Source organism: Ursus americanus, chromosome 4 (genome assembly GCF_024610735.1).
Source record: "Ursus americanus isolate L20-20 chromosome 4, mUrsAme1.1.p, whole genome shotgun sequence".
NCBI classification, from domain to species: domain Eukaryota; kingdom Metazoa; phylum Chordata; class Mammalia; order Carnivora; family Ursidae; genus Ursus; species Ursus americanus.
Genome location: NC_142130.1, coordinates 26,054,809 through 26,324,591, shown reverse-complemented (window position 1 = coordinate 26,324,591; position 269,783 = coordinate 26,054,809). Strand labels below are relative to the sequence as shown.

At 39.7% G+C, this 269,783-nt stretch overlaps 1 protein-coding gene across 1 annotated transcript; it reads left to right on the top strand.

The window, feature by feature from the left end:
- The first annotated feature begins 112,708 nt into the window (after nucleotides 1–112,708).
- Nucleotides 112,709–268,394, top strand: P3H2 (prolyl 3-hydroxylase 2). Its single transcript, XM_045811213.2, has 15 exons — nucleotides 112,709–113,342; nucleotides 235,225–235,377; nucleotides 236,325–236,514; nucleotides 242,490–242,621; nucleotides 244,886–245,028; nucleotides 245,364–245,453; nucleotides 247,195–247,235; nucleotides 248,323–248,417; nucleotides 255,228–255,355; nucleotides 255,908–256,003; nucleotides 256,570–256,720; nucleotides 257,566–257,683; nucleotides 258,621–258,696; nucleotides 262,827–262,967; nucleotides 267,439–268,394. The coding sequence occupies exons 1-15, from the start codon at nucleotides 112,875–112,877 to the stop codon at nucleotides 267,529–267,531; spliced, it is 2,115 nt and encodes a 704-aa protein (XP_045667169.2). The 5' UTR covers nucleotides 112,709–112,874; the 3' UTR covers nucleotides 267,532–268,394.
- Nucleotides 268,395–269,783: the final 1,389 nt, after the last annotated feature.

Genomic DNA, 269,783 nt, shown 5'->3' with positions numbered 1-269,783 from the left:
TGATAAAACAGAAAATGCACATATAATAAAAATGTCTAGATGTAGCCACTTTACTATTTTACTTCTTCATGAGACGTTGGAAGGGAAGCAATTTTGCTGAAATGTTATCAGTGAAACTATCCTCTCCTCAATTTACTGCTTATTCTGTGCCAACTCTTGATCCAAACAGAAAGTAGAGAGATGAGTAAAACATAGTCTTTGCCTCAGGACCACCTTTTTTTGGGCAAAAACCCAGAATGACACCATTCTCAACGTGGTCTATATGAATGATGTCCCCCAGAGGTTTCTGCAATGGCTAGCCCAAAAGCCCACACCAAGGACCCTAAAAATAGAAATTATGAGAAAAATAGAAAAAAAATAAATCAACAAGGATATGAATCAGGTTGTGAGAAAAATCTTGAATGACCACTAATAATCAGAGAAAGACAATTTCCTATTCTTCGGAGTGGTAAAAGTCTTAAAACCTAAAAATACCAAGTGTTGGCTGGGATATAAAGAAATGGGTTCTCATCCTCATTTACAAGCATAAATTGTTCACCACTCTATAGAGAACCAATTTTGAAATATCTAAGGAAATCCATCCTCTCACTGTGATCCGGCAATGAGAGTAGCAAACGCACACGCATATCATGGTGGCATGTATGGTGGAGGTGAGACTATCAATGTTGAGTGTTAAGGGAAGCCCAGAGGCAGGGAGCAGGGAAGAGCCTTACGGAGACCGAGAAAGCTGATAGAGAGGGAAGCACTTGACCGAGGCATGGTCAGGCATCTACCAGGTGGACAAAGGAAAGAAAGGTATTCCCAGTGGAGACCAGGGTGTGCAGACGTAAAGGGTTTATGCAGTGCAGTGAACGAAAAGAGGGAGTTATGCTAAGTGACCCAGAATACTAGAAGCAAAAGCAGAAAAGAAAGTGTAATACAGATGAGGCATATGCAAAGATTCAAACTTCAGAGGAAGGAATTTGGGTAAACACTTGACTATCTGCAAAGATTTAAATAACTTTTTTTCTGAAAATTAACGGGAAGATATGACACAAGATTTAGAGTTTAAGAAAATTTTACAGTAGACATTTTTTGATACTAGATACCTTTAGCGATTTTTTGTTAAATGTCTAGTATTCACTCCCCCTTCTAATAAAAGCGCTATGGTTTGTTTCAGAGAAATATCCTACATTACCCTCTGTAGGTATGGTTCAGGTGGCCCATCCTACGACCCAGCAGGATAGGAACATTGGTGTATAAATATTTATGATTCTTTGGAACATCAGTATATTTCATATTCTTGGCAGAGCTGTGATGAATATTATTATAGAATATAGAAGAAAAATAGCCAAGACTCCCTTAGACATGCATATCCAATTTTCCATCTCCATTTCATCCCTAGGAAGATTGGTGCATCTGGTGGATTCTTCTTATTTTGTGATTCTTGGTCTTTCTCTTGAAGAAAGATACTTAATCCATTAGTGAACCCTATCAACCCTACCTTCAAAATTCATCCCGAATCAGACCATTTCTCTCCATCTGCTATTGTAGTCCAAACCACAATTCTCTCCTCCCAACCACTGGGATAACCTCCCAAATGATTCCCTGATTCCAGCCCTGTGCCCTAGAGTTTATTCTCCAAACAGTAGAAAGATTGATCTTTTGAAAATGTAAGTTGGCTAATTCTCCTGTCTTTTCTCTTCACAATCCTCCAGAATTCCCAAATAAGGTAATATAAAATCTGACACTAGCTATCTTCCCATCCTTGTAACTTACCGCTGTCCTCCTAAATCATTCTGTTCCAACCGCTGGTCTCCTAGCCAACCCTGTGACACAACAAGCAAGCATCTACAATTTATTGTTTCTCTCCCAGGTTCTCTTTTCTCCTGGAAGAATCACGAATGTCACCATATCAGAAAAGCCATGTCTAATCACCCTATATAAAAAAGTGCCCTATCACTCTCTAGTCCCTTGTCCTGCTTCATTTTTCCTAACATGACAAGAATGGCAGAATATTATACTGTATATTTATTCATGTGTTAGTATATTGCATCCCTCTCCCTCTGATTAAATACTCGGTGAAAGCAGGAGATTTATATATTTATATGCTTGTTCACCACTATATCACAGATGTCTAGGACCACAGTGCCTAGCCCACGGTAGACCTCAAGTAGTTATTAGTAAATAAATTAATTAAACAAGTGAATAGTGACTATTTTAAGGCAGAGACTATGAACCAAGTTGAACCAATGAGACTTCATTCTTGTTTTACTCTTATAATTTATAGGAGGAAAAAAAACCTCTCTTTTTCCTAGAATTTGCTAGGTGAAGAAAGAAAAACCTAGGGCCAAAATAATAATAATAATAATAATAATAATAATAATAATAATAATAATAATAACAAATAAGGCCCTATCTCTGAGAAAAGCAGCAGTGCAGGATGGAGGGGAACAGTGCCTAATAACACAATTCCAGCTCCTCCATGCATCCGTCCTGAAGTTAGCTGTTAACGCTGGACTTTTCAGTTATGGGCACTGGTAAATTTCTTATTTTCTTAATGCTATTGACTTAAATTTCTGTTATTCACTTCTGAAAGTGTCCTGACGAATATAATCACCAACCTCTTCATATACAAATAGATCAAGGTAGGGGGGGCATTCACCAAATTCCCAAAATTAATGATGAAGCCCAGACTTAGGCTTAGAATGTCTGAGTCCAAACCCTGGTCTTTTTCCACTCTATTGCTTAGCTGACTGCACAGATTCAAACCTCCCCCCCGCATGATCTCAGGTTGTTGGACATTTATAAAACAGCCTAGTATTTGGGCCAAGAATCCTAGGAAATTAAGTAGATTGAGATGAAGTTCCTTGTGTTATTTAATCTTTTACAATTTAAACTGCTACCTCACTGTGGGGGAGTCTAGCTCAGAAAAAAGAAAAAAAATTCCTTTAAAAAAAATATCAGGTTTAATCCTCTCAGTCAAACGTAAGCTATAGGTTCCTGAAAGAAAGGAAAATCACTTTTATAAAGACGTGTTTTTCCTCAGAAACTTGTCACATTCATGCTTTTTTTTTTCTTCCCCTGGGTTTATTGCACGTCATAAATCTTTTAATTCCCTGCATTCAGATGAATGTAACTGAATCATTGTTTCTGGGCACTACTGTGGACCTGCCAACCCCCACAAGTTCAACCTTGGGGCCGTCTGAGAATCTAAGAAAATGTCCAGCTCAGTACCCAGCACGTAGTAGGCATTTGATGCCTTCTGTTCTTTAAAAATGGACACGAATGTGTAATTTCCACAGTGATGAGGAAGTTTGCAGGGCAGTTTTCCTAATTTTTTTGTAATTTTCAAATTCTGAAACAATCACTTCTTTTGGAGCTCCACGGTTTTCATATATATTAGAAGAGGATTAAAATAAAGCTAGAAAAGAGCAATCCCCACATTATGTTTAGATTTTACTGGATAAGAGAAAACATGGAATTTTGTAGATTTTATATAGAATTCCTTTGTAGAATTTTGATAGACTTTATGTTTTAATCCTCATTACTTTCTTATTGAATTTTTAAGACATTTTTAAAAACTCTACTTAACCCCATTTTTATAAATAATGCAGTTTCTGGTTTATATTCAACTACTTAATATAGTAGGAGCAATGTAAGTAACACATGAATCTGTCAGAACCAATGACTTGGTTGTTGGGATAAAATTAGGTTAAAGAATGTTGTTCTTCAGATGGAGTTTAGAGTTGATCGTTTTAAAATAAGGCATAAAAGTAATGTTTATTGAATATATCATTTGTATGAATATACCAATTTGTATGAAAGTACCAATTTTTTAACTCCCCAAGGAGATTTTTTAAATAATATTTATTTTGTTATATTAGTCACCATACAGTACATCCCCAGTTCTTGATGCAATGTTCCATGATTCATTACTTGCATATAACACCCAGTGCACCATGCAATATGTGCCCTCCTTAATACCCATCACCAGCCTATCCCAATCCCCCACCCCCCTCCCCTCTGAAGCCCTCAGCTTGTTTCCCAGAGTCCACAGTCTCTCATGGTTCATTCCCCCTTCTGTTTACCCCCCTTCATTCCTCCCCTCCCTCTCCCACCAATCCTTCAAAGGAGATTATTTAATCAATTGTCTAAACAGGTTGCACTGAAATGTTTTTACTACTAATGGCTTTTTAAACTCTTTTTATCCAGAAAGCAAAAAATATTACTGAATTAATTCTCATTCTGCATTGAGATTTTGTAGCTCATGTATTCACTTTATTAATATATTGTACTTTTATACTAATCAGCCTTTTTTATTCAACCAAAATTATCAATTAAGTGCCCACAACAAACCATATATGGTGTGCTCTGAGCACTTACCTAACACTAATAAATTATTATTTTTTAAAAATTGAGCTGTCTGCTCTGACATAGTCATAAAACCAGAACTTCCCTATGTAAAGATTATGAGACATGGTTTTAGACTTCAAGTAGCTTAGAGGGTAGTGTTTTCAGTTAAAAAACAAAAAACAAAAAAAAACTGCCCTAGCTGAAAAATCCTCTAGAGTGGGGTAAATCTGAACAGGAAACAACTCTCAAAACTACTCATCCTTTTTTGTTTCTCCTTCATGATTTGCTGTCAATTCCCTCTCTAAAACGATCTGAAATTTAAGACTCCAGACTCAATTTGTTTCAAAAACTCCAAACTTGATATACAAGTTACTTACTCAAAACATCTCCGCCAGGAGTCTAATGGGAATCTCAAACAAAATATGGGCAAAAACATATTCCTGATACCAAAGCAAACCAAATGACAACTTGAGACGGTCTCTCCCTTTTCGGTTTAAGTGTGACTGCTTCTTCAGTGCTCTGGGCCAAAGTCTTTTTTTTAAATTTTTTTTATAATAATTTTTTTATTATATTATGTTAGTCACTATACAGTACATCCCTGGTTTTTGATGTAAAGTTCAGTGATTCATTAGTTGCGTATAATACCCAGTGCACCATGCAATACGTGCCCTCCTTACTACCCATCACCAGCCTATCCCATTCCCCCACCCCCCTCCCCTCTGAAGCCCTCAGTTTGTTTCTCAGAGTCCATGTCTCTCATGTTTGATTCCCCCTTCTGATTACCCCCCTTTCTTTATCCCTTTCTTCTCCTACTGATCTTCCTAGTTCTTATGTTCCATAGATGAGAGAAACCATATAATTGTCTTTCTCTGCTTGACTTATTTCACTTAGGCTTCACTTTCACTCCTCCAGTGCCGTCCTTGTTGCAGCAAATGTTGAGAAATTGTTCTTTTTGATAGCTGAGTAATATTCCATCGTATATATGGACCACATCTTCTTAATCCAGTCATCTGTTGAAGGGCATCTCGGCTCCTTCCATGATTTAGCTATTGTGGACAATGCTGCTATGAACATTGGGGTGCATATGGCCCTCCTCTTCACTACGTCAGTATCTTTGGGGTAAATACCCAGTAGTGCAATTGCTGGATCATAGGGTAGCTCAATTTTTAACTTTTTAAGGGACCTCCACACTGTTTTCCAGAGTGGCTGTACCAACTTGCATTCCCACCAACAATGTAGGAGGGATCCCCTTTCCCCACATCCTCTCCAACAATTGTTGTTTCTTGCCTTGTCAATTTTTGCCATTCTAACTGGCGTAAGGTGGTATCTTAGTGTGGTTTTGATTTGAATTTCCCTGATGGCTAATGATTTTGAACATTTTTTCATGTCTCTGTTAGCCATTTGTATGTCTTCATTAGAAAAGTGTCTGTTCATATCTTCTGCCCATTTTATGATTTGTTTATTTGTTTCTTGTGTATTGAGTTTGAAAAGTTCTTTGTAGATCTTGGATACCAGCCTTTTATCTGTAGTGTCATTTGCAAGTATATTCTCCCATTCCGTGGGCTGCCTCTTAGTTTTTTTGACTGTTTCCTTGGCTGTGCAGAAGCTTTTTATCTTGATGAAGTCTTAACTATACCTTTGACTGCATTCTTTTACTCACACAGTACATTCAATCCATTATTGAATCCTGTCAAATTCTATCTCAAATCTCACTATCTCTCACCACCTGACTCCAAGACCCATAATCTCTCGTTTGGATTACGGATGTTTCATTAGACCTTTTCATTGCTCACTGGGCTTCAATCCTCATCTACTTGTGGTCTAATTTCTAGGCAGCAGCATGATTATCTTGAAACCCAATTCATATCATGTCATTCTCCTCAAAACCCTCCACAGCTTTTACATCTTGCTCAGAATAAAATTCCAATCCCATACCTTGACCCATCGCCTATAAGGCCCCATATAGTATATGACCTTTGTTTCCCTCTCTGATATCATCTTCTCCCCCTGGCTCACTCTCTCTGAATCAGAAATACCCTCCCATAGAAAAACCATATTCCCAACTCATACATTTGCATTTGCCATATCATCTGACAGCATAGCTCCTCCCTCACAGAGCCGTATGGTTAATTCATCCCTCGTTACACTCAGGTTTTTGCTCAAATGTCACCTTGTTCAAAAAGCCAACCTAAACACAACAACATGTAACCCAGACCCCCATCACTGTCTAACATCTTACCTGCTTTTTATCCGTAATTCTTACCACAAACAGATATGTTACATACATACTTGTGTGCGTATCTTTCATCTCTCCAGCCAAATGTGAGCTACATAAAAGTGGAGGATTTTCTGTTTTGTTCACTGCAATATGTCTGGCTTCTACGACTGTGCCTGGCCCAGAGCAGGTATTCAATAATTTCTTAATTAATTAGTAATTAACTTTTCTTCTTTTCCTTTAACATTGTCTTATATTTTGTTCTGTGGATTCTTAACAAAGAAGAACTGTAATAATTCTTTATGTCTGATTTTTTCCATACCGCTTGTATAACATGTAGTGTTACATTTCTGTTTTAAGATACTCATTGTGAGATAGTCGAGGTATGGAATAAAAGATGAAATGAAATATCCTGCCTAGTTATATGTTTATAAAATTCCAGGGATAAACTGACTATCAGGAAGGGAGCGTATGGAGATGACAATGATAAGGAGGAAGGCAATATGTTTCCTTTGGTCAAAATACTCCTCCACCTAAGCCTGAATGAGATCTTAGAGTGGTACAACCTAGGTGAGGCTGAATCCTCCTTCCAGCTTCCTACACACGTGGTCATCCCTTTTGCCTCCAAAGGCAAGAAACTCACTGAAGTGCAGGGCCATGGGTGTTACAAGTCAGAAACTTCTCCCGAGTAAGCTCTGTCCTCTGGAGTACCTTTTCACACATTATGAGGTCATACTCTATTTGTCACTAGAGATTTTCTCCCGCCAAGTTCCCCCAAAACTACCTTCCAGATCCTCTGTCAGTCATGATCCCTAACCAAGTGTCAAAACTGTCCGCATTTCTGAAGTTCATCAACAGGCCCTTCTCTCTCCACCCAGCCTCGAGGCCTTGCGGCGATGTTGCCAGGCTTTCTGTAACTTTGACTCAGCTCCTAGATCACAGGGAAGAGACACTGGTGTCTGAGAACCTCCTGGGAGAGACTCTTTTGCCATGAATGTACACGAGGGCTCGATTATGGGAGTCTTGTCAGTGCCAGTGAATAGTAATGCCGGTCACAGTTCAAAGAATGAGGAGCCACCTACTTTGACAGGAGCCTTCTTAACTCTCTCTAACCAGCTCTGGAATCCACAATAACACTTAAATAGCTTTATGATTAAGTCTTTTTCATTTACTATTCTGTGACCTTGGTGAGGTCATTAACCTTCTCAAAGCGTCAACTTCCTCAGCTTTCATTGGGAATTATGAGTACCTAATTTATTGAGTTGATCTTAGTATTAAATAGTTATACTTCGTGCTCATAATAGTCACTCTAGGAACCTTACCTACTATTAGTTATTCTTTTCTTTATAATGGCATGGGGAAAACACTATGTAGGTTTATCTTCTAGTATTCTTTGCTATTGGTTCAGTGAAAGTTCCTACTTAGGAGTAACTAAAAGGTAAGATCTGTCAGAAGTTGTAAAAAAAAATTGAATTATTGATCATTCAGATAGAGTTTTTATATTTTGCAAATATATTGTTCTATTAAAAGGTAATCAAGTACTTGAAGACATTCCACTTAATAAATAGTATCATAATCACAAAAGACATTTTATTCAATTATTTAGACAGTTTGATAACTTTCATTTACATTTATCTTTTCTTGGCATTATTATTAACATTTACTCTCCATGGTAACACTGGGTCTCTCAGATATAATGAGATTGGATTTTTGCACAAGTGGGATTGTCCTGTCAATGTGTTACAGAAAATCATAAAATTAAGGTCTTTTCCAGTTCTGAAGCACAATCACCCCAATTCTTAGGTTTTCAAAGTTTGATGTTCAGTCTTCTGGAGGACCCTGAGACTTGTTCAGGGATTTTCTGAAGTCAAAACTAGTATGCTTTTTTTGACGATGGTGTGAAACTTCCAGTGTATGAGCATGGATCAAAGCTTTGACATCAAACTGTATTCGTAGTCACTGTATTCTTCTCTGCCACGTCAGTTTCATCCATGCATTGAAGAATATCCTTCAGGAAGTGCTAGGGATTATTGATTTTGTTAAACCTCAACCCTTGGCAACATGCCTAGTTAACATTCTGTGTGATGAAATGAGAAGTATGCATAAGGCACCTCTACTGCATACCAAAGTATGATAGCTGTCTCAAGGAAAAGCATTTGTATGGTTATTTGAGTTGAAAACTGAACCAGCTGCTTTTTTCATGGAACACCACTTTTACTGGAAAGAATGACTCAAAGTCAAGCTACGGTTATTGAAACTTGGGTATTAGGCAAACATTTTCTTGAAAATAAGTGAAGTGAGAATGTCACTTCACAGAAAACAACTAAGAGTATTTGTTGGCAATGAAAACATTTGCACTCTCAAATGAAACTGTATATCCATTTGCAATTTGTAAAATGTGTATCTGCCTCCAAGAGATTGACTACTTACCAATACCTAGACTTTCCTGATGAGATTGGTGGTATTAACCAAGATGAGTTGTCAATATTGTGGAATGACATGTACCATCCCTTTAGATGATAACTTAGTGATCTTGGTTATCTACATAACCACTGTATTTTCCATCATGGCTGTGCCAATTTACATTTCCACCAACAGTGTGTCAGGGTTCTCTTTTCTCTACTTCCTGGACTAATTGCTGGGGTTAGGACTTCCAGAATTATGTTAAATAGAAGTGATGAGAGTGGGCATCCATGTCTTGTTCCTGATTTTAGAGGAAACGTTTTCAACCATTCACTATTGAGTTTGATGTTCAGTCTGGGCTTGTCATTTACAGCCTTTACTATGTTGAGGTACATTCTTTCTATACATAATTTGTCGAGAGGGGTTTTTTGTTTTTTTTTTTTGTATCATGAAAGGGTGTTGAATTCTGTCAAATGCTTTTTTTGCATCTATTCAGATGATCATAAGATTTTTACCCTTCATTTTGTTAATGTGGTGGCCATATTTATGGTTTTGTATATGTTGAACTATCCTTGCATCCCACAGATAAATCTTAGTTGCTCGTAGTGTATGACCATTTTAATGTGCTGTTGAATTTGGTTTGCTAGCACTTTACTGAGGATTTTTGCATTTATGTCTTTTCTGGTTTTTCTTGAAGGTGGTAATCATATCCCTGTTCTACCTAGACCAGAAAAAAATTAAGTCATGTCCCAGTCCTCTGGTATAAATCAAAATATCAGCTTTTTGCTGTAAAGTTTGATTATAAAATACCTAATCAAGAACATCTTGAGCCCAGAAAAACATCCTATTTCTACCCCATAGAATTGATTTATGTACCTAGTCATAGGCAGTGAAGTTGAAAAATGTTAGGAATTCTCTGCAGAGGTAGGGCCTGTCCCAGGATGCTAACCCATAGGAGGGTGCTAGACAAAAGAATGCCTGAAGCCTGAGCCTTGGCCAGGACCCAGAAAAGAGAAAAATCTAGATTTTACAGGTGCAATGACCTCTTTACCCCAAATTACCAATCGGATAAATCACCCATCTCTCATGGGTAAGGATGAATGAGGGACATGGAGACAAGGCAGGCTTCCCCCCCCTCCCAAATTCCAACATGATAGTTCTTTTATGAGCTGCTGCAGAAAAGCAAGCCAACAGAAAGATGCTTACCATAATATCGTCCAGTATCTGTCCATGGACAGATAATTTTTTTTATTACTATCACCACAATATACCTTTAATTTAGTGTTCTGTTTATTTCATTCAACATTGTTTGTATTAATAGTTTTTCATCATTCTGCTTAGTTTCCATAATCATTTCTTTATCACCTAATGTTATCCATTAAAAATGAGACATATTTTACTTAAATATTCTCTTACAACTGTACATTTTAATTGTTTCCCATTTTCAATTTGGTGATGATCTTCCTGCATATAGCCCTTTTCCTACTTTTAAATTTTCTTTGCTACATTTACATAAATGGGATTACTGATTATTTTCATAGTACTTCATATGTATTACCAAACTGCCGTCTAATGGATGATACACAAATGCCAGACTTTGGCTTAAACATCACAAGGTAGAGGGCTTCAAATTTGAAAATGATGGTTTTCTAAAACTTTAAAATCCCCTTTCGACCTCATAAATATTCTATACCTTTCCTTCTGTTATATTCCTTCCTCCCATTGACCAGTTTGCCAAAGCTCCAAAACAGATGACATCCCTTAGCCTTTTATGGAGTTGAATAAAGCTGAAAACCCAAGGCCAAAGTCAAGGAATTTTCCAGAGAAAGGGAATTGAACATTACTCTGAATCTACTCAGAAACCTTACCCTTTCCTCTTTTCCTCTCTTGCCTCATTGTCCAATAAATCCTTTTGATTTGAGGACCTGCTTCTTACTTGCTTAGAATGTCAAAATTCTGATTGGACTCCGGGATAGTAGGTATCAAGTATCTTGGACAAGTCCTGGTTCTATCTGTAAATCTTTTTGTTATCTTCCAGCATAACTCTATTGTTTTTGTACCTGTAGAATGAGAGTTAGATGTTAATACCATCCACAAAATCAAGGATCTCAATCTCAGTAGTTTGGTCAATTTGCCCTTCATATATTTTCTATTAAGACATTTGTACCCTGCTCTTCAGGTTCTCAGCACTGACAAGTCACCTGATTTCCTAACTGGTTTTCGATTATTTTCCTTTGAAGATCATCCAATTATTTTTTATTATTACTCCTAGTACAAAAATATATCTCCTATAATTATCTTATTGGTCTTTAAAGATCCTGTGCAGGTCAAGATAGCATTTTGGGGCTTTTCTGACGTGACTAACTAGTTTAATATCTCTTTTGTCTTTCTCAAACTTCTCATTCATTCTAGTTTGATAATATCCACATTATAATTATCTATTTGAATCCTGCAGGCTATATACATACATTAACTTATTCAAAAGTTCATAGATTCATAAATTTTTTTCCCCATGTGCGTGGATAGAAGTGTCAGTAAATATGAGATCTCAATGTGTACCAGGAAGGTGAATTTGCTGGGAATTCAGTGTTGTTAGAGCTAATAAATTATGTTACTAAAATTAAAAGTGAAAGGATTTTGTTGTAACTGTGCTGAAATTTGCCCTATATTTCTTTGTAGTCCTTTCAGGAGCTAGCATAAAAAGCTCTGCATAGGGTAAACACTAAATAATGTTTCCTTAGTGGGCCTTTCTCATTATATACTCAGATTATTCTTAATAAAATTGTTTCAATTCTATTTTGCTCACACTGTTACTAAAGTTAAAAATTTATAAAATAATAGTAATGGAAGCATCTCATGTCAGGTTTCTGGCTCTCTGCTGAGGACTTAGCAGGCAATAGCTGCCGACAGTGGGTCTAGGAACCAGTAAGCTCTCCTGTCCATTCCACTTCATCTCCCTTAAATGCAGGGACAGAGGCATGGAACAAGTCTGCAGCCGTTTGTGTTTTGATCCATGAATCTCTTAGCCACACCTTAGTCTCCACCTTTGTTCTGACACCTTGAACTTAAAACTTTATTTTTGGACTGCTTAATTGACCCTTTATAGCAATTCCCAAGGTATTTTCAAGTACTTAATACACACACACACTCTCTCTCTCTGTCCTCCTCTCTCTGTCTCTCCTGGGAATTACCATAACTGCTTGTTATGGTATCCTTCTCATTTTTTGAGTTGGTCATTGTAACTAGTAAAATAATACTGCTTTTCAGTCTAAAGAAATATCCAGGAGATGCATTATTCTGCAAATCCTCTGTTCCTTGGTTATATAACTTGCTGTTCTCTTCTATGGCTTCTGATAGCAATAACCAATGACAATAACTGTGGTAAGCCCAGCAGTAGCCAATCTTCTTTCTCTGTGGTCCAACCAATTGCTGACCCCCTTTTCTTGCTTGTTAATAATCAGAGGAACAATGTGGCTAATCACTCAGGGATTTTTCTGAGTGGCAGCCTTATAGTTCTGCAGAAACTACAAAACAAACCCAGTCAATGAACATGGTTGAAGTCATTCACAACCCTTTTTTCCCTTAATTCTCAATCTAGTCTGTCACTAAGTCATGTTTTTTTTTCTCATATATATACTTCAAACCATCTATTTTTTTCCCCACTTCTCTGCCACTACCTTAGTCTAAGCCACTGAACTATTTAAATACCTCCAAATATGTGACCCCCTCACCCGTCTGTTCCCACCTCCTTTGCCAATCCCCTTAGATCAGTCCCTCCCTCTTCCCATGTACTGCTTGACATTGCAGGAAGCTGACTCTTGCAGATCATGATAACCAGGCTATGTGTCAGCTGGCTTCCTACTGGTTCTGCCAATAGGAGATAGTGGCAGGAGATTGGAGGATGAAAGAAAGAAGAAACTAGCTATTTCCCTCTTCCTTCCCTACCATGGGCAGCCTCTCTGGCACTCTTCTGTGATCTAGTTCCCATTTCCCATGGCTCCAGCTTCTGCCAGGAGACCCTGGACCCTAGACACCAGTTTAACCAACACTTGCTTCTTTGGTCCTTTCAGCCTTCATGTGTTAGAGACTTCTAGCTGTTGCTAACTCTGCGTTACCTTGTTGTCACCTGTTGACTTTAAGAAATTAAAAAATATATATTATTATTATCATTATTATAATTATTTTAGAGAGAGAGCCTGTGAGCGGGGAGGGGCAGAGGGAGAGAGTAAATCTTAAGCAGGATCCATGCCCAGAGTGGAGTCCAATGCAGGGTTCCATGTCACAACCCTGACATGATGTCCTGAGCCAAAATCAACAGCCAGATGTTAACCATCTGAGTCACACAGGTGCCCTATTACCCGTTGACTTTTAGTCCACTTCATCAACTGTCAACTGTCAACAGACTCTTCCCAGACTGAAACTGTCTGACGACTATAGTCTAGCACTGTTGTCCTACTTGTTAACTCCAGTGGCACAAAGTAACAAAGCTATTACCATGAGATACATCAAGAGCCAAGACTACAAACCTACTCCTAAAACTGAACAAAGTCACCAGTTAGAAGGAAAAATCACCAGCAACATACCCCCCAAAAAAACCACCAAAAACTGACTTTGAACTGTTTACTCCCCACATAGACCACTAATAATTGTTTGTCATGTGGCTTCTCTCTGGCATTTAACTCTTTCTCTTTGAATAGGATGATTGGTGGGAGCATCTGCATCTGGCTAGATGGACTACATGAAGGTCGATGCAGAAAGAGCAGTACACCAATGGTGCTAAGATGAAAGTCTCTGGTGAGCAGGGTCTTTTTGTTCTGTTGTTTGTACAATTACTGAGCAAAGAGTACCAGTATGGGCTTCATCTTTAATTGCCAGACTCCTCTGCAGTGCACACAATTCCCTTTCTGCAACCTTAGCAGTTTCTCGGCAATGTTGGTGGTCAAAAAACTCTGTACTGTTCAAACACTTTGGACCACTGCATAATTTTAAAATGTACAGGCTTTTATATTTATATCCCATGGAAATCATACTTTGAACCTGGCTAGGTCTTCTTTCCCCATAGACTTAATTTCCTATAAACTCATTGCAGTGAAATTGGAAAGAAGCAAAAAGGCCGGAAACGACACCCAGTCAGATGCAATGTAATGTTTATAGTTTGATAATTATGAGTGGGAGACATCGTGGTCTCCTTCCACTGGGGCTCTCACTCCATGACTCCCTGTCTTTAAGCTGAGTTTTTCAGAAAAAGGAATATATAAATATTTGGAAGACACAGTCCAGTCCTTCAGAAGTTCGAAATTAGACAGTTGCACAAATGATGATGCCCAATTATTTTTTTTAAATACAAACTTACACAAGAAATAAATGTGTTATGTTGTTGCAAATAATTGAAAGAGATCGCATCTTGTTAGAAAATTTGGAAAAGATTTCATGAGGAGCCTTGAAAGATAATTACGGTTTCATCATGAAAAGATAAGAACAGCAAAAACAAAGACATCCTAGGAATGTCAGAGGTATTTGTGGGGAGCACAGGATAGTCCATTGTCTTAGGCTTCTCCTGAGTAGAGGCAATTAGTAGCTAAAAGGGAGAAAGGGGTTGGGGCCATTTTGTGGAAAGTTTAGAATATCAGAATGAACAATGTACATCCTATCTGATAGCCAATAAAGAAATTTGTAAGGCAAGATAGGAGTTTTTACCATTGTATTTTTGTATCTTGCCGCTTACTTTGCTGTCTAGGTTCAAATTCTAGAATACTTAGACATGAAATACAGCAACACTCAAAATCCAAGAATAAGATCCAGCCAGTTCTTTAACTTAAAATACAAACATCTGTATTATTGCTTGAAGATTTAAGCAACTGGTGCTTTTTGTGTTTTAAATTCTTTGGGCACAAAAATAAATATATTCATACCTGTATGTTTGCATATTTGCTTAGTTTCATTACAAGCCATAAGACATGTCAGAATAGCTGAAGTCACATTCTCTGCCTATTGTAAACATAAAGAGAAATTCAAGTGTTTTAGTTCAATTCTCTTGATAGAGAATTGGGAAATTCCTGTCTTTTTATGGAACTTCAAGGAGGAAAAGAAGATTGTGTTCTGTATTATATGTTAGAACATTCAGGGAAGATAAAAACTTATTTTTTTAAATCAGCAATTGAAAATTTTATGAGGAGTATCATAAATCCAGCTGCTATAGTGAATTCCTAAGGAAACAGTCGATCATTTATAAACTGCTTTACAAAAACAAATACAGCATTTGCTAGCCCACTTTTGCAAAGACTGCCCATGGTAACAATCTTTTCTTCACTCTACCTTTCCTCCCTCTTTCCAGTCATTAAAGTAAAACAAATCTATTTTCCTTCTTGTCTCTCTCTTCCCTTGCTAATCTCACCAAGGATTAGCAATTTTATTAATTTTTTTCCAACAACCAACATTTGTTGTTGTTTTTGGATCCTCTCTACAGTATAATTGTTTCTTATTTCATCGATCTCTTTACTCTCTATCTTTTCTAACTCATTTGGATTTAACTTGTTATTTTTTAAGAAAAACAACTTCTTGAGATAGGTGAGTTAGGGTTCATTGATTTCCTGCTTTTTTCTTTTCTAATACGTAAATTTAAAGATACAAATTTACCTCTAAGCACAGCTTTCCCTGAAACATCTAGGTTTTGAAACAGTACTTTTGTTATCATTCAGTTAAACTTATGTTGTAACGGTTCTTTTTTATTTCATTGCTCCATGGGTTAATTTGAAGCTCCTTTTTTTTTTTTTTTTGAGACCCATTACAACAAAAGTAATGTAATTGAGGAAAAAAAATGTATAGGACACTATTGTAACCTGTAGTCACCAAGCTGTGTGTTAGATCTCCAGAAGGTAGTCATCCTATATAACAAAAACTTTGTGCCCTTGACCGATGTCTCTCGTTCCGACTACACCTCGTCCCATCTTATAAGTATCATTCCACTCTTTCTTTTATAAGTTTGGCTTTTTTAGATTCCACACATAAGTGAGATCATACAGTATTTGTCTTTCTGTGTCTGGCTTACTTAGCATAAAGTACTCCAGGTCTATCCATGTTGTCACAAATAGCAAGATTTCCTTCTTTTTTTAGACTAAGCAGTATTTCCTCATATGTATATACCACAATTTCTTTATTCATTCATCTCTCAATGGGCACTTGGGCTCCACATCTTGGCTATGGTGAATAGTGCCGCTGTAGGAACGCAGTTATCTCTTTAAGATCCTGATTAATTCTTTTGAACAAAAACTCAAAAGTAGATTTGCTAGATCATATGGTAGGTAGTTCTATTTTTAATGTTTTGACATACTGTTTTCCATAATAGCTGTACCATGAAGTTCATTTTTAAATTTTTAAAAAATGCGACAATTTTTTTTACCTATCTCCCTTTTAAATCATTAATTTTTATTTTAGTTGCATTTTGGTCAAAGGATATACACTGCAATGTCAATCCATTGAAATTTGCTGTGATTTACTTTATGATACAGAATATAATCAATTACTATAAATGTTCTTTCAATGATTAAAAAGAATGCACTGTTCGAAGTTTGAAATATAATATTTTATGCGTGTTAATTAGATCAAGTTTTTATCTATATTTTTCTTTTCTTTTATTTATTATCTATATTCATAGAGGAATTTTTACTGTTTTGTTGAATAGCTTTCATTTTATCTTATATAACTTGAGTCTGTGTTTTTAGTACAATGTGTGTTTTTGTGTATGAACTTATATTTATTATATCTTCTTTGTGAATTAAATCTTTCATCATTTTGAAGTGACTGTTTTCATCTTTAGAAATGTTTTCTTTTTTTGCCTTAAAAGTCTATTTATCTGATATCACAATAGCTACACCAACTTTCTTTTGGTTAATATTTGCATGGTATATATTTTCCATCCTTTGACTTTCATTCTTTCTATAACTTTATGTTTTAATTGTGTCTGTTGTGAACAGTATAAAAGTTTTATTTATCCAGTTTAATAGTCATTCTTTTTTAATTACAATATTTAGACTCCAATTAGATTGAATTTAAATTTAATTTTGCTTGTTACATCTGCCAAAGATTATGAGTCTTTCAATATGATTGTCATTTTATGTAATTCTAAATTTTTACCTTATATGTCATTCTAATGTTATTCTATCATAAAGGTTCTGTCTATTTAGTGTGGGTTAAATATTTTTCAACATAAAATGATGATTTTGATCCAATATTCTTTTTGCCATGAATTGTCATTATTTTTATTATTATTGTCACCTCCCCTCTTGTTTGCCTTGTGTGATTTATTTATTATCATTTTCATCCTTTTATTTTTAACCTTTGTATAGCAGTTTGCTATAAGTTGGTCTCTTGTATAGTTAGACTTTATTTTATTTTTGAGTCTTTGTTTTATCATAAGGGACCTAACCTACTTATATTTTTTATTCTTGCAAAGGCACAATATTTCTGCATAATGCTAAATCATCAATGGGCTATGAAAAGTAATGTGTTCTCAAATATCACCTGCTCCTTTCAAAATGGGAAAAGCTAAATTACTTGATATATAAGTATCAGTGCTATCTTATACACAGAAATATTTCTATATATTTGTATAGTAATTCATAATTTATAATGTATTTGTGTAAACATTATATTAATTATTATATAGAAAGCATCCAGAAAAATGTTTGTTAAATAATACATGTTAATACATTCTGTATTAGCCAATTTCTTATAACATTGCTTTGAGTCGTATTTTAAGTTCTTCCTAAAATCTTGTGAGTAAGCAGGACACATCTTCTTATCTGATTATATAGAAGAAACTGGTCACAGAAATGGCATGATTTGTACAGAAATGCACATCTTTGGGGTGCCTGGGTGGGGTGGTTCAGTCGTTAAGCGTCTGCCTTTGGCCAAGGGCGTGATCCCAGATCCCTGGGATTGAGCCCCACATCGGGCTCCCTGTTCCGTTGGGAGCCTGCTTCTTCCTCTCCCACTCCCCCTGCTTGTGTTCCCTCTCTCGCTGGCTGTCTCTCTCTCTCTGTCAAATAAATAAATAAAATCTTTAAAAAAAAAAGAAAGAAAGAAAAAGAAATGCACATCTTTTAATAAGGAGGACTAGAACTCAAACCCAATTCCAAAAATTTCAGCTACATTGCTTTGACCTCTAAGTTTCAGTTCTATTTTTGTAGTTTTTATTAATGCATTCTTTATCTTTTAGTTGTCATTGCATAACAATATGCTCATCAAAGTGTCCTCATTCAAATAAAAAAATGATTGTTTCAATAACACTGTCTACTGTTCAGAGGCGCAGATAAAACTCATATTGTTTGTTAAACTTCTATGAAGATAGATAAAATTAAGCTGTATTATTTTCTAGTTTTTATCCCTCTCAATTGAATGATTCTACTGTATTCTAACATGTATGGAAGAGTGGCAATGAGTTCACAGAAGTCAGATTTTTTTTTTTTAAAAAGGACCTTTCTGAGCTGCAGACTTAGTCAGGCTTCTTAGGGGGGTGACTGGCATCAGCCAGCCTGTTCCATGGGGTTGGACAGGAGCTGGCCTTGGCTTTTCTGAAGGGTTAGTAACAAGGTGGCAAGCTTTACTAAGACACAGAAAGGAGTTCCTAATTACATTTACTATAATTTTTATGGATGAGACATGCACAAAATCATTTTCTAAAAGTGATGAGGTAGAGAAAACTCTCAGTACTATGGGTTTCAGATAGCTTCAGTACCACTCTGTGTTGAACACATGAAGAAGCAGATGTTTTGGTTGGAATATTTAAATACTTAAGTGCATTGAAAGCCTCTTCCTTTTTAGTTTAGTGCTATTTTTAAAACCAACCTTCTCTGTGACAACTGGTCAGATATATGGAGAAAGAAATCTTAGCTATAAAAAGGAAGGCAGAGCTGGAAAATTTCAATGCATCATAATTGTTGCTAATTCTGAATGCATGGTGCCTATCGCTCTGTTCTAATAGTATTTTCTCAAAGGTCCTTGAGGGAATGCTAATAGGTGTTCTTATAAAACAATGATGAGAGAAATATTTCTCAGCATGGAGCCTGTCACTGGATTCAATCTCATGACCTGAGATCATGACCTGAGCAGAAATCAAGAGTTGGATGCTCGACCAACTGAGCCACCCAGGTGCCCCTGTATCCTCTTATTATTAGAAAATGCGATGTCTTTTATGTTAATCTTGAATACCTACATTATACGGAAATAGATTCTGTGGCTAAGAGGAGAAAACTTAAAAAAAATCTTGAGGTTCTCAAACGGTGACCAAATGGAATAAACAAAAATCAGATTTCCCCAAATTCAAATTAAGCAACAAGAGACTTTGTTGGTGGCTGGTGGGGGCGGGGGCAGGGGAGGATGATGGGGTTAGTGATAGTCTTTCCAAGAGGTAAGTATCGATGATGTTTGAAAAAGCTTAATTCAAGTCTATCAGCTTGTTGCTAAGTACTTCGTTTTTCTTCTCTTTACTGTGGTGGATATGTATAAAATAGGATTTTCATATTGAGTGGTACTCAAATAAACATAAAATAATTTGAATTCTCTCTTTTCCTTTGTTATAAGGTTGAAGGGAACACATTTGAAAATAAATTTTTATCATTTATTCCAACAAGTCAGTTGTGAAATCATTTTAGTATCTACTGTATTCAAAGTATTTGTTATAGCTCATGCTTCTCTGTTGGGTTTCTATCAATACGTTATAACATTAAAAGTATTTCTGTGGTCTTATTAGTTAGGAAAATGTACCTAATATGTTAGGAAGAATTTATATAGGAAAGAAAGAAAAAAAAAGTATACATATGTTTATGTATGTCCCCACACATACACATACACACACACACACACACACACACACACACACACTTTGGGATGAGACAGTCCTGGGCTTTAATTTTAGTTCTGCTAACTAGCCGTATGACCTTGGACAAATACATTAACTTACCCAAGGACCTTTATCGTTGCAAGGAACACAGAGATGCTACAAGTGGGAGCACTCCCATGGACTCTCAGGATTGGAAGGAACATCAAGATAACTCTTTCAATACTTTGATCCTGGAATTTTTTTTATAACATCTACACTTCAAGCAATGTTGCTTGACGTTCACTGATAGGCCAAGCAAACACCAATTGAAAGAGACGTAAAGAAGAGAATATCACTGTGTCCCAGAGTAAGATAGTTATTCAATGTTATTATCATATTATTCAACTTTCACAAAAATGATAATATCTTATTATTATTCTGCCTTTAGGCTCAAGAAAACTAGATGACCTGACCTAAATCATAAAAGTGAGAGAGTGAATATACAAATGGACAATAGCCAGACCATACATAAAAACAGACCTCCTGATCCACAACCTGCAGCAACTTGCCCAGGAAATCAACTTATAATCCACAATAAACAGCCAAAATAGCCAACCTGCTACAATGAAGGCTTGTAGGAAGCCAGATTTTTATTTCTAGTAATAATCCAGGAAGTGAAACAATAACTCTTGTAATAATTGACCCCAAGTGACGAAGACTCCATTATTAATTGACAGCTTCCTTCATTTTTCTCCACTTCCACCTTACCACCAACCAGAGAAAGTCAAATATGCACCCCTAACCCATCACATAGGATGCCTTGCTCCTAGTTAGCCCATGTATAGCTTCTGCAGGACAATAACCTACAATCATGGTACACATGAAACCTTCCATTTTTTCCACTATAAAGCTCCCCCACTCTGCGTGCCTTTGAGTCTCTATCAGAATGCAAGCGATGGTGGCTGACTCCCTTACTATAACAAACTATCAGTAAATAGGTTTTGCTTTTCTTATTCAGTTGGTCTTCATGTATTTGCTTCATTATTAAGTTAATAAAAAGTAGGATTTAAGAAATTATTGCATATGTACTATAGGCTACATAAATAAGAACATTCATTGTGACATAGTTTATAATAGACAAATGTCCATCAATAAAAGACAAATAAATTGTGGTACAGCTATACATTGGAAAACCTTACAATCATAAAAAGTGAACAAACTACAAATATAGACAGCAATGTGGATGACTCTTTCAGAGAAGGTGCATTTGTGATTATTAGGAAGACACATATAGGGGGATTGCAACATACCAGCATCTGCAATTTATTGACCTGGCTGGAGGTTTCATGAGACTTTCTTCATTCTCAACCCAGACTCCTTGGCTAGAATATATGCCGTTCCTAGGATAAAATTCACAATTACTTATTAAACTTGCAGTTTGGGTACAAAAGGAAAGGAACACTCCAACTACTGGGAGATAGGTTCTTGTTTCATGCTGAGGAAAAAAAATTTTTCTGGGAGCACCAACTCTCTTTAAACTCTATTCCTAAATTCCAGTCTCAGGGCAGATTTGTGCATTTCCCACAGCCAGAGTTTTCTACTCTGCCGCTGCTGGCAAAGAATGACCACTTAGCAAACTTGCTCTGGGACTCAACTGGATTCCTGAAGGAATTTTAACCCATGTATGCAGCAGGCAAGGAGGGACGAGCCATTTCTTAGAGTGTGACTAGGTTTCTATTGCTTACCTAGGCTCCTTCTTAACTCATCCCATTAGGAATGGGAAAAAAATAGCTCTGAAATTGTATAGAATTTTAAAACTCTGTTGTATAATTGCCCCTCCCAAAGAGTTATGGGTGAAAGAACAGCTGGTTCCTGGTGGGGTGTTGCTGAAGTTTTCATGGAGATGTCACGCTGACTTAGGCCTTCAAGTCATAAAAAGTTCCTTTGTTTAATCTTTTTAACATGTCATATGGCCTTTTCTAGCCTTTGCCTTTTCCTTTTTCCTATTTTGAAATAATTTTAGACTTACAGGAAAGTTGCAAAAATAGGGTGGAGATTTCCCACATATCTCCCCCCAGCATCCCCCCGATGTTAACATTTTAGAAATATATGTATATGTATTGACCAAGCATGTACATACCTATGTGTTTACATTTCTGTATCTCTGTGTGTGTATGAACCCCAGGTTCCATGTTGATATCTCTGATCCGATTTCAACACCACAAGCTTCGTTCTGATCAAGGGTAAGATTTTGACGGCAGATCTTTTTATATGAATGCAAACAAAAACATAAAGGTTCAAAAACCTTAACTCTGCTGAAGGCCAGATTTTGCATGGATCAGGAGGCAAGAGGAGAGTCGTACTGTGAAAAGTGCTGCCAACAGATGGGCAAGGGAAGGGAAGAACTGAGGCTCATACAGGCACAAGTATAAGGCAGGGCCACACAATGAAACCAATATAAAACATTTGTTTCATTTATCATTGAACAAAGGACTCCAGCATAAATCTACATTCTAATGAGTACTTCTTGCCTTATTAGGAATTCTGTCTCTATAATGAAGGAATTCTCTCCTCTTCATGTATTTTTCTCATCTCCCAAGTCCACGTTCTCTGAACACTCAGAAATGCATGATCTTGCTTCCTGAAAGTTAGAATCAGCTAGGTTAAAATCGATTTCCTCTCTCATGGTCTTGGCGGCATCTGGGATGTTCTCTGCCAAAATTTCAGGCAGCTGTGTAAAACATGGTGCTTGGGAATGAACAGACATGTGAATTAAGTGTGTGGGTGCTATTGTTTGGTGAAAATTTATAGGTTTCCCTTTTGAGTTTCAGATTTATAAACAGCATGAATAATAATGTGCTTGGTATAAAATTGTAATTTTATTCAAAAATGCACATCTAACACTGCAAAATATTATTATGCTTTTGTATTATGTAAGTGTCTTCTATGACTTATGCAACTATTACACATAGGAATATTCACTGATTCTGGTGATTAACTTAATTATACCAGTTTCTTGATGTGTAGGATGGTTTGTCCCTTTCTGTTGACTCAACACTAATGCTTTACAATCTTGTGAGCTTTCACTCTGTTCTGGGCATAAGCTAAATGCAAAGTTCAATAAGGTATAGCACATATATGCCTCTTTCGTAAAGACATTCATTGTACACCCAGCAACTTCTGGCTTCAGCTCTGGCAATGTAAAGAACTTAGAAGTCATTTCTCCTGTCCTTACGACAACAACAAAAAGATGGACAAATTGAAAATCGATTATTTTTCTTGGACTCGCCAGAAAGAGAGATCACCAGGAAAACTACTGCCCTGGAAAGACAGATAAATTCAGAGAGAAGCAACTGAGCCTCTTACCTGAAGTGGAAGGTACTAAACTAGTAGGAACACTTAAATGATGATTTTAATGAATTGCTAGAGGCTGAATCTAAACTAGCATGAGAATGAGAAAATCCTGGGGGCTGCAGTCTTAGGGAGATTCCTACATCTTTGTAGGTTTTACTTCCAGGTACCCCACCAGGTTCTTAAGTTGAAGATCCAAGAGAGATGCTCTCATGTCTCTGGCAGCGGGATGGGGAAGTATAATCATTGTGAAATATACAAACATTCCCCAGTAACAAAGGCCTACTGGCAAGGAAAAAAGACTACCAGAACCTTATTCTAGTTGAGGGAGGTCATTCTTCCCACTTCAGTCCCCTCTAGCCTTCCTGTATCACCTGAGTGGGTGAAAACTATATCACTGAAGAAACTCTTATGAAGGTCATGGCCAGACACAAAGACCCATTAAAAGATTGAGATTTAATCATAGGATTACAGAGTGCTTCCCTTCCCCCACACTTTGCCACCAACAAACTCCAGCACAATAACAGTGGATTAGAGCTGAAATAGTTAGAAGACACAGACTTCCTCTGAGGAAAGAGTACTTGGAGCCCAAAGTCAAGACAGGAGACAAAACAGAGACAGATGGGAATTGGAAACCTCTGGCATTTACAATTGCAACAAGCATTAAAAACAGTCTAATTCCAAGGCAGGTTAGCATAAATCCCTAAACTAAAGTGCTATTTACCTCACTTCCTATTATGTGATACATGATATTCTGCTTTAAACAAAAAATTATAAGATATGCCAAAAGGCAAAAAATATACAGGCTAAAGAGGTAAAACAAGTATCAGAACCAGACTCAGACATAACCCAGATGTTGAAAGCATCAAAGAACTTAAAATAACTATGATTAATATGTTAGACTTTCATGGAAAAAGTGGACAACATGAGAAAAACAGATGGGTAATGTAATCAGAAATATGGAAATTCTAAAAAAAGAATCAAAAGTAGAAGTCAAAAATGCTGTTACAGAAATGAAGAATGCCCTTGATGGTCCTACCAGAGACTGGACATGGATGAGGGAAGAATCAGTGAGCTTAGAGATAGATCAATAGAAACTTCCCACTTTGAAAAGCAAAGAGAAAAAAAGAAGAAGAAGAAGAAGAAGAAAAATAAAACAACAACCCCGCAACACTCAAGAACTGAGAACAATTTCAAACAGTGTAACATATGCACAATTGCAATACCTCAAGGAGAAGTAAGAGAGATGATGAGTAGTTTATGTCTGAGGAAAGATATCAAGATCCGCTCTGAGGGCATGGAAGAGACCACATTGCCTTAGTGAAACAGAAACAGAATATAACAGATCACAAATGGGATAAACAGATGAGACGAGATTTCTTTATTTTTCAATCCATTCCAGAATTTGCATTTTTTTTCAGCTGGTTGACTGCAGGGGCCTGCTATAGTAAGAGTCAGAGGCTGTCATCATGATATCTAAGGGTCAGCCCAGACAGGTTGAGCCACAGCTTTACAGTTTTGTTTGCGCAAACACCTGCCATCTGTAGCATTCCGCTCTGTTGCCCCTTGTTTTTCCCTATCACACCAACCTTCTCCAGAGACAGAATCATAGCAGGAATGAGGAATAAAAGAAGGTACAGCAACAAATACCTTGTCTGGTCCTTTCTCAAGCACCTTTGATATCCTTTGTATATATAATGCAATCCTTAGGTATACAGTTGAGAAGAAAGCATGAGTTTTTCCAATATTATTATATCCCATATTAAAAATTTCCTTATCCAGATCCCTGGCCTGGCTTTTGAGGCTCACTAGGCTAGGTTATTATCTAGCATAAATTAAAGGCTTTTTAGCAACCTTGTTCAGAGTGGCTTTTCAGGAGATAAGCCTGGCAGCAGAGCAAATAGGAAATATAGAAGGAATTCCTATGAAGATGAGGAGGTCCTGAACTAAGACAGTGGATGTTGAGGAAGAGTAGACTGATGAGGGAGAGAGGCCATGGAGCCAGAATGAACACTGAGCAGAGATAGAAAAAGAAGCTTACATTTGAGGACTTTGTAAACAAACTATATTCCCTAGCAAAGACACATTAGTATTATTGTTTATAGGAAACAGGACTTACAAACACTAGTGGAACAAGGATGAAGTAAGCCTAATGGGAATCAAGTCTGTATTTTAAAGAGTCAGAGAAAAGTTTGCCAAAGGTTAAGGGCAGCAGGTTATGAAAAGCCACACAGGTTTGATGTATTTGAACCTGATGCCACAGACAGGAAGGAGCCAATGGAGATGCTTGAATGACATCAGGCAGCCATTTGAAGGATGAGTGGGAGGGGGGAAGGTTGGAAGTAGAGATCAAAAAGCCTTTGCAGGATCTCGGGCTTGGAGGGAGCAGAAGTAAAACCAGGTAGAGGGAAAAGGGAAGTTGGAGAAGACTCCAGAGTGATCAAAGGCACGTGACATACACCTTTAGACCTCAGTTTCTCAACTTTAAAGAAGAGTGGTAATCTGACTACATCGTTACTGCAAAGCTCAGAGCACCCGTGCAGCAGAACGGATGTGAGTACACAGTAGAAACCAGACTTTGTGGGTTAAAATCCCAACTCTGCTACTTAACTAGCTGAACATCCTTGTGCAAGTTGCTGACCCTCATGCACCTCCATTTCCTCATTTGTGGAATGGAACTTAAAACAATACCTACTCCATGGGCTTGTGTGAAGAGACTCCTACACAAAGAACTCCATTCAGTGCATAGTAAATGCTATGTAAGTGTTGGCTTAATTATATATAGAGAGTACCTTGCGAGTACCTAATTCACTGCTCAATAAATGATATAACTTATATTTTTAAAAATATAATAGTTGGAAAAAAGTATAATAGGTGAGGACTTAAAGGCCACTAAATCAATTTCTCCTGAGACTCTGCCTCTAAGACTGCCCTTACAGCATCCTTGTCTCACATATGTCTAGCCTCTGCTTGAACAATTCCAATAGGAAGGAGCTCAGAAAGAAATTTCACGGAATGTGCCCAAACTCCAGGGTAAGATTTGTTCCCTGCCTCAACCTTTTCTGGCTTCTGGCTAATAACCCTGAGTCATTGCCCAGTTACTCTCATTAGGGATCATAAAACCAAGGCCGACCACTAAAGGACCCTGCCCTTCCACCAATGGTTGCAGCCCTATTTTCTTTAGTTTGTGGTTCTCCTAGGGTCTGAAAGGATCCGCCTCCCTTTTCGCTGTGCAGGTCTCTTGGACATTGAGTGTGATCCTCTGTCTTCTATCACAGCCCTATGAAAAGTATAGACTTCCATATCCTTGTCTAGTTAAGCAACTTCCTGCTGTACTAAGTGGGGATGATATATGTAAAAAACCTAGAACTTGATAATTAAAACAATTCAACATATACTTATTGAGCATATACCAAATATTAGGTGCTGAGTTACAAGATGAGACTAGAATTAAATCAAATGTCAATCTTTCCTTCTAGGACCTCAACTCTTCTTGGAAAGAGAGACTCCTATGAATAAATAAACTGTAGGGCAGAGTTTGAAATCAATTTGATAGTAAGAGGCCTTAGAATTTCCCTTCTGAGACTCTTGATGTTTACTTCTCTTGCCTTATTCTGACAGTGGTCACTCAAATCCTGAAAGAGGTAAAAATAATAAGATTTGTCTGAGAATGTGAATATTGGCAAGAATATCCACTGTGGTTCTCAGCTTGGAGCATTAGAAATACAATTATAAAAATGATAGAAAATAAATGGTTGCAATGACATTAGAAAAAATTATGGGTTTCTTTTGGGGAAAAGTTTACCATGAATTTGAAAGCTGCACTGAATACCTAAAACCATTTCTTCTACCATCTTATTTAACTTGTGAGAAAGTTGAAACCAAGACCAACGGAGAGACTCGCCTACATGTGTATAGGTGTATGCCAAAGTAAGAAGAGTAATGAATTGATGATGGGGCATCTACCAAAAGATGTGTTACAAACATTTGGAAATCTGCAACTAGTGTATAGTTCAGGGCAAACAGAGATTATGATGGTGTCTCGTGGGCGCTGAGGTACCTAAAATTCTGCCAGTGAATTAAATCTCTACAGGCTGTTTAGAGAGAGAAGATGAGAGCCAAAGTCTGCGTTACGTGGTAAATAATCATGGCTTGGTGAAAGAAGGAAGAGAGACTTACAAAGTAGAAAAACAAAACTGCCTGTAAAGTAGAAGGAAACGGAAAGAGAATACTTTCATAGAACCTCCGAGATACCATATCTCTGGGTTTCAGAAAGAAATGAATTGTCAACAAATCCAGTCATCTGAATAGGTCAGGGAAATTGTTGACTGAGAATTGACCAAATGAGGTCTCTAAGAACATTTGGAAGTCATTTCAGAAGAGTAGTGACTGCAGATGCCAGAATTCAAGGTACTAAATTGGGGATTGAGGCTTGCCTTTCATATTAGCAAGTGTTATCACTCATCTCTTTGGGCAGTGACTGGGAAGACTGGAGCAGGACCCTTGACCTGCTGCCAGCATGGAATGACTCTTCTTCACCTCAAAGGGAGAGCTTCAGAATTTATAGAGCTTGATGCTGCTCTCTGCTACCAGATTGCATGGCCCCTTTATTTTAAAAGATCCTTGATTGCTATACCTAAAATTAATGTGTATTCTTTTTTCTGGAAGTTTCCAGCTGGACCCATATGTTCTACCACCAACATGGTGGTATTTTCTAGATCCGGGTTACTTCTTAATCCATGCTATTATATTCAGTTAATAGCCTTATGCTGAGTTCTGTGTGTTAGGCCCAATGCCATTGTATGCCACTAAAAGTATAGAATTTAATAAGGCATAACCCCTGACCTGTGGGGAAAAGATGAACAACAAATATCCAATGAGTTTGTACAGATGAATGTAAAGTATTGAGAGAACAAAGAAGATAGAGATGAATTGCCTGAAGGTTTGTCAACAGAAATTGTATTTTCTTCAGAGAAGCTCCCAGTCTGGGGCCTCTTGCTCCCTTTCCCCTCTCCCTTCCTATCCACACCAAGCTGTAGCACTTCATGGGTAGCAAGTGTTCCTATACAGGTGGAAAGACATCATTTCAGGAACGTGTTCCTGATTTTCTTGACTTGCCAGTTAATGCACCATGTGACTCATGGTGCCACAGGTATTTATTGCTCAACAAGCCAGGTGTGATAGCTCCGGCAGATCCAAGTCCCACAGCCATAATAAAGGGTAGAATTTTCATTTAGTAAACAACTTGGTCTGTAATTTTGGTTTTGTTTTCTTACTTGATTGAGCTGTTGCCTAAAAATATAGCCTTTTCAAAGCACATATTTTATTATAAATTTATTTCTAAAAAGTCTGCCAGCTTAACTGCAAAATTTGGAATACATTTTCCTTCTCTATTTTCTTGAATGTTTAATTAGATGCAGTGTTTCTTAGAATCCTCTAATATCTGCATAGGAGTGAACCTTCAAATGAGATAATCTGGGCCTCCTATCTGATTCTTGAATCAGCTCTTCATCATTTCTACCATGTGGACATCTGGCCTTCCAGTCACTCAGCAGTGGGTGGCATGTAACTAGCCTTATGATCAGTCCTTAATACTGGGCTCTCTTTATGAAATGGCCTATTACTTATTTTGTGTGTTATGTTTGCTGGATTTTAGAGCAGATGCCTCATCATAACAATCCTATTATCTTAATGTTGCACAATTTTCAAATTGCTTTCACTTGCATTTCCTCATATCATTCTTACATTACTGTGAAGGGGACAGAACTAGTTTTATCACCATATCACCAGGAAAACAGTCTCACAGGTCCCCAGTCCTACTTTATGTGTACTACCTCACACTATGATGACTGTCAAAATCCTTTTCAACATACCCACATGACAGTCTCAAGGACCTTTATCAGCCCTCAGTTTATGCTATTACAGATTCCTCAGGGACAAATGTATCATGCCCTTGTGTTCAAATTAACTTGATGTTCCTCAGTGTGGTATGGAGTTCACTAGGGGAAAGAAAGAATTATATACTCACGCTATTGTGCTTCACCATCACTGTGAGAAAAAGAACACTATTAATTTTTCACTTGGGGATACATTTGGATCCTTCAAGAGGTCAGACCTTTTAAAGAGTTGCCAGAGTTTAGGCCAGGAGTCATGTCAAATAATAGCCACTGTGGATTTAGTGCCTACTGTGGGGCAGTCACTGCACCAAGTTCTCTGTACCCATGACCTCCCTTCAAGGTGAGCTAATGACCACTCTGCATTAAGTGTCATTAATTCTATTTTAGAGTTGAGAAAACCAAAGCTTAAGCAGTTTGAACAACTCACCCAATGATGGATAGCAAGGGATTTCAGGTTCTGGGATTTAAATCTAGACTTATCTAGCTTAAAATCCTGAACTCTTAGATGCTAGGTTGGCATTTCTTAAAATGTGCTGCCAAGACCATGTGCCTTGGATTTCCTGAGGTATCTGTCAACGAATCCGTTCCCTGGACCTTTTCTCAAGGCTACCGAATGGGAATTTCTGGAGAGATGGCCCAGGCATCTTCACTTGGAACACTAAGGTTTGAGAACCATTACATTCTGCGATCCTCCCTCTCAGACGCTTTTACAAAGGGGAGGAAAGGGTGTGGAGAAGCTTTGGCTTCATTGTACACATGAGTGCTGCCACATTGTAGTGATTGTGACCACTGTTTACTGGGTTTGTGCCCATCAAAGGGTTTGTACCTGGCTATTTTGACACTGCACAGGATGGCATGAATAAAGTATTTGGAATTGGAAAGTGGAGAGTTTTTGCTGCTTTCTGCACCCCTATGTTTAGAGACAACAAGGATAGATGAAAACTTAAAAATCCCAGAACTTTCTGTTTTGTAGAAAGACTGCACAAATTTTTAAATAGCATCTCTTCTTCTTGTTCCAAAGTCTCTTCAAAAATGCCGTTCCCATCTTCCTGGGCTATTCCTGCCACAGTGCTTTCTCCAAAAATGGGGAAAAGAGTGATTATACCTCACGGAACCATTGAAGAGTGTTTACGGAAGAGAGAGTCGCCAGGAGGAAAATTGTCATTTGCATTTGTTAGGAAGGTAGTGCAATGTAGAGAACACAACTCCTCTAAAACTTAATGAAATGTACAGAAGGAGATGTCTATGGGGTGAGAAATAGGATGCCACAGTGTCTTCAGGGTTTAGAAACGCATCCGATATTATACATGAGGAGCCTTCATAATTAAATTATCAGTGTGAGTTTGCACATTAATATTGCTCCTTCCTGCCTGACTCTTGTGTGTAGGTTCTGCTTCTTTCTTTTTTTTTAAGACCTTTCTTTTTAAAAAGATTTTATTTATATGAGAGAGAACGAGCATGACCAGGGTGAGGGGCAGAGGGAGAAGCAGATTCCCTGCTGAGCAGGGAGCCCTATGTGGGGCTCAATCCCAGAACTAGACTCCAGGATTCTATCCTGGGATTCCAGGATCATGACCTGAGCTGAAAGCAGACACTTAACCGACTGAGCCACCCAGGTACCCCTGTAGGTTCTGCTTCTCCAGGGATCCCATATGCCATACTTCTTTGTGACTCCGCTAAGCCTTAGTGCAGTGAAATACACCCATTTGGTAGTTTTGTTAATGTTGATCATGAAAACCCAATTGTAATTTTGGGACAGTGCACTTAATTTTTTTGTATTATGTTCAGTTAACCAACATATAGTACATCATTAGTTTTTGATATAAAGTGGAGAATCTTGATTTTCAAAAGTTGATGCAAAAGTAAGATATTACTTTTCTGGATGTATACATGGATCTCTCTATCTATTATCTATCTGATTAGCCAGTCAGGAGGGCTGCCTTGTATAGGGGGTATACACCTCATTTTTACTGATGAGAAAGCATGGCTCTGAGTCATGAAGGTAATTGCCCAAAGTGATAGACCTAAAGCCAGAGTTAAAACAGTAATTTAAGTCACTCCAAACCAAGGGCATTTTTGTCTTCAAGAAACTTCCAGGGGAAAAAAATAATTCTTCAAAGGAGGATGGAAAGTATAAATTACCATTGTTATTGCTGTACACTCCTGATATTAATAAGCCTCATGTTGACTTAGCTTCACTCCTTCTCAAATGCTAATGCCTGTGCCAGGGACTTCATGATAATAAACTGTAAAAGATTTCCTGCTTCTGAATGTTTTGAGATTAAAAGTGCAAAACCTGCTTGCGGGGCTAGGTATTGTTTTCATTTCTTTTCCGCGTGGGTGGTCTGCTGTGATTCCCAAGACCACCACTACTGCGGGGCTGGAACACTAGCTGATGGTGCACTAGGGAATTAGGAACTGTTGTTTTGTCTTCCAAAACAACCCCTGAACTAGCCAGGCCCAGGTCAACATGCACACACACACACACACACACACACACACACACACACTGGCACACAAACACACACACCTGCATAAAGAGATTAGCCTCCAGCTTCAACTCCACCCACTCAATCCCTTCATCAAAAGGAGCTTCCTCTGCCTTTCCAAGGCTCCCACTCCCATCTGTGGACATCTAGAAATATATTCGTGCTGATATCATGACACTAGGGACAGGTTTACAAAAGGAACCCCCAATTCAGTGACCGAGATTTCACAAACAGCAGCCTGAGCATAGGGTCAGGGAATTTACATTTCTTGAGGTAGAAAATGCAACTACCCCAGAACTGCATTTACCCCAATTTCTGCTTTTCTGCCCTGCAATTCCTTGTATGCATTAAGCACAAAAAACAATTCCCCACTCATCATAATATGCTGCCATTGGGCTATGTGACATGCATCAGGCGTACGCAGCAAATCAGGCGCAGGCCTGGAGTCTGCCCAGCTTCTGGACTCTAATTTTTCATATTTCAATTTACTGTCTGTGCAGCTCTTTGGAGAAAAGCTCTACCACTAACTACCCATAGAACTTTTACAGTGGGTAGCTTTACAGCAATGTTCTTGTTAAATAATGCTGTGCAGTCCCCAGAGGAGATGCCAGGTTGCTGTGGGAGTCAGCCATATTTCAACATTCCGAGTGAGGGAGAACTAACCGAAGGCCGGTGGAAGTACCTCTGACATGTTGGTTTTAGAGAAACTTGAATTGAAAAAATGCAGTTGTATTTTCCCTTCTTTTGTTTGCCCCAGTGAACTTTTGTTCCATTAGAACTGTTCTTTCTTCAGAATCTGGCATCTACTGTTCAAACCACCCACTCATGCTCAGACATGTTTATGAACTTTTCTCAGAAAGTTCTGACGTTACTTCTCTGGGAAATTTTGTCAGAAGCTTTTCCATGAGGCCAGGCTTTAATGAATTCACAATGACTCTTCTAGCTACTCAGAGCCTCCCTCAGAAGCTGCAGTGAATGGGGTCAAGGTGCTCAATCTCCACCATTTACAAAGAGAAATGGAGGAACAATAATAATCTCAAAAGATCAGTCTCGGGCTCATTCCTAGGATACTCTCCCGTGAAAGGTGCAGCTTGGGACCTACATAACCTCACCCTAGGTTCAGAAATTCCTCTGGGAATGGGAAGAAGAGATGAGTAGCCTCAAAAGGTCATAATAGAGGCTAAGGGAAGAGGGAGGTAAAGATAGAAAGGATCATAGTTGAGCGCCTGGGTGGCTTAGGCAGTTAAGTGTCTGACTCTTAATTTCAGATCAGGTCATGATCTCAGGGTTGTGAGATGGAGCCCCGCATTGGGGCTTAAGATTCTCTGTCTCCCTTTCAGGGAAAAAAAAAAAAGGGATCATAGCAAAGAGGAACAGAAGGGAATATTTTGGAAGAAAGTCGGCGATGGGGGTAGCATTGTACAAAAGGAAGAAAACTCATGCCTGTTAAATAGCTATTATGACTTAGGTCCCTAGAAAAGCACTTTAAGCATTGAATCTAATCTAATTCTCATAAGGAAGATTGAGTTGTTTCATATCACCCACCCCCCAAGTTCACATGCTGACGTCCTAACTCCCAGTATCTCAGAATGGGACCTTACTTGGAAATAGGGTTATTGCAGATGTAATTAGTTAAGGTGAGGTTATTTGGGTGGATCCTAATCCAGTATGACTGGTGATCTTACATAAAGGAGAAATTTGGTCCCAGACGCTCCAAGAAGGAAGACAGTGTGAAGTGACACAGGGAGAGGACAATCATCTACAAGCTAAGGAGACAGACTTGGAACAGATCCTTCCCTCACAGCCCTTGGAAGAAACCAACCCTCCTGAAAACTTGATTTTGGACTTCTTGCCTCTAGAACTATGAGGCAGTATATCTGTGTTGTTAAAGCTGCTATTTGTGGTACTTTGTTATTGCAAACCTAGCAAACTAATACAGAAGGTGTAGGGGTCAAGGGCAGGTCACCCCAAGATGAGCCACTTCGGCATGAAGATTATTTTGAGTTAAAAGCAGTCAAAACCCAGCAGCTTCAGAAAAAGCTCTTCACCATCCTCACAACCGCCTGAAAAGAATTGAGATCGAGGACCTGCTCATTCTGCCTGTCTTTGGAATTTCCATATCTGTGTGGATTCCTTGTGTGTACAAAACTAAATTTTATTTTCTCCTGTAAATCTATTTCATGTCGATTTGATTCTTGGTCCAACAAGAAGGACCTTGAAGTGCAGAGAAATTTCGTCCTCCCTTCCACCCTGTTATCATTTCACATAAGAGGAAAGTAAGGCTTGAAGAAGTTACTCAGGCTCACTCATAACAAATGAGTTGGAGCTTGAACACAGATATGCTTAAAGCCAAAGTCCAGTACTTTTTCCTGTCACCCAATTAGAACTTGTTGCTAGAATGAAATATGGCCTCCTTTGAAAAGAACATGATAATTCTGTGGTTTTCAAACATTTTGTCTGGAGATGCCTTTGTTCCCAGTGTAATGAAGAAGTTCTGTGCACTAAAACTGCAGTGGGTGACTGATGTCAGACTCCTGTGACTGTCTCCAGTAACCTCAAGGAGAAATAAAAAACAGGAAGAACTGGAAAACCAGTTCAACAGATGCAGAAGCAATATTTTTAAACAGTCAGAAGTGATGAAACATAATGTTATGTTCAGATGACCTAAGGGTCCTTCTCCTGTCTATGTGGTGAAGCAAATTATTAGAACCGTAACGAATTAGATCTTCTTGTAATGTGCAAGTATTTGGAGAACTGCTTGTAAACACATATACCCCTTTCCCTTTTCATATGTATAATCCCCTGTAGCTAACAAGCTTCGAAGCAGTTCCTCAGAGCAATCCGAAAGGCTGTCTCCTGGGACATCGACCCCAGTAAGACAACAAAGAAAGCGTTTACTAACCTGCTTTGGGGTTGGTTTTCCTTCAGCTGGCACTTCACTATGTAAAGCAGATAATGGCAATGATGTTCCAGTTGGAGTGGGGTTGGTGCCTATGGTCTGACCTATTCATCCTTCTCCCCATCACCACACGATGATGGTCCTTCAGAGGCCCATGAAACCCAGCATTCGAGAACACTGCTTGAAAACCACCTTATATAAAGGGACACTAGGTGAACACTAACGTAGTACCAAAATTAGGCATACCAGGAGAAGAAATGGTCATTATTAAATGTTATGAAATGTACCATATAAAATAAGACATCATACCCTCTCTTCCAGCATACATAAAGGATGTAAAGCCTTAAAAACATCTCGACATCAGATGGATGGATGATGTCAGAGAAGAAAGAGCACGAGACAGGAGGAAACATGTCACTTACTAGCAATGAGATGCAGGGCAAGCTCTTTCCTCTCTGACTCTGTTTCCCTGCCTGTAAGGCCTAGGTTATTGTGTATGACCTGTGTACCTCCCACACTCAGAGAAATGACTAATGATGTGAGAAGAGCCTTGCAAATCATGGAACAAAGTACCCCACCATGATGAGGATTACTCTTTTGGTGAATTCTCTAAGCATAAAGAAATTCTGTTAAGGAAGATCGATACTCGGTTAGTTAAATATGCTGAGGAATCAAGGAGGGACCTTGGGGTGACGGCTCCTGATTCCCAAACCAAACCAGTACGAGTTGGGCTGAACACCATGTCTGGAAAGTCAGCACACCGTGAAATTATGAAGTGTGATCGTTAACCGGACCATTCTGCACAGACCTTCATCTTCGCATTCAGTGTTCTCTTTGAAGTCCCTGACCTTCTATGTGTCACTGAACTGCTGAATGACTACTCAGAACTGAATTGAGCATCCCAGCCCACCCTGCTGATGCAATCAGACAAGGTTCACCCCGCACAGCCAGAGTCCCTGGTCTGCATTCAGCCTAGCAATTCAAGTGGAGCGCGTCGGGGCTATTAAAACGTGTAAGACCTGCATTCAGGCATAAGCCACCGACTTCAGGAATAAGAACGACCAATGTAGGGTTCGTTTTGTTCTTCTAGTCCTATTGGAAACTCTTGGAGATTCATTTATTTTTAATGGGGAGTTCAACTAATACTCCGCTCTGATAACAAGGGAAGGGCACCATTTCACTTTATAGCTAGATTTCAAAAATTCCAGAATTTAAGAGGAAGGGAACTTAGAGGTCACTTGGCCCAAATCTCTCATTTTATGGCTGGACGAACTAAGTTCCCTCAGTGGGTAAGCAGGAGAGCAAGCTTTAGAACTCACATCAATGATCTCCCAACCTCATGTTGTATTTACGGACTAACAGAGGATGGGCATAGTAGCATCACGGGGCTGCTCAGGAGGTTGAGAAGGTGAGATCTCATTTGTACAACATATTTGGAGCCTCAACAACACAAATTGTATAAAGTGCCTAAGTGCGTGGCTCTGTGCTGGGCAGAGAAATTGTTGTGTTAGCTAATGGTACTTGTGAAATAATGTTTTGGATATATATTTCGAGTAGATGCATGTATCAATAAGGTCAATGTAAAGTATTACACAGTTCAATATCGGTACATATATTTTCATAAATAGCCATCTGATGACTTAGTTGGTGATTTCCAAACTTTGATAAATCACATAAGAACAGCTTCCAAGACATCACAGGCATTCTAAATGAGTTCTATAAAAACGCAGCTCCTCACTGGAATGAATAATAGCTTCTCTATGTAGGTATGTATTCTCTAGGTATGTATCCAGGTATCTATAGAATACACCTCAGTAGCACTTTAGGAAAATCTTTATTAAATACAGTTTCACTTCTTCACATTTTATTCCAAGAAACTGAGAAGGGAAATGATTCATCTTGTTCTCACACTTGCTCGCTACAGAAATATGGGCAGATGCCTGAACTCATCTGTGCCTTAATTTCCTCCTGTATAAAATGGGGACAGTAGCTCTACCTGCCTCACAGGATTGTGCTAAGTGAAATAATGTGTGTAGAGCACTCATTAGGGATGAACTCCGTTTATCACTATGTGGTCAGTTCACACAGAGCAGAAGCTGTGCAGCTAAGACAAGAATCTGTGGTTTCTGACTCCAGTTTCTCTGCCTTTCCATCTTCTTCTTTCCCTTTTCATCTTTGCCCCACTGAAATGTTCTGAATTCTCAGTAGTGTGTGGCTACGTCTTCCCTCGGAGAACTTCTTCCCCTCAATTTGGGACACCAATTCCTCCGCATTTCCATTTTATTTTAAATTAGACTTCATTTTAGAACTAATTGAAACTTTTCTAAACATCTAAATAATTAAATGTAGGTATTGCTAACTCTCATTGAGCAGTTATAAATTGATAATGTGAACTCTTGTCTTTTTGAAGGAAATAACACTTCACTGTTTTAGAGTACATTACCAAGATAAGATGCTTTCATACTCATTATTTAATGTGATTTTCAAAAGAACCCTGTGAACTATGTACAGCACACATTTGATGGTTGAGGACCTGAGGCCCAGAAAAGTTAAACAACTGCAAAGTCTCAAACAATCGTAAGTGGCAGAGTGAAGACTAGAATCTAGTTCAAGTGCCAAGAACTCAAATTCCTATAAAGTCTGGACGGGAACAATACAACAGGGAATCGTGAAGTCTGTGGAAAAGCAGAGCGCTCCAAACATAGAAATGTTGTCTCAATATTCCCTGGCCTTCTGATTTTTAAAGAGAAGCCAGAAGTATTTTTATTTGAGATCCAATTTTTAAAACATTTTGAATTCCAAATAAAACATATCCTTGGGCCACCAGAATGCAACTCTTGATCTAGACTGATAAATTCCTCTCCACATATGCCTCTTTCTCCTTCCTGGACTGAATTTATTTCAGAAGAGATTATGCTTATCAAAATGTTTCTTTTTCTCTCAGGCTAGAACAAGCCAAGTCAACTTTTTCTAAACTCAAAACCTAGATTCGGACGTCTAACACCTGAGTCAAACTTAACATAGTCCTCTGAATGATTCTACCACCACCCAGGTGCTCACACGGAGACCCTAGGAGTCATCCTTGATGACTTGATGACCCTGTCCTACCCTCACATCCCACATGCAACAGATAAGAAAGTTCTGTTATTTGTCTCTGAAACTAAGCCCTAGTCCAACTCTTGTCTTGTCATGACACCGCTGCAAACTACATTCCAGCTACACTTAGTTCTACTCATCCTGTGACAGCAACATTCCAACTGCTGACTCTGCCTCACTTTTGTCCCCGAGATTTCATCCTCTATACAGCAGAGGGACCATTTAAAAACAAAAGGCAGATAGCATCACACACATCTTTGCTTAAAACCTCTTCAAGGCTTCCTATCGTAAGCAGAATAAAGCCCTAAGCTGCCCTACACTATAGGGTTTCACCCTAGCTCTTTTTTTTTTTAAGATTTTATTTATTTATTTTACAGACAGAGAGAGAGCACAAGCAGGGGAAATGGCAGAGAGAGAGGGGGAGAAGCAGGCTCCCACTGAGCAAGGAGACCAATGCGGGGCTCCATCCCAGGACCCTGGGATCATGACCCGAGCCAAAGGCAGATGCTCAACCAACTGAGCCGCCCAGGTGCCCCCACCCTAGCTCTTTTGCTTCTTCTTCTCTCCCAGTTGGTTGCTCGGCATCAGCCACATTGACCTTCTTTTGCTCTCTCAAACACACCATACTCATTTTCTTCTAAGACCTTCACTACTTCTATTTCTTCTTCCTAGAATATACTACCAGGCCAGCTTACTGAGTGATGCTATCCATGGCAGAAGAGGGCAGGCTCTGGTGCTGGGCTTCTTCAGATTCCAGCTCTGTCACGTCGGGCAAGTGGTTTCGTGTCTCCATGCTTCAGTATGCTCATATGTGTAATATGGAGATAACAAATAATATTACCTCCCTCATAAGGGTTGCCATGAAGCTTGAGTTAGCTAATAACTGTGGAGAGCTCACAGTCCTTGCACACAGTAGGAAGCCGGGTTATACTCAGATGTTGTCTCTACATCACTGACTGACTTCCTCTTACTCAGGTCTCAATTAAAATAGCACCTCCTCAGAGAAGCCTTCACTGATTGCCTCCTAAAAGAGCCCCCTCTCAGTCTCTTTCACATTATTCTTTTTTTTAATAACACTTATCAGCAGCTGACATTTTCTTATTTACTTATATATCTACATGTTTATAGAACATCTCTCCCCATTAGAATGTAGGTATGTTCCAAGAGGATAGGGATTCTCCTTTTTTTTTTTTTAAGATTTTATGTTTAAGTAATTTCTATACCCAACATGAGGCTCGAACTCACAACCCTGAGATCAAGAGTCACACCAAGAGACTTAGCAAGCCAGGCACCCAGGGATTTTATTTTGATAAGCACCTGGAACACTAAATTCAAAATGCCCCCATACTAACAAGAGTGCCTGATACATGTTGGGTGCCTGATAAAGATGCTCCCCAACATCGTTGACACACGGGGTGCTTAGTGAGGATTTGCTCAACTAAACGGCACTGAATCCTTCTCAGCATGCTTTCCCACGTCAGAGGAAACTGACACCTTCAGAACTTTAGAGCAGTCTGGTCCTGATTCCCTAATAAAGCATGATCATCCCATTAGAATTTTATCCTTCTTTCCATAGTCAAGTCTGGAACAAAACAAAATGCTAAGCTTTTTCACACATTAGACACAATTGCACCCTGAGTGTTTTATGCTATGAAGAATTCTATGTAAGAACTTTGTTCTTAGGCTTTCCCACTTTAGGTTACAGGACTCTAGTTTTCCATAGACTTCAAAGAGAAATGCTGAAGGGGGGTGCCTGGGTAGCGCAGTCCTTAAGCGTCTGCCTTCCGCTCAGGGCGTGATCCCAGCGTTCTGGGATCAAGCCCCACATCAGGCTCCTCCCCTGGGAGCCTGCTTCTTCCTCTTCCACTCCCCCTGCTTGTGTTCCCTCTCTCACTGGCTGTCTCTCTGTCAAATAAATAAATAAAATCTTAAAAAAAAAAAGAAATGCTGAAGCACTCATTATTAAAATATTAGCAATGGAAAATCTTTGTCAAATAAAACCTCTCCATCCACAATTGCTACTACCCAGAGGTATTCTAAATTGTATTTGAGGGCAGTAGCTTGCTTTTAAAAGTGACAGTTACTGTATCTGGTTCTAATAACATTGTGTATGAGGACATTCAACACAGGATTACAGAAGAAAGGATGTTGGTCTAACCCCTCATTTAGCATAGGAGCAAATTAAGCCTGGAGAGGGCACTACTTGGAGTCAAGAGCAGACTCAGGTGGTTTTGTTCCCATTCCAGAAGTTTCTCCACTATCTAAACTGAATTTACATATTCTTTTTTTTTTCCTTTTTGCCGCCCCATTTTTTTACTATAAAAATGTTCAAGCAAATGAATAAAAGGAAAAACAACAGTGTAATGAATACTTTTATGTCCATAATCTAGGCTGAACAATTGTTAATATTTTGTTAAATATACATTATTAATTTTTTTGACTGAAGTGGTTTAAAGTAAATTATCCATAGCACAGCATTTTGTCTCTGTGATACGTGTCTAAACATAAGGATATTTCCTCATATAACCACAATATAATATCCTACCTAACAAAATTTAGGATAATTCCCTAACATCATCTAATACCCCAATCACATTCAAATTCTTCCAAGTGCTGCCATAACTTCACGTACAGCTGGTTTGTCTAACCGGGATCCAATCAAAGCATTGCCTCTGATAGTTGTTTCTTAACTCTTTTTTAGTTTAAAATATTCTCCCTTTTAATGTCATAACATGATTCAGTTTATTATTTTGATTTTCTAAATATTGACTTGTTGAAAAGACAGACAAATTAGTCTATAAAATGTCCACCCTCTAGTGCCTGAATGGCTCAGTCAGTCAAGCCTCAGCCTTGGGCTCAGGTCATGATCCCAGGATCCTGGGATTGAGACTCACAGGGGGCTCCTTGCTCAGTCTGAAGCCTGCTTCTCCCTCTCCCTCTGCCCCTCTTCCCCACTCGTGTTCTCTCTTTCACTTGCTCTCTCTCAAGTAAATAAATAAAATCTTTTTAAAAAAAATTTTTAATTAAAAAAAACAAAACGTCCACCCTCTCAGTTAGTATAAATTCTCCCTTATTGGTGTTTGATTTCTTCTTCTATCCTCCATATTTCTTATGAATTGGAACTAAGATCTAAAGACTTGATTAGATTAACATCAGAGTGCCTCTATTTTTGAAGCTATAAATTAGCAGCCATTTCTCTATTATAATTAATTGAACCAAACCCTGAAATTGACTTACAAAGAATAACAGGAAAGGCCAGCAGGTGGTGTGGAGGAGAATATCCCAATTATATCACTGCATTTCAGGATCTGGTATTTAGCTGTGGTCCTCAGAACCTGAATGGATTTAAAGGGACACACAAAGGGAATGAAATGCAAACCAGAATGTTACCTTTATGAATTGTCCTAAGATATGTAAGCATTAAACCTACTGGAATATTACCATTTAGGTAAGACTAGTGCATTTCCCCTTCTTGGCAGTGGTTTTGGAGCCTACTTGCATATCAGAATCATCTAGGACTCTTAAAAAAAATACCACCATCATAGATTCTGATTTAATTGGACTTGGAAGACTGTGCATTGATATTTTTTTAAAATGTCCCGAGGTGGTTCCACAATGTTACCAGTGCTGGGAAACACCGCTGTAGGTAGGTCTAAACCAGAAGCCAAATTGTTATCAGAAAGTTGTTTTGGAAATATAAAAGCAGAATTTGGGATGTTAGTGATACGAATAAAGTCTGAAGAGACAATATCAATAGGTGGTATTCCAACATGGAGCACAGAAGAGTCATTGGAATATGCTTACATTAAAAACAAACAAACAAACAAAAAACCCAGAAAGCTGGATCCCTGCTTTCCACTTCATTCTCGTCTTCCCCATCCACTAGGGTGGGTCCCCAGATGCTGCTTTGGCAAACAACAAAGGTGATTCTGATGTAGGTAATCCATGGTCCCCGCACGAAGGAATGCCAGTCTGTATCCTCTGGGATACACTTGCTCTGAGGAGTAGATAAGACCAGTGTTGTTCTCCAACTTAAGCTGCCTCAGAAGGAATTGCAAGGCATGTTGAAACACACCCCTCTCCCCTAGCTTCTGATTCAGTAGGTTTGGGGTGGAGCCCACAGTTTGCATTTCTAACAAATTTAAGGAAATCATTCCCAGCCAGGGAAATTTTGCCTTCCAGGGGGCTTTTGGCAGTTACTGGAGGCATTTTTTTTAAGACTTAATTTTTTAGAGCAGCTTGAGGTGCATAACAAAACTGTGTAGCAGGTACAGAGATTTTTCCCTGTACCCGTGCCCCACACATGCATGATCTCCCCCATTATAGTTACTCCACCAGCAATATTTTGTCATTTCCCAGCAATATTTTGTCATTTCAAGCTCCTCCTAATTTTTTTCATCTACCCTTTAAATCTCAGGCTGTTGGAGACTTCTTCAAAGAACATTCCTCCATTTCTTCCTTTTTGGAATCCTTTACAGAGCTTTTACATGTGAAGAGATTTGTGTTTCGGTACCTACTCTTGAAACCCATCTCCCTTGTAAGTCATGAAATAATTGCCGGTTTTGCTCAGAAGTGTTTGGAATGCTTTCATCTATATAGCAGTATAAAAAAGAACTTAAAATATAATTATTTGGAGACCATAATAGTATTTATAATAATATTTATTCTTTTAATTTTCATGATTTTTCTTCATATACCCCTTGTGCCAAAATACTGATTTCTTAAAGATAAAAAAAAAATCTTCTTAAAGTCTGGTGCACATATCTATGTTATGTTAGAGTATGATATTAGGTTTCATAAAATGAGAAAGGGTGGAACGTCTTTTTGAAGTGAAGAGCTCTTTTCACGGAGGCTGGAGAACTCGTCCTGCAGGTTTGAAGACAGCCTCTGGGGCACAGAGGCAACCTCAAAGGACCACAGGGCTTGAGGGTTATAATCATGACATGCTTATTCCCAAGTGCAGGAGCGAGGCCTGACGTTTCTTTTTCAACCTTGAGTCAGATATTCTCATTATGATCTATTATTGTTCTGATTTACTACTAATGCTGATTTATTGTTGCACCCACACTTTCCATAATGGATAAGAAATAGATATTATAAGAGCTTGTAAAATCACACCAAGAAACACACCATCTAGAGAAGCAGACTGATAGGTGCTCAGTAGGAGAGCCCGAGCATTATCCAAAGAACTTTAAAACAGAAAACCCAAGGGTTCAAGTAGACACAAGTTATCACCTGTGGTTATATTTGATTTGAGTGATCAGAGGAGCCTTCGAGGAAGGAATTGTCTTGAAAGGTGCTGGGATTTGAAAACGTAGAGCTGGTGAAGAATACTTGAGGCTGAAAGAACACTCCAAGCAAAGATCTTTGGATATCTGAAGCTAGATAGTGCCACAGTACAAGAATTAAATGCATCTCGCATAGCTGCGGGGCTCCAGTGATGAATACGGAGGCTTAGTGGAGAAGACAATGGAATTTCTCATTGACATGAACTTAACAGAAGCAGTCATCTGACTATTAGAGCTCATTGTAAGGATGGCTCTGAGTCTGGCTACTTTAGTGAGGATCTTGGTGGGTCTGTTGGTTTAAGGGTCTCTAGAAACTGTTGCTATTTTTTGTGCTGCATCCCTAGGGTAGAAAGGAAGGGGGTGAGATATTGCAGGCCCTGGTGTCTCCGTCCTGGAAATGGAGTTGAGCTCACTCTTAAGGAACACAGTTAAAGCCTCACCTCTGGGTAAGACTACAGTTCGCACACTTGTTACGCCAGGAAGTGTCAAAACACAGGCTTCCTGTCTTCATTATTCACTGGATTTTTCATTTTGGGGTTGTCTTCTCTAAATCTTTTGCTCACCTATGCATATTACATTAAGTGGAATGTAGCTAAGCCTCCCGTTCTCAGCTGTAAATAAATCACTGTTGCCGAAACTTTTCAAACCTCTGCCTGCTTCCTTCTATCCCAAACATGCTTTCTGTGACAGGATTGGGAATCTGTTCAGAAAGATAAAGCAGAAGGACATCCAGTCATATTTTTCAAGAACCCTTTAGTAAGCAATTGAATTAGGCCTTCAACGTAAGCAGACTCTATGCTCCCGGTAGCCACTCTGAGGCAACCGAAAGAGGCCTAGTCAGCCACTGGGGCTGAGCAATCCCAGGGGTGGAGCCCTGTTAACAGTGGTATTCTGATGATGGAATCAGCTGAGAATGAGCTCCCTGAAAGATCCCAGAAAGTCTGATGTCATTTAAGATCTCAATTATCCAAGTAAAAGATGAAGAATGTGAAGTGGGAATTTCCCCTGTCAGCTCCTTGGCACAGACCCCAAAGGCTGAATGTGCTGCCAGAGGAAGCCGTTCTTCCTCTAATTCTGTGATGACTCCTTCATCAGGCACGGTGATGTGAGGGCCGTACCTTAGATTTATTCGTGGATCTTTAAGTCAGAAAGGATGGCTGGAGGTCAGATCTGGTTTCAGCATAGGTCCTCATATAAAATATTCGGGAGCCCTCAGATGGAACAGAGGAGGTCTGTGATGGGAGAAGCACAGACTTTGGAATCAGAAAGTTGATGTCGAAATCCCTCAGCCACCACACCTAGCCATGTGACTCTGGCTTACCTTCTCTGAGTTTCACTGGAAAATGGAGTTTGGGGAGGGCAAGGTATGGCGGCCGTTTGTAACAGCATGGTCTCAAGAATCCAATGACATAATGTATCTGAAAGAGCTCCACGGGGTAGTGCGTCTCAAACTTTAGTATGCATACAGATCACCCAGAATCTTGTTAAAATGCAGACTTTGATTCAGTAGGTCTAAGGCAGGGCTGGGGAATCTAGCATTTCTACCAAGTTCCCAGGTGGGGCTTGTCCATAGCACATTTTGAATAGAGAGTAAAGTGGCAGATAAACTTTGATTATTTTAGCCTATTTTAACAAGTTTTCTAAGAAGGGTAAAAAGTTAAAAAACTTTTTCCCCTTCTTCCCCACTCTTACCCCAACCGTGTACATTAACCCACACACTAGTAATTATACAAACGCTTGCTTAATAGAGGGAATCTTGCTCAAAATGATAACCAACAGTTTCGCTGAAGAGTAGGCTTAGGGGAAATCTGTTTTTTCACGAGGTATTTATGTACAATAATTCACAGTTATCTCTGTGTACACAAATATTTGGGAATTATGATGAGGACAAAAACATTTTTTAACAAGTGTTTGGTAAGTGGCTGAAGAGACTTGGAGGGGATTGTACGAAAAGGATCCCTTGGAAATCATTCTATAATATTTGTATATCATGTATATTTGTATAATCTGTACATTTGTGTAATATTTAACCATTTTCAGGACACTTTCTCATATGTGGCCTCTAATCTTCACAAAATGGTAAGATGGGCAGGTATCATTAGGCCCATTTTACAGATGACAAAACTAGAAGTCGGAGAGATGAAACGAGTTGCTCAAGGTTATGCTCAGACAGTTGCTACAACACTAAGACAAAGTCCCATTCTTCTGATTCTGAATCCGGACCTCTCTCCTTTGTGGCCCTGTCCACAGCACTTAGCATCCCGACCTAAGAAAGTTATGGTTTGGCTTGTTGAACGCTGCTTATGAGTCAGGCTCTGGGGAGTAGAATGTGAAAGGTGTCAGACATCACAGATTTGGTTACCGCATGTACACCCTCAGCAGGGAGCCCGGGAACATGGGTAACTTGCATGGGAATCACATGAGAACCTACTCCAACCCTGCATTTGCAGATGATTCATTTGCTTGTTTCATTTGCAGCCGAGAATGCAATGTCCTTTTCGTTTTGGAATGTTTACAGATGAGAGTTAGAGCTTGGGGGTGGAGGACAACTTGATTATTACAATCATCTCAAATGGTGCCTGGTTTTCTACTCTTCCAAAATATTCTTCTTACCTCCTCTCTGATATGCCCCTGACTACTCAAACTCTTTTCCCCTGTTCCTATGAATTCTGTTGTGAGTAACACCTAGAAGGCAGTCGGCATCGCATGCTGATACGTTGCTTGTGGTGATGTTTTACTCTGGGGTGTGTGTGTGTGTGTGTGTGTTTCTATTTCCTTGCCAAATGAAACTGAGAGTTCTTTGAGAGCAGGGACAAATACTTTCATGTTTCATCATGTTCACCTTATATTGAATGATGAAAATAAGAAATGGAGATACATGGTGAAAACTGTATTGAATGTGGAATCAGATCATCTGGGTCAACTACTCATTAGCTATGGAATACCGAAAAGGACACCGAAACTCTGAACTTTTGCTGCCTCTTGTAGAATATGAGAATATTAGTACCTATCTCATACTATTGTCATGAAAAGTAAGTGAAATAATCTATGCGAAGTACTTCGCAAACTCATTAGGAGCTGTGCAAATGTCAATAATGTGTTTGTACTTACTTTTAGAAAAATGTGCCTTAAATAGGAGGAGTCTGCTGGGGCCACCAGTCATATACAATGCATTTGCTTCCTCCCAGAACACTTCACAATTTTATGTCCTGCTATGCAAAGATATATAGCCACATGAAAATAATATTATTAATTTGCTTTTGCAAAAGTGGGAAAGATAAAAGATCTATAATTCAAAGAAAGATGATATAATCCAGATACCAAAAATGTTCATTAAGAGCTGTCAACATTGTCGTTTCATGGAACCCAGATCCTAGAAGTCTGGCTTTCACTTAGGAAATTCCATTCTATTTTATTTTATTTTATTTTATTTTATTTTATTTTATTTTATTTTATTTATTTTTATTTTTTTAAAGATGTAATTATTTATTTGAGAGAGAGAGAGAGTTCGTGAGTCAAGGGAGGGGCAGTGGGGGAGGGAGAGAGAGAATCTCAAGCAGACTCCCTGATGAGCACAGAGCCGAATGTGGGGCTTGATCTCAGGACCCTGAAATCATGACCTGAGCCAAACTCAAGAGTCAGACACCTAACTGAGTGGTTCCAGGTGTCCCTGGAAATTCCCATTTAACTTCCCAGTATTTTGTGGGAATATTAAGAGAAATGGCATAACTACCAAAACCTCTGGGGGGGTGGAAAATTAGTCACTTTCTAGAATGGGGATACTAATATAAGCAGAACACACATACCTACCAGCTCCCTGAAAGTGATTCTAAAAACCCAAACCCAACCTTCCCTTCCTACTTATCCACTTTCTGTTGGTATCAAAATGCTTCCTGTTTCTGTCCCTGAGACCATTCCATAGCATTCCGTCTCCTCTCTCACCCCACCATTCATTTAATGACAGTTGCCACATATTGAATACCTACTAAATGTCATGAGCCACACTGATGATCTTCATATCTGAAATCTTCAAATATATCTTACAATAAGGTTCTCATTGTTCCGGTGTTGTAGAAATCAAGAGCCCAAGAATCACGTACCTCATTTACAGTCCTTTGTGGATCAGGTAGGGCCAGAATTCCAACTGGGTCCCTTTGTCCTTGTTCTAACTCACCATACCCATGAATTTGCAAATTTAGGACCATTTTTTCTTAATTTGAAATTTACAGCGTAACTTAAAAATGTTTTTCCCTATACCCCAAATCCTATATATCAACTGTATACAAATCACACTTTGGGAAACATTTTCCAAAGGCTACTGGTGCCCCACAAGCACACCTGTCCTCACAACCGAGAAGACAAAGGCAGCCTGTGAGGGAAAGTCCAGGGAGGATGAAGCCCGCACCCTGTCTGCCTTCACTCTCCACCTCCTGATTTCCTTTCAACACCTGCCCAACTCACCAGCTCTACCCATCTACTCCATTCTGGAAATTTCCACCACCACCCAGCCTCACCTTTCAGAATCCTTTTCTGTGTTCTGTGTGTGGACAATTCCCTTTCATGTCCAAACACATCAAAGACAAAAAAACACATGAAGTAGTAACTTTATTTATTTATTTTGGGGGGTTTGGGGGTGGGGGGAAGTAGCAACTTTAAAAAGCATAGGGCTTTAGTTGTGCCCAGTCCATAGTCTACTTGAAGAAGAAGATATTTTCTTTTTTTTAATTTTTTAAAAGATTTATTTATTTGACAGAGAGAACATAAGTAGGAAGAGCAGCAGGAAGAGGGAGAGGGAGAATCAGACTCCCTACTGAGCAGAGAGCCCGATGCGGGGCTCAACCCCAGGACCCTGGGATCATGACTAGAGCCAAAGGCAGGCGCTTAACTGACTGAGCCACCCAGATGCTCCAAGAAGATACTTTCTTATGTGGATGGCATATTCTTCTCCCGGACGTCAGAACACCCTAAACTGTTCATTCTAGAAGTCACTGAAGCCATTCTGGCCTTGGGTCTCTGAGCAGCACGGTGTGGACCAAGACCTCATTTCCTCTTTCTGGTTGCTTGGTTGTATGACGGAACAAACACTGAGCTGGTTGCAGTGCTCGGTCTACCACAAAGTGGCCCCGTGTCAACGAACAAGTGATCTCACAGCTTTATGCCCCAGTTATTTACAGGTAAAATGGGGAAACAATTTCTACAAGTGGTTTTTGTGATATTTAAATGGGATAACATGGGTAAAACACTTAGCCTATCATTTGGTAGAGTTCTTATCAAATGTCATTTCCACTTTGAGTATCTGAAACATAGTCACTATCTGACTATGATTGCTGGTTCCACACTGCAGGAATACTTGTCTTCTTTAGTTACATTTCAACTTTCTTTCTAAGCTCCAGTGAAGATCTCTCTACATTATGTCAGCTTCCTTGGTAAGGCCTTCATGCCAAATATCTGACTTCTGAAGGACTTGAAATTTTGTTCCTGTTTTTGGCCTGTAGGCAGCTAATTTAAAAGCAGAATTTATTTGACTTACCATGAATGTTTAAGCCCTTTCTGGCTTGAAAATCCATAATTCCGGGGCGCCTGGGTGGCTCAGTCGTTAAGCATCTGCCTTCTGCTCAGGGTGCGATCCCGGCGTTCTGGGATCGAGCCCTGCATCAGGCTCCTCTGCTGAGAGTCTGCTTCTTTCTCTCCCACTCCCCCTGCTTGTGTTCCCTCTCTTGCTGGCTGTCTCTCTCTGTCAAATAAATAAATAAAATCTTTAAAAATAAATAAACAAATAAATATCCATAATTCCTTCCTGATAACCTATTCAAGTACATACCAACACTCACGAGAGACAAAATAATTCACATGTTAGGTATCGATAACACATATTGACACATAAATATTTGACAATATTTGTCAAAATGTTAATATTTATCAACAGGAATATAATGGGCACATGGAAGTTCATGATACCACTCTACTCTGATGTAGGTTTGAAAATTTCCCTAGTAACATGTAAAAGAATGATTTGCTTTAAAAGTTTCTAAATTACTACTTGAACCCCTCTAAAACTACAAGTGTTTCTCCTACCTCTTACCTCCGACTGTCTCCAAAATACCTCGCTTTACTCCAACTCCCATCCTTTATTCCGACCAGAAAACTCATTTACCTTCCTACATCAATGGAACAGTTGATAAGTCTCTAGAGCTTACACATATTCTTTCTCTTTTGCATGACATGCTGCCCACATTCCTGGCCAATGAGTGGAACCACTTCTCTTCTGAACACTGCTAATGGCGGTTTCTTCCATGAAGGTTTTCCACTGCATCCTATGGTTTGAGTCTATCTCTGTGTGGTCACGATGTATAAGGATGTGTGCAATGTTTCTATGACAACTTCTACCTTCTTTGTTTTTCCAAAGGGGTTAGTTCCACCTTCACTTTAGTTTTAAATTCCTCAAGAACAAAAATGATGTTTTCTGCAGTATATTAGCAGCATGAGCCCTCAAGAAGTGTAAATTCAGAAATTTTTGTTTTCCTGTTTGGAGATTTGAAGAAATCTATGACTTCTCCAGGAAACCAAAGTGACAAATTTCCATATAATTAAGACCGGGGTAGACGTGATGTTGGGGGTCTGATGTTTGGACAGCTTATACGAGAAAGGCCATTTTCTGACTTTATCTCTCCTTTTACTTTAAATGTGAGAATTTGCTTTTGATCCTATCTCATTACTACAGTCACCCTTCGTTCCTTTTTTGTTCCCTTCCTACTGATTTAATAGCTGAAGAGAAGAAGAGAAATATTTAATATAAAATGATAGTACTTTGAAGGTGCTTAGGAAGTATTTGCTGAGCAAAGAATTGAATTACCGTTACCAGTACCCCACACAATACTCTTCTTTTTTTTTCCCCCCCTTTGAGGAAAGGGGAGTCTTGTGTAAGGGCATTGAGAGGTAAGCTAGGTTTAGTATATCGAACTTAAAGAGAAGAACACTCTCTCTCGAGAGGGCAAGAGGCAGTAGAGCTGTACAGGAAAGAAAGAAACTTCTTTTCAGGCTCCTGCTACAAGCCTAGTCAACAGGGAAAGTCAGATTTCTGATGAACCCTGAAATCCCTCAGACTTTGGTCCCCAAAATCCAGGCAGGAGAGACTAGAGTAGAATATCACAAGGATCCCTTCAAATATAAAACTCTGAGTCTCATATTTTTGCATAAAAATATATTTCAGTAATTTTTCTTTATCATTATTATGAAGGAAGAAGGGAGAGAAAGAGAAGGAACATTTGGAGAAAGAAACAAGGAAAGAAAAAACTGAAAGAGAAAGAAGTAACCGAAGACTGGTAAAGAGAAATTGGCTTCTCTGTTAAAGAGAAAAAAGACTGAGAGAGAGAGAAAGAGAGGGAAAGAGAAATGTAGCTGCTTGAGGATGATTTAAGGTTAAATAAATAATTAAATGAAGTAATTCCAGAAGTTATGTTCATGTGTCTCCTCCTACAGGCACGAAGATTGTCTTTCAGATCCTTAGTCACCCAGGCCTTTCAAGTAACAGTTGGTTTCTGACAGTGTAAGCCTTGGAGCAGAGCTGAGAGCGTTATATCCTCCCAGGAAAACGTGTTACGTACTACCCCGAATAATGAGATGAACTACTTAGCTTATAAATATTGGAGATCTGTGAAATCACTACTGATTTTATTTTTAAAAGCTACATTAAAAGACCTTGTATTATTGAGACACTGTAATAAAAATTTAACAAGACCACACACTCTAGAGGCCATATTAAAATACAATTTTTGTTATGATTTCTTTGGAGTCCATTTTCAGCCGTGCTGGAAATAACCAATAACCATAAATATTTATAACAAAATAACATCTTTTATAGAATGAAGATTTTATGAAGCCATTTTTTATTAGTTAATCCTTTGAGTAGGGCAGAATTACAACATGGCTGTCCTTTCAAATGAATAAATGTCAAAACCAAGACACAAAGAGGGACCATAACACTAATTTGAATGCAAATTAGTGGCCTAGGTTCAGGTATCACACTGACGTGGAGCTGAAGGACTCCCTGTTGAAGAATCAATCCCCTTACTTGCATGAAAGTTGCTGAAATGTTTTTCTCCCATTTCTGGTCTTGAAAATTGCAATGATACATCAAAGCGCAGAGCAGTTACAGCCTTTCCATCATATTCCCTGATTTTTAGACTCAGGAAGTAACATTTTTTTCGATTCCGTATTCCTATCACGGTTTACCTGTACCTCTTTTATGATCCATTTAATATTTACATGTGATGATTTTTGGATTTATATCTATTCTGTGATCTCCTTGTGGGCAAGAACCACATGTTCTTATTTCTTGGCTGTCCCAAATTTTCACTAGGATGAAAAGGAGTTATCATTAACTAACTACAGGCTAGTTACTTCATTTACGAAGCATTACATAACTGTCTCTCTTCTGTTTCATCTTTCAAGTGTTTGTTACATGGTTAACCAACTTGATAATAAACTCATGTTTTACATTTTTTCTCTGTCTACTGTATCAGTCAGTGTTCTCTAAAGAAACATAGCCAATAAAATGTGTGTGTGTGTGTGTGTGTGTGTGTGTGTGTGTGTGTGTGTGTACATACATACTGGAGGAGGAGGGAAGAAGAGGGGGAAAGGAGAAGAGATTTAAAGGATTCACTTGTGTAATTGTGCAGGTTGGCAAGTTTGAAATTTGTAGAATAGTCCAGAAGGCTGGAAACTATGCTGGATTTCTCCGTTACAGTCTGGAGGCCGAATTTCTTCAGGAAATCTCAGCTTTTGCTCCTAAGGCTTTTGACTGATTGGATGAGCCCCACCCGCAGGTAATCTCCCTTCAAGTCAACTGACTGTAAAAAGTTAACCACATCTACAAAATACCTTAAAAGCAACATCTAGACCAGTATTTGACCAAATAATAGGCACTATAGCCTACCCTAATTGACACATAAAATTAACCATCATATCTACCTTTTCTCAGACTCTGGTTTTAGAAGAAGCCAGGCTCAGAATGTGGTAATTAATAGGAAAAGAAACCCATTATCCTGGGTTATGTGATTTTTCTCCGGCAATAGGAGGCCAAGGACCTGGCAGATGAGAACTTCGAATGTCGCCTTGGATACCGAAGGCCTCAAGAATAAATCTTTCTATGCAGAGAAAGGATGGATGGTTTAGAGCATAGGCTCTGGAGCTAGACTATAGGGGTTCAAATGCCCGTTTGCCACTTACAAGCTATGACACTCAAAGCAAGTGGTTACCGCCAATCAGAATGATTTTGTTTTGTTTTGTTTTTTCAAAATGGGGATATTAGTGATGTCTGCCTCATTGGTTTTTGTGAGAACTGCATTAAAACACGTAAAATGCTTACGACAGTCTGTTATGGACTAAGTGCTAAGGTTGTGATCTGTGACAGTAATGATGAAAATGAGCATGATGTCGATGGTGATGTCGTCGATGGTGATGATGACGATTGGCACAGTAAGGGGAGAGAGTAATTCAGAAGGTAGAGCTTTCCGTGAATAAGGCCAGGACATGATAGTTTTGTGGAAGCCTTGTGAATGACAGAGACAGATGGTATGAGCCTGAGAGGAGCTGAAGTTCTGAAGAAGGAAGAGGAAATCTTTAAGTTACGGTTGTTGGGAGGAGGCAGGGAAAACACTTGTCTTCACCTGAGCTTCCTAGAAAACATACCAAGGAAATACTTTAGTGTCGAGATAAATAGGAATGTGAGGTGTGTTGAAATTAACCCAGATTATATTTCAGAAAAAGAGATATTAGATCAAGTGTGTAGCATTTGGAGAACTTCAGAATGATTGCTCTTACTTAAAGCTTTATCTGTGGTTGGGGTTGCCTGGGTGGCTCAGTCAGTTACACGACTGACTCGATTTTGGTTCAGGTCATGGTCTCAGGGTCGTGAAATCGAGACCCCCCCCCCCCGCCCCGCCACAACTTCAGACTCCGGGTGCAGGATGGAGTCTGCTTGAGATTCTCTCCTTCTCCCTCTGCCCCTCACTCCCACCCCCCCAACTCTCCCTCTCTTAAAAAAAAATCAATAAAGCTTTCTTTCTGTTGCCATTATAAGGAAGTGAAAATAGGGGATAGGATGGTATGGGATAGAAACTGTGTGTGTGTGTGTGTGTGTGTGTGTGTGTGTGTGTGTGTGTGTGTGTGTTAGGGAGTGAGAGGGCAAGCCACATGTACAGGAGCATAAAGTAATGACTCGGTCTCAAGTAATTATTATATTTTTAAAATGAAATTGAAATAATATTTTCATTTTTAAATCTTGCCTTTTTCATTTACTATTACATCTTGATAATTTCATTATGCCATTAAATATTCTTCAAATTTATTATTTTATTGAGGATGTTATATTATACCAATGTTTCATAAGGTCTTTAAACGATTTAGATATTTTTCCCATTTTAAATCATATAATTGATGATAAATAAATAAATTCTGATCATATTTACAGGGTAATTTTCTTCAGTAGTTTAAATTGTTTCCAATGTTTTAGGTTAAAAAATATCTTATTTTTTATTCAGTTTTGATTATTAGAGAGATCGAAATTTTATTTCATATGTTTAATTGGTAAGTCATACTTCTTTTCTGTGTGTTTGTATCCTTTGCTTATTATTCAGTTGGAGAGCTAGAGTATTTCTTCTTGATATAAATGAGTTTTTGTGTATTGATTATATGGACATTTCACCTGTCATATGTATTGCAAATATTCATTCCTAGCCTGTATTTTTCTTTTCAATATCATTTATGAAGTTTTGATACCAGTCTTTCAATTGTCTGTCCAAATTGTCTGTGATACTTTCACATGCTGATTTAATTTATTACTTTCTATTTAGTAGAGCCTCCTCTATCCTGTAAGGGTAGAGTCAGAAGTAATTGTGAAAGATGAGTAAAGATAATTTTTAAGATGCATTTTAATGTTATAGTAATTAGAATAGTGTGATATTTTTATAAGACCTTAATATATCACTCAGACCTTAGTCTGAAGATTTGACTGCTGTGAAAAGAAGTGTAATTTCTGGTGTGTAATTGTCATTTATCAAGTTTTTTCCCCTAAATTTTCTGGCTTCTCATGTTGGGTTATTTCTATTTGTGCAGGGGGTATACATTCTTGGAAAATGCGGAACAAAATAATTATTATGTTTCAATTGAGTAATGCAGTCTTTTTTTTAAAGAAAAACTATAGTATTGCATTTGAACTGGACCACACCTGTTGGTTCAGGGGTTCGATACTTTACTGAAGGTATAATGGTCCACCTTCTATTCATTTCTGTCTCTGAAAGTACTACATTTCTGTTTGTGTCAACTTGAAATTAATGTGGAAAATACAGTATCAGTTAGGGACCTAGAACATTGTCTTAACACTGCACCTCATAAAGCTGTGTAGTGACTTCTTTATAACCCAGAAATGGCTTTATTGTTTCTATGCGGCAGAAGCTCTGTAGCTCCGGGGAGGCAGGGGGAAGGGTCCTGAAATTTCTGACCGTTTTCTTACTTGACTTTGTTATTTTGTTTTATCGACATCGTTTTAACTGCTGCTGCTACTAATACTCAACACCAAAAGCATTACAGAATTCAAACACAAATAAAAATTTACTCTGCTTTTGTAAATTTCCATCTTGCTCTTTTATTTTGATAAACGTGGACACATAAACACATGCCATATCGTAAAAACAGCCATTCTCCTTTTCCCTTTGACAAATAATATCTGTTGAGATGCCTCTCCCTGGAATTTTAAAAAAAATATTTATTTATTTATTTGAGAGAGAGAGAGAGGGAGAGCAGGGGGAGGAGCAGAGGGAGAGAGAGAGGGAGAAAGAGAATCCCAAGCAGACTCCCTGCTGAGCACGGAGCCCAATGTGGTGCTTGATCTCACAACCCTAAGATCATGACCTGAGATGAAATTAAGACTGACGCTTAACTGACTGAGCCACCCAGGCCCCCATCTCTCCGGTATTTAAAAAAAAAAAAAAAAAAAAAAGATTTCAAGAACTAGCTAAGGGCTACTTTATGTAATCTTTAAGAAACTTTCTAAAATATGATTTAATAAATGATATCTAAGTTACTAAAGAAGGAATGCCCAGTGTCAGACTTCTTTTAAAATACCTAGTAAATCTCAAATATCATGATATTCTATTAGAAGAGCTGCTGGTCAAGTACTAAGTCATCCGTGGCTCTTCATGCTGCCGGACAAACACTTATAACCTAATGGTCACAGTGGTGGCTGTGGCGGTGCATTTGGAAAGATACTTTCTGTCTGTGGGATTCTACTTCTCTTATGTGTGAGCTGAGTCTATGTCTACCCATGGTTCTTCACCAAAAAATGGGAAAGAAAAATGAGATAATATCTGTGTGTTAAATATCTAGAACTCACTGTTCAATAAGTATAGAAGAGATCATTAGGCATGCAAGATAAAATAAAAACAATTTTTGCTTTTTAATCAATGAGGCAAAGGGGAGAACAAAGGGACAGAGCATTTACTTCCATTCATTTATTCATTTATTAATTCATCCAAATGTCTTTGAGACCTACTCTATCCCAGGAGTGCATAGGGACTGAAAAGTTGAAAGTGGTATAGTCCTTTAAGGAACCATCTAGTGGGAGGAACTGATATAGGTGCAAAGAGCTGTAACAGAACTCATGACATGATGAGATTGAAAGTGACTATCACCAGTAAGGGGGAGGAAAATAGCAGTTGTATAAAGGGAAAAGGGAAGTAGGAGTTTGTTGAAACTGACTTGTAGTATGTAAAGCTATTGGCAATATTCTACTATATTTATGAACCGCTCTAAGAAAAAAGATTAAAAGATGATACCAGCACTATAATATCAGAGTTTGCTAGTATTTCTCTTAATTTTTATTAATTTTAATTAATTTTCCTTAACTGACATATGAAATTTAACCAATATTTTAAGTATACAAAAACAATATTTTAAGTATTTTAAGTATACAAATATTTAAGAACGTGAATCTGTTATTCCATGGCCCCCAGCCACTAATTCTCCATCCTTCCTCAGGGTACCCACCGTGGAGGCTTTGTGCAAATTCTTGTGGTCTCCCTCTATGAATTTATGTGCATATACAAATATATTAAATACATATTTCAAAGATAAATGAGAAGTATTGCTAAGAAACTTTTTTCCCCAGTTATGATCATTTCTTGGAAATTTCTGCATCCTTTCATCATCTTTTTAAATCACCATTGCATAGAATACTACAATACGATTTATCTTTAGAATAGGGCATGGATGTCTGAATACCCAGGGTGGCTTATAGGTTTTCCAAGAATGTATGGGAATGAAGGAAGGAAATGATTTCCAGATCTTTGACTTTCAAATGAACTTTTCCCTGAAATTGATTTGCCTGAGAATGATCCTATTGTCTGAAAGTCTTCCTTTCCTGTCTCCACTTTTGCAATCAATCAATGAACAATCAATCATCATTCACCTATTTAACAGTAGAAAAGCACACTTCTCCCTAATCTTTATTGGATCACTGTGATGCAATTGCCTCAAGATAGAAATGATTTGGGGGTGCAAATCAAAAGACAGTTGGAGAATGCATAGCTTCTAGGGGGAAGGGAACAGGAAGAACAAGGCACAGAAAGTTTAACAGATTGAGAGAAAACATCGATTTTATCATGCAATTGGAATAGCTTAGAATTGGAAATGAGATGGTTGTCCCAGGTACTTACATGCTATTTGAACTGAAAATGAAGTAAAATATTTTTGACACAAATAAAAGAACTATCATTGCTATTTTGGATTATATGGCAGACAGTTTTCATAAATTGAATGAGTGAATTTATAGCACCTAGATTTAGATGAAAATATATTTAAAGCATGTGCACCATATTAAAAACATCAGAAATCATATATTTTGCAATAAAACATTATTTTCTGAAAGATTTTATTTATTTATTTATTTATTTATTTATTTATTTATTTATTTATTTTGGGGGGTGGAGGGAAAGGGAAAGAGAATCACCAGCAGACTCCGCCCTGAGCACCAATCCAGGGCTCAGTCTCAGGACCCTGAGATCATGACGTGAGCTGAACCCAAGAGTCAGATGCTTAGCAGACTGAGCCACCCAGGCACCCCACAATAAAACATCATGATTAAAATAAAGTAGATGTCATAGTTTCTCAAAGGCCGTTTGAGGAACAGGTGAACAAAATTTTAAAGATCACTGTCTTATGCTACTCTCCTATTGGTAGACTTCCATCAGTCCTTCAATCAGCAGATCCTTACAGACCACCTATTGCATGCCCAACAACTATTTTAAGAGCTGGAGATACATGAGTGAATAATAATAAACAGAATTACCCAACTAGCTCAACAAAAAACCCAGTTAAAAACAACGTTGGAGAAGGCAGAAAATAAATACACATATTTGTAAAGCATAAAATACACACTATGTCAGATGGTAATGACGAGTGTGCGATTTTAAATAGGGTGGTCAGGAGAGGTTCAGTGAGAAGGTGACATTTGAGTAAGGGCTTGAAATAGGTCAGGGACCAAGTGAAGAAATACAGGCAGAGGGAACAGGAAGTGAATAGGCCCTATGCCAAGGTTTTATCTGGAGCTCGAAGATTTGAAAGGAGGGCAAAGTGTCTTGAGTAGGGTGAGCCAGGAGGGAGTGTTGGTGGGGGGTGGATGGGGAGGGGAGAAAGTCAATGAGAGGGAGTGCTGGGAGGAGAGGAAATGATGCTGAGGTAAGGTTTACATGACTTTGTAAAAATGCTGGCTTTTACTATGAGCGAGGTGGGGAATTCTAAGCAGGAGAGAAACAGGATCTGATTTTCATTTTATAAGAATCATTCTATCTGCTCTGTTAAAAGTAGCCCACAGTAGGGAGTGGAACTCTAGAGACCAGTTAGGAGGCTGGTTCAGTCATTCAGTTAGGAGATGGTAGTGGCTCAGACCAGAGTCCTTAGAATGGAGGAGGTGCGTGGTGTTTGGAATCTTCGTATGTCTTTAGACTACAAAGTAGGGCGTTATGAATCTCTGGCAAATTGAATAGAGGATATGAGGGAAAGTGTTTCAAATATGGCTTCTAGAATTTTGGCTTGAGCTCCTGGAATGATGACATTTCTATTTACTGAGATCTAGGAGATGGAGGCAAGGACAGGTTTGGAAGAGAAGATCAAGAATTTGTTTATCAAGTTATGTGTGGGATGCATATAAGATACAGAAAAGGAGATGTCAGCAGGCATCTGGAGGTCAGAGGAGGAGTAAACTACCTAGAAGCATAAGTTGTCAAGTGGAGAGTAGCAGATGCCGAATCAGAACCAAGAGGCCAGAGGAGGTCACCAAAGAAATGAGGAAAGATGGAAAGGAATCCTGGGGAACTGTGATGCGAGGAGTCAGAGGAGATGAACAGGAACAAGTCTCAGTGAGCACGGAGGAAGGGAGAGAGCCAGGAGAGCACCAAGTTTTGGAAAGCCAGAGAAGTTAGTTTGCTTTACCGTGTTTCCCATTTTTCATTACTATTTTTAAAAAAATGAAGCAACGAACATAAATCTTCGCGAACATATGTGACTATTTCCTGAGGATTCATTCCAGAAGTAGAACTGCCATGTCAAAAATATGTACATTTAGAAATCTTATAGATTCTGCCAAACCGCCTTCCAAATCTGCTTTACCAGTTGCTCACTCTTCTAGAGTGTTTGAGAGTGCTCATTTCCGTGTGTTATTACACATTCCGAGTATTTCCAAACTTAAAAAATAAGTAAAAATACCTGATTTTGATTTGCGTGTTTCTGATCCGTGTTAAGTGTGAGCATCTTTTTTATCGGTTTGTTGTCCATTTGTGTTTCTTCAGTGAATCCCGGTCCAAATCATTTGCCCATTTTTTTATGGACTCGTTTTCTTATTGATGTATACATGCTGAAGCACTTTTATATCCTGAATGTAACTTCCAGCCTGTCACTTGTTGTTTAACTTTGTTTATGGTGTCTGTCATCACAGAGAAATTGAAAATTCTTATGTAGTTAAGTGTGTCAAACCTTTTCTTTATGGCTCTGGGGTTGCGCTTTGCTTGGATTTTCCCCACCATCTGGTTATAAAAATTACCCTGCATTTTCTCCTTAACACTTTTATAGTTTTGTTTTTTTTTACACTTACCTCTCTAAGCCATAAGGCATTTATACAGATATACGGCTTGAAGTTGAAAATAATTATTTTGTTCTGAATGCACAACACATTTTGGAAAAGCCGTTCGTTGAATATTTGCTCTCTTTCTCCCACCAATTCGAAATGTCTCTTTAATCATCAGCTTCATTTCAGTATTTTCCATGATTCCGTTTCTGGCCTCTGTGTGCTGTTCAGTTGGCCTACAGATCTATTTCTGCATAATTTTACATCTTTTAATAACTACTATTTTATGATACCATTTTTACATTTTGTTGTTATTTAAAATTTTATTTTTTAATTTAAATTCAAGTAATTAACATAGAATGTATTTACATTTTAAACAAGTTCTTTATCTTATCTTTTGGGGGGTTATTGTTTCACATTTTCCCTTTCATTTAAACATTGGAACCAATTTGTAATGTTCCAATATTCAAACAAATAAAAATCTTCTGGGACTTCCCTGGGGTTTTGTTTGATTTATAGCTAAATTTGGGGAAAGTGTGCCTATTTATAATAGTGAATCTTCCTTCAATAAGCACAGCATACCTTTTCATTCTTCCTTGTTCCTTGATAGGGTTTTAGAATTTTCTTCACGAATGTCTTATCCATTGAATGTTAGGCATATTCCTAGTTAACTTACAGTTTCTCCTAGAATTTTATGAGGAGGAATATTTTGAAAAGGTCCCAATATCAACTGTAAGAGGAGGGTCACCTCAGGTTTTCAGATCTCCTATTGACTCGCTTTTAATATTCACATGGCATTTACAATAATTAAAATGTGTCTTTGGGTAAATTTTCTGGTTTTTCCAGTCCAGTACTTGTCAACTTAAGCTGACAGTGTAATAAAACAGACCACTAGATGGCAGAATAAGCCATCTTTCCCAGACTGGTGTAAACCATTCTTGACAAGAAAGGGATTCAAAACCCCGCTGAGAATAAATTATTTTAGAGTCCACAATGCACCAGCATACAGTGGTGATTTATAAAAAAATCAATATAAAATAGATCCCCAGTGATTCCTGACTCCAATACAATTGCCATAAGTTGTACTTTATTAAAGTCCTCAAATAAACGTTGTTGTTGTTGTTTTTAACCTTGAATTCATCTTTCTCACTCCACTGCAGAACAGTGGGTATTTTGTAGAGTTTATTGTTTTACTTCCTGCTTTATTCTGTTTTTTTTTTTCCTCCATGCAAATAACTTAACTACTACAGAGTCTCAAGCATCATCTCTCTGCCCAGAACCCCCAAACTGCATTCATGACTCCGCACTCGCTTTCATCCTCAGGTGTCATAGTTTTAATAATGGACCATTATTAGGTTGCTAGTATTTATCTTCCTCCAGGGACCTCTTGGCCAATACTTTTCAAGAAACAGGTTGTATCTCATTAGTAGGTTGGCAAATTAATTTAGTTAACTGCATCTAGCATCATAAAAAATGAAATAGAGTAGAAAAATATTAGAGTGTGAGGACCATAGGAAGGGAAAATATTCCTTCTGTCAGATATTTGTGTTAGCTGAGTATATGCATCTATGTGAGTATGTGTACCAGATGGTGATAAAAATGTATTTTTTACTGTGGGTCACAGTCAAAAAAGTCTGAAGAAGATAAAAAGAAATCCTACTAGATCTCTCAGATTTTACCTTAAGTAATATAATGGAGGAACCCAAAGCTCCACTTTCTGGACTGTAACAGGTCACTTCATGTCTAGCCCTTCAGTCTTTGCACAAATATTAAACTCCTGTACTATGCCTTCAGGTGCAGGGGACCAGGAAATCTACCTAGAGGTCCTGCTATAGTTTTAGAGGTCCTCGCCTCTCCACAGATGCTCAGGTGTGTCAAGTTCTCCCACCTCTCCTGCTGTAATTAGCTTCAGAGTTCCGCCAGGCTGTCCTCTAAGCTCTGCCCTAGGCTATCTCCTTGCCTGACTATTTTGCCAGAGTGAGTCTAAACCCTATTCATGCTGCAATCCCATTGGACATTCACGTATATGTCTTACTGTCACTTAAAAGTGAACACATTTGAATCTTTTTTTTTTAAGATTTTATTTATTTCTTCAACAGAGATAGAGACAGCCAGCGAGAGAGGGAACACAAGCAGGGGGAGTGGGAGAGGAAGAAGCAGGCTCCCAGCGGAGGAGCCTGATGTGGGGCTCGATCCCATAACGCCGGGATCACGCCCTGAGCCGAAGGCAGACGCTTAACCGCTGTGCCACCCAGGCGCCCCAACACATTTGAATCTTAATTCATTTTATTTGTCCTAGATCAGCTCATATCTTGATTTTTACAGTATTAACAGCTTCATCTATCTGGTGATCACTTAGGCTTGAGATCTTAAAATGACTATTAGGTTAGATGTTAAGAACATTATCTTTGGACTTGGAAGAATCTGTCTTTGGGGTGCCTGGCTGGTTCAGTTGGTTCAGCGACTGACTCTTTTTATTTTTATTTTTTTAAGATTTTATTTATTTATTTGAGAGAGAGAGACAGCGAGAGAGGGAACACAAGCAAGGGGAGTGTGAGAGGGAGAAGCAGGCTTCCCACCAAGCAGGGAGCCCGATGCGATGCGGGGCTTGATCCCAGGACCCTGGGATCATGACCTGAGCCAAAGGCAGACACTTAACGGCTAAGCCACTCAGGTGCCTGCAGGAACTGAACTCTTGATTTCAGCTCAGGTCCTGGTCTCTTTCAGGTGGTGGGATCAAGCCCCACCTCAGGCTCAGGCTCAGTGCTTCGCACTCAGCATAGAGTCTGCTTGAGATTCTGTCCCCCTCTGCCCCCCCATAAATAAATAAATAAATAAATAGAATCTTCCTTTGAATAGCAGCTTACCGCTTTTTCTCTGTGTGTCTGTATGCAGGTTACTTAGCCTCCCCAATTCTCTGACGTTCACATTTATGCACTGGCAATGATGATGGTGCCTATGTTATAGAGGCATTGAGAAGACCAATGCTACAACGCTTCCATAGCTCTTAACACTGTGTGTGGCAAATAGAGAGAATGCAGTAAACGTGAATTATTATTTTTAATAGTAGTAGTGATGATAGTAAAGCAGCAATCCTGAAAAAACTCAATAGAATCTTTCATTCACTTTGGTATGATCTGAATTCCCTTCTTTAAAATCTGAATTCTTTTGAGTTTTTGATCTGGTGTAGTAAGTAGCTTAATGTCTACTGCATGGAATGCATTCAGTAGTAAGGTATGCTTGTGATATATATTTTTTTTAATTTTAATATTCTCTAATTATTCATTTTATGTAACTAATCTTTTAATAGTATTTTTCTCAAGTACTTATTTTTGTCTTACATATTAGAGAATTATTGTTTTCTCAAAGTGTTGTTTACATTCCACAATTTTGTAGTGAAAATTGTGAGGTATTAGTGTTGTTTCTTTAACAAAAAAAAAAGGAGAAATATGTATATATGGCTTGTGTTTATAGAGATGAGATTAATAAAATCCACTTCTTCTCATTATGAAGTTCATGTTTTAAATGTAAAATGAGAAGAGTCAGAGCCTAAATGTTGGAAAACCACTCTCAAATGACTTAGAAGTCTTTTTTTCCCCCCAAATACTTGATGTAGTTTGAACATTTTAAATTATCTGGTTCCTTGACATTCTCAAGATATTCTGGCAAGAATGCGCCGTCATTGTCGCCAAAAAAGAAGTAAGATCCTTGGAGACACTTTGTTCCCTACGACACCCCTACATGTAATCCAGTTCCTGGCACGGTGCTCAACAATATTTACTGAAGGAATGAGTAAATAAGTAAAAGCAATCTCATCCCGAACTTGCTAATTAATATCCCGACAGTAGTCAAGTTATTAACCTCTGGAACATAATTTCAGTCTTCCTAAAACGGGAGAAAGACTACGTTACAGGTCTAGCATCATGTGCAAGGACTGTAGGAAAATGTATGGCAGATAGTAAATGTATCATTAGTTTCCTCCTCCCTTTTATTGATGGAACGACAAAACTGATGGCCAGGTTAGTCCTGTTAATAGAGGTTTCATTGTTTTGGTAAGCCTATAAATGTTTAGGATCAACTGTAATTCAAGACTGCAGTTTAAGCACTGAATACTACTGCTGGCTCTAGAAAGGATTTCAGGCCATCTAATCCTATTTCTTCATTTCATAGATGAGGGAACTGAGGCACAGAGAGGTGGGGGTATCTCTTTCCCAGATGCCTGCAGTAAGTTAATGGTCTCAGTGGACCTACCTTCCAGATATCTTCATTCCCCTTCAACACAAGATAATCTTCTCTCTCAGTCTTTCTCTCCTTCCCTCTCTCCCTCCCTCTCTCTCTCTCCCCCACCTCTCTCTCTCTCTCTCTCTCTCTCTCTCTCTCTCTCTCGCTTTCATTTCTCCATCCCTCCCTTTAGCAGGCGGCTTTCCAGTGTTGGTGTCAGATGATCATCGGCCAAGAGGGACCCACGAGAAAAGCCCTTAAGACCGCAGGCAAAGTTAAGACACGGCATCTGTTAATGTTTTATTCTCATGTTAAACATCAGCTAGAAACTTAGGAAGCGCTCTCTGGGGTGGCCAGGGTTCTGCAGCTCACGTGCAGCCCATGCCATCCACCCTGGCCTTTGAGACTCTGCAGCGCTGATGGGAAGCTACAGGGAAAAGCTGCTCCATATGTTGCCGGCACCTGTGTTCAATAAATGTTTGGGCCTTGCATTCACGAAGTGCTTAGATATTTCATTAGCTGCTTTTTCTTCAAAATACTTCTTATTTACTTGTATTTATGTCCATTATTTTAACTACATGTCCCTATATTATACATTAAAAATGTTTTTGTCATAAAAATAGTCTCTAAGAAATAAGTAATTATTTCTATTCATTGAAAACGTTATCTTTGTATAATTGCATTGATCTTTTCATTGAAATATGTTTTGCTTATGTAACCATTTCCCTTCTTCAGATTTTTTTTTTTAAAGATTTTATTTATTTATTTGACAGAGAGAGACAGTGAGAGAGGGAACACAAGCAAGGGGAGTGGGAGAGGAAGAAGCAGGCTTCCCGCGGAGCAGGGAGGCCGATGCGGGGCTTGATCCCAGGACTCTGGGATCATGACCTGAGCCGAAGGCAGACGCTTAATGGTTGGGCCACCCAGGCGTGCCTTCTTCAGATTTTTTTTTAAAAAATCATTGGCTTCTGTAAAGAAGGTGTTTGTAAAAAAAATATAGTTGATATCATCTTTAAATTTTAACTTTTCTATTTAAAAATCAATAAATTATCATTCATTTTAATAACTAACAAGTAGGTAAAATCAGCACCATCATTTTGAGAATTTTTAACTTCTTTAGGAACTGAAATTTGACCTACAAAAGTGGCATTAATTATATTTTTAAACGCCAATCATTTAGTCACTCTAAGGGTTATTGAGCATTTCCTGTTTTCCAGGCCCATGCTAGCGCATCTGTTACTGTATCGCTTGTTACACAAAGGCTTCATAGTAGGTATTATTGGCTCTGCGTTCCAGATGAGTAAACTGACATTTGAAGAGGTCCAAATCATATGATTAATGAGAGGCAGGGTAAGATTCAAATCCAGGGTATTTGGGGCTTCTTTGATTGTCCCATGAAGTCTCAATCAACTAAAAACAGTCCACATTTATTTAGCAGTGACCATGTGCTAGATATCATTGTAGGTATCCTCTGTCTTCCTCACACCACTTCACACACAGCTAGGCATTATAACAATCTGAAACAGGATCTCAAAAAGCTCAAATCTCCTTTCTGTAGGGATATGTTGACCATTTGAATCTCAGTCTGATTCTAAATACTCCATACTTCCTGGTAGTTCTTAGGGATGTGAGATAGAATTCAAAAGGTCCATTAACCTGGATCAGAAAAAAAGTCCTCATTTTCATACAAATTTTTAATAAAATTTAACAGTCATCAACTATGAATGATAACAAAAAAAAAATGACGGTATTATTGGATGTCCATGGTAGCCGACTGTGTCTAGCATGTAAAAATGATTAAGATTCAAAAACTTCCAGCCTGGCTTTCAAAAAAGTCATTATGCCCAGCATTGGGCTTCATGAATCAACAGAAAAACTTAAAACAGTGAGCTCAGAGCCTTGCGAAGGACGTAGACATGCGAACATTAAACATATACAGAGCGCTTAGGGGCTGTAATGGAGGTGGTCAGACAAGGTAAAATCACCAACTTTATCCCAGACAGCTCTTTAGGAATAGAGGCAACCAGGAGGCATTTCTTTTTTCTTTTCTTTTCTTTTTTTAAGATTTTATTTATTTATTTGAGGGAGAGGGAGAGAGAGAGAGAGCACGAGCTGGGTCGGAGGAGGGAGGAGGAGCAGAGAGAGGGAGAGGGAGAAACAGACTCCCCCCTGAACATGGAGCCCTGCTCGGTGCTTGATCCCAGGACCCTGGAATCATTACCTGAGCCAAAGGCAGATGCTTAACAGACTGAGCCACCCAGGTGCCCTCCAGGAGGCATTTCTTAAAAGAAGGGTTTCTTGAGCTCCGTCTTTGAGAAGAATAACAACTCACCTTGCAGCAACAGTTCAGACAATGAGCGCGAAATCTTGGTAAAAAGAACAACCTGCGGGATGCCTGGGTGGCTCAGTCAGTTAAGCATCTGCCTTCACCTCAGGTCATGACCCCAGGGTCCTGGGATCCAGACCCACATCAGGCTCCTTGCTCACTGGGGAGCCTGCTTCTCCCTCTGCCTGCTGCTCCCCTTGTTCGTGCTCTCTCTCCCTCTCTCTGACAAATTAACTAATTAAAAAAAAAAAAAAGAACAACTTGTGCAAAATAACTAAATGTGAGCGGCAAGGCGTGTTTGGAGAACTGAACACAGTGTAGGACGAGTGGGCTGTAAGATGCATGTGAGGCTGTAAAGCCAGGCAGGGACCGGTCATGCTAATCACTCTGCCTTAATATAGTGCCGAGTTCCTGGAAGAGGAAAAGCTTTGAGAAATATCTATTTCTCATGAGAATTACCAGTATGTTTAACAAATAAGTGATCAGGGCTGATCTCTACAGGTCTTTATCATTCCCTGACTACAAGCACTGCTTGGCCTCAAACCCACCTCGAGTTTCAGGTGCTTGATTTCTCGGAGGCACAGCAGAGACAGCTGAGGTTGACAAGATGCCCCTGAGAGAGAAAGAGGGAGCAGGGTCCTCTTAGTGTGGGGTCTTGGGCTCCGGAATGTTAACCAGATGTTCCAACAGAGCTGCAGTTTGTTTTCCTTCTGACCATAGTTCTCCCTTTATCTGGAAACAGAGGCTGGAAATGAGGGGGCTTGCAGGAGCGCTAGGAGCCGTAAAAAGGGGGAAGAGGAAAGCCTTGGCTCTTTAAATCTTGACTTCCGTTCCAGATAGTGGTGCAGATCTTCCTGCACGGCTCCGAAAGCAGTCCACAGCTTCAGTTGGAAAAATAACATTTTCCAAAGCTTTTCAGCAGCACGGATGGGACCCAAGTTGGGACAGAATGGGCTTGTGCACCAGTAGGGGCCAGAGATAAAATTTATTGCAGTAACAGCCCTTTCTATGTGTCAACCACTATGCTAAACATTTTACAAACATTAGGTCATTTTTTTTCCTCACAGTAATTCCATGAGGTAGGTATTACTTTTCCTAGTTTGCTGATTAGAAAGCTATGCTTTGAGAGGTTAAGTGGTTTCTCAGACTTCACCCTCCAGGTTGCCTGTGTAAGAGCCAAGATTTAGACTCAGGTCTGGCTGACTCCAAAGCCCATGCTCTGTACATAGAGAGGCAGGTTTACAATGTGAAAAGAGCACTTTTTAAGGAGTCCGTCTGGATCTAACTTTTCACTCTGCCACTTAATTTGCTGTGAAATCTGGGTTAAGCCATTTACTCTTTCTCTTGGCTTCCTCATATGCAAAATGGGATTAATAATAATTTTATTTACCGCAGATACTTCTTGTGAAAATCAACTGAATTCATGTATATAAAAGAACTTTTGATGTTGTCAACTCCTATGTAAAAAAAGTTTACACATTTTTAATTTCTTTCAGAGCGTCAGTTTTCTTACCTATAAATTTGGAATAATACCGGTGCTGCGTATCTCGCATGAATGTTGGACGAAACAACCAAGATGATCTATGAGGAAGTACTTTATAAGCTGTAAAGTATTATACAAATGAGGTAATGTGCAAGCAATCACCTTATAATTCTAATAGGCTGTAAGGGATTATAGTGATTACTGTCAGTTCCTCTGAGACTAATAACATGTATCACTAGTTAATATTCTCTCACTTTTATTAAGTTCCTTCGATTGCTGTGGCATATATATGTTCCAAGTAACTTGGCATAGAACTTCCTCCTATCCAGTTCTCCCCCTCCCAGCCGCTCTGCCGCTGTGAAACAAGATGACGCCATTATGAAAGCAGCAGCCTGTTCTTTGAATGACCTGCCCAAGTCAGAGCCTCATGTATTACATATCCTAAGATCTGCACATGCATTAATACTATAAAAGAGGTTTTGTGCAAGAGACAAATACAAACACCATGAGGTCACTTCTTCCAGAATATAACAGGATGCAGACTCTTGGAAGAAAATAGTATAAATGTCCTTTTGGAAAATTTTGTCTCTGAGCTCAGAACACATTATAAATTTTTCCAGAACCCTCCAACATAAAGTACATCAAACAGAGTGCCTTTTCTTTTCTTTCCTTGATTTCTTTCTCTTTTTAAGTACTATTTTGAGAGAAATGAGGAAAAGCCGGGAGGAGCTTTAATGGCTAATGATTTCCAATGTCAGTTTCTGCTCTTAGGGCCCCACAGGGTTTGCAGAGGGAACTCTGTAGTGGGTCCAGAATCAAGGTCCCAGTCCCACTTTCCCAGCTGGGTGAATAGTTCAATTTTTCAGCCCTCTTCATGTGCCAAGGAGGTCAGTGTGACATGCCGTTAAGTAAATATTGAGGTAGAAATCAAGAGAGCTGGCTCTATTAAATAATTCTACAAATAATTGTAGTATGACAAAATAACTACTTTTAATGAGGTCTGCTAAGTTTCTGACACCACTTGGCAGAAGCTTAATAAACAGTGTTGAATGATGAAAAAATATATATAATAACATAAAATAGTAACCGGTGAGCAAAATTTCAATGCAGGCATTCTGATCACTGTACTTCTAGATTTCTGGCAGCTCTGGCTATAGCATATGACTTGTTTTTGGAAGAAGAGGTGACTCCAGAGAGGACGTGAGACCCATGAGTTGAACTCTGGCTGGTTACCTCCACTATGCTGTGCTGCCTCCCTGGTGAGTGAATTACCTTCTCTGAACTTCAATTTCCCCATCTATAAATGAATCTAGATAATCTAGCTTACATCCAGCTCTGGAAGATCACTTCCAGCTCTGTGAACCTACTTCTCCCGTACAACATATAACGATTCAACCCTAGACCTCGAATATTCAGTAAGCACTCAAAGCTAAGTCCCCACTCCAGGAAGAGACATCAAACACACAAGAAGTTGTATACTCTCTCCTGACAGAGCGTCATCATTTCTTCTGGTGTCTTGTTTAAGAATTTGGCCACTTGGTTAACTGTTGACTCCTTATCCAGAAACACTAAGTAGCAAGTTGAAGCCTTTTGCTTTCATTTCACACCTTGAGTAATTTATTTTTATTAATTAGCATTAATAATTAATTGATTATTTTCAATGAATAATTAATTATTAAATTTTATTAAAAGATTCAAAAACTGTAATTGTTGAACTTCAGACTTTTCTCTCTAGACCAGTGGTTTTTATTCATGATTGCACATTAATGTTATGCAGCTTTTAAAATAGAAGGATTGGGAGGGGCATCTGGGTGGCGCAGTCGGTTGAGACTCAATTTCGACTCAGGTCATGGTCTCAGGGTCCTGCGATTGAGCCCTGTGTCAGGCTCCTTACTCATGGCAAAGTCTGGTTGGGATTCTCTCTCCCTCTCCCTCTGCCCTCCTCCTTCTGCCCCTGCTTGTGCGTGTGCTCTCTCTCTTTCTCTCAAATCAATTATTTAAAAAGAAGAAGAATTTGGGGCGTATTCAGTGAGACTCGGATTTCATTGGTCTGTTTTAATCAGGGTGGATTCCAGGCACTTTTTTTTTTAAGACTATTCAAGTGATTCTACTATGTAGCCAGGGTTGAGTACTACACTAGAGCAGTGGCCCTTAAATTTTAATGGACAAATGAATCACTTGGGAATCTTGATCAAGTGAAGATTCCGATTCTATAGGCATGAAGCAGTGTCTGAGATTCTATATTTCTAATAAATTCCTAGGTGATGTTGATGCTTTGTCCCCTGCCACTAGCAGTGTGGTCCATGGACCAGCAGCATTAGCATCATCTAGAAAGATGTTAGAATGCAGAATCTCAGGCCCCATCCCAGATCTACTGTATTAGGGTTAGCCAAAGGAACAGAACCAACAGGAGAAATATACAGATAAAGAGATTTCTCTATAAGGAATTAGCTCATATGACTTTGGAGGCTGAGAGATCCCAAAACCAGGAGAGCCAATGATGAAGTTCTAGTCTGAGTCTGAAGGTCTAAGAACCAGGAAAGTTAATGGTACAGTGCTTCTAGTCTAAAGGCCAGCAGGCTGAGGCTTGGAGGAAAATGTTTCAGTTTGACTTAGAAGGCAGGAAAAACCAATGTCCCAGCTCAAGACAGTCAAGGCTGGAAGAATTCCCTCTTACTCTAGGGAGGATAAGTCTTATTATTCTCTTCAAACTTAAATGATTGGATGAGGGCCACCCACATTAAGGGAGGGCAATCTACTTTACCTTGTCTAAGAATTCAAGTGCTAATCATATCCAGAAACACCTCATAGAAACACCCAGTATTATATTTGATCAAATACCTGTCCAAACCTTGGCCCCGTCCAGTTGCCAAATAAAATTAACCATCACATCTACTGAATCAGAGTATGTGTTTTAACATATTATGCATATGCATACATATAATGCACAAATGAAATATGAGAAACACTGCACTATAATAACAATTCTCGGCTTTTTGTTCCATTGACTCCTTTACACTCTTAAAACTTATTGCCGATTCCAAAGTACTTTTGTCTACATGGTTATATCTATTGATATTTCCTATATGAGAAATTAAAACTGAGCATTTTTTAAATTACCTATTTATTCATGAGTTTTAAATAACCACAACCTATACTTATATGCTGACATAAATAACACATTTTAATGAAAAATAACCATATTTTTGAAAATCAAAAACTTGCGAGTAGAGGAGCGTTGTTATACATTTTTGCAAATCTCTTTAATGTCTGGTTTAATAGAAAGCAGCTGGATACTTGTACCGGCTACTTGCTTCTGAATTTAATATGTGGCAATATTATACATTATGTAGTCTCTGGAAAACTGCAGTCTACTCCCACAAAATAATGAGCGAAAAAAGACAAATAATACCGTAATATTTATTGTAAAAATCGTTTTAATCTTGAATATTTCCTGAAAATGTCTCTGGGGCTTCCAGGGTTCACAGGATGACACTGTGAAATTGCCGCCAGAGACAATCTAGAGAACTTACGTAACTCCTTCCAAAACAGTCAGCCTTGGATCTCATCAGCAAACTTGCCACCATTCTACTGAAATCTGGGGCAATTACAGCATTTTCTAGAGGAAGCCAGCCCCTTTTTCCACCAGCAAATTACACAGTACTGCGAGCAGTCTGAAAGACCAAAGATTAGAATGTCAGTTTTGCAAGCTTACTAACCCCTCATTGTACACAAAGTTTTCTCAACCTCAGTGCTGTTGATATTTTGAGTCAAAAAATGCTCTGTTGTTGGGGGCTGTCCTATGTATTGTGGAACGTTTAGCAGCGTCCTTGGCCTCACCACCATTTCCCTATTGTGATAACCAAAAATGTCTGCAGACATCACTATATGTCTGTCCCCTGGATAGCACTATTATGCCTACCTGAGAAGCACCGCATAGACTAAGGAAAACAGAGGGGTTTTCCTCCAGAGGGAGGGGTAGGGTAGGAGACAAGGTTTGGGGCTCTAATGTTGTCTTCTGCGGGGGGTGGAGGAGCCTTTAACTGAAATAGGGAATAGAGGGGAAAGAAAAGTCTTGAGAGGAAAGACAACAAATTCAAGTTTGTGGTGTTGATTCTGAAATACCGAAGGGCTCTCTCTGCATGGTTAGAACATGAATAGAGTTATCAGAGGAACTGCTACCAAAAGACTAGGAGGAGAGGTTCTCCAGAGTCACAATGTAACTTTCAGAGAACGTCCTGTGATCGAGTTTAAAAAAGAAATTCCTTTCATTTTTTTATTATGTTCCAGGTGATTCATAAGATCTCTTATAAATAGCTGTTATTCTAGCTAGTCTGGCCCTTTTACTGATGAGAAACTGTGATTGAGAGAAATTGAGTAACTATTCAAAGTAAAAAATGCATAAGTCTGATTCTGGGATCTTAGGGCTTTCTGTAACCCCTTTCTTTCCTCTCTCTCTCTTCTTTCTTTCATTCACCAAATATAAATGGCTGCCATGTTCCAGGAGATATGTATGCTTCTGGTACACACTAGAGTAATGGAAAGATACAGTCTTTGTCCATTATGGAACTTTCAATCTAACAGCAAAGACAGAAAATTAAACAAGGGTTAGTAAAATGTGTTAATTACTATTGTCGAGAAATCACAGTGCCATAGGATCCTGTGGCAAGACCACTTAGTCCAGTCTCCAAAAGGGACAAGGTCAGAAAAGGCTCCCTATAGGAAGTGACATTTAAGATAAAATCTTAATGTTGAGTAAGAATTAGAAAAAGAGGAGGGGAATGAGTATTTGAATCTGAGTGAATACTATGGTGAAGGATGGCTCTCAATTTTTTGCCATTAATTTTTAAGTCTAAATTCTTCTATTTTCTTTAATCTTTTAGTCCAATAACATTAATAGCATTTTGTTAATATGTAAGATAAATATGTGACTGTACTTATTGAAAGTACCCTCCTCTGAATTTCCATTAAATTATAACAGGAAAAGCAGTATGGAGTGGTGAAGCTTTGAAGCCTAGATTCAAATCTCAGATCTATAACAATGAGGCATTCAGTAAGACATTTCCCTCTGAAATTTTCACTTGTAAAATGGCAATGGGCTATTGTAAAGACCATATAAAATAATATATGTGGAGATGCTTTTGCAAATGGAGGCTTTTATTAATAACTGGACTATGATTCTGCCGGGCCGAAGGATCAACATGAGGAAAGTCATGAAATGTGAACACAAAAGCCATATTTGAGAAAAAGCAAATAATTCACATTAGCTGGAGCCTTGAGGTTTCATGCAAGAAAAGACTGAAAAGCAAGTTTAATCAGTCTGGTTGTGGGTCTTAAATATCAGAAGGCTTACTAAATTTAATAGGCAATTTATCCCATATAGATTATCACTCTTTATTGCTTTGACACCAGAGCAAGAGCCAATATTCTCTGGGGAACTTTATTGCATCTGGCAGTATCTATAAAGTTTTTATAAATAACAATATATTATATGCTGTCATTTTCACAACTGATTCAGAAGCAGTGTAAATATTTCTTCAATTTCCAAGCATGCTTGATTTGAAGTTGGGCTCTAGAAAACTGTCCAGCCGATGCAATAACATTTCTAGGGTACAGAAAGAGAAATATAAATAGTAGGCTAAATTTAGAAATATTTTAAGATTTTTCCAGACTGCGATATGTAATTGTCCAGCCAAGCTGCTTGTGTGTGCGTGTGGGGCCCTGGGGGTGAGAGGGTCACAACAACCAGAGTCTCAAGGACCAAGAATGTGGCCTCGGTGAAGTTGCGCTGATATGATGGAGGACACTGAGGTGAGCACAGGTGAAGATCTGGAGAAAGCAGCAGTGAATTGAGAGTCCTCAGAGAGAGGAAACCTAGAGGCCATAGAATGTTCTGGTCTCAGACACAAAGAGAGGATCTCACTGAAAAAACCTTTAAAAAGTTATATAGTCCAGGAGACCAGGAATGCATCTAGTACTGTATAAAGAACCCAGATCCTGTAGGCAGAACACATGCTTCTGAGGCCCAGCCAGTAACTATGAGCTGGAATCTTCTACAAGTCATTTCACCATCCTGAGACTTATTTTCACCATCTGTAAAATGGAACAAAATTAGAGCCTGATACATAAGGTTGTTGTGAGAAAGAAATAATATTACATCTTCAAAGACTTCCCTGCATTTGAGGTATTATATAAAATATAAGTTGCAGACCAGGGAACTCAATAAATAACATTATTAAAAAGAGGAAATGATTAATTTTATCTTAACTTTTTTAATGGTATATATATATATATATATATTTGGTATTTGGAGCACGTTGGTTTCTTAGGCTCTAAGCTACCCAAATTTTATTGTAAGCACATATAGTTTCTTTCCAACAAAATTAAAAGAAAATTGCCACTTGAAAAGTATAATAACTCAAATAAAAATTAATTTAGTAGTTAAAAAAAGAGGAGCATGAATTGGTGTCTCACACTATATATTGAGCCAAACGTAGAGTTAAAAATGCTCAGCGTACGGTCCTTGCACAAAGTGTTGTTTAGACTTCAGAATTCTTTTTCTAATGAGAGAGAAGAAGAGCCTAAAGTTCAGAAAGTATTTAAAATTAACTTTAGAAGACCTTTCTATTCCAGCGATGTACATTCATTGCTGTACCTCCTTCACTGTGAAATGAGTTTCTGGGACAGTCAGAACATGGGGCCATAATATTTTCCATCAAGAAGCTAAATGTCTGGAAGTGAATCTTCTGAGACATATGGTATGAGACATTTATTAAAGTTTTACATGCATAGTCATACTGCTCACTAGAAAGCTTTGACTATTTTAAAGTCTCATTATTCCTAGAGAATGTCCATTTCCTCACTGCCTTGCCAACATGGAACGTTAAAAATCTTTCATTAAATTTTAAAATTCTACTAGAGTATAAACAGATTCTTACTATTATATTTTGCATTTCATTGAAAGTAAGTGAACTTTTAGTCTTAAGAATTTTGTTCAATGTTGTGAATAAAACTATTTGGTCAGTAGGTATTAATATTCTTCACTTATAAGATATTTACAAATCTTTCCTCACCCTTTTGCAAATAATGTGAAAGTGTCCATTTTCATGCATCCTGAGTATTATGTTTTCCAATCTTCACCTCAAATCTTAAAAACAAAATCTTATAAGAAAAAATGGTTTAATTTCTTTCATTAGTAGGTATTTGAATGAAATTTGGACAAACATTTCTATAAGTTAACTTATGAGAAATAAAAGGGGAAGGAATTAGACTGTCTGCAGAATGAATTCGTGCCTGGGATGGATAGAATGAAGGTAGATATAGACAGGAATTCAAGGGGAATTTAAAAGTCAGAACTTTTTATTTTTTTTCTTTTTCCACATCTTTAATATTCTTAGGGTAAATTTTTTATTGCTTTTTTAGTTATTATGTTGTATTAAACCAAGATACGGATCATACAGATCAAATACTAATACGAGAAGTAGAAATAGGGAAATACAAAAGTAGAATTAGGAAAAACAATAAAATGAACCATCTACAATTTGTCCCACGTCCTGGATGACCAATAAAAGAAAGGTACTATATTCCAGTACTAGATTCCAGGACCTTTTCTTCTTTCATGATCTGGCGCTATGCCACTTTCCATTTTGCACTTAACCCTTGATTTCATTTCCATCTTACGACCTCTCTTTTGCCCTTAGGACTTGGCATGGGAACTTGGATTCCTTGGCTTTGAACTTTGACTGAAGACTTTGACTCATACCCACCTTTCCAATTCCATGCTCTTGGATTCCTCGGGTAATGTTCTTTGGGTCATAACTTTGCCCTTATTTTAGGTCACAAAGTTCATGTACAGCACTCACACTGGGCTGCTGTAAGAGTTTATCTGGAGAGTTTGGGTAAAAGAGGTAGTGATAGGTAAAGGTATGGGCCTTGTTGATGGAGAAGATTACCTGAGCCTTGCCTCTTTTCTTCATTTGTACTCATGTATATAGACCACAATGACTCTTAATAATAGTAATTATCTCTCATAATCCGTAAGCATGACTCTGTATCTTTATCACATGGGATTCCAAATGCAAACAAAGGCCTTCAACTACACGTTTACTCCACTAGATCCTTCAAGATATAGCTCGAATATTACCTCCTTTACGAAGACTTCCTTGATTCACCCAGACTGTTAATTGTTCTCTTCTTTGCCCTTCTATAGTTGTTTAAAGAAGTGAATAGGAAGTGCTGTGTTATTTTGCAATGTTTCCAATTAAATATGCCTCTCCACAGCAATGCTACAAATTCCTTCTGCTTCACCAAACCTAGCCAACTGCCCTGCATACTGTAAGCCCTAGGTAAATCCTTCCTAAATAAATATTGAGTGATGCCAGTGATGAAAGCAAAACAAGAACTATCATCTGCATTCCATAGACTGGATGAAGTAATTGATGTGTAAGAGACAGAGAGGCCTGCCCCAGGGTCACCTTGCTAGGCAACATCAAATCTTAGACTCAAGTCCAAAGTCTCTGAAACTAATCTTGGGAATTTTTTTTTCCCCTTCACAATACAATCTTCAAATCGAAATGGAATAATAGACCACTTAAACAGAGTAGTCCTAAAGAACTAGTGGCCAAAAGCTCAGACATGCTGCATCAGGGCATGAAAAATGCACTGTGTTTCTGTTCCCAAAGCAAATGTTTCTAAGGTTAACATTTTACTTGCATTTAATTACATATGAGAAAATATTATATTCTCCCCTGAGCTTATGCTGAGGGATGAAGTACTAAACACTCAGTTTGTAAAACCCAGGACTTGTGGCTTCAAAGAAGTTCCCGACTGGAGAAAAGATTCAAAGATTAGCAATCTTTTTCTTTTTTTTAAGTTTTGCAAGTCTGTTGTTATGCATTTATGGCTATGGTCAGTGTGCATAATGTTTTATTTGTATTTTAAATGGAAATTCCTTAGGGAAGCTGTACAAAGAAGGTTAACCTCATATTTTTCCCCCTTCACAAATTAAGAAAAAAATGCAGAGGTTATAGAACAATTCAGGGGCAGAGTCTTCATGTTCTGACCTTTCCTTGGCTCACTGAACTGGATAATGGGACAAAGAGCTGTTTTACGACTATGCCTCCCCTTCACTCCACGGTGCTTTGCAGGCTCTTACTCTATGCAGTGGAGCAAATGCACTTAGAAATGGCTGTGCAACATTCAGATTGGAGCTGGTGTTCTCACAGCATGCCTTTGAAGAGCGGCAGACCTCCAGCCTTCAAACAACATCCCCACATTGAGATTAAAGCTCTGTCATTGATCTCTCACCTACTGCTGTCCACTCCCTGACCCCCACCACTATCCCTCTGCATCTCTTAAATTTCCTCTCAGTGAACCCATACCCATAAGTGTCCCAAGACTCAACTTAGGTACCATCTTGGTCTTATTTTCCACCCTACATCCAATATTACATCAATCCTGTTGCTTCTCAGCACTTAGCCTCTTGAAGCATCCTTTCTTCCTTCTCCACTGTGACTTGGGTCAGGTCACAGTGCTTCTGTTGAGCCTCCCCACCTCCATTCTTATTGCAGTCCCATCCGTTCTACACAGTCCAGCCAGACTAACAGAAATAAGACCATGGCTATCTTGATGCTCTAAACCTCTTCAGCTCTTTCTGGCTGACACTCACCCCTCTCCTCCTACCTCACTGGAATTTCTTTCACCCATCCTCTAGAATAAATTTCAGACACCTTAATATGGTTCAGGAGGCCTTCATGATTTGTCCCTGTGTCTCATCACCTTCATTTTTCCGCAGTGCTTGGTGTATTCTGTGATCCATCCAGACCGAACAACTCACAGCCCCATGCAAGCACCTTGCAGCTATTCCACCCAGTTCTCTGGCCCGTGTAAATGCATCTTCCTCTACTTGGAACATCCTTTTATCTTATTCCCCACCCCGTCCCTTCTCCTTGCACCTTTAGCCTGAATAACTCCTTGTGTTTCTGACCTCGGCTAATGTACCAATTCCTTCAGGAAGCCTGCTAAGTTCTAAAAGCTGAGTTGGGGTTCATGTGCTGGGCTGATTGCCAACTGATGTTTATTCCTAGTGAATACAAATGGCATTGTTAAAACTGCACGTTGTTTGCTTTATTATACTATCAGCAATTTGAGTCCAAAGACTATGCCTTTTCTTTGCGTAAGTCCACAATAGTTAGCATCATTGCACATAGTAGGCCTTCAATAAATATTAGTTGAACAAATAAAGGATCTCACCAGTGAATAAAGGATTGATATCAAGGAGGTCTCAGTAAATTGAAGTTGTGTTGAAGTTATGTATATAATCTAGGAGGACTGACATATCTAGAAGGATTGATACCTCCCTAGCCCTCGCCTAGCACGTATCAGTATCACAGGATAGGGGAAATTGATCACATTGTAGAACCTTTGCAAATGTTTATTTTTGCTGTTTTTCACTGGGAGTAGAGCTGAAGACCACAGTGGAACTGTGATGAACAAAGCAGCTTAAAAACAATTCTTGGCATTTTCTCAGTTTCACCAATGCTCAGGTTTTACTCTGACTTTGTCTTTAGATATTATCAACCAGTGGAACCCCTGGCCAAAGTGTTTTGGCACTGGTTAAATAACCACATGTTTATTAAATGAAAAATGAGTCAGAGTCTATAAATTAGTTTCTGGTAATGGTTTAGGGATATGCTTCTCCAGCTTTAGCATGCATGAGAATTCTGGAGAAGCCTGGAGATTCCCGAGTCCCCACACTCAGATATTTGAGATATGTCTCATGAATTTTTATTTCTAACAAGCTCTCAAGGAAAGCAGATGCTAGCAGTTCACAGACCATTGCCTAGAACTGGTTAGGCGACAATCAACAGTTATTTATGGAGGGCTTACAGTGTGAGAGACACAAGTAGGGCAAGATCCTGCCAAAAGGGTATCCAATCAATTCCACAAATATTTATTGTCTACTGTGCCACCAAGTGCTGGCTTACACACCGGATTCAGACATAAATAAGAAGCCATCTCTGCTCTCTAAGGGCTCCCAGTGCAGTGACAGAAACTGACACTGGCTAATGAGATTCTGATACAGACTATGGTTGGTGAGATAAGTAGTTTGGCTTCAGTAGAGCTTGGGCTAAATGTATATAATGGGCAAAAATAGAAAAGGGGGTTTCAGACCAGAGCAGGAAGGGCTTCGAATCTCATTTTAAGGAACATGTTCATGCTTTTGCTTGCCATGGGGAAAACAAGATCTCTTCTTAAAAAGGGGGAGTCATATTAACAGTTTCTTGGAACACTGACAGTAATTTCTAATAGCAATCTGCATGGTTATATGGACGGACTGAGGATAGAGACAGACACTAGTGAGGAGAGGATTGCTATTGCTGCAGCAAGAAGTAATGAAAACATAGAGTGGGGAATGGTGGTAAAATTGCCATTTGAATACAAATATATAGCCCCCTTCGGGAACAATGATAGAGCTCCTGGAGCTTTCTTACTCCTCAAGAATATTTCAGGCCCTACGAAGGCCTTATAAATCAATTTATTGGCTCTTTCTTCACGCTGAAATAAAGGGAGAAATCAAATCCGTTTTGTTTATTAATGTATTCCCAGCACATAATAAAGTTCCTGGAGTGTACCGGTGCTAAATAAATATATACCGACTGATGGCCAAGCTGGAAAAGGCCCTAGGTTCGCCTAAACTTATTCATTTATTATTTGTTCATAAATGGCAAAACTGAGACCAAAAAAGAGGAATTGACTAAAATCATACATCTGGTTACCAGTAAAAGCAGGACTAGAACCCACGTGTCTTGACTTCTAGTTCAGTGATTTTGAACATCACACCAAGCACCAATCAGGCTTCTATTAAGATCGATACTGTGTTAGGGATAATGAGTTACTCCTGCATGACCTCATTGTTTTCTGTTTGTCTGCCACATGCTGTGGTCTGGCAGACAGCAGCTCATCTAAGTCATCTGCTTCCAGCCAATGGCATTCGTGGCTAAAACAATAAAATGTGTTTTTCTCCAATCTGTATCCCACTTCAAGTGGTTTGTTTTTCCCTACTCAGTATTTCACTACAAGTCATTGCAACTTAATTCCACAAGCCTTTCAAACGGAGAAAATAAAGTGATTTAACAACCAAGAACTGCTGAGAGATATTAAATTCTCAAACCACATCTTCAGTGCAAAAATGTATCACATGGACAGTGCACTGGAGTCTCTTGGCCAAACCTTGTAAAATGCCTCTGTTGTGAATGTCCCCAGCCCTGTCCCCAATAAAACCCTTCAATAAACGTACCGCCCTCCCTCACCGTGTATGTTCTGGAGAGAATAAAGAGGAAGGGGGCAGTAGTACTGGAACTCCCAAGGAAAAATTGGCCAGTTTCCTACCATTTGCAGTTCTCCATCTGTTCAATGCTATGGTTATGTATATGCTTCACAGTAGTACAGAGCTTCTCATATCTAAGATAAGGAAAAGCACTGAGTTATCATTCCGAAGTCAGAGATGTTGGTCACTACTCACAGAGTGTGCGGCCTCAAATGTACTTTAACTCTGAGTTCATTTTTTCGTATGTTAAAGCAAACAGTAATATCTCACTGATTCACTAAGAACATTTTGGAAGAAAATGTATATGAAATACTTGGGAAGTTTTGAAACAGTCATGTGTTTAAACATTTACTAAGACAATCAATGTCTGGGATGCCTGGGTGACTCAGTCTGTTAAGCATCTGCCTTTGGCTCAGGTCATGAACCCAAAGGTCCTGGGATTGAGCCCCGCACTGGGCTCCATGCTCAGCGGGGAGGCTGCTTCTCCATCTGCCTGCCGCTCCTCCTGCCTGTACGCTCTCTTTCTGACAAATATATGAATAAAACCTTAAAAAAAAAGAAAAGAAAAATCAATGTCCACCTGGATCATTTCTATGTGGTCTTATCATTGATGGTAGGGTATGAAGAGGGATGATCTTTTGAGTAGTTTGTCCAAGGCTTTCTAGTATCACTAACCTACATGCTTATATTTCCTTTTAACTAGGTGTTTAGTGCCATAAGATTCCCTTTAAATATTGCTTTAGTGGCATCCTGCAAATTTTGAGGATGTTTTTGTTTTTATTCAATTCAAAATACTTTCTAATTTCCTTTTTGAAATCTTTGACTCCTATAGGCTATTTGGAAGTGTAGCATTTAGTTTCCAAATACAAAGGACTTCTGCAGATATCTTTTGCTGATTAATATCTAATTTAATTCCATATTAAATTTAATTTCATTCCATATTAACATACACTATAAGATGTGAATCCTTTTAAATTTGTTCATATTTGTTTTATGACCCAGAATATAGTCTATCTTGGCAAATTTTTTGTGTACAGGATTGTTACATCCTCTTGATTAATTGAATCTTTGTCATCATGAAATGGCCTTCATTTTTCCTGGTAATATTCTTTGCTCTGAAATCTTTGTCTGGTATTGATATAGACATTACAATTTTCTTCAGATTTGGTATTAGCTTGTTGTATATATTTCTGTCATTTTATATTTATATTTAAAGTTAGTTTCTTTTAGGCAGCATATAGTTGGCACTTACTTTTTATCTAGTTTGACAATCTTTGCCTTTTAGTTGGTATGTTTAGACTATTTACACTTAATGAGATTGTTAATATTTTCAAGCTTAAGTTTTTCATCTTGCTTTTTGTTCTCTATTCATCTCATCTCTTCTTTGTCCCTTTCCCTTCATTTTTCTGCCTTCTTTCTGGCATTTATTATGATTCTATGTTCTCTCATTTGTTGTCTTGTTAATTACAACTCTTTAGTTTGTTATTCCAGCCATTTCTTTACCTTATCACAATCTACACCTCCCAGTGATATTATACCATTTTATAGATGAGAATGTTATAAAAGTATACTTCCATTTCTCCTGGCCTTTACGTTATTGTTGCCATATACGTTATTTATATACATATTATAAACACCAAGCTACATTGATGATATTTTTGTTTAAAAAGCTAATTACCTTTTAACTAGAATTAAGAGATAATTTCACAAAATCACATGTATTTAACTCATAGAGTTACCATTTCCAGGCTTCTTAATTCCTTTCTTTTCATCTAGTATCATTTTTTTTTTTCTTCTTGAAGAACTTACTCTAACATTTCTTATGCAAGTCCACTGGCAATGAATTCTTTAGGGTTTTGTATGTTTCAAAAAGCCTTAACTTTGCCTTGATTTTGAAAGATATTTTCACTAGTGATAAAATTTTAGGTTGACATTTTTTTCTCTAAATACAATCAAGATGCTACAACATTGTTATCCTCTTTGCATTGTTCCCCACAAGAAATTTTCCATTATCCTTTGTTCCTTTGTACATAACCCATCCTTTTTGTCTGGATTTTTCTTTTTCGAGGTTTTACTTATTTATTTGTCAGAGAGAGAGACAGAGCACAAGGAGGGGAAGTGGCAGGCAGAGGGAAAAGCAGGTTCCCTGCTGAGCAAGGAGCCCAATGTAGGGCTCCATCCCAGGACCCTGGTATCATGACCTGAGCCAAAGGCAGAGACTTAACTAACTGAGCCACCCAAGTATCCCTTTTCCTCTGGATTTTAAGAAAATTTTCTTTTGTTACTGGTTTGGAGGAATTTGATTATTATGTTTCTTGGTGTGGCTGTCTTCATGATTCTTATGTTTGAGGTTTACTGAGCTTATTGAATCTGTAAACTTATAGCTTTCATCACATTAGAAAAAGTTTGGTTATTATGTCCTCAAACATTCTTTTTTGTCCTGCCTTTTCCCTCTTTCAGTTCCTTGAGTTATACGTAAATTCAGTAGTCTGACATTCTCCTACAGCCCACTGATGCTGTGTATTTTTAAAATTTTTTTCTTTTTTTCATTTCATTTTGATAGGGTCTATTCTTTGGCCTGGAATTCACTAATATTTACTCTGCCATATCTAATCTGTCATTAATCTGTACAATGTATTTTTCATTGCAGACATTGTAATTTTATCTCTAGAAATTCAATTTGGGTCTTTTAAAAATAACTTGTATGACTCTACCTAATAAAACCAGGATTTCCTCTAGGTTTTGAACACACAAAACACAATTATAATTGTTTTAATGTCCTTTTTAATAATTTCAAAACCTGTGTCAGTTCTGGTTTGGTTTTGACCCATAAGTTTTTCTCTTCATTACAGATCATATTTTCCTATTTTATTTTGTTTTGTTTTGCATGCCAGGTAATTTTTGACTGGATGCCAGACATTATAAATTTTATACTGTTAAGTATGTGTTATGAGTTTGTGTTCCCCCAAAGAGATATGTTTAAGTTCTAATCCCCAGTACCTTAGGATGTGACCTTATTTAGAAAAATATTTACAGAGACATCAAGTTAAAATGAGGTCTTTAGAGTGAACCCTAATGCAATATGACTGATGTCCTTAGAAAAAGAAATTTGAACACAAAGACAGAAATGCATAGAGAGAGACAATGTGCAGAAATGAAGGGAGAACACCATATGAAGACAATGGGCTGAAGTGACACATCTTCAAGCCAAAGCACACCCAAGGCTACCAGAAGAGGAGAGAGAGGCGGAGAATAATTTCTTCTCTATCACCTTCAGAGAGAGCACAATCCTGCTGATGCCTTGATTTCAGACTTCTAGCCCCTAGAAGTGTGAGACAATAAATTTCTCTTGTTTTAAGCCCCACATTTTGGCCCTTTGTTACGGAAGCTCTAGGAAATGAATACAGTGCTCAATAGTTTGTGTCCCTTGAGCTTTGTTCTGGTATGTTGAGTTACTTAGAAATAGTTTGATTTTTTGAGTCTTTCAAGTGTTTCTAAGAGAGAGCAGAGCAGTATTTATTCTAGAGCTAATTTTACCCTACTACCGAGATAAGACCTGTCTTCTGAGCACTCCACCCAGTGCCCCATAAATTAGGAGTTTTCCTAGTCTGGCTATGTGGAAAATGGCACTCTTCTTGCCTTCTGTGAGCTCCAAGCACTATTATTGTTAATCCTTTCAGGTGGTTGTTTCGCTGGCCTCAGGCCATTTTCTCATAACCATTCATTTATTATACTCTGCTGAATACTTGAGGGAGACTCTGCAGATCTCTGGTGTTATCTTCGTGTACAGCTGTCCGCTTCCTGGCTCTCTGCCATGCAAACTCTACTGACAGTGTCTTCCCAGACTTTCAGCTTGGTCTCCTCAGTCATTGAGTCTGTAGGCTCCTGCATCCTGAAACTCTCTCAAGGCAGTAAGCTGGGGCAATTGTAACGCTCATTTGCTTCCCGGTGATCGCTGCTCCTTGTTGCTTGAAGTCCAGTGTGTTGAAAACAATCGTTTCACTTTTTTTTTTTGGTCATTTTGTCCAGATGTTTAGTTATTTCAGATGTATGTGGTAGAGGGAGGAAAAGTAAATTTAGTCTTTGTAACTACACTCGCTAGAGGCAGAATGCAATCTTTGCTCTAGCATGATTGATCAAACTTTGTTTTCATTATCGAGTTTTAAGAAATTTCTTTCAACTTTTTAACTCAGTATTGGGTGTCAATACATAAGGACAATTCAAGGACATATCAGGCTTTTGAAATTGCCTGATATGTTGCACTAGGTTACATAATTGTATGATCAAATAAGTACTATATTACATATACTGACTTATTGATGGAAAAATGTAGGAGATTTGTCAGAGGAACACTTTTTGCTTCAAGCCATTTTTCTGGGTCAAAGGCAATTTTGCATGCTTTTTCATCTGGAAGCTCCAGACTTGTCAGGGCAAAGTGAAGCAGAAATGCTAAGACATGATCCCATATGTTGGGATATATCACATGAATATTCACTCACAGATGTACTTGCTATTGTAGTACTGCTACAGATTGACCCCACTGTATACAGATATTGTATGACATTCTATTTTTGCACAGTTCCTAATCAAATTTTTAACAAAAGATGATGTTTATAATCACATATCCTCTAATATTAGGTATATGTATATATATTTTTATATTAGATATATTTCTGTAAGGAGAAATTTCCTCTTCAGGTGTTGAGGAGAACTTGAATATCTGTTGTATTTTACACATCTGATGTCTGGAAGAATTTCCTACTCACTATCTTCTGGATCAGTGCATTTCAAACCTTGTATTGCCTTCCACTAACCCATATGCCATGTGCTGGGTGTTACAGGATGCATTTTTATGATAATATGAGCTTTGGTCCTGCATCTTTATTCTTCATTGCTGCATGGGTAGACATAGGGGTTGTAGGAGTATGCCTGAAAATTATTCCAAAGGAAATATTAGCACTAGCTTACTTTTTCTTTTAAATCTTTTAATTTGAAAACAACTTTAAATTTACAAAGAAGTTTCAAAATGAAAATTGTAAAAGAACAATTGTATTTACCCTATACCCAAATTCCCTTACTGCTAACATTTTACTTCTGTTGCTTTATTATTTTTCAGGCTTTCTCTCTTTTTCTCCAATTATTTACTTATTTATTATCATGTGAACTCATGAATTTCTTGAATCCATATTCCTACGTGTCCTTGTACATGACCCTATACCTTTTTTTTTTTTAGTACTCTACTTTCAGGACTAACAAACTGTTCATCCAGCTCACTTTGACCTGCCCCGACACTGGTCCATCCATAATTTTGACAGTGCTGATTCCTACCAGTGGAGATAGTGTTAGAGGCCAAGATCTGTGTGCTGGGTGTGCTCATTGCTAATGGTATGTAGCACTGGAACGCTTTTAACTGAAGTAATTCCATGACGCATACATATATTCCACTGAACCCAAACTAACTGTGTCCCCAACTCAAATTCCTTGTAGCCACTCTAATGCCACACTTCATGAATGGATGTGTAACAGAAGGAAGTAGAGTGAAAATAAAATTTTGTAACCTTTTTAGCAACATAAGACCATAGGGTTACAATGCATGGGCTTCTCCCAAGCTTCAGGAAGAGTCTGTAGAAAGTTTACCTTCATAAGCTACATGGTAAATCTTCCTTGATCTGCTGAAAAGTTGATTTCATCTCTTACTATATAGGGAAGGAAGGCATCAAAATAAGAAGACTTGAAAAATCAATAAAATTAGATTCACCAATCTAATTTTTATTCCACACTTGTGGATTGCTCTAAACTCTTCGGTGGCTTCTTACTGTTCACCATCTTATCTTTTCCTAATGGATTACTTTTCATCCAGTGTTTTATTGACTCTTGCATGTTCAAAATTCCTAAGAGAAGATAAATAACTTGAAGTTATTTCATATCAACCCCATTACGCAAATATATGCTTTTATGAAGTTTATGGTGACAAGAGCATAGGCTTTGGGACCAAACAGAGCTTTGAACTATTGTTAAATAACTACAGCTAATTGGAAGTAAGTAGTTCAAGGCCTAGGGTGCATGGCTAAGATGTCCATCACTTTGCTCTCTACAGCCTTCCAGATGATAGGTATTGCCATTGTTACTCTGTCAAAATGCTGTGCAATGAATACAGGAATTGAGGGCAAATGTTTAAAGACATTGCACAGCATTTTGACAGAGTGATTTCATGCCTTCTGGAGGTATGATAAAGCAGGGGGACTATATTTTGTATATCTTCTTTCTAGACATTCATTTTGATTTTGTTTTTCTCAAAGTATCAGTATTTGACAAATGGGTGGTGGGTTGAAACAACCAAAAATGTGGTCCTTTCCAGAGAAACACAGGGCCAAATGGTCCCCAAAGAGCCTTTTTTGTTCTAATATATTCTACCACTTTACTACTCTAAGAAGCTTCGTTATAAAAACAGCAATTGTCCAACTCTCACTTCCCTCTCAACTAAGCAATTTTTAGGTGCAGGGGAAAACACAGCTTTCGCCAAAGTTCTTGCCATTTGCCAACCAATTTTGATTATGAAAGGCTGTCTGGGCTCTAGTCATGTAGTAGCTAATTTGGACCTGTCCAGACAAAATCAGAAAAGGAATTATGAGGCTGGTTTTGGTACAAAGCAATGAATAGAACACGTGCTATGTTTCCAGTTATTTTAGGAGAAAACTTTCTTTAATTCTAATTCAGGAAGCAATGCCAAATTTCCAAAGGGATCTGCTCATTAGTGTTTAATGCAGAAATAGTGGAAATATATTCTTGACTAAATATAAGAGACTAAGTTGCTCACATGCTCTAGCATTCAAGAAATTAAAAGTGTATGGATGTTTATACCTTTATGGTGCCTACTCTGAATTCCATACAAAATAATCTTATTCTAGTGTGTAAATAATCTGCAGACTTCTGGTTGGCGGAGGTATTACTTAACAGAAAAATCACCAGACTGAAATTTAGAAAACCAATTCTAGCTCCATTTCTGTCAATGATACTCAATCATTTACCTCTCCAGGATACAGAGGAAACATACGTTAAATGAGGGAATTGAACAGGTCAATCTAAAATGTCTCCATTTCTAATGATCTGTGTTCCAAAAGTATCTTATTTTCTGTTTCTAAAAGGGAACATTTTATCCTAACTTTTTGTTAGACATTAACAGGTAATTGACCCATATGCCATTAGAAAATAAGCAATTAATACAACAACAAAAATAGCTTAATCATTCTATTTTTAATTTTTTCTAAACTGAACCCCTCCCCCAAAAATGCCCCAAAGTGGCCCATTTTTGTGATTAATGATGATGTTACTAACCATTGCTCATAGATTGCAGCTCATTCTTCTTTTTTTTAAGATTTATTTCTTTATTTTAGAGAGAGAGTGGAGAGACGGTGTGTCAGCAAAGGGAGGGGGAGGGAGTGAGAGAGGAGGAGAGAGAGCGTGAGAGAGAGAGACACACACACACACAGACAGACAGACAGAAGCAGGCTCCCCACTGAGCAGGGAGCCTGACAAGGGGCTCAATCCCACAACCCGAAGATCATGACCTGAACCGAAATCAAGAGTCAGACACTCAACCAGCCGAGCCACCTAGACACCCCTGAATGCTCATTCTTATAGTAGAAATGCATTCATACAGATGTCAGAACAGATGCCAGCCAAGCATGTAACTTGTCCCTGCAATTCTCCAGGAAGCCCAAAAGGACCAGAGAGTCCACCACACAATGATGGCAGAGTCACCAGGTGCCATGCTCTCAGATCCTTTGGGATCAGTTGAGCTACACCCATCTTCATCTAATTGGGCCTTGAATGACTGCTCTTTGCCAATCCCTGTAAAGATGGGAGACCCTGTACAAGTGGATCATCATGCCCCTCAAAGGCTAGAAGGCGTACAGGAATGTTTTTGAGACCACTTCAAAAACACGGCACACCCTTTACCTGAATTAATGGAAGGGATTTGAAGAAGGACACTGAATCAACAAGTTGAGCCGAGCTGCTAAGTAATACGCTTACTGTATTCCATGCTCCCAGACCAAGCTACAATTAGAGAAATAAAACTTATTTTTAGATGAGGGCCCCAGAACCCAGAGAGGTGAATCACGTTTATTAATAATTCATGGGATTAAAAAAAAGTCACTAAGGCAAGCTCAAAGACCCCTGACACCCAGAGTAGTGTTCTTTCTACAGTGTGGGGAGAGGAGGGTGGGGGCCAAAGAGAAAAATCTGCCTCAGCCAAAATGTCACTCCAATACGTACTAATATCACTCAAACAAGTGCTTTCAGGGTCCTTGATTGTTTATTGCAAATCCTCAATTTTCCTGTGAAGGAGCCAATCTGTGTTACTACTCCAGCCAAGGCGACCCACCCTTTGGCAGGTTCACCAGAATCTTAAGGGTGCAGCTACAAAGGGCTCCTGTTTACAGTAGAACCATTCAAGAAATCTGGTTTTACTTTCACAAACAAATAAAACTCTTTTTGCCTAGAGAGTGTGGATTAAATATGTATTTATTCGTTATAAATGAGAAATAGTCAACAGAAAGCTTTCTCTACTGTGTGAAGAGCAACTTTGTGCTCTACTTTTCTGGTTATTTTGAGCCTCTATATTGACCTCTTGATGGGGTTGCCACGAACAGGCTGAGCTTCCCACCTCTGACCTTCAGTTCACCTCTGAGGTCCTGAGGCTGTATTTATAGTGTCTGACGTGGCAGTGAATCTATCTAAATACTGTCCATCATCCGGTAATGTATAGTGATTATCTATTATTTGGATTCTTACAATCCTTCCTCCAGATTAACATCAATTCAATCTATCTTCCATATTACCAATATTATTTTACTGAAATGTAACTTTGTACCCCACACTTCTTAGTAAGATATTCTGGACTCTTTACTAAGTAGCCCCAATTTCTAGGTCCATTTCCTGCCTTTTCCCTCTACAATCCATACGATTCGATAACACAATACTAAGCATTGGTATTAAAAATGTCTTCATGTTTTATATCTCTACGCCTTTTTTTCACACATTACTTCCTTTGCCTGCTATAAAAACTACTTTTCCTAGTGGCCAATGCAAAATGTTCTATCTACACTGTAGTTTTTTTACTCCCCTTCCTTAATGAAAGTAAGTATCTCCTTCATGTGTATTTCCGTAAGAGTTTATATTTACCTTTTTAAGTGTGTATGTGTGTGTTCTTTAGATACCGTGAACTCCCCGGGAGCAGGAGCTAAATCTTGTTGTCTCTAATGTCCTCAATGTCCTATACGGTATTTGAGAAATTGAATTAATAAAATTCACCAACTATTGTGAAGAGCGTCTTGTGGTTGATCTTTTTGTTCGCATACGTATTTTTGGTTGGTTTAAGATCAGTAGAGCAAAAGAAAATATAAACAACACCCATGAGCCTACCAAACTGATAATAATGCTCCGGATTTTTAAAAACAAAATCTTGCACATCAAGCTGTAATACCATCCCAAACCTCAGGTCTCTCTCCAGAAGCAGTTGTTCTTGTGGATTGGGCGTATGTGCAATTTACATGTTCATATCTTTTCTAAATATATACATGTATCAATATATGAAATATATCATTCTTCTACATGTTTCTAAAAGCATATATAAATACTACCATACTGCACGTATCCTCTTTCAACTTGGTTTTTCAATTATTACCTGTAAATGCCATTTCTTACAGTCTAAGATGTTTATTTTGACATGTGGTATTCTCTCACATAAATGTATCATAATTAATTTGGTGATTCCTCAGCTATTGGGACTCTTTCTCACTTTTCTCTTTTACAATCAACATTTTAATGAGTATCCTTGTAAATGTCTTCTTGTGGACATAGGTAAGAATTTCTCTAGGAGTTATACCTAGAAGTGAAATTCTTAGGTCACTTCTGACGCCCATTTGCTCCTCCAGGGAATTTTATAAACTAGCAGTATATGACATAGTTGTGTCTCTATAATCTTGCCACACCAGTATTTGCCTTATTGTTGTTTTATGTATTTTTGGTCAGTATTATGGGTTATCCTCCTTTCTACCTTTCCTGGCTCCTAAGTAGTAACTCCATGGATCTGATACCATGAGATCCCTCCCTGACAACGACTCTCTGACATATTCTTTATTCACTTGGTCTCAACAAGTTTCGTTTTTGTTTTTGTCTTGGTAACTCTGAAGAATTATTCTTTCCCATTTGCTGCTACTTCTCCTCTATTCCAGACTAGCTATGGTTGGTCATCACGTAACATCTTTATAGTTCTACTTTTGTCAGGTAGCCTGAGACCAAACATCACCAACAGCTATCCCTGGACTGAATTCTTTTTCTTCCCTGCTAAAAGGTGACCAGATTCTTTCTGACACTTTTCCTAGTGCCTCATCTCCACTTCCCGCTCTGCTTGCTCTCCCCACCCGGATTACCACGAGATACCTATCTACATTCCTGTCACAGTTCTTCTGTGCCCTAATAGGTCGCTAGCCATTCTCCCACTTCTCCATTCCCCTGATGATTCTCATAGCCTCTTCCTGACCATAATCTGGCACTCCTACAATGGTTAGCTGATTCATAAACTTTTCAATGTCTGTTTTTTGGAGCCTCTGGGCCATGGCCCAGGAACAACAAGCTTCCCTCTGCTGCCTCCACCCACTTTTAGTCATCAACAGCAACCATGGCTCTTGGTTTATCCAGCCTACACAGGCTCCTGACACTCATGTCCTGGCAGTTTAACCCCCTATGGCTTCCAGGGGTGTTGGCTTTTTAACACCTGGATAAAAAATGTGGGTGGAGTGCACATACTGTGGTTCATCTCAGACCAGGCACTCCCTAGGGATGACAAATACCTCTAGGAGACTCCAGTTACCTGCCCCACCCACAGTCTCTAGAAGGAGCAATCTTTTATTTCACATATCCCAGCTTCTTCCCCCTCTCCTCCCCCCCCACCCCCACCCCTACCACAGATGGATATCTGCTCAAACATGGCAAAACCACTTGGTGGCCAGATACATATAATTTCTGTGGCCTGGTTTCTAAAGATTATCTAAGTCATTGGTTTACTACCCTGGCTGAACATTAGAATCACCTGGGAAATTTTATAAATTTTCCAATGCCCAAATACCATTCCTAAAGATAAATGCTTAATGTCCCAATGTGGGATAAAGTATACATATTTAATAACCTCCCTCCTCCAAGTGATTCTAAAAACAGCCAGCACTGAGAACAGAAAACCATCTAAAACATACAGTTTACTGTCTAAATTAACATAACTTTAGGGAAGTCCAACCCAGGAAGATGAAGTTCCAGATGATGTTATTGTTTGTTTCAAGAACTATCCCCCAAATCCATTTATTTGAACAACAGACTACTCAACCAGCTCTCCTTACTTCTTCTTAGGACAATAGGTAACTTCATTAAGTTTATCAGAAAATTGTTTATTCAACACTCTTAGAAACCCTTGCCCCTCTATGTCTACCAACCCTAAACTGTTACATCACAAACTTTTTAATCTCAAGTTAGCTTCAGCATTGAAAGATTGACCTTAAACTAGACCTCCAAATCCTCATATATATCCTACCCTTGCCATCTCTCTCTATGAGATGCTATTGACACTGCCAAAATATGAGTCCCCCTTATTGTGTTAAGCAATAAACACTGGTCTCTTTTTTCAAGAGGTTATTTTGGTGGTCAACAGGTTATCTTGGAGTGTTTCCAGGGAGTTGACAGTAGATAGATCACTCTCTAGGGCAATTTATTGTCTTTCTAATCTAAGAGACCCAGATACTATGGTCAGCTGAAGGTAGGTGCTAGACCCAAGGGGTATAGCCAAGGATCATGGTCACAGCAGATTATGTGCAGGATGAATATGCCGAGGAAGCTGGTAATAAAGAGGAGAATTGAGCAAAAACATGCAGAGAGAAAAAGCAATGGGAAGAAGAGTGTGGCCCCTGAGAGATGGTCTTCTCAGTATCTGGCATTCTGCTGTGTGTGAGGCCTGACCATAACACTTTATTTCCTCACTTGGAAATCTGGTTACGTGATTGTGGTATTACGACAGGACAGGTAACTGCCCATGTATGTATTTACTGATTTTTGCTACTTTACCAAGAAGTCCCAATTATCAATTATTGATGTATCAAGAAGGGAGAAAAAAAAAATGTCCCTCTCCCTTGCTTACAGATGACAAAGAATTACAAGTTTTCGTATATCAAATGAGTGTGCCTATATCTGCTGAGTCAAGGGGTAAGTACCTCTGAGCTGGACTGGAATACATTAGTATATCCCAAGCTGAGAAAGGGGTGAGGGGAACCACCCCCTCCCACCATGAAGACTATTGCCCACCTACCCCTTGATTTGAACTAGTTTTTGTTCCTTGCAATCAAAATCTATTATTAGTATAATAATCTTATTGTTATAGGGTATGCAGAAATTTCTAAGGCACTTAATAAAGATTGACTTTAAACTTGAAAATAACCCTAGGAAGTAAATGTAGTCATCTCCAATTTACCAATAATTAAATGGATGTCCCATTTTATAACTTAAGTTGAGCTTGAATAACTTGGCGCGAAGTCAGATAGCAAGGTGAAGGCAGAGTAAGTCTAACCAATTCCCCAGTCCCCATATTATCATCCACACCTTCCCTGGCTGCTCAGGATACCAGGACTGAAGCGGGCAGGACAGCAGTTCCACAAGGGGACCCACCCAAAGTTCCAGCCTGCCTTCCACAGCAGTTCGTACGGCCATGCTCTGAACAGGAATGCATGGAGAATTATGACGGTTAATAGAACTTTTTTGCTCATGGCTTCAAACATCCCCAAATTTTCAGATCCGATGAAACTAAATAAATGGAATATTTTGGCTTAAAAAGAAAAAAAAAGAGTGAAAAACTTCTTCACTATTACTTTCTCTTAATAATGACTAATGTTTTTAGCAGCTGCCTCTACAACTGCACGAAGTATCCATTTGAAAAAATAATTCAGTTGTTTTTGAGTGTCAAGGAGAGCAATTTTTTTCTGTTAGGGGCCTTTCAGTCCCAGTTAACTATATTAACATAATTAATTATATTCTTTTTAAAGAATTAATGTAATACTAAGACTTCTTTATGAATCAAAAGAAAAAAAAACTATAATTGCACTACAGTCAACTCTTCTGTAGTCTTTTATCCATAGTCATTATAAGTACTATAAGGTAATTATAATTAGAGATTATTTCTAATTTTATACCTTTTGATGTTAATACTCAACGATGTGATCAATTGTGAATTTCCATTTTCTCTCTTCGAGGTTTAAAGCATAATGGTCAGCTAGAATTATCTAATAGCGATGGGGAGCCATGGTTACCTCCATTTTTTACACTGATATTGTTTCAATAAATTACCCACATGGAATGATTATAAAGATGTTTGCTTTTCTTTCTGAACACAGCCCGGTATCATTAAACAACTAGTAGAATCCAATGTTTCCTTAGTCTGTTTTTGTTACAAATTCTTATGGCTTTAATAGGAAAATATTGGCGCAGTCATGTGTAAACTGTGCATATTTCTGTGCTCTTTTAGAGCTTTCAGAGACTTGTTTGCTATTCGGGCTTTATCCGTTCATTCATCTACCTCAGCGAAGTTGTTCATCTACTGACACTATTTATTTTTGAGTGTCTAGCCATCCTATCTGTCCTGTCCATTTGTTCATCCATCAAACGTGCTTGGGAAACAAAATAAATAGAACTCCCTGGCTTGAAGAGTTAAAGGGGAAGACATGCACATAAACACCTATTTGTAAGAACATGATACATGAATTTGAGAACACAAAGAGACAGAATTCACCTACAGTATTTTGGAAATACTGGGGAAGACATGCTTAATACTGACAGGATACATTAAGGAAAATTTGTTAGGGAAATGTTGGTCAAGTTGAATTTTTCTTTTTTTAGGTCTTATTTTTTTTACTGAGGTATAATTAGCATGTAACAATATATTAGTTTCATGTCTATAACATAATGACTTGACATTTGTATATATTGCAAAATGATCACCAAAGTCAGTCTAGTAAACATCTGTCATCCTATATAGTTACACAATTTTATTTTCTTGTGGTGAGAACTTCTGAGATCTCTCTTAACAACTTTCAAGCATGCCATACCATATTATGAACTACAGTCACCATGCTGTACATTACTTCCCCATGACTTATTTATTTTCTAGCTGGAAGTTGGAAAGAGAAATAATAACAGTTAACATTTACTGAGTTCTTAGGACAAGCCAGATAGGTTTTAAGACTTAACACGTACTAACTCATTTAATCATCTGCACGACCCTATGATTTAAGTAGTAGTATTGTCCCATTACCTCATTTAATCTATATTTTAAATGTGGGGAGATCATACAGTAGTTAAACAGTTGACCTTTGTCACCTGGCCAGGTAGCACAGGAAATTAGAATGGGATTTTCCCTGCTTCATTTTGACGAAGGGGCCAATAAGATAAATATGAGTTACCAAAGTATAAAACAAATCCCTTCCTATCAATTCATTTTATTTTTACATGAAATGATACCTGGGCTATGGAATCTCTTGGACAGAGCAAAAATAAAAATACTGGAAGAGAAGGTGCAATCATGGGATTTGTAGACTTTTCTTTGGAAATATGTTGTTGGGCTCTAAATCTTCATCCCATCCATTTGGTGTAGGGAGTCTGTGAACTCCTTACTGCAAACATAGGGGGAGGGATTTCAAGACAATAACTAAAAGAGCTTTAGAATGTGTTCTCAAAAATTGGGCATTACAAAGCACTGTGCCTGTCTCTCTCCTGAGAAAGCATTACCGGGCTGTAAACTAGGAATTCTAAAGAACAAAAGCAGGCCTGGCTTTGGGGGTAGGGCCTGGAGAGGGCCTCTGCCCTGTGATCCATCACTGCCCAATGGTTAAAGGATGCTTGAATTTTTCCAAGGGTCAGATAAGGGTCACATGAAAGAAAGCCAGCAAAGAATCTGTCCAAAGCGTCCTGTCCAAAAGGGTTGCCTGGAGGAGGGAGAGGCACGAAACTATATGTGTCGCCCTGGATAACCAGGTGCAGAAGAAAGAATTCCAGATAACAATCTGCAATAAAGGTGTCCAGGGAATTTAAGAGAACGATCCAGCAAAGAATTGCCACAGAACTCACAAAAACTTCATCAAGAGAAAGATTTGAATCTTATCATTCATATCCATGGAGCAGAAAACCACCGTATCAAGTAAAAAAAATACCCTACTTGTAATCTTTCCTTTTTTTCTTGCTTAGATTCCAGTAGGAAAAGAAAACCGGAAGCAGCTAGTTAGTGAAAAAGTCAGAACAGGAGGACCTTGTCACCCTCATCCCCTTCCCCACCGCAGGCCTCCAGCCTGAACTAGAGCGGAACTTGGCCAGGAGAGCAATCAGCTGTTCCATCAGGTGCAGAAATTTGGCCAGTATCTTGGACAGACAGTATAGCATCTGAATTCAGACTGTGTTTATACCGAAAATAACCATAAAACTGTAACCTAAGAATTGAAGCCAGGGGCCTATGGATGTTCATCCCAGACCTGGGAAGAGTTACTCTACTGACTAAAATTTTAAAAATAGTGGGAGACACACATACAGTTATATTTCATTGATGTCATGAGTTCAATAAGCAAGAGCTACTAGTAAATGTTAAAGTCGTTGTTTCCAACTGTCTTGGTCCCTGGAAAAGAGACCGATCTCCAGATGTTCATAAAGGCAACATCAAATGGTAACTCTTGATGAATTTCCATGTTTCTGCAAGTCTGGCTTTTCTATCTAAAAATTATTTCTATCAGAGAAGGAATATTGAACACTGAACTAGGATTAGAGCAACTTCGGTTAAGCCTCTGGTTATACATCTTGTATATCTTATCTGTAAAGTAGGACAAAAATCACTGTCTTGCCTACCTTATAGTATTATTTTGAAGAGCAAATGACAATAAAGTTTGGTAGTTTACACAATGCAATGATGTGTGTGTGTGTGTGTGTGTACCTATACGGATAAAACTTAAAATAGAATTTGAAATAAAAATGAAGTGCAGAACAATATGAAGAAGATAAAATTATATATAAATTTAAGTATCCCCCTGACACAAAAGAACACTATCTATGTATTGTTCATGGAGAGATATGTGCATATACGTACATAAATGTGCATAGATTCAAGATACGTGTGTGAATGTGGATGAGGAAAATAGTCAAAGAGGACTTAATTTTAGCCAGAGGGTGTTCATTCCTTTCTTATAAAAATGACAAAATGTTAACAGTTATTAATACCAGGCTGTGAGAACTCAGAAATGTATGTTTTTCTTTGTACTTTTTTGCATTTTTTGGAAACTTTTTTTTTTAATAAAATCCAGAATCACAAACATACACATGAAGAATGAATTAGGAAACAGATGTGACAGTGGTGGGCAAACTGTAAAAAGGTTTAAAAACCTAAAGTAATGTTCCAGATACATTGTAACTTAAGAAAACATTTTTCTTATTTATGTAAGTATAGTTGACATACAATGTTATATTAGTTTCAGGTGTACAATATAGTGATCCGATAATTCTATATGGTACACAGTACTCACCATGATAACTATAGTCATCATCTGTCATCATGCAATGTTATTACAATATTATTGACTATATTCCCTATGTTGTGCTTTTCATCTCCATAGCATAAGTTTTAATTTTGAGATTTAAATGGTGTCTAAGGCTCTTTTTACATCCCATTGTAAGAAATAACAAATAATAGGAAAAACCCTACAATACATGCTTAAGTGACTAGTCGACAATTTGAGTGAAAAGTATTTTCTTTTAATTGCAAAGGTTAATATATCATCTGTGACTTAAAGGAGTCTGGGAGTCTGTGCCATGCAAATATTAGACAAATGTCTAAGCATGGGCCTCTATTTTTGAAAGCTCTTTTCTGAGCTCAAATCATGAGAAAAATTTGAAATTTTATAATTACATAGCATGCCCTTTCTTCTGTTTGTAAAAGTAATGCAAGATGTGTGGAAGATTCTTAAAACACAGGAGCGAAGTTCTAAAAAATTAAAATAACCCATAAGTCACTTTCCAGAGACAATAAGTTCCTTCAAGTATTTTTTCTATAAATATACAGTTGGTATTGTTTCAGACATGCTTATGTGTTTTGTTCTTATGTCAGCTCTGACACCTCTCATTCAATTTCCTCGAAAGCATGCTCTTACTATGGTATTCCACTGAATGTTGACGCCATCATTTATCTGACATTCTCCTCTTGATGAACAGACAGGTTAGTTTCAATTTCTTAATATTAGGTATAACATTCCAATGAATATCCTTACTTATAAATAGTTCTGCATGTTATTGGCCACTTCTCCTTAGAATAAGCTCCGAAGTGTATTAATATTAAGGAAATGTAAAACCTTTCTAAGATATTGGAAGTATCTGACAAATTGTTCTTCTCCCCAAAATTAAAGTCCAGGTCCACAATCCCTTATCTATAGAGTTATGTATGTTTTGGAATTTAGAAATTTGGGGATTTTAGAATGATAATAGTTTGCATTAACTGTATGGTAGGTACCATCCTTCCTCGGGTATAGAGAACTACATGAAATCAAACACATTAATATTTCCTTAGCAAAATGCATTTGTTCTCATTAAGTAGAATACATCAAAACTATAAGTAGCTTCTTATCAGTTCCAGTCTGTTTTGCTACCAAAAGGCTATGAAAAACTTTTAAACGTTGGAAATGTAGATAAGGGATTGCAGATCCATACCAATTTATACTTTTTTCCTATGTGAATGAGAATAGTAATTCATAGAATTTTTAGTCACTATGATTTTTAAATTTACAATTTGAAAAGCAAAAATAGGCTATTTTAAACATTTCAACACTTTTTAAAATGTTATTCATCTGCATTGTCTTTCTTTTGGTATTCCTATTATGTCTTTCGGTCTTTTACAGTTGAAGCATTCATCTTACCGATTTACAGGGACTCTCTATATTAAAGATAATGATACTTTGTATGTGATGCACATTGAAATTTTTCACAGTTGATTATATAGATTTAATTTTAATATTTAAAAGTATACAGTTAGGGGCGCCTGGGTAGCGCAGCGGTTAAGCGTCTGCCTTCGGCTCAGGGCGTGATCCCGGCGTTCTGGGATCGAGCCCCACATCGGGCTCCTCCGCTGGGAGCCTGCTTCTTCCTCTCCCACTCCCCCTGCTTGTGTTCCCTCTCTCGCTGGCTGTCTCTATCTCTGTCGAATAAATAAATAAAATCTTTAAAAATAAATAAATAAATAAAAAATAAATAAAAGTATACAGTTAAATCTGATCTCTTACTTTATTTTTTTTTTTAAAGATTTTATTTATTTATTTATTTGACAGAGATAGAGACAGCCAGCGAGAGAGGGAACACAAGCAGGGGGAGTGGGAGAGGAAGAAGCAGGCTCCCAGCGGAGGAGCCTGATGTGGGGCTCGATCCCATAACGCCGGGATCACGCCCTGAGCCGAAGGCAGACGCTTAACCGCTGTGCCACCCAGGCACCCCTGATCTCTTACTTTAACTTAGTTTCTTTTATGTTTCTGAAATTCCTCCCCACTTACAGATCAAATACTGACTTATTTTTTTTCTTGTTCTCCTTTCGGCTATAGATTTTATTTTTAACTTTGATTCTGTTGGAATTTTATTTGGTATATGTTTGATAAAAGGGAGGGATTTTATGTTCTCATTAAAAATGGAGCTATTTCAGAAGATCTTCGGAATTCAATCTTAGGCTGTATTAGTATGTGTGTAAACCAGAGCCCTCAGGTGTCTGATTTTTAATTGGCTTAATGGAAGAAGAATGTTCAACAACAAAACTTGAATGCACAGATGTAAAATATTTGCAGATGTAAAATTCTCACAATTTGGCATCATTTACAAATACTTGTATGTCTTAATTCAAATTACACTTTATGTTTTGCATGGATTTGATTCAACTAAGTATGGATAATAATAAAAATTCCAACTCCACACAAAATGTCAAAAATCAATTTGATCCTTTCCTTCCAACTCTTACTCTCAGCTTGCCCTAATTTTTGCGTTTTCTATTATCTTTAATATAATCTAACTTAGGTTGAGTTTTCCCAGAAATAGTCTCTGAATCAAAGATGTGAGTACAAGGAGCATATTTGAGAGGTGATTCTAGGAAGAACTGGAAGGGAAGTGGGGAAGGGAAACAGCAAAGGGAAGGAAGCCAGTGAAGGATGTGTTCTGGAGCATGTTCCTGCGGTGGCCAGTTGAGGCTCAGTTCTACTGGAGGCATCTCACAAAATGGAGAACATACCTGAGTTTTATCACAACCAAGAGCTAATTTTGCTCCTCTTTCCTTCCCTTCATCACATCCTACTTTTCGTCTGTAGTACCATTTTCTAAGCAATTGCAGTAACTATCTCAGTAATATCTCCTCTTCCAGGGGTCCAGGGTCTCCCTACTTAAAACAATAGCTTTTCGTGCTCCAGTCTAGTCTTTTAAATGCACAACTGCCACGTGCGAGGGCTTCAAATGATGGCCATTCCCTATAAACAGAATATAAACCTTCAGAATCAATGGTCTCCAAAAATTACTGTCATCTCTCCTTTTTTAGCTATATCTTACTGCTTCTCATAACATATGGTCCAAGAAAACTGGGCTCCTTTCTATTTCCAAAGTATGCTCCATGTTTTCTAAAAATGTACATCTCGTCATACTCTTTTATCTCCTTAGAATGTTGTTATCTCTCCCTCATATTGCTGTATTGAAATCTTACCTATCCCAGGCAGTTCTGCTCAAGTATTCTCTCTTTCATGAAGTTCTCTGGTAATCCTTAGCTGAAATAATATGGTCTTTTGGAATTTCTTAAAACACAAGTCATCTTTTACTTTGAACTGTTTGCTTTTATGACTCCTAGGTTGTCTTTTTTTGGGGGACAGGGTCTATTATGTATTCTTTCTCCATTAAATCAAGAAACAGACACATAAGAGATATATATTAAAACCATGCAGTTATTATGAATCTTGCTAAAGATGAAAGAACTCAGAAACAACAATAATTGTTTTCAAATATCATCAGAGATGTCAAGCCAATGGACATAACTTTTTTGTCATAAGGATGATGAAAACAAATTGATGGAAGTGGCAGGGGCCATACATATTGGAAAAGGGGTTTTTCGTCAGTTTTTTAGGGTATATATCAGCTGAATATCTGTTACCTTTTTATTTATTGATTGGTTGATTGGCTCCTTCAATTAATTAGTCAATTGACAGCATTAATATATGTTAAGCACTGTTCTAGTTTCTGGGTATATAGTGGTGAACAAAATATCTGGTTCCTGCCTTTGGGGAGCTTGTGATTTACTAAAGGAGAAACATGAAAACCAAACAAGGGCATGTACGTTGTGGTCAGTGCCATGAAGAAAAGTGGTAGTGTCCTTTGCAATAGATTATGACAGGGATTTAGTATTAAAAGGGGATGAGGTGACTGGGTGATGGGCATTGGGGAGGGTACATAATATGATGAGCACTGGGTATTGTGTCCAACTGATAAATCAATCATCAAACACTACATCAAAAACTAATGATGTACTATGTATTGGCTAATAGAATTTAAATTAAAAAAAGATAATTAAGATTAATTTTATTGTGAGGAAAAAAAGAATACATTCTGGCAAATGGGAGGGAAAAAAGGAAACAAAAATCCATCTGAGAAAGTAACATTTAAGATGATAACCAGGAACGGGGGAGAATTCCAAAGAGAGAGAGAGAGAGTTTCATGGGGAAAGCACCTGAGATCTGGACAAGGTTAAGAAAACAAAAGGTGTCCTGTAAAAATAGAATAGTAAATAGGAAAAATTCTGCAAGAGGTAAGGCTGAGTTTGGCATTGGCTAGGTCATGCATAACCTTGTAGAAAAATCAAGGATTTTGTATTTTACTCAACTATGGTGGGAAATCATTGAAGAATATTAAGCTGGGGAATGACATGATCATAGTTACATTATTTTAACAGATCATTTTAGCTGTTGTGTGGAGAACAAATTGGAGGTGGACAATCATGGAAGCTGGAGACCAGAAAGAAGGCCATTGTAATTTACCAAGTGAGAGATCATGGTGGTTTGCTCTAGCGTTGTGGCCTGGACTAAAGAGAAAAGGGGAGAATTAAAGATATATTTTTAATTTTGAATGGACAAAGCTGAGTGATTAGCTATTGAGTATGAAGAAAAGTAGATCTCAAGAATAATTATAAGTTTTTTTGATTTGAGCAATTAGGTGGGTATTGGTGGATTTAATGATATAAAGAAGATGAAAGAATTCAAATGAGATTGAGAGTAGAGACTTGAGATAAAGAGATACTTCCTCTTTTCTCTGGGGTTCCAAAAACAGCTCAGATCTACCCAGTGGCTCTGTCTCTGCTGTCTCAAGTTTCTCCAGTCTGCCTTCTGAGCCCACCCCTGACCCTTTGTTGAATTTCCACTGTGTTTAGACCCATCTTCAGACTCTACAGGACTGCTGGATTCAGATTCAGATCCTTTGTTCATCTTGACCTGTAGCCTAAAAGTAAACAATATCTTCTCCCATGGAAATATGAGTATACCATAAGTGAAATGGAGAGTAAAAGCAAAGCAACTTCTAACGTCTTGAGCAGTTGAACGATACTGATATTTTCATCTCTGAACCTTGAGAAATTTTGTATATGTTTTCTTTGTCCTCAAGAACGTCTTCTGCCTGCATCTCTGCTGGACTTTCATGAGGATATATTGGTTGAAAGTGTGGCATATTTGAAGTTAAGGTTTTTCAAAATTTCAAAGCTGTAGTGTTGTTGTTGTTTGTTTTTTTTTTTTTTTTCTAATGCCTTATGTGCAAATACACTCCAAGAGCTCTGGCTGAAGTGGTAGCAGGGTTTCTAAAAATCTCAGGGATTATACAGCACCTGTAAAGATTTCACAAATTGCAGTTCAATCATACTTTTAAGGAAATCAACAAGGAAGAGTTCAAAACTCAGCATTGATAAGGTCATTAGCCCCAGAAAAAAGCCTTGGCTACAAAAGCATTGTTTTCATGCTAGTTCACTCACCAAATCTCTATATGCTTGGATACTAACATGTCAATTTTCAGTCTAGGCCTGTAGGTTTCAGCTGAATCAGGGATCTGCACTGAAGGATTTTAAAATGTTCTCTCAACCTAGAACATCCTGTGAGTTTAACGATGCACGTTTGTCTCTGATTCATGCTCATGATACCTTCTTCAATTTTCCTTTTAAGTATAAGTCAGTGTGCGGTTGCAAGGGGAGGGGGAGGTGGTGGGAAGTTTGTATATGCATGGTAGTAGGAGGCTGTGTGATTTGGCTCACCACATCAGAAAGCTAGGCACCGAAATCTCATTCGCTGATTTAGTTTTGGGTTTACTGTGGGGTTGAGGAGAAGGCAAATCCTCAGCTCTTGATCCGTTTCATTATCAGTAAAATTTGAGAAGTTTTGATCTACATTCATGGGGAAAAGAACAGAGATTTTGGGTAAATGCATAATTTCTCCTCATTGTTCTGTCCTTAGAATGTCAGATGAGAAGGCCTCCTAAGAAGATATCACCGTAGGAAAAAAAATGAATGAATGAAAAAACTTATCCCTGGGACTTAATATCTTCAAGGCTTGTCAGAAAGCCTTAGTATTATGGCATAATTTCCCAAGAAAAGGATATGGGTTTTGCCAATTAAATGAGACAGCTAATGTAATGCAAGGATTAACTCGTGTTTTCATCTGTTATCCTACAATAATACAGAAGCAGATCCCTGGAGAATTTCAAATTCTGTGTGATAAAATCTGAGGTCTGGCGGTCTTTTCAATGGAGAGTGTAGAAGTTAGTTGGTCTTGTTTTCCTGTGGGTAGATGAGGAATGAAGTGAGGGGAAAAATAGAGGAAAGGGACATTCAACGGAAAGTCTTTCATATATCCCCAAATTTGAGAATTGTTTTGGTTAAGTTTATCTCTTAAAGTGCAGCAATACCTCTAGAAAGTTAAATATATTGCTTTAATCAAATTGTTTCCCTCTTAGCTTAAGTTTTGAATATTGAGGGGTATCTGATGGGTTTGTGGGAAAAGGGGAGGGACCTTTAAGTTTAAATATCTAGTCCCTGGGTATGGGTGAGCCGGTTGTCTTTGGTTTGCTTAAAGCTATTCTGGGGGTGAGTGAGATCTTGAATCTTCCACTTACATAAGCCAAAGCCCTTATATAGGGAATGCCCTGGAGTCCAGACCAGGTGGGGAGACAATATCTATCATCCTACATGTGTGGAAGGGCTTTTAAAATGATGAAGTGTTACAAAAATTAAAGTGATATTATTTTCTGAAAAACAGTGATTATTATTGTCGATGAAATGACCACTCTTGGATCAAAAGGAACACCTCTGACTCCTTAGAAGATTGGCTTCCGTCACTGCAATATTTTTAATAAGGGGGATTCTACATCTTTTGAGAGTACATTTGACTTCAGGAAACATCTATGCCACCTGAAGTTGAATCCGGGAAATAGGTTAAGGAAGGGTTTTTTTTTGTTAAAAATTCAGTTTTGATTATAAAATAATATGCAAAATTATCTCTGCAAGTCTTTCCCAAAGCATTGGTGTCAAAATGGGATCAGCATTTGGCATCCCATGGTGTCTCCTTTGAAGGAAGTTGACTATACAATTTCTTTTATGTTTATTTTAACAACTCAACCTATGATTATAGTTTGTGTGGTAGAGCCCGAGGTCTGGCAGTCTTTCAGATGCCAAATGCAAGTTAGCAGCCCATGTTTTCTTGTGGATATATTAAGATTGAAGTTAGGGGAAAAAAGGAAGATTTTTATTTATACAACTTGCATCATCAAGTAAGAGGAAGGAGTTATCTAAAAAGTTTTTAAGCATATATGTGTATATTTGTACTGTAACTGGAAAGTATTAAAAGTGTGAAAGTGGTTTGAAGATAATGTTAATTTTTAAACATAAATCATCCCATCCTCCGAAAGTAAATCGGTCCAGGTCAGTTTACTACTTACATTCTGAACTCTACATGGTGGTAAAGGAGTCACATTCAGTGCAAAAAAGGACTTAAGATATCCGTTTGACTAATTATTTATTAAGTTTTTTTTTTTCACTTGAGCTACTGCATCACCGCGTATGTGTCTTACCTTCTCCATTTACCAAGTGGTGTGGGAAATTAGGGTAGCTCTCCTTCTACTCCTTATTTTCCCTCAATCCTGGATTCTCTTCATGGTTCCTTCCTACAGGTAAAGACAGAGGGCAGAAGGAGAATACACGTGCTGGGCAGACTGAGCGGGAGGCTCCCCAGGGAGCTGGGGCATCTGGGTCAACTCTGCAGTGCCTGGAATCGTTACTACGCTACGGGTTGTCTCAAAACAATAACGCCAATCTCCTGCCCTACTGGCTGAGGCTGGCTGATATTTCTAGGCAAAATCAACAAGCTCTCAGTAAGCTGACACTTTTAATGACCCCCAGGGAGCTTGGAAATTTGCTTGGGAACCAAAGTTTAACTTTCTCCCAGAAATAGATGTGGGGAGAGGGGAAGAAATACTTTGGGGGACTATGAGAAATGTGATGACATTGTATTTTTACAGTGAAAGAAGCAGAGCATACTTAGAGCTGAAAGGGATTCCAGAGGTCTTGTTCTATGCCTTCCTTCACTGATGGGGGTAAAAGAGGCCCACGATATCACAATTAGTTCATGGCAGAGCCATAAGGAGATGGGGGGTATTCTGAATTCCTGTGCAGGGTTATTTTATGTGCATGTCTCTTTTGAAATACAAATTCGTTCATTTTGTTCACTCATCCAAACAGCATTTTCTAAAACACAGACATGGTGTTGAGATTTAGTAAATCTCTTTCTTCCCAGGAGACTAAGAGGATGATGATCGTGAGATACCTCTTTTTTTTTTTTTTTTTTTTGGCTTAGGATTTTCTTTCTTCCTTTTTTTTTAAATTTTTTTTATTATATTATGTTAGTCACCATACAGTACATCCCTGGTTTCTGATGTAAAGTTCGATGATTCATTAGTTGTGTATAACACCCTGTGCACCATGCAATACATGCCCTCCTTAACACCCATCACCAGTCTATCCCATTCCCGCCCCCCCCCTGAGGCCTTCAGTTTGTTTCTCATAGTCCATAGTCTCTCATGCTTCATTCCCCCTTCTGATTACCCCCCCTTTCTTTATCCCTTTCTTCCCCATGAGATACCTCTTTGAATAAGTTTCCATTTGGGCAATCTGAACATGGTCAGCTACTGCAAATGCAAGGTAATTTGGAAGTGAACACAGCAGGAGTGGGCTGGAGATGGGACAGCATGGTTGAAGAAACCCAGGAAGGCACCCAGCCAGGCTGGTGAGGAGAAACAGGTGGTCAGGTAATCAGGAAGCTGGAATCTATTTCAGGGGAGTTAAAATGAGTAGTGAAGTCAGAATCTAAAGTATTCAGGCATGGTGAGTGACAAGTTCTCCAGCAGAGGCACATTGTTGATTTTATAAGGGTATTGTCAATGTTTTTGAAGGAATTCCTTAAAATCACTATGACAAGCAAAATAATCAATTTTAAGATATAGTTTTGGTATTTTAGCTTTGATAATTTTATATTGATTACCAATTTTTTTGAACATGAAAGTTTCTGTGGGAACAATTTCTTGATTCAAAAATAAAGTAAAACTATTTTTCTCTTTCCAAACTTTTTCTCAAATACATATATATGAGAAAATATACACATATGCATACATATACATACATGTATACACATATATACATACATATATGCATACATACATATGCAGCTTTCTCTCTAATTTCCTTTTACTCTATAGTTGATAGTAAATCAGATGGGTTATTAATCTCTGTGTCTACAAATGAGATTTTGGTAAAAGATGGCGCCCTGATTTTTATATATATTTAAACTAAAAAAAGTATATATGATATCCTTCTATTATCTCACAAGCAATTTATCCTAGATATGCCAAGGCAAGGCCATCAATGAGACGCTGAGATTTCTGGGGCTAACTTGGGGAAGGACTATATATCTTCTTGAGACTTAGAGAGACCTTATCCTACAGCAGGCTGGATGGGCTGCTAGAACCTATCAGATACTAGAGAACAGAACAGAAGAGGCTCAACAGTCCTGGGGGAGGCACAGCTAGATGCTATCCAGAGAAGCGGGGACGCTAGCGTGTAGGGGACCACAGGTCTGACCAGTCATGATGTAGACATTGTTGGAAATGTCCTAAAAGAAGGAAATGGTGGTGTGGACACAACAGACTAGAATAATAAGAGAGACAGGCACCTAGCTCTAGAATGAGGAGCTCTTAATAGCTCAAGCTTTATTGCCCTAATATTCGGCTCTTTTTATTTCCCTGTGATCCCAAAAGAAGATGATCTGGAGTCTAACAGAAGGTTGAAGTTGGCTAGAACAAAGCTGCTGTTGACAGGTGCTAAGAAGAATTCATGGATCATGAGGAAAGTGGGCTCTGGATTCGGATTCAAATCCCGCCTCTGTAACTTATTTCCTCTGTGGACTTCTTTTTTTTTTTTTTAAACAAACAATTGAAAACAACAAAAAGCCAACTTTGCCTACCCAAATTTCTTTGTATAGTTCACATAATATTATATCCTTAGTTTCTCCCCATCGCCTAACTCCAAGGAACAAATAAAACCACAAAATGTACCCAGCTCAGAACCCTCAATTGGTATTAGTTGAACCTGAACAAGGATGAAAGTCTAATGCTATCAGGGAATTTAGTGTAGATTCCTTACCACCTAAGTAAAATCTTTATGTTTCTTCCGGTATGTTCTGTATTCAACTTTCTCTCTAGTTCCGCAGCAGCCTGTGTTTTTGTTGGAAACGGGTACCAGGTACGATTGAATGTGAAGTGGTCTTGTCTATTGTTTCCCCATGAAGCTGAGGCCAGAGAGATGAGAACACCAACAGCTCTGCTGTAGCCAGGATGGGCCCCAGCACAGAGCTTCTACTTGGCGGCCACTAAGAGCGAGGTAGACCAGATCCGGAAGGAAGGTCCTGACAAGTGGTCAGAAGCACTTTGGTGGACCAGAAACAGGGACACAGAATCAGCAAGCAAGAGAGGAAATTCAGCCAGGTGACCAGGAGCAAAGCAGCCATCATCAGGGGTGGCTGTAAGACGAGACAGAGGGCACCGCAGAGGGGAAATGTAGCTCATTCCCCAGGATTCTGTCAATAAGAATGAGGTGCTGGTTGAGGCAGGTTACTAGCATTAGTGATGTGTGACAGCTGGAGACAGGGGCTTGGTTTAGGAAGAATCCAGTTACAGAGAGCAGAAGCAAGGTGGGGCCCATTTCAGAGGAAATAGGCTGATCATTATTCTACTTAGACAAGTAGAATGTTGGAGGTGAGCCCCTATTTTCCTCATTTGACTTGCTGCAGGCACTTCTAGAATAGTGCTTCAGAAGTTTCCTAGCTGAGAGTAGGCAGGGAGGCTTGATTGGAGGGTGTGGGTGGCAAAAGTAATAGAAAGACCACTTACCGCCTATCAAAACCCATAGTCTCCAAACCTGCTTTTCAGCGATAGAGGTAATATTTGGGTTTTTATTGCTTCCATTTCTGCATCTACTCAAGTGGTTCTAAAATTGAAGTTGGAGAATTGATTAATCATCAACCCTAATATCTCAACATCAGAAGACACGAGTTCAGTTTCCAACCTAGATTTCAAGGGCACAGCAGGCCAGGAGGAGAAAGTGGGACTGACTTTTTCATGGGAGAAAACCTTCTTGGATTACTGCATGACTGGGCCCAGACTTTGTCTCAAGAGCTTGCAGCAGGGCTGAGCCTGAAAGGTGGGATCAGGGAGCCCCTGCTATGGAGAACTCAGAGAAGGAGATAGGAAGGGGGTCTCAACGATAGGCAGGACATGAGGATAATCTCAGAATAATGGATCCCCCATACATACACAGTAATCTCTCACAGAATTTCTCACGAGTAAGTTTTTCTTCGTGTCCCTAAACAATAATTTGGGAACCTGGCATGTCTTCGGTAGGAATGAATTAAGACCTATTGACTCTCATGGTCATGACAGTTGCTACATGCATTGTGTCATCTGTCAAGTTGAGTTCAGGGTCATATTCAGCCTCTAATACATTAGGTTTTACACACACACACACACATACACACACACACTGTCCATATTTATTTTGCAAAAAAAAATTGTATGAGTCTGTGACTCTAGCTGAATGAGGAACATACAACAAAGTTGGTGACTAAAGAAAAAAATGTGCTTTGTACAGTTTAACTAAAGCAGAATTTTGATGGAGCCATGAAGATTTTTGAGGAGTAGGGACAGGCAACACCAGCAGGGGAGATAATAAATAGGCTTCAACCCTGGCCCTGTAACTTGTAAACTGGCAGCCTTTGGCAAACCATTCTTCTTTTATAAGTTCCATTTTTCTCACTGGTAAAATTATAATACTAATGTCTTACTCAAAAAGAGCCTTGAAAGTGACATGTCTAAATGTTTGTGAAAAGAACTGGCATAACACCCAGCACACAGGATATACCCAAGTCTCTTGATTTCAGTCTGAATTGTATTTTTAGCTAAAATTATTTTTGGGAATAATTAGCATTCTTACTTCACTTTTTTCTTGTTCAACTAAAATGCGAGTCTCCCGAGGAATGAATTTAGAATGCCTCCATGACAGGAGTGCAGGGACCAAGTGTTTGCAGCGTTTTGTTTGATTTGGAATTGTAGAGCTCAATTAGGAATTAAGGTAAGCACAGGGACAGAGCTATTAAGGAAATTGGAAGGGAACAGACAGTCCTGGAATGTGGCAACTCCTGTTTGATTTTAAATGTAAGTTAAATATTAATTTTTCTAAAAAAAAAACCCATGGAGGCCTTTCTTTTTCCCTTAAACTGATAGATTGTTGGTGGCTTGCCTCTCACACTAACTTATTTGGAGGGGAAAAAAAAAGTCTTCAGATGATCCTATTTGAGTAAGAAAAAAGTCTTCCAAACAGCTCCCTTGTCGCCAGCGTCAACAGCAGCTGAACAGGGTTGGGTTGTTGCATAGTGAGAATTATTCCTTTCATTTTAAAGGAATCAAAGATGTTTGGGGCAAGCAAGAGCCCTGGTTACACATGATGAAAATAAGCAAATATTAGATTTGCTTATGGAAACTGTTGATTAAGCCTCCTGCTGAAGTCTGAGGACACTTTTTATTGTTCCGTCAGGATTTTGAAGGAAAGAGAGAAGTCAGCTTTGAAAAACCTTGCTGATTTGGAGAAAATAAGAAGCATCTAAGGATCTCCTCTTTTCCGAATTCCTTCCTGCTGCTGGAGGTTCCCTAAAGCAAGTGGGTACGATGATGCTGTGGACTTGCAAACAGAAGTCAAAAGGAAACTCAAGCTTCTGTTGAGATTCATTCCAAATATAATAAAAAAGGAAGTGACTGAATCCCTTTTAAAGCTTTTGGATGGATTCTCTTGTGCTTTGGCTGTTCTCTGACTTTGTAAAGAATGGGGAACAAAAGCACAATCGCACTCTTCATACCCATCTTAGCAGACACTCCAACATCTGCCACTTCCAATGGCTCCATTTTCCACATCATCTTTTTTTCTTACTTTCCTGCATTTTTCTTCCGTTTCCTTTTTTTTAAAAAAAAAAATTCACAATGCTACCATCATCTGGTACTCCATGACACAAAGCATGCATGTTTTACATTTCAGCCTATAAAATGAATCATGCTACTCCCACCACTGCCTATCTGTGGGACCTGTGAGCCTAGGCTTTCTCATTTGTAATATAAGAAAGTTGAATAAGATTTGCAGTGTTTAAGCTATGTTCTAGCACAACGTTTCTCAACTTGGGCACTGTTGATACTTTAGGCTGGGTAATTGTTATAGGAGACTCTCCGGTTCATTGTGGGATGGTTAGCGTCATGCCCGGCCTCTATCTGTTAGATGCCAGTAGTACAACTGTATCCTCTGTCCCAGTTGTGGCAACCAATAAGGTCTCCTGGGGGGGGGGGGGGATTACTAACTAAAGCAATGGTTCTCAAACCGGTGAATATAGACCCCCTGGGGAACGTGGTAGAAACATGAAGGTCCATACATGATTCTACTTCAAGAAGCCAGGGCCTCTGTGCCTTTTACTAATATTTGGATACACAACAAAATTGGAGAACAACTGTTTATGAGGAACTGTATTGATGAAGTGCCTCTCAGACTATGATTTTGCACAAAGAGCCTAAGGAACTTGTTAAGAGTTCAAGGAAGGAAGGAAAGAACCAATCATCAAAGGATTTGTTAGAAATGCACATATTTCGGCTCCATCCCACACTTGGTGAGTCAGAAATGCTGAGATGCAACTAAGTTGTCTAAGAAATGGCCCGGGTAAACAAAAGTACATTCTTGGTACACCCAGCAAGATGTAAAGACGTACAGATGTATGAGAGACCCAGAGAGGACTGCCTTTCTCAACACAGGTTGATGCCATTGGGCAGAGCATTGCCTGGAATCAACTTCTCCATCCTGCATAGCTCTTATCACCTTATGGTCATGAACATTTGTTCTGATCCAGCCTTACAAGGTAGATCAGATTGTCCTCCTTGGGGAGCAGGTATCTGAGGGGTGGCATATCTTAGACTCATCAATCCTCCATAGCACTTGGGAGTCCTGACCCATAGACTTACTCTTTGGACTATGGTATTCACTCTACTGGTGGTTCTCAATCTTGGTTTCATCTTAGAATCATTTAAGGAACTTAAAACAAACAAACACACAAACAAAACCCCCAAAACTCAATGCTGAGGCCATACCCCAAACCAATTAAATCAGAATCTCTCTGAGAGCCAGATGGCAGTATTTTTGCCCTTCTCAGGTGATTCCAACATTCAAGCAATTTCGAGGTGTCAGTGAAACGCTTCCTATAAAGTCACATAGGATTTGTGTAGAGGGAAATAAGGCAGAAATGTATGTAAAAGGTTTGAAAACACATGGCCAGTTTGGCGGATCAGTAGGATGTCTGGTATGGCTACAGACTCTATTTGGTTCTATGCCAATACTGGTGCTTCCCCTTAGTTTTCCTGGATTCTTCCACTAGAAGCTATCTTTGCAGGTTCTGCATTTCTACAGTACTTTGAATCGAATATAACACGTACCACATTCTGTCGCAGGGTTCTCATCTCACAGATTTGAAGAATGAGTCTCTTGAACACAAAAGGGTGAAGTAAAGTGAAAGTTTATTAAGTGAAGGTGAGAACAGAAAGGAAAGAAAAAAAAAAAAAGCCCTGGAGTGAGAGGTATCCTGAAAGGGATGCCACTGAGGGCTTTTATGGTCTGTCTTTTACAGAAAACTGAGGAGGGAACTTGGCAAATTTCTTGTCAATATCATGGTGGATTTGTGAATATCATGAGCATTTCCTGTCTATATTTAGAACCAACTGGCTGACTTACTATATCATGAGAACAAACAAGGTGTTCCCTTCCCTCTGGTTAATATCTTGTCTGTAACATTTCTCCACATCTGGGATTTCTGTGAGCCTCCTTAAGTAGACCCCTGCAGGAGCCTAGTCATGTAGCCCCCTACCTGTCTCTCTTTACCTAGTCTTTCCTGTCCCTTACTCACTACCTTGGATTATAGTCCCATATAGGAAGTTTGTCTCCTATACAACATTGTGAGTTTCAGGGATATGAACCCTGGCTTATTCAACTCCCCTTCCCCTAGAATACCTAATTGAGAGTAGGCATCCAAAGATAGGAATTTAATTGACATTTATGTGGAAATGACACAGAATGCAGGGATAATATATACCAAAGCCTCCTGGCACTTTATCCCCAGTCACACAGGAGGACTTCCTAGCCTGGTGTGCTTCAAAACCTTCCACAAGTACACTGATAACTCTGGACTCTGAGTCTTAATCTGAAAAGAGAGACAATCCCTAGAGAAAAAATCTGGGCAGATGACCCAAGTGCAAATTCTGGCATACTGAACATTCAAAGCATTCAGGACACACTCAGGTCCAAACTGGAACTTTTCCACCAGTGGGATGAGCCAAAATGAGTGAGGTTTGGTGGAAAAAAATAATAACAGCACCATTCTTTGGTGTCCCTTGAAATTACAAAGCCAAGCCTGTTCATGGTCAGAGTGGACAACCCAACAAAATGAATGAAGGAATGAGCATAAAACTGGCAACTTCCTTAGCATAGTGGGGATTCCACACGAAAGACTTTTTTTGAACATTCATTATCAACTACATGGTATGTGTGGCTCTTTCCCATCCCCCTTCTCTCTTGCTCACCATCCCAGTGGCCAAGAAAACTTTGGGGAAATTGCCACAGGCGCTAGAACACAGGAATGCCTTCAGGAGGTAGGCTGGAGGAGTCAAGGGTCCAGTGAGTAAGCTCTCTGGAATCTCTGTGCGAGTTTGGAGCCAAGGAACAGGAAAGAGGGGAACACCGTGGCTCAGAAGGTATTTATGGGAGAGTAGAAGCAGAGGAACAGGAAAGCCTCTAGCGAAAGTTGCGTTGGAGTTTGGCAGCCGTTTCTTTCAGCTTTCTCATCCCTAGATTGATGTTCATTGCTTAAGTCCTAGGGGTAGTGGGTTTTTAAACTGGCTCTTTGTTCAACCCTTAGAATAAGAATTTATATCTGAAAACCATTTGATGTGTTGGGACATTTGTCTGTTGTAGGAGATGAGGAAACGGAGGTCAGTTACACAAGGTCACACAGTTGGTACACTAACGGACAGACTATAAGGACAGTCTCACTTTCCTCCAGGTTCTCTAGGTGCTGTGATACCGCCTATGCACAGAAAGGTGGGCAATTTTGCTTCTCTCTTGCCCCTACCCCTGCTTCAGTGCAGACACACACCCCTGCAAAGTGGGATGAGAAGGCACGGGAGGGACCTAGGGAACTAGCAGTAAGCTTTTGATTCCATAGGCCCAGGATTGAATAGTTTCTTTTGCCTTTTCACAGTTCTATACATTTGATCTCATCGCCTTTCTCCTCAAGCCTCCGCACCTGGGCCGTCCCCTGGTGCTTTCCTCCCAGTCTGAGATGGAGCTTTAGGGCTTCCTCTGAAGGTGAAGGACTCTGCAAACTGCGAGGTCATGCACAAATTCCAGAAATTGATAGAGTCCTAACCTTCATAAGCCGGATTTCCCTCCTCTTTTTAAAGGGAGTATTCCCATCCATTCTGCCACGCGCAAGGGAGCCCACGTGGAAAGCTCTCGTCCTGGGCTGGCCTCAAGCGGTGCCCGCTCTCTGGCTGGCACCGGGCAGTGCGGCGCCTGGCGTGCGGGCGGCGCGGTCCGGGCCTGCAGGACGCGCGCTGAGCGCCGGCGGGCGGCTCGCGGAGGCTCGGGCAGCAGGAGGAGCGTGTGAGCTGTGGGCGTCCCTTTAAGAGCGGCCGGCCGACCCGGCCTCCGCCTCTCAGTCCGCTGAGCGCCGGCGGTCACCTGGGGCTCGCGGGGCAGCCGGATCGCGGCGGGGCCGGCGCTCTCACCGCGAAGGTGGGAGACGGCGCCCTAACGCCAGGTGCCGGGAGCCGTCTGGGAGCGTGGCCGTCCCGCGCCTCTCCGCGCCAGAGGATGCGGGAGCCCATCTGGGCGCCGCTGCCGCTGCTGCTGCTGCTGCTCCCGCCGCAGCTGTGGGGCGGCCCCCCGGACAGCCCGCCCCCGGAGCCGCAGCGCGAGCTCGGGCCTCTGCAGCCCTTCGACTTGCTCTACGCCAGCGGCGTGGCCGCCTACTACAGTGAGGACTACGAGCAAGCGGTGCGCGACTTGGAAGCGGCGCTGCGCAGCCACCGGCGCCTGCGGGAGGTCCGAGCGCGCTGCGCCCGCCACTGCGCCGCGCGCCGCCCGCTTGCGCCCCCCGTTGCTGGCCCCGCGGCCGAGCTGCCCTTCTTCCGCGCGCTGCTGGAGCGGGCGCGCTGCTACCGGAGCTGCCAGAGCCAGCGCCTCGGGGGCCCCGCGTCCCGCCACCGCGTCAGCGAGGATGTGCGCAGCGACTTCCAGCGCAGAGTGCCCTACAACTACCTGCAGCGGGCCTACATCAAGGTACGCAGAGCGCACAGCTAACGCCCCCTGCGACTCCGGGACGCGCTCTCGAGCCCTCCCCACCACCCCAGCCCCCGAGCCGGCGCTCTGCTCCTTAACCTTTCAGTGTGGGTCTCCTTGAACCTGCCTGCTCCCTGTTTGTGTATCTAGGTATCTGATGGCCCAGGCTCTGTAACTAACATTAGGTGGAACCTGCACAAGCCATTAGCTCCTTGGGCATCAGCTTGTCTGTGGAAAAGAGGACTGCATCAATGAGATGTTTAAAGTACCCTTTCAGCACTAATTTCAGAGGCTTTGGCAGAGCTGGGTCTAGTATAAAGTCTCTCGCTTCATTTCTCGGTCTAACCTCACCCCCGTTTCTCTTCCTTCTCCACTCCGTCATCCCTCTTACACTTCAGTCTGCACCTTTTCTCTGAAATTTACAAGAAAACATCCCCATAAAGCAGAGTTAAATGTTGACTTGCTCTGGAACAAATTAGCTATCCTCTATTCTCTGCACCTACAAAACAAAGATCCAAAGTTAAAGAAAATCGTGCGGTGGGAGAGGTGGACCTGTGTGGAGCAATCTCACTGAAAGTAATACCCGCAGTGCTGACTCTGCGTCCTTTAGTAGAGGGCTTCCGATTTCTGGAGGTAAGCATTGGAGTGACTTATTTGACTGCAGATGCCCAGTACTCTCCTTCGGATTTTGTGTGTGGGTGGGTGGATTCATCCCGCTTGAAGTTAGTGTCAGGAGGAATACGGTCTATATGGGCATTTAATGCACATCCGCAATTTTGAAGATCCATCTGGATGCGTCAGCAGAGAGAATTTAGTCTGTGTTTCTGGAAACCCACCCCCTTGCAATCCATGCTGTTCTGAATTTACACTTTCTCCCTCCAGCCTTCCGCTTTCTGGCTTTTTATGTCCGTGCATCAGTGTCTCCTCTACACCTGCCGAAGTGGCAGCTTTGTGGGTTGGCCTCCCGTAGCTTTAGCCAATAGGACAGGCTGCATTTCTAGCCTGGCAAAAATACACACCATGTACAGATCCACGTGCGGGAAGTGTGGGAAGGACACTCTAGACATGTGCAGTTGTTTGTGGAGTTCAGGAAATCACAACTGAGAAGAACCCTTAAGTCCCAGTGCTATGGCTGAGAGGCTGGGGTTCACTAGACTAATATCTTGGGTAAGAAATAAGGCTCAAGTCTGAATCCTTTCCAGGATTTGTCTTTTGCTTGCTTTTGCCCCTTGATGAATTTGCTAAACCAAGCAGTAAGTATAAATCTGATTTTTTTTTTTTTTGATGAGTGGCCTAATTTTTGGTGGTCTTAGAGAAATCAGTTGATAGCAGAGAGGAAGGAGACCTTAAGTACCTGGCAGCCCAAGATATCCTGAGCCAGTTCCCAGAATAGAATGTGGGTGGTTGCTTTTGGTCCCCATCGTACAGTCTTCCCAGGAGTCTCAGATGTGAGGTTGGCAGCCCTGCTGATAGTTCTGTCACACATCTTGGGGAGATTTTCCTTTCTCATTCCTCTCCAGTCTTATAAAAGTAAATAACCGTGAGGTTAACTCTTAAAATGTAGGTTTCTTTAGTTCTGTAATTAAGCTTGCATCACTGCTAAGGTTATGTTGATCAGTCAGTCGGCTTCAGTCCCCCAGTCGGAGGTCCAAGAAGGTGAAGCTGTAGGTTTGAGATGCCTCACATTTTTGCAGTGGATTGGTTATAGGAATTAGTCACTCATGGGCACCACTGTTGGGTGTGATGTGATGAACCAATGTAGTTTAAGAAGTTTGGCTCCCAGTGTGTGAACCCATGTGCTAATTTCTGTTTGGCCAGCAGTGTTTCTGAGAACAGAGTGCGTATCTTCTCCCTACTCACCTCTACTCTAATAAGCAAAGCTTCTTGTATCTACATAATTGGTAGTCTCTTCAGGAGGAGATATTTGTATTTGGAAATTCGTTTTTGATGGGTGAGTTTGTAGGAGTGCCTCTGTGAACGTGTAATAAGGTGTACCATGGTTCCCCCCCGCCAAGAACGCCACAATTTCCGTCTTTGCTTGGCTTCCTGGGAATTTTAATCATAAACACATGCGGGCACGCTCGCACCCATGCATGCAGTCACCATCCTTTGAGAGTAAAATGAAACTCTCAAATAACAACAGAGTACTGTCAGGCTCGGACAAGTATGGATTCGGAAGTGTTTACTCCCTGGTGATAAAAGGTCTTGGTCCCCGGATGTGCTCGGGGATGAGCATAGCTCCTCATATTGTTGAATTACTTTTGACCTCAGGGATCCAGTTTGCCCTTGAAAAGGATGACCCTGGGCCACACTGAATTCAACGAGGACTTTACAGCCAGAATTGGAGAACTGTGATTCCTATAATACAGTCAGAACCAGTGCGCTTCCTCGGGATAAGGAAGCACAGTTATGAGCATGTCAGGATCTACCAACCGTAGAAGCTCTCGGGAGCCTGCTCCTCCACCGTATCCCAGTTAGGGAGCCGCGGATGGAAGCAGGTCCTTTCTACTGGTGTGTTAGAGAGGAAGATATATTGAGAATTACGAAATCCGAGTCCCAGCAAGCCCAGTTTCTCGTTTCACTGAGGAGGAAAGGAAGAGCCGGAGAGGGAAAGGGGCTCATTCAGTGTAACATATTTAATGGCAGAGCCAACATGATTTGATGAAATGAGCACAGGACTGACAGTCGGGAATCTGGCCTTTGCCAGTAACTGATGCCCATGCCTGCGCTGTGCCCTCTGCCCCCACTGGGTCTCCTCAGGTCCCAGGGACTGCTGCAGTCCCCAGGGCTATCCTTCTGCCAGATTTGGACAGCTCCGGGGATGAGTAGGTCCTTGTCCTGTGGTGTAACAGATACTCACTGCATTTATCTTAAGCTCTGCTCCGTAGAATATTCCTCGAGAACTGGCATGTTGGGAATTTGTCTGCACAGCTATGAGGCAGAAGTTCCATTTGGTTCCTAAGCCACGCCTTTCTGATTAAATGCAGGGTGAGACTCTTCAAGCCTCGATTTTTACCATTTCAGATTGTGAGATCTAACTCATGATTCATAGCCTGAAGCCTAAGATAGAACTTTCTTCGTAGTATTTTCTGCTCAGAAACCTTTAGCGGTTTCTCCTTGCTGCCTTATAAAGCCACATAGTTGAATGCAGCATCCACAGCCTGGCTCCCCCTTAACCTTCCTGGCGCTGTCTCCCCCACTCTCACCCTCCAGCCAGAGGGGACAATGGTGGCTTGGTCTTCTCCATCTGATACTTTTGCACCCCTGGGCTTTGTTTATTCTCTAGGAGGCAGGTGGGCTCTGCCGTGGGAGAGATCTAGAATTGAAATTTACCTCCTGAATCTCTGGCTGTGTGACCGTGAACAAATCACATGAACTTTCTGAGGTTTGCTTTCTCCATGTGCAGCATGGGGAGATAATAGGCCTTACCTGATTGGTTTAGGTTAGATTTAAGAGAACATTGATGTAGGTACTCGGGACAGGGCCTATTTCTCAAAACACAATGGAGACTTGTTTCTTCTTCTTATTAGTTATAATAGCTTTTTCCTTCTCCTTTTTTTTTTTTTTAAAGATTTTATTTATTTATTCGACAGAGAGAGAGACAGCCAGCGAGAGAGGGAACACGAGCAGGGGGAGTGGGAGAGGAAGAAGCAGGCTCCTAGCGGAGGAGCCTGATGTGGGGCTCGATCCCACAACGCCGGGATCACGCCCTGAGCCGAAGGCAGACGCTTCACCGCTGTGCCACCCAGGCGCCCCAGCTTTTTACTTCTCCTTCTGTACACGTTCAAATGGTAACTGTCCCAACACAGATATACCTGTTTCTGTGAGGCCCTCCTTCACGCCCTCTGCCACTCCCAAGAGAACACCTTTTCTGCCTCCTTTGAATGTGCACAGCAAGGAATTCCTTCCTCTCATAACATGTTTCATTTTTAACTTTGTTTTTTGAGAATTCATGTACTTGCCTATCACTTACGAGAGCTCCTTGACATCAAAGAACTGTCTTTGTCATTTTCGTAAATCTCCTAAAGTGGGAGTTTCCAGATCTGGATAATTATTAGATGAATGATTATTATTAATCATCTGCACGTTAAAAATATGATTTAAAATTAGAGATTTAGGTACCATAGGTCTGAGTTGGTCCTCAGCATCTATACCCCCCCCAAATATCTAAAACAGAGGTCAGTAGCAATAAGTGCTCAGTGTATGTTTGTTGAATGAAGGATAGCTTGGTTTCTTGTGTGTGAAATATTGTGGGGAAAGGTCTCTGAGTGGCAGCAGGAGGTGTTCTCACACTAGTTATTTGGTTTCCTTGCTGGTCAGATGCTGGAGAAAGTTACAGAAAGGCTAGATTCCTTGACTTCTTACTCTCTTCTACTTGTAAGCTCCGGCTAATGTTGCAGAACTCTGTTCCTTTCCCCTCCATCGTTCTTTCCTAATTTAATTATTACTTAAAGCTATGGTTCAGAAAGCCCTTGACACGTTGTGCCGGCTTTACGTACATTTGTTGCATTTCAACAGATTTAAGAAAATCGTTCTTTCCCTTATCTCTGTGCTTGGTCATCAGGAATACTTTGACAGTGACTCTTTTTCTCCCACTGTTCCCAGCCATTCGATAAAAAAACAAAAAACAAACAGAAAAAACTAGTGGCGCTTATTTATTTTTTTTTACTTAAAACAAGCTTGCCCCCGCCTGTTTTGTTTCTGAGTTGGTGCTTTGGGCCATTTGACCTTTGTTTTTCTTCTCAGGATTAAAGGGGGGGTGGGGGGGAAGGAAATAGCAATTAAGTTAGGCAATCCTATCTCCCTCCTGAAGTCATCTCCCTAAACTCCCTTTTTCTTGACCATAATCTATTTTATTAGTGGTTTCTAGAAAAGAAAAAAAAGAAAAGAAAAGAAAAGAAAACTCAAGGAACTTTTTCCACTTTTAATCTGCTTTATCAACTTTTTTTTCTTTCTAGATGAATGCCTTAACAAAACAAACAAAAAATGGAAACCCTAGGTCACAACTGTTAGTTCAGAATAAAAATCTTTTTTGTATCCCATTTTAAAATCTTTTTTTTTTTTTTTTACCGATATGTAGACTATGTACATTTTGTCCCCAAATTATTTCAAATCGGCAGTTGACTTTATGTCTTCTTGAAAGAGCTTTTCTGAAATTGTCTTAGGGATTTTTTCCTCTGGGGGTGAGGCCTTTTTTTTTTTTTTTGGTCTCACAATTGAGCTTTTTTAATGCTTGAGTCATCAAAATCCACTAGTACCATCTTTCTGTCCCATTTCTTGGGAAGGAAACATGGGAGGTTGTTTGTCTAGCAGCTTTTAGGCCCTGTGAGCCAAGGAATCAGAATCTTAGTCATCTCCCGGAGGGCGCTGGCCATTTGGAGGCCCTGCTATCTCTTCAGCGGTCCTCCACTGAGATTACAAATGGTAAGTGCCACAGAGGCTTTAAAATTCAATTCGATGAGAGTAGCAGCTGCTTACAAATTTTCTCCTTAGTCCTGTGAATCAGGGATTCCTTCACAGGTTTTAATAAAGGAAAGCAATAAACTGCTTGTCTCTCTTCACAGACCCCATCTCTGAGAATCGAATGTGTTCTGTCACTAATAGCATTTGCTCACTGATAAACTCCGAAGGGATAGCTGTGTGGAATTCTTTTGGGAAAGTTTAATAAAATGTCAGCTTGCTTCGTGGGGTAAGCTTGACTCATTCTGAAAGGCGGGCGGGTTCACCTAAAATGAAAATTTGCTATAATGGTCCCTTTGTATTGCCAAGGAATTAAATAAACTGGATTTCTTTGAATCACTTACAGATCTTAGAGCTGGGGGAGAGGGCTAAGTATTTTACTCAAGCAGTGTGGTTTAGCAAGGGCAACAGGTACTATTGAGCGGAACTATATAATGCTACAGCTTGAAGGACCTTTAGCAATCATGAAGTCTGTCCCTACTTAATAACTGATGACACTGACCTCAGAGTTCCCATGACAAATCAGGAAGGGTCAGTAGGTGGAGCTGGGTGGAGAGTGTTGGTGTTCTAATCTATGGCCAGTGCTCTTTCCAGACTCTATGTAATGGGCATGGCGACCTCCCGAAGGGCGGTCTGGTGAATCGGTGGTGCAGCTGAGACCTGCAATGGACCTGTTGTCTTCAGAGGCAAAGCAGACACAGGGCAGAACTTCCTGGGCAGCCCTGCCCACCCTGCATTTTCATTCACATGATACGTAGGCCACTCAGCCAAGAGTCATAGTTGTCTGGTGGAAAATTTTGCATTTCTCATTAGGAAAAATAATTTCTCCTGTCTTTTTTTCCATTCAGCTTTTCTCCTATAATTCTTTTGCTGTCCTTTTATCCATCCCTCCTTTGCTGCTGTCTGACTTCCTAGCTATGTAATTTCCATGAGAGCTAACCCTCATTTGCCAAATGGCCCAAACACATTTTTTGAAAAGTGATTTGATGCGCTTTAGTGCTGAGTGTATGATTTTTGGTTTTCAGGACTGAAGAGGGTTGCAGACTATTGTCGGAAGAAGCTGACCTGACCACACCCCTTTCTGCTTTACTTTTTTTTCTATACTTAGTTCTCTCTTTCTGCCTCTCCTCCCTGATTCCTTTTCCTGTCAGTGATCCACACAGTGCAATCACATCTGAAAAGGAGAAGGTTGAGGGGGTTGATAGAGAGAAAAGCAGGTAGTGGTAGAGTCAATGTCTGGTTTCTGGCTCCAATGAAATGAAGGCCATAGAGCCTCTTGTTTAATTTCATACACAGACATTGGCATCTACTTCCATGAAACTTTTTTTATGTCTCTTTCCCCCATATTCCTCGTGCAGGTCTTGGGCGTATGTTGGGAAGATGTTCCCTTCCCCTTCCAGCTCCCCATCTTTCTGCAGGGGCTTACTGCCACATTCATGGAACATCAGTGTTCCAACCATCCCATTTTACAGATGGGAAAATAGAGCCTGAAGGAGAATCAGGTTGTCCAAATTTATCCAGCAATTTAATGGAAGAGCCAGGATTAGAATCCAAGAACCTCGAGTCCTACTTCTGTGACATTGCCGATGACCACTGTTTGTAAGACTCACACTGAAAACACAAACTCAACCAAATTAAAGTGAAACATACCGTTTGCTAAATGGAATAAACCCGGAAAATAAAAGCTCCCTTAAGTAATGTTATTCCCTGAACTATTATTCTGCCCACTTCTAAGAAAAACTCGGGAATGGGGACCTGGGTTAGTGATCTTCCCCAATACGCCTAATGAAAATGAATGAGGCAAAGCCTCTTCTTTGGAAGGGAAATGAAGGACTAGAGCCAGAGAGAGAGAGAGAGAGACTCAAGATGTCAGATTTTCCAGGCGTTCAGGGGTATCAGAATGATCCTACTGGAATTCATTATCTGCAAAGAGTGGATTCAGTTTTTGTGCAAGTAATGGGATACTGCGGAGGATTGCAGTGTAATTAGACTGGAACTCAGGAAGGGACTGGAGAAAAGCAAGCGATATAATGAAATAAACAAATCCAAAGCAAAACAGAAAAACTGTTAACAAGCCTTCAATCACAGAAACGTTAAGTGAGCCAATTCTGATTTATTTTTCCTGCTTGAATACTAAATTTTTAGCTCTTACTCTGCCAAGATCAATAGGCTTGCATGAAGAAATCAACACATAATCAGGACTCCAGACACAGTGAATTACCTTAATACCAGATTTGGCTGTTTTTAAAAGAATGACCTCAAATTATAGGATCAAAGACTAACCCAGAAGACCATACTAATTATTTCCCCACTGAAGCAAGAGCAGTTTCTTAATAATATTTTTTAGATTGAATCCAGGATCAACAATCAGCATTTGATTCTAGTACATGGCATTTAGAAATGGCATCAGGGACAGAGACCTTCACAGTCAATCATTGTTTCTATAGGATTGCCAAGGACTCGCTTGTGCAGTGGAGTCTGCAAGGTTTCAGTAGGCATTTAAGCTGGAGTTTCCAAATCTTGGCTTACTGATATTTTGGGGTGAGTAACTCTTTGTTGCGATGGGCTGTCCTGTGCATTTTGGGACAGTTGGCAGCGTCCCTGGTCCTTGCCTACTAGGTAGCAGTAGCGACACATTCAAGCCCTCCCAGCTGTGACCAAAAAAAAAGAGAAAAAAAAGTCTTCATACATTGCAAAGTGTTTCTTGGGGGTCAAAATCACTACACACTGAGAACCACTGATTTAAATATTTAGCCATATTTAAGATAGGTGCACATTAAGGTGAGACAAGTCTAAATCAAGTTTTTGACAATACAGGTTAGTAAGCAATGTGCTCACTGATCATGATATTTATGAAAATGAAAATGTTTGGCTATAATTTGACACCTTTTATGAGGGGAAACCCATTGGAAATAGAATTGCTTTCTCCAAGATGCAAATCACTGGGCTCATATCCTATAGCTGGCCCTCCCTTGTGGGCACACTAATTCAGCTTGTATGAAAGAGCAGAGGTTCTGGCTTCTCTCTACTTATCAACTGAACGTGATAGGACAGGTTGCTTTAACAGTACAAACTAACACTTTTTAGTTCTAAACTCCAGACTCCAGAATTAACTTATGGCTCTTTCTACTTGGAGTGTACCCAAACTCAATCATTTAAAAGTAATTCCCTGCAACTCTTAGTTTTCTTGGGGTTAGCTCTGTGTCATGCGTAATCTTAGAGAACAGCTTGATTCAAACGCTAAACAGAAGAAGTCTGAAAAGTGGGGACTATAAATAAGAAGGTGTCCTGGGAGAGAAGAAATAACATAGAGACTGAGACAGAGAGAGAGTTAGAGGGTGCCCTAGTCTGTTCGGGCTGGTGCAACAGGGTTGCGTGGCTTATAAACAGCAAAGATTTCTCTCTCCGGGTTCTGGAGGCTGCGAGGCCAAGGTCATGGCACCCACTGATTGGGCTGGTGTCTGGTGAGAGTCCTGCTTTGCTGTAACCAAGCGGCCAGGAAGCTTTCTAGCGTCACTAATACAAGGTCACTAATCCCATACAGGAGGACTCTGCCTTCACGACCTAATCGCTACCCAAATGCCCGCCTCCTGATACCATCACCTTGGGGACTAGGTTTCAACATAGGAGTTTCAGGAGGATACAAACATTCAGAACCCACCAAAGGGAGATACAGAGATAAAAGGAGAAAGATGGGGAGAGGATAGAAACAATTAAGTAAAGGAAAACAAGAGCAATGAAATCAAAAGTCCAGGCAGGGTCCCCCCACGTGAAAGGGTGCTGCATGAAGCAACATGTGGGCGTCACACGCTGACATCCATGTCTGTCCCCAAACCAATCATTCGGAAGCCCATACTGGTTTTTCTTCAGTCCTGCGTTCTCAGTAAAGATGTTTCTGCTTTGAGAGAGCCTGGGGTAGCAGGGCCACTCAGTTTCCTCAGTGACACAGAGAAGGAAGGCGTCCCCCTGGGAGAGATGCTACATGAACAGCATGAATGACCAGATGATATGATCCCCTTCAAATCAATAAATGCTGCAGGAAACCAAACAAAAAAGAGAGTCTTAGTAAAAATGTTCAGTTTTAATTTACATGAAACTATACTACCTTCCCAATCAGCAGTTAAAGAATTTTCCAAGCTCTTTTAGGAGATGGGAAGATGGGGAAAACATTTTCTCGACCTTCAAGTGGGTTGTAGATCATTGCGGGAGATGAGTGTGTGTCCAGTTATAATGTGAATCCATCCGATGAGAAACGTAACCCTTCTATGTGAGTATGTGGGAGCAGTGCAGGGATGTCCTGTATCAGAGCGATGGAATTAGATAGGGAAAAAGGCAGAACGTAAAAGATTTGTGGCATGTGAGGAATACCATTTAAGAATACTGGTAGTTTTAAACTTTGAGATAAGAAAACAGGACTACAAAAGAACTATTGGAAGCTGGTGGAAAAGCTGGAGAATTAATTGAATCCAGAGTACAGGTTGTTTTAAGAGTACATTTGATTGATCATAGGTTTTAAAAGAATGTGTGCTAGTCTGAGGCTTGGAAAAAGTCAATATACGATAGTATATGAAATGCTACCTTTTAGGAAATTTTACTAATAATTAACAGGATTAAAATATACTGCCTCAAAGCTAAGTGCAAGTGAATTGTGGTTTCGGTGACTTTTTAAGTTTGTTAAGGGAAATGTCATTTTGCCGCTTGAGGTTTCTTTGAAATCCTGAGTAGCTGAACCTTCCATTTTATGCTGTGCCGAGTTACTCACCGTCTTGATGATTACGTGTCTATCTCTGTGGAAAGATAATAAAATTACCTTAAAAAAAAAAACGAAAAAAACAGGGAAACCAAACATCGGACTTAGCTTTGAAGCAGTGTATTTTATAACTATAATTGTAGTAATAATAGATGTTATTTATTTACTGTTACTTTGTTTCAAGTATTATGCTAAAAGCTTTACAAAAACTTTCCCATCCAGTTCTCATAATAACCCTAATACAGATCTCAGTACAGTTGACCCTTGAAGAACACGGTGGTTCAGTGCGCCGACCCCCACTCGGTTGAAAATCCTCATACAACTTTTGACCCCCTCAGCAACTTAACTATGAATAGTTTACTGTTGTCTTGAAGACTTACCAATAGCTTAAATAGTCAAGTAGCACATATTTTGTATGTCACATGTATTATGTATTGTATTCTTACAATAAAGTAAGCTAGAGAAAATGTTATTGAGAAAATCATGAGGAAGAGGGGTGGGTTAAGGGGTGGCTCACGGGGTTAAGCGTCTGACTCTTGATTTCTGCTCAGGTCATGATCTCAGGGTCCTGAGACTGAGCCTACGTGGGGCTCCATGCTCAGCGGGAAGTCTGCTCAGGATTTTCCCTCTCATTTGCCCCTCTCCCGGCATGCATGCGTGCTTTCTCTCTCTCTCTCTCTCAAATAAATAAATCTTCAAAAAAAGTGAAATTACTAAGAAGGAGAGAATACATTTATAGCACTGTGCTGTTTTTACTGAAAAGTAATCTTTGTGTAAGTGGACTTGCGCGTTCAAAACTGTGTTCTTCAGTGGGTAAGTGTATAATTGTCATTTTGCTACAGGGACCGTGAAGCTAAAAAGTTAAATAACATGTCTGAGAATATACAACTAGTACAGCATAATCGAGTCAGAATCTGAACACAGGTTTTTCTGAGGACAAAATCTGAGTTCTCATGTACTTGTCACGGCCGGTGTGTTGGCATCCAAAGGACATGTATTCAAAAAGTCCTGCCTTTTATGTGTTGTGTGACCCAGGGAAAGCTCACGTATATGAACCTGAGTTTCTTATCTGGAAAATAGGATAGACATACCTATTTACTGGGTTCTCATGAGAAGTTATTGACAAGTTTGTGGGCTCACCTAGGTTGGCACTGACGCAAACGTACTTATCTTTGCCTCTTGGCATCTGGGCACAAGGCAAACTTGTGAGGAAAAGTGAAAGACAAAAGGAAAGTTAAGCCACTAGATCATGATAAACTGAGAGGACAATTACACATGCAGTACGTTCAGAAAACTTTGGGGCACAGAAAACCAGAACCGGACCTGCTCAGCTGGAGCTGGTGGCTTCAAGATCAATTCTCTATACAGTGGAGCACCTCCTTTCACCACTGGGCTGAAACAAAAATCATCCTCTGACTGGACACTTGGGACTGTGTTGCAAAAAGTCCTTTTGCTCTGTTCTCCACTATATTTTTCTGACCCTTTGGTTTCACAATTTCCTTGAGATTGTGGCCTCTTCTTTGTATTTTTCCAAAAATATTGACTCTGTTCAAACACATTCCAAACCTTCTCTGTTTCCTATTAGGGGATAAAATCTCTTCCCACAGACCAACACATCTTGGGAATTTTAAGCCCCTGTAAGCCTCTTCCCCACCCCAATCTTGAGTACCCCTGGGGATGGCCTAGGTTTGGGAATCCAAGAAAACATCTCTTTATCACAGACACCAAAAATGTGACCGCCTTTTATGTAACAGGTAAGTGGGTGAGTGGCTCAAGTAACAATGGGCAGGGTGATTAGTCTAGGGTCAAGCAATTTAGGCTCTGTCTCTAGGTGGTTTTTTTTTTTTTTTTTTAAGATTTTACTTAAAAATCTTAAAATTTAAGCAGAAAGAGAAAGAGCACAAGCAGGAGGAGGGGCAGAGACTCCCCACCGAGAGGAGCCCTATGTGGGGCTCAGGTCTCAGGACCCTGAGATCATGACCTGAGCCAAAGTCAGATGCTCAGCTGACTGAGCCACCCAGGTACCCAGACTCTATCTCTAGTTTTATCACTAATGTTTCTCTCTAGGCCTTGAGGTGTCCTTTTGGACAAAGGGAACATTGGACCAGATGGCTTATGAGAGCTGGTTTCTCTTTGTCAGCTGGAGATTCTAAAATACTTCAGTGGACTGGTACAGTGATTCAGCCATCTACCCGTGGAAAAGAAGAAAGTGATGAGATTCTTTTTTTTTTTTTAAGATTTTATTTATTTATTCGACAGAGATAGAGACAGCCAGCGAGAGAGGGAACACAAGCAGGGGGAGTGGGAGAGGAAGAAGCAGGCTCCCAGCGGAGGAGCCTGACGTGGGGCTCGATCCCAGAACACCGGGATCACGCCCTGAGCCGAAGGTAGATGCTTAACCGCTGTGCCACCCAGGCGCCCCAAGTGATGAGATTCTAATGGAATACAAAGGAGAATGAGATCCCAGAAGTTTGAAAGGTCACAGGAAAGGAAGTCCTTCCAGGGTGTCTGATGCTATCCTCATCTTTAGATGGTCAATCACTGCAAAGCCGAACCTGAAAGAAGGTCACACAAGTATTAATTCGGTGGTACTTTAGGGGGTATTAGATAAAGTTGGGTATGTTCAGGAAGGAAAAAGATAAAAGACTCAAAACTATGTTTTGTAAGAAAAAAGTTGAATAGGGTTGAAAAGACTAAAGAAAAAGGTTTTAAAAAGATTATCTGCGACCGTCATCGTTGATCTTTATGGCACTGAGGAACTGAAGAACTAGGCCCACGTAACAGAAGTTGCAGAGAACTAGATCTTGGCTCAAACACGGGAGACTTTCCTAACTAAGAGCTATTCAGATCTCATCGGGAACCCCAGGAGAAGGTGTTTGAACACAAGTCTGACACATGCTTCATAGGAAGGCTGCATTTAAGAGTCAATCACTGAAGTGATACTAAGATAAAATTTAATGTTTTTTTTTTCCAATCCACAGTTAATAAGATTCCACAAGCTTATGAAATGAAAATCTGTCTTATACCCACAGATGGGCGATCATTAAATACTTTTTCATTAGAAAAGTCCTACATCCCTTTTTCTGTCCTGCTTTTTAAGTATGGTTAATGTAATCTTTTTTTTTTTTTTAAAGATTTTATTTATTTATTTGACAGAGATAGAGACAGCCAGCGAGAGAGGGAACACAAGCAGGGGGAGCGGGAGAGGAAGAAGCAGGCTCATAGCAGAGGAGCCTGATGTGGGGCTCCATCCCATAACGCCGGGATCACGCCCTGAGCCAAAGGCAAACGCTTAACCGCTGTGCCACCCAGGCGCCCCTGGTTAATGTAATCTTAGGCCAGGGTGACCAGCACATTCCGTATACATAACTTACATAATGTGAAAAAGGAAAGAGAAAAAACAAAACAGTACTAAGCCTTAAAACACCCACAGGAACTCACCCTCGTGGACTGTTCAGCAGTAACAGTATCCGCTTGGATAGTCCACGCCAGTCCTCTGATTTCTGCCTCATGTGTCTCTGAGGTAACATCCAAAGAGGATTGAGTCGCAGTTACAGACTACCACTGAAAGTTTTTAAATGAGGTGTATAACAATGGATCAGAACATCCCTGCTTAAGAATTGAAGATGGGCACCCCTGTCTTAGCAAGCGCATCACAGTGTATTTGGAAAACCCAGTTTCATTTAGAGACTTTGTCGTGCTGTTCTAACTTGCTTCACTTGCATGCTGTCCAGAGGCCTGTCTGAAAACCTGGCCATATTCCACACTGTACTTTCAGTTCCCAGACCTTTGCCAGTGTTACTTCTCATCAGTTTCCTATGTCGGTTGCTAGGGGGTCTGTCCAGGACTGCTTATTTAAGAATACCTAAAGGATGTGAAGTATTCTGAAATATTTATAGAATCCCTTTATCTGCCTCCCTCCTCTCTAGATGGGAGGGGAAGTCATGCCTGCTACTCCTGGGGAAGTGGAGTGGAAGTCCAGGCTCTCTGCTCAACCAGCTGACCAGCGAGGGGTGGCCATGGTTTCTTCCCCTTGTGTTTGGCTGGAGTAGGACACTTACTGTCACAGACATTTCTATTCTGTTATACCTAACCTCGCTGGTCCTTTAAAGTGACAGAGCATGCTTTTGGGGGGCCTTTTTTTGTCTGCCTTCATTGGCATTTCCAGGTTGTAGGCTTTTCCAAAGTCCAATCTGGGATATTCGAGAGACAAAGAGACAATCTGGAAAATTTACTATTAGGTTCAAGTGCTGGATCCCTAGCCAGTCCACCTTCTTCTCCCACCTTTCAGTCTTCCTGTGTTGGTTCGTTATGGTATGTCCAGAGTTTTTAGGTGTAGTTAAGGGGAGATCTACGGAGAAATGAGTTTATTTCATCTTGTTCAGAACCAGAAGTTTCCATGCAGACTCTTAAAGTGATCTTTAAATTATCATGATGATGATGAATACAATTTGGAACAGGCCTGATGTCAAGACTCTGGCAGAGCTGTTACCAATGCTTTCCTACAAGAAGCTGTGGAAAAGTCTTTCTGATCGCTGACAAACGGCTTTAGTCAACCTTCCACCAACACCAAATCAAACCTAAGTAAATCAGCTGGGCTGTGCCACTGTTCATTGTACTCATAGGAGTATTCTTTCCTACTCCTGCTTTCAAAAGTCCTGCTCATAAGGAAGTCCCAGCACTTTTGGTGAGTTTCCACTAGCCTGCCCTTTCACTTGTTTATGGGTCCCTAGAGGAGACCCCTCTGGAACCCCGTGATTTTACTCTTCACAAATATGTAAATATTTGACCATCCTGGTCTGTTTTCCCACTAGGATACCTAATAAAGATTTGCCTATTATGTTATGTATGGGAAACCAATTTACATAGGACTTAAAATAAGAAAAAAAATGCTCCTAAGTGATGATTCTCTCTTCTCTTTCCCATTGTCCCAGAGTGAATATTACATTGCCATAATCAACCCCTGCCTCGTTCTACAGATTGTTACATGTGAGTCTTTGACCTAGACATTGACGCATAGCTGATATTACTGTTTGATTGTACTTGGTCCAACTTTATACATCAGTTTAAGATTAACGACATGAAAAAAAGATTAATAACATGAAGCTGGGTGTGATAGTTTGGAAACAGAACTAGAGGAAGGATTTGGAAAGCTCTGGGTCTATAAGATGCCGCGTGGCTATATGATGATGAACTTCCCCCTTCTTGGCCTCAGTTTCTTCATGTATAAAATGAGGTGATTGAAATGTATAACCTTGAAATCTCTGCCAGCTTTAGTATATCTTAGTGTTTGGCAGGATATTTCCTCTGATAAACAAAGTCATTAAGTGTTACTAAATTGTGAAACCTCCAGCAATTAGTTGTTTGGTCCTTGATTTGGTCTTAATAAATCTTGGCATCTTACTCTCAACGTGAAAAACGTTGATATTTTGTCACTTAGATGGTAGGCTTAGGCAATATAAAATACTGAATATATTACAGAGGAAAGTCAAATGGACATGCCCTTTGGAATCATAGAAATAAGCCTTTGTAATAGCATCAGCGTCCTGAAGAAATAGTTGGACCTTATCACTCAGCTCAAAAACTGTATCTCTCTTCTCTAACTCCAGTATTAGAAAAAATGTCGTATTTGCTGCACAGTTCTATAGACTGCCCTCTGAAATTCTGTAAGCTAATAGTTAAGATTCAATTTTATTTAAAATTCTCAGTTAATTAGTAGCTTGAGCTTAACTCGACCCTAGGATCATTTAAAACCTTAAATGGCACATAGTCTGATTATAACCATACACTAATTCCACAGATCCCTGAAAAAGACTTTAACTTCTTTGAAACTCAGTTTCCCTTTCTGTAAAATGGGGATAATACTAATATTATTCTGTCTGTGGATCCGATTTACTGTTAGGGTTGAGGAAAGTATTTTGAAAATGTCCATATACAAATGTACAAGCAAGGTCATTTTTATTTTCTTTTTAAAGATTTTATTTATTTGACAGAGGGAGACACAGCGAGAGAGGGAACACAAGCAGGGGAAGTGGGAGAGGGAGAAGCAGGCTTTCCGCTGAGCAGGAAGCCTGATGCGGGGCTCGATCCCAGGATCATGGGATCATGACCTGAGCCAGAAGGCAGACGATTAACGACTGAGCCACCCAGGCGCCCCAAGCAAGGTCATTTTTTATTCATAAAAGAATATGTGCAGCTTATAAAATTGTTGTACCGTGTAAAATTGCTATTGCTATAATAATAAAAGTTTTGGTTTGTTTTTCACCACACCAAATTGCTCATGGTTACTTGGACAATGGCAATATCCATCCTGGCCATAAAGCTCAATAATATGGCCTTAAAGTATCTTTCCAAATGCCTTCAAGCTTACATAAATCAAATATGGATAGTGCAGACATGAGAGAACATATGTAGAGATTTCTTTTGTCCTTGACATTTTTAAGATCTCTGACTTCCTTTAACGCATTCCAGACCCATGCATGCCTTTAGCCCTGGGGGGTGGGGAGTGGGGAGTGGACGCTTTTGCTTAAAACAATACTTGGAGCAGGAATTGTTTGATAAGGCCAGTGGTTAGAATATTTGCAGCTTCTTGTTTTGAATTCCTGTGATAACATCAGCTCCCAAAGATTGTCTGGCAATTTGTGGGAGATGGAGCAGCAATAAAAATTGGGCCTTCAAGTAAGACTTTCTAGATATGATACATGAGGTAGAAAGAGAGGAAAGAATGTGGACTCGTGAGGGTGGTCTAGTTGGCCCCGTAGTTTAGCAAGTGTGTGCTTGGGGGGTATCTCATTATTTCAAGTCATAACTGGCATGATCCTAGAGCTGAAGTTCTGTCAGTGCTGTGCTTTCTTAGGGTTTTTTGTTTGCTTTTGTTTTTTTTATCAATAGCTTGTTTGTTTTTTATGAGTCATTCCCTTATTGACTTCTTTATTGAACTGGACGTGAGAAACTGGCACCATTAGCAGAGCAATTCCGTCCTTGAAGGCAGGCAGCATATTGTGACAGAGTCAGGACATGCTTGATAGGTCCCAGCGCTTAGCTTCCTCAACTGGTTGTCCTTGCTTTTGAGTGGTGTGAATTACCATAGAAATGAAGAGAATCCTGTCTCCTGTTTGCATCATGCCTGGAAATTTGGGAAGTACATTCACATGCATGTCACCACTTCCTCAGGGGGGCCCTGTGAGAAAGCTGAGATTCTTGGGTTTGTCCAGTCAGACACTGAGAGAATGGCAGTGTGACTCAGTGGAGGTCGTCTCACTCCAACGCCAGTGTTCCTGCCAACATATCACAGCTGCTGTCTGTTGAGATTTGAAGCATTCTTTGTAGCCACAAAGCTATAAACTCTAATTAAAGTTTCCATTTCAAGGCTCTCATGATGCCATTCTTCTGTGTCTTTATCTTTTGTGATATGTGGTATTTCCAAGCCAAAGAGACTATAATTCAGTCATTTGTCTCTTTCCTAAATATATGGGAACTTTTGGCCCCATTGGGTGTCTGTGCTCACAGATCTATGACAGCATGAGAAGGGGCTGGGTGTGAGAATGCTCTTTCTAGCCAGCAGCTAGCATGATGGCACAGATGAATGTGGGATCACCAGAAGTTTTTCCCATCGGAGGTGGAATCCATACCACCCTCTTTCTTTCTGGAGCCCTCTGGGTAATACTCCCAGTTGTCCATTTCACATAAATGAAATGACCTTTATATAGACCTAGATTACGTGACCAGTCCTTGGGGTATGTTTGTGTTCCTTTTCTAAAATCGAACGAAACATTCTATTTGTGTTTGGTATACACACCGATAGACAGTGCTAGATCGCCTTCTGTGATCAGCTGAAGGATATAGAATTTTCAGAATCTAAGGCAGTACATTGAAAAAGATGGTTTACAATTACACGTTTTTGTTGTTTTGATTTCGCTTTTGCCTTTTATTCTATATTTACATGTCTTTCCCTTGACTTGCAGAGTTAGAATTATGACTTGTTTTTGCTTTTCAGTTTTCCCCTAAGTTGACATATCTTCATGAACTTAGCCCTCTCTTGTTGTTGCCACCATGTGACCCAAGAGGAATTTCAACTTAAATCTCTACTCTGAAACTTTTGGATGGAATTCGTGCTTTCATGTTGGGGAATTATGAGCAAAATGTTGAAGACCGTATCGTTCTGAGGAATAATTCTTCATATTTAATGGACTTTGAGAGAGTTTGGCTCTGAGAAACAGTTCATTATTATTTATTTATTATTATTACCATTTTTTAAAGTAATCTCTGCACCCACTGTAGGGTTCGAACTCATGACCCCAAGATCAAGAGTCTCATGCTCTACCAACTGAGCCAGCCAGGTGCCCTGAGACACAGTTCAACTTCAAGCTCGTATGTATATCTTTGTAGCTTTGGGCAAGTTATTTTATAATATAGTTATGAATCTGTTTTATCATCTGGCACATGAGCATAATAATAAATCTGGGTTGTTTTGTCTGTAAAATGAGCAGCTTCTAGAAGTATTATGAATATTAAGTGAGTTAATTCATATGAAGTACTTAAAGATGTCCAGGAAGTCATAAGCATGAAGTACACACTAACTTTTCTGCTAACACTAATGGACCACACTGTGGGAAATACGGATTCTATTCTCTTAGTAAGTTTTCAAACTTGTGATATTGATAGGTTTGGGCCAGCTGGTAGAATTGTCCTGATACAAACAACCAGTTGTGGTGGGTATATTGTACTCAAGTACAACCAAACTGTTTGTTACATCAGGGCTGGTGACCTTGAATCAGCCTTTCTGAGGCCACTGTTGTCCCAGCACGTATGGAACTATGCCTGGGTCCCATGGATATTGCAGGGAAAATGTGAAAGGCTGTTTTGCTTGGCTGCTAAATTTGGTTTCATAAATTAGGACATATCTGTCTAGAATGGTTCTTGTTGCCACCAGCAACCAGGGTCATAGAATTGAAGGACATCAGATATGCAAGAGAAATGGAAAATAACTTCCCAAAGTAATGCTTTCTGTAAGAATCCCAAGGCTAGTTGCAATGCTGAAGAGAGCTAAATAGGAAACGTAGCCTGAGGCTTGAGATTTCCTGCTTGTAACTCAAAATGGATGTGGAAACAGACGTGAGGATGTGGTCCATGATTTTCCTTCCTGGGTGGAAGGAATAGCATCAGTATTAGGTTGCTGATTAGCATTTTTTGCAATGTATGTAGTCCCACAGTTGCAGGCAGTAGAACAGAGATTAATTTCCAGATCAGCTCATTCTCAAGTCTGGTTACAAAGCATACCAGATTGTTAGCCATTGCTCTGATCAATGTTTGTGAAATTCTCAGAATGCATCAAAATTATTTTGGCTTATGCTACACAGTACCATTTGTCTTCTTGGAAGTAGAGATGAAAATGGAGAAAGGATGTGAGTTTTTTGTCATGGAAAAGGAAACATAAATAACTTCATTGGAATCGTTCAGTAAACAATATATAAATTTACAACATTTGATCTTCAATTTTCCTGGAATTTTCAGTAAAGATTATTATGGTGAGTTTTGCCAAACTTAAACAAAGGCCATGAGCTTTTCAATCATTTCCAGTGTATCTACTGTTAATCCTGGTGACAATGATATTAAACCGAGCCCAAAGCAAGCAGACAGGCACTCCTTTTTGTACAGCCACTTACTCTAACTCCCACCCCCTGTCACATTGTGCCCAGTGCCACTACTGATCCCCCTCTGGGCCCCCAGACATCTTCCTCGAAGACTTCAGCTTCTGGCTCTGGAAGTTTCGGCATGTTCTTGGCTTTGTGGCAGCTCTCCAACTCCCAACCTCTGAATTCAACAACCATGAGGACATTGCTTTGATAAGTTTCCTTTAATCTGGTCAAATTTCTTTATCTGATTTTGCCCTTCCTAGTTACCTAGTATTTCAGAACTTCCCTTGATGCCTTCACGTCCTGTCTTTATTTACCATTCTGTCCAAACCATCTCCCTGGCCAGCCTCTTTAAATATTCACTGGTGTAGAGAGAGGCAGGTGGGCATTTGCACTGCAATAAAGATTGACTGTCTCTCGTTCTCTGACCCTCTCTCTTGTCAAGCTTTTGAAGTAGTTCAGCCCTCAGCAGTGACAGAGGAGTGTCACACAGCCAGGCCTTTGGGGTCTACCACTTATTGTCACCATGCACTCACTGCTAGGGCTCCGGTGTTGTTTGGGGGCTTTCCGCTGTTCCTTAGTATTTTTTCTCAGAGCTGATGTTCAGAATCATTTTAAGTCCCAAATCTGTAGTTCTTCATTCTCTACATGACTTTATTTCCTACATTATTAAGGCAAGTTTTAATAAGGGACAGAATTTAGGATGGTATGTTGAGAAAGGAGAAGAGAGGGCATGTGTATGAGTCCCTAAGAAGGTGAAATTAACAGGCGTTTGTATCTTTTTTTTATGGAGAAGAAATGAAATGTTAAAAGAGGAGGATCAGAATTGACCCAGCAGTTTGGAGCCTAGGGGACTGATGGATTGTGATTATGAACAAAAATAAGAAATATAAGAAAGAAAGTGGGGGAAGGACGTGATTTTCCTTGCCATTTCTGTTCCTCTTTGTCCTTTAAAAAGTCTAATTATTTGTGTTTAATAACCTTAAATAAAACAGAAAAAAATTATTGCTTGAAATGAATGAGCTTTCAAAATAAAAGGGCACATACCAGAAACCAAATAGAGTTCAAGCCCTTGCTTCCAGAAAGAATAATCCTCTTAATAAGTCAGGTTTAAGCCTGCTAATGTTAGATAACTAGGACAGTATCCTGCCTTTGGAAAAATGCCATAAATCCTTTGCCCTTCCTAAAAGGAAAAAAAAAAAAGCCATATAAGTGAGATACAGCTCTTAATGGGACTACTTTCTAGATTTTATATCTTGCCTTAAGCACCAGCTATTCTGCTAAACTGACTGTCTCCTCTGAGGGTTTTGTTTTTTAGCAAGTCAGAGATTGACAGAGTTGGTGAGGAAGTGACACATGGTACAGGGGTTATTTTTGTAGCAACTTGGCCAGAATATCTGCATGGCCCTTGTGTACGATTTCAGCTGAGACATTTCCTCTTTGATAGAAATACAGTTTGGCTAAGACCTCCTGGAACACGTGACTGCACATCCTTAGTGATACGTTAGGAGCGTGAGGGATCCAGGTGGTTCCTACCATGACGCTCAGGTTAGGTTCTCTCTTCGCTTTCTCTAGTGTTTTCCTTAATATTCCAGCTTCTTTTTATCTTATCTTCCTCACTTCACAGAGTATGTCAAAACGTAAGAAACAGATACTGAGTTTCCAGCATCTCTTTGCTCTCATAGTGTCAGAATGCTGTTTTCCTCTGCCAGCCTGTAGATTCTCTAGAAAGGTCATTTGACATCATTGTGTTCAGTATTATCCGAGTGGTCTATTTGCCAGGGGTCTGGCTTCTGCCGTTGTGCCTTTTAAACTTTTATAGACTGATAATTAAAAAAAAAACCAAACTTTCTGGCATACGGATCATAAGGTACATATACTAGTGGCCGATACCTGTGTATTGTGCATCTCTTCCTAACCAGTTGTCAGTGGAGATGCACGCATGTTATAATCACATTTCCTTTCTTTTCTTAAACTAGGACTTAGCCTGGGACAGCCTATTATGTTCTTGCATTAACCGTGAATTAGGGAGCAGCACGACGTTGAGGGAATGTGTTCGTTAAATTAAATCACTGTTATGTTCACTTTGTGTTTCCACATAGCAGATGTGACCCCTAGAACCACTTCCATCAACCTGAAAATTTTATTTCAGACCGGAAGGCATTCAACAGATTTAAGCTTAACATTGTCTCTAATTTACCTAGAAGGTAAATTTGTGTCTTCAAATCAGAATTAATATGAAAGCCAACAGGCATAATCTTTGGATTACCTGTTTTTTAATTTATTTGTGGCCAATATTCCTCTTCATTTGTATTATAAAAACTTGCTTTCATATTTAATTCATTTACAGAACAAATATCGTATACTAAACATGACAGAATCCCTGTCTTCAAGGATCATAGTTTTGGGAGAGGCTAGGCAGACACATTTGTCAAGTTTTAAATACAGTCTGTGAAAAGGACCATGAAAACACTGATTGCAGAAAGAACAACTCCGGGCGAGTCAAGGAAAGCTTCTCTGGGAGGTTGACATTGAAGTTGTGCCTTTCCAATGAATGAGGGTTGCCCAGATCGGAAGCAGGGCTGGGTCCTCCAAATCAGAGGAGTGACCTGGTTAAAGACTTGGTGGTAGTTAATTGCTTCGTAAGGAATTTTGCTGGGAGTATAGTCTTTTTTTTAAGGTAGTTCGTAAGGTTTTCTGAGTCTATAATCTGCTCAGTGAATTGTAGGAATAGATCTATAATAAAATGTTTGCCTATTTACGAGATCAACATTTTATTTTCAGTAAGCACTTTACCCAACATATTTTTTAAAAAAGATTTTATTTATTTATTTTAGAGAGAGGGCGAGCGAGGGAAAGAGCAGGGGTGGGGGAAGGAGAGGGAGAGGGAGATCATTTCCAGCAGACTCTGTCCTGGGCTGGGAGCTGGTCCAGCAGCTAGATCCCATGACCCTGAGATCATGACCTGAGCCCTAATCAAGAGCTGGAGGTTTAACCAACTGAGCCACCCAGGCGCCCCTTTACTCAAATGTATTTTTTTAGTGCCTATGATCTAGTAGACCCCAGAAGGGAAGAGAAAAGAAAATAAATGCTGTCTTCTAAAAAAAAGACCCAATTATTTGAGGACGTAGCCATATTTATTTAAGTGAGAAACTTGTTTGACCTGATGCATAAGGAGAAATGAAAAGATGCTGTTGGGCACAGAGGAGGGAGCAGTTCTCAAGACTTCCATGCAGCCCAGATCGCCTACCTACAGAGAGGATTCATTGACTTCACATTCTTTCCACTTTATGGCACAGACAGCAGACCGCAAGCTTTACCTCACCAACCACTGACACTCTGCCAGGCCCAGAAAGCCTTCCCCACAAAGGCCCCATTCATCATTTCTTCACTCTGTGATTGAAATGTGATGTGGTATCAGGCAATACTAGAGCTAAATATGGGATCGAAAACCCAAATTGCACTAGGGTGGTAGCTTTGTGGTTTCCAAGTCTTTTTTAGCAGACCTCACAAATTGGACACCCATCTTGTTCTGCCCAGATGATTATGACTCCATGGGCTGGGAAGGCCCAGCATGACAACCAGCACTTGTCTCCCAGTTTCTGACGTGCTTCCCCTCACATTGCTCAGAGCCTCCATGGCTTATTCCTACAAGTGCTGCATCCCTGTACGGCTAAGATCCAGAAAGAAGGCAGGTAGAGGATGGGGACTAAGGTGAGCCTTCTTGACGGCCTTGTAGAGTCTGGAGAGACCATCCAACTTGTCCTGCCTCTGGTTAGGAGGACAGAAGCAGAAGGTCACAAGGAAGGAGAGATTAAGCAGTTCTTAATAATCTGGTCTCAGGTCCTGGAGGCGCATCCTGCATGCTCTTGTTTCAGATGGCTACTTTGAAATTTTTAATGAACTTCAACATCTGATTCACTCTGTTGGGAGCTTATTTGGTCGTTTTGTATGAATGGGGGTGGCAGGGGGCCTGGAAGATAAAGAGACAGAGCATGTGGCGTGATTGTGGGGCTCCTGGGGACACTGCCTGGGGACACTGCAGGGGCTGTGGGGAAGAATTCTAACTAAATTAGGTCTACTTCTTGCTCCCTCTGGCTCTGGTGCGTGCAGAATACTCACAGTATTGTATGTAGGGGACCAGTAGGGTGGTAGGGGTGAGAGCCAAATATCACACATTCCACGGGTAGGAGGTTCATTCCTGAACATTCCCAAGTATTACAGGGACTGTTGTCATGGCAGTCATATATATATAAATGCTATGTAAAATTTTTCATTTTAATAAAAATGCATCATATATATTTTTAAAAAATTTTTTTTTTTTTTTTAGTTTCTTATTTTTTTTAAAGTGAGAAAATATCCAAGCCCAGGGATTATTCTTTGGATCAGTATTTGATGTTCTTACAGGTCCGTAGCTGTTACTCAGGGAAGAAAAACCAATTTCCCTTTACCCCTAATTAACGTAAACTTTAACTTATTCATGCATATGAGTAGTAGTAAGTAAATTCGCAATCTCTGTAGGATAACCCATGCTATTGACTCTCTTGAAAACTCTGCAAACTCTTACCCATCTACCCAGACCCAGTTAAAGTTGTCTCTTATGAGGTCACAGCCTTACAAATGCCACCAGGTAGAACAGTTTCCTTCCTATGCATGTTTACAACACTTCTTATTTATCTCTATACAAATACTTTTCAAATTTGATAATTGCTGTTTAAACATTTCTATCACCTGCTACAGTTTAAGATCCTTCAGGGAAAGGTCAATGTTTCATCAGTCTACACTCTTCTTTAATGTAAATTAAAGACCTTAGTACACTGGAGGAACTCAATACTTGATGAAAAAGAGATTAGTAATTCCAAATTCAGATTTGTGAACTTCCATAATCCCCCTAATTTTTGTGGGTTTTGTTAATTTTGTTTTTTGTGAAGATTTTTGGGTAGGGAGGAAGTAGGAAGAAAGGGCAGAGGAGTGAAAGAAAAAAGACAAAGACAAAAATTGTCTGGATTGTTGTAAATTAAAGACAGAGTTGACCATCCCGCAGTTTCAGAGATAACTAACCTGAAAGATGCCTTATTATATTTCACACATCTAACAAATATTAGAAAGACAGACATCAGTCCAAGTTTTTAAGAAGTTCTTAAAGTGAATGCCTTCTAACTCCTCAACACATGAATTGTACTGTGAAAGTCAATTTGATTTTATTCAAAGTAAGTTTAACAGACACCAAACATAAAATTTCCTATGGGACACATGGAAATAATCTTCATTTCAATAGATCTAAAGTCTCACTAATTGACGAACATAAAATTTAATGTCATTTTTAAAAAAGTTCTTTCTTGGGTCCTTAAAATGAATATTTCCTTCAAAAATTTTTGGAATCACAAAAAAATGTTATTTCCTTAAAACATAAATGTACCTAATATTACATCTGGATAATCGTGCTGGGGGGTAAAATCTCTGAGCAAGATGGAGTGAAATAACTGTCTTGGACCACATTGAAAGCTGCTGAGATGTCTTGGGAGGAAGGGAGAGAAGGTAGATTATTCATTCAGCCCAAAAGTTCCATATTTCTTTGCTGATCTGAAAAGTGATGTGAACTAAGCCTGTGCTTCTTTGTACACTGCTGTCTAAAAACAAAAACAAACAAAAAACATGTGGGTCTCCCTTGTGCCTGGACTGTAAACAAAATCAGTAGAGTTGGAATGGAAGGATAAAAATTACATCTAATACCGTATTTTTATCTTGGCTCATACTTGGTAACTGCAGTTTGGGGGTAAAAATCAACACAATGTAAGATACCAGATCAGGGGTAATTAGTTAAAAACTTGGACTGATGTCTGTCTTTCTAATATTTGTTAGATGTGTGAAATATAATAAGGCATCTTTCAGGTTAGTTATCTCTGAAACTGTGGGATGGTCAACTCTGTCTTTAATTTACAACAATCCAGACAATTTTTGTCTTTGTCTTTTTTCTTTTACTCCTCTGCCCTTTCTTCCTACTTCCTCCCTACCCACAAATCATCACAAAAAACAAAATTAACAAAACCCACAAAAATTAGGGGGATTATGGAAGTTCACAGATCTGAATTTGGAATTACTAATCTCTTTTTCATCAAGCATTGAGTTCCTCCAGTGTACTAAGGTCTTTAATTTATATTAAAGAAGAGTGTAGTTTGATGAAACATTGACCTTTCCCTGAAGGATCTGCTTTTTTTATTGTTATTATGATATGTCAGTCACCATACAGTACATCATTAGTTTTTGATATAGTGTTCCATGATTCATTGTTTGCGTATAACACCCAGTGCTCCATGCAATACATGCCCTCCTTAATACCCTTCCCCAGGCTAGCCCATCCCCTGCCCCTCAGCCATCAGAAAGAATGATTACCCAGCATTTGCATCAACATGGATGGGACTGTAGGAGATTATGCTAAGTGAAATAAGTCAAGCAGAGAAAGACAGTTATCATATGGTTTCACTCATTTGTGGAACATAAGGAATAGCAGAGAGATTGTTAGGAGATGGAAGGGAAAGATGAAGGGGGGTAAACAGAGGGGGAAATGAACCAGGAGAGACTATGGACTCCCTGAAGGATCTTAAACTGTAGCAGGTGATAGAAATGTTTAAACAGCAATTATCAAATTTGAAAAGTATTTGTATAGAGATAAATAAGAAGTGTTGTAAACATGCATAGGAAGGAATCTGTTCTACCTGGTGGTATTTGTAAGGCTGTGACCTCATAAAACGCAACTTTAACTGGGTCTGGGTAAATGGGTAAGGGTTTGCGGAGTTTTCAGGAGAGTCAATAGCATGGGTTATCCTATAGGGATTGCAAATTTACTTATTATTACTCATATGCATGAATAAGTTAGGGCTTACGTTCCATAGGTCTAACCTTCCTCATAAACATCCATCCTACTGAATAGTGGGCCAGGGGCTGGACTGGGGAGCAGGACTTTAACTTGTCAATTAATTACATTTTATCCCCTTCTGTGTTTTTCTGTTTTGAATGGCTCAATCTCTTTGGGAAAACGCTCCGTCTTTCAGATTTCCTCTCTCTTCCCATTCTCCTTTCCAGGATAATAGAATTTTTTTTTCTGGATATTTGAGAGATTTTATGTGACTTCTTGGTAGCCGGGAAGAAGATTTGTCCGGATTCTCATGGAGTCTTTATATCTGGCCCCTGGACTGGTGTTCCCTGAGGTACTGTTGGTCCCACTTGACTTTATGCGGAGAAGAGTTTGGATTCATAATTTCCCTGGTCTTCAACATTTATGAAACTGTGGAATGCCCACTGCAGTCTTGTTCCATGACTGCTCGGCTCTGCACAACCATGATTGTGTCAATTCTGGAGTTTCTTCTGTGCAAGCAGGACTACTAGATCCTTTCTGGCTGTATGCAGGTGGGAGGCAACCAGGAGCACTGTTGCACGGTAGGAGTAGAAGGACAACTGGGTATCTGGAGGCCAGCAGTGTACCCTGGTGACTCCCACGGAAACTAACACCTCATATTGTGCTACTTAGGTTCTTTCATAGATACCTGGTTCTTTCTCCAGAAGTTTCCCTGAGCTGTCCTTCTTCTTTGCTCTTCCAGGGAGAGACTGTTCAGCAACACTGTGTCAGAGATAATGAAGTACTAAAATAAGACAGGGATTTTGAGGAATAAGAGGAAATAGTGAGCTCAAGACACATTTAGGTTAGAGTCCAACAGATTTTGTTTGAATTTGGGGGATGAATAGTTCAAGGTGACCTCAACATTTGTTGCTTCGGTGATGGTGATGGTGTTGTTAGTGTTGCCATTGGTCAGAAGAAACAGTATATACTATAATGAGTTTGGGAGTTAATTTAGTGAGGCTAGTTTTGGTGATTGTCTTAGTCTGTTTGGGCTCCTCTAACAGAATGCTATAGATTGGGTGGCTTATAAACAACAGACATTTATTTCTGACAGTTTTGGAAGGTGGGGAAGTCCAAGGTCAAGGCACCAACAAACTATGAGTCTGGTGAGAGCCTACTTCCTGGTTCTTCGATGGCGATCTTCTTGCTGTGTCCTCACATGGTAGAAGCAACAAGGGAGCTTTCTGGGGTCTCTTTTATGCCACTGATGCCAGTGATGAGGGGCTCCACCCTCATGACCTAATCACCTTCCAAAGGCCCTACCTCCAAATACCATCATATTGGTAATTAGGTTTCACCACAGGGATTTTTTGTCAGGAAGGGGCACAAACATTAAGAATAAGCAGTAATGGAGGCACCTGGGTGGCTCAGTTGGTTAAGCATCTGCCTTTTGGCTCAGGTCGTGATCCCAGGGTTCTGAGATCGAGCCCCAGGTTGGGCTCCTTGCTCAGTGGGAAGCCTGCTTCTCCCTCTCCCTCTGCCTGCCACCCCCTCCCCCCCGCTTATGCTCCCTCTTTCTCTTTCTCTCTTTCTCCCACTCAAATAAATAAAATCTTTAAAAAAATAAGCAGTAATGAATAATGAATTTTATTTAAATCTTTTCAGTATACTTTGCTGTACTCCACGGAACATTCTCATCTCTTTTTGCCTGTCCAGTGAAAAGTATTACCCTGGACATTTAAAGACCAGACCGTTACATAGTATTGATTTGGTAAAATTACTGGGAATATATAGAAGTGTGGAGTTTTAAATTTAAGATGAAAGTAAGGTAAAGAGAACGTTATCAGCAAAGTAAAAGTATACTGCATTTCTGTAATCTGTGGAAATGAATGCAGGGAGGACATCCGCAAATATAACAAATATGCCAATAATTCAAAAGTTATTTTTGCATATAAACGTTATTATTTTCTCCATCTAGGTTTTCTGACCTGTTTCAAACAAAGGGTTAAAAGTAATTGCTATTACACAATAAAAAATATGCTACACTAGGTAAAAATGTAGTCAGCCCCAATAAGAGTAATAATTCCACAGAGTCATTCGTTGGCAAGGGGCAGGTTTAATCTGTTAGACAGTGTGGAGCTGCAAACGATTAGATGATTTGTGCAAGCACCTTTCTAGCAGTTGGGAAATTAATCATCTTCCTGCTGTGGAAACGCTTCCATTCTCCATTCAAAAGCCTGTGTATTTACCCGCATATATCCAGAGACTTGTAACATCTCAGGGCGTTAGCTATCTTTAAGGATGTCTGTATCAACAAACATAAGAGTATGTCCTCATTTTGGCCCTCTTGATTAATGTCATAGTTACACTAAAAACGCTCAATCAAAACAGTAGACAGCACAAGTGACTGCATCATTAGATGGTGCTGGGGGCAGGAAGAGCACGGGGTTCTAGCTCTCTCTCCTCCCCATGATTTACTGTGACCCAGCAAAAAACACCCTTTTTCTCTGGGCCTCAGCTGTTACAACTGTGAAATGAGGGAATTTCACCAGGAGCAACAGAATAATAATCCAGTATCTGCTCCAAGAACAAGTCTTTTTTTTTTTTTTAATATTTTATTTATTTATTTGAGAGAGAGAAAGCGCACACTCAGGGATGAGCGTGGGAGCTGCGAGGGTGGAGGAGGGGCAGAGAGAAAGGGAGAAGCAGCCTCCCCCCTGAGCAGGGGGCAGAAGTGGAGCTCAATCAGGACTCCGAGGTCATGACCTGAGCCAAAGGCAGATGCTTAACAGACTGAGCCACCCAGGTGCCCCCAAAACAAGTCTTTTTTTTTTTTTTTTAATTAATGTTTAAAACAAGTCTTTAAACCAAGTCCACATACACTCTCTAATTCAGTATTTGGGGTTAATGTAATCCTAATTTTTTTCTCCAAAAACTATGTTGTTGTTATTGTTGATGTTGTTGTTGTTGTTTAATCTCAATAAAAGCTGTGAGAGGTATTACTTCTATTCTAGGATTGAGGAGACTGTGACTCAGAAAGTTCAGTTGAGAAAAGATTAGAGCTGAGGTCTGTCTGATCCCAAAGCTTGTGTGCTTTGCATTGTTTCATATTGTCTTGCAGAAAGAAAAATAAAGAAATGGAATAAAGGCATTTCATGGAGTTGGCATGTTTTTATATATTCATATTTTTTAACATTTAACGGGATTCTGAAGCTGCAAGACCATTGGTTAGAATAGCAGTTTTACTTTAAGCGTCCATAGCTATTCATTTATTCAGTTGACATTTGGATTTTATAGCGTCTTCACAGTGGGGCTTCTTTCCCTTTCCAGTATTCTCTTAGGACTTATAAATAATGTGACTAGGACTCTAGGTATGTCTCCTGGCCAAGAGATGGAGAAAATTAAGACAGCTTTCTGAATAATTTAGACTAAAATAATTTAGATGTAAAATAATTTAGGCACAATAATTGAGACACAAAATTTGTAAAATGTAGTTTAAAGGCTGTTTTAAATGATGGGGAAGTTTGGTTAAAAACTCATGATATTAATTGCCATCCAGATTCCCTTTTGGTAGCAGAGACTTCTTATTTCTGTCCTCTTCCTATTCTGAAGCTTGTTGGCTGCAAACACATGGTGGAGGTCTTGGCGCAGGATGGAGGAGGGGAGTGGTGAGGGATTATTCGGGAATTCTAGCCCTATACTCAGTGTGCATAGTATACACAATCAGCTCATTTGAGTCCTGACCTTCTCATGGGTTGATTCAAATGCCAGCTCTGCTCCTTAAGAGCTGTTTGACCTGGGCTGAGTCATTGAGGGGGTACAACACTCTTTAAATCTCCTTTTCATTAACAACTCAGGTTGCTTTGACAGATACCTATTGAATTGGAGACAAATTCTTTCTTCAAAATAATGAGCATGGAGCACATTAAATAGGCCCTTCACCCATCAATTGTTACTCTAACAAAAACATCCACATTTTCATTGTAAAAACTCAGCCAAGTTTGTGGTTATTGTGTATTTGTTCATTTTTAAACAAGCTAGTTAGCTATTTTGTCTGAACGTTGCTACGGGCCCAGTGGGAGGGACAAGGCAGGATTCTCTTTTGCGGAGCCCAGGGTTGCTCTTGGGTGCAATTGGCAAAGGGGAAGAAAGGTTTGATGCTAATCCAAAATATTTCTGAAAGGCTATACATGATTTGAGAATGGATTAGATCTCTATGGATGCCTAGGGAGTTTTTATACTCCGTTAATTTTAGAAAGAACTTTTATTTAGAGCTGTTTTTATGCCTGTGATGGGGCAGTCCACACCACAATTACACATTTTTAGAAGGGTGGATCCTTTGATGACAGATATAATTTCTACCCCCTCATTTCTCCCCAGTTGAAAGATTACCATTTAAAAATCCTTTGAAAAATGGTTTGATCCTTTTTGCACATGCAGATTTTTTTTTTTCCAGTCTTGAGATTTATGTAGGCTATAGTTTTTAGTCGAAAAGGACACACCAGGGAGTTGAATCCTTTCCTTATCCAAAATAGAAAGGGCGTGGGTTTTCTTCCTTGGATGTGGACGAAGCACACCTCCTCCCTAACACTTCTAATGATTGTAGTGTTTTCTGCTGCTGGGACTTTACCCTGAGCATCCCATCTTTTCTCCCTGTCTTTCCCTTCAAATACACAACATGCTTTTGTACGACGCATGGCAAATATGATTTCGGAAAAATTATGCTGAAGAAGCAAGGCTGCAAAATGATTTTCATAATTGGGTTTTCACATTTTCAGAAAATCAGTTTTCTCCTAAGAAAAAGGCCTGGATGTCCTTATTCACTAGGTGGTTTTTATGACTTCAGGTGATGGCGGGTAAGTTCCATGATTTTCTGTGCTATGGGATTCTGGTTATATATACATAGTCACTTACTTAAACTTGGAATATTGTGTTCTTTACCAAAATATGATGATAGTAAAACTTCAGTTTTTGTTAAAAAATATGTGTGCGCATGTAATCTTTCCTTTAAAGCGATTCTCCATTTATCCTAATGATATACTGCTATCAGTAGTGGTAATTAATTGGTCTTGAGTATTTATTCTATGCAGAGGGCTCTGCTAAGTACATCTCCTGTATAAACTCACTTATTCCTCATAAGAATCGTGATGTAGGCATTATTATTCTTATTATCATCTTTTTAGAGATGAGGAAACCAAGACTTCTTCTGCATATTCATATAGTTAGGAGAAGGCAAATTCAAGATTTACATCCGGGTTCATTACACAAGGTCAGTGTTTCAGCCATTAATTTGTTTAGCCTTTTGGCTGAAGGCCTTGAATTGGATGTCTCGAAAGCCTTAGCAATTCAGAGCATTTTTGTACCCCATGAACTGTAATTTTGTTAGAATGAGTGAGTGGCTGAGTATTGTCACATTACTCTTGCTACTGCACTGGTCCTGTCACTGACTCTTTGAGTCACTTCAGCTTTTCTGCGTTTCACATTATAACTTAGTTTATGTTCTAAAATAGAATTGGCTTAAATTTGTCCTTTTAAGATTTTGAGGCAAACAGCACAGGGCAAGGTGATGGTACCTAGGGCAGACATATGGCCGATGTGCCTTTTCTCCAGTCTAGACTCGTGGGCTGGGGAAGGGCTCCTTGTTCTTGAAGGCCCGAAAAAGAGAAAATGGTCAAACTAGGTGATAGTTCACTTCAGCAGTCAAACTCATTTCCCTGAAAAAAGTTTGAGGCCCTTTCCCTTTCTTCCAGTCATTCTTTTTCATTCCATTTGTATTCAATTTCAATTTTGTAAAGATATAGCATACAACTTAGTGTAGAAAGCCGTATATTATAGCCACTTATTTTGGGGTCAATGGTAGTATGAATAGCTATATGTTTCTTACACAGTCATTATATACTAAGATAAGAAAAACAGATCAGATAAAATCTTAAAGACTGCTATTGAAATGTATATTATTGTAATCTCAATTTTTAGTCTTTTATATGTCAGAACAGCTCATGGACATGAACTTACAATGATAATAAATGATGCCGTAAAACATACAGAGATTTTATAATTTACAGATTGATTTTTATTCATCATATTATTTGAGAATTTGTACAGCTTTGTGAAAAAGATAGGAACACTTACGATTTCCCTGTTTGGCACGTGGAGAAACTGAGGCACGCAAGTGCCAGTTGTTTGTTTGGAGACATTATAATCAGTAGGTAGTCTAACTGGGTGTGAGTGTTAACCAGAGCTGTAAGCTTGGTAATCCAAACCCTAAACTTCTTTTCAGGTAAATTATTGTTTATGTGGGGATGAAACATCAGCATGTTTCTTTTTACTTAATTAAGAGGTTCTAGAAGGTATCTGTGAATTCAACAGATGGAAAGGCCATTATTTTTATTCCATCACAGAAGTTGCCTGGATAAGTGTTCTTTCTTTCTTTCTTTATTTTTTTTTTTATAAATGATTTTCCCCTTGAGTTTCAGAGATCATTTAGAGTAGAGTTAGAAAAATTGCCCAAATCTCAATCTCTTTCAGCTTTGCCAACAAGATCCTCTAAGGACAATGAGATAAAGACTAAAACTCTTATCACGATACCCAAAGTCCTTCATGCAATGCAGCCTTGCTTCCCTGTAGCCCCAGTGCCCACTACTTACACCCCGTAACTTCTTCTGCAGCTTGAATCAGAGTGTTGGCATTGTCTGGATTCATTCTGCTCACTTATGTATCTGTGATTTTATTTATGCTCTTCTTTGCTTGCCTGGCAGGTCCTAACGCTCACTCCCTGAACTGATTTTTCCAGACTGTATAGTCACTTCCCTAACCCATCCGTGCCTGTGAATTCTCTTACTATTTGTTTTGTCTGCCTTTACTGTAAGCATAATATATAAACTGCCTTTCCCTGCTATGTTGTAAACCCTGCGAAGTTGTTTACTGAATAGTTTTATAGTCTAAGCACCGTCCTAATTACTTTTCATGCGTTATCTCATGGCCTATCATATATCTCTGAAATTGCTAGTAACACTCTCTGCCATAGATGGGAAAACTGAGCACTGGCAGGCTGACTCTCTAGGTCACACGGGTAGTAAATAACAGACAGCATTTTGAATTCAGATCTATCTGCTTTAAAGCCAAGGCTTTTTACCATTAAAACAAACTGTCTCAAGTCAGTGAATTAACGAAGTTCAGTGTCTTATTTACTTCTGTGCACCAGTTCCTAGCAACCAATGGATGATGTTGGCGGATAGTCAGTGAAGTAGGTGGAAAGTGTGATGCAAACTGGGGGAGTGTCTTTCTGTGTCTTTTTTTTTTTTCCAGAGAGAGTGTGCATGCGAGCAGGGAAGGGAGAGGGAGAGGGAGAGAGAGAACCTTAAGCAGACTCCATGCCTAGTGTGGAGCTTGACATGGGGCTCAGTTTCACGACCCTGAAATCATGACCTGAGCCGAAGTCAAGAGTCAGTTGCTTATCGATGGAAATATCCAGGTGCTCCGAGTCTCTTTGTGTCTCTGGGACGTTAGTGGACTCCCAATCTCAGGAAGATCCGTTATTAAGGAAAGAAGGTATTATGAGCTGTAGCATATATCTAAAGGGATGCTGCCAAATCATATTCTACTAAAAATATAATTTAAATGTGTTTATTGCTCATTAGTTGCTTATTTATTGTTCAATTTATGGTTTATTATTTATGTATTAACTCAATTCTCAAAATAATTCCTGTGGTAGGTACTATTATGTCCCGCTTTACAGATACGGATGATTGAGGCACAGGGGGCTTAAGGTGATGTCCATGGTTACATAGATAGTGAGTGACTGAGCTACGACTGGAACATGGTGGACATTCAGGCTCCAGAGCCCAGGCCCCCCACCACTGTGCCTACAGCTTCCATGCAAAGAGCCCTCCCACCCCTGTGCCAACGAGCAAAGGGCCCATGGGAGCTGTCTGACCACTCTTGCATCTTTTGACTAAAAACAAAACAAAACAAAACCCCCCCCCAAACCCCCAATGTGTACCTACTGGTTTCTTTGCAGCTTGCCCAGAAGAGCAGAAGCAGAGTCTTGGTTTCAGGAAGAAAGTGATAATCTTATCGAGAATAAATAAAAATAAACAAATGAAAAGTTTCAGCATGCACTCAGAGTGGAGGGAACTGTGCCTATTTTTTCTTTTCTGTGAAATCAAGAGTGAGGAGAGTAACACTGGAAATTGCTATTGCCCTTTCTAGTTTGTGAAAACGGATGTCATTTGGTCTTAAAATATGTTTCCCTGTCAGTGGGACTGTTATTGCTCATAGCTCTCCTTTGCTGGATTATCAGGCTCCTTGTATGTGAACTCTCTAACCACTTGCCTTTAATAGGTGATAATGAATGATGGTTGCATTAGATAGTAGAAGAGCAAACCCCACCTTCCATTTATTGAGATCTTACAAGGGCCAAATGATTGACACATATTTTCTGGTTTTTCTATTAGTAGTAATCATATTAATTTTAGTCAATGATAAATGTAATCAAAACTGCTAAAGTGAGCAGTTCGATAGCTCTGACTACAGACTTTTTCCATCTTTCAACAAATGTCTTTTGAAAGGTTACCAAATACTAGAGCCTGGTCTAAGCAGGGAAAATGATAACTAAAAAAAACTAAGACAAAACAAATACTTAAATAAGAGAACCCAAGATCTCTGGATTCATGGAGCTAGCTGACAGTCCAGGGACTTCAGGAGCTAAGTTCTGCTCCCTCTTAGGTGTTTCTGCACTCTGCCTACCTCCAAACTCCAGTTATACTCTAGTCTGTCTGAGGAAGAGAATTGAAGAAAGGGTTTAGGGGAGCTCCCTACCCATGTCGGAGGCAGTTGGAAGGGTCCTTGATTGATTTGCCTTGGGCCAACAGGAGCAGTTTTGAGTCATCTGAAAATTGTTAGATTTAATGACGTTTTGCTTTTCCTGGTCTCATATTTCCATAAGTTGCAGTCGGTACTTGAAATTTGGATGAAGAGAGGATAAATGCTAATCATGTTATGACTGGAGTTTGGTCTTCGGTGAATGACTACTGGTTTTTCCACGTTTCCTCCTTGTTTTTCTTTCTAAATGTGTGTCTAAAGCATATTTCCTCTACTTACTGTTAAAATTAATACCGTTCACATAGTAACTAAAATCTTTGTTTCGAAACTGTTTATCATTCATTATATCTTTTGAGCCTCGCAATAATGACGTGAGGTGGATATTTGCCAACCCCTTTCACATGATGAGGTATCCAAAGAGGTGAAGCAGTATTCCTAAGTTCACCATTAGGCAAGGAACATTCCATGTTTTTTGTACTAGACAATATTGCCATCACTCAGGATAGTTTTCAAGACCATTCTGTTTGCTGGTGTGTGTGTGTGTGTGTGTGTGCGTGTGTATGTGGAGAGAGAGAGAGAGAAAGAGAGAGAGACAGACAGAAAAGAGAAGGGAGAAAAGGCTGGCGGTGGGGAGAGAGAGAGATCTAGGATGGGAAAGAAAAAATTCAATCTCAGCTGATTTTCCAGATCTGGATCCAGACCTCAGACCCCTTTGCTGGCATAGGAGGATTTTCCTCTGTCTGGACAGGGGATGAGAGAAGGACAACCATGAAAAAGAGCCAATTGCTACAGATGACTAGGCAGAGAAAATGTTGAGAGTTGCTAGGAGACCAGTTGTGCTGTCAGGCTCAGGAATGAGAACATGTCGGATGGAGGGCACTGGGCTGGAATTCGTGTTATACACAAAACGTTCAATCACGCATGCCAGTGGGACTGAGTCAGACTCGACCAGAGCTAAAAACAGTCAAGAAAGTTTTCCTACCTCTTTTTTGTTTTTCTCTTTTTTGTATTTGTATATTTTTCAGAGACAGACCCCTAGTTAAAGATTCCACGGTGGCTATGGGATGCTTAGAAAATGTTAGTGCCTCTCTGAGGTAGACAGTACTGTGTTTCAAACCACCATTCAGAATGAGAAAACGTCTCCAAAAATAGTAAGGCAAACGGGAGTTTTAGCTTGCCTTTCTTCAGAGTTCCTTTGAGGTAGTTGCAATTATTGATCAAGTGAATCATCATGGCGGAGTTAAAGTCAAGGCGGCTCATACTGTTCGGAAGAAAAGACCAACATGGTGTGTCCTTACCTATACTTGGAGGAGCTCATTGCTGATTTCGGTGCTCTCACCAAGCAGCCAGTGCAGCCCTGAGCTTGTCATCTTTTCTCTGCAGCTTTCCTTCTCCTCAGATAAATGAGGATGGAATTGTGCTTGACAACACCTTATGAAATATTCAGCTTTATTTGATTCCAGGACCACAGACACGTATCAGTCACTGGAACAGCTTATGTTCATCCCACATACCTGGTTCACAAGCTCAACTTGGAACGGGAGGATACGTGCATCTGGGAGCGGACACTCACTTTGTAAGAGTATATCCCTCTTAGCGTGTTTATTCTTTTCTACCTTGCATGGCAGTAGCTTCTTTCATGTTCTAGGTCATGTTGCTGGAGCTATGATAGCTGCCTCATCTTTGTACGATTAAGGGAGCACGTCACTGTATTGTAGAATTGCCCCACATTCCATTTCCAAGAGCCAGGAAAGAACATCAGGGAATGTTCCGGCTTCTGATAGTTTACGATCGAACACATCCTCTTTCTTGTCAAAATTCCAGGAAGCAGGGAGCACTTGGCTCTTGAAATCCAGAGTGTGCTCGTGCCAAAATATCTCAAAATTAAGGACACTTTCCTTAATTACTTCAGTTTCAGTGTGTGTTTGTGTGTGTGTGTGTGTGTGTGTGTGTATACACACACATATATATATGTATATATGTTTATATACATATATACGTATATGTATATTTATATTTATATATAACCATATCTCAAAATGGCTGGACATCACCACTGCTGGCATTGAAGGTTAAGCCCAGGAAGAATAAACTCAAAGTTGTCCAAGAAATATGGACTGAACAGATGAAATACAATCTGCTCAATTCACGTCTAATAATACCATGCAGAGCAACAGTTTATGTGACCATGAGCAGTACAAGACCAAGCTGGGATTAAGTATCCCTGGGGGATTTTCTCTGAAACTTACCCGATACAACTTCAGATACTTTAGTTTTGGGAAGCTCAACTATGCATCATCACAAAGTACAGATTCAGTCGTATTGTTCCTCTCTAAAATCTGTAACAATCCCTCTGTAGTATAAAGAGCCTGCCTGCCTTAGTCTGGAATTCAAGGCTCTCGAGGTTTGTCTGACCCATCCTATCATTCAGCCCGATCTTCCACTGCTTCTTTTCGGGGACCTTAAGTACCAACCCAGAGTCACTCCTCCTTGTCTCTTCCTTGGTACCTCTCCCTTTTATCCCCACATGTGTACATCCTGGCCTTTTTGCAGATCCGTTCAGGAAGCTTTTCTGACCCCTGCAGTTTGGAAGGATGCTTTCCCTCTGTGTGTTTATCCTCTCAGTGACTTTATCCTTTCCTACCCTGGAGGACCGTAATTTGTTTCACGTTCTGGTTGTCACTCCCAGGTTGTGAGCTCCTTGACAACAGAGATCCTCTCTGTTTTCCGTCTGCATTAGGTACTAGTAAGTGATAGTGGAGTGGGTGAGCCCTATCTGGAGAAAGGGCTGTTTGTCAAGTGTCCTCCTTCAGGGTGAGTGGAGAGCAGCTTATGCAAAGTTGGAGGGAGGGGAGTTTTAGAAAGAAGTGATTGTAGTCAGAGCCGTTCTGATTGTCCAAAAGTTGGAGCCTCTGTGTGTGTTCTTCTCGCTATTGTGCTGGCCAGGTCTTTCCTTTCTTCATTTTCGAGGGGTCCTAAGAGGATGCATGAGGAGGAGAGAGAAATAGACATGAAACAGTAGTTGACAATTGAAATAGATGCTGGGTAAGGAGACACTAGCTTGCCTTCTTCCCTGGTGCCCCACCCTCTGTGTCTTGTTATCTTTCCCCCGTGGCTGTAAAGAGCTGGGATTGGTTCTGTGATATTCATACAAACACAGCTTTTGTAAATGTGAGAGTAAAATTGTGTTTGAAATAGTGAGACGTCTCTTTCCTCTTTACAGAGAAGCCTTAACTGCGAGATTATACATTTAGAATCAGAGTGCTTAGATTTAGATCTGGACTCACTGGAATAAATGAGATTTTATGATGAAGTGGTCGATTTGCACTTCAGTGAATAAATTCAAATAGTACAAGGTGGAATGTTTCCGTTAGAGTCATATAGCTTTTTGTATGCAGATTCAAGAGTAAACGCATTTGTCCGGACTTGCAGGTCAAGTGTCCTGTCTTCTGTTTGTGCAGTAGTATTTCTTAGTTTTTTGGTAAATCATTCATTTTATAGTCTGTTTCAACAGCTGATCCATCCACAAAAAGTAAACTGTGCTTGAAACTATTCTTTGTAAGTTCTGTGTGTCATGTTAAAAATTCGGGCTAGCTTCATACAGCTGCAGACATGATATACCACACCGTCTTATTTGCAGCTCATGTGAGCTATGGGCTTGGTTCAAAAGAGCAGAAGTTTTGGGTTGCGCTTCAATGGTCTGTTTCCACCACCACAAGCATCTCTTCCTTCGGCTCTCCTTCGTGGGGCATCCATACACCCCTGGCTTTGAAACAGAAATTCAGCTTGCCTGGTATCAGCCCAGCTGTAGACATTCTGGCCCCACTCTTTGCATGTGTCCTCCCTCCGTTGACCGCACTGCAGTGTCTGGGAACGCTGCTGTCATCGTCCTTCCGTCCCTGCCCCCCGAGCTGTGTGGGCAGCTGCGGTTCTCAGGCCAGATGAAGGAGTGCCTGGGGGCTCTCTGTGCTTGACGATCTTCTCACCGTCTACACGCACGCGTGCCTGTAGTCCATTAGCTCAGACTTGCCTGGAAGTTGAAAAAAGGCAGATGGTCTGTGGTTTCTTTTGAAAAATAAGGTTTTATCAAAACTGCCTGACAGTGGAATGACATCCAAGTCATTGTAGCCTCTCTTCTCTGTGTAGCCCTGAAGAAGTGGGCTGAGAGGTTAGAGCGAATGACCCCGCGGGCTTCCTTCTAGCTCTGCTGCAAGTCTGCACCGAGAGAGCCAGCATTCAATGGCTGCAGTAATTTTTCATCTTTTTCACTGAAGCATCACATCCACAGAGAGAAGCGCACAGCTCCTAAGTCGCATTGTATGCACCCACTTCCGAAGACCACTTACATCACCCGCAGTCCATTCAGAGCTCTAGATAAGATCTCTCCGCCCAGTAGTGCCAAATTCTGATCATCAGTGCTTTCTCAGGGCTGATTATAGGCTACTGTTTATGTTATCTCCATGTTTTTTATGTGATTTTGTTTTTGCTCTTTGCAGAGTGATAGAAGTGTGGTTTAAAAATAGTATGAGACTGTTCACAATAGTGGTTTAGGAATAATATTTAGTGAATACATTGAAATAGTACAAGTACTAAAAAATAGTACAGGAAAACAGTAACTCTGTTACAATAGTGGTTTAGGAATAATATTTGCTTTTTCTGAAATAATACATGTTCGTTGCAGTCCATTTGCAACAGACCATAAAAAATTAAGCAATCAGTGCTCACTCAATATCATCTCCCAGACCTAGCCATTCGTAACACCTTAATGTGCACCATTTCAGATACACCCCCGCTAGATATATATGTCTACTTAAACAAAACTTGAATCATATGGTGCATATTGTTCTCTAAGTTGTATTAATTAAAAAGGTATAAAATGAAATCTGTTACATTTTTAAATGGCTGTAGTGTAACTATCCTATAAATATATTTCGCTTTATTGAAATATTCATTTCCCCTCATTTCATTAAGGCATTCCTTAGGGGTAGACTTGCTAAATCAAATAGTTATGCACACTTTAAGACATTTCAAATATATTGCCACATCACCCTTGAGGAAGCTGGCACCACTTAATACTCTAAACAGAGGCAGATGAGAATCAAATGTTTTCTCGAGCCACTGCCACTTTTCTAGATTATACTTAAGTAAAGGAAACTATGATAATTTGATGGATACAAAATTCATCGTGTCTTAACATGCATTTTTTTTTTATTATCAGTATGAAAAATCTTTAAAAATATGTTTACTGATGAATGGTCATGTCTTTTGTCCATTTTATGGAGGTATTGATTATTTTTCTTATTGCTATGTAGGATTTATTTTATGGGTAAGGATATTAATCCTGCACATATTTTTCCTAATTCATCATTGTTCCTTGAATTATTACCCAAACTCAAACCTGAGATCAGAAGATTTACCCAGAATTAATCTGAAATTAATCTCAATACTGAAAAGGTAAGTTATCTTTTTAATTACTGTCAGATGACTTTTTCAAGTTTATAACTGTGAAACTGTTTGTTTCCACATGCATGTGCCTAGAAAGACCCATGAATACTACAAGAAGATAATGACTGTAATCTTTCCTGGAATGGGAAGTAGGGAAGTAGCCCAACAGTGCTTTTAAAATTCTCACTGGGATAATTTGGAGTAAATTAAATTGTCCTGTATTTGACCTCTCTAATAAAAATTCATAGTGGCTATCAATCAACATTTGCCCATTGATTCGTGTAATGCAGGATCAGTTAGGAATTATAGAAGTAGACTGGACTTACATGTCCTTAGAACTGCACGCAGATTTAACTGGTTCGCCAGGAAAAAAAACAAACTTACTGAATGTTTTAAGTTTAATTTGATATTTCTAGGTGTCAGATTCCTTTTAGGGACTGGTACTAAAAAAAGCCTGTTTTTGTGTGTGTGTGTGTGTGTGTGGTTTATAATTAGAAACCTCAGAATTAATATAAGCCTTTCAAAGGATTCTTATTTCAGCATTTACCTAGTAAACATGTGGATTCTGTCTGGATGCCCAAAACAAATCATGAAAGCTAAAGTCAGTGTCATGGGATTTTGCTGAGTTCATGAATTTCAGTGCAACTATGTCATTCTGGAACATGTTAGAATTTATTGAGGAAATTAGGTACTTAGATTTGATGTATCTCTTGGAAACTAGTGGGAAAAAAAATGTTCTAGAATCCAGAATTAAAGCCAAAATAATCTTACTGTCTAAAATTTCTCTAATAAAATTTTTTCCTTGATTTAATTTATTTTGCTTTTAAATCACTTAAAAAGATCTCGTGCAGTCTGTACATAGTTTGATTGTGATGTTCTGCTCTGGCCAGTTTAACGACGAGAATTTTAGACTCACTTAACAGAAGTTAAAGAAGTGAGGGCAACATAAAAGCGTGAAACATAAAGCTATGGCAAAAGGTGGAATTTGAGCAAGTTTGAGGTAATGGAAATCCCCACTTCAGGCAGACAACGTGTTTTTACTAAAGATAACTTCTTGAGAAGTCTGGCTGTTAATATGGCTTGTTAGAAATAAGAGTGTTTAATGTGGGAAGGAGAAGTGGCTATGTATATAATCAAGATTTACTGTCCTATAAACTCTTGTCTCCTTGCTGTAAGTGTGAATCCTCGCTCCTTGGTTACAGTTCCTGGTTCTGCTGGAGAGGAAAGGGGAGGCAGCGTGATTAAGGCAAGTCCTGCAGACTCCTTCAATTAATGTTTGTGCCTTCAGGAACTCCCTTGACATTCCTAGAACTTAGTTACCCCAAATGCAAGACGAAAAAAGTTGAACCAGATAATTTTTAGATCCCCTCCTACACCTTGTCATGTATTATGACTTCTAAGAAAACGAGATAGATGTCATTAGATGAGCACAATTTCATATTCTCACCACCAATTCCTCCAGCCCACCAGCTTCTGAAGATAGGTAGATATGCTGCTGGTTCCCTTCTATCTCAGTAACATCAATAATAATGTGAAATAAATACAATAAAGGTAAATAAATCTGTATAAAGATCAATATATTAAAATTTTTGACTAGTACTTTGGGTCTAGTTTATTTCCTGTAGCTTTCCAAAGAAGTTCATGCTTGCAGTTCTTCTCTTCCTCCTCTTCCTCCTCTTCCTCCTCCTCCTTCTTCTTTTTTTTTTTCCTCTTGCATCACCACTGTCTCTCAGTAGCTACTGGATGATTGCCATCAGCTCACAAAACTTCATTAAAGCACCTCTCTTAAAACAAATAAACCTCCTCAGACCTCAGTTTTTCTCCAGAACTTCGTCCGGACTTGCTGTCTCTTCCACCTCTTCCCGCCTTGTCTCCACAACTCATGCTAACTGGGTTTCCTGTCTGCACCACTGCATTACTATGGCGCTCATAAATGTCCTCGGTGGTCCACAGCCTGCTACAGCCAGTGGTCAGTTATGTGCCTCCAGCTTTCTTGACCTCTCAGCAGTATTTCACTCTCCTGACATTGCATCTGGAACCCTTCCTTCTCTAGGCTTCCCTTCTCTTACTCTTGCTAGATTTCCTTCTTTTAACAGGCTGTTTTCTATCTCCTTTGTGGGCTCTTCCTTTTTTACTAGACCTCTGAGTGCAATGCCACACCATTTCAGTCACTGAAGAGAGAAGCAGAATTTTTTTTTGATTTATAATTTTTTATTATGTTATGTTAGTCACCATACAGTACATCCCTAGTTTTTGATGTAGTGTTCCATGATTCATTGTTTGCATATAACACCCAGTGCACCATGCAATATGTGCCCTCATTAATACCCATCACCGGCCTATCCCATCCCCCCCCCCGATGCCCTCAGTTTGTTTCCCAGAGTCCATAGTCTCTCATGGTTCATTCCCCCTTCTGTTTACCCCCCCTTCCTTCTTCCTTCTCCTACCGATCTTCCTATTTCTTATGTTCCACAAATGAGTGAAACCATATGATAATTGTCTTTCTCTGCTTGACTTATTTCACTTAGCTTAATCTCCTTCAGTCCCGTCCATGTTGCTACAAATGTTGGGTAATCGTTCTTTCTGATGGCTGAGTTAATATTCCATCGTATATATGGACCACATGAGAAGCGGAATTTTAACACACAGGGATGAAGACTGGGAAAGCAGGAAAGGTGACCTGGTTACAAATTTTACAGGGAAGAAGTTCTGTCTGGTTGGACCTTAGGGTAGGTGAAGAGATTTATTTACAGAAGGATCTCAAAATGTCCCCTCAAGTATATATCTATGTTGACATTAGGAACAGATTTCTAGGGACTGTGATCCCTCAATTTTTTCTAGCCTTGACATCACTGAAAAGTCAAAGGGTGCAAACTCAGTGAGGTCGGTGAGCTAATTAGGCCCCATATTGAAGGTGGCAATTTCCTTTTATTGGAAACGAGTCTTAGCAGTGTCCCAGAAGAGAAGCCAGGAGTGTATCACCATAGACTTGCTTGTTCTTCTTGGTATACTTTCTCCAGAGGATACTACTCTAGGGTCTGGGGCCAATCCACATGGCAGCTGACATTCATTCCGTAATTCCCCAAGTATTTATTGAGCTTCTGTTATTTGGAAGGCACTGATGGGTGAGGCTGTCTTAGATAAATATACCGGAGAATAGAATTTTTTTTTTTAAGATTTTTTATTTATTTATTTGACAGAGAGAGACAGCCAGCGAGAGAGGGAACACAAGCAGGGGGAGTGGGAGAGGAAGAAGCAGGCTCCCAGTGGAGGAGCCTGATGTGGGACTCGATCCTGGACCGCCGGGATCACGCCCTGAGCCGAAGGCAGACGCCCAACGACTGCGCTACCCAGGCGCCCCCGGAGAATAGAATTTTTATTGTAACTAATTAAAGTGCCACCTATGAAAATACTGACCTCTTTACTATGAAGTACCTTTTCCACGTTTTCTCATGACACCACTGGGCATGGGATGGTTTATATAGCAAGCGTTTAGAAGTTACAATAGGGGAGTAAATCAATGGATTTAAAAAAAAAAATATTTGTCACTTCTTTCTTGATAAAAGTCTTAGAAATTATACTTTAATTTCAATTTTTGGATGTGAAAACATCCATAAATAAGAGAACTGAAAATTATTGCTAAAGAAAAAAAATATGCATTATTCTGATCAGTAAATATCAGACTGAGCAAAATAGGTGATCCTTTTAAGTGATAATTCTTCTCATTCATGAAATTGTAATTTGGCTTTTCTAAAACTGCCCCGTCTGTGCCTGCATCTTCTTCCAGGAATATTGCATTGATCAAGCAATAGTTTTCCAAAGAAAATGAATCTCCTACATAGTATTACTCTATGTGGCTTTGCCAGGTCTTGAGAAATGTTAAAAAATAGGAAACAGTTCAGTTTTGACATCAGTAGAGTTTAGAGTGAGCCCGGTTTACCAAATCTGGCATTTCTAAGACTCAACTTCCGTGAAAGAAAAAAAATGGGGCTAACTTCCCACCAACATCTGTGTGCGTCCAGTAGAGCTAGACCACCCCAGTGTGGCCAGACTACCAGGGAACCTACAGAGTGACCAGTGGGGGGTCGGTTGTCATACTAGAGTTTTATAATGTTTTGAAGGATGGGACGAGGTTGTCACCTTTCTTTCCAGTTCTTGTATTTCGCTGTTGCTTTAGTTTTAATTGTTTGTTGCGTCTCCCCTAGGCTCATTTCCTTCTTAAAGTCCTTCCAGAATGAGAAAGGATTTTATAGGTGATTTATAAAATTTACCTTTGCTTTCATAAATAATTTTTTAAAAACCTTGTTATCAGATACTTCGGGGTGGGAAGAATCATAAGTATATGCTTATGGTAGTTAAATGTGGCAGCCCCACGTGTAAACTAACATTGAGTACCGGCGAGTAACACAAAACCATTACTTATCCAAAAGAAAAACCCTAGAGAAATTGAGATGACAGAGAATGGTGGGAAGGGCCTGAGGATCTGTCACTGGGAGTTTTTGTGTCTCTGTTTCTTTTTTATTTATTTGTGTAGGGGAGGAAAATAATTAGTGAAATGTATATGAAAATCACACAAGGATTTTTGTCTTTGCTTCTAAGGAAGAGACATGGAGGTCAAGTTTCTAGAGGGTAGAAGAGAATCTCACAATAATTCATGTTTCTTTTTCCTCCTTCTCTTTTCTCTTCCTTTATATTTTGTTCAATAAATATTTCTTGAATGCCATATGTTAGGCATGGGACTAGGTAAAAAGATGGATCAGACTCCAATCATAACTACTAAGAGCTAAGAATCTGATAGTGGAGATATCTACCAACACACACACACACACACACACACACACACACACACACACGCATGCATACACACACACAAATTATAGTTAAATGTAAAGATAAACCATTTGTGAATATCGTGGAAAGAATTACTGTTCAGCTAGTGACTGTCAGAGAGCTTTATCCAGAAGGTGACATGTGAAAGGTTAGAAGGGAAGACATTCAGAAGACATTCTAGACAAGAGGAATGCCAGGAACAAAAGCACAGATGGGAGATGAGGGGCTCTCTAGTTTTGTTTTTTTTTTTAAAGATTTTATTTATTTATTTGAAAGAGGGAGAATGAGAGAGAGAGAGAGAGCATGAGAGGGGGAGGATCAGAGGGAAAAGCAGACTCCCTGCTGAGCAGGGAGTGCTATGCGGGACTCCATCCAGGGACTCTAGGATCATGACTTATGCCGAAGGCAGTCCCTTAACCAACTGAGTCACCCAAGCGCCCCCACTCTTTCCTTCCTTCTTTCTCTCTCTCTTTCTTTCTTTCTTCTTTCTCTTTCTTTCTTTCTTTCTTTCTTTCTTTCTTTCTTTCTTTCTTTCTTTCTTTCTTTCTCTTTCTTTCTTTCTTTCTTTCTCCCCTCCCCTCCCCTCCCCTCCCCTCCCCTCCCCTCCCCTCTCCTCTCCTCTCCTCTCCTCTCTCCTCTCCATAGACAAAGCCAGAGATGTAGGTTGGAGCCAGATTGAGAATGAGCTTGAAGGCATATTAAGAAATTTATATTGTAGATGGTAAGTCTTAAATGATTTAAGCAGAGGAATTTTATTGTCAGATTTCTTCCCTAAAATTATGTAGACAGCAGATTGCAGGAGGACAGACTGATGGAAGACGGACAGAGGCTACTGTAGTAACCCAGAAAGGCTTTTTCATATCATGGTGACAAAAACAGATATGACAACCAAATATTGCACTTTATATAAAATTAAGGAAATGGCAGTATAAACCAAACTTAGTATTTCTTTTCAAATGTTATGTTGACCAGGGTTTTGGTTGAAGAGAGAGAAAGAGAGAGTGCAAAAATGAGCAAGCCATCAATTAGAATGGCATAGGTACAGAAAAAAACAATTTGTCTTTATTACTGTAACTCTGGCTGTTGTAAAAGAGAAACTCCTAAATCTCAGTGGTTTACAACAGTAAGAATTATTCTCACATATAAAGTCCCAAATGCTGGTGGGTTGTGGTGGGGAGTACCGTTCCTCTGCCATCTTTAACAAATGGCTTTCAAGGTCATCTTGGGTGTTGACATCTGTTGGCTAGTTGGTAGAAAAGAGAGGAGAAAGTACAGGATTACATGGGAGGCTTTTCTGGGTCAGGCCTGGAAATGGTGCACAACACCTGCATCCATATTTCGTTGTCTAACTCAGTCTTGTGGCCATAATTAACACAACGGGACTGAGAAATATACCCTAGCTTTGTGCCCAGATCAAAAGGAAGCGGGTTTAGTGAACAACTGGACAATCTCAGAAATACTGACGTGGCCTGCACTGACCCTGGGAGAAACTGGATTCTGTAATGGGGGCCATAAAACTCTTCCGGCAGCCCTGGACATCTTGCATTCTGGGGCATGGGGTTTTGAGGCACGGACATCGTGTTCCTTCCTCCTGTCAGGAACGTGCTCAAGATACCATTTAATTGGAGGGGGGAGGGTAAATTTACAAAACTGTACAGAATTTCATCTTTTTAAACCGTGGACAATCTTTGTGTTTCTTAAATATACACATTGAGATGGTCACCTCAGTGAAACGTGGGATTGTGCCAGATTTTTCTTGGTGCCTATTCCAGTGCCTGTCAGAGTGCCTCACACACTCTGAATCTCCATACAAAGAGGCCAAATAAATACATATGTGAATGCGCAAAGACGAGAAATACACAGGAGCTGTTAATTGTATTTATACCAGGCTACAAAATATGTCCCTGCTTGAAGCTGCCCGTTCCAATCTCTGACTCTCCACGTCTTGATGTGATTCACTTGTCCATCCAGCATTGCCTTGTCTCGTGACTCACCCCTCAGAAAGGATCAGAAACAAAATGACCTAATTATATCCCAGAATTTTTTTATCGAGAATGTTTATTCTAAAATTATTTTGTTTTAATGTTTACTTAGGGTTGGTTTAAACTGAGCTGTTTAAATATGTCGTTGATTGCAAGCAGTCTCAAATCGAACTCATCACACAAGAAGAATGGGGGCTCCTCAGTTTCCTTCCTTGCAAGACCACTGCTTTTCTCTTTCCAGTAATTTGCCTACAGATCCTTGGGTGACAGCTTGAGTTTCAGAGACAGCTCGGAGGGTCTCTGCTGGTCACCACACAAGCTTCGTTCACTCCAAGGATAATATTAACTATAAAAACAATCATGACTTCGATACATTTATATGTCACTAAACAGCCAAGTTGGAAACTTGAATAGAGCATTATTATTTTAATCTCTACTAAAACTTACACCTGGTATTTAATAGAACATTAAATTTGTAATCAGAGCCTTTCAAGATTAAAAATGCAAAACAGAAGTCTGGAAGCAACTGTAGATATGACTTCTAAAAATAACTTTTTTTTTTTTTTTTTTTTTTTGCCAAGCAATGTCTGGTACGGTTGTCCTATTTAAAGAGAGCCATTAATACTACAATCTGTCCTTAATATAATAGCCAAATGCATTGACCACAGCAAGCATTTAGCAAAATGCCTTTGGCCCCAAAATATTTGCTTTTGCCTTTGGCATCCTGGGAAGTAGAATCCTGGGCTCAGGCATGGAAATGATTAATTCTGAGTGTCTCATGTCAGGATAACTGTTTAACATTTTGATAATCCACAGCTCATGCTATCTGCAGACTGTCCGTCACACTGACGGACTAGAGGCAGCCTGTCCTTTACCAGTAGCTGCATTCCACACATGGCACAGTTTTCATAGGTTATGAAGCAATTTGTAAAGGTAGCGCTCTTAGCTTTAAAGTAAGACATCTCAGGACCCATTTATTAGAGAACGTGGTTTGGTCCCAATACATTACCTTAATAGAACAGCTTGACATAACTTCTTTAAACAGATAAAGATCTTGGTAATGGAAGCTGAGAACTAAACATAAAACTGTACAATAGGATTTGCACATGGCTTTCAACCACTGCCTGCCTTCACACTCCTGTTTGTGCTCCTACTTCTGGTATTTTCCATCCTTGGTGTTCTCTTCTCACCAGTTCATTACCTCTGGGTCTTGCTCCCTCCTGAAGTCATTGGTGATGGTTGGGGAGGCAGGTGGGGTTTTCAGATAGAAGAGATGTTTGTATTAATAATTGAAATAATTACCTGGAAACAAGATACTGTTATTAGCCCCATTTTACAAATTATGAAACCAAGGTACAGAGTGACTAAGTAACTTATCCAAGGTCACATAACTAATAAGCAGAAGAACTGGGATATCAACACAGAGAGTCTAGCTTTGCTTTAAATTGCAATGCCCATACATGATACTAGTACCATGGTTATTATTCATCTATAAGTATTGATTGGAAACCTAGTAAGTCCATAACATACAAGTATAGATAGATATCTTATGTAGAATGATAGAACAATAAGTGATGTATGGCTTATGGGGTTTCAGTTATGAGAGCTAGTTCTTGAGAAATCATTTAATGTATTCATTTGAATTTGTTAAATGGGTTGTTCCATGCAAAACATTTTGGGACTAGAGAGTTAAAGTGATGTATTAAGGATTGCAGCAGGAGGGGATATCTGTCATATACGTAAGTTTAGGGCAGAAGGCACAGAATTAGGAAGTGCCAAAAGGAAGATAAAACTAAGAAGCTATGAGATTCACAGGGAAAGATTAGGATTCAAGAAAATAAGGAAGGATTCCAGAATAAAGAGATAGTATTTCAGTTGAATATTGAAGGATGGGCAGCATTTGAATACAATTGATACAGGATGTCTGTGATGAGGGGTGGAAGGCATGCCAGGGAGCTGGGGGAGCATTTTGAGGGGAAGAACATTATGTTGTTTGACTCTGCACATGGAGAAGTGAAAGTATGCTGACATTGGGAAAGTGAATTGTCATGTGGTGGAAGACCTTGAGGAAAAAGAAAGTCCATCTGTCATTTATTGAGTACCTAATATACGCCAGACATTTGACATGTTTTTTTGTCATGTATTGCTTACAACAGCCATGAATAGTTGCTGTTTTCTGTATTCTGCCAAGGAAAAAAACTGGAGCCTAGACAGACCAAGAATCTTGCCCAAGGTCAATTGGTAATATGCTAGGATTCAAATCCAGGCTTGCATGAATCTTAACACATGTTGTTTTCTTTCCATCATGCTCTGTTTCTTCTGAAGGCAATGAGGAATCCTTAAAGATTTCTTAAGAGAAGAATCCATGAGTATATATACTCCTTAGGCACTAATTTGCTTAATGATCAGGAAGGAGACAAAGCTAAGAGGTACTAGGGGCCTCACGTAGAAGAATGGGGACAAAGAAATGGTCTGCCGGACACGGTGGAACTAAACTCTGCAAGGCTTAGGATTGTTGAGATACAGTAGGAGGGGTTGGTAAACATAAACTGGGTGATCTATTTCCGTCTCTGAGTTTTGCAGTTAAACCTACATTCTTATCCTCCTGCTGCTAGCCTTTGTAATTTCTGACCTTTCCTTGAGCCATTGCCTGTTCTTCCAGCTTATTTGACCAAATATAGAACCATATTGCACTAAATAAAATCTACCCCTAAGCTCCTTGTATCAACCTTTCAATGGATGTGTTCTTATGGGATAGTAGTTCTCCCTCAGTTGAAATTAATACACAATCACGTCCCCAGCATGGCATACTATGTGAGTGTTGTCCTGGTGCCCAGGGAAAAGAACCTGGATGAGGGATTTTCGGGCAATTGCGGGGGAAGTAAGGAGGAAGGAGAAAGAACAGAGAAAGAAGATGTTTTAGTTTTGTTTTTGATTCCAGCTCAATTCCGTTATGAAGGCCCCATGGTCAGAAACAATGGCACTGGATGGGCTAAGAGTCCTACCATCAGGAATGACGCCGGCTCTCATTGTAGTATCGGGTCATTGAGATTTAAAGCAAGCCAGGTAATCATTCCTGCTGTCCCAACTCTCCCTCCACTGCTAGCAAGTTAATAGGTGGATTTTGGCTTATAATCCACTCTGAAAAAAAAACGCTAAACATTTTATAATGGGATTCATCCATTTATGAGACCATGGAACAAAAGAGCACAAATTATAGCTTGATGTGAAATCTTTGCTTTGCCCCTTGGGGATATACTTCATCTCCGGAAGTAGAGATCATAGCCTAAATTAGCCTATGGTGACTAAAGTAGAGTATATCATCAGCTACTTAACAACAGAGAAATGATGACCAAAAGCACGCACAACTACTGAAAAAAAAAAAAAAAAAAAAAAAAAAAACCTAACTGGAATTAGAGCAAGTAAGAGGGAAATACTTCTATGACTCACTCACTGTTTAAAATATCCAGGAAATTTTTCTGTTAAGTCTGATTTGGCATTCACGGTACCTCTGATTCCCACCAAATTAATGTGTGAGCTTGAATAGATTTTGTGTTCACTTGTAACTTTCAGTAACTTGGCAGTTTTGGCTGTTGAATGATTTACAAGTTAGATACGAACGTCCTTAAACATCTTAAGCCTGATTTAAATATAGATGCTTTAAGTTAGGTCTTAACTATATAGTTTATTAGTGGTGGTTGTTACTGTATTTTTAAAATAGCTACTTCTTTCCCTTAACCTACAGGCATTTGGGGAACCTCTAAAGGAGTGAATTTCAGTAACTTTGGCACCGAAGGCTCCAACGAGGCTCCATAGTAGGGTTGGTACCAAACCCTCCGAAGGCTGCTTAAGGGCAAACATTTCCAGCTATTTGTTATAAAACCCAGGTGTTTTTCAGGCACTGGATTATATTTAAGCAGAACAGTCTCACCAAACTGTACAAAACTCTGTAGTTAAACTAATTATATATAACCAGTTTTTAAAAGAAAATTCTTGATTTTGGCCAAAGCCTTAATATCTGAGTAGTCTAAGATTATTACTTTGAATTTTTCCTTCATTACTCTGTCATAACTGGTAAAAAACATTTTTATCTTTGCTCTTAAAAATGGACGCATGCCATGCCGGGGCGCCCGGGTGGCTCAGATGGTTGAGCGTCCAATTCTTGGTTTCTGCTCAGGTCATGATCTCAAGGACATGAGATGGAGCCCAGCCTCAGGCTCCCTGCTCAGTGGAGAGTCAGCTTAAAGATTCCCTCTGCCCCTCCCCCGACACAGTCTCTCTCTTTCTCTCTCTCTCCATCTTTTTCTCTCTCTTACTCTCTTTCCCTTTCAAATAAATAAATAAATAAATCTTTTTTAAAAACTGGAACCATGCGTCTTAGGGTTTCCCAGTGTAACTCACTTAGACTCATGATGGCGTTCCTTGGGCTTACAAAATCCGATAATGAGCAGAAACCTTCACTTTTTTTTAAAAAAAGATTTTATTTATTTATTTATTTGACAGAAAGAGAGAGAGAGCACAAAAATGCGGAGTGGCAGACAGAAGGAGAGGGAGAAGCAGGCTCCTACTGAGCTGGGAGCCCGATGTGGGGCTCGATCCCAGGACCCCGAGATCGTGACCTGAGCCGAAGGCAGACGCTTCACTGTCTGAGCCACCCAGGTGCCCCAGACCTCCACTTTCATGGTGTTATAAGCAAGAAGCCAGTTAGGCATGTGAACAAGTGTATGCGGTGAAGGGAGCTTGGTTAGGGCTCGTGCAGGATGCTAAAGGAAGCTCAAGAATATATTTGTCCTGGTGTCTTAGTTTGTCTTTCACATCCTAAAGTGCCAGCCAGACAAGGAAGGCAGCATAGTGGGGCGTGTGCTGCACTGTAGTTGTTGGAGGGCGGGATCCGGGGTAGGTGAACTGGCCTGGGAGGGCCGTGGAGCAGTGACGGAGGGATATGATGATGAATAAGGAAATGTCACTTTTTCCAATTCTGGCGATTCGTGGCTTTCTCATTCCTTGGTCTTTGCTTCTTTCACGTTGACACCATGGCTGGAGATACAGGGGAGGAAACGGCCTCCGTGACTGAGAAGAGTGACCTTTCCAATTTTCCATTCTCCAATGTTAGATGACAGTACGTGCTTTTGGTGCTGCCTGACACAGCTGTGCTGGCAGTCCCTTATCCGTGCAGATCGTCCTTACGTGATACATTTGCCAAACACACACGGAGCACTTACTCTGCGCACCAGCTTTGTCAAAGTGTAGGGGACACAGACCTGCTGCTCAAGGACACACAAGGAGTGGGGAGGGCAGGTAATTATGCTATCGTGCGGTGCTGGGGGGTAACGGAGGCATGCCTACAGAAGCACCGACTAGGAAGCCACAGCGGCCTCGCCAGGGGCTGGGAAGCAGGTGCTATACCTGCCTTGCCTGCTTCCTCTCTGGACCAGCCTTTGTCCCAGGGAAGTGGTGGGTACCAAGAGGCAATCCAGAAAGGTGGTTATCAAAGCAGAACTTCCACACTGGATGTGCATTGTTGGAAGCTAATCAGAATGCACTCCTTCCCCAGTCCATTAAGCTAGTAACACAGCAGGAGAAGAAGAAAGCCGCAGTAAGTCACTACAAAGACTGTTGGGCAAAAGCCCGCCTTTGTTTGATGAGTTTCCTTTGTATGTGCCTTCTCTGGTCTTTTCCCAACATCCTTTTATTATCAGGGAGGAACACTGTGACCCTCTGCACAGGGTTAAAATAACAGAAGTAGCTCAAATGAAGGTTGAATTTTGCTGACCTTTTTACATCCTCCCTATAACTGCTGTCTGTATCAGCGAAGAGGTGGGGGAGGCATGGGGGGGTTATGGGAGGGGCACTTCTCCCAGCTTCCAGCATGTTGTTGAAACCCTCAAGGCAATTAAAGTCTCTTTTGCTCTTTTAAGTTGATGTAAACATATCACCCTTTCCACTCCCGGCCATTCCCCTTCTTCCCCTCATCCCTACTCTGTCGCCAAGTTGTTTCTAATATTCTTGGGATCATTTACTCCCCATTCCATCTCAGAACTTTGACCCGTGTACGAAACTCCAGAAGTCTGTCTCTTACAGTTCCTGTGGATCCCTGCAGTTTTTCCTCTGTTCGGGGCATACTTTTACCTTCCAGGAGGTGGGTCATTAGTACCCATGATCTTCACTGTGAGGTTAAAAAAAAGTCCATGAGAAATTTGATACATGCTGCTTACTTATATACAGAATATCATTTGCTACCATCTTATTAATGGAAAAGGACTAGGTCTTCAACAAGCTGATTGACAGACATGGGCTAAAATCTTCCATGTCCAAGGCATTATGCGGGCCCCTTAATGTACGTGTAGAAAAACATGGATTCTCCTAAATGATATTAAGTCAGGAATTGCTGAGGTGATCTCGGAAGTTTCCGTGTTCTCCCCTGTACTCTTTTTTTGGGGGTAAGGGAGGTGGAGAAGAGGTCTTTCATCCTGTTTTTGTGACCTGCCCCAGCTGCTTCTCTGTCTCTACTACCCCCATCCTCCACAGCCAGATCCTGAATTCTTTTCTCATTTGTGAGTATTTCAGGTGGAAGGTCAGCTGTGCATTAGCCCTGGGAGTCTCTGAGAAAGAGAAGGGAGGAGGGGTGAGCAGCCCCTGTGCGTGACTCTCGGCATCTTCCTCACGCTCTGAAACTCTGTCTATACCACCCAATACTATCCGAGTTCATTTTCCTCTTCACTCCCATGTTTCTAAGGGAAAAATGCTCTTAACAGTCAAAGTTTTTTTTTTTTCTACTGAAATGTAGATGAATTAAAAATTCTGCCTAAAACAAAGACCTCACACTACACCATCTCTGGTTGGCCCCCCTTTCAGCAACTTTGAATTTTGTCTCCTACAGGAGAGACCTATGACAGCTTCTTTATTCTCCTCAGTGTCCACAGCATTAATCTGGATGGACACCTATAGGAAACCCCTAAGGGAACAAGTGATCTCTTCCGAGGGAGGAAGAATGCAGCAGCGTGCTGTCCCCAGGGGAAAGGGAAGGGGCAGCTCTGAGGGAGGGGGGCCTCAGGGGAGAGCTTGAGAGGGAGCTAAGGCCTCCTCAGGGCCTGACTGGTGGCTTTCAGTTATGTCCCCAGGGACTCACCCTCCTCTAGCTCTCTCTGAACCGGAAAAGCAGTGCTTCTCAAACTTTCCTGTGCATGCAAATCATCTGCGCAGTTGTGTTCAAATGTGGTTTCAATTCAGGAGCTCTGGGGTGGAGCCTGAGATGAGCATTTTTAACACATTCTCAGGTGATGGTTTTGCTTCTGGTCTAAGGATCACTTCACACTCTTTGAATAGCAAGATTGGGACGTACCCTTCAGTATGTAAAAGGAAGTGGGGTGAGAAGATATTTGAAGTCAAACCATCCAGACTTTGCAAAATTGATTTATAGGTGGTGCCGAATTCCATCTTTCTGCTCCAGTTCCCCTCTGCCCCCCCACCCCTTGTCTGAAGGTTGGCAGCAGCTCCATCAGGCCTCTCTGCTATAAATGAACCCAAGTTACCCTGAGATGAGGTCACATTTTCCAAAGACATGTTTCTAGTCTGTGGTGAAGGGTGGGGGGGCTGTCTGAGCAGTTGAGGCCTGGGAAGTGTAGCTTGTGTAAGACAGAGCAAAGTCTGGGCAGAGCTTGGGTTTGAGGACATTCCCCAGGCAGAGAAAGTAGGGGGCCTGAGCAGCTGCATGGGCTTTTCTAATCCAGTCTCCTGGACTTGTGGAAATAGACTCTGCTGGCCTGTGTCCGGCATCCCAGTGGCCTGCAGCTAGAAAAAAAAGTCTCTGTCATTTCAGTTGGCACCTCCAAGTTTAGAGTTTAAGTTTCTTAGGGAGGGATGAATTAGCCAGATTTTCATCCACACCTTTTTGAAATTATGCTCCCTGTAGATATGGCCTTTCAGAGTACACTATTGTGATTCATAAGAAATATATATTTGGACATTCTGATGGCCAAAATATATTTCTCATATATATTTGGTCTTTGTCTAAGGTTCCTGGCTCACAACTCCTAAAACCTTGGAATTTCCTGTGATAAGAGCCAAAAGGTCTTCTGTGATGTTAATGAGATGACTTTTGGAAGCCATTAGGTAACCTAAGGATAGGGGCTGGTTGCCAGGAGAATCCACCAAGTGATTAGAGGGTTGGAACTTCAAATCTCACCTCCCTGGGAGGGGAGAGGGACTGGAGACTGAGTTCAGTTGCCAAGACCAATGATTTCATCAGTGATGTGTACGTAATGAAGCCTCCGTAAAAACCCAAAATGGACTGGGTTTCTAGAGCTTCTGGGCTGGTGAACACATGGATATGTGGGGTGAGCAGCATGCCTGGGGAGAGCATAAATGCTCTGCCCATTCCCACATACCTTGCTCTGTGCCTTTCTTCCATCGGGCTATACGTGAATTGTATCCTTTTATAATAAATTGGCAATCTAGCAAGTAAACAAGCTTCCGGAGTTCTGTGAGCCACTCTAGCAAGTTAATCATACTCAAGGAGGGGATTATTGGAACCTCCAAACCCTAGCCAGTAGATCAGAAGCACTGGTAAACCTGGACTTGAGAATAGTGCCTAAAGTGGGAGGGATGTGGTGGTGGTGGGGTCTTGTGGGACTGAGCCTTTAACCTGTGGAATCTGATGCTATCTTTGGGTGGATACTGTCAGAATTGAGTTGAATTGCAGGACACCAAGTGGGTGTCCAAAGAATTGCTTGTTGCTATGGGGGAGCCCTCCCACCCCAATGTTGGAATTGGTCTCAGAACCAATAGAGCACCTTGAGCCCCGATATCACATATTCTCAATACAATGAAAATATTTTTAAAAATTCCCAAAATTCATTTGAGAAGAATCTAGTTAAAATTACATAACTTTTTGTAGATATTTACTGAGCATTGCTATGTGGAGTCTCTGTGTTGAGTACTTGGGAATACAGTTGTCAACCAAATGAGGTGGTAGCTGCCCTCATGGGACTGCCTATAGTTTAGTTGCGGAGACAGCCACTTAACAATTGATATTAGTCTATTGGGGCGTGGGGGGCTGTCTTAAGAAAATAGCACAGACTTTTGTTTTCTCATAGTTCTCGATGCTAGAAGTCAAACATCAAGGTTTCAGCTCATTCAGTTTCTGATGAGAACCCTCTCCCTGGCTTGCAAATAGCTACCTTGTCTTGGTTCTCACATGGTCTTTCTTCAGTGCATGTACGAAGGGAGAGATACAAATAAAGATAGAGATAAAGATAGAGATAGGAGGGGGGAGAGAGAGAGAGGATCCTGTGGATCAGACCCTACTCTCATGATCTCATTTAACTATAATTACTTTCTTAGAGGCCCTGTCTCTATATTCAGCCACCACGCTGGGTTTAGGGGCCTCAACACATGCATTTTGGGAAGTACACAAACATTTAGTCTATAATATAAACACACAAATAATACCTAATTACAAACTATGGCATATGCCAAGAAGGAAAAAGATAGAGGCTCTTTTTAGAGCATATTCCTTGGAACTGTTCCTTTACCTTTATCCACCAAAAATACAAATCAGTAAAGCTAGGAGGTTAAAATTGAGAATGGTAGTATATTTTATATTCATTTTTGGAAACCTGAGTCTATTTTATTCATACTTGCTCCAATGTCCACATAATAATTTTTGACTTCCTTCAAGAGAATAGGATTGTTTTGTGATATATAACTAGGACCATTGCCTGACTCTTGAAATGTAATTAACAGATGCCTTATGTATCTAAGCACTGGGCATTTTAGTATTTAGTGAAACTAGGGAAAGGGAAGAATAACATTTCATAGCTGACAAGAGTTCCTACTCCCAGATTTTGCTTACGATTTGTTTAGCATCTAAAGGTCCTGGTTACACGAATTGAAAACCTTTTTGTTGTCATGGTTGTTATTCATGTAAAAAGGTATAATTAAAAACACATCAATGTGAATTTCAATTTTTCAGACTTAGTTTTACAAAAATTAAATATAATGTCACTCTTTGGGCAAAGAAAAATCAACTTGAGAAATTTCTAGTTTTTATCCAAACCAAAACAAACCTGGATGAGTAAGAAGGAGACTGCTGAACATCAACCGTATATTATGTGCACCTTGTTATTATTCTGAACTCTAAAATGCACTATTAAGACTTGTTTACAAGCACAGAGGTCAGTGTTCTTTTTACCATGCAATGCCCAGGTCACACATCCTGTTTCTGTTGGGAACGATGGGAGTCCCCTGATTGGTTGAGGCCTCTCTTTCAGAGAATAGGGAAGGTATGTATCCTACCCCCACTGCCGAGGAAAGGGAGAGGTCTTGGGGAAGCCTAAAGAACATAAAGTTTGACTTTCTTACTGTACTTTTCACAAGACCACTCTTAAAGAATTGTGTTCAGTTTTGGAATAGCCATTTAAGATAGATATTAAAGAGGGAGAATTATTCAAGAGGGAGAATGAGACACTAAGGGAGCATACAACTCTATAATGTGAAGAAGGGAGATTATTAAGATTAATTCCCTTGGTTCTCACCCATAATGCTGGGTGGGATGGGGAAATTAGAGCAGTACCTGAGAGTGTGTCCACATGCCTGATGGCCAGGTAGAATCCTTGTGGGGATACACAACTTGGATTAATAGGTGAAAATTTCAGGATCCTAGAAATTTCACAATGTGAGAAAGAGCTTTGAAACAATGAGGACTGTTCATAAATGAATGGGCTATTTTGGGTAGAGGAGGAAATGTTGTTGGCCTCTCTGTAGGGGTTCCAATCAAAGCCCGGTGTGGAGTGAAGATAGTATACATGATAAAGAAGATCCTAGTCCAACAGCTGAACTGTGGGTTAGTAGTATCTCTCCCCGTGCTGAGATTTTATGATTTTTCCTCCACCCCAACGATAAGACAAAGCTAAGTCAGATTTCCCTTCTGAGATGAGCTCTCAGGTCAGTCTGAGTAGCAGGTGATGATTTCACCAGATCCTCAGAGACCAGGCTAGCCTACTTTTAGATTATTCATCATGTCAGTTCCTCTGACTGTGATCTTCTGTAGACCACCATAATTACATAAGCCAGATTCTTTCATTGCCTAAATAGCTTTACTGATAATAAATTAAGCATTTAGAAACTAAAGTATGGATGGGGATGAGGGACTCTGATTAGGCATTTTTTCAGTGACCTCACTGTTGCACTAGTGACCTCAGAGTGTAATGTAGTATCAGTGGTTCAGATCATAGTAGAATGAAGTCCACTTATAGCCTCCTACATACATGATCAGTTGATTTTCAATTATGGTATCATGACAATTCAATGGAGAAAGAATTTTTTCAGCAAATGGTGATACATTAGATAGCCATGTGCAAAAACAGTGAGACTCTATTTATCTCATATACAAAAATTAACTCAGATCGATTACAGACCAAAGTATAAGAATTGAAAACGTAAAATTTCTATAAGAAAATACAGGTGCAACACCCTAGTAATTTTGGATTTGGTGATTATTTCTTAACTAGGGGATGAAATACACAAATTATAAAAGAAAAAAATAAACTGGATCCCATCAGCATTTAGAAGGATTTCTCTTCTAAAGACACTTAAAAAAGTAAAAAGGCAGCATGGACAGGAGGAAGGTATTTGCAAAATATCTGACAAAGGACATGTATCTACAACATACAAAGAACCCTTACAAGGCAGTAAAAAGACAACCCAATTTAAAAAAACAGGAAAAGATTTGAGCTGACACTTCACCAGAGATGGTGTATAGGTGACGAATAAATATGACAAGATGCTTACTGTCATCAGAGAAATTAAAGACTTTTATATGAATGTTTTTAGCAGCTTTATTTGTAATTGCTAAAAATTAGAAACAAATGTCCATTAGCAAGTATATAGTGAAACAAATTATAGTATTGACATACAACAGAGCACTTCTCAGCAACACAAAGGAATAAACTATTGATGTGTACAACAATGTGCGTAAACTCAAACTGTATCTGCTGAGTGAAAGAAGATAGAGAAGAAAGTGTACACTGTTTCATTTGCTTTATATCATTCTTTGAAAATATTCAAATGAGCATGAAAAGATAGAAAGCAGATCAGTGGTTGCCTCTGAATAAACAAAGGGAAAGGGATGGATTTCAAAGAGGTGCAAGGAAGCTTTTAGTGGGGTGGATTCCTTATCTTGATAGATTCATTATCTTGATTGTGGTGTGTTTCATAAAGGAACACATATGTCGAAATTCAGCAAATTGTATTCTTTAACTGGTGCAGCTTATCAGTCATCAGTTCTATCTCAGTAAAAAGATTTATATGTATACATGCATATGCACACATGCACACACATATACAGATGCACACACTCACATTACGTGTATACACCCACACATGCACGACCATATGCTCTTAGTCAAGTTAATAAACTCTCTTCCCTCAGTTGGACTGCGTGTAAAATGGTGATATATTACTTTCCATTTATTTATTTATGTATTTATGTATTTATTTATTTATTTATTTTATTATGATCTGTTATTCACCATACGGTACATCATTAGTTTTTGATGTAGCATTCCATGATTCATTGTTTGTGTATAACACCCAGTGCTCCATGCAATACGTACCCTCCTTAATACCCATCACCGGGCTAGCCCATCCCCCCACCTCCTCCCCTCTAAAACCCTCAGTTTGTTTCCCTGAGTCCGTAGTCTTTCGTGGTTAATTTCCCCGTTCCTTCTCCTACAGATCTCCCTGCTATTCCTTATGTTCCACGAGTGAGTCAAACCATATGATAATTGTCTTTCTCTGCTTGACTTATTTCACTTAGCATAATCTCCTCCAGTCCCATCCATGTTGATGCAAATGTTGGGTAATCATTCTTTCTGATGGCTGAGTAATATTCCATCGTATAGATATATTACTTTCCTGCTGGAGAGCAATGGTGCTGAGCACAGAGCAAGAGCTCAGTAAACATTAGCTAGGATTTGGTGATCATTTTAAGCCTATTGATACTATTCTGCCTCTCTGTTTTTACTTCATTTTTGAGAGCATCTATTACTAGGAACAAGATTGTGCTTCTTCAAGAGCTATTTTCTGGAGTTCTTCATTTGTTTGTTTTGGTTTTTGTTTGTTTGCTTGTTTGGTTGCAAAATCTGACTCTTATGGAAGCCTGAATAGAACAGATGGGTGAAGAAGCCTTTCACATGCCATTCACAGGCTTGAGAAGGAAAAGCCTTGTGCTCAGAAACTTTCCATCCTCCTCCACAGCTGAAATGCCTCCCTTGGCTGAAATGCTTCCCTCAGCATTTCTGTTTTGAACACCCTTTCTTGAGGGATCCTAACCCAGCTGCAAGAATTCACTGTGGGTTGAAACCTGGCAGATTAAATCTTGGGGAGGGAAAGTGATTTGAAAGTAATATTTATTCTTAAAGTGAAAAACAAGTATCGCACATTTTTATTATTTTCTGCGTTCCAATTAAATTGTTGGGGATTTTGCCTCTCAGTGATAATTAGACACTTGGATTTGCCAAATGGCAGATTTCTTTTACTTCTTTTAATTTTTTGAAAGAAAATAGCCTCAGCTATAACTTTTCAAAATCAGCTCTTCTTTCACATCTTATTATTGCTCACATCTTATTTATGTCTACTTGTGGTTTAACTGAATCTTGCTACAGAAGGACGAGAAAATCATTTAACTTATTTTATATTAAATTTTGCATTATTTGAGCAAAGACTGAAATGGCATTTTTTATTTTAATGCCATAAAACTCTATGTCATTTTTCTCCCATTCCCATTTTGTTAACAGAGAAAGAAAACAGAAACCTTGCTGTGTACTGGTTGCCTATCATTGAGACTATGGTGATTGTTTTCTTTGGTTGTGTCCTTGCTCTTCTGTCATTCAGAGTGACCTCTCAGCTCCCGACTGCCTACTTTGGATCCCAAACTGCACCTCCATCAATTCTGATTAACATCGTCCTGTACCTGCAACATTCATCATACATCACATCACATGACGGTACTATTACCGATACCATAGATGGTGGATTAACATAAATGGTGTTATCCACAACTATGAGGCTGCCTACTTGGGTTTTCAGGTCAGGAAATTGCTGCTGATTCATATCTTAATCTCAAAAGACATCTGACAGTATTTTTCACTAGATTCTAAGATTCATGGCCAGCTAGAGAAATGGTTTCTGATTGGTATTTTGTGGGTTTGTAACTACTTGAAAGGAGTCAAATAATGAATCCCTACCAAACCAGAAGAAGGACTCTAGTAGTAATAAGCTTGCTTGCTTGCCGGTAGCTTAAAGTGATAACATTTAATAAGACAGAGATGACTTTGTAAGATAACAGAGAAGAGAGAGCCAACTTACTATAGAGAAGAGTCTCTGTGATGGAGGGCAAATGGAACTCAGTGGACTTGTTCTCCTAACATTTTCCAAAAAACTCACACATACACCACACTTAACTACACAACTTCAGAGAAAGACTCAAGAGTTTTAGTGAAGTAATGGGAATCAATGATAAGACATGTTTGTCAGACAAAAACTAATGAGATCTTGGACTGCATTTGAAGAAGCATATCAGAATTTCTGTGTTCATTTCTGGGTAACTTCTCTTTAAAAAAACAAAAAACAAAAAACAGATATTATTTTTAAGTAATCTCTACACCCAACATGGGGCTTGAATTTACAACCCAGAGATCAAGAATCACATGCTTTACTAACTAAGCCATCCAGGCACCCTCCTGGGTGCCTTCTCTGAAAGAAGACATACAACTAGGGAGGATTAGAACATACAATTTGACAGATTCTTTTAAGAACTGGAGGGTTTTTTTTTTTTCCTGCAAAATAGAAGACTGTGTGGGAATATAATTGTTGCCTTCAACTATCTGAAGCGCTATGACCAGAAGAAGAGATTACATTCCTCTTTTTTTATTCTTCCCAAGTACAGACTCTGAAGCCACGGTGATAGTGATAGGGAAGTAGATGGTTCAGTGTTAGGAAAATTGTGTTTTGACTTAGATCTTTTGTGGGACAGGACAGACTTCTTTGGAAAGTAGTGATTTTCTTCACCCAAGGAAAATTCAACCAGAGACTGCACAAACACTGGGTTCGTTTAGATTAGCATTTCTCACGGCACGTCCTGCAGATCATTACCCTCGTGCGATAGTCCCCAAGATGAGTCAGCCAGCTTTGAGAGACACAGAATGGAATATCACACAAATTTTCACAACGTATGTCAGCATATTAGACGTTCTGAAAGTCCCACGATAAAGACGCCTATTTAACTTTGTGTAACCTAGCGTATCTCAAATTAAGTCCTAAAAATGTCCCCATGTTGTGGAACAAGTATACTTCAGAAAACACACTGAGGAATACAATTAAAGCAGGTGGATCTGATGGCTTTGATTCCATGAAACTATTTTCTTCATATTTACTAACACATACATGTGTTGATTAATATGTGTGTGTGTGTATGTGTATCCATGTATCAGAGGGTGGATTTTAAAGCATGTTTATATATAACTGACAATTTTGAAACATAGTTTTCATCAGAGTTGATAAATTAATGGCACGATGAATAAATAATCCTTCAAGGATCCCAAATGCCTCAAGAAAACTACAATTCTTAACTTTCCCTCAGAGAGGTCATGAAAGCCAAATATATTCACCACACATCATCAACTGCTCATCAACAGAAAAGTAAGGCCATAACCCCAGAACTATTTTTTTCCTTCTCCCCTTCCCTCCCCTGCCGTTTAGGCAAAAAGCCAATTTCTTGAAAGTGGTGAGGGAGGGCAGGAATGGATGTGAGAGAATATAGGGTTGAATCACTTCTTAAACATCTGGTTTTATTTTTGTGCAAGCACCATGCACAGAACTTAATTAATGTGACTGAAAATAACCGTATGTCTCTTGAAACATGAGGTAGACCTTGTGTATGTGAGCTTCTCTTTCCTGAGTGTTCTGACCCTGTGCTCCTCATCACCCAGTCAGGTTTTAGTCAGGAGCAGGAGTTATGGACGTGCATATAGCACTTTCCTTTCCTCTTTTCTTTTCTGACTTTCTGTTTTTCTTTTCCTGTAGTTTTCTTTCTAGAAACTACTACTTTGGCAAGGGTTGAGGACTGAGTCATGGACGTGCCCTTACTCTCGTCTTCTGTAATTTGAAACCAGAATCTGAAGCAAATTCCAATACAGCTGTGACAGGCAGCCATTTGGCTCTTGAAACGCTATCCACACACATATGCACACACCTGCAAAGCTATTTTTCTTATTCCTCTGGAAGCTTCTAGGACTGGGAGGGCATGTAGATAGGAAGCAGCTAGGAGAATGCCTTTCCTGTCTCTACAGAATTTTTCTGTTTGTTTGTTTTAACTTGTGAATGGTACCATGCTGATCAAGAAGAAACGTTTCCAGAATATAGAACACACTGCAGCTGATCTCCAGCTCTTATCCCATAGACACTATAATTCTTTAAATCTGATAAGCTGCTCCAGGAGAATACTTGTGTGAATATTTTCTGTGACTATTACATATCAATACCTCAATACAGTTTAACAAATAGATGAAAATTAATAGCTTTGAAATAGGCCAAAAACATGATATCAAGCTGAAATTTTAGCTTTTCCCGTCTCTGTCTCTCTTATTTTAATGTACTTGGTTATTAACATCAGAGTCCATCAATAGTCTACCAAGTAAAAAGGATCTCTAATAAAATGAAACAAAATCTAGTGTTATTTTCAAACCATTCTTAAATTAACAGAATCCTTTTTTCAAATGAAATCTTTTGAATGATTGTGATTTTAAAGATATATTTATTTATTTTAGAGAGAGAGGGAAAGAGAAAGAGTGTCTGTGAAGGGTGGGGAGGGGCAGAGGGAGAAGGAGAGAGAAACTTAAGCAGACTCCTCCCTGAGTGGGGACGGCTCAAGTCCATCTAAGATCACGACCTGAACCGAAACCAAGAGTCTGACACTTAACCAACTGTGCCACCCAGGTGCCCAACACCCCATTAAAAAAAAAAAAAAAGATTTATTTATTTGAGAGAGAGAGAGAGGAATGATTGTGATTTTAAAAAGAAGGGAAGAGAAGAAGGAAGGAAGGGGAGAGAAGGAAAGAAAGAAAAAAAGAAACAAAGAAAGGAGAAAAGAAAAAAGAAAAGGAAAGAAAAGAAAAGAGAAAAGAAAGGAGCAGTAAATGGAGAGAGCTGTGATGGTTAAACCATGCCTCTTCTGTGTCTGTAGTCCTAGATTCATGTCTGAGGTACCCCGAGGAACTTGGTGTGGAAACCACTACTCTAGAATATGGGACATCAGAAGGCCCGTATGCGCTAGGAAGGATGAAGTGAGCTCTGTGTGATGAAGTATAAGGCAGATCTAGATCGAGAGCCGAAAAAATTACCTCTTGTTTTTGAATAATATGGCCTACCATAGATTTTGTTTTTCTAAATGTTATTACAACCCAAACCAGTGAAGCGTACAAGTGTATTCTTGGACTACGTATCCCAAGCAGCAGTAGGCCTCAGGGTAATCTAGAGCCTTATTAAACACAGGTTTTGGACTCACAGTCCCAGAGGCTCTGAATTGGTACATCTCAAGGGGGATTTGGCATCTGCATCCAAAAAATTAAAATTAATTGGGGTGCCTGGATGGCACAGCGGTTAAGCGTCTGCCTTCGGCTCAGGGCATGATCCCGACGTTATGGGATCGAGCCCCACATCAGGCTCCTTCGCTATGAGCCTGCTTCTTCCTCTCCCGCTCCCCCTGCTTGTGTTCCCTCTCTCGCTGGCTGTCTCTATCTCTGTCAAATAAATAAATAAAATCTTTAAAAAAAAATTAAAATTAATTAATTAAAAAAACCTCTGTGGGTGAGTCTTTTGTACCCCTGGGTTTAGAAACTACTGCTCTAGGTTACTTTTTAGCCCTCCCCACCAAAAGGCAGAATTGTACAGTCACTGGATCTTTAGTGTGAAATAGTACTTTTGATTACCAGCATGATTCTGGTACTAGAGAATAAAGATTAAAGGCCTACTCTGTCATTTTATTCCTAATGCCTGTAATTTTTTTTCACATTCTTGATGCTGTCAGTTCTGTCCACTGCTTATATCTACTATAAGAAAAAATACTTACAAGATTAAAAAAAATGAATAAGACAAAATCTTACTCTAAAGAGGAAGATGTATTAATCTCTCTAGAACAAAAAACAGGTAACTTAAGTACCATAATAGAGTGAAAACACAGCTGTGTGAGAACTCAGTGGGGTGGACTGTGTCTAGAAGTATTACGTGAACATGGGGTACGTAATAACTGAGTCCTTCCTTGGAAAGAGTAGATTTCTTTGCTGTGTCAAAGCAGGTGTATATAGAAAGGAGTCTTAAAGCAGAGGAAACCGAATGAGTATGGCTAGAGGTTCATAGCATGCTAAGAGGGTAATGAGGAGGCCGACGTAACTCAAGTCACAGAAGAAGCAGAGAAGGTCCTTAAGAGTGATGGCCAAGTGGTCAAGTTTGGGTTCTTCTTGAAAGTCTCAGGCAGAAACACCATGTGGAGATGAGGAACGTTTGGGAATGATGGTCCACCGGTAAGCAAAGAATGGGATGTGGCTATGTTCAACATGCTGGGAGGAAGATTTGTATTCATGTTGAAGGAGTCTGGGAACATGAAGAGTAGATGGAGTTGGGATGAGAACACTCAACTGACATTGAGCTGGTGACACTGTGGCGATTTGGGAAGACTGAAGATGCTGTGGGTATGAGAAAGCGTACAGTAGGCATGGGCTTGGTCTGATGGTTCTGATGGGCCAGAACGTGGTTCGATGTGTGGTAAAAACATAACTCCTTACCCTTAGCTACAGTGATTTTTAACTTCAAAGACCGCATATTTGTTTTAAAATGAAAGATAAATTTTTTGACTATTTGGTTCTTAAAATTACTTGAGCAGTTTTTACTTTTATAAGGAATAATTTGCATTCATTGCCAAGGGGGGGGGGACCTAGAAGATAGAGAAAAGTAAAATGAAAAAAGTGAAATAATTAGATAATCTGAAGCCCAAGGATAATACTTGATAGCATGATGAGGTATCTTTTCAATCTTTTTTCTCCTATGCTTAATGAGCATTCGTTTCAAAACTGGTACCACTCTCCTACTATTGTTTGTAACCTAAGTTTTATAACTCCAATATATCATAAAGTTTTTCAGTATTCTTAAATATTCTTTTATATTTCTAATTAGAATGGCTGAATATGGTTTCATGATATAAATTACCAAATATTTCTTTAATTCTCCCTAATGCTGAGGTACCTCAGACGTTCTTTTTATTTCTTTTGATTAATTTGATTAGTTTCTCTTTATATAAATTTTATTGAGGAAAATCCCTTTATATCGATTTTTATATCCATATCTTACTGTTTCTATAAATTTTCATCTGTGTGGTTATTATGTTGAAATATTTATTTTGAATTATTTGCCATTACTGGTGAATGTGGTAAGCTATTCCAGCAATAGCATCTGTGATTACAGTGGCCCAGTCATCTAAAACGGAGGAGGGCTCTGGAGTTCTGATCCTGTTGCCATCATCATCTACCATGGGTCCCCTTGTCCAGAACAATGGAATTTGGCCACATTCTACCTGGTCTGACTGTTCTTCATTTCCCCATCTTCCACATAATTAAATCCATATTTTGTGGTCACAGAAGTGAAGGGGTTATGTTTATCATTACCTCATTACCTCTTTGGTGTTTGGCACAGATTAAGATATTCCTTCAAAATAAGTGGGACACCTTGTATAGTCAGGTTCAACCAGAGAAAGAGAACCAGATATATATAAAGAGATCTTCATTTCAAAGAAACAGCTGCCATGATTGGGGGCCTGTCTTGACAAGTGTGAAATCCTTAGAATAGACCATCAAGAAGGGCAGACTTGACCTCTATTTTTTGTTTGTTTAAAGATTTTATTTATTTATTTGACAGAGATAGAAACAGCCAGCGAGAGAGGGAACACAAGCAGGGGGAGTGGGAGAGGAAGAAGCAGCGGAGGAGCCTGATGTGGGGCTCGATCTCATAACGCCGGGATCACGCCCTGAGCCGAAGGCAGATGCCCAGCTGCTGTGCCACCCAGGGGCCCCGCAGACTTGACCTCTTGGCCTTTAGCTGAGGCTGCTCTCTACAGAAGGAATTTTTTTTTCCTTAAGGAAGAAGAAATTATCTTCTTACAGTCTTTCAAATGATTGAATCAGGCCCACTTGGATTATCTAGGATAATCTGCTTAAACTGTTAGGAACTTGAATCACATCTACAAAATACCTTCATGGCTACATCCAGGTGACTGGGGACTGTAGCCTCACTAAGTTGACACATGAAACTGACCATCACACCTCTGCATTTAGTTTTCATGATCTCTCTGTCTCTGTCTCTCTTTCTCCACTGTAATTAGAACTAGAATATACGAAGGAATTTGGGGGCGGGGTGAGGGGAAGATAAAATCCAGTAAACAGGAAAGCAAGATACTGGGAAGAAGAAAATGTAGTTGATTTTTTTTCCCCTCCAGATGCCTTTTCTTACAATGACAGCCTTATTTTTCCTTGTTGAAGAAGAAGCAAGTTTAGAGATTTTGGCTTCCAGGAGGCTCAGATCCAATTGTGAAGCCCAGTTGCATTAATTTTCTCATCATTTAGAAATAAATCCAAGTTTCTTACCTTGGCCTATCTGTCTTCACTGATCTGGGCCTTGCTTGCTTACCCAGGCTTACCATATATTATCGGGTTCCAGAAAAACCAGCAGAGTTTTTTTTCTTCCTCAAAGATGTCCAGGGGCTTGTTTTCCTTTTGCCTTGACTACTTTCTCCAAGTCTTCTTTCTCCAGGCCTTGTTGCTGGGGTCCCACCTCAAATATTAGCTCCTCTGAGAGGCCTTCCTGGCCACCCTCAGGAGTCCCCTCTTCCCCAAATTCCTCTATCTCACTCTCCAATTTTAATTTTTAGTTTGAAGAGTTATATCTATAATAATCTTAGTGACTTCACAGTTTTCTTAGTTATTATGTAACTCTATCTGCATCTTTTTGAAAACAGAGACTCTGTTTTTGTTTTCCACTAAATCACGGTGACTTGGACGTCCTCTGACATTTAGTTTGGCTTCACACCGTACATACAGAATGAATGGATGCATCCCAGTTTCCTTTCCAGATACAATTATTCCCTCATCCCTGTATATTCTTTTTCTTTGTCCTTCCTTCTGACACTGAATTTTCTCATGTATATTTTTATTGGAAGCTACCTTATAATATTATTTTTGGAAGTTGTATGTATATGATCTGTTGATAAATGTGTGATTTTTGAAGAATTAATCAGGTGTCCCTGGTGAGGTGTCTCATGCTCCAGTCCTGAGTAAAACCTAATATATCAATGCCTTAGAATTCCTTTTTTTTTTTTTTTTATGTTAGTCACCATACAGTACTTCATTAGTTCCCGATGTAGAATTCTTATAGAGACCACAAGGGAGACAAATGTCAGAACTGTAGTCTGTGTGTGATGAGTTCTAAGAAGAGGTGTGGCAGCTGTTAGGGAATTGGGAGCGGAGAGAATGTGCCTTGGCTGAAATTTTCTGTATCATTCCACCACACTGACTTTTCTGTACTGTAAAATCTCTCCCTTTTGGCATCTGGTTGGGCCGAAACTAATATGTCATATGTTAGGATTATGAAGTGTGGTGAGAAAGCAGTGAGTTTCTGGGGAATAAATTCTACTTCTGCCTAATTCTGGAGAAGTTTTAGCTGATAATTTTCAAAATCTTGAGAATGGAGTTGGGCACCTAGTCATTCTTTTGTTGGTACTTCTGTTCTACTTTTATTTTGTAAACACTTGTTTGACTCTACATATCTTTTAGCAGATGTGCAAATGCTAACTAAAAATAAAATATAAACAATTTTTTTAAAATTTTATACTTATTTGCAAAGTGTTTACTCTTAACTGGGAAGTTCTGTAAAGCAAGATATTTCTGTTGTTCTAGTTTGATTTCTCCCTGGAATTCATCCAGATAACATTCCAAAAGTCCTATTTTAGTAGCAAAGACCTGATTTTAAGGCGGATTTGATAGGAAAAAAAAATTAAGTTAGTTTTTTACTTCACTATGTGTGTATTCCAAATGTAACACTATTTTATGGGCAGATAGTAATTTCAAAATTTGAATATCATAGCTGGCAGATATTTTATGAAAGATTTTGCAGTCTGTTTTCTCTATTGCCTGACTTCTCTAGTAGGAGAAACAGGAGGAACATGAATTTACATGGATTATCAGGATATCATTAGGGCAGTTTTTGATCATGGATTAATGACTATGTCCTCTCTAAGAATATTTCTGAATTGGAAATGCACTTCATGAGACTTCACCAACTCTTATGCTGATGGACATAAAAAGATGTACAATAAGCCAGTCAGTGGATACCAACCACGATGTAACTCAAAAGAAAAAACAAACAACCCACCTCATCATATTTTCCATGATTATCAGAAAATGCTTGTGATTTATGATTTCTCTTCTGCAGATGTGCATGTTCCGGTTTCAGAGGAGAAAATTTCCCCAGATGTCATTTGCTTTTATGAAGTCACTCTTGCAAGAATATAATTTTCTGTCTATATCTCAAGGCAGGAACATCACCTACATTGCTAGTATTATTTGAATTATGAGATAATTCAGTTGACTGGGTTTTGTTTCTTTCTGGAAAATCTCACCAGCATAGATAAAGGCAGGCAACTCATATTTATTTACATATGCTTACTATTTAAGTGGTTGACCTTGACCCACAGTCGGTAGCTTTGCTAATGCTCATAAATTACAAAAGGAATGTCTTCTCTCGCTGAAGTTGGTTTAGCAAGTGTAACCCTAAAATGGTAAAGGAGAGGAACGTCGCAAATGGAGGTCCAAATTCAAGGATGTTATTTATATAAATTTTTGGATTACCTTTGTGCAGGATAAAAAGACGTCATCTAATGACTACCCTCCAAGTGTCCCATCTCATTGGTTAGATGGGACGCTGAATTTGGTTTGTGTTATCAGTGGCAGGTCCTGGACCTACACAGTACACTAAACACAGACCATAATGATTGCCAAAGGAAAAAAAGACGACGGAATTCATTTTGCTGTAAGGAATGGGAAAGTTGAACTTGGAGGGATGATGATATGATTTGAGAACTGTCCTTGATTTCTGGAATGACTGTAAAGTAGAAATGAGGGGCACCTGAGTGGCTCAGTTGTTAAGCGTCTGCCTTCGGCTCAGGGCGTGATCCCGGCGTTATGGAATCGAGCCCTGCATCAGGCTCCTCCTCTGGGAGCCTGCTTCTTCCTCTCCCACTCCCCCTGCTTGTGTTCCCTCTCTCGCTGGCTATCTCTATCTCTGTCAAGTAAGTAAGTAAGTAAGTAAGTAAATAAATAAATAAATAAATAAATAAATATTTAAAAAAAAAGTAGAAATGAGATAGGATTTCTTAGAAATGGCTGGGGAAGTCAGAACCAGTATAAATGAGTATTTTACAGGGTCGCAGTGCAACACAGTCCGATCTCTTCCATGAGCCCCTCATCCCTGGATGAGTTCCCATAGGTCTGAAAAGTCCAGTGGCAGCAGAGATACATGAGGAAATTGATGGGAGTATTTCTAAAGCCACAGATTTAAGGCTTCATGTCTTCTCCAGGCACTGGCATTTCCTGAGTATTTATCAAAAGCAAGATGTCCAAGAAACTAGGAACAGAACAGATACCTATGTTCTATTTTCGTTAAACTTTAGATGAGCAAGTAAAGATTATAGAGGTTTAGTATTTTGCCCACTAGTTGATAGACCTGGGAGTCCATGTGAGGTCTTGTTGGCTTCAAAGCTTATTTTGTTAGTTTTGATTTGTTTTTGTTATTTCCTCTTCCTTCAAAATGAGCTTGCTGACTTAGCAGTCTAATTAATGAGATTTCCTTAACTCCTTCCTCTTCTGTAGTTTCTGGAGATCTAAAGGGGGACTGTGAAAGCAACGGAAAGAATGTTTTGCTGAACGTTACCCCTGAGTTCTAGTTCTGATTCTGCTCTTGATCCTCAAGAACCTTGAACAAACTTCCCAGCGTCATACCATCATCCCTGAGCTGCGGTGTCCGCATGAGAACGTTGGGCTTCTGTGGCCTCTGGGCCGCCTTTCAGCCCAGGCTCTAGCCTCCTGCAGCTCCAGGATCCTCCACCTGACTTAGAGAGACATGGCTAGCTCACGATTTGTGGAAGCCTGTCCAGATTGATTACCATTATTCTCATTATCATTCTGAATCATGGTATATGAGCACCTGCTTGATATCAAGAATAGGATAAGGGCTTGAGAGAAGTATTGTATTTTCCTAATAAAAATCAATAGGCAATTCCTGCATAATGAAATTGTGCCAAACTCGTGCAGGATTCCTGCACTCTGCCTTCTTCCCTCCTACCCACATCAAGTACTAACTCAAGGAGAGTAAGAAGCTGCTGAGAGCTGTGAGTTAACCATAGCAAATCAGCACCCCTTCATTCATTAGGTGGCCTCGTCCCTTCCATTCATCAGTGTGTTCCACATGGCCTTCTGGACAGCAGAGCGGCTGCTTCCTTCATTTGATTTGCTGCTTTAGTTCTTAGAGGATGAAAACTGCCTGCATTTCCATGAAGGTCTGTAAGAAGCCTCAGATGAGATTTTACTATGGGTAATAGAAATGTGATAAATGCAGTGCTGCATCTTAACACACACACACATGCATATGCACACATACACACATATATACACACATACATTTTTATTCTTCTATAATAGTGATGATATAAAAATGGTTTGGGAAGGGCACCTGGGTAGCTCGGTTGGTTAAGCATCTGACTCTTATTTCAGCTCAGGTCATGATCTCAGGGTCTCAGGGAGCCCCACATCAGGCTTGAAGAGTTTGTTTGAGATTCTCTCTCTCCGTCCCCCCCCCCCCCGTCTATCCCTCCCCCAGCTCGCTCACTCTTTCTCGCAAATAAATAAATAAATAAATAAATAAATAAATAAATAAAAATGGTTTTGGAATTCTGTTTCATTCTGTATATTTCCAAGCACTTTCCTTTGCTTACTTTCTCACAACCTTTCGCTCATAGGCCATGTATCCAGTTCTGTTCTATTACTAGAGATTATTTTAGGAAGAAAAATAAAATGACCATCTCTAGTGGTTACATTTCAAATGAAAAAACCTATCTGCCTTCATTTTCAGTGTTATAATGGATCAGCCTTCTTTCCTACTCTGGCTTCCTACCAAAGTGTTATTGTATTTGAGTGAAAAACAAACACAAGGGTTCACCAGTTTTCTCCAGAATGTGGAGCTCCGGGGACACATTTTCACAGCTTCTTGTTACTAAGACAGTCAGCGTGCTGGAATCCCACTTACCCTTAAAAGGGAGCAGTAACTGCACCAGTGTAAAATAAGAACCATTCCTTTGAATTCGGGCCAAAATTTAGTGTAGGGACTGCAAATGGTGCAAAATAGAAAATACAGCATTTTTATCCATACCGTTGTTCTGAAGGAAGATGTTAAATTCATTTTTAAAATCTTCTCTCACAAATCTAATAATCTCTTACATTTCTAGTAGCTTCAAAGTTGGTAGACTATTTTGATATACTTTGATATATCCCACAATAGTCCTATAAGATAGATGGCCAGCCTAGTTATAGTTTATAACCACATAATTATGTATATATTAATCGGTATGAATTATTAACATATAATATATTTAATTGATATATTATATATAAATATATTATAAATAATAAATGTATTATTTAATTAATTAATATATATAGTGTTTTATAAGACAATGAAATTTGCTGGGCTTCCCGACCCTAGGACATACAGAGTGAATGAGTAAAAATTTTTGTAATCATATCATCTGATTTCAAACATTATGCTCTTTCTGCTGTCTACACTGCAATTTCATGGAAACTTGCAACAGATTATGGACTGGACCAGTTAAAAAAAAAAAAAAAAAGCATCACATGTGCCAGTGACCCCCAGCCACCAACACAGTGCCGAATCTGAGATTCCTGTTCTTCTCTACCTGGTTAGTAGCAAGTACACCTACTCCAGGTAGATCTTCAACGAAATAAATTTCTTCCTCCCCCTCTCTACTCTCTACCATTGCATTCAGATAATAGGGGCCAGTTTAGGGTACTTAAAGCAGCTAATTGCCAGATAACATCCAGACAATTATAGAATTTAATCATTAAGATATTTCCCTCTGGGAAATGTGTGTGTGTGTGTGTGTGTGTGTGTGTGTGTGTGATTCCAAACTAGGTAAGAAAAATGAAGTAATTGCTTTCTTAAATGTTGGGAAATATCAAAAAGTTGAACTTCCCATGACCATGAATTTTTAAGTTCTGTTTACAGTACTGCTTTCCACTTAACAATTAAAAATTTTCCTTGCAGCCAGTGAAGGCAGTTGGTCCCTCTCCCCGTCCTTGGGGACATCTAAAGCCATATAAAAGCAATTGGGAGAAATTATTTAAGTTTTAAAATGTTAATGGAGGGCAAACAATGGCCAGACCAGATGTAGAGCTGTTGACCTGGGTCTTTGGGGCCTTTCAGGTTGCAGGGTGGTTATTACTGGCTTTCAGCATTTGCAAGTCAGGCATGGAAACTTTTAAGCAGGCTCTGACAAAAGTACTGGTTTTAATTCTGTAATTGCACTAAGTTGAAGCCAGCTGTGAGCCTCTCAGGACCCCTTATTGGACTGAGATTTTAAACATTTTGCTGATTAGGCAGTAAAATTTTCTTCTCTTCACTCCCACCGTCTTTGTGAAAATGTGCTCTTAAAAAGCTGAAAGGAAACAGGATATGAAAATAAGAAATGGAGAACGTGTGTTGAGCAGAGATTTTAGTGCTTACCTAAAGGTCACACAACCCACCATATGGAGCTTAATTTATGACTATTACGCATTAGCTTTGTAGTAGATGCTCAATAAATATTTGTGGAATGGATCACATGTTGGTCAGCCTAGTTTTTGTGTATAGTGTAATAGAAATGTATCCAGTCTATCTACAAGACCAGGAGCTTTCCACAGGTAATAAATCAGTTTGTCCTAAATCAGGGCCACTTTATGTAAGGACAACAAATTGAAAGATGTGGATGACTTAAGTCAAAACCATCAGAACTCCTAGAAAAATATTACCTTGCATATTAATGATCAGGAAGATGAAAGCATTGACTCTTCATAAGCAATGGATAGAATTTTTTTAGTCCATACACTGATGACCATTCAGATCAGATTCCACTTGTGATATTATGATTTATAAGAAATCCAGATGACCAAATATATATTTCTTGAATATTTGGTCTTAGTCTATGGTTCTTATCTCATGGCTCCTAAAACCCTTGGAATTTCCTGACTGATAAGAGCATTGGGAGCATCTTAGGACATTTGGTCTGTTGTTCTCAGTTCCTATAGTCACTTCAGATCCATAAAGGTGAAATGGGTGTCTTGTTTTTCATAACAAGCCCCTGTCCACCAAAACTGAGTTTATGTCCATGAAATGACTTTTGGAAAGCACCTAAGGACAGGGGCTGATTGCCAGGAGAATCAGCCTTGATTAGAGGATTGCAGCTTCTGTCCTACCTCCTGATTTCTGGGAAGAGAGGGGGGCTAGAGGTTGAAGCAGTCATTGGTGGCCGGTGACCTAATTAGTCATGCTTTTGTAATAAAGCCTCCATTAAAAAACAAAGGATGGGACTTGGAGTTCTGGGTTGATGAACACTTGGAGATCTGGGGAGACTGGAGAAGTCCAAGAGAGCTTGGAAGCTGCATACCTTACCCAATGCGTCTCTGCCATCTGGCTGTTCCTGAGTTACATCCTTTTATAATAAACTGGTAATCTGGTAAGTAAATTTTTTTTCTAAGTTCTGTGAGCCACTCTAGCAAATTAATTGAACCTGAGGAGGGGGTCTTTGGAACCTCTGATCTGTAGCCAGTGGGTCAGAAACACAGGTGACAACCACTTGACCTCTGAAATGGGGGACAGTGAGGGCAGTCTTGTGGGACTGAGCTTGTAACCTGTGGGATTCATTGAAGTTGTAGGACACCCAGCTGGTGTCAGAGCATTGCTTGTTGGTGTGGGAAAAGCCCTTCACCCGCCCCCCCCCCCCCATAGTGGAACTGGAATCAGAATTTTCACCATGTCTTACAAAACCATGGTTCACGTTGTGTCTCAACTCTGATTTTCCAGAATTATTCTACAAGTGCCGGATTCAGTAACCATTAGTTGGCATTCTTTTTTACAAGCCTGAAGTAACTTCTTCGTGCATACAGGTTTGAGGAACATAATCATTTATAGACCCAATAAAAATTATTTAAAGGTTCTGGCAATGCTTTGCAGACAGCCCCATCCCAGATCTTTCAAAGCTGCCCTGAAAAAACTATGCTGCCAGATGTGCAGCTGTCCTGTAACTGGTGGTCTCCTTCCACATAAAGTGGAAGACAAATTTCTGCAGTGCCAGTTATAACGGACACGATGACGCACATGTTGAATCGTTACGTGGAAAGAATTAAAAGGCTGAATAGCCCTTTAAGAAATATGTAACGCAGCTATAGTCCCTGTTCTCATTTCTAAAGAGTTCTCAGTGAGTTTTCGTTCCTGTTCCTTATTTCTGGAGTGTATCCTCATCATTTTAACTACCTCATATAAATGAAATATAGGGAGCAGATGACTTAATGCCTTCATTTTACTTACTCCTTCCAACCAACACATACTGAATACCTATAGAGTGTTCTAGGCTCTGGGAGGACTAAGAATGAGTAAGTCCCATTTTCTATCCTTGACAAGTTCCCTATGAGTAGAAAATCAACTCAGATAATTTCTTATATCAATTTTGCTCTCCTGGAAGTTCCATGCTATTTTGGAAGTCTTTGGGGGATTTACCACAGTCTACCTGACATGAGAGTGTTATGTGTGTTACTTTTATGCTCTTTGGTAGACTTAGAACACCTGGAACGCAAAGACTGTGTCTTCCTTATCTTTGTATCTCTTTCCCACTGTAGTTCTTAGTACATACTATGAACTTGACATATTTCTAAATGATCCAATGGTTTTGCCACTAATAATCTCTAAGAGTTTAGGCTAATAATCTAGTATCTTTGGGTCCTGTTTCCTCATCTGTAAGTGAGGATAATATACACTACATCTTAAAAAGTTATGATATCAGAATTAGATGCATCCAGTTTTGCAAACTATGAAGTGCTATACGAATCTGTAAAATCACTCTTATTGAAACTGAGTATGTGCTTTCTTTTAACTGTGAGTTGCCATTGAACTACAATTGACAATGATGTTTGAAGGAATCTGGGAGGCCTTGTTAGTGGAGAACTCAACCATAATATGTCCCATAAAATTTTCCTTCCTTATAACGCATCATTTGTTAAAAAATAAATTAAAAAAGCCATAGGTTCTAATGAAGCACGCTAAGTCCAGTTTGTTTTTCAAAATTTTTAACCTCTGTCTTGTCTAGAAAGTGTGAATTATTGTGGCATATGGTTCTATTCAGGGTATGATAAATACTGTGTGTACTTTGGGAAGGAAACTATAAGGTATGTTTCTGGCTTGTCTTGAGGAAAAAAATAAATGGCCTATTCAGTTATTTCCATTTCTGGTTTCAGTGATTAACGCATCCTAGAGGAACAACTTTTTAAGGCTACAATGCCAATTACTATCCTTATTTCATCCCTGGAGTTTCAGATAGAATGTAAACTGAAAAACATTTAGCTTTTACTTTAGATGACTTTTTTTTCTTCTACTCCTGCTTGTGTCTTTCACATTTTCTTTCTCTCTCTCTCTTTCTTTCTTTCCCCCCATTCTAGAGTGAGTTCTTCTGTTTATATCTATATTTCTATCCAGAAAGACCCCAGGGGCGATTGAAATACTGCAGGACCATGACTAGGATTTGGGGGTGGAATGGATGCTCGGGAGGCCAAGAGAGGCCCCAGCAACTCCAATACCACCATGTTGCTCATCACAGCCTCCAAGAGGCTTGGGGCCAGTCAGGATTCCATGTTAGTGCCAGGTCTTGTCGGTAGAGGGGAGGGGCATCTTCTGGGACTTTGTGTGTTGTATTCCTCCACAAGATGGTTAGTCAGGTGCAGCCACAAGAGGGGACAAGGGAGAGGTTCAGGAAGACAAAGTGTTATATTCACAGGTCCTAGAGAGAGAGTCACCACATGTACTGAGAGGGCCATTAGCAGGAAACCAAGGGAGCTGGTTCAACTAAGCAGTTGGGGAGAGGGGAGGGAGAGAGCGAGGACCCATGGGCAAGCATTTTATTGGGAGTCAGGGTGGAGTAGGTAAGTATGAGGCAGGAAAGGATTTCATTGGTGTATTTGAATGTTACTGTATCACAATCAGGGGAGGGCAAGAAGGAGAATTTGCTGCAAAGGCAGTCTTATCACACTGGTGCACCTGACCACCTGGGCAGGTGTTCATATCCTCTTTGTGGGGTTGTTGAAGCAGCAGGAAGACATGCAGTTTTTTTTTTAATTTAAATTCTATTTAATTAACATATAGTGTATTATCAGTTTCAGGGTAGAGTTGAATGTTTCATTAGTTGCATATAACACTCAGGGCTCATTACCTCAAGTGCCCTCCTTAATGCCCATCACCCAATTACCCCATCCCTCCCAACCCCCAGCAACCCTGAATTTGTTTCCTATAGTTAAGGGTCTCTCATGGTTTGTCTCCCTCTCTGTTTTCTTCTTACTTTATTTAGGAAAATATGAAGTTCTAAAATTCGTAATATCGAGTGTTTGTCAACAAAAGTTTGCTCTAATTTGCTCTTGGATTTGGACATATCTCAATACCAACTTCAATTCAGTTTTATTTTTCTTATTTCCCAAAAGGCTTGTTTCCATCATCGATGCAAACTAGCTGTTCTTAGGCGTGTTCTTATATTGGAGGTCTTTGAGGTCAGTGGAGAAGTATAAGTTTAGCACGGACTGGAAGATGGCTTTTTACGAAAATAAATGGTAACAACTTGTAAATCATAGTATTTGAACCCACATGTTGATGCTCACACTGCTTTGGGAATAAACCATTGTGTTAATTTTTAAGAAAAATCCTGATTTCATTTAACAAACATCAAGTGTCTGTACCATGTGACCCTAAAATAGATGTAAAATAATGTAGACATAGTATCTATAGCTGAATTGCTTGTGACTTGATCTTATCAAATGCCTTGCCATAAAATCAGCATTTGTATTTCAAATGTGCATCAGCCATCTAAAATGACTTTTAAAAGCATGCTGATTAATAACTACATGAAGAAAGCAGTATCATGCAAATAGGATACATGGGTGTGGGAGACTGAAGGATTGAGGCTGAGGGATAAGGATTGATAGAGAGTAAAGAAGTCTACTTGCTAAAATCTGAGATCACAGTATCTTATTATTTTCTGCAATCTCTATTCAGAGTAGTGATTGTTCCTTGGAGTCCATATGTTTTGTTGAGGCTCAGGGGTCTGCGTAGCCCTCAAAATTATATGCGAAATTGTGTACATATAAGCATCTTTCTGGGGAGCAATCTAAAGCTTACACTAGGTTCTAAAAGTAATAATCCAGTATTATTAAGAATCACCAATGCAGATTTTGACTTATAATTTGCTTCCCTTTTAGGGAAGGGTGGAAAGATCCTAGAATTGGGATAGAAAGGCATAAATTATAGCCCTTAATTCTTTCCATTCTAGCAGTGTGACTTCACATAGGAGTGATCTACAATATCTTTATCCCTAAAGTGGGTGGATATTCCCTTCCTTTCTGAGAGTCAGACAGTATGGGCTATAGGGTTGGCCGGAATAACGAAAAGATATGCAAACACAGGGATTATTACTATCGTCTTAAATTGTTTGGGCTTCTACAACTGCTAATCTGTGATAACTTTTCTTTGTTAGTTGAAAATTTTATTATATTACCAAGTAATGTACCCTTCCTATCTTGCCAGTGTGGTCAACTTAATTTTCCAAAGACTTTTATTCAGTTCATACATTTTCCATGCCTGTGGAGGCCTTTGTTTTTAAATGAATCAATGCAAGTATCTAAAAAACCATGGTCATTGCCTGGTCTACATCATAGTGGGGGTAGTGGGGGCAGGTGGACCACTGCACCGGGGCAGAGCAGAGGGTGTCCCTGGCCTGCGTCAGAGGCTACAAAGGGAATTTGGGAGAACTAGTTTTTTTTTCTTTGAATAAAGGTCAAATGTAGGTTTAGAGAATGAGATTGAGGAGGAAGTAAAAAAAAACAGAAATGAATGTGATTTGACGTTAGATTATGAGTTGAATTCCCTATCTTGTCTCCATGTAACCATGCAGATATTCTTTCTTTTTTTTTTTCTTTTAAGATTTTATTTATTTATTCAACAGAGATAGAGACAGCCAGCGAGAGAGGGAACACAAGCAGGGGGAGTGGGAGAGGAAGAAGCAGGCCTACAGCGGAGGAGCCTGATGTGGGGCTCGATCCCATAACGCCGGGATCACGCCCTGAGCAGAAGGCAGACGCTTAACCACTGTGCCACCCACGCGCCCCCAGATATTCTTTCTGAGACTCAATGTTACTGTTTTTTAAATGGAGATAAAGAAGAATAATCTCATAAGATTATATTAAGCATGAAATAACTATATCTGTAAGATGCAGCTCATCACCTACAACGTGATGTACCACTTTGCATGTTATTAGTCATTGAGGAATAATCATTTCAACACAGTTCCAAAGTGCAAAATAATTGGATCATTCCCTTGGAGTTTGTTCTGATGGGATTTCACTAGTATTTTATTTATTCAAATATATACATACATATATATATATATATATAGGAGTCTGTATGGATCATTTCCTATTTGTTTGGGGGCCCATGAAATATGTAGCATGCATCATTAGTTAAGAGCAAACTTCTCAAATGAGAACTCAGAGACAAAGTAAAAAGTGAGAAAGAATTTGGAAGAAAAGGGAGAGTCATGTGTTCAAAAGACAGAAACTAGCAGGGAGTATTAGAGAGCAGCAGAGGGGAGGTGGTGGCAGCAATCAGGGCTTCCAGAAATAACTTTTGTTCTGAACATGGAAAAAATGGGAAGCCAACTGATTCAGAAGTAGAACAGTGCAGACAGTGATTGCAACAGAATAAAATAATTCACAGAAAACATTCATGCAACTGATAGTTTCGGGGACTCTTTACCGCAACTTCCTATGTGTGACTTAAACAAAACTACCAAACAGTTGGGCACATACCCTGATTGTATCTCTCGGTACCTGCCCCCACTCCAGCTCTCACTGCTAATTAGCAGCACATGTTAAGGGGAAAAGTCCAATAGGACATTCCAATGTGAGATCTGGGTTTGCTTCAATTCCCCGAATCCCCTCAAGCTCCACAGATGGTTCTTGGCCATTTGCTTTTTGTTCAAAAGGGAATAACTTTGAGTTATCAATAGCTCAGTACTCCCACCCTGTTGTCTTTTAGGGTACATTAAGGCAAAAGGGCATGATAACAGTATCAGTAAAATAGCAGAAGTGAAAGGGAAGCCCATAGGAACCTTGATGGGTGACAGGAAATTGATGTATAGATCATAGCTGGTGGATCAAAAGGAACAACAAATAGAATATCCTGCATATTGAATCAAGGGTTCAAAACCGAAAACAAGGGGCGCCTGGGTGGCGCAGTCGTTAAGCGTCTGCCTTCGGCTCAGGGCGTGATCCCGGCGTTCCGGGTTCGAGTCCCACATCGGGCTCCTCGGCTGGGAGCCTGCTTCTTCCTCTCCCACCCCCCTGCTTGTGTTCCCTCTCTCGCTGGCTGTCTCTCTGTCACATAAATAAATAAAATCTTTAAAAAAAACACAAAAAACCGAAAACAAGTTCTTTAAGGAGTTAAGATTCTGTAGTTTTTAGAGAATTAAAACTTTTTGTCGCTTTAATAAACTTTATATTCATATAAAATTTGATCATTTTAATGATATATATGATTGGATGTTATATACAGTAATTCACTCAATTCCCAAATATAATGGGTGAGTAGGGTGTCAATCATCCTCATACCTATTTTATATATAATGATCCAGAGAAGTTAAAATGTTTTCTTTTCTTGTGTGTGTGTGTGTGTGTGTGTGTGTGTGTGTGTGTGTGTGTGTGTGTGTTTAAGATTTATTTATTCATTTGAGAGAGAGAGAGTGTGCTGGTGGGGCAGGGGCAGAGGGAGAGGGGGAGAGAGTCTCAAGCAGACTCTACAGTGAGGGCAGAGCCCGACATGGGGCTCGATCTCAGACCCTGAGATCATGACCTGAACCAAAACCAGAGTTGGACATTTAAGCGACTTCGCCACCCAAGCGCCCCTAAAATGTTCTCTTAAAGTCATGCAACAAATAATATAGGAGTCAAGGCTCAAATGCTGGTCTTCTGGTGACACATCCTTTGTTTTACCAATTATTCTTAATTGCCAAAGAACCACATGAAAAACAAAGGAAAAAATAGTCATTCTGACAGATATTTTCAAATTTTTTAAATATAGTTATTTATTTTTAATTTGCATGCAGTAAATATGCCCCTTGTGGTGTAGAGTTCTATTACTTTTGACAAATGCGAAGGGTTGTGTAACCATTATCAAAACTAAGATACAGAGCAGTTCCATCACCCCCTCAAAATTTCCTCATGCTGTCCTTTTATAGTGAACACCTCTCTTGCCCTTAGCCCTTTACAACCATTGGTATCTTCTTTGTTCCTCAGGTCTTGCCAATTCCAGAATGTCTATAAATGGAATCAAACACTATGAAGTTTTTTGAATCTGGCTTCTTTCTGTTTTCAAATATTTTATGTGAGTGATTGGAATCACATGGAGAATATGTGATTATTTCCCTATTTTTTAAAAATTTATATCTACCAGGGATGTACTGTATGGTGACTAACATAATATAATAAAAAAACATTTAAAAAATTTATATCTGGAACTGTGCAATCTCCAAGAAACTGCTGAATTCCTATGTTTATTATGAAACCTGATGTCCAAAATCTGAGGTAAATCATTTTTCAAATTATACCACTTACAGTCAGTACCCAACACGTCTACAGTCAGTACCCAACACCCGCCCTGAGAATGCTAGTCTGACTCTCACTTTCATTGAGTGTCTCTCCATCATTATCAAATCCGACTTTCCATTGAGATTATGAGGATAATTATTGATATGGGATTTGGTATATCACCTCGCTCTTTAGTCAGCCTTCTGCACGGTTTATTTATACAAGAGTTCCATGCAGTTATTTTCAGATGCCTTCACATCATGCTGAGTCTTGTGTTGCCACTTGATAGGAGACCACACTAATGCTTTTTAGAACATGGTGTTCATTTCGAATATTGTTTTAGAAAGTGTTTTGGAACATGAAATTGTAGGGACACCTACGTCAGGAAAGTAAAGATATATCCAGAAGCAGAAAATATGGGCTTCCCTGGTTGCCAAGGCATTGTATACAAATTTCTGTTTATTGCGTGTTTGACTATAAACTAACAAAGCTGTTGAGAGGGAGAGAACCTCTTCATCTTGAGTGATGGAATATGAATATTTCTCCCTTCTGCTTGGAAAAATAATAAAAAATATGGGATTTCAGGCGTGATGGCTTCTGCAGTCTTTGGTAAATTGCTTAAACCATGGGGATTAAAAAGCAGGAAAACCAGGTGCAGGTAATTCGATAAGAATAGTTTTTCTTCCTTGGGAACTTTCAGAACTAGAGCCAAGTGCCACATCCAAACAGCATGGAGTGGGAAAGGAATGGTTTGCAGATGAAAATTGAAATGTTCCTTCCAGAACAAGACAGAATGGCTGCAGGTAATGTAGTAGACATACATTAAAAGCACCACAGCAACTTGTGAGATAAAACATGTGAGATTTTCTCTTTGTGGTCATAAATAGCAAAAAGGTTAAAAAAGAAAACAAAACAAAACAGATGATTTACTGTCAGGGAGTATGAGAAAAGTACCAAATTGGATTAGATATTTACTTTCTTTAATGATTCCTCTGTATGACTTTTAGTATTTGCCTTTAATATTAAATATGTATTTAATATTAATTTTTAATAAAGAGTTATATTTTGGTTGTTTTAATTAATAAAAGGCAAACAGTGCAATACTGCTAGCTGAGTTAAGTCACAACCGCAAAAAAGCCAAAACTTAATAGTCTGTCTTGGGAATTAGGTGCCCTCTGTAATCTAGTGACAATTGATCTAATTGTAGACAAGGTTTCTACATTCTCTATGTAGATAGACATAGACATAAGAAAGCCTAAAATTTTGATCTTGCAAATCCAGATCTTCAAATGTACCATGTAAATGTTAATATTATGCTACTCTTTCCCATGACTTCTGAGTCAGTGTCCAAGGTTTCTTCTGTGTGTATGAGCTGGCGCTCTTGTCTTCTTCCCTCCCTCCCTCCCACCCTCCCTTCCTCTCCTTTTTTGTTTTACATTTCTACTAAAAATTTAATATTGAATTTGTATTCTGAACTTCTTCAAGTTAAATCACAGAAATTATGGAACTGGAATCTTCACATGTTAGCTTGGGGACAAAGAATTTATAACGCCCTCAGAATTTTAAGGCCATCCACATATTACATTAGGTACATTAGGTACATTTTGACACCAGATCACAGAATTATAGTGACTCAGAAGAATTATTTTATCCTTAAGAATAAACAATGTGGACCAGGGAGTTCTACATAAACATTTCTAGAATTGAAGAGATAATGAATGATTTATGCAAATCCGCTTCAGAATCGAATATGGGAAAGAAGTGCGTCTGCCACCACTTTGGACACAGGTGTCCGGGACATCAGCTAACGGCAATTAGTCACCTTTTTACTTCCTCAAGAATAGGGAACTTGTCTTAACCATTCTTCTATCTCCAGATGTAGAAGTAGGTCTGGCCTTTAATAGGCACTCTGTGAATGTTTTTGAACAAACTAAAAGAAGGCAGCAAAGAAAAAGCATAGATGTGGGGGGAAAAAGAAAGAAAGAAAGAAAAGGAAAGGGGAAGTATGGCGAATAATAGGTAACAGCCTGTTAACACAAGATATCTGGTTTCCTGTCTGATCACACTACCTCCCTCTGAGATTCAGTATATCACCACTGAATTTAAGTTAAGAACTTTCTTATCTGAAAAAGAGTTTTTTAAGAAAATATTTCTTCTATGGTTTGATAATTTTTTTATGTTTTGGTAGCTGATAACATTTTATTTTAATATTTGATCTATTCGGTTGAGTGCATTTCTCCTGTCCAGCTACATGATGTTCTCTCTTAACCCATAAAGATGATGGCACAATGTTCATACAGCCTCTTATGTTGTTCTAGAAAAGTATTAAGTTTGCATTAGTACTTCTTAGGGTTTTTATTAAAAATTGTTTGCAGGGCACCTGGGTGGCTCATTCAGTTAAGCATCTGTCTTCAGCTCAGGTCATGATCCCAGGGTCCTGGGATTAAGACCCTGCATCAGGCTCCCTGCTCAGCGGGGAGTCGGCTTCTCCCTCTCCCTCTGCTGCACCCCCAGCTCGTGCTCTATCTCTTGCTCAAAAAAATAAAAAAATCTTTTTAAAAATTGTTTGCAACTTCTTTCTCCTTCTCTTAAAAATAATGTTGTGTCTTTATTTTTTTTAAAAAGTGAAAAGACAGATAATCCTTGCTCATAATTCTTGTGATAGATTTACTTTCATTCCTGTTTCTGAGGCATTCAAGTGTGGTTCGTTTGAAAATCTTTGATTCTGGTGTACTCGAGCTGGTTTTACTTCCAGGAAAAACTCGGCAGTGTATTTTTATTGATGATATGTAACAATATTATTATGCTTTTTTCTCTCTTTGGTCACATGGTGATTTTATTTTTTTTAACTTTTTTTTTTTTAAAGATTTTATTTATTTAGTTGACAGAGAGACAGCCAGCGAGAGAGGGAACACAAGCAGGGGAGTGGGAGAGGAAGAAGCAGGCTCCTAGCAGAGGAGCCCGATGTGGGACTCCATCTGGAAACGCCGAGATCACACCCTGAGCCGAAGGCAGACGCTTAATGACTGTGCTACCCAGGCGCCTCCTAACTTTTTATTTTGAAAAAAATATTGGACTTATAGAAATCTTACAAAAATAGGACAGAAATCTTGCAAAAATGGGATGCTATTTGCCCAGTTTCCCTTGTGTGATCAGCGTATATAACCATGGTACAGTAGTAAAAACCAAGAAATTAATATGTGGTGTCATACTTTGTACTAAACTGCAGAATTTATACCCATTTCACCAGTTTTTCCACTATTGTCATTTTTCCTCTGGGACCCACATTGAATTTAGTTGTACCCCCTCAGTCTCCTCAATTCTCAATTGAGGTGACAGTTTCTCAGTCAACACTTGTCTTTAACGACGTTGACATTTGTAATGAGTAATGGTCAGCTTTGGTCAGTTATTTCAAGTTGAACTTCTAAAATCTGTTTGTCACATGGTGCCTGGGTGGCTCATTCAGTACCTTCAGCTCAGGTCAGTCATGATCCCGGGGGTCCTGGGATCAAGCCCCACTTCAGGCTTCCTGCTCAGCAGGGTGTCTTTTTCTCCCTCTTTCTCCCTCTCCCTCTAGCCTCCCCAGTTCCTGCTGTGTCTCTCCCTCTCTCTCAAATAAATAAAATAATAAAATCTATTCGTCACAAATTTTGGTTGGAACTGTAAATGTTCATACCACTCTGCATTTTGTTCCTTTGTGAATTATCTGATCATATCTATTAGTTATTGCTTACAAGTTACAAAAGCTCCTAGTATATTACAATATTAACATAAATTACACTTGTATAAGAATATTTTTGCCATTATGAGTATGTTGTTCGATGTATGTAAGGGTTAATTTGGTTTTATTTTCTTAGTTTATGTGTGTTTATATTGACAGACTTTTTCCTTGTGATGTCCTCTATCATTTTAAACATGAGAAATTCTCTCTTATCTAGAAATCAGAAATATTTCATTCTAGTTGTTTTATAGTTCGATTATTTTAAGGCATTTAGTATTTAATTGATCTGTAGTTTACTTGTAGTGTCTTCCATCACTTCTAAGCATAAGAAATAATCTTTATGCAGGTATCAGAAATATTCACATGTGTTTTATTCCAGTTTTTAAAAATACATAATTTGAAAAGACATTTTAGTGCATGTAACTCTTCAACCCATATATAGTTTATTAGTAGTATAATACTGGGCTAAGGTTAAAGTGATATTTTCTAAAACCAATTTTTTCTAACATCATTTATTGATTTCACATACTGTTCTCACTTTTTGAGAACAGTTTTGCCTCACCTTTCCTATATGAAGTACTTTCTATTCTAAGATCTGTTTATGGGCTATCTGGTTTTTTCCACTGATATTCTGTCTGGGTTTCCCTCATGAATTGATTATTTTAATTACTGTGGCTTTCTTAGAGCAAACTCACTCTCATTACTTTTGATTTTCAAAATGTTCTCTGTTCTGCCTTTTCATTTTTCCATGTGAACATCAGAATCACTCGGTGAAGTTCTAAGAGAACCTTATTTTTCTAATTATTTAGATCATTTCTCTTAGGGAAATATTATAGTTTTAAAGTTCTGTGCATGTAATTTGCAGATGTTTTATTTTCCCATTATACATTTAAAATGTTTATTAAGGTAAAAGAAGAAAGCTACCATTTTTTATATAATTATCTATTTTTATATAGCTACTTAATTGAACTCTTAATAAGTCTAATAATTCAGCAAATTTTCTTGGTTTATCAAGTAATGATAAATTTTGTTTCTCCTTTTCTATAATTTTTGGTTGTGTCTTGTTTTATTGGTCAAGTTTCCAGAACAGGGTTAAATAACCCTGTGGGTAAGGATTTCTCTAATATTTTGTCATTACGATTTTGAGTCAGAAGCTATATTGAACGTAAGGCACAGATCAGATACTTTGATGAAAAAAGAAGAAAAAAAGGAAGTCACCAATTTCCTTTTGCCTCCTGGCATCTCTAGAGGATTATCAGTTGTGAGAGACTGACCTCGACTTGGCATGTTAATATATAGTCCTCACCAAATGAAATTGTCAAGTTGGGGTTATTTAAGAATAAATACAGCCAGCAGTATGCAGTTTTTAAAAATCCCTGGATTTCTGTGATCTAAGACTTTATTTCTTATAATTAGCAGTTAGAGATTAAATAACAGGTCTACATTGATATAAGAACTTCATAGTGAATTGAATCTCAGGGGCAGGAATTAGGAGCTTCTATTCAGGTGTGGAGAGCTCCATTAACTCAGAAAATGAACAAGAGGTACCTGTAATATGCCACATTTACTGTAGACATTCAGTAAATACCCACTACCCTCACTCCAGGTCTTAAGAGATAATCAAATATTTACTCAAGAAACACAGGCCAGGGGGAGCCTGGGTGGCTCAGTTGGTTAAGCCTCTGCCTTCAGCTTGGTCATGATCCCGGGGTCCTAGGATCAAGCCTCACATCCGGCTCCTCGCTCACAGGAAACCTGCTTCTCCTTCTCCCTCTGCCTGCTGCTCCCCCTGTTCCCTTCCTCTCTCTCTCTCTCAAACAAAATCTTAAAAAAAAAAAAAAAAAAAAGAAAGAAAAGAAAAGAAAAAAAGAAACGCAGGCCAACACTTTAGGAGTTGGCAAGAGTCTTAAAAATTAAAAAGGCCTGTAAATGACTTTGTGAGTCAGTGGTGATTTCAGGCTTTCTGCCTCCATCTTGACTTCCTGGAATGTCTCCCTTGCTTTCTTCCCTCTTCTCTCCCTTAGACGCTCTTAGCTGAGGTCTACATACATCATCATTTTCTTCTCTAATATCAGCAGAGATATGTTTGGGCTTTTAAAGAATAGATTTTGTAAAGAAACTAGGAGAAAACCAAACAAAAATAAAAATAACAGTAAAATCACAACAGAACACAGGGTCCCCTTATAAGAATCATAGAATTTCAGTTAATTCTGGTGGTATTATTCACTGAGTACCAAACCCTATGCAGGGCCCTACAAAGATTAGGCCAAGACACCTATAAAGATTAGGTCGAAAAGACCATTGGTCTGAGCTGTGGCTGCTCATTGGGCTGCACCACGGTGAGAATATCTCAACGTGGAAACATGCAGCAGAGAACATTCCTCTTCAGGCATGTCAACTGCAAATCAGAAATGGAGGATTTCTGGGTTCCAGAACTTTGCTGGATGTGAATTTCCCTGTTCCTCCAAATCCTGACTTTGCATTAAGTCCTTCACCCTGACTTTTCTTTCTGTAAGAATAGGAGTCAAAGGGAATCCCAGTCACCTGTTTTTGCTTTGGGGTAGTCTGGGGGAGATGGCTTTCCAGTTCCTCTTGCTAAGTATGATAATTATCCCTTTGAGGATAACAGTTACATTTTTCATTTGTCTCTTACTAGGCATGTTACTGTAAATTTGGATTCCAGATCATAGAAATTGTGAGGATTATGAATCACGCTTCTAGAAATGTGTGCAAATAGATGGAACTTGTTGACAGGAATAGAAAAGCCACCTCAAACGAAAGGCCAAAGAATAGAGTACAGAGGGCTCAGGGAACAATGTAGGCAGAGAGGATGGCGGAAGCCTGGTTTTAGAACTGTTTTCTGTGATGGCAGAGAGGAGGGTGGATGCCCAGACCCAGCACAGAAGACGTCCTGTGTGCAAAACACATGAACCAGCATGGGGGCAGGGATCAGACTGGGAGTGAGGAGAGCAGCAAAGTGAAATCCTGAGAGGAATGATGAATGGAATTAATAGTAGACAGTCTATTATGCATTTAAGATTCACTAAATATTAACAGTATATACTGTATTTAGAGATCTATTTTATTTTAGTGAAAATATCACTAGTACTTGTAAGTACTTTTATGGGTCAGCTAATGACCTCCTTCCCTATAACCTGATGTTACACGATAAGGTCAGAATGAATTATTTTGTTCTAATACTTTGCAGGTACCTAGGATTACAGTATTTTACATAAGAGTGGAATTAGCTGGTTGTGATACCCTTTCTCTGGTTGCCCTCGTGGAAGAATACAGAAGGGTAATACCATGAGGCACGTTTATTTCATCCCAACCTCAGATTATTGTCTATTTGGAAGTTTCTCTCCCCAGAGCTAAGCAGCAAGAATTTAGTTAGGCATCATAGTCAGACTGCCTGCACTTGAGTTATATTGTTCTTTCTTTTTTTTTTTTTTTAAGATTTTATTTATTTATTTGACAGAGAGAGAGACAGGCAGTGAGAGAGGGAACATAAGCAGGGGGAGTGGGAGAGGAAGAAGCAGGCTCGCAGCAGAGCAGGGAGCCTGATGTGGGGCTCGATCCCAGCACCCTGGGATCACGCCCTGAGCCAAAGGCAGACGCTTAATGACTGAGCCACCCAGGCGCCCCGAGTTATATTGTTATTTCTAACCCCACGTGTTGGGTTTGGCCAGCAAACCCTGAGAGGGCGAACGAAAGGATTACTCCTGACGTGGTAGTTAGTAGGAGAAAGGAGAGGCCTGGGGACCGGATGCTCTAGTGACCAAAGGCCTTGAGCCAAGCTCTGTCTCCGCTTTTATTGTGAGTTTAATCAATACAGCACGTGCAAGCAAGGAGCTCCCGAAGTACGTGACCACTACAGGTGCCTGTATTTTAAACATCTGCTCCCTAGGTGAGAACCTTGAGCCGTAGTAAGAATCCGGCCACTTTCAGCCTCAAACGAGGCCCAGTATTCTGGGCACCCCTCCTTTGCTTTTCAATTTGTCCCATCCAGGGAGGCATATACAAGTCAGGTTTCATCTATCCAGGCACTGTGAATCCCCATACCCATTAGCTTGGGCAATTTCTTTTTAGTGCTCGGCACCTCAGTTTCGCCAAATAGATATGACAATACATTGACAGTATTACCTGCTGGCAGTAATACCTAATTTATAAGATTGTTGTGTGGATTAAATAAATTAGTGCTTGTAAATCACCTAAAACTCTGCTTGGCTATAAAAAGTATTGATATTTGAAATAGGAACTTAGAGATTCTCTTCTTATCTAAACTTGTTCATTTTACCGCTTCAAGTACCCAGCGAATATTCATTCAGCTGATAAGGACATGAATTTCACTGATTGAAAAACCACACCCAGATATAGAATAATTAGTGTCTATATGATCTGTTCAGTACAACAATACTATGAGGAAAGAATTGTAAGAATTCTCAAGAATCTCATTTTTAAATAAATAGGCTAAGAGAAAGGACGTTAATAAACAGTTGGATTTATGAATGGATGCATGGATGGATAGATGGATGGGGAGACAGATGGACAGCCAGGTGGATAGGCATTTGTTGGAATGAATATTATAGATTTGTACAATTTGAACTTTAAGTATGGACTTTATTTTTTAAAACTGGATGGGAAAGAGTTTACACGATCTGGGAACAACACATTTACAGAGAAGAGAAAGCTAGTTTAAAAAAACAGAGATTATGAAAGAAAAAATGTGTTTTCTTTGGATTTATGCATTATAACAGTGTTGAAAATCCAATAATTATAAAAAAATAAAATAAAAAAAGGAAGACTTTAAAAACAAAGTGAAATAGGCCAACTTAATTTCACTTTTCCAAGTTTAAGAAATGCCAAAAAATAAACAGAGACAGCGGCAAATTATTATTTCATGAGCTACAAAGATGTGTAAGAAAAGAAATCGCATTTGTACTTTCTGATTGTTTATTTCTCCACCAGATTAAAGCATTTACAAAAATGGTGTGAAATCTCTGAAATCACCCAAATGTTTTTTTGTTGTTACGTTAACTTTTTAATTCAAATTTCTGATTATTTGGAAACATTTCATGTTGGGTATCGTGCAAGCATGTGTTTCCAGACGCCTGTAGTTTGGCATTATTTTAGGCTAACCATCTGGAAGACTCCAGCCTGGTGTAAGGCAAAGCTCGCCGGTTAGGGTCTTGAGGATTGAGGTTTCCCAAGTGACTTTAGGAAAATCATTCTCCTTTTCTGGGTCTCAGTTTCTTCTTTATAAAATTGAGGGAATTGGACTAAATGATGTCCATAAACTCCTTGCAGCTTTATAACCTACCAGTTTTCATTCCAGCATTTTAACTGGGACGTCGTAGACATGGCTTCCTTTTTGTTTTGCATTTTTGACGCAGTCCACTCCTCCTTGGAAAAATAACTCCTTAGAAGGCTTTTCTGAAAGGGCAGCTAGGCTTCAAGGCACTTCAGCGGGCTTAAAATAATCAGCATGTGTCTGTAGCAGCCGCCCAGCCAGACCACGTGCAGGAAAAATCATCCCACCCCTGGATGGGCTTCACACTAGAGACCCATACTTAACTGTGACCTTATTTATCTTTGCTGTGTATCTGAGACCAATCACACATCACAGGCTTTCATGAAAGGGGAAAGCTCTGACTTTTAAGATGAGACCCGAGGTCAGGCCTATTCAGCCATGAAAAAGATGCTTATGAGGGAAAGTCCTTGAAGGACTCATGGGGGCTTCTTTGGAGTTACCACTGATACTATATTTGGGAATCCAGTAAGTTGCTTTTTAAAAAGGGCCGAACTTTACATCAAAAAAATAAATAAATAAAAATAAAAAATTAATTTAAAAAAAAAGGGGCTGGATTAAGATAAAGAAGAAGAGACACATTTACTTAGGAAAGAGTTCCAGTTCTCCCCCCCCCCGCCCCTGCACTGGCAAAGAATATTTTAATCAAGTTTACTTCTTCCTAAATCTCTTTGACTTTCACATTATTAAGATGACACATTTGTGTGCTGATTTTATGTCCAGTGCTAACAAGATAACTGATGCAAGTTTTCTTAAACCACTCCCTTTGTTTTCACCAGAAACCTGGTCTTGAATGTCATAGCCTATCTGGAGGTGGCAGCCACCACCGCTAATGGAAAAGACTTGGAACTGACTTGGGAGTTTCCTACTTTGTTACAGAAGTAGACCAACTGTGAGGCTTTCTAATCAGAAGTCCTCAGGCTGTGATTGGGACTAGTGGCAGAATTGTGTCCACGGGGCAAGGTGTGGTAAATTTCATTTTCATCATTGCATTGACATCCAATGAATGTCTACCCTTTCTAAACACTGAAGATAACAAGAAAGATATGACAGGTTCTTGTCATCACAGTAGAAAAGACAGACTTCAATAGAAATAATTATAGCAACGTCAGTTGTGCGTGTGTATGTGTATGTGTGTGCACGTGTGCACACACCCACACATTCTAAGTAATAGCATAGATTTTTCCATGTGTTCCTCACAGCAACTCCTTGAGGTAGGCCCTGCCGGGATCATCATTGCTATTTCATCAACTGGATTACTAAAGCTAAGAGGCCAGCACAGCGACTTGGCTGAGGTTCTGAAAATGGAAGACAGACTCAGGTCACTGCAAAGTGCCAAATTAAAAATACTGGAAATGACTGTAAGCATCTTGACACGTAAGGATGTGAGGATAGAAGGAAATCATCACATAAGAATAAATCAATAAATAGTTGAACTAACACCAATGAGTATTTTTTGACAATTTTTCAGTTCTGGAAACTAACCTTCACCTCTCCAAGTATTCTGAATATGGAATCTTCACATTTGTACTTCTGGACTAGAAAGAAATACCTTGTATTTTGGCATAAAAATTTCTTCCAGGGGAAAATGTGGTTAAAGGTAACATCAGTATCATTCATCTCTGTTGCCTGAGAGGAGTCTGTGTTTGTAGACACTGGGAGGGCCAGTCCCCCTTGGTTTTCCTCTCTTCTGTTTGTCTAGCCTTTCCTTAAACGCCAGGTTGAAGAAGTGACTGTACTGACTCTTCTCAGTGACTGAAATGAATGGCAGTTATCTTGGCTTTCTTAAGGGAGGCCTTGGTCAAAATGGATTCCAAGTCTACCATGTGTGTTTTTGGATCCAGAGGAGTGTTATAGGATCCAGTAGTTTCTTCCTACATAAGTCACAGCAGCACTAAGCTTTATGTATCTATTTTTATAATAGTCTGGCCCATGACCACATGAGAAGTTTGCAGGTGTCTGTATTAGAGGGAAAGTTAAAAATATTTATTCTGTCCTAAAATAATGAGCAAAAATCCCAAGTGATATAGGCAGACATATATCCATAGTCGTTTAGTGTTCATTCCCCCCTTACGCCTGTATGAAGATAAACTAGCAGTGGGAAGGTCCAGAGTTAGAAAGGCCTGAAATACTTATCGGAGCTTTGGTTTTCTCATCCAAAATGAGATTGTTAGCACCTGCCTTGGAGTGATGTTAAGAAGACTAAATAGGACAACCTATTTAAAGTGCTGAGCACAGGGGTACAATACATGGTGACCACTATTATTATCATTATTACTTTGCAGAAATGTGCATCTGTATACAAGTGATATTGAACTGAGACAGTGTGGAAAGCGCATGGTCTTAGCTCAGTAAGACAGACCACAATGTCTAAGAGCATAACTTCAAGTAGCTGCCCTCTTCTTAGAAATTCTCCTTGCTGAGTAGAACACTTCTTCATAAAGTTTCATATAATTCTTGAACAGCTACCTGTAAAAGCTTTCATAATAAGGGGATCTGTTCATAAATATCTCTAGAATTGGCCACTGTATCTTCACACACTTGACAACTCATGGCAAAGATAAACTAAATGCATTTCTTTTCACTGACTTGTCCCAATCTGTTAAACTTAGGTGAATGTGTGTGTCTATGTGGGGGTGCGTGTGTCTACAACATTAGCAAGTTTTCTCTGGCATTAAAACACTTTTCTGCTCTCTTGGGGCCAATCTGCACCATTCCAATGCCCTGAGTCACTTGGCTTTAATCACAAGGACAAGATCATTCAAGTCAAAGAGAGAAACCTTTCGGGAAATAGGCTGTTGAGAGATATAATGTTCAATTGTTTGCTTGTGAATCCACAAACAGAACTCGCGTTCTGTTCCAAGCCTAACTGGGCCGCAGCACCCGCAGGACTCAGCATCCCCTACCGCACCTGCGCAGTGCGTCGTGGCATGGGGGGTGTGGCTCCACGACAAACACCGGACTGTGTCCTGCTGGCATCGAATGTGCTAAGGAGAAATCCAGAGGGATAATGTCTTTTAAAATCTATTTCCCATTACCCAGGCTGTCTCAGGGACTTGTTTTGGTGATTGTCGGGAGTCAGATATATTTACCATGCTGCTGCTGATTCCACAGGGTCAACAAATCTTTCGCATCCCACGTGTGTGCCATTTGGCTCTGGAAATAGTGCCTCTTTTTGAAATATTTTTTGGGATGATCCCCAAGCTTTTGTAACTAAAGAACCAACAGTAAAATATTTTCTTTCTTTCCTGAGAGAGCAGCTGAGGTGGCTTAAATTTATACTACTAAGTAGAATTTCTCTGCTGCGGTCATGGCTGTCTGATTTATGAAGGAAGAAGAAATGACATTGCCATATGATATGCTGCTCCCTTGAACAAAATCCTGTAGACGATGGAGAGGCCATTCCTGACTGACAGGACAGCTGGAAAGGATCTAAAGAACAAATGCAAGGGAATGGAGAGAGAAGATGGGGCAGAATCTATGAGAGAGAGTGCTGCCATCTTATTTGCCTTCAGATCTAAGATATCTGTGGCCTGTGATAAAATTATTCTTTTTTTAAAGATTTTATTTATTTATTTGACAGAGAGAGAGAGACAGCCACCAAGAGAGGGAACACAAGCAGGGGGAGTGGGAGAGAAAGACGCAGGCTCCCAGCGGAGCAGGGAGCCCGATGTGGGGCTTGATCCCAGGGAGCTGGGATCACGCCCTGAGCTGAAGGCAGACATCTAAGGACTAAGCCACCCAGGCGCCCCTGTGATAAAATTATTCTTAAAGAAACAACGCTTTCTACCGACAGGACTCATTGTTTTAGGGTACGTATGTTGGCAGGGCTGCCTTAGACCTATTTGGAATGGTCATGACCAGTGGATTGAAGACCACATGCTACAAATTCTAAGAAACATTCTCGTCAGCATAAGAAAGGGCGTTGGAAAGGCTAGAATTGCCCAAAGCTAGAATTGGCTTCTCTGGAAGATAGTGAGTTTCCTGCCCCTGAGGTAGTCAGTAAGCAGTCACATGACCATTGATGGAACTTAGAAGAGGATTCAAGCACCCGAAGAGAGGGTGGAGGTTTGGCCAAGTGACGCTTAAGGTCTTTTTGGTCTCTGTGATTCAATGGAAAAGGCAGTGGGAATACAGTAAATATATGTTAGATTTGTAATTTGCAAACTTGTCATTCTTTCCACAAATTACATTCCAGATTAAAAAAATAAAATAAGATCTAAGTAATAACCATTATTATTCCTCTTGTACACATGAGGCAGTTAAATTAAGACAGATTGGAATTTATCACATACCTAAGCCAGCAGTAGAAGAGGGAATCCCCCCAGTGATCTGTTGTGCATTTCTTCTCCCCTCAGGATAAATGAGCCGTAGATGTAATGACCAGTGAATGAGGTGGAGGATTGAAAGGGCAGCAAACTAAAGAGCAGGGCATTTCACAGAGACCTACCATCACACCTGAACTCTAAGGGAAAATATTTGGTCAAGAAACAGAATGCAAATACCCCTCTTGCCCTCACCACACAGACATACGCAGGAACTTCTCTATCCAAATTTTTCTAATTGCTTACTTTGTGTGGACTTTTAATCTTTAGCCCTATCCTTAGGGCAGCGTTTCAGGCCAGGCAAGAATTAGCAATTATAATCTTGCCCAAAGGTATTTCCATAGGTACTGGTTGAACCCTAGCTCATTCCAGGAATACCCCCAAAATACTGAAGTGTTGACTTCCAGATCTATTTCTGTTGTAGAACACAATCTCTTATTGGCATGGGAGGAAGATCCTGGGATGGGAATGAATTATTCTTCAGTGTGTGAAGCAAGGTGGGGACAGCCAAAGTGTCTCTGGGTAAGGCTTGTTATATACTGAAGTACCCTTGAAAAAATTTTCAATTTAGTATCTAAAGTGGGTTAAATTGATTATACTATTTATGCCTTTCATTCTTAGAATTTATATAATCTAGATATGTAAACACGGCAAGCTAGAAGTTGCCTTAAATATCAACTTGTCTAGCAGAGGAAGTAGCAGATTCAGGGATATTGATTGGCTTGCTTAAGGTTACTCAGCAAACTGCCAGCAGAGCCAGAACTAGGATCCATGGCCCTTGCCTCACATTTCCCTCATTATATGAGTGGCTCCTTCCTCATACATTTCGTAAAGAATTTTGTGCAGCTCTTGGGGCGCCTGGGTGGCTCAGTTGGTTAAGCGTCTGCCTTTGGCTCAGGTCATGATCCCGGGGGTTCTGGGATCAAGCTCCACATGGGGCTCCCTGCTCAGCGGGGAGTCTCCTTCTCCCTCTGCCCCTCTCCCCGCTCATGGGCATGCGCGGGAGCATGCGCACGCGTGCTTTCTCTCTCACCCTGTCCCTCTCGTTCTCTCTCTCTGTCAGATAAAGAAATAAAATCTTTTAAAAACATCTTTCTGCAGCTCTAAAGACATCGACTTGAGGGCATGATGTTCTCTATCGGAAAGAGTGGTATAGACCAGAATGATAGATAAAGAAGGCTCCCATACGATGTCCAAGGCCTTGGAGATGCCACAAGACCCCAAGAAATAGCAGAGAAGACAGTGAGCCTCTTATTTTGACTCAAGCCACAGAAGATGTTGTGGGTCAGGGTTAATGTCTATGTTCATTTAAGTATGTTCACAATGTAAACCTCTCCATTAGCCCAATTTCCCATTTTCCCACCATCAGCCTCAGCTACAGCCAACTGAAACTCCTTTCTCAATGCAGAGCATGCTATTTTCAGTTATAGTTACTTCACCTAGAATACCTTTTTCCATCCATCCTCAGCTGTCAACCCCTATCCATCTGTCAAAGTTGACACCAAATGTCCCCTCCTTTATGAAGTCTTACTTCTTTTTCCCCAATGATATGCTTTCTCACATAGCCATACGCTAGGTCCCTTGTCTACTTTCCTCTAAGAAAGAATAAAAATTATTTGGATAAAAATTGGAGAAAGTAATTTTAATGACAAGAAAGTACAAGGAATTGTCTAATTTCATGAAGACATGAAATAGGTATTCATTTATTCACTCATTCATTCTTTCAGTTTAACAAACCTTTTTTGAGTGAGCACCCACTTCTCTTATCTAAATCACATCTTTTCTTCAAAGACCAGCACAACTATTCTAGTCTTCATGAATCCCTCCCTAATTCCTCACCTGTAAGTAATAAATGCTTCTCATAAATCAGCTATGTATTGTCTATATTTTGCCACCACACATCCCCTCCCCCCAGTAGAGAGTAAAGTCCCAGAGTAGTTTTTTCTTGGAGAAAAACATGAAGAGAAGATAACGCATAATTTTTTGCCATTTTTTTTAATGGGACCAAATCAGATTTACTGATAACTTACACCAAATTCTTGGTCTCAGTATAATATTTCACAAGCAAAAAATTATGAGGTGATGATTTAATTGACTCTCTCTCTCTTTTTTTTTTTCTTCATGAAGGATTTCCAGCCATCAGCATTTGGCAGCCAGAACCATTCCATTTACCCTCTGGTTCTGGAAAAGATATTTGAAAACGCAGCGGCATGCAAAGCCAGGGTTGTTAAAACCATCAATTCCCTAAAGGATGTCAGAAATCCTAAGGGGAAATATTTACAGGGAGAATCTGTTTTCTCTGGAATTCACAGATTTTATTTGTCTATTTTTCTCTTCTAACATGTCTCACCCTTGCCCCATCCCACGTGGCTAGAAGACAGATCTGCTTGTCTTTCCGCTGATGAATCCATCCTTCCGCAGCTGGCTTAGTCTTTGCCTTCTTAAGTAGATGTCTTTCAGTTACTCAAAGTTTGCTGACAGAGCCTCAACATTATCATTAGTTTATTTTTATTTTTTAAAAGTGCTTTAGAATGATCTACTAGTTCCAATTTAACCAAACTCTTTGAAAAATAGTTGTCTGGAGAGTGCTATGTTTTTTCACCAGCTACCTGAATTTTAACAACTTGGTGACCTAATAAATGCCACCCACTTTGAGTTAAGTGTTGTGTGTGTTACCACATCACTTTTCTTTTGCACTTAACTCACTGTCTGATTTTTGTCTGCTTATTTACTTGTTGTAGCTCCCACAATGGTATCATCTCTTATTATATTGATGTATATTGAGAAACACCCTCATGCCCTATGTGCCTATCATGTATAATCTGTGGCTAGCCCACAGTGACAGTAAGTGTCCCATGAGTGAACAGCTGCATGAACAGCTTTTCATCAAGTTCTTATTGAGAACCTAAAATGTGCCCAGGAGAGTTATTCACCAGAAATACGATTACCAATCAGAGAAACAGAAATGCAGCTTTTTGTGAGTTGAGTATACCTTGAAATTAAAAAAAAAAAAAAAAGGAGATGGTTCTGTTTTGTTTTTCTACAAATGAGTTCTGTTCTTTTCTTTCTTCCTTCCTCCCTCCCTTCTTCTCTCCTTCCCTTCCCTCCCATCCCTCCTTATCCCTCCCCTCCCTTCCCACCTCTCCTTTTCCTTCCTTCCTTCCTTCCTTCCTTCCTTCCTTCCTTCCTTCCTTCCTTCCTTCCTTCCTTCCTTCTCTTTCTCTCTCTCTTTCACAAAATCTCTTAATCTTCTGTATGCTGGTAAAAAAAAAATATCTTCAGAGCTCTGTCTCCAGAGAACCAATGGAGAACTCATGTATGTCAATGGGTGATTGTGATAATGTGAGGGAAGTACTATGAGAAGTTCAAAGATCTATCTAGCATGTGAGATTTGGTTGTTCATGGCAGATACCGTAGAGGAAACAATGTCTAAGCAAACTACTAAAGATAAATAAGAAACAATCAGGCAGAGATTTGAAAGGAGAATTTCCCAAGAAAAGGAACACTATAAACTCCATAAGACAAAATGTAACTGGACCACATTTAGAAAGTAACAGAGAATAGTGAGAAGTCAGTCTGGGCAGGTAAACCAGGAGCAGTCAGGCAGGAGTTTGTGAGTCATTTAAGGAATTTGAGCTTTCTCCTCAGGAGAGCCTTTGAAAGTTTAAATCAGAGAAGGATAAGATTAGATTTGTATTTTAGAAAGATCATTCTGGCTTCAGTGTGGTAAAGAGATTAAGGGGAGCAGGAGTTCACCAGAAAGTTCCTCACAGCTATTTTCCCTTGTGCCTTTAGGTGTTAGGCCTTTCATGCATACTGTGTGCTTACACACACGTGTGCATGCACGCACACACACAACAGAGCTTTTTCAGAATGTCACTTATTTAAGTTATATTAATCAAAATCACTGGTGTCATTAGCAGACCTTCTTCCAAGATTAAGCCCTTCCTTGATGGGAGTATTTCTTTATTCAGAAAATCATGGTAAATATAGACTTTTGCTTACTTTCTCATTCTGCTTCAAAACACACACATACCATATGTTTGTTTTTGAAAATTAGAAAACAAGATAAAAAAATAATTATTAAGTCCTAAATTAAGTCCCCTGACTGTGCTAGAGTATAGCTAATATGAACATTTGGTGCATAACATTTTTCTTGCAAATTTTGTTGCATACATGGATTCATACTGTACATAGTGTTATGCAGTCTGCTTTTTCTTTTCAAGAGTTTATTGTGAACATCTTTGCATGTCTTACTATTCTCAGTGGGTGTATAATATCCTGCCATATGATTGTGCTGTAATTTAGTCCATCCCTATTGTTAGAAACGTCACTTTTAGTTTAATCAGATCAGTTTATATGGAATCTTAGAAAGTTTGCTTCACAAAATTTAAGATGACATTTCCCAGGCAGACTTCTCTGGTATTATGGGTTTTCAGCATTTTTCAGGAACTTTACCAGCTAATTAAAATAATACTAGGAACGTATCTTCCCTTTGGGAGTTTTCCGTGTTATGAAAACTTGTTACTTACAATAAAATGAAAGGAGATGCTTAGAAGAAGAAAGTCTTGATCAAACTCCTTTTGGAATAAACCAAAATGGGAGGTTTAAGTACCATAAATAAAAACAGATGTGCCACTCCAGAATACCTAAGAGAGAAGATTCATTTGCCCCAAAATGTTTAGTCATATCCTAAGAAAAAATAAAAAGGAAAGCAGATATTTTAATTTTTACTTGGAATTCTATTTTTTCTTAATCTTGTTTCCCATCCTGTTTTAATGTCAAAGGGTCTACTGAGGTGATGTCATGATACTTCCGTGGTGTGAACCTGAATTACAAGAGTGCCCTAGAGAAGTCGCTAGCACTGTCTTGAGCAGTTTGTCACTTGGGAGAATAGCGTGGAGAGAGAAAGGGCCTGAGTTCTGGTATAAGATGTCATTGGGTTTAGAGTCACATTCAGTTACTTATGGTTTTCAGTTTTCTCGATTGAAAATGAAGTTATTGACTTCTGCCTCACTGTTATTTTTATTTTTAAAATGTGCTCTATTCGTTTGCTAAGTCTGCTATAAAAAATAGCACAGTCGGGGTGGCTTAAACAACAGGCATGTACTTTCTCGCAGTTCTGGAGGCTTGGGTTTTTCTCTGCTTGGCTTGCAGACGGTTGCCTCCTGGCTGTGTCCTCACATGGTCTTTTCCTCGTGTGCCAATGAATCTGGTGTCTCTCTCTGTGTCCTAATCTCCTTTTCTTATAAAGACGTTACATTGGATTAGGGTCCACACTAAGGGCCTCCTTTTAATTTAATTACCTCTTGTAAGGCCCTGTCTCCAAATGTAGGGGTTAGGGTTTCAGCACCTGGGTTTTAGGGACTCCAGTTCAGCCCATAACATGTGGTAACGTGTGTAAGACATTTATTTCAGGTCTCTAGCGCTATATGATCAATAATGGTACCAACTCTTGTATTTAGCTTCCTTTTTGTCATGGTCGAATTGGGATAGTAATATATGATGATGACCTGGGATAATGTATAGTAACTTTCTTTGTGAAATAACTGCTAAAGCACTGTTGTTTGTTCTAGGTACACACATACAGACTTACTTTCTTCCCTTTGAGAATACATGCACATTGCACCCAGGCATTTGCTCTTAACTTCTTATCCATGAGAGCTGGGAACAGAAACAGTAGGATTTAGCCTCCCATTGGTCTCCCTTTTATTCTTTTTTTTTTTTTTAAGATTTTATTTATTTATTTGAGAGAGAGAGAGCATGAGAGCCCAAGAGCAGGGGGAGGGAAAAGCAGACTCTCCACTGAGCAGGGAACCTGAAACGGGGCTTGATCCCAGGATGCTGGATTCCAGGATGCTGGGATCGTGACCTGAACTGAAGGCAGCTGCTTAACCGACTGAGCCACCCAGGTGTCCCAAGTCTCCCTTTTATTCTTATAGGTCTCAGCATCCTCAGCTTCCTGAATAAGAAAGCACATGGTTAATAATTGTCAGTTCATATAAGCATTCTCATAGTGGCTTCTGCTCACATGAGGGAGGGGGCAAAGATGAACGGAAGTATAACAGACTCTCTCTGCCTTGCTGTCTGGAGGCAGAGGCAAATGGGAATTCCTCTAGTGCCTCATGGGAGTGTTTTCAAATGAAAAGAACGAAAGCTGCTTAGATTATTTTGTCATAGGACCACATGCTCCTCTGGATAGAAAGAGTAGAGGTGGCAACTCCCAGATGGAAGGCTATGTTCATTTTAATAACTTGGCTGAGATTTCTTTCTGGTTGAAAACTGGACTTGCTATGGAGTCTGTAAAACATAAAAGGCTTTAGATTAACAGAAAGTGGGTCTTCCAGAAATGGGTATGTGGCAGTTTAGCATTTTATTGGCATGTCCAATCAAGGACTCTGGGCATGTGAGTATGTGGCCTGGTTCCATAATGCTCGAGATCCAACAATGGTTGGGAATTAGACTACAGGGAGTAGGGTGTACTGGCACTGGGGGCTCAGTAGGATTGATTTAATCTATCTGTCTCACTATAGACAATTCCATGTTACTAGTATAACTTAGTAACGTAGACTGACTCCTCCACAGTGACACAGTGATGTTCCTGGAAGGTAGTTTCAAAAGGTTCAGCTTATTCCAGTGCTCTGAAATTTTAAACTCTCCCCCAAATATGACACAATATGTACTTAGCTCCAAGCCAACAGGAGTTTGGTCTCAGCCTGATTTTTAGGGATTCTTAGCTACTCTAAACTCCACTCTCAACACTTGTACTCCCAACAAACTAATCCTTGGACACGGATGACATTTTTCTTTTGGTATGCCATTCCTGGCACCCATGCCTGCTGAAATCCCATCCATCCTTCAGGCTCCTTTACAAATGCCATATTTGTAAGATCTCCATAAAGACTTTCTAGATCCAAACCCACCTATTTAGACGTGTTTTTTCCTACTTTGAATCTTTACACTGTTTGTTTTTACTTCTTTTGTGGTCCTTTACTCAACCCGGAATTATAGGTATTTTTCTGATTTCCCACCCCATCTCCCAGATTAGGTACTAAAAAGCAAGAACTATCTCAGTTTTCTCTCTACCATTCCTACCTACCCACCCAATACCCAGCACAGGACCCTCACTGAATGTTGATCAGGTTGAACTGAAAGAGTAGTCTGAGCCTCAGAATTCCTAGACATACAAAGCTTATAGTACCCTCTGCAGACAAAGTGGGAACATTGGACTCCATTTACAGAAGATCATAGTGGCACTCTTTTCTTAGTACAGACCAAATATCCAGCTGCTAAACTACAATATAACATTTCCAGGGAAAGGAAGCCAATGTAAATTCACAGTACGTGTAAGGTCAAAATCAGAAAGCCTGAGTTTTTTTAAACCACTGAATATAATTTTACATTCTATTTGATACGATTTTTCTAGGCTGTGTTTCAATTCAAACCAGTCTCTTCATTTGAACACAGTCTCATAGTTCTCTTCTATACTCATTAGCAGCCACTTTGCAGCATTAATTGGCCTTATTCTGGGTGCCATGGAGAAAGATATTCCTTATGACTTTTGGAGGGATATATTTTGGGTGTGAGTTTTTTTATATGCTCTTGTCCAACATGGTACACTCTTTATTTTCCTGCCGAATGAGGATTGGCCACTTAGGCTTAGACACAATGAAGTTTACTAGAAAAATCAGTAACTCTGGAATTAGAAGACCAGGTTGTGGGGTCCAGCACTTTTATTAGGGTCCATGTGGCCCTAAGAAAAATTTCTCACTCTATATTTTAGTTATTTTATTTACATAAGTATAACAGAGGAGTCTTATACCAAATTATGTCTAAGGACAATTTCAGTCTTAGCATTTTGGGATTCTGAGATCATTTAGGTGATGATTTTACAACTAAAGCCATTCTTCCATCAAAGTTAATGAAGTTTACCTGAAGTGTATGTGTGGGTATATGTGTGTATATACAACCAAGTAGAATCTCAGAGAGCTGATTAGTCTTTTGAGCCACTCTGAAGCAGAAGGATGGTTCTTTGGTCAAAAAATTTTGAAAAATGTAGAATACATTTTGATTCATGGGAATTAACTATCATAGTACTTGAAAGTCTAAAACGTCTTACCCTAAATAGATGTGTTTAATTTTATCTTACATTTAATTCACTATAATTTTTTTTTCTTTTAGTAAGTCTTATGAATGTCCAGAGTAATACAGTTCCTAGCAAGGGTTACTTACAAACCCAAAGACATTTTCCCATTCCTTCTGGGTTATTCTGAGCCAATTATAATAATTGTTCATGTTGTCACTCTGGAAAGTCTGGAAGTCCCACTTTCTGTGGGCCAAAGACCTCAAGTGTGCCTGAAGTGTAGACTTTGCCCAACACTCAGTCCACCAGATCTCCAGCCAAGATTCTTCACTGCTAAAAAAATGACCTCTTTTGCATGCCTTCCCATTATATCAAATGTAACCTAGTTCAAAATGGAATGATTGTTTTCTCTATCCCATAACCAAATTTCAGAACCACCTTTAAAAAATAGTGAATTCCATTGCTATTTCTATCAGATTCTTAATTGCCTGGCTTTGACTTTTTTTTTTTTTTTAAGATTTTATTTATTTATTTTGACAGAGAGAGACAGCCAGCGAGAGAGGGAACACAAGCAGGGGGAGTGGGAGAGGAAGAAGCAGGCTCCCACCAGAGGAGCCTGATGTGGGACTCGATCCTGGAACACCATGATCACGCCCTGAGCCAAAGGCAGCCGCCTAACAACTGCGCTACCCAGGCGCCCCAGCTTTGACATTTTAAATATAACCTTAACTTTTACATTTTCTTGACTAATGCTATAGACCAAATTGTGTCCCTCAAAATTAATATGTTGAGCTCTTAACTCCCAGTGTGATGGCATTTGGAGATAGAGACTTTGGGAGGTAATTAGGTTTAGATGAGGTCATGAGAGTGGGGCTGTCATGATAGAATTAGTGACCTTATAGGAAGAAACATGAGATATTTTGCACACTCTCTCTGCCATGTTAGGACACAATGAAAAGGCAGCCATCTGCAAACCAGGGAGAGTGCTGTCACCAAAATCCGACCATGCTGGCACACTGACCACAGACATCCAGCCTCCGTAACTGTAAGAAAATAAATATGGTAGTCTACAGTACCCATTCTATGCTATTTCATTATGGTGGCCCATGCTGACTAGGGTAACCAACTTGCTGCTTCTTTATGTGAGAGAGTATTATAATGTTCCCCAAGAATTTTGCCTCTTCTCCGGTCTCCCCTTACTCCCAGTTTATCCTGCAATAACCAGGCTAATCTTTCCAAAAGGGAGAAGATAACTGAGTTGATAATATCCCCCCTTTTTATACCTTTCGTCCTTCCGAGAAATGAAAAGTATCTCAGACTTACCGTTTCTTGTTCTGCCTATAAGGAGCTTGGATGTTACCATTACATCCTCACAACAAGCAAAAAGTAGAACAGACTGAAAAATCAACAGCCTTTCTAGGATCCATAAAGGAGGTGAGGACACAGGGCAAATCACTGCCCCCAGGATTGAAGGGAGAGGTGAATACCAGTTGTCATGGCTTACACAGCAATGACTCATGAGTGGAAATCACTGTGGGAACAAGTGGGCGGTACTAATAGGAAAACTTGAACTCTGGTTGACAAATTGCTGTAGGCTCAATGTGGACAACTCTGAGTTAAAAACCCCAGTGGGACCCAGTCATAGAAGTCTTCCTCAGCACTGTGAGAATTACCTCTAAGAACTCAACCAAGTTTTCACAGTAAATATCAGAGAAAGATCCCTTCATGTTTCCTGCAAGAGAGAGGGAAAATGAACCATTTTGAAATAGGCCAGGGCACTCTGTTCTTCTTAACAGGGCTTGGCCTGAGAAACTAGTTAACCAGAGCTTAAGTTGCTGGAGTATTTTCAGAGCATAACCAACCTGGGGGAAGGGAAATAGCCAACTCCAGTTAGTTCTACCCTTCCATGTGGGAGAAGGAAAATATCCAATTCTAGTGCATATTAGCCATCCTCTCCCACCTAGGAGGGGAGAAAAAGAAAACTGAGAAAGACTTATGATGTTCGTAGTCCAAAGGCATAGGCTCAATGAAAGACCAAGACCTAAGTATAGGACTATAGAATGCTTCCCCTCTCCTTACACTTCTCAAACACCTTACTAGAGGTTTGTTTACAACAGTTCCTTTTACCTGGTATGTAATGTCTGCTTATCAAGAAAAAATTACAAAGCAACAACTAAAAAAACACACAACTTGAAGAGATAGCTTAAGTATCAGAACTGTTCATGGCAGAGATGTTAGAATTGGTGGATTGGGGTTTTAAAATAATTGTGATTAGGGACACCTGGGTGGCTCAGTTGGTTAAACGTCTGCCTTGGGCTCAGGTCATGATCCTAGGGTCCTGGAATCCAGCCCCTCATCAAGCTCCCTGCTCAGTGGGGAGTCTGCTTCTCCCTCTCCTTCTGCCCCTGCTCACGTGCTGTCTCTCTCTCTCTCAAATAAATAAAATCTTTTTAAAAGATAAAATAACTGTGATTAATGTGCCGAGGGTTTTAAGATAAAGTAGACACCATGTAAGAACCGATGGACAATGTAAGCAGAAAGATAGAGATCCTAAGAAAGAACCAAAAACTAAATGTTTGAGATCAAAAATATTGTAACAGCAATGAAAAGTGACTTTAAGGATATTAGGAGACTGGAAATGGTTGAGGAAAAAATAACAGAGCTTGAGGTTATTTCAGTAGGAACCCCCAAGTTTAAAAATAAAAGAGAATGAAGACTGAGAAAAAAAAGACAAATGTCCAAGGACTGTGGGACACTATGAAAGGTATACCATACATGTATTCAGAACACACCAGAAGACTAAAGAGAGAAAGGAACAAAAGAAATATTTGGAACATTAATGACTGAGAATTTCCCCAAATACCTGAGACATTAAGCACAGATCCTGGAAGCTCAGAGAACAATGAACAGGTTAAAGTCAAACAAAACAACAAAACAAACTATACCTAGGGATGTCATTTCCAAATTACAGAAAATTAAAGATAAAGAACAAATCTTGAAAGAACTGGAGGAAAAAACACCTTACCTATAGAGGGACAAAGATGAGCTTTATATCCAACATCTCCTTGGAAACTGTGTAAGCAAGAAGAGAATGAAGTGAAATATTTAAAGTGTTGAGAGATAAAAACCTAAAATTCTGTACATTGCAAAATTAGCCTTCAAAAATGAGAAGAAATACTTTACCAGAAAACCAAAATTGAGAGAATTTGTTGCCACTAAACCTGCCTTGCAAGAGATGCTAAAAAAAATTTCTTTAGAGAGAAAGAATATCATGTAAGTATGAAATTCAGGTCTGCATAAAGTAAGGAAGATTGCCAAAAAAGGAGTAAATGAAGTTAAAATAAAAACTTTTATTTTTCTTATTCATATTTGATTGACCAAATAATATTTTGCTCACAATAACAATAGTGACAATGCATCGGATTGTGTATGCGTATGTATATATTACACATATGTGTGTGCTTAGGTATGCTTATATATAAGTGAAATGATGCCTGATAAAACAAGGGATGGAAGGAAAGAATTAGGATTATTTTGTGGTTATAAGGTACCAACAGTTGTTGTTAGTAATACAGTGTTTTTGAAACTGGACTTAAATTTTTTATAAATGAATATTGTAGAATTTAGGGCAACCACTAAAACATATCTTAACTGATATGTTAAGAAAAGAGAGAAAATGAAATCATATAAAATACTCAAACCACAAAAGGCAGAAAAAAGAGTGGAAAACAAAATAAGGAACAAAGAACAAGGGCAACAAATATGGTGGACAGTCATTAACCTACATCAATAATCACTTTCAATTTTAATGGTCCAAATGCACCAATAAAAAGACAGAGATGGACAGAGTGAATAAAAAAGCAGAAACCAGCTATGTGTTGTCTATAAGAAATCCACTTTAAATTTAGAGACACATGTAGATTAAAAGTAAATGGCTGGAGCAAGTTATATCATGCAAGCATTAATCAAAAGAAAGTAGGAGTAGCCATATTAGGTTCGAGCAGAGCAGACTTCAGAGCAAGAAAAGTTATAAAGGGTTTTTTTAAAAAGGGCATCACATGATGCTAAAGGGGTTAATTCTCTAAGAAGACATAACAATCCTTAGCATGTATGCACTTGACAAAAGAGCATCTAACTCCTGAGCCAAAAATTGATAGAACTGCGAAGAGAAATAGATGATTCCACTCCTATAGTTGGTGACCTCAACATCCCTCTAACAGACAGATGCGGCAGGTAGAAAAATCAGCGAGGGCATAGTAGAACTCAATACCACCATCAGTGAATTAGATATAATGGGCATCTAGAGTTTACTTCATTCAACAACAGCAGAATACACGTTCTTTTCAAGCTCTATGGAAGATTTACCAAGATAGACCACATTCTGGGACATAAAATGTACTTTAATCATTTAACTAAGTGGGACTTATTTCAGGTATGAAACACTGGTTCAACAATCAAAAATCAATTAATGTAATCTATCACATTAATAGGCTCAAACAGAAAAATCACATGATCATCTAATAGATACAGAAAAAGCATTTCATAAAATTCGACACCCGTTCATTATAAAAATTCTCAGTAAATTAGGAAGATAGAGGAACTTCTCTCTCTTTTACTGAATTAACTGAAGTATATCTACCAAAAACCTACAGCTAACATCATTCTTGATAGTGAGAAGTTTGAAGCTTCCCCACGAAGATCAGGTGCACAGGCAAGAATGCCCCTCTCACTACTTATTTTTAACTTCTTACTGGACAAGTCCTTGTTAATGCAATAGGGCAAGGAAAGGAAATAAAAGGCATATGATTGGGAAGTGATCAAACTGTTCACAGACGACGTGATCAGCTATGTAGAACATAAGAAAGAATTGAAAAAAAAGATTTCCCGGAACTCATAAATGATTATAGCAAGGTTGCAGGATAGGAAGTCAATATACAGAAGTCAATCACCTTCCTGTACACCTGCAATGAATAAGTGATATTTGAAATTTAAAAGACACAATAATATTTACATTAGCACCCCACAAAATGAATTACTTGGGTGTAATTATGACAAAATATGTACAAGATATAGATGAGGAGAACTGCAAAACTCTGATAAATGAGACCAAAGAACTAAATAAGCAGAGATTCTGTGTTCCCGGGAAAGGAAGACTCACTACTGGCAATCGGTTGAGAAGATGTTAATTCTATAGATTCAATATAATCCCAATCAAAATCCTAGAAGTTTATTTCACAGATATGCACAAACAGATTGTAAAGTTCATATGGAGGGGGAAAAGTCTCCGAAGAGCGAACACAATATTGATAGAGAAGAATAAAATTGGAAGACTAACATTATCCAACTTCAAGACTTACTATAAAGTTACAGTATTCAAGACAGTGCGATTTGGCAAAAGAATAAACATATAGATCAATAGAACAGAATAAAGAGGCCAGAAATAGATCCATATACAAAGAGTCCACAGATCTTTGACAAAGGACAGAAGGCAATACAATGGTACAATGTCCCCAACAAGTGGTGCAGGAACAACGGGTCATTCACATGCAAAAATGAGCCTACATAGAGAACTTATGTCTTTCACAAAAAATAACTCAAAACTGATCATAGACCTAAACTCAGAACCGTAGAACTTGTAGAAGATAGTGGATGAACTTGGGTATGACAGTAGGTTTTGGATACAGCATCAAAGACACCACCCATGAAAGAAATATTGAAGGCTGGACTAAAGTAAAAACTTCTGTTCTGCAAAAGACAATGTCCAGAAAATTAGAAGACAAACAACAGTCTAGGAAAAAATATTTACAAAAGACACATTTGAGATAGAGAGTTGTTATCCGATATGTAAAGAACTATTAAAATTCAAAAATAAGTAAACAACCTAATTAAAAAATGGGCCAAAGATCTTAACAGACATATCAGCAAACAAGATACACAGATCATATGATAAATAAGTACATGAAAAGAATCCTCCATATCATATGTCATCAGGGAAATGGAAATTAAAACACCATCACAACCTACCTTTTATAATGACCCAAATCCAGGATGCTGACGACATCAATGCTGGTGAGGACATGGAGCAGTAAGAGCTTTCATTCATTGCTGGTGAGAATGCAAATTGGTGAGGCCAGAAGACAGTTTGGCGGTTTCTTACAAAATTACACTGCTCTTACTATACCCATCTAGCAATCTTGCTCCTTAGTATTTACCCAAAGGAGCTGAAAACTTGTGTACCCACAAAAAGCAACACATGGATGCTTATAGCAGCTCTTTATTCACAATTACAAAAACTCTGAAACAACCAAGCTGTTCCTCAGTAGGTGAATGGATAAACTGTGGTACATCCAGATGATGGGACTGTTATTGAATGCTAAAAAGAAATGAGCTTTCAAGGCATGGAAAGACATGGAGGAACTTTATATTACTAAGTTGAAAGATGCCAATCTGAAAAGACACACTGCTGTATGGATTGCAACTATATGACATTCTGGAGAAGGTGAGACTATGGAGAAAGTAAATAAATCAGGGGTTGGAGCAGGGAGAAAGGAGTAGAGGGAGAACAGAGGATTTTAGGGCACAAAAATGCTCTGTATGATACTGTAATGATATATGCCTGTCGTTATACCTTAGACACTCCACAGAGTGCACGATGCCAAGAGGGAACCCTACGGACTTTGGGTGGTTCTGATGTATCAAGGCAGTTGACCACTCTGGTTGGGAATGTTGATAATGGGAGAGAGTGTGTCCATGTGGGGGTAAGGGAGATACAGGAAATCTCCATTCTTTCCTTTCAATTTTTCTGTGAACCTAAACTTACCCTAAAAAAATAAAGTCTGAAGAAAAAGGTTTTCCATAGCTACCTCAAATATTGTAGTTTGTATTTCTCAAATCCTTTTTGGAATGAGGTAGGGGAGATTTTCATGACTACACTCACATACATACACACATAATTATATCTGTTTCTCATTTTCCAAGAATAAAACCCCCTTGGTTTAGTGCTCAAAGAATCCCATAGTATAGCCTTGTTCATCCTCCTTCCCCATTACTGTTTAATCTAGATCTTGCATATGAGCCAGGTTAGTCCAATGACTCCTTTATAAAAACATGAATCATTCTCATTTCTCTCTGTTCACCCAGTTCTGCATCTGAGACATCCACGTGTTTTTCATTCTTCATGACCCAGCCTCAGTCCCACTTTCTCAATGAGAGCTTCCCTGAACCTCCCAGGTTACTGTGATTTCAAATTTCTCTCAATTTCTATAGTGTTGTGTTGCCTATTACCTACTTACTTCTGCCCTTTAATCCTGTAGAAACTTAGTTCTTGAAATTAATAGTTTGTGTACATCTCCTTGACCTACTGGACTGTATTTAATAAAAGATCAAAGACCATTTGTAAATATTTTATATGCTCGCAGAACATCTATCATAGTTCTTTCTATGGCAGAGGTGATCAGCAAACACTCGTCACAGGGACCAGATAAAAATGAGTTCACCTCGACTTTGAAATAACAGGGATTAAAATTCCCAATGTGTGGGGCGCCTGGGTGGCACAGCAGTTAAGCGTCTGCCTTCGGCTCAGGGCGTGATCCCGGCGTTATGGGATCGAGCCCCACATCAGGCTCCTCTGCCATGAGCCTGCTTCTTCCTCTCCCACTCCCCCTGCCTGTGTTCCCTCTCTCGCCAGCTGTCTCTATCTCTGTCAAATAAATAAATAAAATCTTAAAAAAAAAAAATTCCCAATGTGTGTTGGCAAACATTTTAATAAAATACTTGGATTTTAGCCACAGCTTTGCCATTAATTTTCTGTGCACATCCTTTTCCCATTTGAGGCCATGGTCCTAAGTAATTGAAAGGGCCTTTCTTTCTAGCCCCGGTTATCTAGGCTAATGGAAATTAGTATTCACAGGCCAATGCAGGTGCCACAAAAGGAACCTAAGATTGAATGCTATACCTGATAAGTTCAGTAAGTAAGTGAATCTTTTCCAAGCTTTAACCTCCTCAGATAATCAGATGGATTGGAACTTCTTTCCAGTACAGTCTGTTGGCTGAGGTACAGAGAAAATGCTTGTGTTTATATTTAACCTGTGTATACGGCAGGGATATTGAATTTACGATACAGCCTGAAGGTTATGGCTGTGGCTGAATGCTTTCAAAAGTGCAGGTGCGATGCCAGAGGAGCTTATGGAATGCTGGAACAACTCGAGCATCAAAACCCCCTCTTTAATAAGACCATGTGGCCTGTCAGGTTAGGAACACCCATTAGTCAGCTTGATAGGTTGAATACCTGAAGGGACCCTAGTCTCTCCTTGAAGTCCCCGCAGAGAAGGGTCTTTGGAGTGAAACTCCCTTTGGCTTGCAGCCATGGTACATTCCTTTACATGAGATGAAATAAATGTTTTGAAATACATTTTGAAGTAAATCTCCCCACCCTTGTTGGGGCTAGAGAGAGTTTGTACTTCAAAGAGGAATGAGGCATATTTATACTGAAAAGGTACAAGTGGAAAAGCTTTTGATTTGCTTGTTTGCTTTTCTTATATTGCTTACAGTGGAGTGGTTTGGGTGGAATGTTAAATTTGTTTCAAAAACACAAAGTAGAAGGGAGACGTTGGAAATTATAACGACAGCATTTTCCTATATGGTCACTAAACTCTAAAGCTCTCCCCAAATCATCAATTTTGCCAGGCTCTCTCCAATGTCACCCAGCACTGTTAACACTTTTTAACAAGGCAAGACCCAATTTATTACTTCTTTTCCCTGACTCTGTTACCCCAGCCGCAGTCCACTCAGGAAACACGGGTGCTTTGGGGAGAAATAGGAAGTAAACATGCACTTTGAGTCTCAATCCTGGGGGCTCCCGTTCCTTCTTGCCCATGACAAATATTTTATGCCCATCACTTTGTCATTTCACAAAACAATGTTGCAGGCCCACGAGGCTTTGAAATCTTTTTTTTTTTTCTTTATTTCATATTCTCAAGAGCAGAAAAATCAGTGCCTAGTCTATATTAAGCTATTTCACTGTTGATTTTTAAAGGATAGCTTAGAAGCAGAAAGCCCAAGTCCATAGTTAATTGCATTTTGGAGTCATAGTTGACAAATTAAGTCAAATGATTGCAACTTTGTACAGTTCGGGGAGGGGGGACGTGCTCTGGCTGCCGATGACTGCAGAGACATAACTCTGGTAGTGAGCAATTAGGGAGCTGGCTCTTGGCTCCAGGGAAGTGATGGCCAGCTAGAACTTTTTTTAATAGGTCACTAGGGAAAGACAACATTCATCTCCATTTATCATAATGAAAACCAGGCAGAAGCAAAGCATGACTGAACTGTTAGAACAACAAAATTTGTTTTCATACCGGGAAGTTCATTAAGGGCCACTCCATTTCTCCCAGCACTAGCCCCTACATGGTGCTACGGCTCACTGTTTGTACCCTAATGTTCCCTTGTAAATAATGATCAAGGACTTCTGCACTGGCCGCGAGGTGAGGTAGGGATTCATCTTCTAGCTTCTTGAAGAATTTCAAAATAGGAAATGAGGAGTCACTCAATAAATGATCATTGTTATTACTTTTACTTTGATTAGTTCTATCATGAAGTGCTTTGCAAACTACAACAATATACAGGGTAAATTCTGAATAACAACCTCATGAACAAGATCGTGCTTATCAACATGGGGGTCACAAAGGAGAGGAGAACAGTTCTGAGCTCACAAAAGGGGGACATTGGATTTCTGTTTATTTATTATAATCAGACACAAATAAGATTCTTATTTGTTAAAGGGGTGGTTACTACAATGGTCATGGGATGTTGGCAAAACTGGAATATGAGATGAGTGACATCTGCCCTTCAAAGAAATTTCTGAAGAAGATTAAGGCTGTGTTTCCAAAAACAGTAGCAGGCAACAAATGTCAAAGAGATCTTGGCCCAAACCTTCTTTTCGGTAACCATTAGTCATCCTCTGACACCTCAAGGGAGACTTCTGGACAATACTGCAGAGGTTAAGATGCCTGCCCGGTTATTCAATCTTATCCTGTCCTAATGTTTAGAACCAAAAACAACAGTAACATACCAATAAGCCAACACACTAGTTTCATTGGCTCTGTGGCAGAGATGACTAGCCCACATTCCATCACTAAGACAGTACTCTCTCCTTACCAGCGAGCATCCAAGTCTTGGCTGTCCTCTTGTTAGGAAGTTAGACAATACAGTCCACAGATGGCTCAAGGGATTCTGTCCAGTTAAGCACAAACGTATTTTTTTGGCTAATATTCTGAGGTTTTCTTCTTCTTTTTCAGAAATTTCAAGGACTTTTTGTTTTAAATAGTCTCTAATCTGACATGGTAGGTTCAAAAGTCCAGCTTCTTCACTTTAGTGTTTTCCATACCCTGAAAGATGGTTTTTATTTAGATAAGAAACCTTCTAGCAAACTCAGCTGATAGGATCTGTTGTTGCACTGAGCTCATGAGGTTAACCTCATTTGATGGTGGCTACTTACCATTAGTGTTTAACATTAAGTTGTAAACATCAACTTGAAACTTACCAGTGTTTAGAAAGAGCAAGAGTCTATTAATTGGGCCCAGGACCATAAGTAATTGAAGGAAAGAATATAAGCAGCTTGGCAAAAGAAAATGCTTTAAAAATACATATTCTTCCTTTCCAACTTACTCCACAGAGAAAACGTTACTCTTTAGAAATGTCATTTCCCATCTAATTCTTACCAAATAGCATTTTGAAAGCTGTAAATATTTACTTATATCCATGACTACATTTTAGACTAACTCCATAAATGCAAAGATAAGTTCATTTTCTGCATTAACATGAGAACCTAACTTGTGATTTAATATGTATTCTTTAAAGCTAGAAATTTCTTTTTTTTTTAAAGATTTTATTTATTTATTTGACAGAGAGAGACAGCCAGCGAGAGAGGGAACACAAGCAGGGGGAGTGGGAGAGGAAGAAGCAGGCTCATAGCGGAAGAGCCTGATGTGGGGCTCGATCCCATAACGCCGGGATCACGCCCTGAGCCGAAGGCAGACGCTTAACCGCTGTGCCACCCAGGCGCACCTTAAAGCTAGAAATTTCTAAATACTCTACATGAAGATGTAGGAAAGAATTTAATTCCTAGGAATGTCCATTACTAGAGGGGTTTATCTTGTGAATAAATTCTACCTCTCCTGTGTCCAAAAGGACTTTGAATTACCTAGCTAAAGCAATTATTTCTATCATTAGATTTTTGAAATGGAATAAAAAACAAAGAAAGTCAAAGAAAATAGGGAAATATACTAGCTTCAATTGATATACTAAAAACCCAGCATAATACAATACTGTATATGAGAATAAAATTTAGCTCTGAGCTTCTTAGCAGCCAAGATGAAAAGGGCAATGTACTATATTATGCCGTCCTCAATGTCTGGTAAAATTAATTTTATAAATTTGTCAAGAGAAACAGCAATTACTTTCTATAACTGAATTATAAAAATAATTCCATATATGGGTCCTTTTACAAGTTATAGTAATAATAATAAGGAAAAGTAACATCTCCAGAGATTGTGAAATAAGAATGCAAAGTTGTTTTCCATGTAGCTTTTTTTTGACTTTCTCAAAATCTGACTACATTATATGGAAATGTGTAGGAATTTTCTAAAATAAAATTGAATTCTCATTAAATAGCCTGGTCCTTACATTTGAAGCACTGTAAGTCATTGGATTTAGTTTAATCCAGTAGTTTAAAAAATGCTTTCAAATTTTGTTTCAAAACTTTAATAGATTTTTTTTAAGATTTTATTTTATTTGTTTGTCAGAGAGAGAGAGAGAGCACGCACAAGTGCACAAGCAGGGGGAGCGGCAGACAGAGGGAGAAGCAGCCTCCTTGCTGAGCAAGGAGGCGGATGCAGGGCTTGATCCCAGGACCCTGGGATCTTGACCTGAGCCAAAGGCAGATGCTCAACCGCTTGAGCCTCCCAGGGGTCCTGAACACTTAATAGGTCTTTATTTTAAGGATATTCTTTTAATATGTTGTTCAGTTTTTTTTAAATTATTTATTTATTTGGTTTTGTAAAGAAAAAATAACTGAGTTGGCAAACACTTGAGGTAAATTTGGAGACTTTAGCAAATGCTACAAAAATGTCTGGTGTCACCATTATTAAACAAACAAACAAAAAACAAACAAACAAAAATCCCCCAAAAGACAAAAATCCTTACTGCTTCATAAAAGAATATTTAGTTTTTAGCCCATGAATTGTTGGTGTTTAGCCTGACGCACATGCCATACTCTAGTGACTTCCTTTTCCTCCAGCTAGTGTGTTTATGCTGCTAACTAAAACTTGAAAATTCTGCTGTGACCTAGAAACAGGATGTCTTTAGTACCTACTTACTCACTTGTCAGTTGGTAAGAAACCTCATATGGGGTTAAAGATTCTCTAAAGTTGCTATATTGTGAAATTTAAGTAAAGAGGCAAGGCAAAAAAAACCCAAAACAGCACTTAATCAAAATGTAATGCATGATGTTGGATGAATTCCATAAGTTAGGGTGGTGAAAGCAGAGAGAGAATTCCCTGCTTTATTGAATATGTGGATGTTTGAGTAGAAGAGAATGGAAATTACTTATCTTGGGCTAGATGTTTTACCCTGATTGTATAAAAAGACTTCAGAAGCTAGAAAGTGACCCTAAATATTCTATCTCAGAAGTGCAGTGTTCTTTATATTTTTGCACGTGCTTTACAATTTCCTTTCTTGCAAATGTCTTACAAGCTGTCCTACATTTCATATTCAGAATGTTTGAGCTTCATATTTCTCTTACTTCAGAAGACAGGGAACTTCGATATTTTCCCTAAACTATGTTTGGAAATTTTAGAGCTGTTTTCTTGTGTACTATGTGTCTGAATGGAGAGACATCACTAGAGTAAGAATAGGCAAAATGGGGAGAAAGAGAAAGGAATGGAAAAGAGAGAGGAAAAAGACAGGGTACTGACCCATGCTTGTCCTGTTTTTATTTTGAAAGTAAAAGCATTATCTCTTACCTGAGTTACTGCCATGTACTCTTGCCTGTTTCCAAAGATGTGTTCTCCACATAGCAGTCTGGTCATTTTATTTATTTATGTATTTATCTTAATATGTTACTTATTTGAGAGAGAGAGAGAGAGAGAGCCGGGGAAAGGACCGAGGGAGAAGCAGACTCCCCACTGAGCAGGAAGCCCGATGTGGGGCTCAATCCCAGGACGCTGAGATCATGACCTGAGCCGAAGGCAGACGCTTAACCCTATTTATTTATTTTAAAGATTTATTTATTTTATTTTATGTTAGAGAGAGAGCACATGCAAGCGGGGGGGGGAGGGCCAGAGGGAGAGGGAGAGACAGAATCCCAAGCAGGCTCCGACAGAGGCCAATCCCCTCCCCCTACCCCCCATGCTCTCTCTCTCTCTAATAAATAAATAAAATCTTTTAAAAAAGAGAGAAGTTCTTCTAGAACCTTTCTGGAAAAAGTTTGCCTAACGGCAGAGATGAAGAAGTTATGCTAGAAAGTGAGTTGAGGCCAAATCCTGGAGGTTTTGAATGTCATAGTACATAGTTCTGGAATCTCTTTTGTGGTCAGTGGATAGCTGCTGAAGGTTTCTAAATAGTCAATGTGTCCTTTTGAAATGCTTCTTTATTACTCGCTATGGAAAACCATTAGTGCGTCAAAAGAATTTCATTCACTCACCAGTGGACAGAGTAACTTGTGAATGTCAGCAGGGTGTTGGTTTAATCAGCATTCATTTCTTTTTTCCATGCAGTATGACTGCCACGTACAGTCCTGCTTCTGGGCTGGCAGGAGAAAATGTTTGCCTTAGTTCTTCACAGCCTGAGATGAAATGACCCAGTGCGTCTTGAAGGCATCTGGCCAGTATTTCTCCTATCTCAGTGGAACAGTTGGCTCCCTCCAAAGTTTGATACCATGTTGCCGTCAAATCATTCCCCTTTCCTCAGTTGCTCTTTATTTTGCAATATAGTTTTCTAATGTATAAAGTTACCCTCTCCTGTGGTTTATTTTATTTTGGTCTTCAAGGAAGTCCAGTGAGGAGCTTTTCAGGGCAATTTGCTTTTTGTTTGTTTCAATGAAGTGGTGGGTAGATCCTTCCTTAGCTGAAAACGAGTACTTACAAGGCCTTATAATAATCTCCATCCCAAAATACGGCATTATATGCAGCATACACGTGTTCACCTGGACTTTTCCTACCACTTCATAAGTATATACCTAATTTCTAAAGTAGACTACAAAGATATCAAGATTCCAGTTAAAATAATGGCTTGTTTTACAGACTTGGGCAGCCAATTCCAGTGTCTTGAACTGGCTCAGAATGATTTAAAAGTCATGGCCTGTTCCTGAATAAGTTTTATGGTTTAACCTTAAGTCATGGAATCTTCTTATTATTTATATTGGGGAAGATGATATGATGCTCAGTACTAGGTTGTAAATGGGGGGGGGGATAAAGGGAAAACATCAAATATGCAAAAAAACCAAAAACAAAACCAAAAACAGACCCTACAACTCTGGTAAAATTTAAGAAAAGGAACCAACTTGTCAACGATGGCTGACAGTTTTCAAGAGCTATTGAAACATATTCTTCATTGAAAATCAGTATCGGAAGCTCTCAGTGTGAATCGGTGACTTCGGAGAGGTGGTTATTAAACTGACATCCTTTTAGTCCGGTGGAGCTTATGAAGCATACTCACACGTAATACACTTTTTGATTTGTGTGTAAAAGATTTACTTATTAGAAGTTCTTTTTTCCTCTTTTTTCAGACATAGCATAGACCTCATCTATAGGCAAAGTAGGTGGAAAATAAACAGAAAGAAGTCATATGGGCCCTATTGTGAGAGAGCTCTACTAGAAAAAAGCGAACATACTCAGGGAGGTGCAAAGTATAGCAGAGTATGATCAGTGCCCATAGAGGAGTAGCGAGAAGATGGTATTGCTAGACTGGACTGGAGCTATGGTGTTGAAAACGGATCTCTTAGAGAGGCAGGATTTAGGCTTGACTTTATGGGATATGTTAGATTTCAACAAGAAAAGGCCAAGGGACAGAGGCTTTCTAGATCAGTGGAAAAGCCTGAGCAAAAGATGAAGGTAAGAAAGTGAAAAACATAAATTTATGTTCTATCCATTTTAACGGCTTGTGCTATAGAACCAGAGTCTATCAGTGCTGATCTGTGTTGTTCACAATCGATAGTTTTACTCTGAAGTGAAGACGGTTTTCACCAACCACAAAGACCTTACTGTAGCCTCGTGAATTATGTGTCCAAGGGAGTTATAGATTATACCATCATCATTTTTTCCCTTTTTTAATATGAATTTCAGAGGTAGAATTTAGCTATTCATCAGTTGCATATAATACCCAGTGCCCTCTTTAATGCCCTCACCCAATCATCCCTTCCCTCCACCCATCTCCCCTCCAGCAACCCTCAGTTTTTTCCTAGAGTTCAGTGTCTCTTGTGGTTTGTCTCCCTCTCAATTTTCATCTTATTTTAGTTTTTCCTTCCCTTCCCCTATGTTCATCTGTTTTAGTTCTTAAATTCCACATGAGTGAAATCATATGGTATTTGTCTTTCTCTGACTGACTTATTTCATTTAGTATAATACCCTCTAGTTCCACCCACATCATTGCAAATGGCAAAATTTCATTCCTTTTGATGGCTGAGTAATATTCCATTGTGTGTGTGTGTGTGTGTGCATACATACATATACACACACACACACACTACATCTTCTTTATCCATTCATCTTATACCATCGTTATTTACATCTTTGAAATGAATAGATGATTTATAAATTATATTCTGTTGTTCATTTTTTAGGGATTTTAATGATTTCTGAAGCATGTTCTATATATATTACACAATTAAATCCTTCTGAAATCCTATGCAGTAGATGGTAGTGTGGGGGTTTTATGAGCTTTTTTTTTTTAAATATTTTATTTATTTATTTGACAGAGATAGAGACAGCCAGCGAGAGAGGGAACACAAGCAGGGGGAGTGGGAGAGGAAGAAGCAGGCTCCCAGCACTGCAGGGAGCCTGATGCGGGGCTGGATCCCAGGACTCTGGGATCACGCCCTGAGCGAAAGGCAGAGGCTTAAAGACTAGCCACCCAGGTGCCCCTGAGCTTTTTTTCCCCTTAAAGGAGAACTGAGTTATAAGTGTTTAAATGACTTTTTTCAGGTTTACTTGATCAGTAAGGGTAAACACACACCTAATTTAGAACCTATTTTTTGTCCTCTATACCTATATACTCATCACTGTGTAGATGTCCATACAATTCATATTTAGTGAGTGAGAAGTTGAGAAAATGTAAATTAAGAAAGAAACCACATCCAAAAATTAGTGATTTTGACAGCCAAAATCATCCTGGGAGTACAGAATTGAGTTCATAGGTAAAAATGCCAGGGCAAGGTGACAAGGCAAGATTTAATGGAAGGAAGGCCAGTAGCTAAGAGTATGCAAATTCAAGGGGAAAAGAGAAGGTTTTAATATTATTAGACAAAGTTAAGGATCTCAGATCTTAAAATAGGGCAGTTTTTGTTTTCTGTAGTGACGGCTAAGATTATTTATATATCACAAAATGGCGGTAACTGGGGACTTGGGAACTCAGTACTTCTATTTCTCACTAATACCTGAGTGGCAAGACTGTCAAAAACTGACTCCTTTGAATCTGATACGCTGTTCCACGATTTTATGTTTACTTTTTAATAACAATGAGTTTTCATGTCTTCATACTCCAAAATAGGTGAAACATTATTGGGATTTTACCATGAAAAAGATTATTAATATGAATATTCACTTTTCTGATACGGGGCAAACACATCTGTCTGTAAACATTCTCTATGTCCAAAGCAAAGAGCGAAATGTCTTAAATCGAATAAATTTATTCCATTTTGTTAAAAAAATGCATCATTGCCCTACACGGAGAATAGTGTATTGTGTGGTTTAGGAGATTTTGTGGTGTCTATGTAGTGGTTATTAAAAATTCTTCCTTTTGTGTTAATGAGCATCAGAATTGTAAGTCTGGAATCAAATATTTCAATCAAAGGAGTGTGGTAAAGCATTTTGTGTGCTGTATTCAGCATTTCTTATGCACAGGAACAGTTTACTCCTTTTCGTTTTCTATTCTTCACATTCTAGAGCCTGATAAATTTGGTGGAGTGGGAGGTAGCCTCATTCCTGCCCTTTGGAAGGCCATAGGTTTGTTTCTACTCCCATCGTCAGGATTAAAGGCAAAAGGAACAAAGAGAAAAGAGAAAGTAAAAGATAAAAATGTCAAAAATATGAATTAGAGGTGGCACAGCCTCGGCAGCTTTGTATTTTGATCAAGCATGAAACGAACAGAACAAGAAAGATTGAGTTTCCCAGAAATGCAGATGGCTCAGAAGAGAGTGGGAAAAGAATGAACTTGGAAGAGAGCACATGTAGCTGTGTTCACCAAGGCCTGAAAACCCACATGTCATTTTAGGAGCCGTGTTTATTAACCTCCCACTGGATAGTATGGAGATGGCGTATAGTAAAGGTGAACTGGAAGCTGGCCCCGCCACTTTGGCCGTTAGCCCTTGGACTACTACTGAGCCAGGTTAGAAGCCTTTGCCTTCATTTTGTCCTCTTTCTTCCTCCGTAGCTTAACCAGCTGGAAAAGGCGGTGGAAGCAGCTCACACATTTTTCATGGCCAACCCTGAGCACATGGAAATGCAGCAGAACATCGAGAATTACAGAACCATGGCGGGCGTCGAAGCACTCCAGTTGGTAGACCTAGAAGCCAGACCACATCTGGTGAGCACCGGGGACCCTTGCCCTAACCAGAAGGAGCTGTCTGTTCCTAAATTTCACCGGACTCAAAGCAGATTCCTGTGAATGGGCATTTGAGGTTGATTCTTGATTTCTAATACAATAACAGTTTTATGCTTTCGGAGTTCTCAGATAAAATATTGTCAATATCAGGGTTGAAAAAATTGAGAGAAGGTGAAAATGCCCTTAGAAAAGTATGATATGGTGAAAAGTAGAACATGATATAAACATCTGTCACCCCCTCTGAACCTCAGGGCTACCTCCACCCCTTTAGTTTTACACACGGGAGTTGAAGCCAGTATGAATTGCTCAGGTCACACATGGTTTCCCAGCTCCCAGTCTGTTGGTTTTCCATTGTACCTGTACTTTTCAAATTCTGCTATTTTAAAGCTATATAATTTTTCACTCAAATGAAAGCTTAATTGAAATCACAAGAAGTTGGAAGGGCTTTTTTTTTTTTAATTGAAGATGTCACTATTCTTGACATGTGACTTCCAAGATGATTGAAGAACAAGATAAGAGAAGATTTTAAATATAAGCCTTTTATTATATTATTTATTATTATTATTATTGTTATTAAATTGGGCCAGGCCTGGAAAATGGGTGTGTCATGGCCACCCACATCCATCTACCCAGACTTTGTTGCATGCCCATACCTCTATTCAGGTGGGGTTAGAAAATACTGTCTTGCATATTTGTGCTCAGGAAGAATATAAAATCGACTGGTGCCACAGCATTCAGCTTGCTCAGTAACTCCATTCTTATTTATAATTCTCTGAAGTCAGGGAAGTTACTTTTTATCTCTCAGTAAAACCCTTCATTATTCTTCCATAACACAAGAGCCCAGTGCCCCCCCTGCCCAAATGATCCTGAGTCTGCCTGAATCTTGCTATTTAAGTGCCCCATATATATATATTTGTGCTTCTTTGCAGGAAAGTTACAGTGCAGGAGTTAAACATTATGAGGCTGATGACTTTGAGCTTGCTATCAAGTACTTTGAGCAAGCTCTAAGAGAGTATTTCAGTGAAGATACGGAGTGCAGAGCCCTGTGCGAGGGGCCTCAGAGATTTGAAGAGTATGAATACTTAGGGTACAAAGCTGGTCTCTATGAAGCCATTGCAGGTAAAGCTTATTTTTTTCCTCTATTTATTTCCTGATTATAGGAAATGCAGTCTGCAGAACTATTCTAACAATACACAAGTATAAACTGTAAAAAATGAAAGATATATTAACCCATCCTATCTCCTGTAAATAAATCTACCTAGTTTATATTTTGGGACGGTGCTCCCAAACTTTTTCAGATGCATATGTAAATGTTTCAGTATTTATTTATAATTATTATTTCTTTTTTATAAAAATGAGACATGCTGTGAATACTGATTTTGAGCATATTTTTGTTTTTGTTTTATTTTATGCTTAACAATATAGTGTGGACTTCTTCTCATGTAAGTAGTACACGTACATCTACTGTATTGCATTGAATGGTTGTGCGATATTCCAATGTAGGGGGAAAGCTTAATTAATTTGCCCAGACCCCTTACTGATGAATATTCAGGAAGTTACGGGTTTCCATTATTATGAACAATGTCGTAGTGAATACTTTTATATAGTTTTCTTCAGTTACTTAAAAGAGGATTTTATTATCTATGAGAATATAATATGTATTACAGAGTGTCATTTAAAATTGTAGGTAATGTGAATTATACATTAATTGGGGAGAATAGCTAGTTAACCATTTATGATGGGAAGCATATGAAAAACATACAAAAATAAATTCTATTTATGTTAATAATATAGGTGTGAAAATAAAACTGTTAGAAGAAAATGCAAGAGGGGCGCCTGGGTGCCTCAGTCGCTAAAGCCTCTGACTAGTGATTTTGGCTCAGAGCTTTATCTCAGCGGGGAGTCCACTTGAGGTTTCCCTCCCTCCCTCTGCCCCTCCCCCACCCCTGCATCCACTTGTGTTCACACTCTCTCTTTCTCACTTGCTCTTTAAAATAAATGAATAAATCTTTAAAATAAAAGAAGAAGAAAATGCAAGAGAGTATGTGTATAATGGGAGGAGAGGAAAACCAGTTCTTAGCATGGCAAAAGACAAGAAATATGAAGAAAAAGGTAGACCTTATGTAAGATTTGAAATACAAAAAAATACAATAAATGAAGCCGAATTACAAAGTGACAAGTGGGAAAGTTGCAAAACATTTACAAACAGTTAATATCCATAATATTTAAGCAGAACCTGTAAATTATTATTATTAGTAGTAATTTATTTCTGATTTATTGGCAGTCATAATAATAAAAAGCATTTATATAGCAGTTAAGATATACAAGGCATTTTACATATTTATGTATCCTTTAATCCTCTAAACAACTTGTAGGTGGATGGTAGTGTTATCCACCATCTTCTCCTTTTTTTAAATGAGGAATTTATACCTCAAAGCAATGGGATTAAGGTGAAGCTGGGAATCAAATTGATGTTTTTCTCAGTCTAGGGTGCATATTTTAAGGTCTACATAATTGAAAAATGGGCAAAGGATAATCTGTTCAGTACTAAATGTTAGAACACCATATGCACTCAACAGATATTTGTTTAAGTTATAACTATATTAATAAAAAGCAACAATGTTCGACTTCACCTATACCTGTAGAATGGCAAAGTAAGGAAGGGGGTTTGCTCTCCCCAAATGCCGGTGTTTTCAGTCTCCATGAAAAGCACCCCTCACCTAGCAGTTCAAACCAAGTCTCAAAGAGTTATCTTCCAATCCAACATTTCCCTTAATTCCTATTCTCCTTTGATTTGTTACCAAACTCCGATAGGTGCTACCTCCTGAGAGCATGGAAGATTCCTCGGTTCTCTCCACCACTTTTGCTACCAGCCTGGTTCAAATCCACAGTGTATTTTAACAGAGCCACTGTGATAGCCTTCTTGCTGGTCCTTGTGTTCTGATGAGGTTTTACACTGTAGGCAGACAAAATGGTCTTCTAAAAAAAAATGAAAGTATGTTCACAGAACACCCCCCCCCCACCTGCCAAAGGCTTCCATTGCATTTGGAGTAAAACCCAAAACCTTTAATAGGACTTTCATGATTGTGCACTTGTGTATATTTTCATCCCTTCTCTTTCTGTCTCTTTGATCCACTCCTGTGGCGTTTCCTGGAAATGACATGTTCATTTCCACTCACAGACTTTGAAAATTGTTGTTTTCTTCTATCACTTGCTTAATGTCCTATCTTCTTAAGTGCTTAATCCTCAGCTCCTAAGTATATTGAATGGCAAAGAGTAAGTGCTTACTAAATATTTATTAAATGAATGAATGGAAGGAGAAAAAGAAGGGAAGGAACGAAGGAAGGAGATGACATATCCATCAATCACATTTCAGATGAAAAGGATTCATAATACTCTGTTTTGAAAATGTAGGTCATAGAGGGACAATTAGGAAACATCTTTCAAAATTTAGATTAAGAAGTAGATTGAAAATCAATTTGTTGGGTGACCTATTTGCCACATACTCAATTACCCAAAACCAACTCAATTCATCTAAAATCAGTACCAGTATTTGAATTATTGAGAATTTTTTTTTCCCAAAGATTTTGTTTTGCTAGGCCTCTGGCAGAGTAATTTCCCTGCGTTTTTGTGAGCACTGCTCATTTGAATGTCAATTTTATGTGAAACATTTCAACTATTAAGTATTTCTTTACTCAATCTTTTATTCTGGAATGCTTTTCCTTCATTATAGTTTATTAGCTTGTAGTTGTATAAGGATATGTGCCCTGTCTCCACGCCTCCATCTCCTCTATATCGGCCTCCAAACGGCTTTGGCAGATGTCCTCCATCTGATTTAGGAAAACTGACAGATTCCCACAGAATAACATTTAGTGATTTGCTCGAGGTCACCATAGCTTATTGGTTGCTGGAAGAATAGAGATCTCCTAACTCGGGCTCTTAATCTTTAATACAACTATCACCACCATTACCCCCACTTCCAATAAAGAAAATTTTAAAAAAGTCTTGGCTCCTGAAGCTCAGTCAAATATTATATATTACAGAAACATGACAAGTCTTCTCAAGAATTTGATGCTTACCCAATTTATTAAGAGAAGGAAATTTTAAAAAGTATTCCCACACAAGTGTCTTGGATCTCAAACGTTTTAAAATATAGTAATTGCACAATAACACTTGATATAGAAAGGAGACAAGAAATACAACTTATAAAATGTGTTATCCTAACTCTGTAAATTCTTGTCTGGTTCAAAACTGTTCTAGGGGGTGCCTGGGTGGCTCACTCAGTTAAGCATCTGCGTTCAGCTCAGATCATGATCTCAGGGTCCTGGGATTGAACCCTACATCCGGCTCCCTGCTCAGCAAGGAGTCTGCTTTTTCCTCTCCCTCTGTACCTCCCCCTGCTTGTGTTCTCTCTCTCTGTCAAATAAATAAATAAAATCTTTTTTTTAAAAAAACGAAAACCCCCACCAAACTGTTCTAAATTAAAAGTGAAACTGGCTTTTATATATTTTTTTAATTCTTTTTTTTTATTATGTTCAGTTGGCCACTGTATAGTACATCATTAGTTTTTGAGGTAGTGTTCAGTGATTCATTATTTGCATGTAACACCCAGTGCTCATCATAACATGTGCCCTCCTTAACACCCATCACCCAGCTACCCCCTCCTTTCACCTCCCATCCCCTGAAATCCTCAGTGTGTTTCCCAGGGTCCATAGTCTCTCATGGTTCTTCTCCCTCTCTGATTTCTCCCCCTTCAGATTTCTCTCCCTTCCCCTATGGTCCTCTGTACTGTTCCTTATGTTCCACATATGAGTGAAACCCTATGCTAGTCTGTTAGTCTTTCTCTGCTTGAGTTACTTCACTTAGCATAAGCCCCTCCAGCCCCATCCAAGTCCATGCAAATGGTGGGTATTCATCCTTTCTGACGGCTGAATTAAAATACAAAATGGGGACGCCTGGATGGCTTAGTCAGTTAAGCATCTGCCTCTGGCTCAGGTCATGATCACTGGGTCCTGGGATCTAGTCCCACGTGGGGCTTCATTGCTCAGCGGGGAGTCTGCTTCTCCCTCTGCCTGCTGCTCCCCCTGCTTGTGCTTTCTCTCTTTCTCTGTCTCTGACAAGTAAATAAATAAAATCTTTAAAAATAATAATAAAATAATAAAATACAGAATAAATTACGAAGCGAGACTATTTGAATTTTAGAGTTAGAAGAACATTAAAAATACAAATGGCTTCTCAATGCGGTTATTTATTACCGGCTGTGCTTGGTGACGCCCTAAAGAATGTCGTTTTGTCACTCTCTTTTCGTTGCTCTTTGTATCTCCTGTTGAAAAATACCTTCATTCAGACTTTGGGTTCTTACTGGGTGTGTTTTCGACTTCTTCCTTTTGCTTGTCATTTGGAATTAGGAGGAGTGTGTGCTAGAAGGTAAAGAGGAATGCCAATGGCCAGCTAACTAGGAGAAAACAGTTGGAGATTGTTTGTCGTTTTTGTAAGAAATAAAACAGCTATTTATTGGCTATTTATATAGCTGTTTATTTCTACATGCTAAACAAATAAGCAGAACTCATTCTTCCCCTCCCATCCTCCAGCTGCAGTTAAGAACCAATGGATTGTAGGGATTCTGTCCGTGGTGCTATGTTGGATTGAGTTAGCCAGGTCCTGCAAAAACTGGCCCATTTGCCTACACACCAGAAGACACACACGCCTTTTCTGTTGTGCTCTTGGGTCCCTCTTCAAGTCACCAAGAGACAAGCCAAACTCTGCGCAACAGAGAACCTTTGAGAGGATGCAGTTTGGTAAATTAAAATGTAATCATGAAGTCAGACGATTTTATCGTCATTCTCAAGAGAGCCTACTCTGCCCAAGCATGAATAAAATCTTCTCTTTCTGGAGAAGACTATCTCCATTTTCATTGTAAAAAAACAAGTTGAGGGGCGCCTGGGTGGCACAGCGGTTAAGCGTCTGCCTTCGGCTCAGGGCGTGATCCCGGCGTTACGGGATCGAGCCCCACATCAGGCTCTTCCGCTATGAGCCTGCTTCTTCCTCTCCCACTCCCCCTGCTTGTGTTCCCTCTCTCGCTGGCTGTCTCTATCTCTGTCGAATAAATAAATAAAATCTTTAAAAAAAAGAAAAAACCAAGTCGGGGCAAAACGTAGGAAGTGTTTGCTTCTCTTGGCCGTTAGCTACTTTCGTTTGCTCAGCTCATGCATGGATGAGTGAGAGCCCAGAGCTAAAGGGAGCGTGACAACCCTACACTTGAGAATCCTCACCTGTTTACAGCGAGAAGGAGGGGGACAAAGAAAGGGGAACAAAGAGAAAGAGGCAGAATGTATCTAAATTCTTGAGCTTTCCTCCATATCCCGTTTTACCAGTCCCTATGTGGCAGGATTTCCAGTGTTCAGGGGATGGACTATTTTGTAGCTGGGTGGAATAGATTCCTGATCAATAGATGTAAAATATATATATATATATATATATATATATATATATATATATATATAGTTATATAGTTATATATAGTTATATATATAGTTATATATATAGTTATATATATAGTTATATATAGTTATATAGTTTCTATTTCCCCTTAGGAAAAGTTCTTGAAAATGTTAACAAGGAGAAAAAGCTCCCCATATGCAGGGCAGCCCTTTCTCTCAGCTACTCCTTAGCATAACCAGGATCTGAACTTCTGATCCCGACACTTCGAGCTGCCCAAAGCATCCAAAGGGAGGCCCCGGAGTTCTGAAATAGGAAAGGCATCTACTCAGATGGGCACGGGTGGGCTGAGATGGCCTGCGTCACTTTCAGGAGACGTAGACAAAGGGGAACAGCAGCGGAAAGCGCTGTCTGGAGGAAAGGCCACGGTCACAGGGTTTGGAATCGATCTACTCCTCAGTACTCTCGGGATCACTGACCAGGAGGCCTTGGCAAGACACTTCCTTCCTTTGTGAACGTTTCTGCTCATGAAGCGAAGATAATAGATGGCTCTAAGGGTGTGTCGGGGTGAGGAATGCCCTGTGTCACTGTGCTCTCACCTTGAAATCTGGATGCTCCAGCCCGCGGAGGGACCCACCCTCACTCTTGTCTTCCAGATCACTACATGCAGGTGCTGGTCTGTCAGCACGAATGCGTGAGGGAACTTGCCACTCGCCCTGGCCGCCTCTCTCCGATTGAGAACTTTCTTCCCCTGCATTATGACTACCTACAGTTTGCCTACTATCGAGGTAAAGCGTGGATCGTCCCGGGAGACCCTTGGGGAAGGGGTGTTGTTCACCATTACAGACATTGAATTTTCCTCTGCATTTCCCACTTTACCACTGAGGCAATGGGGGTTTCTGGGCTTTTTTCTTCCTCTCACATCACTGCAACTCGGGCCAAGGAGAGTAGGTGAAACCACAAGTGGGCAAACGCTGTGATAATATCCTAAATGTTATACTAGACTGACATTTTACATGATTTTTAAATTTAGTTTTTCAACTTAACTTTAAAAGGTCATATATTCAGAGGTTCAAAGACAAAATATTACAAAAGCCTCCCTCTCTTCCTTTTTTTTGCAACCCAGTTTCATGCCCTACAACTCAATGTCCGACTTATGTTTCTTTAAAACACACACACACACACAAACACACACACACACACACACACACACTCCCCAACTTATTCCCCCCTCTTACACACAGAATGTAGCATGTTACATACACTGTTCTTTACATTGCTTTCTTCACTTAATAACATATATGACTGGGGAGGGGGTGCCTGGGTGGTGCGGTTGGTTAAGTATCCAGTCCTTGATTTTGGCTCAGGTCATGATCTCAGGGTCTGAGATCGATCCCCGCATCAGATTCTGTGGTGTTTGTGGAGCCTACTTAAGATTCTCTTTCTCCCTCCCCTCTCTTTCTCTCCAATAATAATAATGATAATAATAATAAAGATAATAATATGTCGGGGGTGCCTGGTTGGCTCAGGCAACTCTTGATCTTAGGGTTGTGGGTTCGAGTCCCATGTTGGGTGTAGAGATTACTTAAAAATAAAATCTTGAAAAGTATTTTTTTAATATGTTGGACCTATGAAATTACCATTTGCTTAGGTCAGTAAAGACCAAATTTTGGCGATTTGTATGGTTTAACCTAATTATATTGGTACATGGAGATCTTCCTCATTAGTTTTTCTTTATATCCACGTATCATTGTACTATAATTTATTTTATGTGTCTCCTTACTTATGGCGATTGTGTTGTTAGTAACTGTTTGGTATTTCAATCAAGGATCAAATGAGTAATATTTTATGTAAGTTAGTTCATATCCACACATGAATATCTATAGAATAAATTTCTAGAATTACAATTGCTGTGTTGAATCGTTTGTTCATTTAAAATTTTGATGGATGTTGCCAAATTTTCTTCCATATATAGTACACTTTTCATTGCTCATCAACAGAATATATTGTGAAAATTTTAGATATTTCCCAATCCATTAGGTGAAAATTTTTATCTCAGTAGTTTTAATTTCTATTTATCTAATTGAGAGAGATTGAGCATCTTTCCTTATGATTAAAAGCAATTGATAGAATTGGGATTGCTAAAATCAGTTTTAGATACCATGTTGTCAAACTCAGTACAAAAACAGAATTAGCTCCCAAAATTCTGCTCTGCTTATCTGTATTAAATAATGTAAGTTGTCAACCGACATCTTCAGGCAGAAACTTTAAATAATTGGTACAAAACATCTAGCCCCGAAGCAGACCAAAGATAGTACCTTTTAAACAGCTGAAATCATGTCCTTCCTTTTGTGTGTGGCTATTTTTTTGAAGTGTAATGAACACAGAGTGTTAAATTAGGTTCAGGTGAAGAACATAATGATTCAACAATCCTGTACAGCGCTCAGGGTTCATCACGATAAGTGTAGTCACTGTCTGTCACCAAGCGAAGTTATTAAAGTCTTATTGACTGTATTCCTTATGCTGTACTCTTCCTCTCTGAGATTTTTTATAACTGGAAGTTTGTACTTCTTGATCCCCTTTATTTCCCCCATCCCCTCACCTACCTCCCTTCTGGCAACCATCAGTTTGTTCTCCGTATTTGAGATTCTGGTTTCATGTGTGACTATTTCTGTGTATGCTATTAGGCCTCACCTTATCTTCTGTCTTACTCATGTTTAATGCTGACCTCTCACAGACATGTTGAAATATTTCTTAAAAATCCTCTAGATGGGGGGGGGGGGGCGTGCCTGGGTGTCTCACTCCGTTAAGCCTCTGCTTCCGGCTCAGGTCATGACCCAGGGTCCTGGGATCAAGGCCCGCATGGGGCTTCCTGCTCAGCAGGGAGTCTGCTTCTTCCCCTCTCTCTGCCTGCCACTTTCCCTGCTTGTGCTCTCTCTCCTTCTCTCTCTCTCAAATAAATAAATAAAATCTTAAAAAAAAAATAAATTAAAAAAAAATCCCCTAAATGGACCTAGCCTGACTTTAATGCTACAACTCCTTGGTCTTTCAGTTGGTGAGTATGTGAAAGCCTTGGAGTGCGCCAAGGCCTACCTTCTCCTCCATCCGGATGATGAGGATGTCCTAGACAATGTGGATTACTATGAGAGTCTCCTGGACGACAGCAGTGACCCAGCATCCATTGAGGCCAGAGAGGTGAGACCAAGGTCCTGAGAAGCAGCTGCGTTCTGCTAGATGCTCTGGGCAGAATTGGTAAAAATGTAGCACTGCTCTTAAAGATATCTAGCCATTGAGTCAAGGTTCTAGAATGCAGTTCTTTTGTACTTTAATTATCAGTGCCAGAAGCATAGTTTTCTCCTACACGAGAGCTTGTGAAAGTCTGTTGAGATGGAGACTTTTCTGGCAGCTGTGAATATTTTTTTTAGCTCATTTGTCACTGTCTATTGAAAAATATTTCTACTTGAACATTTATCATATTTCTTAACTGTTATTTAAATATAAACTTTCATTCATTTTTTTTTCCCCTCTAGGATTTGGCAATGTTCGTGAAGCGTCATAAAATGGAATCAGAACTAATAAAATCAGCCGCAGAGGGTCTGGGATTTTCATACACAGAACCGGTAAGAGCAAAGAGAGAAGAGGAAATGTGTTTTAAAAGAATTCTCAGTGAACTTCTTATGTATGATTTTATTTCCCAGCTTGATTTACTGAAGATTCTTTTTTTAATTCCATTTGCCAATTCTATTAATGTATTATTTTTAAAAAAATCTTTTATTATGTTCAGTTAGCCAACATATAGTTTACTGAAGATTCTTATCTCCTGCCTTGTATTAACGAAACCTGCGGAGGTGGGCGTGGGTTTTTACTCAATATATGATAGACATTAAAGGACTTTAATAGATCTCCATATAACTGAGATCCAAAGTCAAAAGCAAATATATTTGGGGGAGAAGGAAGTGTTTGTACCTGATGCATTTGCCTCAGGATTGTTTTATGTCTTAAATTCTGGACACAACATTTTGTATTTCTCTTGCACTTTTTAAAAACTAAAAAGATTTTGTACAGAACAAAATCAGCCTCAGTTGTACTATTCATCATGCTGACTTTTCTCAACTTGTCTGTGTTGACTTTTAGTTGTTCTTTGTATGAAGACATACCTTTTGCCCAGCTAGTACAATGGTATTGATAGATTTCTGTTGTGATTTTTATTTAAGGTGTCATAAGCAATTTCTACATTTTTACAGTTTTTAAAATGATTTTTAACTACATATATAGAATTGATGTGCAATAAATAAACTGTTTTCCTGACACTGAACATTTGATTCGTTTCTGATTTTTTTCTACCATATTTAATGCAAGAAGCATTTTCCCTCTGTATTGAACTATGGCCTTTGAATAAATTACCAGGAATGGGATTATTCTGCCATCAAAGGATATGAGAAGTTTTAAAGTTCTTGAAATTACTTTTCTAAGAGAGTTTTCTGATACCTTCACTGATTCTCGAAATGCATTAAAGTACCAGGTTACTATAAATATCTCAGCAATGAGAAATAACATTAAAAAAATCGTTAGTGTTTTTTTATGTACAAAATGGTATATCATTGTTGTTTTAATTTGTATTCCTTTGATGACCAACAAATATAAACTTTTCATATATTGTCATTAATTACTTTTCCTGTGATTTGAATTATCTGGACATTCCTTTTTTTCATTTATCTGTTAGCTAACTATGTAAGTTCTTTACATGTGTACCTGTCATATTTTTATAAAAAGCACTATTTGTGATATATCCTATTTGTAACATTTTTTCATTTATGTCTTAGTTATGTCATGTTTTTATTGGCATATTTTAAAAATTAAGATAATTTTTAAGTATAATAATTCTAAATGGCATTACTAGTATGCTTATACCCGGCCCTACTTAATAAAAATTTTTTAAATTGTATTCTCCCAGGAGACTTCAGAAAAAGTTACTTTATGATTCTGCACAGATGATTAATCAAGTTGGACTTTTTTTTTGTTTGTTTTATTCACAAAACATAAGGGAGTTGGACTGAATGACCTTTTAAGTGTCTTCCTGACACCAAATTCCAAATCACTTCTTGGACAGAAAATATAAATACTTCAGCTACTCCCATGCTATTTTTAAAAACCCATTTGTGCATCATGTCGTCTTTGTCAACATTGCATTGGCAATTTTGCTTTTCTTTTTATTAATTAAAAATATTGTATCTTAATACAGTGTGCAAGTTTCCTAATGTTTTAGGTCTTTTGAGTGTTTTAAATGTATATTTTCTTTCTGTACTTTATGTTTTAGTGACAAAGATACTGAGGTGTTTTTTTTTTTTTAATTTAAAACAGAATTATTGGATCCGATATGGAGGACGACAAGATGAGAATCGGTGAGTTCTTCATTCAGAATACAATCCATTTACTTTTAATGAGAAGAAATACTTAGAGTCATACCTGTTATAAGGACCTTAGCTTTATGAAATAGGCAAAAAGGTACAATTAAATGAGTTCCGCACTGGGAAGTAGGAGCTCAGCCTTCTGGTCCCAGTTCTTCCTCTCCGTCTGTGTGCCCTTGAGAGCTTTGTCTTCCTTTCCTGTCTTAGTTTTCCCTCCAAGTAAGGGGTTGGATCAGGTGATCTCTGAAGGTGACACATTCTGTGGATTCTGTTTTTGATTAATAGAATAGAGCTTAGTTTTTCCTTGTTAATGCTGAATTCCCTTACCGCGTTTGAAAACAGGAAGTTCAGAAAGCTTCACTGCAAACTAAATTATGAGGTGTCACTAACTCAGTCAGAAATGAAGAGACCTCATTTTTTTTAAATGGTAGAAGTAAAAAATCAATTTACATGATATGAGCAGTTCGAGGAATCACAGAATGTTGGAGTTACATGTTTGAGCTGACCTGGTCCAGCCTGTTCACCTTCAAATTCAGAAATTGAGGTTCTGACAAGGCAGAGGACTCTTTGCAAGTGTCACCACAAGGGACTGGTGGATCAGGATCTTCCTATTCCAAATCTTGTGGTCTTTCACTAGACAACAAGGCCGCAATCCCGGGTGGCCTAAAATTATTACAAGAGATCCAAGAGTGGACATGCACAGCTGGATTTGTTCAATCTGTGTATATTGAAAGGATAGCATGCTGTGATCTGTATGTTTGCCACGTTTGAAACTTGTGTCTTCTTTCTTGGAATAGTCGGGAACCTCTATCCAAGGTCATGGTTTATTTCAGTTCAACCATTGTTTGGTGATGCACTCTGTGCTCAAGACAAAAATACAACAGTTTGAGCATTTTAAAGATGCACGTCATAATTTTTTTCTGCTCTTTTGAGACTTAATGTCTAATCTCAAGGGGGTGAAGTTAAGGATACAATTAACTGTAAAAAAAGCTGCTAAGAAGACTACCTGAATAAGGTGCCCTTTGCCTTTGAACTTCCTTATTCAGTGGGAAATTCCATTCCAACTGTTTTTAATGGGCAGGGTCCCTTCAGGAGTGAACGTGGAAGGGGCAGAAGTTCACGGATTGTCAATGGGGAAAAAGTCATCACCCAAGATAGATCGAGACTTAAGAGAGGGTAAGTATCTGTGCACGTTTACTTAATAGGAGGGAAAGGAAGAGGTGGGAGTTGGCTAGTTGTTATTTAAATTAAGGCAGGGCCCACTTTCTCTGGAAACTAAAGAATAGGACTAAGCTACTATATTTCATAACATTCTGAAAGCAAGACTTAAAAACAATGTCTCAGATTTGTATATCATCACCTTTGGTTTCCAACGAAAATGCTTCCAAATTTCACTCCCTCATCCGTTTCCCACAGGAATCCTGTGAGCTAGGCGGGGACTGAATGATCAGTTGAGGACCTGGGGCTTGGAGAGGTCATGGGGTCTTCTGTCACCTAGTGAGGGAGTGCTAGCTAGTGCAGACTAGACCGCGCATCAGAGGAACTTGAAGAGACGAGTCACATGGCTATTAGATGAGTTCATCTCTGGTGCATGAGGCACCTCCATCTGAGCAGGACTCTGAGTGACAAGTAGAAGGGAGGGGAGGGAGCCGTTTTAGTGGATCAAACAATGGAACAAAGGCACAGAGATGGAGAGAGCAGAACATTATATACCTACATCAGATCAGAATTCATGGAAACATATGCAGAGTGTTGTCAAAAGTAGTTTTTAAATAGAGCTATACATTGTTATCATAATAAATTATTGACGATAGTGGTATTAACTCGGTAGTAATCCTTAACAGTTATTACGGTATCTATATATTTTATAATTTCTCAGGCAAATTAACACACAGTTCATTTGAATACTGGAAGCATCTCATGTGAGACAAGTGCCCCCATTTCACAGGCAAGAAAACTGAGGCTCGTAGAGATACAGTGACGCATCTCATAACTCATAACAGGTCGGGTAGGCATTCAAACCCAGGCTCTTGAATCCAGATCCCACTTTCTCTTACTCACCTGGAGATGGAACATAAAAGTGTCTAGAGATCCAAAATGTACCTTTTCTTGATTAAATAATGGCAAGATAAGAAAATTTCAAAAACCTGCATTGAGAAGAAGTACAGTACTCCTTTCCCCAACAAGAGAGTGCGTCAGCACATTCCTCTAGCTGATTTGAAAACTTCTGGCTCTCTGCAGCTCTCACATTTCCCAGCCCTTTCCTTCCTCAGCTTCCAAGTCAGTTTGAGGCAGTAAACAGGATAAAATGCTCATCTGATCTGACCTGGACCTCAGTTCCTAGCCACAAAGCCCAAGCTGTTCTACAAATGCCAGAGAGTTTCATGGTCAGCCAGAGTTTGTGTTGCTTTTTAAGCTGAGAAATCACCCAGGAAGTACGTGCCAATAAGCCAGCACTTTGCTATGAAGGTTTGGGAAACTCCAGGATGGTTGCCAAACTTCAAAGCTTTTTTTTTTTCCCCCTGGCTCCCCAGGACCCTGCTGTGCAGTAGTGGACTGGGGGAAGGCTGATACGAAGAGTAGAGCAGGAGACTCTACAGGACGGGGAGAGACCGTGATTGGCTGGGCACCAAAGTCTATTATTTCTGTAGAATTTGCTTAGTTGAATGGGCTGCTGCATCTTAGGATGGTCTCTGGGAAACCACTGGAAAGCCTTCTGTGGAGTCACTAGTGATCTAAATAGTTTCTAAATTAAGAACAGTGGTAGGCAGAGGCAAAGTTCCCAACCAGAAAACGCTTTCCTATCTTAGTCTGGCTGAAAGCAGATGTCAGGGAGGCAAGAAAGGATGCGTGCTTCACAGAGTAGAATGTAGCCAGCTTTTCTCCTCTTCCACAAAGGGTTTGCCATCTGCCCTGGTTACCCAACAGTAATTAGTAGTACTCACACTGGACAGCTCGAAAGCACTAGGGGAGCGACCCAGACGGACTCCAGTCCCCAGAATATGCATATCGTCACACTAAAAACACCCGTCACTTATTCATTCTCCTTTCAACCACCAGTTTCCAAAGGTCCTGCTCCGTAATCATCCCAGTCAGTAGAGTAGAAATAACATTGAACTTGGAATCAGGAATCCGAGTGTCAAGGATTGGTCAGTCTGATGTGCTGTGGTGTGATGGACACCTGGAGACTTGAGGTCTCTGGGCTCGGTGATCCTCAGCTGGAAAAGAAGACTAGCAACTTTCAGCCGAGGAACGGTGTGAAACGTCTTCTGTAGACCTTAAAGGGCTGGGCTCACCCAAGGGCTTGTTGCTTAGCACACCCTGGGGCGACGTGTGTGACGCTGTAATATTTATGGTAAAATGTGGCTTCTTGCCATGTGAGCCACAGGCGGTGAGCACAAAGGAGTATTTTCCTAGACGATCCCTCTGTACTGCAGCTGGAGAGTCAGAGGCCGGCACATACTTTATGAATGAGAGAAGAATTAAGTTGTTTAGCTAAATCTCCTTGAGCTGTGGTTAGGAGTTGGCCGAAGCCATCCCATCAGGCCCCAGGAACCACAACTTATTGGACTACGGTTTTATTTTTATTTTAATGTTTTCCTCTGTCTGGTGTGCTACCAGTCATTTGTAGGCTGGTAGACGTGCGTGTTTCAATGGCAGGGTTTCTTTTTCCTTCTTCTTCTTCTTCTTTTTTTTTTTTATAGCAAAGAACTTTTTTAATACTATTTTTTTATTATATTATGTGAGTCACCATACAGTACATCCCTAGTTTTTGATGTAAAGTTCAGTGATTCATTAGTTGCGTATAATACCCAGTGCACCATGCAATACGTGCCCTCCTTACTACCCATCACCAGCCTATCCCCTTCCCTCACCCACCTCCCCTCTGAAGCCCTCAGTTCTTCCTTCTTCTTCTTTTTTTTTTTTCCCTTTTGGTTAGCGGGTGGGTAGTTGGTTGTTTTTTGTGAAATGCATGAGTGGGAAACCTCTGTATAAAACTCTGTGCTCTTGGGGCGCCTGGGTGGCACAGCGGTTGGGCGTCTGCCTTCGGCTCAGGGCGTGATCCCGGCGTTATGGGATCGAGCCCCACGTCAGGCTCCTCCACTGTGAGCCTGCTTCTTCCTCTCCCACTCCCCCTGCTTGTGTTCCCTCTCTCGCTGGCTGTCTCTATCTCTGTCAAATAAATAAATAAAATCTTTAAAAAAAACAAAAAACAAACTCTGTGCTCAGTGGTGATAATGTTAAGTACATGAAAGGCAGGTTTCTGGCACAGATTCTCCTGAACCTATGAGTGGGTAGGTAGTTGAGACTCGTGTGGCACTCTGTCCCTTCCCCTGATCTTTGTACGTTCCATGTGGTGTGACTGGGGGAATTGGCAATATCCCTGTAGCCCTTTTTAAAATATACTCCTTTATGTTTATTAAGATGCCTCAGTCAGAACTTAACACGATAGACCAGGCATATGTTACTAGAATACTAAATAATCAACGTAGGAATAGCAAATACTTCCATAGAACTGAAGAATGGTAGGCATTTTCCTAAATGTTTCAGTTGTACTGTTAAAGTAGTCTTTTGAAAATAAGGTAAGTATATTTAAAGTTCATATACTCTCAAGAGAGGAAAGGAAAAAATCTGACACAGTACAAACCAACCCGGTTCACTAGACCCTTGGTCTGTCATCCATTTCTGTTTGACTTTTGTATTAGAAAATGCTCTTCAGTGAACCGACAAGTATCTTGCCTTGCTTTGTGAAGGAACATCTCTTTTACCTTTCTAAGTGGGAATGGAATATGCAGTGTACTTTTCCAAATATTTGAGAAACTGCCTCAATTTGGCTATGGATTTTTTTTAAAGGTTTTATTTATTTATTCGACAGAGATAGAGACAGCCAGCGAGAGAGGGAACACAAGCAGGGGGAGTGGGAGTGGAAGAAGCAGGCTCATAGCAGAGGAGCCTGATGTGGGGCTCGATCCCATAACACCTGGATCACGCCCTGAGCCGAAGGCAGACGCTTAACCGCTGTGCCACCTAGGCGCCCCTGGCTATGGATCTTAATCAGCTATGTAAATTAGAGCAACTTTTCCCAAACAACCTGTGTTGTATGTTAAGAGGTCCTGTTGGGGAGAGGATGAGTCTACTGGTTTTTTATTGCTACCAAAAAAAACCCCCCAAATCACAAATGTAGCAGCTTACAATAACATACATTCACTATCCCACAGTTTCTGGGGGTCAGGAATTTGGGGGTAGCTTGGCAGGGTCCCTTGCTTCAGGGTCTGTGACAGGCTTCCCTCAAGTTGTTGATCAGGGCTGCTGTGTCTTCTAAGGCTTGACTGGAGAACTATCTTCTTCCAAGCTCAGATGATAGAATTTGGTTCCTAAAGTCTTAGTGGACAGTGGTCCTCAGTTCCTAGTTGATTGCTGGCTGGAGGAGACCTCATTCTTTGCTGTGTGAGTCTGTCTAATGCAGTGACATACTGCAGTGTAAGCTGAGAGGGCAATAGGCTGAGTCCTCTAGCAAGATGGAAGTTGTAGTCTCATGTCATACAATCACAGAAGTGATATCCCATCCCCTTTGCCATATTCTGTTGTTAGAAGCAAGTTCTGGTCCCCACTCACACTTGAGGAAAGCAAATTGCACAAGTCCATGAATCCCAGGAGGCAGTGATCATTAGGGGGCCATCTTAGAGTCTCTGGGCCATAAGAGAGGAAGGAGGGAGGGAGGGAGGGAGGGAGGGAAGGAAGGAAGGAAGGAAGGAAGGAAGGAAGGAAGGAAGGAAGGAAGGAAGGAAGGAAGGAAGGAGGAAGGAAGGAAGGAAGGAGGAAGGAAGGAAGGAAGGTTGGCTTTTGTGCTTGATTTAGGGTGAGAACTGCTTCATACTGTATTAATATTCAGGATATTCATAATGCCTCTTCACATACTGAAAGTTCAAGAAGTCCTCTTAAAATCTGTGTAACCTAGTACTTCCCAAACACATTTGATCAAGAAACTCTTTTTTCATCAAAAACTCTCTGCGAAACAGAGGCAGAGAAACACTGAATTGTGTGTGTGTGTGTGTGTGTGTGTGTGTGTGTGTGTGTGTGTATTTTTTTCTATTCATCCAAAAGATTGGTACTAAAACTATACCTTGTGGTTATATTGCTGGGATTCAAGAAATTCTGTATTTATAGATTTTGATAACAATCTTAAAAATATGAATAAGGGCAACTAGTGGGTCATGTAAATAACCACCTGATAGCAAGTCCCGCCATGAGATTTCACCCCACGGTGAGTGAGGCGACTATCCCATTGGCACCAGTTAGTGATACTTCGGTGGGTAAAGACTAACAAGAAATGAATTCGAACAAACTTATAAATAATGTGTCAGGAGCAGATAAAGGTCCAAATTTATCATGGCACACTACGACTTCATAGTAATTTCAGTAGAGAAAAGTAGTAGTGCAATGAGTCATTACACACCAAGAATACTATAAAGAATGCTGGCTCAAAGAATCTGGGCCAGATCAGTGAGTAGAACATTCATGTGGAATGTAGCTTTTCGGTTTCTGCAAAAGAACATTAACCATTTCATTAATATTAACTTGAATTTAGTTAGTTTTATGGTCTTGCTTTTATTTAATCTTATAAATTGCTTTTGGTATTATAGTTATACGAATCTCTAAAGATAAATAAATATGGCACTCATAGTTTTATAATTGCAAGTATGGAAGTAAAATTGTGGTAAAATGTATCGGCACTGCCGCTCCTTAGGGAACTTTTCCTTTAACAGATAACCATGTATTATGAAAGATCGGGAAACACTGTCTCTTTATCTTAATACTCCATGAATTGTGGGCTGTAGTGAATCTTTCATCGTAACGGGACTATTAATAAGCTTGGTGCTGTTCCTTAGTTTCACTAATTCGTTCTTAAAGGACTAGAGGGGACATCAATTTCAGTTGGGTTTCTTCTTCCTTCATGTGTTTTATGCCCGAGTGTTAGTGATCATTGCTTACTGGGGGAAGAAGGGAGCAGCTGAGCTTCCCCCCTTGCCTCCCTCCAGGGAGAACTGTCGTTACTGACAGACACCTGTCAGGTCCCTTAGGAGTCTTATAAAGAGCAGAAAATTTTTTTTCCTTTCTGTTCAGTTTTTTAGTTCAAGCTGGTTGCACTGTTACATCTGAAGCTTTCCTCACCAGCAGGGGCTTTGTCTTTCAGTCCTATCCTCGGTGAGGAAAGAGCCTGGTCAGGTCTAGATTTTGTAATTAACTACCTAAAGCATGATCCCAAAGCATCACCTTCTGAAAAGCGCGCATGGGCTAATCTCATAAAGTTGTGAATTGTATCCAGAGAGAGTAGGTGCCTGTAGGAAAACTTCCCATGCAAAGAAAGAGATAGAAAGATTTGCCTAGAGAATGGAGAAAAATAAATATTCCACAAACAAGACCACCTAGAGTCAGTTAGGTGGCAGGAAGGAGACTAGGAAGGAGTTAGCTGGCTTGGGTGTGGCTGTTCTGAGGGTGCATTTACCAGCTGAGTTTTCTAGTGAGGATATTTCTCTCCATACCAGTGAGACTGAGGTGTGTATGTCACGTGTGGGGGCACAAACATGTGATCAAGTAATGTGATGTTGTAACAGAGTTAGGACCAAGGGTTGTGGAAAAGGACATGTGCAGTTGCCAAGAGAATTCTGGAAGGTCTTCTCTGAGCAGCACCCTGTGAGATTCCCAGCCTGCTTTGCAGGATCATCGCTGGAATCAACCGAAAAGATAGTGTGTCAAACCCACAACACTATACAAATGTGATACCATTATTGTGATGTTATGGAGAAACCTGGTCGTCAGACATCTGCCTTTGTCCTGAATCCATATTGTACTTAGCAAGCATTCTTAAGTATTCATGAACGAACTGATTCTCATGAATTTCACATTGAAAACTGGTGGGTGTTCTGTGCTTCTCCCGCTTGGGAACAGAGGTAGCAGAGAAGATGATGTGTTCTGTCTCTTCAGGTGGCCCTCTGCTCTATGAGAATATCACGTTTGTCTATAACTCGGAGCAGCTGAACGGGACCCAGCGGGTTCTTCTGGATAACGTCCTGTCAGAAGAACAGTGCCGGGAGCTCCACAGCGTGGCCAGTGTGAGGACCCGAGCGGGCGGGCAGCCTGATGGTGTGAGCCCGGGAGCTCTCTGGTCCTGGTCTCACTTGGAGTCAGGGAACCAGGCCTGAAATGTCACTTTCGTTAGGACAAGGACATTAATGTGGACATCAATTTTCATAGCCTGGTTTGGGAGGATTTGAATTTCGTCCAGATCTGGACACAGCTCATGGATCTGGAATAATTAGTGGCTTAACACCTAGGACAATAGCCATTCAGCATGTGTTCTGCCTACCATATAAACTCACTGGGAAATCTCTATATTTTAATCAATAATTAACCAATATATTAATCATTTATAGCCTACCTATTTCTACAAAAACTGGTATTTCTGATGAACATGTAGAGTGAAGTTTACATGAAGATATCTCTTACGATGGGAAGAATTCATGATACCAGGATCCTGGTACAAAATAGGGATGGTTCTGAGTATTGACTGTGGTCCTTAGCTTCCTGGCAGTCAAGGCAAAAAGGGAGAGCTGATGAAGTCATCGCTGTCATTAATAAAGCATCTTCTTGTATTTTGCTTCCAGGGAATCATGCTTGTTGGTGATGGATACAGAGGAAAAACTTCACCCCATACACCCAATGAGAAGTTTGAAGGTGCAACCGTCCTGAAAGCACTCAAAGTAAAGTCGTAGCTTTTTTGGGGTCTGGGTTCCTAAGCACGCATCGAGTACCTTCTGTGCATGGCAGAGACAGGAAGGAGGAGAGTCGAGACTGTAGACCCATCAGGAGAGGTGAAGGGAGCTAGTATGAAATGACATCTCTGTTGTTTTAAATCGTTCCTTGATTCCTTCGTTGAGTCATCAACTTATCAAACTTTGTATTTCCTAAATTCGTATCTGACAAATAATACACAATCTCCCCCTGTCCTCGAGGAGTTTTTGGTGCAATGGTGAAAACACACTGAACATGATGATTCTGTACTGTATCAAGGGTTGTTGGGGAGAAAGAGGAATGTTCTCTGAGGGGAGAGAAGAGGAAGAGATTAGCTGTCAGTGTTCCTGCTGTGATTAGGAAGGATGAATTTCAGTGGCTCATTTTACTGACCCAAATCTGTGAGCCTGTGGTCCTGTTCCCGCTAGTCAATGCAGACTTGTCCATCCTTATCTTGTCTTACTGAACGTAGTGTCTGCTTTTCTCAAGGCTTCTGGTCAACCCAGTGCCATCTCACGTTCTTCTTTGTTTTCAGTTTGGTTACGAAGGCCGAGTCCCACTGAAGAGTGCCCGTCTGTTTTATGACATCAGTGAGAAGGCTCGAAAGATCGTAGAATCCTATTTCATGCTGAACTCAACCCTGTATTTTTCCTATACACACATGGTCTGCCGAACCGCCCTGTCTGGTAAGATTCCAGAGTCTGAGCTTGTTCCCTCCTATTCTCAGTGAAATGAGAAAGGAAACAATGTAAAAGAAAATTCTGTTAAATTTTAGACTCCCGGTTTAACAAAGTTCTAAATTCCCAAAACAGAAGAATCTTGTTCAGTCTTAAGTCCCCCTTCCCTCCTCTTCTCCTGTTTGGCCCTCTCAAGTTCTAGAACGCCATCGCTCTGCCTGTCTTTCCTTTCAGAACCATTTTCCCTACTTGCTTAAAGTCATACAGAGAAAGACTTTCCTGCTTGAGGTTTTACTTTCCAGGGAACCCAGAACCTGGAAATTATGGTCCCCCATCATGCCCCCAAAGCATTAAGTGGTTGCATAGAAGATGGAGGGGTTATTGAAAGAAATGTTCTTATAAAGGCAGAGACCGCCTCTCTCCCAGCTGTCACGATTTCTCCCCTAGACCTTCTTTCCCACAATGTGTTGAGTAGGAGGGGAGGAAGAATGTCATGGGAGGGGACTTTGACATGTGAACTTTCAGCTGAATCACTCTTTTCTTTTTACACTTTCATCTCACCCCTCTCCTTTTCCTGCCCCACATGAAGTGGGAATGCATGGAATTTCTATTTTGTATCTTCATATCAGGAAACTTCTATAGCAGAACAGGCAGGCATGGTTTGTCCATGGTTTTATACCAGGTTCACACCAAAGCAAGACCCGTCTCTTGACTTAAGCTTAGTCCGTTCGTTCATCTCTGCGGGTCTATCTCGTGTTTCCTCAAATTTACAAAGGGCAGCAGCGATGGGAGAAGACAGGTCAGCTTTGCTATTGGAGGCGTTACTGCTCTTTCATTCAGACCTGTTCTGGCAGGTCAGCAAGATAGGAGAACTGACCTCAGTCATCCCATCCATGCTGACAACTGCCTGTTGGATCCTGAGGCCAACGAATGCTGGAAGGAGCCTCCTGCGTACACCTTCCGGGACTACAGGTAGAACCAGCACCGCCTTCACAACCGGGCTGTGGCCCAACAGTTACCAACTACCCGTGGAGACTAGTAAACTGATCTGTTTTGCTTGTCATCATACCCATCGCGATGAAGCAGAGATTCTCAAATACCCTCCAGACCCAATTGCCACAACCAGGAAGCGACTTGATCATCTCAGAATTTTACCTTAAAAATCCAAGCACGTTTTGTTGTATCTTAATCCACAAAATGCCCATTTTGTCTTCATGTAAAAAGTAAAGTTTTTCTTTTTGATCATTTGGCTTTCACTGAAATGTATCCCTTGTGGGATACGTGTCTCGGTCTGAGAACCCAGGGATCTGCTGTCCCAGTGCACATAGGGATCTTACATTACCACTCACCTGTGTCGGCCTCTTATAGATAAGAAACTAGAAACTCGGAGGAAAAATTGGATGATATTTTGGTGTCTAAAGGGGAAGTCATCATGTATTTAATAGTGGTTCATTACTAGAGCAGAGTGAGCCATACAAAAACATTTATGGAGCACCCCCTATCTGCAAGGCAAGACTACACCTCTTGGAGCTGTCTGCCTACCTCGGGGGGAAAACACATCCTTTAGAGTTACAAGCATAAGCAGGAAGAAGAGAATTATAAGTAGCATGGGCAGGTTCGGAGGGGTAGATTAAATCTAGTTAGGTTTTCTTGGGAAAAAGTGAAATGTGAGATGAAATTTGAAATATAATAAAATGTTAGCATAAGTGAAACAAGTAAATACTTCAGGGGTATGACCCAACCTATATCTGATCTTGCTCGTTAGGGCTAGGAGGGTCAGTTATTTCGATGTCCAGTTCAAAGGAGACCGAACCAATCAGGCTGGCCAGTTTATCACGTCTCCGGTATTCTCTGACAAAGCCGTAGTAAGCATATAATAGTACAAATGGTTTTCTCTTTCTTCTTGTAGTGCTCTCCTGTATATGAACGATGACTTTGAAGGAGGGGAATTCATTTTCACGGAGATGGATGCCAAGACTGTGACCGTAAGTAAACCTATACAGGCAACTTTATGTAGCGTTTCTTCATCTCAATCTTGCTGTTTTCCGAGGACTCACGGACTGTGGGATTTCAAATATCTGAGCTTGAGAATTCAAGAGGTGCACAGGGGCCCGGCAAATGTATACATCATAAAATGTTAGAGATGGACTAATCAGTAAAATCTTCCAGTCCATTTTACAGATGGGTAGCTTAAAGAATAGGTATATGCAAGATTTGCTGATGATCCCATGCCTAGTTAGTGTTAGACTTGGAACCAGAACTTAGGTCTTCCGATTCTTTGTCAGGTAGTCTGATGGAAACACAGAAACACCTGTTTTGAAGTCATCCATGCCTCGGACTAGACAAATGGATTCTATGGGATAGCTTTCGGCCAAGCTAGTGTTCTTCATGCTTGGATTGAACATTGGACTTTAGACCCCTAGTTATCAAAATTACTATATATGTGTGTATGGATATATATGCTTGTGATTGTAAGTAAACCTGGACCCAAAAATTGATTTATACGCATTACACACACACACACACTGTAGAGGAGCTTCTAAACACACCTTCATCGGTAAAAATTAACAGTTAATTTCAACTACGGTCTTCCTAGGCAAACCAATGCCTTTGGAAAACCAGTCTACTGAGTTATAGACCATATAGCCAGCATCCTTTGGACTTTAAACCAAAGAGCATACACCGTGGTCGAAAAACATGTTTTCCAATGGAGGATATAATTGAATTGTAAATAGATTATGAGCTCTATCTATCCTCCATACAAAATCTAAATAGTTGAGGCATGGATCTGACAAACTTCAAGGATTTTGCCTTAGACATACTATTTTCACAACTTTTTCTGAGTATTAATGTTTTCCCTCTCCTATTTTGCATCCTTTTCTAATAGCGACACACCCATAGATCATTCGGTATACTGCTGGGGTATAAGCAGATGATATAAAAAAATTCTGTACTACTGGATTTAAAAGAGAACCCCATGGAGATTCTGGTTAAAATTGTCCAGAAACATTGGAATAATTAAGAAAAATAGTTCATACAATTTCCTGGAATAATGTTTATCTAAAACGTTATGATGCCTCCCGCTTTGTTATAAAAGCTTACCTATCAACAGAGTATTTTAACGTTTCATGATCTAGAAAATTTAAATCAGGATTGATGATCCGGGTTGCTTCTAATCCTGACGCAAAATTATCAGTTTTTTAAAAAAGTCTCTGTGCAGAAAGCATTTGATTTCTGAGCTCTACTAACACTAGAACAGATTTTAAAATGCTTGCAGCTCACACAGTTGGAAAGAAAAATCAGACAGGTGGTTGAAAAGATTTCTTTGCTTCTACTCCATCTAGTGGCCATATTTGGAAATGCTCAATGTTTGAAAGCAAGTAATGCCTGGAATACTATGTGAGAATCAGTAATTCATTAAATGTTGAAGGCAAGTTAACTGTAATTCTGCTGTTTAAAGATGTGAAAGCAGATACTACTGCTCTTTCATATAACTATACTTCTAAGAGAAAGGTGTAAGTATTTTAAAACATACTGAATCTAACCCCCACCACGATCCCTAAAAAAGTAAAAGAAAAATTGATTTAAAAAACGTTTTGGAAAACAAAACAAAACAAAACAAAAAAACGTTTTGATTCAAAAGCTCCAAGTTGATAGATTCACTTTCCCAAGTTAGCTCTACTTCAGGTTAATACACACGGTAGAGGCTTTAGAGCATTTTTGTAAATGATTAGAATTCTTAGGTAATCAGTCCGAATAACAAAGAGAAATGGATAGTTTCACCCTTCAGCTTTCCTTTCTTTGACTTAATGGACAAATGAAGCAGAGAAGTGGCCCAACTTGGGGCTACACGAGGGAAAAGGTCCTCTAAGTTCTTTACTTTGGAAAAATCTGGGAATGACACAATTAACTGAATGGTGGCTAAAGATTTACATTCATTCAAGACAAGCACAGCACACAGGCTTGTCTGACTTTGAATCATCGGTTAGATGGAAAGCAAAAGGAGTTCTCTTTTATCATACTTGGAAGATACATGGAGTATTTTCAACAGCAGCATAGTTGTGAAACATGAGTATTTTGGGATTTGGGTTTCTCTGTGCAAGTTTGAGAGAGACAGAATGCAATAAGTTCTATTTGCTTCACGAAAAATTAAATTCAATATAGAACTGTGTTCCAAAAGTATGTTTACAATCATCTAAACTTCAGGACATATTTTCCTGTAGAAGTCATGTCATAAATGAAGCTTGTTTATTCCTTTCCATGGCTGATCTATAACAGGGGACGCTCTCCATTTGATAAGATTAGTTATAGAGACTTTTGTGAACCCACAAGACCTATAAACAATTGCAGATGCTTCAGGCAGCTGATAGCTTCTTCTCCTAAACTTTCCCAAGTTCTTCATGTGTAAAAATACTTTCAATTCATCCAGTTCCATCAGAGATAAAGCATCAAGTTATTCCACATCCTGTCTTTAATATTGTAAAATGTTACTGCTGACACTTGATAATCACATAGAAGCAAGGGTGCCCACATGGGGTTGAGGGAGCTTGGACCAGCACCGGGGAAGGAGCCGCCCAGAAAACTCGAAACTAGATTTTAAAGCTGCATGTAGACCAAGGCTTTCCTATCCTACTTCGTATGTTTCAAGTCTCATTTATTTTGTTGTTTCTATGTGGAAACATTCAACAAATACCTTCTCCAGGAAAATGAAATCAGATTGATACCAAGGGCACCCATAAGTAGTGAACTCTCTAGGTTTGCGTCCGAAAAGTCACCTTGACAAAGCTGCATAAGAAAATCAACTCTCTCCAGCAAGGACAGATCACTTCTCAATTATTGTGACTGGAAGAGTAACCAGAAGCTGACTGCTCTTCTCTGCTTGTCACACACACACCTACACACGCACACGTACACACGCACACACAAGTTTCAGACTTTTGGACCTCTCCATCTCCCTCCAACCTTCCATGTGTATCTTACAGTCTAGGGGTACCTATGTCAGGTAGCATCCAAGGACCTCAGGAAATTTTCCAGGTATTGCTCCTGAAGCCCATGGTGAACGCACATAGCCATCCCGTTCTATGGTGAAGGAACCAAAGTTCTTCAAATGGGCACGTATCAAACCAAGAAAGTGCAGAAGATAGCTAGTTAAAGTGAGCCCAGCTCCTCAAATGGTAGAATGGCATTTTTTTTTCCTTTCCTTTACTTTTCTAAGCTCTACTATGGAACGAGTGTTTCTCAAGAAAGCAAAATAAACTCTACTGACATCAGACACTTTTTAAAATACAGACGCCAGGCCCCTTATATTCTGTTGCTTAAGTTCAGTCCATTTGGAGAGCCCGCTCATTCGATCGAACACGCGGGCTCCCTAACTGTGCCTTTTCCCTCTCTGCCTCCTCGACCTGAGCGTTAGTGAGCAGCTTCACCTGAGCCCTGCACCAGCTCGAAGGGCTGTGTCCGTCATTTCAGAGCCTGGGGGCCACGGAAGAGGCCTCCCCAAGAGGAGAGTGTTCTCACCACTGGAGGTGTTAAAGCATTCACTGAGGACCACCGGGCGGGAATACTGTAGTGGGAATTAAAGTATCATAGGAAGTTAGACCTGACTTTTCAAAATCTTTGTGTTGTGAAAGGCTCACAAGCCGTAAATGTACAATTAAGGCTTGAGAAGAGGTGCACCCATGGAACCACTACCTAGGTCAAGAATAAAAATGTACCAGCACTCTAGTGCACGCCTTTGTTTTTGTCATTAAATGGGCATCTGCCATATGCCAGATACTGTGCTGGGACTGAAGGCCGGGGAGTGGAGTGAAAAAGAGCCTTGGTCTCCCTGGAGTTCGCCGCCATCGTGTCGCCTGTGTTGAGTGGTTACTCTGTGCCCTAGACTGTGAGAGCCATTTTACCTGAGTACTTTTATGTCTGAATCGCACATTATGCTGAGCTTATCTTTGTTTTACGGGTGAGGAAACTGAACCAATCTATGTCTCCTCCAGCCCCAGGATTCCATTATTCTTTGATTCAAAACCTGACCTAAATAATCCCATAGAAGGTAGAGAAAACGGTCGTAGAAATGCTCAGGATATGGAAAGGAGAGTCTAATTTCCACGTTCTTCCTCAGGCCTCTATCAAACCAAAGTGTGGGCGTATGATCAGCTTCTCGTCTGGAGGAGAGAACCCGCATGGAGTGAAGGCAGTCACCAAGGGCCAGAGGTGTGCCGTGGCTCTGTGGTTTACCTTGGACCCACTCTATAGAGAATTGGTGAGTCTGTGACCCACCCAGAAGGCCAATTAGATGTCTCAAAGACATGCTTTGTGAACTGATTTATATGAAAAGTCCTTTAATTGATCCATAACCCTTTAGGGATCTTAGAGATCATAAAAATCAGTCAATCAATCCATCAATCAATCATTCAGTCAAACTATTACAGAATCCTTTCTTTCTGGTTTCCAACACTGGCTGTGTCTTCTAAGCAAGAATAGATTTTCCTGTTCAGATCCACGATGAAGCAATGACACAACTGCTATGTGTAGTGTAAGTTTGAGAGAAAGAAGAGGGACTAGGAAGGCAATTCTAGATCAGATGGGTTCTAATAAGGGAATGTTTGTGGAAATAGGAATTGAAGTGGTGTCTGGCAGTCTCTAGTTAGTCTTGAGCTTATAAACAAACTGTGACATCAGGAGAGAGGAACCACTTTCTACTGGGCACCAAGAAGACTGATTTATTTTCTCAAGAAATCGTTAAAAAGAGCACTGAATAATTTATGAGACACATGTAGAAGACGGTGAGTCAACCTGAAAGTTTGTCATTATTTACTATTAATTTAAACATTACATACTAATATATTATTACTATTATATTGGAAGTAGACACTTAACCTGGATCTCATCCTTCTTGATGCCCCCCCAGCCAGAGCTTACGGTCTCTCTCTTTGGGGCTGCAGAGAGAGGAGTTGAGACCAATGGATAGAAGCACGTGGAAGGAAAATGTCGCCTCAACATAGGAATGACTTTCAAATAGTCGCCACCGATTGGTGGCGTTGTCCCCCTCGGGAGTAGCAAGTTCCTTGTCACTCCAGTCAAAGCCTCGGCAACAGCTTGGCATGGGACACTGACGTTGAAACTGAAAACTTCACGGCAGGGACTAAACTGGGTATCTTCAGTCTCCTCCAGCCCCGGTATTGACGAGCAATGAAATTCTAGTCTTTAAAATGGCATTCGATCCAGTTTTCTCTTTGGATACCTAAATCAGATACAATTTAGTCAGAAACTGTTTAAAATTCATTCCTCTGTCTCATGCTTTTTGCCATCGGATCCAAATCACACAGTTTTTAGGCCACATTCTGTAAGCATCCTTTCACATACTTCACAGATGTTTATGGAAGATCTCTGTGCCTGGGCAACTGTTAGGTAGGCCCTGGGGTACAGGGGTGATACAGCGCAGTCCCTGACCTCGAGGAGCTTGGAGAGGTCAAGAAGTAGATCCAAGACGGCCGTGTGCACTTCGTAGGGGGCATTAAGGAAGACTGACTGATAGAGGCTCACTCCCCACCGGGGAGATGGTAGCCAGACACCCAAAGGAGCAAGAGTGGTCCTGTCCTGGTCCTGACTGAAGGTGGGGGGAGCAGGCAGAGCACACGGTTTTGAAAACTTCAAGGCGCAATGATCGGTCTCCCTCAGCTGTGATTCCTTTCTTTCCTTGTGCTTGGCCACTCCAAAACGCCAGCACCGCACCGCCTCCCACCTGCGCTCCTGCACCAGGGATTCTAGGCAAATGAGCAGACAGAGGGAAGATCACAAATTCTTGGAACGTCACCGTACTCTCTCTCTCTTTAGTGTTCAGTCCAACAAACATTGAGTCCACTTCATTACTCAGTATCCCAACCCTCTCTTCCAAGATACTTTCTATCAAATAAACTAACACAAAGTAAATTCTCTTGGCTTCTTGCTAATCCAGAGTGTGAGGAAACTTCTCCAGAATCCTGGCAGTAGCGGCATCTAGTGGTCACAGGAGAGAATGACCAGAACCTCTTCAGCAACCACTAGACCATTTAGCCTATGGGATTCCCGTACTTGGCCCCGCATTGTCGTCAGCTGGGGAGTTTTACAAACCACTGACATCTGTCTCCAACCTCAAACATTCTGGCTAAGTTGATAGGGAGTGTGACCTAAGTATGGAGAGCTTTAAAAGCTCCCCAGGTGATGCAAATGTGCAACAAAGTTGGGGAGTCCTGAGTTAGGCACCTCTTCTCAGATTGAATCCGTGAGCAAGGAAAGCCTATGAAGGAGTTAACAGAGCTGGCAGATTTCCCTGCTTGTCCTCGATTGTTTTAAAGATATCAATTCTCAAGATAGTTAGCATTGCAAACTCTGAAGGATGCACAATATGCGTTCCTCGGACATGGAGTTCCAGCTCATGAACTTCTGCCCTTTCAGGAGAGACATGACTGCGTCTGTTGCACAGTCAGATCTGAGAGTTTGTATCAGTTTTGTACATCAGTTTGTTAAGCAGCAAGTTGTCCTTCCCATGTTCATAAAGTGAGTCCTCAGGCATCTTACTTAGCATGACATCACTTTAGCTTTGTTATTTAGTATATTTGGTCCTTTTGATTGCGTTTATGAAGGCATCATTTTCAATGATGAGGTCTTGAACGGAAAGGCTTTGTTTTCGAGTCATAAAATAGTTTTTCCATAACTTGCTGCATTGGGCATTGTGCTAGTGACTAGCAATAGGGGGCATGGACTATGTAAGACATACCCCTATTTTCAAGGAGCTTGACGTCAAAATGAACACATAAGGTAAGGGCTAACATAATTAAAACACCAGGTTAAGTTCAATAAAACTTATTCGGGGCAAATGCATATGTTAGGGGGTATAAAGAGGAAACCAGAAAGGCTTCATTGAGGAGATGGCATTTGGCCTGTGCCTTAGGGAGAGAGATTTTAAACAGAGAGAGGATCCTTCATCCATTTATGAATTTATTCATTGACTATAACGGAGCCCTTGCCATATGTCAGTAGTTTTTCTGGGCAGTGGAAATACAACAGTGACCAAAATCGGCAAGATTTCCTGCTCTCATGGTGCTTACCTTCTCGTGGAAAAAGACAGGACCACAAATAAGTAAAAGAGTAAATAATTGAGAGATTTTTGGATAGTGAGACATGATGTGTGGGAAAGGGAACAGGGTCACTGATTCAAGAGTAAAGACAACCTGCAAGAGCTCTCCAGACAAGTGAGTTGGCACCTGAGTGACAAGAAGCAGCCAACTGTGATAAAGGTCTTGGGAAGAATATTCCAGGCAGAGGACAGGTTGCAAAGGCCCAGAGATCAGAGCGAGCTTGGAGTGGTTAATCCACTGAGAAATCCAGAGTGGCCAGAATATGGTCTGCAAACGCAAGACACACAGTGGTCTGAAAAGAGGACACCGAAGAGGAGGGATCCAGTGTGACAAATTAGTGAAGAAACACGAATTCCATTCTCACTGGGGCAGGAAAGCCATGTGCCTTCCCTGACTGCCCCCCATTCTGGGAAGTTACAGGATAGGACAGACAATACGGTACCTCTAGTACATACGGGATAGGAAGCTCCATCTTGTCTACAGGTCGTGGACTAGAGTAGTGATAAAGAAGGTGAAAGGACATGGAAGGTTGGAGATGCCATGTGGAGGGAGAACAACTGGGCCTGCTGATGGTTTGATGTAGGGGGAAGGGAAAGCGTAGGATATGATGGAAGCATCCAGAAGGACATTTAACCTAGACTAGGGCTAGGGTTTTCTTTGAGAGAGTTGCATTCAGGGACCTTGAGGTAAGTCAGAAAGTTACGGTATAAGTTGAGGTGAGAAGAGAAGGCAAGGGGAACCAAAGAAGAGAGAAAGGTCTAAATCAGGCAACTCCTTTAAGCACGCCAAGAAGATTGGACCTGGAACCTCAAGCAACAGGAGCCCATGCAAGGGTGTTTGGGGGTACGATTTGGAAGCTGCAGCAGTTGAGCTAAGAGATGATGAGAGTCCAAACCTGTGGTTCTCTAGTGGGAGCAATCTTGCCTCCTAGGGCACATTTGGCAAGGGATAGGGACATTTTTGTTTGTCAAAACTTGGAGGGAGAGGCCAGCAGGTCCCTGTAGTGGGCAGAGGCCAGGGCTGCTGCTAAACATTCTACTAGGACCTCCCCCAACAACAGAGAATTCTCTGGTCCAAAATGTCAGGAGTGCCAAGGTTCAGAAATCCTGCGCTAACCTAAAGCAACAGTAATGGGCACTATAAAGGGGTGGAGGCAGGAGGTAGAACAGACGGGACTCAGTGATTTATCAGGTCCAAGGAACCATGGCTGGGCTTTGAGGGCAAACGGGTGAGCAGAGGTGGTCTTTACTGAGACAGAGAATTGGCGAGCAGGGCCGGAATAGGTATGTGCAGGAGAAAACGCTGACTCCAGCTGGAACGCTGGATTGGAGCACTGAGTCAGAGATGCCTATGGAAATGTAACACAGAAAAGGTATTATTCAGTTGAATGCATAAGACTTCCGGGCAAGAGAGAAATCTTGGAAAGGTATTGCTTAGAACATAAGGAAGTCAGGAGAAGGCATCAGTGGAGGGATGGAGATGAGGGTCAATCCTGAACCGGAACTAGCACCAGTCCCCGTACGGATGGATGCCCTGAAGAGTTTGGGAAGCACCTGCCGCTGGGGCTGATCGTGATTCCTGTTAACAGAAATGTGTCCATTACCTGTTTTGCAGGAGCGAATACAGGCTGATGAAGTGATCGCCATCCTGGATCGGGAACAACAAGGGAAGCATGAACTGAATATCAACCCCAAAGATGAGCTATAAAAACGAGGGAAAGAAAAGATCTATCAGATATTTATTTAAATTGTTAATCTTATGAGAACCTTTTTATTTTTGTACAGAGCCACGGTATAAATTAACAGGTTAATTCGAGTCACCAGATCCCCCTTCCGTTCCTGAGGATGCTCGCTTTGCCTCATTCAGCGTTTCTCATCAGGTCCTCTCTTCCCTTCCCCTCCGCACACACTCACACATGCACGTGTGCACGTCGTTAGCTGCAGATCTGAAAGCTCAAGCAGAAAGAATAAGTTCATTCTTGGCAAAACTGCACCTCTCCTGTGCGCTCCAGTTCTAAAGGTAGCGTGTGATTTGGACTCAGAATGCTTTCTGGCCCTGTGCCCTTCACCAACACCCTCTCCCAGTGCGGGGGCCATGAGCTGGAGTCCGGGGAGCCCCCCGTGGGGTGAGCACCGGCTTGCATGTCCCTGATCTGCGGGAAGAACAGTGCAGGAGATGGTGGGGCCCGGCCTTTCTAGGGCCTCGGTGGAGTTACTGGCCCCGGTATTTTCACCTGAGCATAGACTTACACTGGAAGCTTCGAGTCCTCCTCCACAGTGTTCCAGAAAGGACTGCCCTAAGACTGGTGTCTTTAAAAACCGTTGTTCGGGGGGGTTGGAGTAGAAAAACTCTTCACCCCGGTGCCTTTGGAAGAAAATCTTCAGTCCCACCTGAATCGGGGCACCACCGACACCTTGCCTGAGTGTGGGGTCCAGTGGTGAGAAAAATGGATTTCGGAGTGATTCCCATCTTCGGCCGCGTGTATTTTGGTGTCCCCTCGTCTTTGCTGCTATCCAGTTCACAGATTCGTGCTTGTGTCTGATTGTTGAATACAGGGAGCCCGATTCTAACATCTGGCATTTATTTTTCTTCTCCCAAATGTTTGGTGTGTCTTCAGGTAATGGTTTTGTGGCTTTGGGGACAGCCCAGGGACAACACTGGGCTATGACTAGTTTTGTTGGCAGGTGCTGCAGGACCACAAGGAAAGTGGAAACTCTGCTTCTGAAGGCATGGAAATGGTTAGCAGAGGTGTTCATCCAGAGAACATCTGGTCCTTGGCCAGAATTCTAAGGAAGCCCTGCAAAGACATTATTCGGGGTGGGGCTGGGGTTGTTCTAGCCTCGGGAAGGCTACTAACTGCTGGGAGATTACTTGCCTCTGTGAGGGGCACTAGAAGAGGTAGTAGACCTTAAGAAGACCAGCAGATCCAAATATTCTCTGGAAGATTACATTTATTGGTTGACATATGATCTTGGTTGATGGTTAAACACATTCCTCTTCTGAGACTGAAAAGTTGAGTCACAGCGAGTTATGGGCCATCTGTTTTCTACCCAGCCTTCAGTTGGGAGAAAGGAAGGAGCGTTAGATTATAATCCCAGCTGGATCCAATATGCCCTGCTGTGTGACCTGCAGCTACTGTCTTTCCCTTTCTGGGCTTCAGTTTCCTCTTCTGAAAATGACATCATTGGTTAGAATTGCTTCCAAAAGCCCTTCACCCTCTTGCTTTAAATACAACACAAAGCAAATAAAAGACAAAAACAAAGCCGATTTTAGAAATAGGCACAAATACAACCAAATGTACTTCTGCAAACATTTTGAGACTTGCGAATGGGTTCCCTATGTGTCTATGTGATTTTAAAACTTTAAACCCCACTTTAGGGCTAAAACTCCCTGAGCTTTGAAAAGGTAGATCTCTGTTTGTTTGCCGTCTCACCGAGAAGTGTTTTCTGGCACGCGGATTTGCTGATAGGGGAATCTGGGCAAGATCTGATTTCTGTTTTCTGGCAACGAGGCATCAACAAAGCAAACCGTCTTTGGCTCCTTGTAGTTCCCGCTTTCTGGGTGCCGTGGGAGCTGCCGCAGAGGCAGGGACTCGGCACGGACGTGGAGATCCTGCCCCGCAGAAAGCGGGGGACGGCCTCCGGAGCTGTGGTGTGGAGCCATCTCGTGCCATGTGCTGACTGCACAGAGTAGGGATTCCTGTTTTTCAGGTTGCCCGTGTTGTTGTACACCTGGGACAGCGTGTATCCACTAAAGCATTTAGTTTTTAATCTGCTCCCCATCAAACCATACATAATTGTATTCAGATAGTTAGGGAGTGTCATCGGATGACTTGAAACCCATCCGAGCCGGGGCTCCTGAGTCGAGTTACGTGAGAAGGCCTGGCCAGGGGCGTGTGGGCGCTGGGATCCTGGCCCAGGGTGGCGGCTGCTAGAAGATGGGGTGTCCTTTTCCATTTG

Excerpts from the sequence above, each read along its gene's own strand:
- P3H2 (XM_045811213.2), top strand. The coding sequence starts at position 112,875 with ATGCGGGAGCCCATCTGGGCGCCGCTGCCGCTGCTGCTGCTGCTGCTC. Across the intron at positions 235,378-236,324 it reads TAGAAGCCAGACCACATCTG|GAAAGTTACAGTGCAGGAGT; the intron begins GTGAGCACCGGG and ends GCTTCTTTGCAG. Across the intron at positions 256,721-257,565 it reads CTGCCGAACCGCCCTGTCTG|GTCAGCAAGATAGGAGAACT; the intron begins GTAAGATTCCAG and ends CTGTTCTGGCAG.